General features: G+C 43.6%; 3 protein-coding genes across 6 annotated transcripts; 1 reads left to right on the top strand and 2 right to left on the bottom strand.

Moving 5' to 3' along the window:
* Positions 1–8,977: 8,977 nt before the first annotated feature.
* On the top strand, positions 8,978–24,932 carry LOC130872924 (fas apoptotic inhibitory molecule 1). Of its 3 annotated transcripts, XM_057767313.1 has the most exons (7): positions 8,978–9,118; positions 13,764–13,819; positions 14,678–14,810; positions 15,092–15,320; positions 18,836–18,945; positions 22,311–22,360; positions 24,470–24,540. In XM_057767313.1, exons 2-7 carry the CDS (start codon positions 13,776–13,778, stop codon positions 24,531–24,533), a joined length of 630 nt encoding a protein of 209 aa, XP_057623296.1. In that variant the 5' UTR covers positions 8,978–9,118; positions 13,764–13,775; the 3' UTR covers positions 24,534–24,540. The 3 variants fall into 3 exon arrangements, with proteins under 3 accessions (XP_057623296.1, XP_057623297.1, XP_057623298.1); XM_057767314.1 differs by lacking the exon at positions 18,836–18,945 and having other exon boundaries at positions 24,470–24,932; XM_057767315.1 differs by lacking the exon at positions 13,764–13,819 and having other exon boundaries at positions 8,985–9,118.
* An 847-nt stretch (positions 24,933–25,779) lies between these two features.
* Positions 25,780–55,571, bottom strand: LOC130873570 (coxsackievirus and adenovirus receptor homolog). Its single transcript, XM_057768408.1, has 8 exons — positions 55,529–55,571; positions 46,138–46,307; positions 42,445–42,649; positions 39,508–39,677; positions 38,018–38,222; positions 34,530–34,699; positions 31,907–32,111; positions 25,780–25,940 (listed from the first exon to the last, which is right to left on the bottom strand). The coding sequence occupies exons 1-8, from the start codon at positions 55,569–55,571 to the stop codon at positions 25,780–25,782; spliced, it is 1,329 nt and encodes a 442-aa protein (XP_057624391.1).
* Positions 55,572–58,473: 2,902 nt separating this feature from the next.
* On the bottom strand, positions 58,474–167,250 carry Pik3cb (phosphatidylinositol-4,5-bisphosphate 3-kinase catalytic subunit beta). 2 transcript variants are annotated; one of them, XM_057768283.1, is made up of 24 exons: positions 167,082–167,250; positions 143,530–143,630; positions 127,729–127,915; positions 122,793–123,018; positions 115,013–115,236; positions 110,969–111,148; positions 104,961–105,131; positions 103,565–103,642; positions 94,078–94,329; positions 91,841–91,937; positions 90,818–90,948; positions 86,833–86,883; positions 85,447–85,635; positions 83,246–83,367; positions 81,069–81,212; positions 78,141–78,240; positions 74,871–75,049; positions 73,335–73,444; positions 72,132–72,210; positions 66,107–66,274; positions 64,370–64,493; positions 62,613–62,758; positions 61,037–61,169; positions 58,474–60,185 (listed from the first exon to the last, which is right to left on the bottom strand). In XM_057768283.1, exons 3-24 carry the CDS (start codon positions 127,897–127,899, stop codon positions 60,048–60,050), a joined length of 3,213 nt encoding a protein of 1,070 aa, XP_057624266.1. In that variant the 5' UTR covers positions 127,900–127,915; positions 143,530–143,630; positions 167,082–167,250; the 3' UTR covers positions 58,474–60,047. The 2 variants fall into 2 exon arrangements, with proteins under 2 accessions (XP_057624266.1, XP_057624267.1); XM_057768284.1 differs by lacking the exon at positions 143,530–143,630.
* Between the last annotated feature and the right edge of the window lie 86,687 nt (positions 167,251–253,937).

Raw genomic sequence — 253,937 nt, forward strand, 5'->3', positions numbered from 1 at the left:
TGGGAAAAACTAAAACTCTCCAAAAATAAGCGGTCTTTGCCCTTGAAAAAAAAAGTCTTCCAAGTGACGCAGAGGGAGAAGGCGTAAGAACCCCACCTCCTTCTCTGGCCCCCACCGATCTCTCCTTGGATCCGGCCCTCCCCAATCCTTCATCCTCTTCGCATCTCACGGAAAGCAAAAACCTCTGAAAGTCCCTAGGAAAGAACAGGAATGCCTTCGGTGTCCAGTGACTGCAAAGAGGAGCAACCTGAGCGGTTCAGGGGTTGCCCGCTAGAGGGCGCTGCCAGGGGGGAAACCAGTTGAGTGGCTATAAAATGCCTGGCTGGCTGTCCCAGGCAGGGAATGTCAGCGAACAACAAAATAAAGCCCAGTCCCTTGCTTTTGTGAAGCGTCTATTCGACTTCAGGGGAGGCAGTGTTAAATAGACATAGTAAACGCATGTCAAATGCGCTCGGATGCCAACAAGAACAACGAAGCGGGGCGGGGAAGAAGGTAACCCGGAGAGCTCTGTAAGCGGAGAGCCTCGGTCTGTACTTGAGGTCCTCTGATGACACAGGGGATAACAGACACTCACAGGAAGGGAGAGGTCAGCCAAGCAGCCGCTGGACGTAAGCGTATGGGGTGGGAGAGCTGTATATATGTTAAATTTAGTAAGCTTTAAAACTTACAACATTTTATTATTTGTTTGGGGGACGGGGTGCACATGTCTGCCCCAGTGAGGGCTTGGTGGGCATCTTGTGGAGATGGGTTTTCCCTACCACTATGGATCCCAGGGAACAAACCCATGTCCTTGGGCAGCAGAAGCCTTTACTCACTGAGCTATTTCATCAGCCCTCAAATGAGTGAGCTTTTGTTTATGTTTTTGTTTTTCCAGACAGGGTTTCTTTGTGTAGCTCTGACTGTCCTGGAATTCTGTAGACCACGCTGGCCTCAAACTCAGAGATTCACCCACCTCTACCTCCCAAGTGCTGGGATTAAATGTGTGCGCCATCACTACCCAGCTTATGAGTGAGCTTTTAAAAGATGTTTTTTATTAGACTTATTAATACACACAATGTGTTTCTTTATGACATTTTCATGAATGAATTGTGCATTTTGATGATATTTAACTCTTATTACTCTCTCTGTCCCCTTGCCATTTCCAATGATCCCTTTCCTTTCCTGTTTAGTCTCCTCACACTTTCATGTCTTTATGTGTGCGCATGCGTGTGTGTGTTTATGTGTGTGCGTTTGCACAGATACGTGTGTCTATGTGTGTGTGTGTGTGTGTTCCAGCGAATTTCACTGGCATTCCTTACAGATGCATGAGGAAGATGTTAATTACAGAAGCCGGGGCATCTCACCAATAGCTACACTACTGAATTACTCTCTCGCTCCCTCAGTAACCATAGCTGCCTATAAATTCCCATCGTAGTTGGGGGACTTCTGATCCCCCCATGACAGGGTACTGACAGGTAGAATCTTGCATGTGTCTTAAGTAAGAATAGCTGGGAGTGGAAGAGAGCTGTGGAGTGGCAGGTGTGGAAGGCGTGTCCCACATTGCTTACACATCACCCTCAACTCTGGCATGCTTTCCGCCCTCTCTTCTGTGATGCTCCTGTGTCACTGAGGGGTGTCCTATAGATGCCCCACTTATGGCTGATCATTTAACAGTCACCTCCGCTTAGCATTTGTCCCATTATGAGTCAATGAGTGAGTTCCAAAGTCCAGATAGCAAACTTCAGATGCCTCTCTGTTCTGGTTTATACTGCCCTCCACATCTGTCCGCTCCCCTTCCAACTATTCATCCATAACGTTGCCCCTTTAGTCAGCCCTTGCTTTCTCCGGGAAGGATTTTGAGAAGAGGTTTAATCAATGTGGTCCCACTGGGAGGGGACCACCCTGTATGTCCTGCTCCACATCTGGCTAGCTAGTGGCTGCCTGGCTGTCCGGCCACAAGTAGCTCTTCTTTTTCTCCCTTGTTCGTTCTTTTTTCTTGAGCCTAAATTCCTCCTCCTACTTATTCTCTCTGCCCACCAGTCCTGCCTAGCCCTCTCCTGTCTAGCTATTGGCTGTTCAGCTTTTTATTAGACCAGTCAGGTACCTTAGCAGGCAAGGTAAAACAGCAACATATCTTTACACGATTAAACAAATGCAGCAAAACAAATGTAACACATCTTTACATAGTTAAAATAATATTCCACAACATAGACCAGCCTAGGCTATCTAGTAAAATCATGTTTCAAACAACAATTAAAAAAAATAAAGTAAAAGTAAAATAGCCTCATTCCTACTATGGTGGAGCCACAGAGCATTCTGGAGACTGACAGGTGAGGCGACCGTTCACAGAAGGCCCAGTCAGGCTGAGCATTTCAGATGGTGTCTGGGGCTGCTGTCTGGATCAAGTTGACTAGATTTTAGAGCCAGTCCTATCAGTTATCAGCCCTAGACTTTGGGGAAGCTATTTACCTCTGGGTCTCAGCTTTCATTCCTGTAAAATTAAGCCAAAGCTAAAAGGTGACTTGCCAGGTAAGATGTATCCACTGGCACGATTGTGTCAGGAAGGTTGGTTGTGTGACATTATTCCTGGATAGATATTAGAAAGCAACTACTCTACTCATCCTGGATCAGGAACTGAAAATAGACCAAGGAAGGACGCCACCAACACCTAACTTGGAGAACCAATGGGTTTTACTGGGGTTACTTGCAGGACTATGGGTCCAGTAAGGAATACTTACAGGAGCAGAAATGACTCAGACAGCCGCATCACCAAAGCCACCCCAGCATGGGTGACAGTTCATGAAAGCCAGAAACCTGATGTTTATGGCACCACTTACAGGCTGCTCAGTAGGTTGAAGAGTGTCTCTTCCTGACACTGCAGGCATCTGAACCTCTTCTTGGAAGCAGAACTGGCCTCTGCCTCTCCTAGGCAGCTCACCTGGTCTGAGAGATTGTGTCTCAGCAGGTTTTCCTGCTTATATATGCTTAGGAGGAGAGAGGAAATCTGAGTACCTTTGCTCAGTTTCAGGGGCTTCCTGAAGCCTTTGAGTTGGTTACTTCCTAAGTTTTATGAGCTTCCGTGTAGAATGGAATGTTTCAGCTCCCTTTTTACATTCGGGGTCTTAACAAGCTTACCCCTTCCCTCCAGGATGGAAGGTTTTAACCTAAGAGGAAATTGCTACACAACAGAGTTAGGAGGGTAACTAACCAATTTCTGATTGGATTGGAGGCCTGTTCCACAGCAGGGAATTTTGTGCCTGGTACCATAAACTTGGTCAAAACCTCATGACCCTAGGGAGGAGCCTACTGCTTTGCTAAAAGAACAAGGTGTCAAACTGCCTTCTAAATATGTATGTTTAGACCTACAACTTGGTACTTCCCTTAGTGACATCAGTTAATGCTGGGACTCCAACTGCTCACAGTGCTGAGTAGGTGATTTCTGAGTGCTCAGCTCTGCGTGAGACAGCTTGCCAACCCCTTCAAGATTCAAGAACACCGGGGAATGCTGCAGGTCCAGAGCTAAACTCTCTTGAGCTATCTTGAGCTATCTTAGCTCCCTAAATAGCTGTTTACTGACCACTCCGTGTGACTTAACATCCCTGTGAGTAGTAGGTGAATTCTTTTGGGAATCATGAGCATCATCTTCCTTCCTCTAGCATAAAAGCCAAAAATGTCATCATGGAGCATCTCTGTTCTAAGGCGATTTCCCAGCTTTGCTATGACATGCCTTCCTGAGGCTGCCACCAGTGTATTTGAAAAGTGTCTCCATTTATGACTTTCTCTGTTATGCTATTATAAAATTTTCATGGAACTGGTATCACATTGGAACATGAAATTTGGTAAAATCTAAATTTATGTTCTAGAGCCACAATCACTTTGGCTCTATAATAAACTATCTCCTGTTCCCTCTGAGGTGATGGATGCACTTTTGTGTGTCCCATTTTAAAATTAAGGGGTACACACAAGTTATTCTTTTTCATGCCAAACAATATACCAATAGCAGCCCTGACCCTTGTGAAATATGGTATAGTCATGTAGCACAGGATAGTTGACCCGGCTTCCAACTTGAGGTCTTCCTGCCTCTGCTTTCTGTGTGCTGGGATAACAAGTGTGCACTTCCATTACTGTAAGTGTGTGCCACCGTGCTTTGTCAATAAATTCTTTATTGCCAAAATATTCTAAAAACCAATTGTATGAACCAACTGTGGTAGTGCAGACTTGCTATCTTCACTTGGGAAGTTAAACAGGAGGCTCTCGAGTTGGATGTCAACCTTGGCTCCATAATTGGATCTCATCTCAAAAAACATCTTGTATGGCAGGGGAGATGGCTCAGTGGTTAAGCACAGGCTGCTTTTCCAGGGGATCTGGGTTCAGTTCCCAGCACTCACATGTCAGCTCACAACTGTCTGCAACTCCAGTTCCAGGGGATCCGGCATCCTCACACAGACATACATGTAGGAAAAACACCAATGCAAAAGAGTTGTTTTTTTTTTTAAATAAAAAACCAAACAAATAAAAAAACCATCATGCACAGTAGATGTTATCAGTTGAATCATTAATTCTTCAACAGGAATATTGATTCCTAGTAGGGTGGTGCTTCTTTGCAGTCCCAGCACTAGGGTGGTTGAGGCAGTAGATGTCCTGAGAAAGGGATCCAGCTCTGATCTGGAACTCATCATCCTTCTATCTTAGCCTCTCAAAACCTGGGCTACAGTCTTGTGACATCAGCGCTTAGTGCCATAGCCTTTTGTGTAGTTATTCATCTTAACAACTTTGATTTTCTTTACCATATAGCTTTTCTGCTCTAATTGCCACTTTTCTGTTGCACTAAGGCATGGGTCTGGAGGGTGGGGAATGGTGAGAGCAGGTCAAAGGGAAAGACTATTGGCACCTTGGACTGTTTTAAAGAATCCCAATGGTCCAGGTGATGGTGGAGGCAGGTAGATGTCTATGAGTTCAAGGCAAGCCTGGTCTACAGAGCAAGTTCCAGGATAGGCTCCAAAACTACAGAGAAACCCTGTCTCGAACCACCCCTCAAAAAAAAAAAAAATCCCAATGGGCATGGCAGAATGAAGTGAGAATGTCAGGGGAGACTGTACCAAGGCTATCTAGATGCCTTCACACTTTGAAATCTATATGCTTCCTTGTATAAACAAAATGTAGAAACTCCTGAAGGGCCAATGGCAAAGAGAAGCAAATGCTTTTAATCAGGAGGCTTAGCTGAGTATCTCTTACAGCAGCAGCTGTAGCTTGGCCCCGTGGGAAGGATAAAAGGTCCCTGGCAGCCATGGGCATATTTTCACAGCGTGTTGTGCTCTGCATGGCTGGGCACAGCCTTAGGCACACACCAGGAAGTCTGGCCAGTTTTCCTGGTGTGACGTTGTTTCCTCCACATTTAAACATTCCTCATGGAGGGAAGGGGGGCAGAATAGGAGGTTGCTCAGGAGACTCTCAGGAAAATTTGAAGAACTCAGAAGAAAATCATAAGATTCGTAAAGCCCTTCGCCTCTGTGGAATTCCTCGAAAGCCATAAAATATATGAATCTGCCCACCAAGCTAGTCATGGTTAGACTAGGTTCTTTGGCCAAGATTTGGTCCACTACCTGAGAAGATAGTTTGTTCATATTACTCCAGGAAAAGTTACAAAACAAGTTTGAACAAGAAGGATGTTTTGTCCCACTTTTGATTTCTAGTCAGTCAGTAAGAGTGGCACTAGTATCTGTAACACGTGATGCTATATGGTTCATAGGAAAAATGGTTTCCTTGTGATGTGAATCCTTTCCTTTCCCAACTCCAGCTGTTCCTCTGCCTGTACTTGTATGCGCTGTGTAGTCATCCGCTCAATATGCTTCCCTTAAGTTCAAGGTGCCTGCTAGACTAGTTTCTTACTGCTACTGTAACAGAATGCCACAGGCTTAGTGGTGGCTTAAAACAAGTAAGAAAGAAGGAGGAGGAGGAAGAGGAGGGGAGGAGGAGGGAGGGAGGAGGAGGAAGAAGATGAGGAGGAGGAGTGGAGGAGGAAGAAGAAGAGGAAGGGAGTAGGAAGAAGGGATAAGGAGGAGAAAGGCATTCTCTTACAGTTCTAGAGGCTGATGGCCTGACATGATGCACTGGGAAGCCCTGCTCCCTCTGAAGCTTCTGAACTCCTCCCTGTTTTGCCTATTTTGATGATCACCAACAGTCCTTGGTTGTTCTTTGACTTGTGACTGCATCGCTCCAAACTCTGCCTCTGCCTTCAGTTTTCCTCTGTATCTGTATGTTATGGGCTAAATTACTCCCTCCTCCAAATTCATATGTTGAAGTGCTAATTTACAGAACCTCAGAATATGACTTTGTTGCCTGAGTGTTTTTACAAAGTTAAAATGAAGACGATAACTGGTCTAAATGGTCTCTAATTCTATTCAACTTGCATGTTATAGAAAAGAAAATGGTTCACATATGTGTGCAACAAACACACACATACACGTGCATGTCAGCATGCACACACGCACTTGCGCACACACGTACACAGATGAAGCCAGAGACGAGGATATACCTTTATTAACTAAGGACTGTCAAAGATGTAAAACCAGCAGGAAGGGCTTCCCTCTCAGCCAAAACAACCAACTCTGCCAACAGCCTGACTTGGGACTTGTTGCATCCCAAACTGTGAGGGAATACATCTTCTTGTTTAAGTCACTCAGTTTATAGACAGTCATCATCCCTTTGCTGTCTGCAGACAATCAGTTCCAGTCATTCCCAGTAGGTACCGAAATCTAAGGATGAGGGCTGAAGGTTTAACTCAGTGGTAGCACATATGCCTAGCATGTGTGATGCATTGGGTTTAATCCCCAGCACTTAAAAAATCCAGAAACACTAATATTCCATATATAATGTCCCTGCACTTGCACAGAGCCTATATGTCCAATCCATGCATGTACTTAATCACTGCTAGATTATTTAAAATAACTAATATAATTGCTATATAAATAAATAGTCACATTCTATTTGTAGACTAGAAAGACAGGAATAATGAATCTGCATGTATTCAGTCCAATTAAAATATATGTGTATACACGTATGCATATTGAGTCGGTATGTATGCTTTGCAGTGTTGAGTATTAGACCAATGGTTTCACTCATGCTAGCAACTGCTCAGACCTTACAAAATATTTTTGACTTGCAACTGGTTGAGTTTGTGATAAGATTAAATTTTTTTCAGTGCTGGGGAATCAGAAATACTAATCTCTTTTTGAATTCACCATTTATATTTTCTGTCCTCCTAATATCCTATTTGTATATTTCACCAAAAATTTTAAAACATCATTTGGTATTTGAAAACATATTCACAGGGGCTGGAGAGATAGCTCAGAGGTAAAGAGCACTGGCTGCTCTTCCAGAGGTCCTGAGTTCAGTTCCCAGCAACCACATGGTGGCTCACAACCATCTATGAGATCCGGTACCCTCTTCTGGCGGGCAGGCATACATGCAGACAGAACATTATATACATAATAAATAAATAAATTTAAAAAAACATATTCACAGAAACTCTTTTTTGTAAAGGGTGCAATGTGTCCGTCATCTGTTTTGTCCAGTTATCTTCCATTTGTATTCTTTTCTTTAAAAATGTATTGCCATGTCAGGCAGAATTTTCAAAATATTAGATAGACTAATAATGCTCTTTAATGTTTTTTAATGCGGGTATCTTGCCTAATACTCCTGCTTCACTAAAGCAGAAGTCATACTACTTTAGTTTTTGAAACAGTTTAGTGATAGAGCTCAGGATAGCCTGGAACTTGCAATCGGCCTTCTCAACCTCCTGAGTACTAACTAGGCGCTGTATCCAAGCAGTGGAAGCCAAATGTGAGTCTCTTAAATATCAACCAAACAAGCACAAAATGCTCCCAAACCAAGATCTTTATCAACCTTTTTTGTTTTGTTTGTTTTTCTAGACAGACTTTCTCTGTGTAAGAGTTCTAGCTGTTCCGGAACTCACTTTGTAGACCAAACTCACTTTGGAGAGTTCAAGGTTGGCCTTGAACTCACAGAGATCCTCCTGCCTCTGCCTCCCAAGTGCTGGACTTAAAGGCATGCGCCACCATGCTTGGTCAAACTTTTTTTTAATCTCTGAATTGATTTGTTTTCTTTACTTTATAATATTTATTTGTAGATTTGTTTGTAGATTTTTTCCCCAGACTATGCAGTTGTTTGCCTGAGCTTTTACAATACCCCTGGATTGCAATCGAGACAATATAGTGTTTGTGTGTGTACACGTATTATATATATCTTTAAAATAAAAGAAATAAGTTAAGTAGCAGGGCGATAGTGGCGCATTCTTTTAATCCCAGCACTTGAGAGGCAGAGGCAGGCAGATCTCTGTAAATTCAAGGCCAGCCTGGTCTACAGATTCCAGGTTCCAGGACAGCCAGAGAGGGCTACACAGGTTACCCAGGACCTCACCCAGGATAACTACGTGCCCCGTCATTGAGCACTATCCCCAAGGAAGGTCTGACTGTCAGGAAGAGAAATTCAAGCATCTCACTTAAAGGAAAGGCTATGAAATTTCCCTACAACAGAGAGAGGAGACAAGCAAAAAAAAAAAATCTCTGGGTTAAGACATCATCTGCGGTTGCGCAGAGATGAACACAGACGTGTTCCAGAAGCTGGACTTTTCCACCTAAAATGATTACTCGTATTGCAAGGAATGGAAGGCCAGCTGGGCTGTGAAAACAAAGAGGGTCTGCAGAGGAGCTGCCCAACCAGGAGGTGCGGGTTATCCCTAAGGCTACAAGCAGAGGGCAGTACCAAGACACTACTACCCGTAGGTCCTAGCGGCTGCGGGGCACACAACGGGGCGCACAGGAGAAGCGGGATTGGCTTCAGTTAGGAAGATAGGCGGGGCTCTGGAGGCGGACACCGGGTATTGGCTCTCGCGCGGTTGATGGGTGGGGCCTCTGGAGGGTGTGTGTGTGTGTGGTGGGGTGGCGTCTCGCACTTGCGCAGGCTCAGTCGAGCTGTGGGCGGGTGTCTTGGTGAGCCCGGAAGGCAATAGGAGGCTGGGACCCCGGCATGCGGATGCGGGAGCCGGGCGGGCGCGTCCGCGGGAGCTAGCGGCTGACTACGCAGCTGGATCAGGAGCCCGTGGCTGGGCGCCGGGCAGGTGAGCGCGGGAGGTGGCACTGGAGGTTCGGGCGGGCTGGCTCCGAGGTGCGTGGCGCCCAGACCTCGGGCGGCAGATTACGAGCCGCGTTGGGCTCAGGGCAGGAGGCCCCAGAGGGCGTGGGTGAGGGGCGGCCGGGCCGGTCAGTACGGAAGCCCCGCATCTGCTGACCCTCAGGTGCAGCATTCGCGGTGCGATCCGAGGTTCTCCGGCTTCGGAGCGGTTAGAATCGGGATGTAGTAGCAGACGCGTCCCGTGTGGCCTTGACCGAAATACCCCGGGGAGGTGTGAACCGAACACACGCCTCTCCCCGGTGGTTGCGGGAGGCCGAGCTAACACTGCTGTAGGTACTCCGTGGACGGGAGCTCTTGGGAGCAGCCCGCTGCAGCATTCTTGCTGGCTCTGGCTAGTTCTTTCGTGCAGGTTGGCATTGGGGATACTTTTATTTCTGAACCTTTCTAATGTTGTAATACGATCAACTGGAGTTGCTTAATGCAGGAGCCTGTTATTTTACAGCGGCCAGAGTGGGATTCTGTAGTCTCTTCCTAGAATTCTGTAGTTTCCCCCTTGCGAAGGCTGACTTGGAAACCTGTCTCAGGTATGGAATGAATTAGTTTAATGAAACTCAGCCAATTCACACTCTACTCAAGGTGGAAGATCACCGGTGGGACAGGCAACGTGAGTTGTTTTGCTGTTTAACCGATCTAACATGGCATTTAATCTGTCACCTGTAACAGCGTGTAAACACGAATATAAGATCCTCTACATTGCAACCAATGCTCAAGTAAATATTGTGGGCGGTGTTAGTTACTGCCTGGTGAAGTCATCATAATTAACTGAGTGGATGTTTGGAAATACAGTTTCTAGTAAAATCTCCACGGAGTCCGAGTGCTTAGCAGGTCGTTAGTCATTTGGGGGTTGTTGGCTGCTTTGTAAGGTTTTATGTTAAAAGCAGACCTGTGCAGGTACTGATGCATGACAGAGTGGTAGCATTAGACTTTAGATCTGAATGCAGGCATGGAACAAAGGGGAAATTGAAAGGTTTCCTATGCACTGTATTGCCCACAGCCAGAGTGATAAAAACAAACAAACAAAAACCCACAACTGATGGGCCAAGAGAGCAACTCCAACGAACTTTTAAAGTGCTGAACTTGGGGTGAAATGTGCAAGGTCACAGGTCATAAGAATAGTGGAAGTTGTGGTGAAACTTGTAGTGACCCAAAGGCCGGACTCTTGAGTTGTTCTGAGTGTTCTCTACACTGATGAGATTTGTTCTGAACGTGTTCTCTACATTGTATGAGATTTGTTGCTGAGGATTATTTTGAGATGGGATGCTGTGGAAGAAGCTTCTTTACACCCAGGGCCCTCTTGGCCTTGTGGGAAAGTTGAGCAGGTTAAAGTAAGAACCTAGGAAAAGCAGTGAGTGTCCCTTACAGGGGTGTCTCCTTCCTGCGATTTCCCCACAGTGAGGGAGAGGGTCTAGATGGGGTGAGCCCATTGGGTTTCACTGTGACTTTTCCTTTAGAAATTGTATGGCTGGGTTGTGGCAAGGTCTAATCCTTCTGTAGAAAACACTTTAAGGTTTCTCGCTCCTTGAAAATGTCTCAGGAGTCAGCTTCACAGGCTTTCAGAAGCCACAAATGCTGTTAAAGGTTCTGCAGCTTTTAAAAGAGGAGTTTTAAGCCTTCAGGAGCAATGACAAGTGGTTAAGAGGGCCTGCTGCTGTGGCAGAAGACCAGAGTTCAGAGGTGCACATCCACCTGTATGTAACTCCAGGTTCAGGGGCCCTGCCATCCTCTTACGGCCTCCATGGGATTCGTAGTTGTGTGTGTGTGTGCGTGCACACACACATACACATTTAAAAATAATAAAAACGGGCTGGAGAGATGGCTCAGCGGTTAAGAGCGTTGCCTGCTCTTCCAAAGGTCCTGAGTTCAATTCCCAGCAACCACATGGTGGCTCACAACCATCTGTAATGGGGTCTGGTGCCCTCTTCTGGCCTTCAGGCATACATGCAGAAAGAATATTGTATGCATAATAAATAAATAAATATTAAAAAAAAATAAATAAAAAAAAATAAAAATAATAAAAACAAAAAATTAAGTCTTTTGCTTAAAAACAGCAGATAACATAGAAAAACTGAAGTGCTGCTGACTTTCATTAAAGCAGCCTTTTTCTTATTTGACCATATCTATAGAAAAAACACATAGAAATTAGTTTTGTATTGATTTGTGAATTTGTGTTTTGCCAATTTGATATACACAAATATAATTTGTCAGATAGTTGCTTACTCTGATCATTTTATATAAATGGTCACATATAAATCCTAAGATGTGTGCTCTAAATTATTATAGAGTGAAGAAAAATCACAATTTTTTTGTGTGTATGTTTTTTCCAGACAGGGTTTTTCTGTGTAGCCTTGGCTGTCCTAGAACTCACTTTGTAGACCAGGCTGGCCTCAGACTCACCAAGATCCACCTGCCTCTGCCTCCTGAGTGCTGGGATTAAAGGTTTGCGCCACCCTGGCAGGCTTAAAATCACTAATTTCTAAATATCTATGAATAATTGTTACATGTATGAATATCTGTTAATAGCTTAGAATGTTTTAGATAAAACATAATCTTGGTTTTTACCTTCCCTTTGAACTCACTGTAGAAGACTCACTGTCTTCCTTCCTTCCTTCCTTCCTTCCTTCCTTCCTTCCTTCCTTCCTTCCTTCCTTCCTTCCTTCCTTCTTTCTTTCTTTCTTTCTTTCTTTCTTTCTTTCTTTCTTTCTTTCTGTTTTAGATAGGATCTCTCTACATAGCCCTGACTGTCCCAGAACTCAACCTGTAGACCAGGCTGGCCCCAGACTCACAGAGATCTGCCAGCCTCTGCCTCCCAAGTACTGGGATCAAAAGCGTGCTCCATCACACCAGTGACTTGGTGTCTTTTATGCTTGGATTAGAAAAGGTGTTATAATCAAGGTGATTCCGTGAGTCATCTTTTTAAAAAATTTATTTTTAAATTATGTGCGTATGTATGTGGGGGGTATCCGCATGCTCTCGAGTGCAGGTGTCTTCAGAGTCCTGAAGAAGCCGGGCGGTGGTGGCGCAGGCCTTTAATCCCAGCACTCGGGAGGCAGAGGCAGGCGGATCTCTGTGAGTTCGAGACCAGCCTGGTCTACAAGAGCTAGTTCCAGGACAGGCTCCAAAACCACAGAGAAACCCTGTCTCGAAAAGCCAAAAAAAAAAAAAGAGTCTTGAAGAAGACAGCAAACCCTCCTAGTGCTGGAGTTATAGGTGGTTGTGAGCTCCACCTGGGTGGTAGGAACAGAACTAGCGTTCTCTGAACGAGCAGTATGTGTTCTTAACCCCTGAGCCCTCTCCCTAGCCTCCATGCCTTATTTAGTGCATCTTAGTAGTACTTGGAGTTCTTTATAATCCAAAATACATCAACAGTTTAAAGTTTGAGTGGCGAGCAATCTAAAAGTTATATAATAGCAAAATTTGAGTGCCATCCCTTCCTTCTCTCTGATTTTCGGAGATTGCCTTCAGCAGTTATATCACACCCCTGACTGTATTCCATTGCCATGCATAGAAACCTTTCTTCTCTAACATCTTGGAAAAGCAATCTGTGGCTCCTGACTTTTTCCAAAAGGGGTTGACAGTCTCTCACTGTTGAGCGCCGTTGGTCATCCGAGGGGGCGAAGGCACCCGTTGAGGAGAGTGTCAAAACTGGGCTAGGCCTGGGGAGCAAAACACAGCCAAATTCCTAATAGCCTTGCAGGAGCAGGCTGCTCCCTGTAGCTTTCTCATATGCGCCTCCTGTGCCTGTTAGCGTCTGCCTGCTTTTGAGTAGTTCCTTAGTGCTGCAGCCTCCTCCATGCTGTGTTTGCTGCGCACCTAAGTGTAGATGCACTTCCGCCTTGTGAAACCAACACCAAGCAGTGCCCTCGTTGCCCGGTCCTGGTCTCTGCTTCTAGGTGAGGCTCTCTGATAAACTGAATGAGTCTTCAGACTGTGGACCTACTAGCTTGTGTAAACGAGTAAATAAACTTTGCTCCCATACAGCAAGCCAGCATATCCCTAGCTACGTCACACACATTCACAATTCCTTTGGAGGAAACTGGTTTAAATTATGTTTTCGCTTTCTAAAATATAACTATAAAAGTGGGTTTTAAATTTCACCCTGAATATTGATGCTGCCATCGTGTTTGCTTTGGAGGTTTCCGTATTCACTGGGCCAAGCTGTTTATCTAACATTGATGTGCTCCCTGAAGCACTGCCGCAAACCCACGGGGCTTCTGTGTTCCAGGCTGAGACGCCCCGGAGTGGGACTGGCCTTAGCCTCTAATGTGCAACTCGAAGATGATGTAATATTCCAGATAAACTCGAGTTTATTACCCTGTTTTAATAAACCTATTTTTAAGAAATTATAAATGCTTAAGATAGAAAAGTGGAATCGGCTAATTTGTGTGTTCAAACTCTTTCTGAAAACAAAGCCTGCCCCTCTGCTGTACTTAACTGTAGCTTCATCGGAGCATACAGGCAACTTCTGAAAGGATTGCAAAGTTTAAAAAGCCCTTTGTAGCTGTCTTTGTTGCCCCCAACCTCTCTCTGCTGCTTTCTGCTTTTCTCTTTCCTGGCTGCTGACTGGATTGCAGACTGTTGCTAACATGGCATCTGGAGATGACAGTCCTATCTTTGAAGATGATGAAAGGTAAACGTTTTGTTTTGCAATAAAACTAGCCTTTGACAGTCCCGGGATTGTTAGGGTAGGTCCAGAGAGTTCTGTGACTGTTGGAGGCAGGGTCTGTGTCATTGCAGAAGGCAGAGTCTGCTTTCTGACTTACACGAGGATGTGGCCACCGTATATGTGGCATCGTCTTCCGTCGATTCTTGGCACAGAAGTCATGCAATCACTTGAACGTTATTTAGAGCATGCAAAGTAAGAGCAAAGATTAAAGATTAAAACGAGCAAAGAAGGAAACACAGAGAGAGCGGTGTTGGAGTCGGAGTCCTGGATTTGCAGCCAGCTGTGGCCCCATTATTGCAGAACATGTTACTTCTCAAAGCTAATAATCTGTATCAGTATCAAATTCTTCCATTACAGTTTTTGAATACCAAATTGGAACAGCTTTTTTTGTTGTTTTTCTTGATGTTAAATCCTAAGGCACTGGTTCTGAAAAGTTTGAAGAATTTTTGAGATTGATCTGATCTGAAAAAGGAAAAACACGTTTTTTGTGGAGATGGTCATCAAGTGGAGACTTTTACTGACCTTTCCCTGTACTAGACCAGCCGAGCCCAGGGTGCTGGCGGGGATTCAGTCTTAATCTTATTAGCATTAAGGTGACTTTGGGATTATTCGACTATACCTGTGCATAGTTGTCTCTTGAGGGATGAGCCAGTGAGAGAGAGAGAAAACAGTTACATGTACTGTGAGTGGGATATCAAGAAATATCATTTTATTATTTTATAATTTTAGGACCTTTGAAAATCTGGTATTGTCATGGTGGGAGAATTTAGCCATTCTCTTACTGTTTTTACTCATTTTAATGGCTTTGTTTTATTCCTTTAGCCCTCTTTATAGCCTGGAAAAAATGACAGACCTTGTAGCTGTGTGGGACGTTGCATTAAGTGATGGAATCCACAAGATTGAATTTGAGCATGGGACCACATCCGGCAAACGAGTTGTGTACGTGGATGGGAAGGTAGGAAAACGTGTGACTTTGTACAACGTGACAATGAAGCTTGGTTTTGTCAGTGTAGCTTCTTAAAAAGTAAGGATTTTTTTTTCTGACTGTGGTTGCTTTTCATTTATATGGTCGTTACAGAATACACAGACTATAACATCTAACATTTAAACTTAGAATGACCACTTTGTGGAACCTTGACATGAAATAATAAAAATATAAATAGGATTGCCATTTGGACAGTCTTAATTTTTACATTATTTAAAAAATTAAATACTAATTTTTCTGTTATTATCTAGGAAGAAATAAGAAAAGAATGGATGTTCAAATTGGTGGGCAAAGAAACCTTCTGGGTTGGAGCTGCAAAAACCAAAGCCACCATAAATATAGACGCTGTCAGTGGTTTTGCATATGAGTACACTCTGGAGATCGATGGGAAAAGCCTTAAGAAGTACATGGAGAACAGATCAAAGACCACCAACACCTGGGTGCTGCACTTGGACGGCGAGGACCGCAGAGTGGTTCTGGGTGAGTCGGGGCTGCTTCTGCAGAACCCTTTGGCCTTGATGTCCTGCCCCACAGACTGCTGTGGGCGCTTTCACTGGAGAGGAAATGTAAGCCTAGCTGTACTTCTCCCTTCCTGCAGGAATGGGGAGTCATTTAACCCACTGGGTTTTGTGTGTAGTGTCGTAATTCCAGGTTTGATAACTATAACCCTGGGCTTAAGAAGTGATACTAATGCAGGCACTGATTGTTTGGTTTTTCTCTTTATAAATAAAAAGCAGTTAGAAATTTAAGATTCATCACTAGGGCAAGAATCTTCAGCAGGTAATAGTAGGTCTAGGGTTCCATTAGATCAGAGCCACCCAAGTCCAGCTAAAAGTAGGCTTTTAAGAAGTAACCTTTTCACTATTCTGGTACCCCCATATTATGAAATTAAAATGGTTTAATAAACCATCTTAATTCATTTATTTAGGTCCTGTTTATTAACTGCCTCTGAATAGGAAGGTAGTCTGTCTACCAGGGATTGAGGGTGCACAGAAGAAGGAATTTTGACCGTGCCGTAGTGGTCCACATTCCAGTTGGGTGCTAGCAAATAGGGTTTTTGTTTGAATTTTTTTTTAGATGAGAAAATGTTTATTATCTGATAAATCACATAAAAAAACTAAAAGCCAGGCATGGCGGCTCATACCTGAAATACCAACCCTCCAGAGACTGAGACAGGATAACCAGAAGGTTGAGGCTAACTGGGCTACAGAGTAAAACTATCCTTAAAATGGGGGGAAGAAAAGAAAAGAACCTAAATTAATTACTTACTATAAAAAGTCAGCTTGGCTTGTGGTGGAACCTGGGTTTTGCTGATTGAATGCCTGTGGATTGTAAAACTCTCCCATGTTTTCTGTAAAGTGATACCTAACTGAAGAATTGTCAAATTGAGTTTTTATTGGATTTTCTTTCTGGCAAAACCAACTTACAGTTTGCTGGTCTTGAAGCATACAGTTTATCATTCTCTCTCTCTTCTGTATTAGTAGATTCTGGAGGAACAGAATCTAATAGTGTGTGTGTGTGTGTGTGTGTGTGTGTGTGTGTGTGTGTGTGTGTGTGTATGAGAGAGATTTATCAGATTGGCTTATCTGCTATGGTCTGGGTATTCTACTAATGTCGGTCCCACGCTGGCGAGGCTGAAGCCCTGGTTCATTCTGTGAATCTGATGCCTTAGCAGTACCTGTCACTGAAGGCCTGGAGAACTCTTGGAGACCCTACTGGTCTCAGTCCACAGTGGAAGCCTGCTGAAGCTGGGCCCTGATATCAGTGAAGGACGATGCAGCAGCATCAGGGTGGATGCACTTATGTAGAGCGAAGGCAGGCAGACAGAAAGGCAGAGCTTCCTTTAACCCTTTTCACTAGGGGTTGCCACTGGGACGTGCCGCCCACATTCAGCTTGGATCTTCCCAATTACCTGATCAGGAACATTATGACATGCCCAGTGGCTTTCCTTCTGGTTAGTTCCAGATCCAGATAAGTTGACACCAGGATTAAACGTAATGCTTAATGCCTAGACCATTCATCCATCAGTTGTTGCCAGCTGTCGTCCTTGCATTCTTTCATTCTTTGCTGCCTATCTAGACGTTTGTCTAACTAGAAACTCCCAGTCACATGTCCATTGCACAGACCTACATTTCCTGTAGAAGTGCAACGTAGCTTTGCTGCTCCCTGCAGTCTCCAGCCTTCAAACTACTGAATTGTTTCCAGTTTTAAATCATTGTTAATACAGAAATAAAACAATTTACTTCACTTTAGTACGTTGCAGTTACCATGTTCATTAATCCTTAAAATGTCCCTTTTTGGGAGAGGGGAATTTGTGTACGTGTGTGTTTATTCTGAGACTGGGTTTTGCTCTGTCTCTGCTGGCCTGGTGCTCACTGTCACCCAGGCTGATTTGAAACTTTTGTTAATACTCCTGCCTCTGCCTCCCAAATGCTTGGATAACAGGTTTGAACCATAAAAATGTACTGTTTTGAACCACTGAGGGACTCCTTGCTTGAGTGGTCCCTGAATCCTTGCAGCGTATTTCTAGTGGGCTTTGTCAGCTTATCTCAGGATGATCTGAGTCATTTTGAATATTTTGGCCTAGACATGGATATTAGATAAAAATGTATTTCAAGAGGATAATCTGACGAAGTACTGAGTGTTATTTCATCATTCCCCAATCCTCAGTGAGCAGAGCGAGGAAATTAGATTGGTGGGTGGATAGGTAGGGGGATGGATAGATGAATGGATGGATGATGGGTGGGTGGGTGGGTGGGTGGATGGATGATAGATGATAGACAGCTGACAGATAGGTAGGTAGATATAACAGAGAACAGGGATGGTAACAGGAGAGAGGGCAGGAGAGAGGGAAAAGGAGAGCAGAAGGGATAGGGACAGACCTTTTCTGTTTTGTTTTGTTTTGTTTTGTTTTTTTTGAGACAGTTTCTCTGTTTCCCTGGCTATTCTGGAACTTAATATGTAGATCAGGCTGGACTTGAACTCACATATCCTCCTGCCTCTAAGAGATCTTTTCTCTAAGGTGTCTTCTGAGTTCATAACTTGCAGATCAAGTTGAGGAGTTCTTATATACTGGTAGCTTTTGGGGGTTTTTTGTGTTGGGGGGGGTTTCGTGTGTGTGTGTTTGTACGCATGCACACTTGGAAGTCAGTTTCACTCTATGTAATATTCTCAGTTTACATTTTCTCTCAAGAATCTTAGGTAGTAGAGGGTAGAAGGGGAGCAGACAGGAAAGGGAGGAGAGCAGAGAAAAATATATAACTCAATAAAAACAATAATAAAAAATCTTATTAAAAAGTTAAAAAAATAAAAAGAATCTTAAGTATTATGGTTTGACTTTGAAAGTCCCAGACAGCTCATGTGTTTGAATGCTTGGTCCCTAGTTGGTGGTCCCGTTTTGGGAGACTGTGAAACCTATTGAACAAAGGGTCTGACTGGCAGACTTATGTCTGCAGGGGTGGGGCTTGAGGATGCTAGGCCATCCTGCTTTCTGCTGCACTCTGCTTCCTGGCCCACCAAGGTATAACACAGTTGTTCACACTCCTGCTGCATCGCTGCTCGGCCATGCTTTCTTTGCCATTATGGGCTGTATCTCCTCAAGCCATGCCCAGAATAAGTTGTTTCTGCCAGAGTGAGAGAAAAGGGACAGGCACAGACATGGCTTCCTTGCAGGAAGTGTCAGTGAGAGCACTGAGCCTTTAACCGCTCTGGTTATTCTTACCTGGGCACCCAAATAAATTTTTATCCCTTTCTTTAAAGGCCCTGTGTTGTGTGATGAATGATCAATTGTATGAATGTGGTGAGTCTTTTCAGTATGTAATCAAAAACTTGAAAGTTTTTTTTTTTATAATTTGTGTCCATTATTCAAAATTACCCCATTTTCATCTCTTGAGATTTGAATGATATTTTAACGTATAGTTCTTACTTTCTGGGTTTTCCTATTGACTTTCTTTATTTCTAATTATTTATTTATTTATTTTGTTATTTTGAGACAGGTTGTCTTGAAACTCACTCTGTAGACCAGAGATCTGCCTTGCCTAAGATAAAGGCGTGCTCCACCACCACCTGGTCTAGCATTCTCTTTTCTTGTGGGAAGAGAGAAAGTGTATGTATTATTTATATGTCTTTCATTTTTTTATGTCAGCATTTTTCTCACATCTTTATTGCTTGTGTTCCTTTCTTTAAAAAAAATTTTGAGCTGGGTGGTTATGGCACAGAGGCAGGTGAATCTCTGTAAGTTCAAGGCCAGCCTGGCCTACGGCGTGAGTTCCAGGATAGCCAGAGCTACACAGAAAAACCCTGTTTGAAAAACAAAAACAAAAATTGCAGTTTTCTTGCTTTATGTGTGTGGTGTTTTGCTTGCATGTATGTCTTGCACCAGATACTTGCAATGCTGCAGGGGTCAGCAGAGAGCATTGGGTCCCCTGCACTGGAGCTGCAGTTGTTAGCTATGGTATAGATGCCAGGAATCAAACCCAGGTCCTCTAGAAGAGCATTCAGTGCTTGTAACCACCGAACCATCTCTCCAGCCCCTCCCTTCTTTCTTAAAGAAGACATTTTGGGCTGTTTCCTTTCTGTTGGAGAGCAGGAGCTCCCAACCTTCTCAGCGTGGCCACCTGGGCTTAACTTTCATAGACACTAGGTCAGCCAGTTGCTACTAGCAACTCCCAGTTCCAACTTGTTCCTTGAAATACATCTTTAAGGGTGGTCAAGGGGTTAAACATTTCTTGGCTTCTATGCTGAGTTGCTCTTTTTGTAAATACAAAATCATTTCCCTCAGAATTTATGAAGGGCTTCTTCCCATGACTTATTCTCATGTTCTGCTCTACACTGTTTTAAACGAGTCATGTGTGTCTGGATTCTCATTTCTTTTTAAATGAGTCATGTGTCCGTGGACTCTCATTTCTTTTCTTATTGGAGCTTTGAATAATTTGTCTCCTTCATCTTTCCGATGATGCATCCCATCACTTATTAATGAAAGTTTTAGTTATGAAAGGGTTAGAGCAGTGGTTCTCAACCTAAGGTCATGACCCCTTTTGTAGTGATAAGGCTGCGAGCAGGCCTGCTTTTCGTTCTGCATGGTTAGCTTTACACCCGAAAAAACAACACACATACTGTATTTATTTAAACACTGCCTGGCCCATTAGCTCTGTCCTCTTACTGGCTAACTCTCACATCTTGATTAACCCATTTCTAGTAATCTGTGTAGCACCATGAGGTGGTGGCTTACTGGGAAAGATTCAGCATGTCTGACCTGGCGGCTGGCTCCATGGCATCTGCCTGAGGCGTCTGCCTCATAGCCTTCTTCCCAGCATTCTGTTCTGTTTACTCCCCCTACCTAATTTTCTGTCCTATCAAAGGCCAAGGCAGTTTCTTTATTAACCAATGAAAGTAACACATAGACAGATGAACCTCTTCCATCACCCTTTGGAGGTCGAATATCAAATAACCTGGATATCAAATATTTACATTTTATAACAGTAGCAGAATTATAGGTATGAAGTAGCAACAAAATAATTTTATGGTTGGGGGTTGCTACAACCTAAGGAACTGTGCTAAAGGGTCGCATCATTAGGAAGGCTGAGACCCACTGAGCTAGAGAGTCAATGCAGTTGAGTATTTTTTGTTCTGAATGTTGAAATGGCCTCAAAAATCCAGTGCTGGCTCATTATATGACATTGCTTATGTATGTCCATGGTCTTTCAAATGTATTCTATTTTTCGTTTATGGTTTTGGATTAGCCATGTTCCTCATGGGCACATCAGAGAACCTTTGTAGATAATTTGGATAATCTGAATATGTGTGCATGTTCAGTAAATAGACTAATGGCCAGTTCTCACTGCCACTGTCGTTGGCCTCAGCACTGGATGCTCAGCCATGTATTGAGATCTGCTGGGTTTCCCTGCATCTGACCATGAGGGAATCACATTCAGACTGCCTTTGGGATGACCAACCCTGCACATACCTTGAGGTCACCACTGCCTTCCCCTTGTCACATTTAGCCCACCTCAGAGACTCCCTGTAGTTTAAATGAAGCGCCATCTTACTGCGGAAGTGTCCAGAAGAGAGGCCCGTTTGGCTTGTGCCCCTGCCGCAGGTGGCCTGCCAGAGTCACACCCTTGGCTGGACCTTCACACATGACCCACGGGTAGCCTTGTCCTTGGAGCCTGGTGCCCGTGCAGGTCACAAACACAGGCTCTCGCTCTGCTTCCTCATCTGGCTCCTTGGAGATCACAGTCTTCTTCCAGCCAATTCTTGGGACACTAATGTTGACAGGCAGTTTTGGGGACTCCCACCTGGCAGTCAACTACGGTAGCCAACTGCGGCATGAGGTTGCCGCAGCAGCACTGTGTTCCCTGCCGCCCCACACTGTAGAGTGCACATGCTAGTGCTGCAGCAGCTCTGTGTTCCCTGTCTCTCCACACTGTAGAGTGCACATGCTAATGCTGCAGCAGCCCTGTGTTCCCTGCTGCCCCACACTGTAGAGTGCACATGCTAGTGCCGCAGCAGCCCTGTGTTCCCTGTGTCTCCACACTGTAGAGTGCACATGCTAGTGCTGCAGCAGCTCTGTGTTCCCTGTCTCTCTACACTGTAGAGTGCACATGCTAATGCTGCAGCAGCTCTGTGCTCCCTGTCTCTCTACACTGTAGAGTGCACATGCTAATGCTGCAGCAGCCCTGTGTTCCCTGCTGCCCCACACTGTAGAGTGCACATGCTAGTGCCGCAGCAGCCCTGTGTTCCCTGTGTCTCCACACTGTAGAGTGCACATGCTTTATTATTTTTTCTTACAATCTAGTAGTTTTTTCCAAAGTAAAACCACTATAAAATAGGATTGTTGTCCTGTCCAGCAACAAACTAAAAGCTGAGTTCCTACTATCTGCCTTCTGCAAACCCAAGGCCTATGGTCTTTACGCCATCATCCAGTTAGCTCTGTCAGTGCGGGAGGCAGAAGTCATCTAGTCAGTGAGGCTAAATCACATTTCCCATGTTGGTTTTATTTGTTAGCCAGTTTCCTAGGAACCAGGTCCTCCTCATTCCCTCATTTGTTTGTCTGTAACCCCTTTAAAAAGATTGTCCTTTAGAATCTGTTTTAACAAGATTTTTATCACACTGTGATGAGACTGTGATTTTCTCTTAAAAGATTTCTAAGTCAGGCATGGTGGTACACACCTTTAATTCCAGCACTCTGTGAGTTTGAGGCCAGCCTGGTCTTCCAATTGAGTTTCAGGACAGCCAGAGCTACACAGAGAAATCCTTTCTCAAAAATCTCAGCAAAAGAAAAGATTTTTAAAAGCCTGGTTTCATGTATGAACCAAGTTTCTTCAAATTTTGAGTTTCAAAGATGTTGAAAGTATTGAGTTTTAGAACAGCGATTGCAGTTTAGAAATATAGTGAATTCAGCTTTAAAAAAAAAGAAGTTAACCTTTAGATATAGAACTATAACTTTTGGAATTTATGTTGCTTTTACAGAGAAAGATACTATGGATGTATGGTGCAATGGCCAAAAAATGGAGACAGCAGTAAGTTACCATTTACCTATTCCTAGTGTGTGTGACTAACAGTTCCTCATTCTAGACAAGGGGTGTGGCTGGGGTCAGTTAAACTGCCAGGCATGCACAAGGGCCTGAGTTAGGATTCCCAGTGCCATGTAAAAGGCATGTTCACACACACACACACACACACAGAACGTCTGTAACTCCAGTTCCAAGGGGTCCATTGCCCTCTTCTGACCTCCGCTGGCACCAAGCACACATGTGGTGCACAGACATACATGCAGGCAAAGTGTGCAGACACATAAAATTTAAAAATACATAAAAATAAAACTTGGGTTTTTTTTTTTTTTTTTCTTTTGAGACAAGGTTTCTCTGTGTAGCCCTGGCTGTTCTGCTGTCCTGGAACTCACTCTGTGGACCAGGCTGGCCTTGGACTCAGAGATCCACCTGCCTGTGGTATCAAAGGTGTGCACCACAACACCTGCTTCTCAAAGTGTTTTGTTGTTGCTGTTAATGAATCTTAACACAGTAAATCAAGGCTAGGGTTGTAGCTCAGTAGTAGGGCACTCATCTAGCTAACACGTATGAGACCCTCAGTTCTGTCCTCACCTCTGAAAAACTGACAGTAAGGCGGGTTTCTAGAAAGTATTAATGTATGTCATTTGTACAGAATAATGGTTTTCAGTGTAAGTACATGTGACTTTAAATAAGGTAAAATCTATGATGTGCTTGTTCTTAGTAACTGGCAGGAAGCCAGTGTGAAGACAGCCCTCTATAACCCCACTGCCTGCTTGTAGCTACAGTGGCAGAAGTGTCCAGGCAGCTTCCCTATCTCAGCCTGCCCTGATCTGCATGCATGCCCAGACTGCCCCATTCCCATGTAACAGGTGCTGTTTTCACCCCAGTATCATCACTAACGGGTGAAATTGCCAAGAAGGAACTTGGAGAGACTGTGTTAGCAACCTTTGTGTGGCCTTCCACAGGCTCCTTCAAAGTGCCCCAGGGCATGCCTGGGTGGGCTTACAGTACAGACCCTCTAAAGACCACCTGCTGGGGCTGCTCAGAGCTTGGAAAGAGCTTTCTCTATGTCCCTGTACTTGCTGCTGCTTAGAGTGTGGCCAGGCTTGCTCGCTCTGCCCACCTCTGTAATGCTCAGATGTGCTGTGCTATAAGGAACTGGGACATCATGTGATAAGCAGGGCTTCTAGCCTTAGTTGCAGTCCCAGACCATGCAGGCAGGTTTTAAGTCTGACTGTGAACGATTTTTGGCACAATTCTTTTCTGTCCTCCTAGCTCCTATTTTTTCACTCTAGATTATTACCTTCTAGTAGCAGCACTAAGGAAATTTAAGGTGGGTTAATTTTAATGTTTAATTTAAATCAGTGTATCAAAAATGTCTAAAGGTGGCACATGCCTTTAATCCCAGAACTCAGGAGGCAGGCAGAGACAGGTGGCTCGCTGTGAGTTCTGGCACAGCCTGATACACATAGTGAGTTTTGGGGAGCCAGGGCTATGCAGAGAGACCCTGTCTCAAAAAAAAAAAGAAAATAGTCACTAGTTCTTCGCATTGTTTCATGCTGTCTTCTTATATTTCACACTAAAACTGTGTGTCTTATTCGGACTAGTCAAGGCTGTGGTGCTCCATGATCAGAGCTGTTGGTTACACTGAGTGTGTGCTAACCTTACGCCTGGAGAAGTCGCCTGTCTCTGCCTGTCTCCTGAGCTCTGGTGGGAACTCTTCTGTCTTACAGGACAGGCTTTCAGCAAGTTATTAAATTTGCTGCTCTTCAGTTTGTGTATCTATAAAATGAGGATAATAATATCACTTATGGCAGCTCTTGTGACGACGGTGACACGATGCCCCTATGCTAGGATAGTGCACGTAACTGAGAATGTTCTTGACACGCTCACCGTTCTTAGTTTTGTAAACACTGTCCACACTGCAGACACAGAACTTTCTTCTCCTGAAACTTAAAATCCCTCAAGATTTTGAAAATTACAGCAAATCACAGGGCTCTAAACATAATCTTTGGGCTCTGATTTCAAAGTTTGACATTACGACCGGTACTTTTTAGATGATGTCAGTGCTCTGACAAGTATTTCTGGATACTGATGCTTCCTCCCTTGCTGTCCTAGGGCGAGTTTGTGGACGATGGCACTGAAACCCACTTCAGTATTGGGAAGCACGATTGTTACATAAAAGCCGTGAGCAGTGGGAAGAGAAGAGAAGGGATCATCCACACACTCATTGTGGATAACAGGGAGATCCCAGAGGTCTCTCAGTGACTGCTTCTTAATGAGTTCTAGGCTGAAGAGGTGACGTCAGGACTTGCTAATGATTGTGGTAATTAAATGTGTTCATGCTGTACATATCTGTAGATTTAATCTGCGATGTTTTTATTTTTATCTTTTGTTACTTGAAACTGTAATATTCCAATGGTCAGGAAAAATGGAATCATAAAAATTTATTTTTTAACTAATGTGTTTCTAATTCAAATGAAAAATAAAATATGAACCCAAACCACTAACATCTCACCACAGTAACCTTGACTACAGTAAACACTGTAAAATAAAATGGTGCTGCTGGCTGTGTCCTACAGTGGGTTTGTTTCCATGTCTCACATGCGCAGATAGGTTGGCCTGTATTTGAAGCAGCTGGTTCATAATCATGCAATTTGTGTAACCAGAGAAAACAAGAAGCATTTTCTATCTGAAAACATGAAAAAAAAAAATCCGATAATGTCATATAAGAATTTAATTTAGATGCTAGAGAGATGGTTTAGCAGTTAGAAGTTCATGGTGCCCTCTAGAGGAAAACCTGGGTTCCATTCCCAGTATCCACACGGTAGCTCACAACCATCTGTAAATTCCAGTCCTTGGTGATATAACACCCTATTTTGGCCTCCAAGGATTATCAGATATGCATCTGGTGCACATACATACATTCAGACAAAACACTTATATACATAAAATAAAATAAGTCACTCAAAAATGAAAAGATTTCCATTTATCTGGGTGTGGTGGTATATGTTTTTAATTCCAGTACTTGGGAGGCAGAGGCAGGCTGGTTTCTGTATTTTGCGGGCCAGATCGTAAAATAGCAAATTACAGGCCAGCCAGGGCTACATTGTGAAAACCTTGTCTCAAAAAAGGGAAGAAAAGAGGGTTCAATAGGAAGGTGCCTGCCACCAGCCCAGTGACCTGTATCCAGTCCCCAGGACCATGGCAGAATGGAGAACTGATTCCTCCAAGTTGTGCTTGGATGTGTGCTCTGTGGCACGTGAGCCCAAATCCATACCCACAAAGTTAATCTTTTAAAAACTGAATTTAGAATGTGGGTTTATGAAGAGGTTGCTTTATTTTCATTTGTATATGGGAGGAAATAAAGAGAAAAAGAAATCTCACTTACATGGACTGTGTCAATCAGAAGAGAGTACCACTTCTGTCTACAGCACTGCACAGGCGCCTCTGCGGCAGAGGAGGGCACCGCTCCTGTCCATGGCACCGCGCAGGCGCCTCTCTGGATAGACTCGCAGAGCACTGCTGCCCCGTGGTTTGCCTCCCTGCTTTGTAAGTCTTTCATGCCTGGCACCCACTGTGCCCACATCTGAAGGTCAGAAGACAACCTCAGGTGTGGTCCCCACTGTTACACCACAAGACTGGCTCCGATGTAGAAACAGAGTCTTTATTCACTAGTTAACTCGGGTCCCTGCGCCCATCTGAAGCAGCACAGGAGAGACCCAGAGCGGAAAACAGGTTTATATAGGGGCAGGGGCTTGGGGAATTCCAAGCCCCGGGGCTTGTGATTGGCTGCCCCCTGGTGGTGAGGGGAATTCCAGACTTCCAAGCTTCTGATTGACCACTGTCCAATGATGTAAGGGTAATTCCCAACTGTCAGTAACTGCCTGAGGCTCTGATTGGTCTGTTTTCCCTGTTCAGGGATTGGCTGGTTTCAAGTCAGGGGCAGAGATGGCTCCATTTCTAGGGCCAAACTGTGTTTCTTTCTCTGGTTCTTTCTACCTTTTCAGTCCTGAATCTAGGACTTAGTGTGTTTTTTTGGTCCTAGGGTCCGGGGACTTTTCTCCGGCTCTAGGATTGGAGACAAACTGTCTTCCCCGGCTCTGGTCCCGATTTCAGGGTGTGTTTCTTTCCCTGGCTCTGAACTTGGAGCCAGGCTGCTTGGAGGTTGTGCTAGGGCTATGGACTTACTGAATCTGGGGACCTGGGCCCCTCATTCCCCTTCCACTTGGTTTGAGACCAGGTCTCTTGTTTGATGTTGGACAGGCATTTAGAGACCTAGGTGCAGGAGAGGATGGACCCTACATTTGCACCCCATTTAGACATAAACACTGAGCGCCCCCTGTCGGACATAAACACTGAGCGGCCCCTGTCGGAGCCCCAAGCACCATTCTGCTGGCCCATAACAACCTGACAAGTTAGGTGAGAGCAAACCAATTCAAGTGCCCGCTCAACAAGAACGGAACAGATAACGTATCAAATGCAACCAAAGGCCAAATCTCTAGATTCAGGTGCTACCACAAAACACAAACAATATGAATGACCAAGATAAAACATCTCCAAAAGTGTGTATTCTCATCTTCCCTGAGAAAAGCAAATTAATGACGAAAAAATTAATTTCAAAATAGCTGTATAAATATGTTGAAGGAACTCAGAAAGGATATGAATAGATGCCAGAATGAAAACTGAAAATAGTTGAATGAAATAAAGGAATTCAACAAATGAAAAATGAATTGAATGAAGAGAATTTCTGAAGAAAAGCCCAAATGAAATAAAACTCAGAATTAAAAACTCAGTAAATCAAATAGATGGCATGGAAAAGAGAATATCACGGCTTAAAGACAAGGTAGAGGTATTTCTGAATAACTAAGTCGAAGAAAATAAATAAATAAAACCAAACCCATGAACAGAACATGCAGGAACTCCCAGACGATGTAAGATAACAAAAACTGAATCACAGAAGAAGAAACCCAAGTCAAAGGCACAAAAGTGTTTTCAACAAAATCATAGAAGAAAGCCCCCCAAATATAAGAAAAGAGATATGGCTATCAGGGTGCATGTACATAACACCAGTTAGGGCCAGAAAAGAAATCCGCCGTGCCATATAATAAAATACTGACGTACTGAGCAAGACAGGACACTGAGAGCTTCAAGAGAGAAACAAGCCACCTATAAAAGCAAGCCTGTGAGAACAACCGACTTCTCAGTGAAGATTTTAAAGGCCAGAAGGGCTTGGACTGATGACCTCAGATGCCAACCGAGACTCCTGGACCCCACAACACTATCGGCTGTACTAGAAGGACAGAACAGCCGACGAAAGGAATGTGTGAACACTGAGCCACCTCTGAAGAGGATGCTGGCACAAACACTTTGATCTACAAAAAGGATGAAAACCAACAAGAGAACACAGGCCTATATAAACAGTTTAAGTACAATCAGTCAAAAGATTTAAGAAAATGTAACAGAGTGATAGAAATTAATGCATGTCTTTGAACTCTAACTTACCATCTCAATTACCCAATAATGAGACACAGACTAGCAGATTGGATTAGAAAGCAAGATTCATTTTTTTTTTTTTACTGGCTCCAAGAAATGTATGTGTGTTTGTGTGTGTATGTGCATCTGTATGGGCCCTCTTCAGAAGCCAGAAAAGGGCCCTGGATGCCCCAGAGCCAGCACTGCAGGCAGTTGTGAGCCAGCCAAAGTGGGGGCTATGAGCTGAACCCCAGCCTGGGAAAGACCAGCAAATCTGTGATCTCCGGGCTCAGGTGACCGACCCCAACTTAACAAAATGGGGTGGAGCGTGACTGAAGAACATGCATGCATGTGCACCACATGCAACACACATGCATTCTCACACCAATAAAGCAAAATATACACATTACTGTGAAACCTTCAGCACCCTGGGGGAGGCGCTTCCAGAGCTGAATTACAGGGGCCCAGCACTGGAGAGCCACGGCTGTAATAAAGGACAGAGCAGAACAGTAAGCAAACTGTCGGTGTTTACACCTGTCCTCCAGAGCACGGAATGGAGCTAAAGCAATATTGTTTATTTGAAGGACTTAGATTCTTTTTCCAAAGCTCAGAATTCAAATCATATTTGTTTTCATCAACTGATATCCAGAAAAATTACACCTCTTATCTCCAAGATATTGGTGCCGGGTTCTCTAACATTAGAATATAGGGTGAACTGAAGGCAGAGAGTCAAATAGAATTACAAGACACTGGTTTATTGTCACAAAGGGTTCTTTCGAGGTTGAAGGAGCACAGGAGCACACGACACATTTCATGAGATTCACAGGATCAAATACTTGGCAAAACTTAATTAAAAGTTCAATTGATGTGATCTCTGGGGAAGATGATTAGCCTGAAAAGAAAGGCATTTGCTTAGGGAAAAGCAACTTGCCTAATAGGTATGATTTACATATGCAATAAAAATTAGAAATATTTTAAAAACCTCAACAATGCAAACCATTTACAGATACAAATATGCAATTCCAAGACTTGGGAGGCGAGGCAGAAGGAGCCCAACTTCAAGGTCAGCCAGGGGACCCTTAAAAAAGAAACCAATGGTACAGTTAAGAGTACATGCTGTCCTTGAAGCTTAAGAAATGACTCAGTGGCTAAGAGCATTTGTTGCCCCAGAAAGGACCCAGTTTGAATCCCAGGACCCATATAGTGGCTCATAACCATAACTCTAGATGCAGGGGATCCGACACCCTCTTCTGACCTCTGAGGGAACAAGGTATGTCTGTGGTGCACCACAGACATACCTACACAAGGGGAAAATGCATAAAATGAAGAAATCAAAGTATTTTAGAGAATCTGCTGTCCTTATTAGAAAGCACAAACAGGGCTGGCTCGGTGGAAAAATACTTGTTGATAAGTGGGGTACCCTGAGTTTGATCCTCGGGACACACATGATGGAAAGAGACACCAGCTCCTCTAAGTTGTTGTATGACCTCCATCATGTGTGCACATGAGCATACACACACATGTAAATGAATGTATAAAATAATAGATGAAGTAGTAACTGATAAAGAGAGAAACGCAGCTAAGGGCACTGAGGAATGCCAAGTGTCTGAGATCATGCCTGAGAACTACAGTCACTCAGGCCCAGTCACTTTTCACCCTGTAGAAAGCATTTTTGACTGACAGCGCTTAGGCTAGAGTGCCTTGGACCAGCATCTGCACTCAATGCTGCTGCCAGCAGGCGACAGCTCTTGATACTGCCTGCGGATGTGTTCAGTGGCCTTCTCTTTCCTGGTCTCCACGCTGATATTCCTGCTCTAGAGGACAGCAGTGTTCACACCACTCCAACTCCCACATGCGACCCTTCTTCACCTGTCCCTTTGATGAGTCCATCAGATAGAAGGAGCAAGGAACAGTTGGTGTGTGTGTATGTGGGGAGAGGCCCTGACTGTTTACTTCCAGAGTTGTGCCAGACAATCAGAAATACCTACAAAATGTGTGCCCAAGCATCTTCTAAAACAAGAGACCTTAGGTCGCAGAACAAGAGCTTGCTGCCTTAACAGAGGACTAACCACCACCCACATGTATGAAGCCTATACAGTAAGGGGCTCAAGTGTAATGCAACTATCACCTTTCTGATTTCTGAACGTGAGGGGATCAATATTGGGCACATTACCCCACGATCCACAGAAAGAAAAGAAACTTCGCAGCCTGACAATCCATAGGAGTTCCCCTTTGTCCTCTTGACCATCCGGGAGAGAACTTCCCCACCTCCCACTTTAAGGATGAAAACAGTGATACCAGGAATGTGACATCGCTGCCTGATGTGGACTGACTTCTCCATCAGCTTTCTCCTCTGTTCCATCCCCAGCATCTAAACACCCAGCTCTGCACCAGAGAAATCTCATCTGTCTTCATGCAACGAAAGCAAGAGCTCAGAGCACTCCCGTGCAGCCCTGAAGGGCGACTCTGACACCCTACAGTGACGACTGAAGTTTTTTATGTTCAACACCATGTTCCAATACGCATAGTGTATAGACTGAGGCCCAAGGAAATGTAGAAATGTGTTTAATTCTCAGAGCAAACTTAGAGGACTAGATCCAAAATGACAGTCACCATGACATCTGCTGCGGAAAATTAATTTAAGAAGTGTTACATTCGTTTATGCTGTGGAGCATTTGTTTAATTATGCAATTTAATGTGCTGCATTCTTTTATGTTGCATTTGTTTAACTCTGTGAAGCTGTGTTACTTTGTCTGCCTAAAATACCCGACTGGTTTAATAAAGAGCTAAAAGGCCAATAGCAAGACAGGAGAAAGGGTAGGCAGGCCTGGCAGGAAGAGAAAATAAATATGAAGGGAAATCTGGGACAAGATATCATCAAGCAACAAGAGAACAAGAAGAGGACACTAGGGGCCAGCCATGAGTAAGAGTGAACGAGAGATATACAGAAGTAAGAAAAGGAAAAAAGTCCAGAGGCAAAAGGTAGATGGGATAATTTAAGAAAAACTGGCTAGATTTAAGTCAAGCTAAGGCCAGGGATTCAGGGCTGGAGAGATGGCTCAGAGGTTAAGAGCACTGGCTGCTCTTCCAGAGGTCCTGAGTTCAATTCCCAGCAACCACCTGGTGGCTCACAACCATCCGTAAGGAGATCTGGTGCCCTCTTCTGACCTGCAGGGATACATGCTGGCAGAACACTGTATACATAATAAATAAATAAATAATTTTTTAAAAAAAAAAGGGCCAGGGATTCATAAGTAAGAATAAGCCTCCGTGTGTGATTTATCTGGGAGCTGGAGGCGGACCTCCAAAGAGTAAAACAACCAACAACAGACAACAATGCAGCTTTCCTGAGTCCAGGCTCAGGGTTCTTTCTCAGACAAGAAAGATTTCCAGTTTTGGAAATCATAAATGTAAGTCCCCGTCTCTGACCTCCATCTTTGGAGGCCCAGCCTTTGTGCCCGCCAAACCTTGACCCCTCCTCAGAGAAGTTTCGAGGCAGCCTGCCATGCCTTGGCCCCTCCCCCTAGTCTATTTAAACTGCTCCCCAGAGAGTCCCTTCATGGTCCCATGTCCGTCCCCTGTCTTTCCCTCCCCCACCCCCAGCCCCGTGGTCGTATTGGTGGCTTCCCCGTTCCCCTCGTTGGGCGGGCACCCAAGAGCGCAGAAATCCCATTAAACCTGGATATCCTTTAATTCAGCTTGTTGTGATTTGACTTGATTGGGATTTTTTGGTGTCGGCAGAGAGCTCACGTTAGGAAATATTTTTAACAGTAAATAATTTTGCAAAGGAGTTGATTCTTATTTTTCTTATCTAAAAAATGTGGTAGCTTTATGTTTTAAGATATGAGGACATTAGAAATACTTCAAAAGTTTACTTACAGTTCTAGGAACAGGGGTGTGATACAGTCATAGAGCTCTTTCATAGGAAGCATGAGGCCTAGGTTTCACTCCTATCCTGTCAAAAATGAGTAAATACAATTACTGGAAAAGGTAAGTTTGTCTTACATGAATGCTTGATTTTAGTACCGTGACCTTTCACCCTGTTAGTGAGCCATCATTCTACCGACAACAGTAACTTACCGACAACTGTCAGCTGAATGGCCCTCTTAGCAGCACCGGTGCCATGGAACACTTCACACTGGTAGGTGCCAGCGTCAGAGAGCTGAACATTGGTTATATTTATAGATGCATCACCAGACCGGATGTCATCACTGGTAAACTTCACACGTCCTATCATATCTTGATAGAAGCCATCATAAATTTTGTCTGCTAAACTTACAATAAACTAAAAGAAAACCAAAACATAAGAAAAAACAAACATAGGCTGAGGAAATGGCTCAGGGGTTAGACGCGTGTAGTTCTCTTCCAGAGGACCCCAGATTGGAGCTTAGCACCCACATGGCAGGTTCCAGTGGCCTGTAACTCCACATCCCTGGGATTAAGCAGCCACTCTGGCCTCCACTGGCACTAGGCATGCACACGGTACACAGATGAACATAAAAACAAAAAGACTCACATGAAATAAAAAATAAATCTTAAAAATAATCTTTTGTTAAAGCCTGTCTATACCATGTTACCACGGAATTTAAAAATGAGATAGAAATGAGAGATAAAAGAGAGAGAAAGGGAAGAAGAGAGAGAGAAAGTAAAGAGAGCCAGAGAGGAGGCTCAGTAAATACAATGATGGACAAGCACGAGAACCTGAATTAGGAATCCCAGTGCCAGTAAGAGCCAGACACTATCTCACATTTCTGTAATCCTGCCCCTAGAGGCAGGGTTGGGGGCACTTGTGGCTAGTCAGTCTAGCCGCTGGTGAGCTCCAGTTTCAGTGAGAGATCACAGCTCCAACATGTGATGGACAGAGAGCAGATGACACCTGACCTCCACCTCTGGCTTCCACATGCATGCTCACACATCTATACATGCATCTGCACACACATGTACTACATCACATACACAGAAAGAAGAGAGAGACAGAAAGGAAGAAGAGAAAGGAACACATTACAAGGAAACCTACACTACTTAAAAACAGACGAGGAAGTAGAAATGGGCCAGGGGTGTGGCTCCACAACCCTATTTAAGCTTTTTTATTATTTTAAATTGCATTTGGGTTGAGCCAGGTGTGGTAGCACTCACCTATAATCCCAGCATGTACTGGGCTTTTTTTTTTTTTTTGGTCACCAGCCAGCTCCCAAATCATGATGCAGAGACTTATTTTTAGTTTTGAATGCTCTGCCTAGCTTAGGCTCGTTTCTGGCCAGCTCTTTTAAATTAAATTAACCTATTCTTCTTTGTATACTTTTTGACTTGGGGCTTATTACCTTTCTTACTTCTGTATATTCTACTTTCACCGCTTCTCTGTGTCTGGCTGGTTTTGTGCCCCCAGCTTGTTCCTCATTCTCTTCTTCTCTTGTTCTTTCCCTTCTCCTTCCAAGCCTAGATTTCGCCTGTTTATTCTCTCTGCCCGCCAGCCCCACCTATCCTTTTTCCTGTTTTGCTATTGGCCTTTCAGTTCTTTACTACACCAATCAGGTGCCTTAGGCAAAGCGAAACAAATGCAACACCTCTTCACATCATTAAACACACAGCTTCACGTCGTTAAACACATCTTCACATCATTAAACAAATGCAGCATAAACAAAGCAATAGCTAAGGTAATATTCTGCAGCATAAACAAATGTAACACATCTTTGCCCAGCTAAAATAATATTCTATACCATCAGCACTCAGAGGCCAGAAGAGAGTTCTGGGTCACCTGGAACTGAAGTAACAGACAGGCGTGAGCTGCCATGTTGATGCTGGGAACTGAGACCAGGTCCTCTAGAAGATCCTCTAGAAGAGTAGCCAGTGCTCTTAAGTACTGAGCCAAATCTTTGGCTTCTATATTCCCATTATAAATGGAAACCCCTGAGTCCAATGTGGTTAAATAACATTCATTATGATTAAATAACACAGCCCAGTACTAAATATGGACAGGACCATACACTTGTTCTTTCTGGTATGCGCTTATTTCCCAGCTGCCTCTGAGGGTGTAGTAAAGAAAACCAAAATCCCAGCACTCGGGAGGCAGAGGCAGGCGGATCTCTGTGAGTTCGAGACCAGCCTGGTCTACAAGAGCTAGTTCCAGGACAGGAACCCAAAGCTACGAAGAAACCCTGTCTTGAAAAATCAAAAAAAAAAAAAAAAAAAAAAAAAAAAAGAAAAAGAAAAATCAAGAACAGGCCACCCTTTGTCCCCCACCCAAGAAAGCCATCATAATTTGCCTATGAAATGTAACTAAAAAACACAAATTGCTTTTTGTCTTATTACGATTTAGAAACCAGGCACGATGGGCCATACCTGTAGATCCGGTAACTAGGGGCACTAAAGCTTGAGGACGACAAAAATGACGGACATAGACTCTGACTTCCGACAGAGCCTAGTGACTCTGTCACACACAGTTCGCACACACACATACCCTTGCTGCCCAGCCCGCTCAGCACACCCCTCTTTTTCTTTGCCTCCTGTCACCAACGTTCAAGTCCACATTCTCAGAACTTCCACAACATCTTCTTGTCCCTGATGTGTTCAAGGAATCTGACGGCCCTCTCCTCTTCTGAAATCTCCGGTCATTCTATCCATGTTCACAAGCCTGGGCAGTGGGCCTTCCAGCCACGATACCACGCCTGCCTAGTGAGACTGAGCAGGCACAGGGCACGCTCACCATACGATTCACCACCTCATTTTCAGGTCCAGTGAGCAGCATCCAGTCAATGAACAGCGGTCCTTGGTCCTCGGGGCTAAGAGTGAACATGCAGGGCAGGTGCGCAGTTTCCCCTTGGGCTTCCTGAACTGTCTGCTCTGGAGTAGTGACGCTCACACCTCCAGTGAAACCTAGAGAGAGAAACGTGTGCATGACACTGAGCATCTGCTGTCGCTCACTGGCTGAAGCCAATCAGGAGACGGGAGAAGGAGATGTGAGTGAGACCTGGACCTAGAAGGATACAGTTCCCTCTCCTGGATGCCCAGGTTTTAGTTTGTGCCTTCATGAAAGTGCAATGACTGTGGACATTACGTCATCCTATATGATTCCCTTAGAGCACCACCCCCTTCCCAGAGTTGTACTGACACAAGCTTCTGCTAGTGGGTGCTCGCTCTTCCCAGCAGATGTAGACAAGGAGATGTAGACAGAGTTTTTGGGAGATCAGCTTTATCTATAAATGGAAGGTCAAATTGATCCATGCTAGCCACAGTGCCACAGGTTCCCTGGGGTCTCTGTGTGCAGTGCCCCCAGAGGCCAGAAGAAAGCATAGAATCTGAGACTGGAGTCACAGACAGCTGCGAGCTGCCAAGAAGATGCTGGGAATCAAATTCTGGTCCTCTGGTAGAGCAACCAGTGCTCTTAACCTCTGAACCATAGCGCTAGCCACAACACAATGTTTTAAAAGCCTTTCATTTAGATCACACTTAAGGATGATGCAGAAAATTTTGGTTTTTTTTTTTGTTGTTGTTGTTGTTTGATGTTCAATAATCTGGATGCTAAACAAATAGTAATTTCCACAAAGTTGAGGTAAAGGTCTACAAAGTCGGGTTGAAGATCCGTGGGTAAAATGCTTGTCAGGCTAGTTGATGACCTGAGTTTGATCCCTGAAAGCCACTGTGGAAAAAGAATGTCAACTCCTGAAAGTAGTCCTCTAACATCTACCCGAATGCTATGGTACCTGTGTACCCACAGAGATACTCACATTCTCTCTCTCTGTCTCTTTCTTTCTCTTCTCTGTCTTTCTCTCTGTCTCTCTCTTCTCTGTCTCCTCTCTGTCTCTGTCTCTGTCTCTCTCTCTTTTTCTCCTCTCTCTCTCTGACAAACACACACACACACACACACACAATTACACCCCAGCATCCTAAACACCCAGCTCTGCACCATAGAAACCTCACTTGTCCTTTGTACAACGAAAGCAAGAGCTCAGAACTCAGAGCGCTCCCACGCAGCTCTGAAGGGTGATGCTGGCAGGTACAGTGACGACTACAGCTTTTTATATTCCATGTTTCAGTAACCATAGAGTAGACTGAGGCCCAATGCAGAAATTTATTTAATTCTCAGGGCAAAGTCAGAAGACAAAGTTCAAAACAACAGCAACACAGCTCTCCTGAGTCCAGGCTCAGGGTTCTTTCTCATGCAACAAAACTCTTGTCCATCCTAGCTGTCAGAAATGTGGAGAGCCATATATCTCCCATGGACCTCCTGACCTCTCAGGACCTCCCATCCCAACCTTCCGCTGACCAGAGCTTACTGAAGGTGGAACTAGACCTGGAAAGACATGAAGAAGGTAGCAGAGAGGAGGAGCAGCAGTGAGGTGTGAGCACTGGTCGATGTCAGCTCACACACACAGGAGTAGGTCTCGAAAGAATAGAGACAGAAGCTGTAGTCCTCGGTACAAGTTCCACAAAAGAAAACAAGGTTTCAACCTTTTTACATCTTAATCCTCTTCTGAACATTGCACATTCCTTTACTGAACAAGGAAGAGTGATTTGAGAGAGGGAGAGGGAGGGAGGGAGGGAGGGAGGGAGGGAGGGAGGGAGGGAGGGAGGGAGAGACAGAGAGACAGAGAGAGAGACAGAGAGAGAGAGAGAGAGAGAGAGAGAGAGAGAGAGAGAGGTGCAACTAACAAACTACTCTACACCGCAGTTCAGAACCAAAAGTAACAGGAAAAACAGCATGTCCCCCACCCCAATTATTAATCCCATTATAAGAACTTCAATCGGAACAACCTATAAGATCTTGCAGACAAGGCATTCTAAAGAATGATTATAATTATGTTTAAGCAACTTAAAGAGGACCCGTTTGCAGAAACCTGCACAATAAAGCCAGTCGGAATCCTAGTATGGACAGGGCGGGGAACTTACAAAGTGCACCTCTGAGGAGCATGGGAATTGATGGTTGCTCATGGAGAAGAGAGAAGCTGCCCATGTGTCTGTAGGTGATCCACAACCCACAAACAGAAGGCCACACTGAGTGACATGGTAGGGGGAGAGGGAGGGGCAAACGGAGGGAGAGGGAGGGGCAAACGGGGGAGGGAGAGGCAAACTGAGGGACAGGGAGGGGCAAACGAGGGGGAGGTACGAACTGGGGTAGATTTTATAAAAATGGATTATATGCATGGATGAAATTCTTAAGCAAAAAAAAAAGAAATAAATCCCAACCCACACTTATTTTTTAAATTGTCAATGAATTTTACAAAGTTTGAAATAGGCTGGGGAGGTTGCCATATGCTTTTTTTTTTTTTTTTTTTTTTGGTTTTTCGAGACAGGGTTTCTCTGTGGTTTTGGAGCCTGTCCTGGAACTAGCTCTTGTAGACCAGGCTGGTCTCGAACTCACAGAGATCCACCTGCCTCTGCCTCCCAAGTGCTGGGATTAAAGGCGTGCGCCACCACCGCCAGGCCTGCCATATGCTTTTAAATCCAGCACTTGAAAGGCAATGTAGGCATACATATCTCTGTTAGTTTGAGGCCATCGCGTTCTACGCAGATCCAGGCTATCCAGGAATGCATAGTGGGACCCTGCCTCAAAAAAAGAGGCAGGCGGATCTCTGTGAGTTCGAGGCCAGCCTGGTCTACAAAGGGAATTCCAGGACAGGCTCCAAAGCTACAGAGAAACCCTGTCTCAAAAAAAAAAAAAAAAAAAAAACAAAACAAAAAAAAAAACAAGTGGCTGGAGCGACGGCTCAATGGTTAAGAGCACTGGCCGTTCTCCGGGAGACCCCAGGTTCAACTTGCAGCACCCACATGGCGGCTCATAACTCCTGTGATTCCAGTTGCAGGGGACTCATCACCCTTTCCTGGCTTCCAGGCATACATGCAGGCAAGACACTCATATGCACAAGATAAAATGAAGAAACATGAACAAAATGAAGTAACAACAACAAAAGAAGTAACTCCTTTTCTTTTGCAGAAGAAAAAAATGTGTTCACTTTATGTCTCATACAACGTGAAGACACTAGAAATAAAAGTATCACTCTAGAGCTAGGGGTGTGGCCCAGTGCCAGAGCCCTTTCCTAGTAAGCATGAGCCCTGGGTTTCACCCCTAACATAGCAAAAATGAGTCTAAATCTTACTCTAGAATCAAAGCTTTGTCTTATAAATTGCTGTGACTTTAGTGCTGTGAGAACCCACCCTGTTTCGAAGACACCCGTGAGTAGCACAGAAATTTACCAGTGACAGCCAGCTGGATGTTCCTGTTGACAACGCCAGAGCTTTGTTTCACTCGGCACTGATAGGTGCCAGCATCCGACAGCTGGATACTTGTTATATTTATGGATGCGTCCCCAGACCCGATGTCGTTACTGGTAAAATGCACTCGTCCTTTTAGATCTGGATAGAAGTCATCACAAATTTTGTCTGTAGAATATAAAATAACCTGAAAGAAAATGAAAACAGAAGGAAAAGATAATAAACTGACTAAAAACCGAACCAAACCGAGCGTACTTGTGCGCATGCGTGTGGTCACCTGCAGATGACGCCACTGAGGACCGAGGAAGGCACTGGGTGCAGTGTTTTGTATTTGCTGTCTTATTCCTGAGAGAGGGTCTCAAATTGAACCTGGATGTAGGCTAGCAGTCAGAAAGTTCCAGCCATTGTCCGGCCTCTGCCCTTCGCATGAGTTACCACACACGGCTCCTCGCGTCCAGGCTAGGGATTCTATCACAGTTCCTTGTGCATACACTCTTCTCACCCACTGAGCCAATACTCCAACCCAGTGTTGATCTCTTAGATAAAATGTGTCCGATGAAGCTAATGTGCAGCATTTGAGATAAAACAAAATATTAAAGAACTGTCTAAAAGACAAGTGTGATGCAGGGACGCGGAGCTGGGTCCTTGGATGTGCCGCCTCCTCAGAGCTTTCTTTGCCTTTCCGTTGGCTCTGATCACTTTGATTACAGAAAACTTGTGCAAGTCAGGCAGTGGTGGCCCACGCCTTTAATCCCAGCACTGGGGAGACAGAGGCAGGTGGATCTCTGTGAGTTCAAGACCAGCCTGGTTAACAAGAGCTAGTTCCAGGACAGGCTCCAAAGTTACAGAAAAACCCTGTCTCAAAACAAAACAAAACAAAAAGAATGAAAGAAGAGAAAACTTCTACAGCAATATTTTATATGATTTCTATAATTTAACACTGATATTTTACAGGCTTTATAATTCTGCTTGTTTGTTGTTTTATTTGTTACAGGGCCTTACTGCGCAGTTCAGGCTGCACGTAAGGGTACGTAGCCCAAACTGGCCTCAAACTCTCAATCCCCCTGCCTCAGCCTACCTACATGGAGAAGGATTGCATGCATGTGCTGCCATGCTCAGCTTTTCCTTTGCTTTGTAAGAAATTCATTTTGTGGGAGAGTGAACTTGAAATAAGGAGAACAGACTGTGGGAATGTGGACGCTCACCGTACTGTGTACATCTCGTGAGCCCTTTGCTGGGTATAGGAGCCTCCTGTAAATCTTAAAACCCTGCCAGGGCCAGGTGCAGTGAGGTACACTTGCAGACCAGAACTGAGGAAGGAAGGTTAAAGTGGGAGTCTGACTGGGTCCTGGACCCCTCCTCTTCTGAAATCTCCGGTCATTCTATGTTCTCAAGCCTGGGGAGTGGGCCTTCCAGCCACGACACCACGCCTGCCTGCCTAGTGAGACTGAACAGGCACAGGGCAAACTCACCACATTATTCACCACTTCGTTATTAGGTCCTGAAAGCCGAAGCCACTCAACATCCAGTGGTCCTTGGTCCTCGGGGCTAAGAGTGAACATGCAGGGCAGGTGCGCAGTTTCCCCTTGGGCTTCCTGAACTGTCTGTTCTGGAGTAGTGATGCTCACACCTCCAGTGAAACCTAGAGAGAGAAACGTGTGTATGACGCTGAGCATCTGCTGTCGCTCACTGGCTGAAGCCAATCAGGAGATGGAAGAAGGAGATGTGGGTGAGACCTGGACCTAGAAGGATGCAGTTCCCTCTCCTGGATGCCCAGGTTTTAGTTTGTGCCTTCATGAAAGTGCAATGACTGTGGACATTACGTCATCCTATATGATTCCCTTAGAGCACCACCCACTTCCCAGAGTTGTACTGACACAAGCTTCTGCTAGTGAGTGCTTGCTCTTCCCAGCAGATGTAGACAAGATTTAGGCAGAGTTTCTGGAAGTCAGTTTTGTCTATAAATATAAGGTTGATTCATGCTAGCCACAGTGCCAGGCTCCTGGGGACTCTGTGGGCAGGGCACACTTGGGTAAATTTTGATGCATTTTCTGCCAAATTGTCTTTAATTCTAAGTTTTTTATGAAAGCTGATAATTTTTATTGATACTTTTTTCTGGTGACAGTGGTACTGAGGATGGAAGCCAAGGCCTATTTATATTAGGCAAGCAGTCTACAATGGGCTACATTTGATGTGGGAAGGCCATTTGTCTATCTGTTGCTTTCATTGGTTAATTAATAAAGAAACTGCTTGGCCTGATAGGTTAGAACATAGGTGGGTGGAGTAAACAGAACAGAATGCTGGGAAGAAGGGAAGTCAGGCAATCGCCATGCCTCTCCTCTCTGGGTCAGACGCGATGGAGCCAGCTGCCAGGTCAGACATGCTGAATCTTTCCCGGTAAGCCACCACCTCGTGGTGCTACACAGATTATTAGAAATGGGTTAATCAAGATGTGAGAATTAGTCAATAAAAGGCTGAAACTAATGGGCCAGGCAGTGTTTAAAAGAATACAATTTGTGTGTTGTTATTTCGGGGCATAAGCTAGCCAGGCGTGCGGGAGCTGGTGGCAGGAACGCAGCCCACTGTACCATCTACATACATTTTTAGCCCAGAATGGTTAAAATGATTTCTGTGCAACAAATTTTGATGAGGAAAATCTATAAAGAAACACTGCCAAGTTTCACATATACAGTATTAGGTTCTTTTCTCCTGCTTTCGTTAAGAGTCCACCACCAAGGACACCTGCAGAAGGAAGTGCTCATTTGGGTTTACAGTTCTGGAAGGATAAGGGTTCATCACCATCTCAGGGGAGTGACTGTCATGGCAACTTGCACTGGCAGCTGGCACAGCAATCTGAGTGTTCCCATCTTGGGTAGGAAGCAGAGAGTGCACTATGAGCAGTGTATTGCTTATGAATCCTCAAACCTTCCTTCAGTGGCACACTTCCTCCTAAACCCACCCAAACAGTGCCAGCACCTGGGAGCCAGACTGAGCCTGGGGCGGGCAGTCTCATTCCAACACTGCACACACATAAAGCTACTGAGTGACTGGCCTACGTGTTATGTTGAAGACATTCCTTATTTCATCGTCTTTCCTAGTTCCTTTTGAAAAGGGTCAATCATAATTATTTTAGTAGTTTTGAGAAGGCATTTTAAACTTTCACCACTTATTCTAAGGTTTGTATTCTGTAACATGTGCATTTAAAGCAGGTAAAGGAGCAGCTTCTATGCAAGCCTGGCCACTTGAGCTGGAAAGCCACACACACACACACACACACACACACACACACACACACACACACACACTATTCCATCCCCAGTGTCCTAAACACCCAGCTCTGCACCATAGAAACCTCATTTGTTTTTGTGCACTGAAAGCAGAAGCTCAGAGCACTCCCATGCAGCTCTGAAGGGTGACGCTGACAGGTACAGTGCCGACTACAGCTTTTTATACACCATGTGTCAACACACATAGAATAGACTGAGGCCCAAGGAAGTGAAATGAATTTAATTCTCAGGGCAAACTCAGAAGACTGGACCCAAAAGACAACGAAGCAGCTCTCCTGAGTCCAGGCTCAGGGTTTTTTCTCAAACAACAAAATTTAATTTATTTTGGAAATTGTGAAGAATTTTGCAAAGAAAGGAGGTACTTCTTATCTTTCTGTAAACCGAGACTACGCATTCGTTTCCTGGCCACCCAGATGCAAATAATCACAGAAACTATATTAATTACAACACTGCTTGGCCAATGATTCAGGCATATTTCTAGCAAGTTGTTACATCTTGACTTAACTGGTTTCTATTAATCTATGTATCATCACGAGCCTATGGCCACCAGTAAGTTTCCAGTGTCTGTCTCCTTCAGCAGCTACCCTGCCATAGGCCAAAGCAGCATCTCTCTTAAGCATTGGTAATAAAACATATTCATAGCATACAGAGGGGAATCTCACATCATCTTTCTTTCCTTCTTTTTTTTGAGGGGGGGTTTGAGACAGGGTTTCTCTGTGTAACAGCCCTAACTGTCCTGGAACTCATTCTGTACACTAGGCTGGCTTCAAACTCACAGAGATCTGCCTGTCTCTGCCTCCCGAGTGCTGGAATTAAAGGTGTGCATCACCACCACCTGACTTCTTAGTTTTCTTATGTAAAATGTGGTAGTTTTTGATTCTGTGTTATGTGAGGAATTTAGGGATACTTCAAAAGTTTAACATTATTCCTCTAGGCTAGGGGTGCAGCTCGGTGGCAGAGCCCTTTCCTTGTAAGCATGTTTTATCCCCAGCATATGAAAAATAAATAAATACAATTATTACTGTAAAAGCCATGTTTGCCTTACACAGATGCTGTGACTTATTACTGTGACCTTTCACCCCGTGACTGAGAAGCTCCTCTCTAGCAACAACAGTGACTTACCAACGACTGTCAGCTGAATGGTTGTCATGCCAACACCAGGGGCTTTCTTGACTTTGCACTGATAAGTGCCACTGTCCGAAGGCCGAACGGTTCTTATTTGTATGGATGCATCACCAGACGCGACGTCATTAGTTGTAAAGTGGACTCGTCCTATCAGGTCGTAGTAGTAGTCAGAATAAATTTTATCAATGGTATACAAAATAATCTAAAAGAAAACCCAAAGAGAAGGGAAAAATTAGCCAAACCAGAAAACAAAATACACAAAACTTATTTCATTAAAGCCCTTTTCATACCATGCTGCCATAGAATCAAAAATCAAAAGATAGGAAGGGAAGGAGGGAGGGAGGGAGAGGAGAGGGAGAGAGGGAGGGGAGAGGGAGGGAGGGAGGGAGGGAGGGAGGGAGGGAGGAAGGGAGGGAGGGAGGGAGGAAGGAAGGAAGGAAGGAAGGAAGGAAGGAAGGAAGGAAGGAAGGAAGGAAGGAAGGAAGGAAGGAAGGAAGGACACAGGAGGAGAAGAGTGAGAAAGAGAGGTAGGAACAGGCAGGGTGAGAAAAACCTACGCTATTCAGAGCACAAAATGACAAAGTAGAAGTGTTTAACTCTGGTGAAGGGCAGCAAAATGGGCATCTTGGAAGATGGTTTTCCAGGTGGGCTCTGTGGGAACCTATTGAGAGGAGGGGCAGCGGTCCTTTTCTGTGTTTTCTGTCCCCTACTTGCTGATGCTCTCCCAGCCCCCTGGAGCTCTCCTTTCCTATCTTCCTCAGCACCTTGGAAGCTGAACACAGTTAGGGGTCCACAGCTGGGTCCATAGCTGGCTCCCCCGAGGAGCTGTTGTCTCATCTGTCCATCACACCCTCTTCATTCAACCCCTGAGTGTCAGCCGGTAGCACTGAAGATGTCTTTCTACCCAGCATTTACCTACATGGCAACCACACGAGAGTCTTGGATGAGGTTAAATGTCATGGCCCTGGCAAGGGAGAAGAGGAGTAGCAGGACCTGGGGTGGAAGCTGATACTGAGGATGCACAGAACACAGGGAAGGCGGGGTGGGGAGAGCAAGACTGTGCAGCAGTGCACAGAGCGAACTGGGTCCTAGTTCTCATGAATAGGGGAAAGCAGGGAGTTTGGGAAGCAGAGGAAGAAGTGCATCCTGGGAGGGGAAGACAAGCCATTCACAACCCAGGAAATCCCTCAATGATTGTCACGATGACTTGGGCAAACTGAGAAAATTGCTGAAGATAAGCAGCGGCCCGATTGCCTGATTAACCGCTAACCAGAAGAATACTACTTTCAGAGTTTAAATGACGACTTCTCTGTGAGCCACAAGTAAAAATAAAGTTTCTTTGCTAAAATATTTATGAGGTGTCTCATCCAGAGGACCCAAGTTCCATGCTGAATGGCCATGCTGGAGGCTCCCAATGGCTTGTAACTCCAGCTCTAGTAAATCCTGACTCTTTATCTGGCCTCTGTTGGAAACCCTTCCATGGGGTACACACACACTCCAAAATGTATATCCAATATGTATTACTATATTTTCATGTGCTTCCTTTCCCTGGGCTAATATAATTTATTAACATCACTTTTTGACCTAAATACTTGATTTTTGCTTATTTGTTTGAGGAGTGTGTGTTTTCATGGGCCTATGGGTCTGCGAGGCAAGTAGACAGCAATGGGTGGGTGTCCATCACAATCACGCTCCACCTTAGTCCCTTGAGACTTCGCCTTGGTCAGGGTTTCTTTTGCTGTGATAAACACCATGGCCAAAGCAAGCTGGGGAGGAAAGGGTTTGTTTGGCTTATGCTTCATCATCTCTGTTCATCAATGAAGGAAGTCAGGGCAGGAACTCAAACAGGGCAGGGACCTGGAGGCAGGAACCAATGGAGAGTCACAGAGAGATGCTGCTTACTGGTTTGTTCCTCGTGCTCAGCCTGCTTTCTGATAAAACCCAGGGCCAGCAGCTCAGGGATGGCCCCACCCACGATGGGCTGAGCCCTCCCCCATTAATAACTAATTAAGAAAATGCCTTACAGGCTTGCCCACAGCCTGATCTTATGGAGACATTTTTTTTTTGTTTGTTTGTTTGTTTTTCGAGACAGGGTTTCTCTGTGGCTGTGGAGCCTGTCCTGGAACTAGCTTTTGTAGACCAGGCTGGTCTCGAACTCACAGAGATCCGCCTGCCTCTGCCTCCCGAGTGCTGGGATTAAAGGCGAGCGCCACCACCGCCCGGCATGGAGACATTTTTTTAAACTGAGGTTCCCTCCTCTCCACTGAATGACTCCAGTTGTATCGAGTTGACATGAAACTAGCCAGCCCAACAAGGTCTCTCACTGAGCCAGCCGAGATAGAAGCCAGCAGGCCTCCACGATCCTCTTGTCTCCCCACTCCCTCCACCCCAGTGCTGCCATGACAGGCACGCATTCCCACACACAGCTTTCTCCATGAATGCTGGGACTTGAGTTCAGGTTCTCATGTTTGCACAGCAAGCCCTCTTACACACTCAGCCACCACAGGGTCCAGTCCAACACTGATTCGTTTTTAAAGTCAATGTGTCAGAAGAAGCTGATAGAAAACAGCTTAAATGAAATAAATACTAAAGAACCATTCAAAAGGCAAGTGTGAGCCAGTGCGCGGACGGGATCACTGGCTGTGCTTCCTCGGAGCTGTCGTTGACTTTCCACTGTTCTTCATTTGGCTCTGATCACTTTGATTAGAAAAACCTCTGCAACAGTATTTTATGGTTTCTATAATTTAACACTGATATTTTACAGGCTTTAAAATTCTGCTTGTCCGGCGGTGGTGGTGCATGCCTTTAATCCCAGCACTTGGGAGGCAGAGGCAGGCGGATCTCTGTGAGTTCGAGACCAGCCTGGTCTATAAGAGCTAGTTCCATGACAGGCTCCAAAACCACAGAGAAACCCTGTCTCGAAAAACCAAAAAAAAAAAAAAAAAAAGCAAGTCTGTTAAAATTCTGCTTGTTTGTTGTTTTGTTATTCAGCCTTACCAGGCCACTCAGGCTGACCTGGAATTTGATATGTAACCCAAGCTGGCCTCAAACTCTCAATCCCCCCGCCTCAGCCTACCTACATGGAGAAGGATTGCATGCATGCGCTGCCATGCTCAGCTTTTCCTTTGCTTTGTAAGAAGTTCACTGTGTGGGAGAGTAAACTTGAAATGAGGAGAACAGACTGTGGGAATGTGGACGCTCACTGTACTGTGTACATCTTGTGAGCCCTTTGCTGGGTATAGGAGCCAGGGGCAGTGAGGTACACTTGCAGACCAGAACTGAGGAAGGGAGGTTAACGTAGCAGTCTGACTGGGTCCTGGACTTTGAGACCAAGCTGGGGCAACACAGTGAAATGAGAGGAGGCAAGAGTGACAAAGACAGAGGACATTGATTCTGACTTCTGTCAGAGTCTAGTGACTGTGGCACACGCACATTCCACACACGCATCCCCTTGCTGCCTAGCTTGCTCAGCACACCCCTCTTGTTCTTTGTTTCCTGTTATACACTTTCAAATCCAGATTCTCAGAACTTCCAGAACATCCTTGTCTCATGAAACCTTCAAGAAATCTGATGGACCCCTCCTCTTCTGAAATCTCCGGTCATTCTATGTTCTCAAGCCTGGGCAGTGGGCCTTCCAGCCATGATACCACACCTACCTAGTGAGACTGAGCAGGCACAGGGCACACTCACCACATTGTCCACCACTTCGTTATTAGGTCCTGAAAGCCGAAGCCACTCAACATCCAGTGGTCCTTGGTCCTCGGGGCTAAGAGTGAACATGCAGGGCAGGTGCACAGTTTCCCCTTGGGCTTCCTGAACTGTCTGCTCTGGAGTGTTGATGCTCATACTCCCAGTGAAATCTGGAGAGAGAAACGTGTGCATGACACTGAGCATCTGCTGTCGCTCACTGGCTGAAGCCAATCAGGAGACGGGAGAAGGAGATGTGGGTGAGACCTGGACCTAGAAGGATGCAGTTCCCTCTCCTGGATGCCCAGGTTTTAGTTTGTGCCTTCATGAAAGTGCAATGACTGTGGACATTATGTCATCCTATATGATTCCCTTAGAGCACCACCCCCTTCCCATGGGTGCTCGCTCTTCCCAGCAGATGTAGACAAGGAGATTTAGACAGAGTTTCTTGGGGGGGGGGGGTCAGTTTTGTCTATAATGTAAGGTCGAATTGATTCATGCTAGCCACAGTGCCACAGGCTCCTGGGGACTCTGTGGGCAGGGCACACTTGGGTAAATTTTGATGCATTTTCTGCCAAATAGTCCTTAATTATCAATTTTATGAAATCTGATTTTATAATTTGTTGTTGATGTTTTTTGACACAGATTTTCCTCTATGTAGTCTTGGCTCTCCTGGAACTTGCTCTGTATACCAGGCTGGCCTTGAACTCATAGAGTTCCACTTGCCTCTCCCTCCTGAGTTCTGGGATTAAAAGTATGGACCACCACAAGCATGCAGTGTCCTCATACGCCAGAGAAGGTTTCAGATTAGTTGGGATTTAAGTGTTACAGAGAGTTGTGAGCCTCATGTGGATGCTAGGAATCAAACCCAAGTCCTCTGAAAAAACTAGTGTTTTTAACCACTGAGACATCTCTCTGGACCCAAGAGCTCATACCTTGATCCACAACCAGGAGGTGGAGAGCACACTGGAAATGTACAAATCTTTTGATACCTCAAAGCCTGCCCACAGTGATGTACATCTTTTAACAACGCCACGGACCTTCTAATCCTTCCCAAATAGTTCTACCAACTAGAGACCAAGGATTTAAGCACATGAACCTATTGGGGACATTTTCATTCAAGCAACACATACAGTAAAAATAGACAAAATAGAATTTTAAAAATGCAATTTTAGATCTGGGCCTGGTGGCTCACGCCTTTAATCCCAGAACTCAGGAGGCAGAGGCAGGTGGATCTCTGTGAATCTGAGGCCAGCCTGGTCTACAGAGTGAGTTCCAGGCCTGCTGAGGCTGTTTCAACACCCTCCACTCTCACCCTTTCCCCAAAAAGACAGCCTTTAGAAGCCACAGGTATCTTGTGCCTCCTGACGTGAAAAGACGCGGCAATGCTTTTGTCTGATGCAAGCTCTGGAATGCAGCTAGAATGGACGGTTGTTGAGTGCACTTAATCACAAGTGCTTTTATTAGGTAAATATTTTCTGTTATTTATAGTAGCTCAGTTTTATCTCTACATCCTGTTCTAGGGCAATTACCCCACCCATCTCCACTGCCTGTAACCGTTTATTGCCTCTGCCTGTATTACCCATATGGTACTTGGCATATGCTGGCTTGATTTTTTCTTTACCTTAATAATTGCTATGGTGAAGCTCATGGGCAGAGTTTTATCACTGCTCATGACGGTCATGTCATTTCCCCAAACTACCTCATACCCTTGGGACTTTTAAAAATGCTTATCCTACTGAAGCACTAAACCATTAGCCCCACTGGGATAGGAGGAATTGTAGGTTCCTCTGCCTCCTGTTTAGCTGCTTTCTTACTGAAGAGTGCTGGTACCTCAAGGAATATTTGGTGACATAAAAATACTGAATGAGATTCCCCTAAGTTCAACTCCTGGAAGAAGGATTCTGAAAAATCATTAATGTGCCAGAAGAGACCCCTGAAATTTCAGCAGCTTTCTGATAAATTCTAGTTTATTGCCAGTATTGAACTTCTCTAATCATGATTATTTTATGTTTCCAGAGAAGATTAAGTTTCTAAGTATACTTCAGTATGAAAATGTCGCCTAAAGCGGGTGCAGATATAGCCTCCAAATATTGAGATACAAATGTATAAACGAGGGCTGGGGAGGTGGCTCAATGGTAAAGGCGCCTCCCACCAATCTTGACAGCCATGTGGTGGAAGAAAAGAACGAACTCTTGCAAGATGTCCTCTGACTTACACATGTGAGCTGTAGCTCACACATGCATAACACACACACATCCATACACACACACAAATAAGTAAAATGTTAATATTAAAAACACGTACATGTATATGAGAACCGATATTTTCTAACTAGCAAGAAAAATGTCCTGGCTTCTATATATCACCACAATTTTTATTTTATAGACTCAAACAAAAATGTAATTATCTCCAGTAAACATTAAACATGTAAAAGTCCAAACCTTCCTATTTTATGCTCAATTCTTACCCCACTTCGATAGTCATCAGAAGAAAATACAACTTAGTTTGCAAAATCTATCTTTCACCCCTTCTTATTTCTACACAGAAATGCTGTTGTTTTGAAAGACTGTCTGCCACACTGGCTGTGTAACTTACCTGGGAGAAAGTCTGCTCGGTACACAGCTGGGTTCTGTGTCTTACACTGAGTAAAACTAGGTGTGGTGGTTCACCCAGCACTCAGGAAACAGAGGCAGTAGGATCACAACTTTAAGGTCATCCTCAGCTTACATAGCATACTTGAGATAGGCCTGGGATACATAAGACCCTGTTTCAAAATCAAACCAATTAATTATTTAACTTAATACTGCCTCAAGAAGAGCACATGCTATGTGGAATTGTCTGGAAGGATGGGTGCCAGGCTGTTTACAGCAGTTATTTTTGAGAGATGAGACTTTAAGAAGGGTGACTTCCCATCTTCTTGTATGTACAGTGCTTAAGGAATTTTAAATGGGTTTCAGGATTGCTCTTGCAAAACAAACAAATACAAAAGGTTTAAACACTCAGCTGTGTTTCACTGGGTTGAGCCAAAGTGAATTCAAGTCTCAAGACGATATGGGAGATTTCCATATTGGGTCTCCTAGCAACAGCACAGGGTCTGTCTTAGGTTTCTATTGCTGTGAAGGGACACCATGAGCAGGACAACCCTTATAAGGAGAATATTTAAGTGAGGCCGTGTCTTACAGTGTCAGAGGTTCAGTCCATTCGTCATGGTGGAGAGCATAGCAGCTGGGATTACGTCAGGCAGGGGGATGGATCAAGTACATCTTGATCCAAAGGCAACAGGAAGTGAACTGAGACATTGGGTGGTATCTTGAGTATATATGAGACCTCAAAGCCCGCCTCCACAGTGACATACTTCCTCCAACAAGACCACACCTACTTCTACAAGCCCACACCTCCTAATAATGCCAAATTCCCTTGGGAGCCATTTTCTTTCAAACCCCCACAGGGTCTCTTTTCTCAGAGGTGCTGACACAGGCAATAGCAACAACTGTACAGGACAAAAGACAGGTACTTGGCTCCCTGTGTAACAGCTGTGAGAATTCTAATACTATACAATGCAATTCATGCAGCAAACTGGAGTGATACATATTTTAAAGATTTATTTATTTTTAGTTTAAGTTTAAGGATGTTTTGCCTGTATTATGTAGCACGAATAATAAAAATCTAGAGATGGATATTGGGATTCAAGCTGAAGATCAGAGAAGCAAAGTGGTCAGCCAATGGCTCTTACCGCTACCTCATACCAAAATGTGCAATCCTGCCTCCAGGAATCCTCACACTGAGACTGCATTGTGTCTTCATCAAATCTCAGACTCCACACTCCAGTGAGCTCCTGTTTCTTTTTCTTTATATTCCTCTCTCTGCTCAGCCATAATGCTCCTGCCTCCACCTCCCTAGCTCTGGGATTAAGGGTGTGTGACTCCAAAACACTGGAGTTAAAGGTGTGAGCCACCACCACACGTATCTGCTTCTGGATTGATCCTGTGTAGCTCAGGGTAGCCTTGAACTTACAGAGATCTGTCTGCCTCTCACTCCCAAATCCTGGGATTAAAGCTGTATGCCACTACTCCCTAGCCTCTAGTGGCTTACCTTTGCACTCTGATCTTCAGGCAAGTTTTATTTATTAAATACAAACAAAAATATCACTACAAGATTATATCTATAAACCATATACAAACATTGACTATTGGGGTGAGAAGAGGGTGTCAGAGCCCCTGAAACTGGAGTTACAGATGATCATTATGTAGGTGCTGGGAATTGAACCGTGATCCTCTGGAAAAGCAGTCAGTGCTCTGAACTGCAGAGCCAACTCTCCAGCCTCACTTTAGAGCTATTTTAACTCACAAATGGCTCGTGGGTTCAAATACAAATGAAACATCAATCTTCCTACCATTCTATTCCAGCTTGTACTCAGAGTGTGCTGGAGTGTGTAGCAGTGATTAAGCCTCAAGTATTTGCGGGATGCAGTTAAGTGCTCAACACTGAAATTATGTAAACCACAAACAGCCACTTTGCGGGCTAGCAGTGACTGACATGTCTTCTGCTTCCTTTTATCTCCCTCTTCAAGTCACTTGGACCTAAAGAACTTTTTTCCCGCCCAGCCTGTCTTGCATTTGTCATCAAAGTGACAAGAGGTCGCCCAGGAGTAGATTTGGGCCCTCGATGCCACTTCCCACTGAGACCTGAGAAAGCCAGTTTCTGCGTTGGAGCAGTACTGAAGATGAGAAAGAGCGAGAGAGAAAAGGTTTGGCAGCCGGGATGTGACCTCATTTCTTTAATTAGGTTTTGCAGGTTTAAGCTGTTGGTTGATCTAAAGAGTCTTTGGTGACCTCCTTCCTTCTGTGAGCCTTAGAGTATAGAAAATTAGAGCCCACAAAGCTTTATATAGAATTCCAATTTTTTTTTTTTGTAGTGGGGAAAATCTTAGAAAAAAGTAGAAAAGAAGCACAAAATTAGTGAAGATCAAACAAAATTGCACTTAAAAAGTTTAAGTTAGAAAGTCATCTCTTGGTACCATTTGGCAAAACCACGGTGACACTCATTTCAGGAAGCTTCTGGAAGAAACAGAAACCAGCTGAGCTGCCTGATTTCAGATAAGAGTCTCTTGGAAAGCACTGAGCTGCCTGCAAGCCGTGCAGCTCGCTCTAGGTTCCCAACCTTTGTGAGCTGTCACCCATGCTGGGGTGGGCTTTGGCTGTCTTTGAGTCATTTCAGAAAACCCCAGTAAAACTTAGAGTTCACCCTAGTCTGTCATTAGTTATTTTGGATGAGTAGACATGGTGTTAACGTCGCCCCAGGAGAAGTTCTGCCACACGTTTTCATTCATTCCAGTGTAAACTGAAGTCTCCAGGAAAAAGCCACACCCATGTGGAAGTCTGTTTTTGGGAGGAGGGCAGATTTGAGAAAGGGTTTCTCTGTCTATCTATGGCTATCCTGGAACTTGCTCTGTAGACCAGGCTGACCTTGAACTCACAGAGATCCTCTACTTCCTGAGTGCTGTGATTAAAGGCACGCACCATTATTCCAAGACTGAAAGAGTCTTTAAGAGTCTAGGCATGGATTAGAATTTCCATGATTACAGCAAGTTAGAATGTCCCTTTTCTCCTTGTTCACCTCCTCCATTTGTTATCTTAAAATGTCTTAGGGTGCCGGTGGTGGTGGCGCACGCCTTTAATCCCAGCACTGGGGAGGCAGAGGCAGGCGGATCTCTCTGAGTTTGAGGTCAGCCTGGTCTACAGGAGCTAGTTCCAAGACAGGCTCCAAAGTTACAAAGAAACCCTGTCTCCTAAAAACAAAACAAAAAGATGTCTTAGGGTAATGCCCTTCACAGCCATTCATTGCCCACCTGTGTCTGAGCCAACATCTCCTTGGTGATCACACTGAAGCTTTGGAATGTGTCAAAAGAGCACTAGCTTCTATTGTCCCCAAGACTTCTCTGAACTATGTACTGTTCTGTGTATGACTGCTGTATTTCAACTCAAAGGTGTGAGCACTTTTTGTTGTTATTTTGTTTTTCTTGAGACAGGGTCTCATTATATAGCCCAAGCTGGCTCCAAATTTATGATCCTCTTGCCTCAGCTTCCCCAGTGTTGAAATTATGGGTATATGTCACCAAACCCAACTAAGGTTATTTAACCATGCATTTTTTTAATTTAATGTATTTATTTTGTGGTGCTGGAGAGTGAACCTGACCCTCACACATGCCGGGCAAGTGTTCTCCCACATTCTACATATATTTGTAAAAGCTGAAGGAGAAATGGGAGATGGCTTAGCGGGTAGTGGCTTACTTTGGATCTGCAGTAATCACACCTTTAAAGCCAGAAAGGCCCAGGAGAATAAGCAGAAAGGAGCAAGTCTTCTTGCGTGCACTCCGCCTTGCTCTGTCTGGCAGCACAGCTGGGAGAGTAGCGACTCCTCTCTCTGAAGCCTTGCCCACAAGTGCTGCGGAGAGCTCCCCGGCCAGCATCACAACATCTGGTCACAAATATGAATCATTTTCTTTTACCCCTGAGTTTCTTCCTCAGGACTGGGGTTGCTTATAAAAATTTTAAAAATTCATACACTAGGACCAGGGAAATGTAAATTACAACGAGAAACAGTTAAGAGATTTTTTTAAAAATGTGCATGTAGATCTTGCATAAGAATTTCTCTGAATTGGATCATGACCCAGCTTCCCCCCACACCGCCACACACACAGACTCACTCTTCCTGGAGAACCACTAAACTTCATTCCCAATTAAAGTTAGTTTTGTCTTGGGCCTGGAGAGATGGTTCCGGATTTAAAGTCGTTGGCTGGTCTTCCAGAGGACCTGGGTTTAGTCCCCAGAATCTACATGAAGGCTCAAAACCTTCTGAAATTATGGTTCCAGGGGATCTGATGACCTCTTCTGGCTTCAGTGGGCACCAGGCATACACAGACTACATAGACATATGTACAGGCAAAGCACTCATACCCATAAAATAACACTTAAAAATACTTATCCTTCTCAATAAAATTGATATATTTCTACCCATTCCCAGGAACTCGATATGCAGGTGCCAATTTGAGAATCCTCAGGCAAAACAAGTGGAACTGTCTGCATTTTCATTAACTTTAGAAAATAATTCAATCACTCTACTAAGCACTAGTAATCTGGTGTCTAGGGAGGCTGAAGCAGGAGGATCAAGTTCAAGGACAGTTTGCTGCTGAGTGAGACAGAGACTCAGTGGGAGATGGGGCAGAAAGACCTTGAGATGAAGAGACTCAGGAAGTCTGCTGTGAGATTGTGCCTTCTAGCTATGACAGGGAAGTTACAGCCCTGAGTCTCAACAACATGGCTGCCTAAGACCTGAACAATTTCAACTCCAGTTGACATTCCAACACAGATGGGGGAATCTCACAGGACCCCACCCCTGTGAGATGAGGAGTTTCAATCAACTAACCACTGAGAGAGGGAGAATTGGTCTTCCCAAGGAATGAGCTCCCCATCCAATACCAAATGGTCACCCCTGAAACGCAAACTTGCAGGTAGTACCTAATGGTCCCATCAGGCTGTATTTATGTTTATTTGTTTACCTGTATATGCAAATGACCAAAGAGGAGGTCCATGGATTGGGACAGAGCAGGGGACATGGGAGGGAAAGGGGGAAGGAGGGGGTTGGGGGAATGAAGCAATTATATCTTAACTAAATTTTTAAAAGGACATGCATGCATGTGACAGGAAATAAAATCCTGGAAACAAGCTTTTCTTTCTTCCTTTTTTGTCCTCCAATTCACTTCATGTAATACCTTGGACTCAGTAGTTACTCTGTAAATATGTATTTATTGAATGCAGTTAACAGAAAAACTGGGCTGGAAATGCAACTGAGTGTTTCATAGTATGTTCAGGACCCTTCATCCAGTCCCTAGGAAGGAAGGGAGGGACGAGGGAAATTCCCCAAATCTTGAGAGAGATAGGACATCATGGTATCTGAAGTACTTAGACCCCCCAGCAGAAATGACTGCAAGAGAACCCTGCTCCTATGTCATCCTGTAGTTGAACGTCAAGGGTTCAGAGAAACGACAGAATGCTGAAGGCCAGGAAAGAAAAGGTCCTCGTTGTTCAGCTGACGGCGTGATTCAGTGTGACAAGTGATTCATTGAATGTGACCACAGTGGACACTGTGGCTTTACAGGAGTGGAGGGTGTGGAAGAATCAGTGTGCCCTTACTGGCCAATAGAAATGGAACTTTCCAGAAAAAAAAAAAAAAAAACCACTCAATTTCAGGGCAGATATTATTGTAAATGACTTCCTTCCTTCCACATTTCTGCTTTCAATGGCTCTAAAGTATATTTCCCCAGAGACAGTGTTTTTCGATCCCAGCTCCACTGGGCATGGACCAGAGAAACTAGCAACTGTCCCCTATCTTTTCAGGAAGCATTACCAGAAATTTCAGCCAAGCTTAATGTATCCAGAAGGTGTGGGCAGCCATGTAGACTCAGATAAGGAAGAGGCTTGGCAATAGAGCACTGGCTCATGGGTAATGCTCACACCTGTGGCATCCAAGAGTGTAATAAAGATTTTAATGGAAGCAGAACCATTCGGCAGAAAGGCTCAGAACTCAGAACATTTAACAAGAGGGGCTCTCCATGTAACCCAGGTTGTCCAGAGATTCACCAACCTCCTGCCTCAGTTTAAATGCTGGGATTACAGGTTATACCATACATGTGACTGGTCCCTGTATGGTTATAATCTCCCCCTCCCCGTCACTGCCTTCCCACCAACTAGAGAGGACATAGGAACACAGTGCATTTGGTGTATCCTTTAGGAATGACCAAGCCATTCAGTCTCGTTAAAAAGAAAAATACAATCAGCCAATGTATTACGGACTTGACGCGGAGAGCAGAGTTCCCTTTGCATTCTGCTCTGGGTCCCTAAGAAGCAGCACTACTTCCGAGCTTTCTTTTGCCTTTTAGTTAGCAGTCCTGACTGTGGCTGTCCTCTAAACCTGAGGATGCGTCCATTCAGTGCTCCTCTCTTAGGGCAGCCTGGACCATCCAAGGCTCAGAGCAGCTGGCTGTCCAGTGGCTAACACTCCGGTCAGTCAGTCCACACATGGCCAAGCATTTGAAATGGCTGGACAGGCACTAAGGAGAGACTGAGTCTGACATGACGAGAAGCATGAATAAATCACATTCTGCTCTCTGGGCGACAGTGCTCTGGGAAAAGGCAGGAGGCTCACTTATATACCTGCAGGCTCCCCCACCCACCTCTGAGTTCCCGTCCCAGCTCTTCCACCCTGCACCCAAGAGGCTCTCTGCAGAGGCTCCCTACCCTCCCAGCTCCCGGCTCCTGTCCTTTCCATACCTTCGCTGTTAACCCCAGGGGGACGCTGAACAGATGCTGGGGACCTAATGGCCCTTACTCACCTGTGACTCCCAACAGGAGCAGGAAGCCCAGCAGAAGCACCATGGTGGCCATCCAATGGGTGGCAGTGACAGGAACTCAGCAGCTGCTCTGGGTCCCCAGCTTCCCTTGCTTCTAGTTATCTATCAACGGGCACCAGGATTATGCCATCCAACAGGGCAGGTGCATTTGGCCCCTGTGTCAGCTCCGCCCCAATGTGAGGTTACCAGGGCAATCTGACACAGCTCAGGGTTAAGAGGAAATTCCCAGGGCTTCTTTTGAGCTGGATTCCTTGATGTAACCTGTTCAGAAGTTGTGCCCCCCATTCTCTCCTGGCCCCTGACTTCCTTCCAGAAACTCAAATGTAATCCACATGCTGCACCCATACTATTCGCCCCGCTAAGTCAACCCGGTAGACATCTCCGGTCATCTGTGACACCTTCTGCTGCTCACTGCAGTGCCTGGCCTGGGGTTCTAGGAGGTGACAGGATTGGGCAGCGGCATTAGCAGTCTTCTTACTGAGGCAGGTGAGCTGAAGAAGATGGCATGAGATGACTTTTCTTTCGGAAAGATCCCAAACTTGCAGCTGGGACTCGGGGATTTCTTTTAAAGATTATTCTACCAGTGAAGTTGGTCAATATGAACTAGTGATTTAAAATGGGACTAGGCAGGGTTGGGTGAAGGTACCAGACAGGGTGCAGGGTGGGAGGTGCAGGTACTCAGAGAGCTTGCAGTGAGTTAGGACCCTCAGAGCTTCTTCTGTCATTCTGCTGTTCATTCTGGGTTGTTCTTCCTGGACAATGCCCACTGGACTGCAGAGAAACTCAGGGCGCACCAGAAAAGCAGCAGCTGAGATGCAGTAGGAATAAGACCTGGCACAGGAGTGGTCACCATCTGGGATCTGGGTGGCATTTAGAGGAGGCCCCTATAGGTCACAGTTGCTATGAAAATTACATACACACACAGAGAGAGAGAGAGGGATAAAGAGATGATAGATAGATAGATAGATAGATAGATAGATAGATAGATAGATAGATAGATGATAGATAGATAGATAGATAGATAGATAGATAGATAGATAGATAGATAGATAGATTCATTCCTGCCTGGCACATAGTAAGTAATTAAATCCTTTTTATTGGGCCAGAAAGTACAGGGGAAATTAATCAGGAAGATAAATAATTTAGTTGCAATACTGGCTGTACAGTAAGATTATGTGGAGAACACTTTATTTAAACCAATGGCAGAGCCACACTCCAGGACATTCTGATCTGACGTGTGTAGAATCCTACTGATTTAAGATGAGTTGAATACAGCTGGAAGATGGTCTGATGGGCCTTGGGAACCCGCTCTTAGCCCAGGAAACGAGAGCCTACCAGTTATCAATACAGGTACACAGTATTCAGGACTTAAATCTTTACCTCATCATATTTTATGAAGTAAAGGACCAAGCATTGGGGCCATTCACTTCTGTCATACTGTCTAATGAAGACTTAGAGAACAGAAGGTAACAGGACGAGGACACGGGGAAGTGGAGATCAGCCTGGCGACCTTGAGGTAGGTGCTCTAAGACACAGCCACAGAGCAGACACTGCTGCAGAGAAAACTAGAGGGCAGGAAAGTCCTGCCTTCCACATCTGGCGGTTTCTGAACTCAAATCTAAACTCCCTCAGGAATGAGCAACTGTCTATTCCAGCTTATTTACTAAGTGGGTAATAAGATGACATTATTCCAACCTCAGTTGCTACAGGAGGGTGTATTTTTCTCCTCATGGTTTCTACTGCTCTGATAAAACACCATCACCAAAAGTAACGTGGAGGAGGAAAGAGTTTATTTCAGCTTACAGTCCACATCACAGTCCACTGCTGAAGGAAGTCAGGGCTGAAACTCAGGCAGGGCAGGAACCCGGAGGCAGGAACTGAAGCAAAGCCATGGAGGCGTGCTGCTCCCTGGCTTGCTCAGTCTACTTTTTATAGCATCCAGGACCACTGTCCCAGGAGTGGTACCACCCACATGGTTTGACCCCTCCACAACAATCACTAGTTTACAGCCCAATCTTATAGAGGCATTTCCAAGAATGCCAAGTAACCCACAGGCAGAGGCTGAGACACAGAGCCTGGGTTTAAGTACATCCTATGGGACCAAGACAGGAGCTGGTTAAGGTAGATATATCAACCACTCTAAGACTTAAGAGGATCTGCTGAACTAAGGGAGATTAAGGGGCGTTGTTAGGGTGTCTCGGTCACTGAAGGAAACAGGAATTAGCTTGTGGGCAGAAGTCCCAATCTTACAGTGGCAATAATATCAATACTTCTGAAAACTGAATTAGAAAATACTAGAAACCATTTCTACTTGATGGTTTGAGTCGGGGTCTGGTGTAGCTCAGAGTGCCCTCAAACTCACTGCAGCTCAGAATGGTCTTGAGCTCCTGCTTCTCCCAAGTGCCAGGGTTACAGATACCTAACACAAGGACTTGGACTGATTAACCTGAATAAATTATGAGACATAGTAACATACACCCTGGGACAGAGAATAATCACTGTTGACAAAGTGGCTTCTTGACTATTTGTAGGGCCATGCTTCCTGGCAACCTAACTCTAGCCCGACATCCCCTGATACTACTACCAAGTTCTCAAAGCCAACCTGGAAGAAGTCTGGGCCTTTGGCTCAGAGTCAGAGAGAGAAAATGTGTTATGTAACAAGCGTGGCATTTAAGGATGTAGAGAAATGTGGGATACACCTTGCTGGTTCAAACGGTATCTGTACAGCCTAGAGTGCTAACTCATTCTAGAGGGTGGCTAGCTTTCCGCCTTCCGCCTTCTCTTCTCAGACAAGCAACTCAGCCAGCATGGACGGAGTGTCTGTCAGTATCTACCTACTGAACCACACCACCCTGGCTGCCTTTCCCACACATATGTGCACATGAATGCAGTAGAGGCAGCGAGCTGAGGTTACAACAGCAGACTGACGAAAACACCCCCGCCCCTTAGGTTTCCATCAGTCCAAGAGACCTTCAAGACTGTCCATGGTGGAGCAAGGGGAAGCTGGGCAGAGATCCTGAACCTCAGCCCACTCCTGAAGTTGGTTTCTCTACTGACTTGGCCATTTTGGGAGAGTCCCAATAGCAGCAGGTTCCAAAGACTCTGTGTTTCCCACAAAGAAAGGCCCGCATGTCCCCAAACAGCCGAAACCACCCATTTATTTGACAGAGATCATTAAGAAGGACAACAAAATTAAACAATCTTTAATAAAATTCCTATAGAAAACTGAAGTCACAGGGCAAGTACTCAGTTGTCTTTCCCATGTCACTGAGGATCGAGGGCTCCCCATTTCTTTGGAGAAGAAGCAGTAGTTTTGCTGGATCTGACAGTACTCAGTATGTGTGCTGCTAAGACGAGCACTCCGCCATCACTCAGGAAGAACGTCCATGCACACACCAACCAGTAGTTCCTATTGCACATGTCAGCATCACGCGTCACCTAGCACCCTAACTGTATGGTACCTCAACAAATAAATTAAGATTCCCATGTGGCATGAATCCACTTCAATTTCAACAAATACCATTGAAAAAAATCACATTATTATACATTTCAATAAATATAGTAAGAACAGCTGGCGTATTACTAAAATACTGAAATTTGGGTTTGGAGTTTATTCCATAAATAGATTCCTTTTCATTTGCTCGCTTCCTTGGATACATCTGCTCAAGTATTGTGTTCTATGAAATGAACTCTCAGAGCTACGCAGAGAAACTGCATTCATATGTGCCTCAGGACTAAAGCGGATGGAAGACCTGGATCTACGGTCAACTGAAAAGTAACTTAGGAAAAGCTCTGCTTTTGTAAAACTTTAAAACACAGGCTGAAGAATACCAAAGAAACATCTTTTTATATAGAACTCCCACTAGAAATTTTATAAATATATATGCAGCATATATATATATATATATTATATTTGCCCCACCAATAGATTCTCAGCAAGTCTGGCTGGAATGATGCTATCATGATAGATAAATATTAACAAAATTAGTGAGTTTTCACAGATTTAAAATATTTCCTTTAAAAAATAATTAAATTCAACATAATCAATGTAATTTGTAGCTTACATAATTTAAAAAGGGAAGGGAGATACCTTTCTTTGAAGCCTCATTTGGACAGTCAGAACAGCTCCAGCCCCCAAATGTTATGGTGAGTTGTTGGCTGAGTGGCAGTACTTGGTCACAACACTGAAAAGAAGTATTTACACCTCTGGTAAAGTACCAAATACTGAAGGAAAAAAAATCCCAAAGAGTCCCTAGTAGCATTCCTCGGCGTGCAGGTCAGCAGGAAAGGTCCTCCATGCTGTCTGTTGGCAATGTTCAGCATGAGAAACACGGTGGGCATCGGGATGGTTCGGATCAGGCTCTGTGGGAGGCCTCGTTCTTGATTTCACTCTGAGTTTCAGGATTTCATTCCCTTTGCATTTCTGGCAGGGTCATGTTTAGTGCAAGTGCAAAATGGAAAGGAAACAAACTGACAAGTTCACTGGGAGCCAAGGCCAGTGCTAAGACCTGTAGTCTTTGCGAACTGTGTGAGCCATCCAGTTCACCTTGGTAGTCCAGCTTTCCCTGAGGGCCTCATCAAATTTCTGCTTAAACTGTTTGAGTGCTTCTTCTTCACTCTTTCCTAAGGCAAGAGAGTCCTAAAGATGAAGAGAAAAATGTCTGACTTCATCCACCCTTGACAGAGACATGCAAACACACTGTATGGGAGGCGTGGCCAGCCTCCCCACCCAGACACTTTCATGTTCCCATATAAATGTCACCTGCAGAGCAAGATGAACACCCAGGAAGAATGACCAGATGGCCTTAGCAAAGGGTTTTCGAGGATGAAATTAATTTGTAATTAATGTAAGACACTGAGCTCCTTTTCTGGTCAGATGACTGAGGATCCGTGACACAGCAAGTCAAAGGCAAACCGGTGGAAACCAGTGTCAGGCAGCTGCTGACCCATCGTGTGGGCAACAAGTCCCGCCTAGAACCTCCTCTGCACGCCCGTTCTATCGTGGAGAAATTTTCTAAGTTAACAGCTCCTTTAGAAACTTCTTCTTCATGTGAACTTCACAGATTTCCCGCTTCCACCCTTTGGCTAAAAGCCAGAGGAAACAACTTTGTTTCACTCCTTTGGATGTTTTATTTTTTAAAAAAATGACTGGAGGTTAGTATTTCTTAAGTCTTCTTTGTAAAATAATACTAATGATGATGATAATAATTACATTTATTTTGTGTATGTGTATATGCCCATGTGTGTGTGTGTCCATGTATGTGTGTGTGTGTGCGCGTGCCCATGCACGGGCACATGCACACAGAGGTTAGTGGGAATCTTTAAGAAGTCAGTTTTCTCCAGGAACTGAACTCAGATCCTCAGACTTGGCAGCCAGCAGCCCTCCCGTCTGAGCCATTTTGTCAGTTCTCTGTGGACATTTTGAATGGAGCTCTAACTGAGCTTTGTGCTCACAAACACCAACAAATACACTGAGAAGGGGGTTTTTACCTTAAGATACTGTATATCTTTGACTGACGTAAGCTCAGGAAGCCCTGCAGTCAACATCAGTGCAAAGAGAGTGATGAAGAGGTTTCCATGCCGCCGTAAAATCAGATAGGCATCTTCACAGCACTGGCGAAACCTTGAGTTGATATAACACCCGTGTGTGGTGTCCGAGGGAGGTGGGCATTTACAAAGGAAGAAAGAAAAGCAGATAACTTTAGAGCTAGGGCATCCCCATGAGCAGAAGCTTCAGCTCATGTGTGATGCTTTGAAAACAGCCCCAGACTACAGTTTACATAAAGAAATCAAACTCTCTAAAACCATATGGCTCTCTCTTCAAATCAGAAATAATTAATCTTCTACAGGAATAGGCAATGCAACAACCTGGGCTTTGACTTACCACAAAACATGGAAACATTAAACAAGTGATTGTTAAAATGCCTGGGCATTTCTGAATGCCCGCCCAGGCTCTGCCTTTTAATCTCTTCCATCCCTAAAAACAGAGTCGATGCTGTGCACTCCTTGTTGTTTTGCTCTTTCTCCCCTTTAAGACGATAATGGCCAAGAGTCATCCAGCTAATTCCCACAAAACAAGAAATGTTCGTCTCAGCCTTTACTGAGCATGCAGTAGAGTGTCCACATGATACATCCCTCTACTTCACCCATTACTTTTGTTCTCATTAGAACTTTTTGTTTATATTTATCTATTTATTTATTTACTTATTTATTTATTTTGTTGTGTGTGTGTGTGTGTGTGTGTGTGTGTGTGTATAGGGGTTGGAGGACAACTTGAGGGAATCAGTTTACTCTTCACACATGGGATTCTGGGGATCAAACTCAAAGTCCAAGCTTGTTGATAAGCACCATTACCTACTGAGCCATCTCTTCAACCTCTTTTGTCCACATTTTAAGACAAAAAAACACAGGCAAGAAGACAAATGCTAGAGAACACACTGCCAGTAACATCTGCTTCAAGCCCAGGCTCCCTTACTGTTCCCTACACAGAGTGACAGTAAAATGCTTGTTCTCCCAGCATCTTACTGTCAAACAGCGTTGTAGTTTGGGGATAAAATTTTCTGAAACAGGTAGAAGGTGCAATAAAACACAGTAGCTTATCATATGTTAGGATTTTCTCTGTCTCCTTCCTGGTCACTTCTGAACTGGCGAAGAACCCGAATCTTCTGCTACCAGACCAAGAATCTCCTAAACCAAAACAACCCTGTTAGTGTGATGCCTGATGCTGCCTGCTGAATAGTCTAGAGTCAGCTGGAGACCGGCCTCTGCGCAGGCCTGTGTGGCTAATCAGCGGGAGGACTGGGTGCTGCTGCTCCCTGGCTGGGGTGCTGGAGAATGGAAACTGAGCAGCAACGTGCTGCTCTCTGCGGACCAACGTTCCTGCCACTGTGACTCCCCCACAGCAAGACCCTAAACTCGAGCCAAAATAAGTCCTGTCTGCTTCAGGTTGCTCTTGTCGGAGCATTTTATCACAGACACAAGAAAGTAACACAGAAGAGTTAGAAAATGTGAGTGACCTGTCAGAGAAGTGGTAGATACTTCTTCTTGACACAGGGGCAATACTCACCTGCCAAATTTTTCTGTATTTCCTGTTTTTCCTTGCTGAATGACATGAATGAAGTCATAAGTAAGGATAAAAGGTACTCGCTCTCTTTTAATGCCAAATTTAGATTTGAAATTTCCAAGAATATGTCCAAAATCTATGTGGAAGAGCTGTAAAATAAATGGGATCTTATTTTCCCGGCGACTCTTCAATATTTCTATTTGGCATGACTTCTGTCATACCAATTTAATATCAGGCCCCAGTTTAATATATCATCCTACCTGAGCGATTCCCCTAGCACAGTCTACACAGCACCCACCTTATGTACTTGAGTCATTCCCCTGATCCTCATGTTGAGATGACCCTCAGCCATAAAATTATTTTCATTGCTACTTCATAACTGTAATCTTGTTGTTATGGATTGTAATGCAAACATCTGTGTTTTCTGATGGTCTCGGGCAACCCGTTTCACAACCCCCAAAGGGGTCACGGCCCACAAGCTGAGAGCATTGCTCTAGTTCCCTGGTTTCTGAGAGCCGGCTATGGCTCTCCTAGACCCTCAGGCTTCCATTTTCTCAGTTCTGCTGAGCCACTGGACCATCTCACTCTCTATGCCTGTGCACAATGCAAAAACATTTACGGAGAAAACCTAGTTGTAAATAATTGAGAAAAGACTGAAATTAAATCACCTCACCTGGCTTCCCTAGCTACCTTAGAAAGATACCACCTGCATTTCTCCCAGCTCCTACAGTGATCAAGCCTGATGTTCCAAAATTAAAACAAAAAACTCGGGACTGGAGAGATGGCTCAGTGACCAGTGATTAAGAGCACTTGCTGCTCTTTCAGGAGATGACCCAGTCTGGGTTCCCAGCACCCAGATGGCAGCTTAATACTCTCTGTGACTCCAGTCTTAGAGGAGCTGACACCCGTTTCTGGCTTCTATATGCACTAGGCATGCACATGGCACACAAACATACATACAGGCAAGGCATGCACATGGCACACAAACATACATACAGGCAAATAAGTATATAGAAAGTAAATTTTAAAAAGAAATGAAAAAAAAGACAAGGTAGCACATTTTATTCTACTCTTTTTTCAAAGCATTGTTTTCTTACAAGATTTTATTTATTTTTATTTTATTTGTATTGAGTGCTTTGCCTACACATGTGTTTGGTGCCTGAAGAAGCAGAGAAGGTATCAGATCCTCCTGAAACTGGAGTTGCAGACAGTTGTGAGCTGGGAACCAAACCTGGGTCCTCTGGAAGAACAGTCAGTGCTCTTAACCAATGAGCCATCTCTCAAGCCCACACCTTGTTATTTTCTTCCAGTTTCACTTACATAGGTTGAGACAGGGTCTCAAACAAGCAACTCTCCTGCCTCAGTCTCCTGGATGCTCTAATTATAGGTCCATACCACCATACCAGCACCAAATACAAATTCTTTTTTTTTTAATTTTTTAAAATTTAATTTTTTTTTTAAAGTTTTTTTCGAGACAGGGTTTCTCTGTGTAACAGCCCTAGCTGTCCTGGGACTAGCTCTGTAAAGCAGGCTGGCCTTGAACCCACAGAGCCAAATACAAATTTTTGTAATGAGAGAACAGGTTACTTTTAAATAATAGCAATAGCAAATGTTAAATATTTAAATAAATGCTCACTGCCTAATTGTGAACCATTGATCATGTAAAGAAAATGGTATGTGAAATGGGGTAGGGAGAAAAGTGAAAGACAAAAACACAACTCAATGCCACCCGAGCCCATGGCTTCTGCAGTGCAACTTACCTGGCCAGTTTTTTTCACCATGATGTTGTCACTATGCCTGTCACCAATGCCAAGGACATAAGAAGCTACACAGTAGCCAGCACAGGACAGGGTGAACTCCTCAATTGCTCGGTCCAGGTCATCCCTGGAGACAGAGAGAGAGAAGCAGTTGATCAGGCCTCCAGTGTGGGGGAGAGACTACACCATATGTTGATGTTCTCAACCATGCAGAGAACTCAAACCAACAAACCAAAGCCGAAGGACCACGTGGTGCCCGAAAGGCAGGAGAGTCAGGCCGCTTTCAGGACATCACCTCACTGAGCCTCAGCCATTTAAGTCCCTGTGTCCTAGGAGTCCTGTGCCAGTGGGACTTACGCTTACATGCATGGTACCGTGAGAGGCCACCATGGCTTTGCTATACCATCCTGGGGCCTAGGAATATTTTTTTTTAAAAAAAACTAGCTTTTGTTTCAGTTTTTAGTTTACAAGGTCTTACTCTATAACCAAAATCACCAAGGAACTTGCCTGCCCTTGAATCCATGGCAATTCCCTCCTCTCTTAGACTCTCAGTCAGGGTGGTCTCAGATTAGCACCCAGGTTCCAGAGTCAAGCACTGTCATTCTCACCATGCTGGTCAGTGACCTCAACCAGAAGCCAGGACACAGCCCCTTTGGGGAAGGCTGTTAGACTGAAATTGATTCAATTCTCACATGAAAGTCCCTGAACAATGTGAATGATAAAATTTAAATCTGATTTAAGTGGTTAGCCAAAAGTACTTGTAAAACACTTTCCTTCACAGCAAAATATTTCCTAGAAGAGTGATATTGTTCATCACCCTTACCATAAATAAACTTATTCTTCTTATATTATTATTGAAGCAGGGTCTCATGGTTTTATAGCTCAGGATGACCCTAGACTTTTTGATTCTTCTGCCTCTACCTCCTGAATGCTGAGGTTACAGGCATGTGTCACTAAGTAAGTACCTGTGGTCCTAGGGATCAAACCTGGGGCTTTGCCAATATTAGGAAAGCTACCAACTGATCTATATCCTCAGCCAAGGATAAAATTTTAAATATTTTTCTTTTAGTTTGGAAATATCACAGACTATACAAACTCATTTACTTAAATCATAAAATTAACATATTAGGGTTAGAATGATGGCTTCTCGGGTAAGAGCTTTGCTGGCCCCTAGAGCATCTGAGTTTGGTCCCACTACCTGTAGCTCTAGTTCTGGGGCATCTGAACCTTCTGGACTCTCTGGGCACCTGCACCCATGTGCACATACCCACACACATGTACATTTAATCAGAAATAACAATAAGGCTGGGAGTGACAGCACACACCTTTGATCCCAGCACTTTAGAGGCAGAGGCAGGAGGATCTCTGTGGTCTACATGGAGAGCTCAATGACAGCCAGGACTAGAGACATTCAACCTCCCTTTCCCCTCCTAAAAAAACCCAAAAAACAAAACAAAAATAAACAAATCTTTTAAAAAGAATTAACCTATTAGAAACCTAAGTCCATATAGTCACATATAAGTTTATGCTGTAAACAACAGCTTCAGCCCGCTATCTTAAAAACACACTCTAACATAGTGAAAAGCTTCTAAACACTGAGATAAGGTAGATGCTTTAAGTTTTAATAAGGCTCACGAGGCATTCTGTCTTGACTGAGGCAATCAACAATGCAAACACTTCTGTCTGGTCACTATTATCTGTGCTTGTGTTTGTGTAAAGAAGCGATGGTGACACACTCACCCAGAGTTGTACTCCTTAAGCCAGTTCAGGAGTGCATCTTTGTTGAAGGCTGCTGTGGCAGCCACATTGCTACTGTTCAGCTGAATGTCAGCGATTGTCTCAGAGGTGCTCACAACCTCAATGAGGCCAGAGCGATCTCCTGTTGCTAAACAGCCATAGGGAAGCATCCTGGAAGAAAAAAAAAACATAAGGGACCATGTTTCCCATGGGGGAAACATTCATTTTCTAAGTTTTTCCTTTGACATAGAAGAAAAGAGTTTTATCATGGTCAGACTTGTCACCACTCGGTAACACCACATGGAAAATAGAAGCTCTATCTTCTGCTAGAGAATAATCTTGGGCCAGCGGATGGGATGATTTACCGGAATGCTGTAACTAATGCATTGTCTGCTACATAATTATGCTTGTGAAATATTGGATTTGCCTGAACTGATGGACAGAAGCACATTAGATAAACAATGTGCTTTTTACTCTAAATCTTTGGAAGCAGAATCATTTTTTATGAAACATGTAATGACATCTTTATTAAGGTAATTTCACGCTCCAAGTACTCCCATCCACAACCTTATGGCCTTCCTTCACTCTCCTCATAACCAACATTTAGTTCACCAGACTTAAAACTGACTCAGACCTAGGAATGGTAACCCTAGAACTTGAAAGTGAGACAGCTTTGGAAGTTCAAAGTCGTTCTGGGCTATGAGATGTGGAAGAAGGAGAAAGAGGAGGAAGGGGAGGGATCGGGAGGAAGAAAATGGGAAGGAAATGAGGAAGTGGAGGAAACAGAAAACACAAACTCAGAATCTTAGTGCTTTTGCACCCTACCTGCTCATACCCCAGTCCAAATCTCTGTCAACCTTCACCTCAGAATTCTAAGCTGGGCTTCCTGCTTGTCGCCACACCACTCCTCTAGTGAAAGGTCTCTATAGCGCCCTAGCACAACCAACCAACCGAAGGACAGGATGCATGGGTTCAGTAAACGGTTGGGTGGCACACGTTCTACCAGATGTCAGACATGATTCAGAAATAAGCAGTCCCTATCCTCCCTGAGCTTATGAAGCAACGAGGCACAATGGGAGTGTGGTCACTATGAAGAGAGGTCTTGGCAGAAGCCCAGGAACACCTCTGTGGATGGGGCGGGGAGAAGGCTTAGTTGTTAAAAGCACCCGCTACTCTCACAGAGGATGGAAGTTCAATTCCCAGCAACCACATCATGCAGTTCACAACAGCCTGTAACTCCAGCTCCAGAGTCTGGTGTCTTCTGGTTTCTGAGGACACCTGCCCTCACACGCACAGACATACACAAATAGACATAATTAGAAATTTAAAAATCTTTTTAAAAGATCTCTGTAAGATAAAGAGATGACTCAGTGGGTGCAAATGTCTGCTATGCAATTGTAAGCTCTCAGTTCAGACCTCCTAACATCTCCATAGAAAGTTGGGTGTGGTGTGGAGACCAGGCTGGGGGAGCTGGTGCGGCTTGCTGGCCAACAACCTACTCCAGGTTCAGTGAGAGACCTTTGTTCAAAGGAACAAGGTAGAGAGTGATCGAGCTGGACACCTGACTTCCTCCTCTGGCTCTGGGCATGCTCCATGTGGGAACATCGCCCTTTCCACAGACTTGAAGGCTGTCTGAGCTACACAGTAAGATCAAGGCCAACCCGAGGAGCTAAGCAAAGCCCTATACTTAAACAGTATAGGAGAGAGGACAGGAAGGCTAGGCTAGAGGACAGGGCTAGGCAGAATACACAAGCAAAGTGAGAAGATATGACTTGCTGGAAAGATGGCATGGGGGTCCTACAGGTCATACAAGGATTGAGAGACAAGAGAAAACTGTGTGTGGGCAATGAGTGCATTAGTGTGTATAGCAGAGATAAGAGGATAGACTGTGCTGGTTTCTAGCATTCTTCTAAAAAACAATTCAGTCATTGTATATTCCTTTAAGTGAGAGCACCACTGGCGAACTACGTTCTGGCAGACTGAAATACTAAGCCTATATTATTAATTTACTTCTCTTTCTTAAAAAGACAACTAAGGAAGAACATTAAATTTTTCACTAGTGCCTGGCAGCCTATTGTGACACAACCCATGTAAAGCAAACACGGTTGGGTTAAAGTGCACTTTCTTGCTTCCTGCACCCCCTTGCAACCCACTTACAGCCCAAACTAGGAACAAGTCCAACAATTTCCTCTTCAAAAGCAAGCAATGATGAAAGCAATCAGTGACTTAAGGATGGAACATTCACAATGGGAAGGAAAAAACACCCTCATCTGAAAGACAGTTTGACAGAAGTCATGCTGGGGGCAAACTCTTGGAACCCTCCCTAATCATCTCGTTGGAGCCTCCTTGGCCCTGAATGTTTTTTATGAAGCGCATGGCAACATTTCTGTCATTTACCTTTCTTTCTTGCACTCTCTGACCTAAGGACAATGTTACTTTCATGGGAAAACAGCATGGGACACACTGCACTGAGAGGAAGGTAGCAGCAGCCCTTTATCCCTCCTTTGCCCCACAGTCAGGGTGACGAAGGTCAGAGTGTAAACTCTCCCTTGCTTGCACATGCTTCCTTTCCTGATCCTGCCAACACCAATAGCATCAAATATCTAACATACAACTTTTGCACAGTCTCTTGTAAGTGAGAAAATTCTATCAGTAGAGTCAAACATGGTAGCGCACCCCTTTAGCCCCACAACTCATGAGGCAGAGGCAGGTAGCTCTGTGAGTTTGAGGCCAGCCTGGTCTACAGAATGAGTTACAGGACAGCCAGTTACATAATGGAGAGTTCCTGCCCCCTTTGCCTGCCTCAAAAAATTCTATCAGCAAAACTCAGATGTGTAAGTGAAGACAACTACTCAATTTTCATTTGACGTGTAGCACAGGGACACAGGATGCAGAGGACTGTCAAGTCTACTGAATGTCAGGCAGATTTGAGGTTGACAACTTTTCAGTTGACAGGAAAAGCTAACTGACAACTAATTGTTAAGCAAAAGACATGGTGTCAACATATTTATGCCTTATGAATGGTCTGCTTTTGACATGAAAGACACCAGAGTATCATGAGAAAACAGAGAAAATTAAATGAGCAAAAGTATTTTCGTTAACGGAAGCATGGCATTGTTACTAAAATAGTAACATATAGGAGGTACCCAAACATTTGGGAGTGACTGGGAGTGCATGCTGCATGACCCAGTTCAACCTGAACAGCTGCTCAAAAGAAAAACAAACACAAAAGGCACACTGGAGCACAGATATTTATAGAAACAGTAAAGAAGGTTTGGTAAGAAAGAGATAGGCGTTTGAAAAAACTCAAAGCCCTACACTTTAAAAATATGGGGTCAGAGGACAAAGTGCCAGTAATATCCCACTGGACCCTTGATGTTTCCTACTGCACAGCAGCTGAGAACACATCCAGCACTCCCACACATGGCTGTCTCCCTTATCTGGGGTTACAATGATGTTCATGACACTAAATGTATGCCAACTTTGGATGGAACGGACAAAACCAAAGCAGAGGCAACTGGGCTGGGGTTTTCAACAAGGCTGACGGGACTAAGGAACAGCATTAAGCAGCCAGTCTTCAGCTCAGTCTTTGTAACTGACGAAGGCCCATCCTACAGCCAAACCTGCAACCTGTGAAAATGCCCAGCAGCCCCTGCTGTCTAAGGCTAGGAGCTGGTCTTCCCCCGGTGAGTTCCCCACAGTGGTGGAATGATATCCTCTGAACCATTAGCCCCAGACAAACCTTTCTTCCCTCAAGCTGCTTCATGTTGCTATATTCCTGCGTCTATATGACTGTGCTTCGGGGTCTCTCCTTCCAACGTGGCATTTGGGGACTGAACTGAGCCGTGTGTGTTTGTGCTGCAAGCTCTTTTACCCACTGAGATATCTCCCTGGCCCCTAGGTTACTTCTTCGTAGAAATCTGATCTCAAAAATAACAAAAACAACATTTTCTACTCTCTATCTGATATATTCCTTATAAGTGGCTAAGGAGGGAACAATCATTCACACACATGGCAGCGTTTTTAAGTAGTTAATCAGAAACTCATTAAAGTAAAGGAAAATATACCACATAGTGACTGTTTGGCCCTTTCTGGGTGATTGTTGAGATGGCATCCTAGAGCTGAAAGAAGTGGACAGATGCTCCCATCCTAATCCAGAAGCTATGTCCAATTGATGACCACTTGCAAATGAAAATTTAGTTTCCTCCAAGGGAGTCTCACTGGGGAAGCAAACTACTCTTAAGGGTAGACTGCCTGCCCAGAAATAGATGGCCAACAGAAAATGAACTCAACAGAATCATAATGTCATGTCAGGACTTTTCTTTTTTAATTTTATCTTTGTTTTTTGTTTGCATGTTTGTTTGTTTTTTGAGACAGGTTTTCTCTGTGTGTAAAGCGGATCGCCACCCTTTCTATGAGTTTATCCCCTATTAAATAAACCCATATTATACTCCATTATGGGCTAATGTGAAACTATTTTATTATAAATTGCAACATATGTGTAGCCCTGGCTGTCCTGGAACTTGCTCTGCTGGCTCAAACTCACAGAGAACCACCTGCCTCTACCTCCTGAGTGCTGGGATTAAAGGTATAGGCCACCACTGCCTGGATTTAATTTTATGTTTTTTATTATCTTTTTATCCTTCATGTCCTTTATGTATATTATGACTTCCAGTTTAGAGTTTTTATGGGAGTCCTAAGAGTGAGAACAAGTGGGTCTGTTTCTTGTGCCTTCTCTTGTGGGTCTTTTCCTTCAGTTTGTCTGTTTTGCCCAATTCTGATGTGCTAAGTTTTTGTTTTATCCTACTTACTAAATTTTATTTTACTATTATCCCTTAGAAACCTGCTTGTTTTCTAATGATGAATAAAAGGGGCTGGATCTAGATGGGAGGTGAGGGGAGGAGGAACTAGGAGAGGTGAGGGAGGAGAAACTGCAGTCAGGATAGATTTTGTGAGGGGACAAAGCTATTTTCAATAAAAGGGCAAAACACAGACATTACATAGCTACAGTACCATGAAAGGAAAAAAAAAACATCACATTAGATTGTTTTTACTTAATAGTACTGGAAAAGTATATTCCAGAAGGATCTAGAAACAAAGACTCTTCCTTTAAAATACAAACAAGGTGGCAGATAAGATTACTCGGTAGATGTAAGTGCTTGCTGCCAAACCTGAGGTTTGATTCCCCAGGATCCATAGAAGCCAAAACCTCAACTCTCAAAAGCTGTCTTCTGACTTCCACATGTGTCCCCGTGGTGTAATATGTGCACACACAAATGTTTAAAAACATAAAACACAAAGAAGGCAATTAGGTATTTTGAGTACCATCATATTTTGGCAAACAAAGGGTTACTGGACATGTCTTCCCATACTGCTTTCTCACTTTAATAGGGCAGTAAACGGATAGAAAGACATCAAAGCAGAGTCTTGACAGTCCTGGATTTGAAATGGGCACTACTTAATATTTTCTTTACCCTGTGTTTTAAAATCATTACTGTCCTGATTTTTCTCACATGCTAAAAAGAGAAACACAACCTTATGGAGCTGTGAGGTTTGCAAGAAATTATTTATATGAAGCTAACAAAGTGCCTTTGTTAGTCAGTAAACAGCAATGACCTCAAATCTTTTTACAAAAAAGTTCTGCAGGGTGCAAAGACACATGGCTGGAATCCCAGCACTTGGAACACTGAGGCAGGATAATGAATTCAAGTCCATCTTGCCTGTATAGCAAGTTCAATGCCACCCTGAGCTATATAATGGACCCTGTCTCAAAATGAAAGCCACCAAGCTTGAAACTGTAACCTGGCACTTGATTCTGGATGCTTGTTCCAATCATATTAAAGTCCAAATCCCTCCTCTGGAGTCTCAAGCACACGCAGTTTTAAGTATGATGAGACTCAAACAGAGCAATGATTGGGCGCACACTGTAAAAGGTCGTACTATTATTATGAACAATAATCAAAAGGGAAGGGAAGGCCTCAACAGGAGGAAAACACCACGAAATAAGCAGATGCACCAGAGTGCTCACCGAAGGTCCAAACCAGCCTCTTTCCAGAGTAGATCCATCAGGCGTAGCATCTGCAGCGTCAGCATGTCCTGCCGCAAATCTAAGGGAAATGCCTCTCAGTTAGATGCACTTGCCATCTTGTTCCCCCACTCGTTAACTCAACATTAGGCATTTAGTCGGATTTGCTAAACCCGTTACCAAGCACTGAAGTTTTCCCTCCAATTTTAATATTGCCCATATTCATTGTATCAAACAGGCTCAGTGATCAGCATTTCCCATATCCATGAGTGCTTCTAGTCTCAGCACTCATGAGATCGAAAATTTGAAGCCAGCTGCCACTATATAGTGAGATTTGGGGCCAAAACAATAACAAATAATAAAAGTTAAAGAGTACTTTCAGCCTGATATGGCGGTACACACTGTAATCCTAGTACTTGGAGGTGGGGAGTGTAGCAGAGTTCAAGGCCATTCTTGGCTACGTAATGAGTTCAGGGCCAACCTGGGTTATGTAAAGTTGTCTCTCCTCTCTCCCTGCTTCCCAAAGAGTACTTTTGAACAAAATAATTTCAAAGTAATAACAAAGTAATAAAATATAATCTACTGGAGTACAATATTTAGCAATACATCATGAGGGCTGGATATGCGGGCACATTCATGTGATTCCGCTCTGGGAAGGCTGAGTCAGGATCACAGGTTTGAGGTCAGTCTTTGCTACAGAGTGAAACACTATCTCAAGCAACATGAATCACTTTGAAGAAGTTCTACTAAGAAGTTGCAAGCACGTATAAATAAGTTATTTGTTGTGAATCCTTTAAGGATTCTGGTACAGAGATGTTATGCCCTCACGAGATGAAGACCTTAGAGCTAATCAGTTGTAGGGCTTCCTTGTGGCCATGGAGCTTACAAGCCATGACTGCCTTTGGCATTTCCTTATCACGTCTGGGTCATCAGCTTAATCCAAAAATGAGACTCTGGCAATGACACACAACAGGATGATGAATGTACAGAGATAGCCTTTACTTTTAAGTTTTTCATCGAAAGATTTAATATTTTTATTTTATATGACAAAATAGAAGGCTTATTAGTTAACTAATTAAACTGTAGAAGTGATTTCTCAGAAAGAAAGGAGCTAATGTCGTAAACACTGGTAGTGGCCTCTTGGCTGCTATCACACCAACACACACACACACCTTTCCAATATGCTGTGAAAATTCCAGGACTTACCATCACCATTCTTAAAGATCACTCCAACTGAGTCCTCTCCAAAACCTCTGCTGCTGTAGACCAGCCACAAGGGCTTCATCTTGGAATCCATGTATTTGCACTTTTCAACACTGAAATCAGCAAGGGGGAATCAACCACTTCAGTACAACAATGTGCATCAGGCATGCAAACCCCTCACCTATTTCTTTCAGAGTCTACACAAGTCAAAGTCAGAGAAATTTCTCTGGGTAGAAAAGGAACCCTGAGGTCAGTTCTGGCTGGCATATACTGATGCCAATGGATGAAGCAGAAACCTGGCACCTGACCTTTGATTACCTCCAACTGAAATTTCTCCTTGTTTTCTTATACTTCCTTAACTTTTTATGTTTGTTGAGTGAAAGATTAGAATACACTACTGCATTAAAATTAGGATTACAAAAAACTTCATTTTACAAGACATTTTTATTATGTGTGTATATTTACATGTACATTGCATAGTACAGAGGCTAGAATCTTACTTTTGTGTGTATATGTGCATAATACAGAGGCTAGAATCTTACTTATGTGTGTATATGCACATGTATGTGCACAGTATAGAGGCTAGAAGAGGATGTCGGGTCCCCTGGAGCTGGAGTTACACGCTATTGTAAGCCATCTGACATGAGTGATAGGAACCAAACCCTGGTCCTCTGCAAGAGCAGCAAGGGCTCTTAAATGTTGAGCCACATCTCAAGCCTGGATTTTTTTATTTCACAATGAGGATTCAATTCTGAATACTGCTGTTGACACAAATTATAACTTTCCACTTCTGTATGAATGAAAAGATGGGAAATAGTTTAGAGATTCATTTAAATCTTGTTTTAAAATAGGAAGTCAGTAAATGTGTCATGATTTCCAACATTTTGCTCATACAGGATTTGCAGTTCTTAAAAATGGATAATATGTCCAGGAATGGTGGCACATGCCTGTGTTACCCTCCCTCAGCAGGCAAGAGAATTATGTGTTCGAAGTCAGCCTGGGCTACACAAAGAGTTTAAAGCTAGCCTGGGCTAGCTTTGTAAGACCCTGCATCAAAACTAACTTAGGCTGGAGAGATGACTCAGTGGTTAAGAGCATATACTGCTCTTGGAGGGACCCAAGTTCAGTTCCTAGCACCCAAGTCAGGCAGGCAGCTTACAACAGCCTGTAACTCAAGCTCTAGGGGATTCAATGCCTCTGGCCACTGTGAACACTGAATTCGCCCCCACAATTAAAAATAATAAAATCGTTTTTTAAAGCTGGCTTATGTATGTTCCTCTACACATCTGAAATTATGTATAACTGAAAGAAATTAATTTACAATATTATTAATTCCTCAGATAAATCTAGCTAGTAGTTCCACAGCCTCATGAATATAAACACAGTCTCCGAAGACTCTTGAGATTTTCCTTCCCTAGTTACATTGGACGACCTTGGGCTAACAGCCAGTCCCACCAGTTTCCCGACATAGCGACTCAACTCTTCTGCACTGCTCTGTTCGTAGGCTCCTCACTGTGCAAAGCAGAGACGGCCACTTACTAGAGTTCTGAGAGGATGACACACGGATTCAGAGGCGACTGAAGGTCAGAGAGGGCCTCCCGGTAAGCATTCTGCTTTAAACAGGTGTGCATAGCCTCCTTTCCTTTAGCTCTGTTGAGCTTCACGGCATTCAATTTGATTAAGCTATTTAAAGTTTTTAACTTATTGAGTGCTTCAACCTGAAAAATAAGGTTCCCCATCCCGATAATTAATATATGGTTAAAAAATAATATATTATACACTCACATTTATCAGTAGCTCTAACCAAACACACATACACGATCCTTCATATAAGAATAATTTTACACACAGTACTTACTATCATTTACCGGTCAAGGTATCACTTTTAAGTCCTTTATCAAATGATATCTTATAAATTTGAGACAGTGAGCAGGCACAGACTGGGTATTTTCAGACAGATGTGAAGCTGTATTCAACTTTACAGTTTATCAAATAGGGAATCTGAAATATCTCTCAATCTGAACCACTCCAGCTGGTCTACGCAATGGCACGGGGTGCAGGTGGGGGCCATGTACAGATGTAACCTGCTGGTCCTGGTACTGAAACCTTACTGCCTACGCCCATGTCCTTGTTTTTCTGTTGTTGTTTTAGACAGAGCCTTTTATGTAGCTCAGGCTACTCAGCCTGTCTAGGGCTGGAATTAAAGATATGTGCTACCATGCCTGGCAAAACCTATCGTCATGTGCCTGGAATCTCCGTCTGCTGAGGCACAATAATCATAGCCAATCATAAACCAGAAGAAACATTTCATATGTCATTAAATCTAGAAACAACAAATAATAGCAAACACGTATAAAGAAAAACAAAATATACGAGGCAAACACAATACACACTGGTTTGAAATCCCATTATCAGGGAACTCATTTTGCATCATGTTTTCATTTTAAAACTTTGAACTTTGCTTCCATGCAAGAAAACCATTAAGACTATAAAAGGATGTGGATGTAGTTTCCTACATGTAGGAAAATAGCACGTAGTTTCCCAACAGAGAAGCTGAGGCCTTGCTCATAGAAAATTAAGATGGGTTTATGTAACTTGATGATAAAATCAAGATGGCTGGTGCTTGCCAAGTTAGTCATCTGTCAAAACCACAGACACTCCATTTTTCAGCAGACTCAGGGGCTCTACAAACACTGGTGACAAGGAAACCAGATGAAAAGTGGTCTATGAAACCAGAACTTTCTGAACTAGTACAAATTAGGATTTCTTCCATGTTGTAAAGTTGGTAACTGCTATGCCCCATTGATAATTGTGTTGATATTCATTTCTTGGAATAGTGTCTTAAAATATCGTAAGTCAAAAATACTTTTAAGTATTTCAACAATTGTCATTTAACAATTTTATAGTGATGGTGGGCTGGCACAATAGTTTAGAGGGTAAGAGTGCTTGCTGCAAAGTCTGGAGATCTGAGTTCAATTCCCAGGACTGCCTGAAGGAGAAAACAACTTCAACAAGCTATCCTCTGCCTTCCATATGCTGTGGTGTGGCAAGCCTGCACCCCACCCACCATGGAAAGGGCACAGAGTCTTTCTCTTAGAATTCATCAGTCATGGAAACAGTAAAGGCTGGGCCTGGTGGCACAAGTCTGTAATCACTTTCACTCAGGAGGTTAAAAAGTGAGGCTGCCTCAAAATAGAATTTTTGTTTTTAAATAGAAAAACAGGGTGGGTCAAGATGGAGACTAGGCCTGAAGAGATGGCTCGGTGTTTAAGAGTGTTTACAGAGAATTGGAGTTTAATTTTTATAACTCATAGTGGATGGCTTACAACCACCTTTAACTCCAGCTCTAGAGGATCTTATGCCACCTTCCAGCCTCTTTATCTGTATCTGTATCTGTATCTCTCTCTCTCTCTCTCTCTCTCTCTCTCTCTCTCTCTCTCTCTCTAAAAAGGGAAAAAAGGGGATGCGGCTACAACTTAGCAATAGAGTGTATGCCTATGACACAAGAAGAAGAGGGAAGGGGGACTGATTACATGTGCCTTGTTAGAAGGTGCACTAAATGTTCCAGAGAACAGAGATAATATGCAGTGTGATCTGAAACAAGGAGTGAGAAGAGAGTGGTCAGATAAGGTCAAACAGGCAGGAACCAAGTGGGACCTTGGGAGAAAACTTGCATTTTCAGTGTTATGAAAAATTACTGTAGGGATTTAAAGAGGAAAATAATATGATTGGAAATAAAGATCACTTATCAGATGCTTGCAGGGGAGGGAAGGTGCAAAGGGCAGGGCGGGAATTAAGGGTGAATGGAGGAAGGGGAAAAGGTAGTCACACAAGGATGGCCACCATGAACACTGAGTTCTGAATTGCAGGGATTAATGATATCATCTCATGTTGTGAATATATGTTAGCTATTACTAACACACAGTGGGCTTTCCAAAAGGTATAGCCATCTCCTAAAAGCCTATGGAAGCTTGTTTAGCAAGGCAAAAGAGCTAGGAATGGTAGCACATTCTTATAATCTCAGCATTTGGGGCAGCCTGGGTTTTATGTACATACTGGTGAATTATCAGGAGCATAAAAAGACAGCATACTTAAAGCAGTATAAACAGTATGATTCTTGGTAATTATTTAGTAACTTACAGTAATATCAACAATACCTCCTGACTGTAAGAGCATATCACAATTTTAGGCATCAGCATATAGCTCGAAACGGTAACAAGGATTCTGAATTACAGAAATCATGATCCCTGTGGGCTTACACCTCAATAATCTCAGTATGAAAAAACCAGTCAAAGACCGGCTCCCTTGTGTTCATCATGAAATATGTATAGAGCATTAAAATTTAAGGCATCCTATTAATATAGAAAATATGAGAAGCCTGGCTAATTGTGTTCCATTTGTTATTTATTTACGCTTTAATTCTAAGCTTGTTGAAAATTCCTTTCTTGACAGGTTTTTCTAAAACAAGTGCTGAAGGCTGGGAAGTAGCTCAGTGGTAGACTGCTTGTCTATCAAGCACAAAGCCTTGAGCCTAGTCCCTAGCAGAGTGTAAATTAAGACACAGCACCATGCGATGGCAGGGATTCCAGCACTCAAAAGTCTAGGACAGGGGGATCTCCTGGTCATGGTCTTCCTCAACTACATAGTGAGCTCGAGGCCAGCCTGGGCTTCATGAGACTCAATCCTTTCCCACATAGTACTGATCAGGTTAACTGACTGAACAGGCAATGAAATACGCGATCAGAGAAATCGCATTTGATAAACTCAATTGATCATTGTGCACGAAACTGAATAAACAGAAGCTCATACCTGCTTGGAAAGCACTTTCATGTGCCCTACGCTTCCTCGACAGTATGCTTCAAGGATGACCCCAAACTGGACAGACACGGCGGGAATATGCACTTCTGACCTGCAGAAAGGCAATATTCAGTTGGTTTATTTATCAAACACTTTAGACCATGGGGAGGGAACACTGCTTTCTTCTTTCTACCATGAGATACTCATCCCAAGCAGGTAGGGAGCTGCTCCCAAACACTTAATAGTAAGATGTCACACCCTGGTGTATTAAGGGTTAGGACTTAGACATTCTGAGTGTTTAGTAGTTAATTCAGTAATTCTGTTAATTCTAAAAACCAACATTTCCATGTTTTACTTAATCTGCCTTATGAAAGGAAAAAGAAATGTAACTTAGGAATTTAGAGAGAATTGGACAGAAAAAGAAGTCTATTTGGCTGGAGTCAGTAAGACTGATGCCACGATTAGCCGTTAGCCAGTTCTCTCCTCTCTTCCTGTTGTTGCTGCGTGTGCATGACAGGGGTTCAAGACACAGGGGACACATAGAGGTGAGAGGACAACCGTGATGACATCAGTGAGGCACAGCCATGGAGGTGGGGGGGCACGTGAATATCTAAGGACAACCGTGATGACATCAGTGGGGCACAGCCACAGGGGGCACACAGAGGTCAGAGGGCAATTGTGGCGAGTTGGTCTTCCTCCTTTACATGGGTTCTAGAGATTGAACTCAGGCCACCAAGCTTGCCCAGCAAAAACCAAGTTCATCTTGCTGGCTCTAGTGTAGTGAGGAGGCAAGCAGGCTTGCTTTTCGTCCCACCCGGCTTCTGGCCGCCTTGTAGCTTATTCCCCGAAATAACAACACACAAACTGTATTCATATAAACACTGCCTGGCCCATTATATCTAGCTTGTTCTTGGCTAACTCTCATATCTTGCTTAACCCATTTCTAATAATCTGTGTAGCACCACGAGGTTACCGGGAAAGATTCAGCATGTCTGACCTGGCGGCTGGCTCTGACCCAGAGAGGAGAGGCATGGCGTCTGCCTAACTTCCCTTCTTCCCAGCATTCTGTTCTGTCTACTCCACCCACCTATGTTCTGACCTATGTTCTGTCTACTCCACCCACCTATGTTCTGACCTATGAGGCCAAGCAGTTTCTTTATTAATTAACCAATAGAAAGAAGACCCACCTACATCATTTCCCCTTTTTCTGTTTAAACAAAAAGAAAGGCTTTAACATAGTAAAATTACATATAACAAAACAGTTATAAAGCAAGAATTACATTTCCAGGGTACCCAATGCCTGCTGTGGGATAATGCTTTTGTACACTGTAAAGATTTGTTACTCGTATTGGTTAAACAAAACATTGATTGGCCATAACCCAGGCACGAAGTATAGGTGGGGAGACCAGACTAAGAGAATTCTGGGAAGAGGAAAGGCAGAGATGCAGTCAGACATAGAGGAAGCAAGATAAGAATGCCTCACTGAGCAAAGGTATCAAGGCACGTAGCCAAACATAGATAAGAATTATAGGCTAATTTAAGTTATAAGAGATAATTAATAATAAGTCTTTGGAGGTTTTGCTTTCGTTTCCACAGGAAATGGGATATTGTGGATTCATTCTGGGTTAAGAAAAATAAGGTTTGATCAAGGAAGATCCCCCCCCAAAAAAACTCTGATAGGAGCAGATGGCCCAGATGATCCAACATTTCAGAGGACCTTTGCTGCAGTTTCTTCTGAGCTCTGCATCCAGAACAGCTTCAACACTGCAGGCTGAGATGATCAAGCCTAACTGGTACTCCAGTCAGGATTTGACCATAATCCTAAATTTTCTTTGGGTCTCCAGAAGATCATCAGCACCCCCAATCAGCAGGAAGTAGCCTAGAAAACTATGCCTACATCTCCCCACCCCAAAAAAGAATTATGGATGTTTGCCTTTGTTTAGAGTGTTGGTTACAAGTTGTTATGGATAATGGTCAGAGAAAAAGCTACACAAAGAAGATTAGATTCTGGACTTTTATTATGAAAAGAAAAAAGGGAAAATGCTATGGGATAATGCTCTTGTACACTGTAAAGATTAGTCATTCATATTGGTCTAATAAAATGCTGATTGGCCAAAAGCCCAGCAGGAAGTATATGTGGGGTGACCAGACTAGGAGAATTCTGGGAGAGGTAAGGCAGAGTCAGTCGCCAGCCAGACTGAAGCAAGATGAGAATGCCTCACTGAGAAAAGGTACCACACCACATGGCTAAACATTTAAGTGTAAGAGCTAGTTAATAGTAAGCCTAAGTAATAGGCCAAATAGTTTATAATTAACATAAGCTTCTGTGGGTTTTTTTTGGTGGGGGGACTGAAAGGCTGCAGAACCTTCCATCTACAAATGCCCTCTTCTGACCATACAAGTACCAGTCATACAACTATGCCTATACATTCAGGCAAAGCACCCATACACATAAAATAAAATTTAAAGGTATATATTATCCACAAATTTCTGAAAGGAATAAATAGAACAGCACATAGCTAACACATATTAAAACAATTAGTTCATTTTTAAGAAAGAGCTCATGAAGTTGGAAGGGAAAAGTGACTGAGGGACAGAGGAGGAATGGGGGGAGGGATGGAGTGGATTAGATCAAAACACATATTCAAGTATAAGAATTAAATATTTTAAACAGAAAAATAGTTTGCTAGAAAATATTACAATATATCAGTTATTGGTTTTAGTTAAAATCCAGAAAGGATCATGGGATAGTTTCCTGAATGACTTTCCCAAATGACAAAAGTAGAGTCTGGTATGAAAGAAGAAGACACCAAAGCAGAGCAAAGTTACAGGTGGAGCGGAGACCAAGAAGCCTCTGGCGGTCCCACTGAATGCCTTACATCACACTGGATCAGGTATTAAAGCACACCAGGTTCTCAGGCTGAAACATGAAAGACTCACCTAAGATGCCAAAACAGGAACTGCCCAATCCTTCGATTATCAAGTGCTCTTTCTAGCAGGAATCTAGAGAGGGCACAATCAAGAAAAGGCTCGTATTTCAAAACTTGCACCAACTGTAGAAGATACTGAGAGAGCTCTTCATCACTGAAAGAAACAAAGGGGAGAGAAACTCAGCCGCCAGTGACAGAAAAAGACCCTACCAAACCCATATGCTAACTGGTAACAACACTTGGGACTTCCGGGCCAGGCTAGTCCTATGTTTACACTCGCTGTACCACACTGGATGCTGACCAAAAGATGCAGATTTCAGATGCGGGGAGGGGATGAGCAGCATCAAAGAACAGATGCACGGAATATGTACATATACATACATATATATGTACAGTAGCTATGGAGCCAGTCCTGGAACTCACTCTGTAGACCAGGCTGGCCTCGAACTCACAGAGATCTGCCTATCTCTGCCTTCCGAGCGCTGGGATTAAAGATGTGGGCATCACTGCCTGGCACATGGAACATTCTTATCAAACTTCGTAAGTTGTTACAACTGATGATTTACAAGTATAGCCAGCCAGGAGTAACACCCCTGCCCTCAAATGGCTACTTGAACATAATTCTTTATTTCTATTGTACGTGAGACATGTATGTGTGGTGTGTGTGCCAGTGTTCATGTGGGAGTCAGAGGATAACATGGTGGAGCAAATTTTTTCGTTCTCCTTCTAAGTGGTTATTCAGGACATCAGGCTTCTACCAGTTTCACTTCCTGAGCTACTAACCCACAGGTCCCTGAGAACAACTCTGATCTCCCTAACACATTTTGTATTTAGTCAAACAAGTATTTTTAAAATGAAAGCCTTAATGATTTGTTTTTTTTTCTTTGCTATCATGTGGTTTTAAGTAATTCATTCCTCTATATCAGTAAACTAAAACCTTCATATCAAACAGATTGAAGGACAAGGAAATGAATGCACCTTTAGGCAGGGATTATAACGGCTACACTTCATAACACATTATTATTAAAGGACTGAATATACTCTGGTCAGTGGCCTCTGCCATCACAGGCAAGCGCAGCCATTCTGGAGGTCAGAATACCCAGCCCTCTCACTGTGCTTCCCAACAACTAGCTACAAAAATGGGTACCTGAGATGAAACTGGGGCCAAGTCACAGCATTAAATGAGAAACAGAACTCAGAGCACTAACATTCACCAGAGGGAGGGGTCAGAATTGGCCACATGGGGCAACATAATTATTTCAGTATCTCCCTCCAAAACTGAACACTTAACCTGGAGCACAAAGTGTTTTCGTCAGGCCTCCGGTGCAAACACAGGGAGACAAAGCAACTGGGGCTTCATTTTTAAAACTTCCTAAACATCAATCTTAATTGATCAATTAAATAATTATGATGATCCATGTCCACTCATAAAAACCAATAGCTAGTATTAAAAACAGAAGTATAAACCAGGTGGTGGTCATGCATGCCATTAATTTCAGCAGTCAGGAGGCAGAGGCAGGCAGAACTCTGAGTTTGAGGCCAGTCTGGGCTACAGAGAGAGTTCTGGGACAGACAGGGCTACACAGAGTCTCAGAAATCCAACCCCCATAATAAACTATAAAGAAAGAAAAAGAAGAAGAAAAAAAACTACAAACAAAAGCATAAAGATGGAAGGCTGCTTCTCAGACCACTTTAGAGAGTTTACATAGGTCCTTCTGCCCACCGAACTATGTAAGACAGATCAAAGCGAGGCCTTGGGCTACAATGAGTTCAAGGGCAGCCAGTGTCATCCTTTCTGAAAATAAACAAATACTCCTCCATTGCAAAACACTAACCCTTTTAATATGGGGCGAGTAGTAGACTACTGTGAAGGAAAGAGGCAACACTGTTATGGCTGCTCACTGTGGAAAAGCTGGCCTCTGGGGTGGGCCCGGGGCAGACATTAGTAAACTAAGGAAGGTTTCAGAACTCTCTTCTATAGTAAATGGGAAGCGAGGCTTACTGTACCTAAACTGTTTATGCAGGGCCAGCAGAGGGCACTACGGTAAGAGCTCATACGACCTGGCCACCATAGCTCAAACAAGCTTCCTTTGACCCTTACCTGTCCTGTGCAACATTCAAAGAGCCACCCTCTTTCTTTCCCACCCAGGTAATTATGTGCCCCAGGTTGGTCCCATAAAGAGATACCTCATCTGTCGCAGGCAGCCCACAGCATATTCCCGGACGTACTGATCTGGATAGTTGAAATCCAGGAGCTCCAGTGCTTCCCTGGGGGGCAGTTTGGGCCAAATCTGCAGGAGTGCCTGAAGCTGTTTAAAGTTAAAACTGGGTCAGAAGTTTGACAGACAAAAGTACTGTATCTTCCTGGCATACGGGAGACAGTGAGTCAAAAGAAGGAAACTTAACTACTGAATGCCTCAAACATCGTGGCAGAGGCAAACTAACAAAGTTGGTTTTGTTTCTGAAACATTCTATATACATATGTTTAAAAGGTTCCTATGTGCTTAATGAACAGAGTAAGACACTTCGGATGTAGATTCTACAACCATTAGCCATGACATAATTTAAGGACAAAGAAGAAGACAGAAACAATCAGGAAGCCTGTAAAGGTAAAGCTCACGTATAAACCTAAGCTAGGGCTCAATCTAGCGGACACTTAGACTAAGGAGGAGGTTAACAGCTCAAAATAAAATCACAAATGTTACTTTTAATCAATTTCCTTCCTTCCTTGCTTGTTTGCCTGATTGTTTGAGGCAGGGTTTCAGGTTTGTAGACCCTGGCTGTCCTGGAATTTCCCCTGTAGACCAGACTAGCCTAGAACTCAGAGACAGTCATCTCTGACTCCCAAGTGCTGGAATTAAAGGCACACACATGCACTATCAAGCCCTGCAAGTTTTAAATGAATTTTTAAAGAAATCGATTACTTTACAGAATCTTTTATTAATCAGAACACATCTGAGTTCTTCAAATCAGAATAAATATAAGTAATTCATGAGAACTAAATAATGGCTACTTTCTTTTTCATGGATAATAAATCTTATTCACAAATGCTAACTGGACATCAGACAACCAAGACTCCTGGGCAAGAGCTGGACCTACACGTGGAAGATGTATAATTGTGGCTACACCTGGGTCTTCTGGAGAGGACTCTGAGCTGCCTCTGCCATCTCTCTGCGGAATGCAGAGCCTTCCTCCAGTGGGTATGATACATTTACAGGGCACAGTCTCATGGGGACAGACATTTGGGAAGAAAGCTGATTCAGAGGGAGAGTAGGGAAAAGAGTTTGATTTCTGGCCCTTGCAAAGCTCAGTGCTTAGCAAGTCTTTCTCTTTGGTATTCGCTATCTCTCGCTGGGTGTTCTTGAGTATCCTGTACCCATGACAGCAATTTACTGGGTAGGATCAGTACTAGAGAGCTCTGTCTCTTAAACTGCAGTGGTGAAAGGATGCCCTTGAGCTGGCTGCTTATCTCAAAAGCAACTCAGCTAGGCATGGTGGTGCATGGCTTTACCCAACACTCGGAGGCACAGACAGGTGAATATCTGTGAGTTTGAGGCTGGGGTGTGGACGTTCTAGGCCGGCCAGGGCTACATAGTAAGACAATAAAACCACTTGAGGTCCTATGATGAAACTGGTAGAAGGTACCCAGGGCTGACTACACCCCCTTTGATAGACGGCTCTTAAACTACTATTGTAATTGTTGTTAACACTGGGCATAATCACCCCACCAGATTCCAGGATCCCTGAAGTCTTCAAAGTTTCTGGACGGTACGTAGAATAAGTAAGCATTTAAAACCTCAAAAATAGCTCCTGCAGGGAATCACCCAACAAGCTCGGTATTATGGTGCACATTTACAATCCCAGCACTTAAGGGCTGAGACAGGAGGATTGAAAGTTTGAGAGTGGCCACAGTTACGAAATGAGAATCTATCTTTAAAAAGCTGGGAGGCAGTGGTGCATGCCTTTAATTCCAACACTCAAGAGGCATAGGAACGTAGATTCAGAGTTTGAGGTCAGCCTGGTGACAGAGTGAGTTCCAGGACAGCCAGGGCTACACACAAAAACCTGTCTCAAAAAAGCAAAGCAAAGCAAAGCAAAACAAAACCAAAAAAAAAAAAAAAAAAAAAAAAACCAAAAAACAAAAAGTAAAGAAAATAGAAAATTTATCCAACAAATGGAAATCTCCTGTGTAAAGACACTTCACACAAAATCAACAAGTATATGAATGTACACACACACACACACACAGAGCTGAAGAAAGGGTTTTTTGTTGTTGTTGTTGTTTTGGGTTTTTTTTTTGTTCTATGGGGGAAGGTAAGTGAGGGGAGCGTGGAAAGGAAGGGATGTGGAGGTAAAAAAAGTGGAGGGAGGGAAGGATTGTCTGTTACCTGAGCAACATCTTCAAGTTTATTCCACTTGATTGACAGGAGTAGTTTTGGCAGTGACTGTGGGAAATTTTCTCGGCAGTCTTGCCGTAGAGTCCAAATAAGATCCATTTCATTCTCACATAGCTGAGACAGGGGGTCCCTGTCCAAGATTTCTTTCAGTACAGCAAGGAATTTTTTTCCACCACGACTCTTGAGGAAGTAAAATAGTCATTATTTAACTATGCAAACCACAGGCAACCATTCAGCAAATTTATATGCAATGAGTTTATAATTTTGAGCTTTATAAACTAAAGCAAAAACTGAAATTCTGTACAGAGATTAAAATGGATCCTTTTAAAAAGTTTGCATTGCTCAATATTAACTTTATGAGCCACATTATAAAAAAGGTTCTCCTTTTTTGTTTTAAAAACCAAGAGCAAACACTAGATGGCACTATTGCTTTTAGGTTAAATTCATCTTATTTACTATAGCTTATTGTATAAATTTACTTTTATTTGAATGGAATTTCTTCTTTAAGCCCTTCTCTCCTGTGCATGAGCGCACACACGCTCAGGGGCCACAGTACGGGTCCTGAGGATCTAACTTAGATTGTTAGACTTTTATCCACTGAGACATTTCACCATTTGTGATTTCTACCAGCCCTCTTCCCTAATCTACCCCAAACACAAGATAACCCAAACATATAAGGAGTGAAATAAAAGTACTAAATAGAGAACTTCTTGCTTGTGCCTTGGCTTAAAGGCATAAAAATTACTATACAGCAGGAACCCTGTGATCATAAAACAAAACAACATTCTATGTCTTAGAATGCCAACTCAGTGCTAGAGCCCTGGCCCAGCGTGCTCAGGCCTCTGATCCGACACAACAAAAATGAAGAAGTTGAATTTCACAGTGATGGTGTAAACACAGCATTGAGGAGGTCTTGGCAGAAGGATTCAAAGTGCAAGTCAACTAAGCTGATCCTGATCAAACAGCAACAACAACAAATACCTGCCACATGTGGATTGCACAGCTGCAATTCCAGCACTTAGGAGGCAGAGGCGGGAGATTCAAGGCATCTTCAGCTACACACAGAGTCTGACGCCAACGTGTCTAAAATTGGGGATGGAGTGTCAATATGAATCTCCCAGGAAACCCTTCAGTGAGAGAAGGAAGGCATGAGGAGGGGACAGTGCAGCATCCACTGTGGGCCACTAACCATGAACTTGTGCAGAATAGGGTTTACCATTCACATGCAAGTCAGCAAAAACTGAGCTACATTTTGCCGGCACTGAATGTGAGACTGCTTTTGAGTTATGTCTCCCATACATTCATTACAGTGGATGAGGTCAGTCCCTCATTCTGCACACATTCTGTAGAAAGGACCAAATGAAGCTTGATACTTACTGACACATTAGCACTGTCACCGCTGGCAATCTCAGCTGCCTTCTCAATGATCTGTTTTAAAATAATAATAATAAAAGTTAAATTTTGGCTCTGATATTTGTAAAATTTTAAATATTAATAACTATTCTGCATGTGGATGACTAGAGATGCACACACTTGGCACTTCTAGCCTCTATAAATGTGAAAAAATTTTAAAAATAAGACAACAGAAACCCAGTGTTTCCCGAAGTGCTTCAAACCCTTGATAATGAGAAAGAACGGTGTCACTAAAGAGACTCTGGCCCTCTCTGACTATAAACAAGAGTTACTAAGGTAGCAGCTGCAGAGATGGCTCAGTGGCTAAGAGTACTTGCTATTAACTTGGATTTGGTTCCCAGCACCCACATGGTGGCTCACAGTCATCTGTAACCACAGTTTCTCTTTTGGCTTCCCTGGGGACTGCAGGCCTACGGTATACAAAAATATGTGTGTAGGCAAATACTCTACACATAAAATAAAAACAATCTAAAACAATTTTTAAAACAGTTACTAAGGTAGAATAGGTAAGCCTTATCATTATATTTGGTTTTTCAAAATCAATAGCTATCAAGGGGTGAGGTGTATATAGGTCAAGTCATGCATAAGGTCCCAAACAACAGCAAAAGTCTCACAATCCACTGAGGAGGAGTGGTGGTGCATGCCTCTGCTCTGCATCAGGATGCTGAGGCAGGGGGATAGCAAGTCTGAGCCCAGTCCAGGATACACAGTAGGGATGTGCTGGGATGAAAAGGGGACGGAAATAAACAAAACACAGGCACTAAAGAGAAAGGCTAGGCTTGCTGGAGGTATAGCTCAGTGATGGAGCGTTTCCTAACGTCTGGGTTTGGTCCCCAGCACTGCCATTGCAAATAATGCAGCAGTAAAGGACAAACAGCCTACAGGCCGCAAGCCCAGAGAACCGAGACAACAAAGAGGACCCTAAGAGAGACAGACATGGATCTGCTTAAGAAGGAGAAAAAGACAAGATCACCTGACTAAACTGGGAATGTGGAGGGCAGCCGGGAGGGTGGAAGGGGAGAGGAGAGGAAGGAAGAGGAGTAGGAAAAAACGAATAGCTCAATAAAAACAATAAGAAATAATGTAGTAGTAATGACATAGTAGAAATCAAGAAGTATTTCTCAGTTCCCTCAGTTTATACGGAGGGCGCATATTCTCGAAAAGATTGGAACTGACTGACTCCAGGAAAGGAGAGAATCAGAAGTTCCATGTTGTTACGGAGCTCTAGAGTCCTAAGTAGGTGACCTATGATATCATGTGTTAAATGTGGTGGCTTGCAGCCTGTCTGTTCCAAATGGTGTTTTCTAAGGTCAGGTAAGAGTATAGTCACTAAAATTAAGCAAGAGTCATAAACTGACTTGTACAAGAGACAGGTGATGCCAGTGGCAGACTAAGTAACAACATAGCACTGGGAGATTTGTCTTTTACATCCGTTAACTATTTAGTGAGCATCATAAACAATTCACTGAGGCAGAAGGGCAGATCAAGGTCTGCCAGGCAACTTCGCAAGACCTTGGTGCAAAAGAAATTTTAAATGGAGGCCAGGCAGAAATACCTGGCGAGGCCCGGACTCTGCAGTGGAGGACTTGCCCAGCACGCAGGAGGCCCAAGGATCTACCCCTTATCCCAGGGAAAAAGAACCAAAAAACCAAACCAAAACAGAACCTCTCCATGTACTTAGCAGGCTGAGGCATGGGAACTGAGATGATTACTTAAGAATGAAAGTAGCAATAGTGAAACTACTCATTTGAAGAAATCTGACTTCTCTAAAATTAGATAAATGCAAAAATATTTGCATAGCATGCTAGGCTTGAAACATGCCTTAAGAAGCATCTAAGTTGATGCCCAATAGACTGCAACAGGTCAATGAACACACACAGTCACCAGATGAGATTATGGGATACAGCACATGGAGCAGTGGCTTATGGACCGTGACTTCCTATCTAAGGAAATCTACAGATACCACAGAAACGTAAGATGAATCAAAATGTAGTTTTCCCCCTACTCAGTATGTATTAAAATGAAAAGTTCTTAACATACTCAGCGGTTGTCTTAAGAAGCACAACTTTTAATTTCGCTTTAAATTACCAATCAGAACAGTATTTTAATCTTATTTTTAAATTCATTTACTTTACAATGCTGGCCCTTGAACCTGGGACTCTGCACATGCTTGCAAGCAACTCTACCACTGAGCTGTGTCCACAGCTTTTTTTTTGCTCATGTTTTAGAGAAAAAGTCACTTTATATGTAACCCAGGTTGATTTGCAATCCCCCTGCCTCAGTGTCACCACTGCTGGATTATAGGCATGAGGCACCATGCTGGGCAGAAAAACCAAAGACCTTGTAACGATAATCTGGCTCTTGGGTGGATACAATTAACTTAAAGTACAAATGAAGAAAGCAACATTGAATTACATAATTAAATTTGCATAATACTCTAAAATCCATCTCTGGGATTGAGTATATAGCTCGAAGTATATAGTCTGAGTTAAGCTTAGCATGTGTGAGGTGCTAAGGTCCAGTATCATCAGCACCTCCCCAACAGTTCCAACACATACAGGTCTCCTATACACTTCTGGTAGTGCTCTGTATTAAAACGGAGTTTGTGAGTGGATTTATGTAGATACTATTTAGTACTTTAAAAGTAGCTTTTAGCCGGGTGGTGGTGGCGCACGCCTTTAATCCCAGCACTCGGGAGGCAGAGGCAGGTGGATCTCTGGGAGTTCGAGACCAGCCTGGTCTACAAGAGCTAGTTCCAGGACAGGCTCCAAAACCACAGAGAAACCCTGTCTCGAAAAACCAAAAAAAAAAAAAAAAAAAAAAAAAAAAAGTAGCTTTTCCTCATTTGGATCAAGAAATTTCTGGTGTATGTTTTGGGGATTTGCCAAAGATTTCTATATTAAAATCAATACCAATCATACTTAAAAGAGTAATTTCAAACTTGATAATCAAAACATATTAGAGGGGGTTGGAGAGGTGGCTCAGTGATTAGGAGCATTTGTTGCTCTTCCAGAGGACCCAAGTTCAGTTGCCAGCACCCATATGGTGGCTCACAACAGTCTGTATGCCAGTTTCAGGGAATCTGATGTCCTCTTCTGACTTCCTTGAGCATCAAACACACACAAAATGTACATTCATATGTAAAAGCAAAATACTCATACGCATAAAACAAAAAACAAATAAAATCAAAAGAACATTATAGAGGGCTGGGGGTGCTACTCAGTGGTTAAGGACTTGCCCCAAAGACCTGGATTCAACTTCCAGTAGGGGGTGGGAGAGAGAAAGTGCAGGAGAGCTCAGTTTTTTTTTTGTTTGTTTTTTTATGTTTCAGTTCTGTTTTCAGCCACCAATAAACAGTCTCATTTAAGAAACAGTATACTAAGGACATAATTTAAAATAGGAACCCTTCTACAGAGTCTCCTAAAGTCATTCCCAGGCATGGCACCTTATACCTGTAGCCCTGACTCTTTGAAGGCGGAGACAAGAAGACTGTGGTGAATTCAGAGCCAAGTGTGAACTACACAGTGAGCTCGAGCTCACGCTGGCTAGAGTGAGACACTGTTTTCAAAGTCCTGATGACATTAACATTCAGCATGAACCATCTCTTCTTTCATTGTATCTTTTCTCTCTGAATCAATATGACAGGCGTGTTTCACAGAACACGTTACATAGAGTTCTATGTGAATACACCTAAGAGACTCTTTAAATCAGAAAAGAAGTCAGAACAATTCAACCCCTCTTTATAAACACAGCCCCTGAACTCCAGAGACACCATGTTTCACTTGGTCAGATATAAGCCAGCACCAACTACTACACTGCATAGTCTTCAACTGGATCAGTGTCAACATACGGAGAGTTTTGAAAGACTGGACACATTGAGCTTGGACCGAACATTTATATCCAGAAATAATCAATTCCTTCATCGATGGTGGACTTTCAGTTAGCTTACCTTATCGAAGGGAGGGTAATAATAAGGCTGCTTTTTATTATCTGGGAACTTAATATGCAAGGCAGTTGCATTTTCAGCATATGGGTTCATCTGCACAGTGCCCATGGGATTTAGCATCTCTTCCAGCTCATCTAAAACATGCAAATAATTTGAATTTGTAAGAAAAAAATTTTTGAAACTTTAAAAAACAAAAGTCTGGTCGGGTGGTGGAGGCGTACACCTTTAATCCCAACATTTGAGAGACAGAGGTAGGTGAATCTGTCAGGTCAAGGCCAGCCTGATCTACTGAGTGAGTTCCAAAACAGTCAGGGCTACACAGAAAAAAACCTGTCTCGAAAAAAAAAAATAATAATAAAACTAAAATAAAATACAGTTATTAAACAAACAAAAACAATAATGAAAGTCTAGAACTGATTTTCTTTCAAGAAAATGTCCTAAATGTTGTGTCACCTAAGAAAGGTGAGCAAGTTGAATCAGGAGGCCTTTAGGCATATTTGAAGGACTTCATTTACCTTGACCATCAAGCTAAATTTACCTGGGAAACACATCCTTTCACTGTTTGCTAACTGTGCAGGGTGCTCATTCACCAGGACAACTCTGAGCAATTAAACTGTTAGAGAAGACACTGTTACCTTGGAGGTTTCCATAAACACAGACAAAAATGAAATGTTTAAAATAAGAACGCATTGAAATAAAAAAAATACACACTCATGAACTTGTCTGTAGCAAAATACTCATTTTACGTCAATTAGAATAAATAACAGATGGAAATGGGTGTGCCTTTAAAACAAGGGATTCAGAAGGCAGATGGATCTCTGTGAGTTCAAGCCCAGCCTGGTCTACAGAGTGAGTTTCAGGTCAGTCACAAAGAGACACTGTCTCAAATACAAAACAAAACAACAAAAAAGAATAACAAAGACAATTTCTTTACTGAAACACAACAACAGCAGTAAATCAAAGAAACCCCCGAGTCATGCACAGTGAAGTGCTAGCTGCTCTCCAGCACTAGGAACATAACCTTACCAGGAAAGGACGACCAGCTGTGCAGTATGACGTCTCCAGATCTCAGCTGTCCTTTGAAGTCAAAAACCATCGTATTTACCCACGCTACAGGATAATGCTGTTGAAAAAAGTATCATTACATAAATAAACCAGAATGGACTTCAAGGTGTGACAATGCTCATGAAATTTCTGAAGTTCTAGGTAATTTCCAATTCATGCAAAATGAAAAGAAGACATAGATGAGCACAATTTCAATTATCTTTACAACTATCAGGAAAAATTCTACAGGCCAATTAATATACCACAATAAAACAATATGCCCACAAAACAGAAAATTTTGTTTCAAATTTTGAAAGTGAAAAAGAGTTTTTAGATGATGAACGCAGTGTGGGCGTACAGCAGGTCTTAGCATGGGAGAAAGCTGTGCCTCTGGAGAGTGCAGGAATTACTTACACTGTTAAAAGGGAGGCTGGTGGCAGACTCACACCTGCAATCCCAGCTCAGGAGGCTGAGGAAGGAGGACTCCTGTTAGCGTGGGGCCACCCTGGGATACAAAGCAAGCTACAGACCAGTTTGGTTTACAGAATGAGAACCTGCTTTTTTGTTGTTGTTGCTGTTTGCTTTTTAAAAGCTAGGCATAGTGGTACATGCCTTTAGACCCAGCAAAGCTACCTACAAGACCCTGTCTGGAGAACAACAAAGGTGGCAGTACAGGGTTAGAACTTTCATGAGGCCAGCCTAGTTTAGTGTGTGTGTGTGTGTGTGTGTGTGTGTGTGTGTGTGTGTACATATATTTCTTTTCAAACCTTGGAGAAGAATTCTATTATCAAGATAGGAAAGCCCACATAGGAACTAGACCCTCTATGACATTTGAGACATTAAAATTTATTTTCAGAAGAATGTATCATAATAAGCAGAGGGAGTGCTTATATTCCCATCTGTAGTGTTCTGTTATATACCAGGCTGGTCTTACACGCTGTGCAAACAAAGTTCAAGGTTATTCTCAACTAGTAGTCTAGTAGACTACCCAGAGATCCAGACAGTTTCAGGCTAGTCTGGGCTGTGAGAAACTCTATCTAGAGAGAGTAAGGCAGGAGAGACTTTGGTGGGGGTGGGAAACCACATTTGACTAATAACATGAAATAGAAAGGCTAGGACTATGGGTCAGTGGTAAACTCGAGCACACAGAAAGCCCTGGTTCAATCATCAGAGCTGGAAAGTTGCTGGTTCTGAGACTACTCAGGTGCACACACTTTCACTCAATAGGCAGAGGCAAGGGGGTTGAGAGTTCAAGGACAACCTAGGTGACACAGTGACTTTCAGAGCAGTCAGAACTATACAAAAGACCCCATCTTTAAAACATTTATGTATCCATGCCTCTGAATGTATGTGTGTGCGCAGGTAGAGATACAGAAGATGACCATTTGACATCAGGGCTAACATCCTTTAGCTAGGATTTCAAAATTCAAGAGATTCTGAAAATTAAATTTGTTTATACTAAGGTGATAACAAATCAGGAGCAGAGATTGCCTAACACTAGAAAAAAGGATTGATTTTTCACATGGAGCACAAATATTCTTATTTCATTCCAAAACTGATGTCCAATCAGGCATTTGTGTCTTAAACTCACATCAAGTGTGCTGAATGAGGTGCAATCTATGATTTTTTTCAAAAACAAACAAACAAAAAAAATCTCAATTTTCAAATATATATACTTGACATTTTAGTTTAGGTACTACGGACTAGCTGTTTTTTTGTTTTTTTTTTTTGGTTTTTCGAGACAGGGTTTCTCTGTGGTTTTTTGGAGCCTGTCCTGGAACTAGCTCTTGTAGACCAGGCTGGTCTCGAACTCACAGAGATCCGCCTGCCTCTGCCTCCCGAGTGCTGGGATTAAAGGCGTGCGCCACCACCGCCCGGCGGGACTAGCTGTTTTTAAGTGTTGCCACTTCCCAGGTTGAGCGACCGCTACCGGATAGTTCTATCATGCAGAGGCTGGGGCAGGAGTGTTACACTGAGTGCAGGGTGGGCTGAGCCACAGGGTGAGTGTTGGGCCTCCTAGATTTTCTGCTTCTAATATAGGACAACTGGATCATGAAATTGCCTCAAATTTGAGAAAAGACATGAACACGGAACTTTATCATCTTCTTAAAATTAGTTCTTAGGGTTCAAGTCACACGAAATAATTTAACTCCTTTTAATTATTTCAGAGCCTTAAAACATCCTATTATATAAACAATTTTCTGAAATTATATCATTACCATTTTCCCAGCTTTCCTGATGGTCTGATATTTAGAGGGATTAATAGTTTTTGTTGATTTTTTCGTTTTTACTTTATCCAAAACAGCATAAACAGCAAAACATAATCGAGCCATTCTTGGTAAGTCACAAATATTAATATCAAATTCCAGTGGTTCATTCCAAATATGGTCATTTTTTCCTGATATCTCCGAGCTTACAACAGTTTTACACAGGAGCTCAGTTCCATGAAAAAGACCAGCTCTGACATGAACCTGTGATGGGAGACAAAAACAGTCAGGAATGTTGCACAACCAAAGAGCCCCTCTCAAGGACAACAAGACCTGCAAAGCAGAGCAGCAACATTAGACACCTGTATACAGATGTCGGCGAGCACTCGCGACACGATGGTGGGTTAATCCAGTGTTCCGTTAGTAAATAGAGTAGCTACAACATCAAACACTGGTCAAAACACCAGTGGTCTCTACGGAGGAATGGGGCTAGAGAAACTAAGACAGTAAGAATGATATTTTACATATAGAGGAGGCAGAAGCATGAAGAGAAGAATTTCAAGGTCAGCCTCAGCTACATAGTAAGTTTTGAGACCAGCGTGGACTACATGAGACCCTATCTCAGAAAAAAAAAATAAACAAAAGTAAAAATTATATGAATTTGTCATTATTTGTCAATGGACAGTTAAAGACAGTCTAGTCACCCCCATACATCCCTGGTCTTTCTGAAGATCCACATGCAGGACAATGCAGAGCACATGTAAAATGTCTAATAGATTTACTCACTTGTGCTAGGATGCAGCTTAGGTGGCAGAGCATTTGCCTAGCATGCACAAAGCCTCTGTTCTGATTCCCAGCACTGCATATAAATTAATCTTCTCTAATTATCCTTCATTCCTGTACATTTAGTTGTACCTTGACAAGGCATATAGGAACTGCTTGCCAATTCAACAAGAAATGCCACGGAAAATAAAGTGAAATAAAAAAATGAAAATGAATTAACTTCATTCAGTCACTTGTAGATATATGTGCATGTATATGCTCACATGTGTGTGCAAACAGAGGAAGAGGGCTGCATTGGACATCTTCCTCTTTCCCTTTCTGTTGTACTTTTAAAGGCAGGTTCTCTCAGAGAAGCTGGACCTTATTAATTCAGCATGACTGGCTGGCCAGTGAACTCCAGGGATCCACCTCAGAAGAGAGATTGGACTCTCCTTTGAGGAGCCTGTATTCAGTATTTGAGCACCTGCCTTTCTTCTGAGTACCTCTTCCTCCAAACCCTCATGCTAAAGCCCAGATCTTTAATAAAACATCCAACTTAGCTGGGCAGTGGTGGCACACACCTTTAATCCCAGCTCTTGGGAGGCAGAAGAAGGTGGATCTGAGTTTGAGGCCAGCCTGGTCTACAGAGCAAGTTCCAGGACAGCCAGGGCTAAACAGAGAAACCCTATTTCAAATAAACCAGAAGCAAACCAAAACAAAATCTCCTACTTAAAAAAAAAGGAGAGAGTGGGGACCTTGGTTTGAGGGAGAGCACAATGGCCTAGAATGAACTAGAAACTAGTCCCAAACTCTCCGACCTTTGGCCTCTTTGGACCTCCACAGAGAAGCATTCAGTTAACTGCCATCCTGGAGACTTCAGGCCCTTGTTTCTTGAGGAAGCAGAAAAGGGGCTGGAGAGATGGCTCAACAGTTAAGAACGCTGACTGCTCTTCCAGAGGACCAGGGTTCAAAACCTAGCACCCACATGGCAGCTCATAACTGTCTGTAACTACAGTTCCAGGGGACGTGGCACCCTTACACAGGCAAAACACCAATGCACATAAAAATAAATGCATATTTAAATAATAAAAAAAAAGGAGAGAGCAAAAGTAGAAATAAAAACTTGAGATGCACTTGAGATGTGGAGGCAGGAAGAGAGAGAGAGCTCAAAGCCAGCCTGTACTACATGAGACCCTTATCTCCACACTGCCCAATAGTTAGGATTTTCCTATCATTCAGGAAATGACGTGGGCTTTAGAAGCTGTGCCAGAGACCAAATGTTAATTTGTCACATCACAATCTGTCAAGAGGCTGTTTTGCTCTGACTTAGAAGAGGAAAACTACCCAGGCATGTGGCGATGTTGGCAATGGCTGTATTAAATGTGCAAAGTCACCACGCATGGTATTTAGTGTCCCAGACACTAAAGGAGGGAGAGCTTTGATGTTTTCTACTTACATATATTTCAATTTATTAGGGGTGCTGAAACCCACATGAAAATCACATCACAAAAGTTAGGAGGTTGTGATGAATGACTAATATACGTAATGCAGAGGATGCCTGTATCATGTCTGGGTACAGGCAGTTTCTTGATTCCACATGCTTATATCCTTTGCCAACATGAAAACGCTTCCTGTATTACTTTCTTGAATGTTTTTTCTGAGCTGTAACCTTTTCTTCTCCTTCTGAAATCCAGAGAACAAGGCTGCTAGACCTTCTGGGATTGCCTCACAACCCCTGAAACACATACTATTCTGCCCAACATTCTGTTTTACTCTGTGGTGCAAAATCTATTGATTAATCTTTAAGTTCATTAACATTTTCCTTAATACCATTTTGCAACAGCATTTTCTTAGTTCATATAAAATCTAATATACTGCACTCTTTAGGTTTGGTTTTGAGGTTTTGAGACAGAGCTTCCTATATCCCAGGCTGGTCTATAGTTCAACTTACTATGTAGTAGAAGATGACCCGATTTTCATGCCTCTACCTGCAAAGTGTTAGGATTATTGACAAGAGCCACCATGCCTCGCTTAGCTTCTATTTCTTGATTCAGATTTTTGTTTATTTTGGAGACAGGTCAGGCTATATAGGCCAGGCTGGTCTGGAATATTCCCCTGCCTCTGCTTCCTGAGTAATGCGATCACAAAAGTGTGTCATCATACAACTCTAGCTTATTTCTTCTTTTACATATTCTGTTTAGAATCTGTGTTTGCCCTTGGTTGCAGGGGCTTATTTATAACAACTTTCTAATGTCTCTTTGATACTTGAATCACCTTAGCATTGCATCTGATGACTGTCACTGTCCATACAACTTGGAATTTTCTTGGGACTTTCCATTCCAGGTGCAGGAATAAAATGTTGGATTGTGTGCACATCCAAGGCAGAGCCCTGCCTTTTTATCTGAGGCATTCAAAAGAGCCATCGCTGTCAGGTACAATGTCAATGCTCACCAGGCCTTCAGTGCTTCTGTAGGGCTACTTCAAGCATGTGCGTGCGTGCAAACACACACACACACACACAAGCCAGTCTGAGACTGAAGACTCAGACCCTTATATGCACAGCCAAGGAATAAGCTGAACAGAATATGAAACTTAACCATGCTTTTCAAGCTTCTCTCTCCCTGCAATCTTCCATGTACTTTCCTTTTTGTAACCTGAGTATCTTCTTTATACAACCAGAAGGTTGGAGTTTTATTCATGTGTATTTCCTGCAAGCCATGCTAAGCATTTTCTGTTCAAAAGAAATTGGGAGAAAAGCCCCTGCTGATGTACCATATTCTTCAGATTACAGCACCTCTAATGGAGAAGAAACTTCAGCTCTTGAGATTTAGGATTCTGCCCATCCTTGAAGCTGTCTATGCTACTGCTGCTACCACAGCACAGGAGCTGGCCAGAGCTCAGTGGGTAAAAGTGCTTCCCACACAAGCCTGCCTGCCTGAGATCAGTCTCAGAACCCACAGAGGAAGGAGAGAATCTACCTAATTTTCAAAGTTATCCTGAACGCCACACAAATTGTACATGCCTGCACTTGCATGCACACAACAGATTTTAAAAAATTAATTTAATAGAAAAGAAAAAAAAAGGAGAGTGAAACAAGGGTAAGATCTCTGCTGCCTCTGAAGTCAGAAGATGCTTGCCCACTAGGGCAGTTCCCAGCTCTGACTGCCTAGAGTGACCTTCTGCACTGTGAGCAACAGTCAGCTGAGGCATCTGCTGAACAGTAAGACACACATGTATGGCAGCACATGCTTACATAAGACGTACATGTGTGTGCCAGCACATGCCTACATAAGATGTACATGTGTGGCAGAACATGCCTACATAAGATGTACATGTGTGTGGCAGAACATGCCTACATAAGACGTACATGTGTGTGGCAGCACATGCCTATAACCCCAGCACTTTGGAAATAGGAGAATCAAGAGTCTGTCATCCTTAGCTACACATTGGGTCTGCGACCAGTCTGGACCACATGAAACACTGTCACAAAAACCAAACAAAACTATGTACACACAAAAGACGAAAAAACACAGCACTGGGCAAAGACTGACCAGGAATCGAGACATAGAATCCTACCCTCTTTGCCATGGCTAGGACATAATCCAGGGTAGCCACGAGTAGTGAATCATCACTGAGCATCTCTAGTTTTCTGCTCAGATCTCACAGAACCTTGTATGACTTCTGGTCCTGTAACTCTGATAGACCGAGCTTGCATGATTAGATGTGCTACATGAAAGAACCAACTTCACAGAAGGAGGTTATCTTCCTTGAGCCTGGCCCACTTGGCAATTCTTTAAAGGGATTCTGCAGAGGAATGACTCAGCAGACTAGGAGCTCTGCTCTTCCAGGGGTCTGAGTTCAGTTCCTAGTACCTAAAAAGGGCAGCCTATAACCACCTCTTCAGGCCTCCTTGGGAACCTATATTAACATGGCATATACACACTCATACAAGTATGCACCTGCAGACACAGAGACAGACAGACAGACACATTCCCCTCTCTTCTCCTTCTCTCCCTTCCCCTCAATAAGTGCCGACTGTAGTGGCACACGCCTTTAATTCCAGCACTTCAGAGGTGGGGGTAGAGGTCGGTGGATTTCTGTGAGTTGAGACCATTGTAGTCTATATAACGAATTCCAGGATGGCCAATGCTACACAGTGAGATCATGTTTCTAAACCAAACAAACAGAAATAAGGGTGGGGGGAGCACCCTATAGATCAGTAGGTACTTCTGAGAGATAAAAATTACCAAAATGGACACAAAAGAAACTGAAAATTTTACTTCTTATATAGCCTCAGAGGAAACACTAAATTTTTTCTTTAACATTTTAAATTAACTTGTGACAATTTATGAATGTGTTCAATGCACTGTGAACATGTAATTAAAGGTTTAAATTTTTACATTTACATGTGCCAGGTTGTACATGTACAGGTCAGAGGAGTCAATTCTCTCCTCCCACCACACTTCTGGAGTCAAGCTTGGGTCATCAGGAGTGACAGCAAAAGAGTGTACCTACTGAGACATCTGGCCACCCCAAATTAAATTCTTGTGTGTGTGTGTGTGTGTGTGTGTGTGTACACACGCACTGTGTACATGTAAGTGCAGATACCTGTGTAGGACAAAGGTGTCAGATCCCTAGGAACTGAACTCTCGGGCCCAATCCAATTTTCTTTTCCTTCTCTGGCTGGCCTGGAACTCGCTATATAGACTAGGATGACCTCCAGCTCATACAAATCCACATGCCTCTTCAAACTGAGTGCTGGGATTAAAGGCCTGTACCACCTGCTACTCCAAATTTCTTTTTTTAGAGACAGGGTTCCTCATTAGCTATAGAGCCAGTTCCAGAACTTGCTCTGTAGATCAAGCTGGCCTGTCTCTGCCTTCTGAGTGCTGGGATTAAAGATGTGCGCCACCTTTCTTAATCAAAGCCTTTCCACAAAAAAAAAAAAAAAAAAAAAAAAAAAAAATCAAGGATCAGAAACTTTGAAGTAAATTCTTTCAAACATTTAAGCAAGAAAAAAGAGCAATTTTATTACCTTATTTAGAAAACAGACAAGGCGGGAAGGGAGGAGCTTAAGTGAAGTGATGGCTCAGTGCTTGAGAGCACTAGCTGTCATCCCTTTAAGAGGAGTTGAATTACATCACCAGAACCCACATAGCGTGGCTCACAACTTCCTCTAACTCCAGTGGGTTCCGGATTCTTGGAGTACGGGGACACATGTGGCATTCCTTTACACATACACAACAATTAAAAAAAAAAAAAAAGCCGGGTGGTGGTGGCGCACACCTTTAATCCCAGCACTTGGGAGGCAGAGGCAGGCGGATCTCTGTGAGTTCGAGACCAGCCTGGTCTACAAGAGCTAGTTCCAGGACAGGCTCCAAAACCACAGAGAAACCCTGTCTCGAAAAACCAAAAAAAAAAAAAAAAAAAAAAAAAAAAACAACAACAACAATTAAAGAGCTGGGCTGTGGTGATGCACATCTTTAATCCCAGCACTATGGAGGCAGAGGCAGGAGGATCTCTGAGTTCAAGACCAGCCTGATCTACGTAGCAAATTCCAGGAAAGCTGAAGCTAATAGAGAAACAGTCTCAAAACCAAAAACAGATAAGCACGCAAACAAACAAAAATCCAAAAAGTTAACTAAGAGAAAACAGACAAGAGAAAGAGCTCTCTACTTTATCCATCTAACCACTGTCTGCCTGTCCATACGGCCATATTCACCCACCCACCTGTCCATCTGTTCTCATGCTAACATATGCCCGACAAGCCATTCTACTGAACTCCATCGTGACCCTTCTCATTTCATCTGGGCCAACACTATCCTGATACAAATGAAAGGCTATACACGTAAGGAAGTGTGTTAGTCAGGAAGTACATGCCTATAATCAATGGTGAGGCTGAGCAGGAGGGTTACTGGAAGCTCCTACATTGAAGTGTAAGACTCCTGTCTGGTCTACTTTTCAAAATCGAAAGTGTAGCCCAATATTTCCCACAAGCAGAAGTAAAAACCCTAAAATAAGGCACATACTGGAGGCTTGATTAATCGTCTAGATTAATGAAGAAACTGAATAGAAGTAAAAAGGGTGTTATACTGAATAATAATAAAGAACCACAAAAGCAGCAAAGAACTAGGGCCAGCAAGATGGGCCAGCAGGCAGTAGTGTCTGCTGCCATGCACAGGGATGCCCAGGACCCACATGGTGGAAGGAGAGAACCAATGTCTACAAGTTGTCCTCTCATTTCACGTGTGTGCACATGTGTACACACAATAAACAAATAAAATGTAATAATTTTTAAAGGAAATAAAGAACTGATGGGGGGGGCTTCCTTCTTATGTGCAAGGCCCTGGGGCCAATTCCCAACAAAGTCAAAAAGCAACTAATATTAAAACAAAGGAACCATTAAATTATCTTTGCAAGTCAGACACAGTAGCCTACAGGCAAAGAACAATGATGCAGCCCCTCTGTACCCACATACATTATCCAGCTGTAATCACTGAGCGAAAACACACATATGGATAAAATATAAAATATACACTATGTCTCAAAGGACTTGAAGGAAGATTTGATGATACGAACTCTGCCCATGCTTCTTTCCAGGGTCTCATGGAACCCAGACTGGTTTAAACTCTTGACCTGTTTCCACCTAAGTGCTGAGATTACAGGTCATACCACCACATTCTACCACTGTGTTTAATTTCTGCTTTTAAGAATGAAATCCTCAGAGCCAAACAGTGGTAGCGCACTCCTTTAATCCCAGTACTCAGGAGGCAGAGGAGATCTGTTAGTTTGAGGCCAGCCTGCGTTCCAGAACAGCTAGGGCTGTTACACAGAAAAACCTTGTTTCAAAAAACCAAAAAAGAAGAAGGAAGGAAGGAAGGAAGGAAGGAAGGAAGGAAGGAAGGAAGGAAGGAAGGAAGGAAGGAAGGAAGGAAGGAGAGAAATAAAGAATCCTTAAGGAACTCTACCGAAAGTTTACTAATCTAAGGTGTCTTCAAAGATGAGTAAAATAAATCACGAAATATTTGCTTTCTAACAACACTCAAAGGAAGGAAGGAAGGAAGGAAGGAAGGAAGGAAGGAAGGAAGGAAGGAAGGAAGGAAGGAAGGAAGGAAGGAAGGACAATGCTAACATCCTTGCTGTCCATCCCATGTGCTTATGTATTGGTTTAAACACAGGGCATACTAATGGGGCTTTGTTGTGTTTGATTCCCTTCTGATGGCAAGATGACGACAAGAACACATGGACATCTTATTTCTTCATCCTATCATACTTTGCTGTAAAAGTCATGATATACATTTTACTTTTTTATTATTTGTGTGCATGCATGTGTGCATGTTCACGTTCATGTATGTGCCTGTGTCAATCAAGGCACATCACAAACATACAGGAGTCCATGGAGGTCAGAAGAGGGTATTTGATGATCTGGAACTGGAGTTACAGAAGTTGTAAGCTGCTCTGTCGGTGCTGGGGACTGAGTCTGGGTCCTCCGCAAGAGCAGTTCAGTGCTTTCTGACATGGAGCCACCTATCTGGTCCTGTGATATATGTTTTGAATTGGAAAAAACAATAAAGGGGGCTGGAGAGATGGCTCAGAGGTTAAGAGCACTGACTGCTCTTCCAGAGGTCCTGAGTTCAATTCCCAGCAACCACATGGTGGCTCACAGCCATCTATAATGAGATCTGGTGCCCTCTTCTGGCATACAAACATACATGGAAGGAATGTTGTGTACATAATAAATAAATAAATCTTTAAAAGAAAAAAAGAAAAACCAATAAAGGCAGGGTAGCATATGCCTGTAACCCAGAGCCTGGCAGGTTAAGAGACAGGGAAGTTAGGAGTCCAAGGACATCTTTACTATAAGATGTAGTTTGAAGCCAGTCTGAACCACATGAGAAACTGTCCCTATTAAAAATAATTTTTTTTAAAAAAAGAGGGAAGGCGTAGTGATACATGCCTTCAATCCCTGCACTGGGGAGGCAGAGGCAGGAGGATCTCTTTGAGTTTGAGAGCAACCTGGTCTGAGGAGCTGGTTCTAGCAAGATAGCCAGGCAACAGGGCTATATTGAGAAATCGTCGAAAGAAGGGAGGGAGGGAGGGAAAAGGGAAGAAAGAGAAATAAAGAAGGCATAATGATGAAATTTTAAATTAGAAGCAAAAGATACCATTAAAACAGAAAACAGGCAATCTGCAAATGAGCCAGAAATACACGGTTTAAAAAGAAAAACTGAGCTGAGATAAACACGAAGCACTTATTTTAACACCAGCTGCCCAAACAATATCTGTAAGGTGTATACATTTTAGCTTTACTTCTAACATACAAACACAGCAAACTCTTACCACATCTGAGTAATTTAAGGAGGCCATCGGTAGAATACAAGCGTCTTTCTGCCTAGTTCTGGATCTGAAGCCAGAATATCCTGGGACATACACTACAAACACAACATCAGGCATTCCAGCAGAACTTCACTAGTCAAATAATTCTTAGAACTAAAAGGCTATTAGACATAGTGATTCATGAGGATCAAGGAGTTCAAAGCCAGCCTTAGCTACACAGTTAGAGGCCAGTCTGTATTGTATGAGGCTCTGTCTCTAAAAACCAAGACAGAGAGAATATTAATAGTTTTATGACAAGATACCACGCTCTATCTTTCACAGTTGATGGGTATGAATGATACCAGAGAGCTCATGAATTAGAAGTGGGGCACAGGGCCATGCAAGCTTAACAAGTACTCACTTTCACAGCTTCTTCTGTGTTAAGCTTATTTCCTTTCACCAAGACAATTTGGAAAGGGTTGTTGTTGTCCCAGACATGCTGTAAAGGAACAAAACACACACAGAGGCTGTTAAGTCAGAGAAATGAATATGGCACCATAGCTGCGGTGGCTAGTCATATGCCAACCCAAGCTACAGTCATCTGAGAGGAGGAAACCTCAGCTGAGAAAATGCTTCCATAGATCTGGCTGTAAGAACCTGTAGTGCATTTTCTAGACTGACGGAGAAGGGCCCAGGCCATTGTGGGTGGTGCTACCCCCAGGCTGGTGGTCCTGGAGTGTAGAGAAATGCAGGCTGAACAAGCCACGGAAAGCATGCCAGTAAGCAGCAACCCTCTATGGGCCTCTGCAGCAGCTCCCGCCTCCAGGTTCCTGCCCTGTTTGAGTTCCTGCCCTGGCTTCTCCCAGTGAACTGTGTGTAACTTGGGATATGTAAGACAAATAAACCCTTTCTTCTCCACATTGCTTTTAGTGACAGCATTTCATCACAGCAATGGTAACCTAAAGTACCAGTCATGGAAGTCTTTCAGCTCTCACACAGGGCAATAAGAAAACAGAGCTCTGACCTAATAGTTAAAAACCACACACTGCTGGGAGAGGTGGTCACACCTTTCATCTCAGCACTCCAGAGCCAGAGGCAGGTGGAGCTCTGAGTTTGAGGTCAGCCTGGTCTACGGTGAATTCTAGGACAGGCAGGGCTGTTATACTGAGAAGTCCTGTCTTGAACCCCATCCCCCCACCCCCCACAAAGATACCATAAATATCTAATTAAGCATTATAACTACTAGCGCTTGATTTTTATGTCTGTTACCTCTAAGAAATGAAGTGAGGGAAAGAGGCAGGAGGGAGTGAAAAGGTGATGTGTTGGCTCCCATCTGTAACTCCAGCACTAGAAATCTGAGGCAGGAGGACTGCCATGGGCCTAAACTAAATAATACGTTCAATGCCAGCCTGAATTCACAGTCAAAGGCTGTTTCAACCCCACACTCACCCCAAAACATTTTAACAGGTTAAGCTGATAGAATGAAACAATACTGCACTCAGGCAGCTGAGGTAAGCTCGCCACAAGTCAGGGACAGAGCTATCGCAAGACTGTCTGGAAAAAAGAAACAAAACATAACGACACTGGGGGTTCAAATGCTCACGTTGATGAAGCGCAATCTGATCTGCCATTTCGGTGTGGGAGCACCAAATGGCGCAGGAGAAAGCTACTTTTTGAATGAATGGCAATGAGTTTATGGGAAAGATGTTGATTTCACAGAAGGAGAAGTGAGCAAAGGAAACGGTCTGACAGAGCAAACACACAGACTGAAAATCATGTGGCTTTGGGGTTACCAAAGGCTGAAACAGGAATCTTACAGAAATAACTCGCGTTTTCTTTGGTGGTAAGGGCAGAGGAAGGTTAGATGAGTTCCGGTTGATGGCAGCCTCTATGGCAATCATTTCTTGCTCATACATTTTCTTGATCTTGCAACATTCCACGAGGATGAAATGGGGCAGGGTCCTATTCATCACACAGTTCCGGATATACTACAGTAGCAAAAGAGACACAGCTTTCAGGCAAACACGTAAATCAACAACAACAAAATCATCTGAACAACACTATACTAAATTTAGGTTATAGGTATGCTACACAATTCAGTATCAAAATTATAATCATTTGAAATCACAACATAAGAAGTCTGGAGATGGCTCAGGTTACTAGCAGCTTGTCCAGAACACCTGAATTGGATTCCCAGCACACATATAGGACCCTGCATCCACTTCTGGACTCTGGGCACTAAATACAAATGGTGCAATCCATGCACATGGACAAAACACCTATACACTTAAAATAAAAATAATTTAAAAAATATTACAACACAAGAGCCAATGAGATGGCTCACTGGGTAAAAGCTGTGTTTATGCCTGACCTCCATGGTGGCAAAAGAGAAACAACTCCAACAGGTTGTTCCCTATTTCTGCAAGCACACCCTGGTGCACACACATACACATAAAATAAATATATGAAAATACAGTAAAATCTCAACACAGTGAATGGCATGGCGATGCATCCTTGTGGTATACTGCTGGGAAGCTAAAGACAGGGATCACAGTTTGAGGCAAACCTGGGAAAACAGCAAGTTAGCCCAAGAATTAGCAATAGAGACCTGAGATCACCTGCCCAGCAGGTGCAAGGAACCCAGTCCAAGTGCCAGCATCAAACAAACAATGACAAACCCCACATAAAACAGCTATTGTTAGTTGAGCAGCTAATTACCAAGGAACTTATATTATTGTTATTCTTCATAACAGTCTCCACTTCACAGAGTATAGAATCAGAAAGGAACTCATACACCCACATTTCTAAAACCCAAATATAACTCGCTTTGTCTGCTGCCCAGGTCACACTTTAGTCAGTCAGCCAGGAATTATATGTGATCTCTGAAATGCCCTTTCCCAGCAGAGGATTCTAGGTGAGCACTGCCAGCAGTTTACTCAGAAGACCTCTGATCATTTCCGCCTAAGGCACTGTTTTAGCTTCATAAAACCAGCAAGCACCACAGAGAATTCTTCTTAAATTCTAGACAGTACCAAACTATTTCTCCCTCCCCCTCCTTCTCTGGTTTTTTTTTTTTTTTTTTTTTTTTTAGACAGGGTTTCTTTGTGTAACAACCCTATCTGTCTTGGAACTCACAGAGATCGCTTGCCTCTGCCTCCTGAGTGCTGGGATTAAAGGTGTGTGCCGCCACCACCTGGCTGACAGTAACTATTCTTATTGCCAAAGATTCCAAACAAAAACATATAAATACCATGAATTGTTCAAAAGACTAAACTTCTATAGATCCAGTGTACGATCCAATTTGTTTTATGCTAGCCTGATGGAGATTGCCTTGCAAGAGGCAGAACACGAGGAAGAGAACTTTCTGCTTCCAGGTTGCTCACCAAGCACTTTCCTTCTTCCTCCTGATCAGCCAAAGTTTAACCACTTATTACACCAAAGCTGTGCGCACAGCCTGTGTCCTAGCCTCCCTCCTGAAGAGGGGCCACACCAGAACCTTGACGGGAGCATAAAATTCTGTTACCTGTTAAATGCATCTCAAGCCCTGCTTTCTTTCTGTCTGCTTGAGACAAGGTATTTACAGCCTGGACTGGTTGTCGACTACAGAACCTCTTGCCTCTGCCGCTCAGCTGCTGGGAGCACATGAGTGGCACTGCCACACCTGGCTTCAAATCTTTTCATACACATATCACTCAATATTTGGCACCTGCCCTACCCCTTTAAACATAACAGAATAAAACAAGCCAGGCATGTCAGCTACCTCACTTGTGTGGTCCATCAACTGGGAGCCTGAAGTAGGATTACTTCCCTGAGGGCTACAGAGTGGGACTCTGTCTCAAAAACACCAGCAACAACACTACCACACACACACCCACACACACCCACACCCACACACACCCATCCACCCACACACACGTCAAACAATGTCAGCTTTAAATGGCTACTACTGACCTCTAACTTGGGCCTTGCTCAATTATTACTCCTTTAGCAACGCTTTTTAGCTTCCAAATAAGTACAAGTATCTTTAAGTTCTTTGATGACAAAGCCAAGAATGGATCCTTTCCAAAAAAATCTTGAGCCAGGAATTGTGGCACAGGCCTTAGTCCCACTACTCAGAAGGCAGAGGCAGGTAGATCTCTGGGAGATCCACCTACAAAGTAAGTTACAAGGTAGTTACAAGGTACAGTCTACAAAGTAAGTTACAAGACAGCCAGGTATTCACAGTGAGAGCTAGTCTCACTCAATTTTAAAAGCGCTGTACATCTCTTAGGTGGACTCCACATGACTCCAGAAACAACTTAAGGCAGCTTAATACTTGCAATGAGAGAGTGAGACAGCTGGTTTGTGTTAGGATAAAAGGGTAGATTATTGAATCTATTTTTAACCAAAAAAGCAACTACTAGTCTTAAATATTTTATATTGGTATGGATTTTTGCATAGTGATACAAAATTGAGGTTATCTTTGTTATACTGGGATATGTTTCCACTCTTGTTTTTTCTAATGATGCAAATTTGGGGTTATTTTTGTTAGAACACACTGTATATACAATTCTACTTTTTTTTTTTTTTTGGTTTTTCGAGACAGGGTTTCTCTGTGGTTTTGGAGCCTGTCCTGGAACTAGCTCTTGTAGACCAGGCTGGTCTCGAACTCACAGAGATCCGCCTGCCTCTGCCTCCCGAGTGCTGGGATTAAAGGTGTGCGCCACCACCGCCCAGCTACAATTCTACTCTTGTTCAAGGTATTGTATCTATACAGTTCATTTAACAGTGTAATATATTTTTCTAATCCTTGAAAGTTATTATTACAAACTATTTAGGATAATAAAGAAATGCAGGTTAATAGTTACCTATTATGATCAAACTTGTAGCCATGTTAGATATATTTTCAAGGTCAAACTGATATATTTTAGGTAAAGAGGTGGTCTTCAAATATTTCAGAGATTTACAGACTATGACACTTAAGATATGTTAATAATATAAGGTTCTTAGCCAGGAACTGATGGCACACACCTTAAATCCCAGTACTCCAGAGGCAGAGGCAGGTGGATCTCTGTGAGTTCAAGGCCAGCCTGATCTACAAGAGCTAATATCAGGACAGGCTTCAAAGCTACAGAGAAACCTTGTCTCACCCCTCCCCCAAATTATATAAGTTTTTTTTTTATATGACATTGAGACATATCTGCTCCTGGCAGCACCAATCTACTTTGGAAAAGATGGTGGGCACTGAAGAAACTCCATATGGAGTTTATTTTCTTTATGGCAAAAGTTGGCCACTAGGCAAGAAACTGCCCTTGCCTCAACTGCTGACAGTGTGCTATCCAAACTGGATAAGCAGGACAGAAAAGAAAGTGATTGCCAAACTTTGCCAAGACAAAATAAGAGAGTCCTTCAAAAATCCTACTTCACAAGTAAGTCTGTCAGATATTCTAGGCCTGTAGGCTGCAGAAGGATGCCCCAACATTAGAGAGGAACCTTGCATGACTACCTAGGCAGCCAAATGTTTCTGTTATTTCTCACATTTTTTGGAAGTTGCTTATTTATACTTCCTACTTACTTGAGTAATAATGTTTTCTTCTTGCGTCTCTGATGGAGTTGAAGACTAGACAGTTATAGTTTTCTTTATTAACAAATTCAGAAAAGAAACTCACAAAAGAGGTGTAAAATATATAGGGCTGAGAGACATAAAAAGATAGCTTTGGGTTGGTAATACAAGTTAGGATAGAAAGTGAATTAGTACAACACTGGGTTCACCAAGATAGGATAGATAATAGAGTATTTTCTCTGAATTTTTCAAATGCATATGGTTTAGACATTGTTAATACGATTATTGCCTGTATATAATTATATATAGTTATTACACATTGTAAATAGTTTTTAAGTTAGTTAAAACCTTCGTTTCTTTATTTAGACAAAAAGAAGGAAATGTGGGATATTTTGTTTGTGTTCTGACAAATAAAGCTTGCCTGGAGATCAGAGAATGGAGCTGGTTACTATTTAACCATAGAAGACAGGCACTGGTAGCTCATGCCTTTAATCCCTTTTAATCCCAGGACACAGAGTTGGAGGCAGAAAGTGATAAGGTGGTGTGTAAACAGGATCTCACCCTTTTGAACTGAGGAATGAGAGGAGAAGGAAGCAATTGGCAGCTGCTCCTGGTTCTCTGATCTTCCAGGTTTTACCCCGATATCTGACTCCTGTTTTCTATTGATAAGTCTAATTAGGATCACACTTCAGGTTTGTTTGCTTGTTCATTTACTTATGAACAGAGGGGAGATGTATGCCATATAACACACACATAAGGTCAGAGAACAATTTCCACGTCCACCATGTGTGTCCCAGGGATCAAACTCAAGTTATCAGGCTTGGAAGCAAACACCTTTTACCCACAGAACCATCTCGTTATCTCGCTGGCCACTGCAGACAACATATACTCAAAAAATTTAGTGAAAAAAATATATGTATGGAAGGCCAATTGGAAACTAATGCTTGCATGATTCTTTCCACATGTGGAAGTTATAAAAAAGGACAAAGGGTTAAGAAATATGAAAACAACAATGAACTGGAATGCAGACAATGGTAAAGCACATGTTCAACATTCAGAGGGCCCTGGATTCAGTCCTCAATGACAACAAAAACAAAAAACTAAAAGAATCTTTCCTTTTTAAAATGTATTATTATTCTGTGTGCATGTTTGCACAGCATGGCTCTCATATGGAGGTCAGAGGACAACTCTGAGAATTGGCTATCTTTCTACCTTTACATGACTTCCTAGGACCAAACTCGCGTCTCAGTATTGCTCAGAAACCACCTCTACCTGCTCAACTATTTTTTTTAAACAAAAACGTTTACTTTTTCTATGAATTGCTTACAAATATCTATTTAACAAGTAGGTTCTTTTACTTCCTCCAGAATATAACACTTAAATCATATGTTTGTGATGTGGGATTCCCCTCTGCATACTGTGATTACTATTAATGAATTAAAAAAAAAACTGTCTTGGCCTGATAGGGTAGAACAGAGTTAGGTGGGGAAAACTAAACTGAATGCTGGGAGAAAGGAGGTGAAGTCAAAGAGAAGCCATGGAGCCACTGCTGGAGACAGATGTGCTGAAACTTTGCTGGTAAGTGCATGACCTCGTGGTGATGCACAGATTAATAAAAATGGGTTAAATTAATAGTTAAGAGTTAGCCAAAGCCGGGCGATGGTGGCGCACGCCTTTAATCCCAGCACTCGGGAGGCAGAGGCAGGCGGATCTCTGTGAGTTCGAGACCAGCCTGGTCTAGTTCCAGGACAGGCTCCAAAACCACAGAGAAACCCTGTCTCGAAAAACCAAAAAAAAAAAAAAAAAAAGAGTTAGCCAATAAGAAGCTAGAGCTAATGAGCCAAGCAGTGATTTAATTAATACAGTTTCTGTGTGGTTATTTCGGGAGTCTGGGCAGCCAGGAAACAAACAAGTGGCCTACTACAACATGTTTGCATAAAGGAACAGTAAGCAGCTATACATAACAAACTGTGTTAGGAATTCATAATGCTATAGGAAAATGTTAAGCACAGAAATAATCCACAAGCAGAATGCAAACACACAGACACACATTCACATGGACAATCATTGTGCTCAAATCAAACATACCAGGTTAAAAACAAAAACACTTGCCCAAATTTTAGTAATGATTTCCTAGGGGTAGAGCCCAGCAATAGATGTTCAATATATATTTCTGCAAAGCCTTCTGTAGGATCCAAACATTCAGTCTGCTGCAGACACTTCCTTAAAGATGAGGAAGTTAGAGGCACCATGTACACTGTTCTAGTCAGTCAACATACATACCTGGAACTGAATTAGTGGGTATTCTCCAAATACATACTCCACTCTCCCGCTGACTTGTAACACACAGTCATAGGGACTAACTTCATCTTCCTTTCCATGAATAGTCAAGCGTTTCTGGATTGCCAATTCATTTATTTTTATAGGAGTTAAATTGGGAGACACTTGAAAACTAAACACATCCTAAAAAGAGAGAAGGCAGAAAATGTAATACATCTTATGCTTGGCTAGAAATTTCAATTATACTCAAAGAGTGCAACAGCATGCACAATAATGTGTGTGTATACATTCCAGTAAATTGTTCTCCATACTAAACATGTACACATATAAATTGTTTTCATGATAATTTGTAAACCATATTTCCATATTCTGAGTGTCACGACTCCCAAGGTAAATTCAATATTTAGCAAAAGTTGCTTGTATGGTGGCATTCTTCTATAATCTCAGAACTTGGAAGATGGAGCCAGGGGATCAGGAGTTAGGGGCCAGCCTGGATACTTTCATTCTGTATACTAAGTTCATGCTTTTGAGAAATACAGTAGTCATTAAATATATATATTCCATGAAAACAGAATATTATGATATATATGACTGTTTACTATTCCTTTACACAAAGGTATTACTTAAATGTCATAATCATTTGTTTTGTTTCAAAGAAAAATCAGCTGAAGTTTACAATCAGGTAATAGGCCAATGAATAGTGTCCTATTACTTATTGCAATGCCTGGGGCTAGGGGTGCAGCTCAGCAGCAGCCCACTGATCTAGCATGATGGCCTGGTTGGTTTTTATTGTTGTTGTTTGTTTTGCTTTGTTTAATTTTCAGTTTTGGACACAGAGTTTCTCTGTGCAGCCCTACCTATCCTGAAACCAGCTCTGTAGACCAGGCAGGTCCTGAACTCAGAGATACGTCTGTTTCTGCCTCTGGAATTAAAGGTGTGCACCAGTAGGCCATGGCCTAGGTTCTGATGACCAGGACACAGTATGTATGTGGAGGGCTCTTTATTGGTAATTGGTAAGAAAAGAGCCATACCTTATTACTGATTAAACCATAAATTAATGATTTGTCTAATTTTATAACATGCAGGAAGGGAAGGAGAAGGGAGGGAGGGTAAGAGACAGTGTGTGTGTGTGTGTGTGTGTGTGTGTGTGTGTGTGTGTGTGTGGTGTGGAGTATGTGTAGTGTGGGTGTGTGTTGTCAGAGACTGAACCTATGGCCGTGTGCATACTAGGTAAATGCCCTACTTTTGAGCTATACAAGCAAATAACAACAGGGGTTAGAGCTATAGTTCAAGTGTTTGTATGGCAGGCATGAAGGTGGATTCAAACCTCAGAGATGAATAAACCAGGCTAACATATACACCTGTAATGCCAGCACTGGGGACAAGGAGACAGCGGGGTCAAAAATTAAAGGCCATTCACAATACCTGCCTGAAAAATAAATGAAGAAAGAGAGGGAGGGAGGGAGGGAGGGAGGGAGGGAGGGAGGGAGGGAGGGAGGGAGGGAGGGAGGGAGGGAAGAAAATGTAGGAAAATGGGAGGGGGGGGCTATTGACTAGGCTTTTATTTTTTTCTCTCCTGTTTAAAATATCTGGAGATGACTCAGCAGATAAGAGCAATGGATGCTCTTCCAGAGAACCTGGGTTCAATTTCCAGCACCACATGGCGGCTCACAGCTGTTTGTAACTTCAGTTCTGAGGGATCCAATGTCCTCTTCTGGCCTCTGGACACCAGCCCTGCATGCAGTGTACATACATATATATGTAGGCAAAACACTCATATGCATAAAGCAAAAAAGAATTAAAACATCTCTTTAAAACTTTCCATTCTTTTAGAACTGTAAAAAGCAATTACATAGTTCAGTTTGACAACTCACTTCTAAACTATTGTAAGTCATTGAAAAAAGTTTGTTCAAAGGTTTGTTTTTTAAACAGTCCTATGTAATTATAAACAAAGTCCATCAACTCTTAAGTATTTTTTGTTTGTTTGTGGTAGTGCTTTCTAAGCAAGAAGCTCTCCTAAGAATAGAAAGCATCTTCAACAATGGTGTTGGCATAACTGGATGTCAACATGTGGAAGAATGCAAGTAGATCCATATCTATCCCCATGCACAACTCTCAAGCCCAAAGGGATCAAAGACCTCAATATAAATCCAGTCACACTGAACCTCACAGAAGAGAAAGTGGGAGGTAGCCTTAGCCTTCAACACATGGGCACAGAAGACCATTTCCAAATATAACACCAGTAGCACAGACACTGGGAGCAACAACAAATAAATGGGACCTCCTGAAACAGAAGCTTCTATAAAGCAAAGGACACAGTCAATAAGACAAAAAGGCAGCCTATTGATTGGGAAAAGATCTTCACCAACCCCACATCAGACAAAGAGTGGTCTCCAAAATATAAAGAACTCAAGAAAATAGACATCAAAATACCAAATAATTCAATTTAAAAAACAGGATACAGACCCAAACAGAGATTTCTCAACAGAAGAATCTCAAATGACCAATAGACACTTAATGAACTGCTCTACATCCTTAGTCTTCAGGAAAAATGCAAATCAAAACGACTCTAACCAGTCAGAATGGCTAAGATAAAAAACACTGATGATAGTGTATCATGAACAGGATGAGTAAAAAGAGGAACACTTCTCCATTGCTGGTGTGAGTGTAAACTTGTACAGCCACTTTGGAAATCTGTATGGTGGTTTCTCAGAAAATTGGGAATCCCTACCTCAAGATCCAACAATTCCACTCTTGTGCATATACCCAAAGGATGCTCAATCATACTACAAGAACATTTGTTCAATTATGTTCATAATATAGCATTATTTGTAACAGTCAGAACCTGGAAACAACCAAGATGCCCATTAACCAAAGAATGGATAAAGAAAATGTAGTACATTTATTCACACCATGGAGTACTGCTACTCAGTGGTTAGAAAAAAATAGATGTCTTGAAATTTGCATGCAAATGGGTGGAACTAGAAAAAAACATCCTGAGTGAGGTAACCCAGACCCAGAAAGACAAACATGGTATGTACTCACTCATAAGTAGATATTAAACGGAAAACAAAGGATAACCAACCTATAGTCCACGACCCCAGAGAAGCTAGGTAATAAGGAGAACCCTAAGAGAAACATACATGGATCCCCCAGGAAAGGGGAAATAGACAAGATCGCCTAACAAAATTGGGAGCATGGGAATGGGGGTGGGGGGAGGGTAGAAGGAGAGGAGGAGAGGAGAATGGGAGTAGGGGGAGAACATGAGGGACGGGATAGACAGGGAGAGCAAGGAAAGAGGTATCTTAATTGAAGGAGTCATTATGGGGTAAGCAAGAAACCTGGCACTAGGGAAATTCCTAGGAATCCCCTAAGATGACCCCAGTTAAGACCCTAAGCAATAGTGGAGAAGGTGCCTGAACTGGTCTTCCCTGTCATCAGAACCTTCATCCAGCAACTGATGAGCTCCCAAAGTCCAATCGAAGAGAGGGAGGAGTGAGAGTATGAGCAAAGGGGTCAAGACCATGATGGGGCCAGCCACTCAAACAGTTATCTGAGCTCGTGGGAGCTCACTGACTCTGGATTGATAGTGGCGGGAAACAGTATAGGGCCAGAGAAGGCCCTCTGAATATGGGTGACAGTTATATTGCTGGGGCAGATTGTAGGGTCACTGGCAGTGGACTAGGATTTATCCCTACTGTTTGAACTGGCTCTCTGGAGCCCATTCTCTTTGGAGGGATACCTTGCTCAGCCTAGATATAATGGGGAGGACCCTCTTGGTTCTGCCTCAAAGCCATGTGCTAGACTTTGTTGACTCCCCATAGGAAGCCTTACTACCCTCTCTGAGGAGTGGAGTGGGGGGTACAATGGAGTGGGAGGAGGGGAGGGAGTGAGAACCGGCACTGGTATGTAAAATGAGAAACAATTGTTTTTTTAAAAAAATTAACTAATTAATTTAAAAAAAAAACAGCTATTTAAGAAAAAAAGAATGGAGTAGCAGCTAGGAAAAATCAGACTCATTACAAAATAACAATAACCAAACACTACCTGGCTATTTTCAAAATGCACAGCCACAATCAGCTTCCCTCCATAAAGTTTATCCTCCAAGTTCTCCAGGACGGACGGTTCGTGCTCGGGTGGGTACGTGTGCTTCAGCCAGTCGATCCAAGACAGCCCCACCAGAGACTGAATCTTGTCCTCACTGAATTTGCGCATTTTTCTTCTAAACTCATTCACTTCAGGATCCTTTAAGGCATCAAATTCATGAAGACCTACAGAAATTTTGTAAAGATGTCATTTTTAAGCAGCTAATAACATTTTTTTAAAAAACGAACACAAATATCTTCAATACAAACTAACTTGGATATTTATCTTTTACCAAGCAGACAAAAAGATGACAAATACAGGCAAAATAAGCCTCATGTATAAAATATACATGCTATTGGATCTCTAAAACACACAAATTACAATATTATGGAGAAATGGATTATTCATCAGTATCACAACTATCAGAACTGGACGTGGAGGCGCACCTGTAACACCGGCGGAATCTGGAGGTGGAGGCGGAGAGCTGCTACAAGTCTCAGAACACCAGGGTCACAAAGTAAACACATACACACTCACAAAAGTGTATACATGTATAGTAAAAAAAGAAATTCATAATACACAATTGAAAACCACGTGATAAATGATTGTCCTAGATAGTCATACACTGTCCAAAAAATACATTATTATAAATTAGCTGTTAAAGACCTGCAATTATAGTAGAGACATTTGGACTCCCAGAAGTCATATCTTACCAACCACATATGTCTCAGGATAGTTATAAATGTGTCACAACACAAAATATTAATGAATAATTGGAGGGGGTAACCTTTGCATGGTTCTTGATCATGAACTCTATAGGTGATATCATGTCTCTTAAATGAGAATTTTAGAGTTCACTGTTAACATTCTTCTGTTGGGTGAACAATAGGTACTACAGGAAGGAAACAAATGAGTTCCCAGTAACAAAATCTTTACTACAAACTATGTCTAATCCACCTCTTTTTGTGGGGTTTGGGGGCATAGGGGAATGTCTGAGACAGGATTTTACCAAATGGCCAGGCTACTCTCAAATTCAAATTCTAGGCAATCCCCATGGTTTGGCCTGATTGCTCAAATTGCTGGATGCACCACCATACCCAGCTCTAAAGTATCTTTAAATGTCTAAACTGCCTACCTGTTTCAGTTTCTGCAGCCAGGAGCTTAATCCTAGCCCTTGACATCTCTCCTCCAGGTGACTATCACAACTATTTCACAGATTCCTTTCTTTGAAGCCTTTTAAAAACTTACATACATTTATGTGTTTGGTTAAAGACACACACACATGCACACACGCACATCAGAAGACAACTGTGGAAGTCACTTTCTCCTTCTGCCATGGGGGTACCAGGAATCAACCTTAGGTTGTGCGGCTTAGTAGCTGGTGCCTTTACTCAGTAAACAGCCTCGCTGCCTTCCACTTGAAGGCCTAACCTCTCCAATCTTACAGTCTGAACAAGCTTTTTAAAATGCAAACCTGATCATGTTACTTCCCATGTAAATTCTTTCAATAAAAATTTCTCAGAATGGGACTGGCTCAACTGCCAAAGGCTGGTTTTGCAGAGGACCAAGCCTGCACACTGCACCTACTTTAGGGGGCTCCCAACTACATATAACTCTAGCTCCAGAGAACCTGACACCCCCTCTTAGCCTCCACTGGCACACGCACTCTCATGCATACACACAAACACAAACACATATTAGAATAAAAATAAAACTTTTTTTTTTAATTTCCCAGGGAAAAGAAGTGAGATAAGGGCCCAAGACATTAACTGGACCAAGAAAATGTTCACAGAATGAACTCCATGGGGCTCAGACAGTCCTCCAGTCCTCAGCTTTCAGCAAATGGGCCTCCGGAAAGTCACTGCCCTTTTTGGAAAGGTTTTGTGTGAATGTTTAACTTTTGCCTATTCTCTTGAATTATCAGGGAAAAAAAATCCAGCTCAACCAAGATAAAATGAATCCTTCCACACCGATAAATATCCTGGGTTCGTTTGTTCCACTAAAACTACAATTTAAGGCATCATAGCAGATTCGGTCTTTCATGTTTCAAGTTCAAACACTTCACTAGATCTGAGGAGGTAACGGTGGGACTATTGTTCTGAGCGTAGTCGTGACAGTCTGTCACAAAGTGGACTCATGAGACAAGCGTGCTTCTCTGAGGAACAGAAACAGTTGGCTGTAAAGCAGCGGGCTGTTCACGAAGGAGAGGCTGCATCTGCTTAGTCTTTTGCTCTAATGACACATGAAAAGGAAGTAGCAGGAGGAGGGGTTCCCAAGAGCTTAGCAGTAGGACTTTTCTGGGTGATTTTCCCTGCTCTGAGCTACTGTGTACCTGCATAGTCTTTGCTACGTATCTTTGTGGCCTCTTTCACGGCCATTATCAGGTCTTGTTATTATTCGAGAAGGCCATCTTCAGGTTCCATTCCCTTTTGCTGGCCTTTCCTACAACCCCCTTCACTTGCAAAACTCCTCATCAGCACGATGCCTGTTTAGAATTACACCCTCTAAGCAGCCTTCCTCAACTCCCCGGTACACGCAGACAGGACCTTGTGACTTGGCAGGGTATTTACTGCATTCTACTTGTCTGCTTACTGACCCATTACTTCTCACAGTGAGTTCCCTACAGCATGGCTGCAGCTCCAAGTATAAAGATTCAACACACACTGAAGAATGGAAGTCACTACTGATCTGGCAATAATGCCTTTTTTATCACATGTATGTGTGGATTTAGGATATATGTGTTCATACATGCATGTGGGGGTCAGTGGACAATTTCATGTTGTTCTCAGCAACATCCTCCACCTTCCTTTGAGACAGAATCTGTCCTGCACTGGAGCTCACTAACTAGGCTAGACTGGGTAGCCAGCAAACCCCATGATCCTCTTGCCTCTGCCTCCTGAGTGCTGGGATTACAAACATTTGCTCAGCATTTTGTTGCTGCTGTTGTTTGTTTTGTTTGTTGAGACAGGGTCTCTCTATGTAGTCCTGACTGTTCTGGAACTTGCTATGTAGACCAGGCTAACCTCAAACTCAGAGCTCCTCCTTCCAATGCCTCTGCTTCCCAGTGCTGGGATTAAAGATGTGCGCCACCACACCTGGCCTATGTATACTTTTCATGAAAGTAATACCTCATGAATTTTGAGAACACTACAAACATCTTTCAAAAAGAAAATGTGGGAGCCAGTGAGATGGTTTGGTAAGTAAAGATGCTTGCCGCCAAGGCTGGTGGCCTAAATCTGATTCCTGGAACCCACTACTGTTCTACTAAAGGAATGTAGCATTGACTCCTAATTCTGTTCTACCCATAGATCAGTGACTTGTGCAGCCGTCATCAGAGAAGCTTCCTCCTGCAGCAGACGGGAACAGACACAGAGACCCACAGAGAGACAATATGCAGATAGTGAGAGACTTTGGAACACTCAGCCCGACACAGGATCCCTTCATCAAATCCCTCCCCTCAGGGCTCAGAGAGACCTGCAGCTAGCAGAGGTAGAAAGAGTGTAAAAGCCAAAAGGGATGGAGGATACCAAGGAAACAAGGCCTTCTAAGAACAGCAGGACCAACACACATAAGAACTCACAGAGACTGAGGCAGCACGCACAGGGCTTGCTTAGGAACACACCAAATGGGTTCCGAGAGCGAACAGAGGAGGACACATGCCCCCATCCCTGACCAAGAGCTATTTCCAACTGCTAACTACTTGCAAATGAAAAAAAATTAATTACCAAGTAGTGGTAGCACACACCTTTATTCCCAGCACTCGGGAGGCAGAGGCAGGTGGATCTTTATGAATTCAAGGCCAGCCTGGTCTACAGAGCAAGTTTCAGGACAGGCTCCAAAGCTACACAGAGAAATCCTGTCTCAAAAAAAAAAAAAAAGTTAGTTTTCCACAAGAGAGTCAAGGGAGTCTTACTGGGGAAAACAAACTATTAAGGGCAGGCCCCATGCCCAGCAGGAAGGGGCCAACACAAAACAGACTCAAGGGCATCTTTATCTTTGGAGGTTCTTTGTTGTGTCAGGGCCCTTTTTCTTTTTAAAGCCTTACAAGCCCTTTGTGTATATTTTATGGGATTTCTGTGGGTGGGAACATGTGTCTCTGCATTTATATGTGTTGCTTGTGCTTTTTCTTTGGCTCTTTTCCTTCTGTTTGTTTTATCCTATTCCAATTGCTTTGCTTTGTTTTTTATTGTACATTTTATCATTATCCTTTAGATGCCTTTTGTTTTCTAACAAGACAGAAAGGGGGCGGCTTTGGATGGGAGGGGAAGTGGGGGGGACTTGGGAGTGGGGGGAGAATTAGAATATATTGTATGAAAACAATCTCCTTTCAGTAAAATACAATTAATGTATAAAAACTTTAAATATTAAAAATATAAATAAAAGTTTGGGGCTGGAGAATGCCTCAGAAATGAGCCTGCCTAGCATTCATCGGGCATTGAGTTTAATTGGCAGACTACCACTGACAAGAAAAGCAAATGCCATTAATAACTTAGGCTAAATAATAAGTTTTAAACTTAATTTTCGATATACCTTCTCCTACGAACATGATAGAAAACAGTGTGTGATGCATAGATAAATATTACAATCAAAAAGCATGAGAAAACAGTTTGGTCACACTAAAAATATGATTAAACTCCTACATACTGCCAGGCAAGCTGGCAAGTAATCAGCCTCAGTCAGCCCTGGTGAAGTGCAAAGATGGGAGCTCAATCAAGCCAAGAGCTGGAGACCAGCCTGGGTAAGATACTTAACCCAGTCTCAAACAAAACAAAACCCCAAACCTGGTTAGGGGAGGGTTGCTGTGTGGTGATGAACCCAGGGCCTGTCACATCTCAAGCCAGCGGTCCGTTGGGCTACATTCACAGCTCTCTTCTGAAATAGTTTATTCTGAGACTTGCAAGGCAGCCTTAAGGCTTCAGTTTGTGATCTTCCTTCCCTGGTCTCTCAGGCATCTGCGATTACAAACCTCTGAAACCAGACCCAGCTCAAACACTCTCTTCAGGCTGTGATAAAACCCCACTGGCTGTGACTCCATTTTACAGGGTGCTGTAGAAAACAAAGCAGGAGAACATGCACTTCCACGGGAGAGGGCAGTCAGAGTGCTAACAGCAGCTCCGTAAACAATTATTTAGAATAAACCGTAAAGAAAATGTCAAGCACATCACCCTAGAGGAAACGGTATTTTTAGCCTGCTCAGGGCAGTTCTGCCCTAAAAGTTCTATTGTTTTCTTTGGACAGAGGAGGCAGCAACCTTGTTCCTGAAGTTAAACTGAAGTAATTGTTTATTGTTTTCTCAGGAGGCATGACCTCACCCAGCCCTGGATACAGTCAGTATGGACAAAGCAGCAACTGCAGACACCGACTCCTTAGGTATTAAGAGTGAAGGCTTGTTCTAAAGCACAGACTTCCTATATAAAAACTATCTTTCAGCATAGGAGCCTAAAGAACTGCCAGATCTGCTAAAATGCAAAATTTATAAAACAGCTAAGAGCATACAAACTACTTAATTTGTGCCATACACTGTTTATATCTTGGTCAATCAGCAGAGCTCATCACACAAAACACAGAGACAATAAGCCACAAGATACTGCATGAAATAAAATATAGCATCGATTGCTTTATATCAGACCCCTGTGCTGTAGGGGGATAAAGGCTGCCAGATGAGAAGACAGCACTCAGCTCAATCGCATCACAGATAAATCCTGAAGACATGCTTTAGCAAGTATATCCCATGTAATATTTGTATTTCCTATTTATTTGCTAAATTTGGTAAGCTTAGGTAGTTAGTGGTGGTTAGTTAATCCAGATCTAAGATTTAAATGACCGTTAAGAGCAATCTAAGTTTGGGCCTACAGGATGTCTTAGTGGGTAAAGATGTTGACCATCAAGGCTGAAGACCCGAGTTCAATCACATGTAGGCTGCATGCATACGGTGTTAAGCAATCACCCATATGAATAAATAAATGTAATTTAAAAATTGGGGTGCTACCCACCCACTGTGACAGTGGAACTGATTTATTGGGAGCCCACCAAGGCCAGCTGGTCTGGGACTGAATAAGCATGGGTTGATTCCGGACTCTCTGAGCATGGCGGTCAATGAAGACTGATGAGAAGCCAAGAACAATGGCACTAGGTTTCGATCCTAATACATGAACTGGCTTTGTGGGAGCTTAGCCTGTTTGGACGCTCACCTTTCTGGACTTAGATAGAAGGACCTTGGTCTTCCCGCAGGGCAGGGAATTTGGACTGCTCTTCAGTATCGAGAGGGAGGGGGAATGGAGTGGGGGGAGGAGAAGAGGAGTGGGGATAGGGGGAGGGAAGTGGGGGGAGGGCAATATTTGGGAGGAGGGGAGGGAAATGGGAAATGGGGAGCAGGTGGAAATTTTAATTAAAAAAGAATAAAAATAAATAAATAAGTAAAAAAAAAAATTGGGGTGCTAGGTAAGTACCTTACAGAGTTATTTTCCCCCAAAGGAAAAGCTAACTTACTATGCTACTATAGTACATCTTGTCAGAGCAGGTAGTCAAATCCAAAAAGCTCCAAGGGACTTTCTGATTTGGGATTAATCTTCAAGGCCCTATCCTCAGTAACCCCGTGTAGTTCCTAAATCGGATCAGTACTTTCTTTAAAGTATTGACAGACATTAAATCTTCTCTGCTATGATTTCTATAGCAAGAGAGGATTAATTCCTCTATGTTCTTAACTTTCTCCAGAATTTTTCTTTTTTTAAGACGGGGTCTTGTGTAACCCTTGGCTAGCTTCCAACTTGCCATGTAGCTGAGGATGACTCTGAACCCCTGACCATTCCGGCACAATCACATTGGTCATTACTGTTTGTTTGCTTGAATGGGGTCTAGGGATTCATGAATCCTAGGCAAACTTCTACCAAATGAGCTACATCTCCAGCACCTAGAAATAACTTAAGGAACCATGGATATATCTTTATTTGATACAAAGATAACTTCTAATTAAAAATAACCAGTAAAAGTGCAAAAATTTGCCACAAACATGAAAAATTTATAGAAATATCGATCAACTTATGGTCTTAGTAAACAATTATATCTGAAATAAATTCATATTATGAGGGGAGTATAGGTAGTTTATAAAAAAGTAAAATAAAAATCCCTTATTAGGAAAGTCTCAACCAAGAAGAGCAGTGCACACAAGGTAGTGGGTCCAATATCTGCATCCGCGAGGCAGAGGTAGAAGGATGTCAATTTCAACCTGCCTGCCTGAGGCAGGGATTCACTATGCATCCCTAGCTGACCTGTACCGTGCTCTGTAGGCCAGTCCAGCCTCAAAGAGTGCTGGAACTAAAGGTGTGCATCGTCACTTCAGTGGACAACAATTTCAAGCCCTCGCCTGGTCTATGTGGTGAGACAGAAACCAAGCTAAGCCATTATAGCAGACCATGAACGGGAAAGTTTCTCAAATTATCTGAGATAAAGAAAGAATTATATCTTTCCCAGTAATTGAAGATCAATACTTTTATAAAATAAAAATAAATCAACAGGAAAGAAAAAGACATACAGAATGTAAGCACTTGGGTGCTGCAGCAATATCACATTGCTAGAGATGTGTCTAAACATTCAAACTTCAGTTCTCACAGACCTTAGTCCCAAACCCCGAACATACCAATATTAGTCCATGGACAAAATGCTGAAAATAATATCTTAGAATATACTTCCACAACATAACAAAGATAAAGCTGAGAATGCATATTGAAATCTTTTACATTACCTTTCCCTATAAGGACTCCAATTTTTGAGTCCAATTTTTCTGCTGGGTCACAACTTCTTGTCACTAGTTTTAGAACAGGAAGAAAAGGTCTGACATCACAAAGCCTTCGCGTTTCATCTTCAAGCTCCTCGTATACAGCAGTTTGATTCACACATGCAAACATGTAGGAGTCAATGTCCAGAAGGAGGTTAAACATTGGGTAATTGTGAACCTGCTTCCATAACATCTGCAGGAAAAAATATTAAGACATTATCTGGAATACTGGCACTCATATACAAAGATACATACACAAGGATGACTATTATTTGTTTGCAAAAGTCAAAATGCAGGGGGCTAGAGATGACTCAGCAACTGAAAAGACCTCCTGAGGTCAGTGGTGGTCCACACCTTTAACCCCAGCACTTAGAAGGCAGACAGGTGGATCTCTGTGAGTTACAGGCCAGCCTGGTCTTTCAGAGTGAGTTCCAGGACAGTCAGTGCTAGAGAAACCCTGAGGGGATTGTGTGTCTATGTGTGTGTTAGGAATGGTGGTGGAACCAGCAGCTCTTTTAGGACCTGGGCTCAATCACCAGCGCCCTCACTACAACTCACAACCATCAGAAATTCCATAAGACCTGACGCCCTCTTCGGGCCTTTGCAGACACTTCAAACATGTCATACGTAGACATTCATGCAGGCAAGATATCTGTAAGTATTTGGAAAAAGTCAAACTCATAGAGAAGCTATATGTTTAGCAGTAAGGACCTGTCAGTTGAGTTACAGATTATAATAAGCTAACAAAAACAAAAATAAAAACCTGACTTGAAGCAGGTGGTGGTGGCACAGGCCTTTAATCCCAGTACTCAGAGGCAGAGGTGGATAGATCTCTGATTTCAAGGCCAGACTGGTCTACAAAGCAGGGTTGGCTCCAAAGTTACACAGAGAAACCCTGTCTCAAAAATCAAAATGGAGCGGCAGGGAGGGGGACGACAAAAACAAACAAAAAAACAAAACAGGGCCGGGCGGTGGTGGCGCACGCCTTTAATCCCAGCACTTGGGAGGCAGAGGCAAGCGGATCTCTGTGAGTTCGAGACCAGCCTGGTCTACAGAGCAAGTTCCAGGACAGGAACCAAAACCACAGAGAAACCCTGTCTCGAAAAACCAAACCAAACCAAACAAAACAAAACAAAACTGACTTGGAAATTTGTGTCATACAGATCTCTTTTTTGGGAGGAGGGGGTAAAAGTTTATATGTGGAGAGGGTCTCAAATTGTAGCTCAGGCTGTTGTAGAAACACACACACACGCAGAGCCTAGATGGGTCTCAACTTACAGTAATATATTTCATCCTCCCACGTCCCTGATTACAGACATGAATAACCATACCTGGCAAGGTTTGCTTGTTAGTTTTCTTTGTCTTTCCTTTTTTAAAGAAATGTTGTATACAGTGTATTGGTAAGTTGTTATGTGCTCCTTGAGTTCACTGAGAAGTTGGCTCTGGAAGCTAGGTTGTTCCCTTCCCTATTTCAGACCCTAATCTGTTTGTCTCAACTGTACCTTCTAGAGCCCTTGTCCAGGATGGGATAGGGGCCACCTAACTCAGTGACAAAGATGACACAGAAGAGCAAAACAGCCCAAAAGTGAAAAACACTGTATTCTTGAGAACAGCTAGAAGATGAACCATTCCCACCCTTGAGGCGGCTGCAGCAAAAATGGAAGTCAGAAATTCAACCATGGGCAGCTCATCCGTGAGGAAGCTCATCCATCAGGACTCCAGCTGGTTCCTGCTGGATGTTTGTTTGCACTGATTTGTTAATGTTTTGCTATCTATCTGCTACTTGCTATTTGTTCTTTTACCTTTGTTTGCTATATACTTAATAAGTTCATTCAATGAAAACCAAAAATATAGCTACTGTAGATCATTCTCCTAACCACATGAAACAGCAAATTCAGCAAATTAAAGTAATTACATAGTGAATTATTAGTTATATATTATTAGTTATTAGTTATATGGGGAATTATTAGTTATATATTAGATACATATTTTTAGTTATATAGGGAATTCCTATGTAATAAGACAGAACACAAAATATGCAAAGAAACTTCTCATGAAGAACCAATGATATTTAACATTCCTAAAAATAACTTTGAATCAAAAAACAAAATTGAACAGAGTATGATGGTGAAATGGACCTATAGTCCCAGCACTGGAGGCAGCCAGGAGGATCAGGAGTTCAAGGTTATCCTCCACTATAAAAATTCAGTCAGCCTGAGTGAGCTACAAGAAACTCTAAAAATGTCTAAATTGCAAATCTTAATTATCATATATATTTCATAATTTTAAAAAAAATGGAAAGTATCAATGGTTAAGCTAAATTTCAGGCAAGGTTAGATGTTCTACGTATCACTGGCAACTGGGAAGGAAGGAAGGAAGGAAGGAAGGAAGGAAGGAAGGAAGGAAGGAAGGAAGGAAGGAAGGAAGGAAGGAAGGAAGGAAGGAAGGAAGGAAGAAAGGAAACTGGCGTGGTTCAAGGTCATCCTCAACTACACAGTAAGTAGAGCCCAGCCTGGGCTACAGGGACTGAAACAGACCAACAGCCAGGCATGGTAGCACACGCCTTTAATGCCAGTACCGGGGGGTGGAGGCTGGGTATCTCTGTGAGACCGAGGACAAGAGCTATATAAGAAAGACACTGACTCAAAACAAAAGACAAATAAATAGAAACTCTCAGCAGTGATGCAGTAGCTACATTCTGTATTTTATTTTTACTTCAGAAATGACAGTTTTAGAATTCTTATGTTTCAGGGGCTGGAGAGACGGCTCAGTGGTTAAGAGCATTGGTTGCTCTCCCAGAGAGCCCAGATTCAATTTTCAGCACCCATGTGGCAGCTCACAATCATCTACAACTCTGCTTCCAGGGGATCTGACTCCCTCATGCAGACATACATGCAGGCAAAAGACCAATGTATATAAAAATTTTTTAAAAAATCATTAGAAAATGTTCATGCATCAATTATTATAAAATATATTTCACAACTTTTCTGATGTTATTACGCAACTTTCAATTTAGTCCAAGTTGAACCATATAATTTAATGAGACTTTATTTTCCAAACATCTGTGTTTTAGATGTAGTTCCTGGGGAATTTCCCTCCAGCTTAGTCTGGTAGCAAATGCACTGTAGAAAGTAGGCAAGGTGGCTCAATGGATAAAGGCCCTTGATGCTAACTCTGATGACTGAGTTCAATCACCAGAACCCACATGACGAAAGGCAACTCCTGCAAGCTGTTCTGTGACCTCCATGCGTGCACAGTGGGACACGCACACACAGCCACACACACGTGAACACATACATACAAACACTTGTAAAAATAAATCAATAAACGCTGCTGACAAAGAACTCAGGAAACTTAGCAAAGCTTGCTGTAAAGGCTGTATGTGTTTTGTTGCAGACTGGCAAAGAACCAGGCTTTAGGATCGAGAGTGCATGATCTTGGGCAGGGCCTCACACCTCTCCCCAGACGTTTCCTCTGTGAACAGTGAAGATGTGCTAGCTTCCTGCATCCCTAGGATCTAGACTTTCCCTCATCAACTGTAGTGCTGCCCCCTCCCCCAGGATCCATCTGGTGATCTTATTTAGATCCATTAGCAACCATTAATAAAAAGATCCCTCCAAGCCCTAAACAGTAGATGTGACTGCTGTTAAAAATAACAGTTAACAGTATTCTCATCTTCAAGAAGCCCACAAGCAGCTGGGTGGTGGTACACACCTTTAATCCCACCACTCAGGAGGCAGAGACAGGCAGATCTCTCTAAATTCAAGGCCAGCCTGATCTACAGACAGAGTTCCAAGACAGCCAGGGATACACAGAGAAATCCTGTCTTGAAAAACCAAAAAGAGGCCGGGCGGTGGTGGCGCACGCCTTTAATCCCAGCACTCGGGAGGCAGAGGCAGGTGGATCTCTGTGAGTTCGAGACCAGCCTGGTCTACAAGAGCTAGTTCCGGGACAGGCTCCAAAACCACAGAAAAACCCTGTCTCGAAAAACCAAAAAAAAAAAAACCAAAAAGAAGCCCGAAAATATCTTTGCCAGGCACATGCCTAGATCCCAGCACTTGGGAAACCAAAGCATGGAAGATTTCTGTGGCATTCAAAGTCAGTCTACTCTATATAGCAAGCTCCAGGCCATCCAAGCTACAATAGTGAGTGACACCCTGTCTTAAAGCAACCCCCACACAAAGTCTTTATTAACACACACAGTGCACAGACATACATACAGTCATACACACATTTTTTTTTTTAATATTGGAAACTCCTTATGCAACAGAGTGGGGAGTTGTGTCTGTGCCCTCACCACTGACAAGAACACTTGGGATGCTGAGGCAGGAAGTCGGCTACAAGGTCTAGGCCAGTAAGGGGCCAGAGTAAGAAAGTCTCTGCTGACTAAATAAATAAATAAAGGGAAGGGAAACGGATTTCATGTAGTCATTGATTTTTACTGGAAACTCTTCTCCAGGCTCATGGCAAGGGGGGCGGGGACAACCAAAACATCACATAGAAGAAAAAGGTGATTAGCTCAAAAATCAGGAGTAACAGCAGAAGGCATTCAACTTTCTAGCCCTTCCACAGCAGTGTGTACTAGGTAGCCCAGAACGACCTTGAACTTGGACTTGAATTCCTTGGGCCTGGAATGCCCCATCCTGCTTTCATTTCCCACCCGCCTACCCCAACAAAGCATATCACCATGACAAGTGTCAATCTTTCTTAACACAGCTATCACACATGGATCAAAAACAAATGTGGGAGAACAAACATGTTTATATATAACAGAATAGGACATATCAAAAAATTTTAAATGCAATGGTCTGAAATTTAAATGTCTCTCAGCTTTACCACATGATTCCCACTAAGTTACACAGAAAGTAGGCTATGTCTTGGGAAATTCTAACTATAAACATACCTGTTTAATAGAAGAAATGGTAGCTTCCCGAGGTACTTCCAGCTGGATATAAATCCCAGTGGGCAGAAGGAAATCCACAGATATGGCGCCATCAGATGCGATCTGTGAATCCACTGCCCAGATGTCAAGGATGTCTGCCATAGCAGGAGGCATTATAGAGCTGAAGCACATTCATAACCTCGGGGCCCTGGACATCAAGGAAATGGACAAATAGCCGTTAGCTAGTTGTTACTTAAGACACAACAATGTAGGCATATTGGAACACACTTACAGCCCTAAGCTATTTGGAATGTTGAGGCAGGAGCTAGAAGGCTTGAATATGAAAAGCACAAGATTTTCGGGAAGAAAATGGAAAACCACCAATCTATAACTAGTCACTAGAAATCAACTATTGAAATTCACTTTCAGTCATCACTATTCAGAATTTACACAGACAAACATGTAGATATTCTAATGATTCAGATTTAAAGACCTCAGCTGTGTGGTATGTGTTTTTGAGCACATCCAGCAGACTCTCGACAACAGAGCAACGCGCTTCCGTATAGAGGTTTCCTTGGTTTTTGGCTCTGGGGGTTTTACTTGAAGCAGGGTCTCTCTATATAGCCCAGGCTAGCCTCAAACTGGAGACTGTTCTGCCTACCATAGAACTAGATAACAAATGTGTGCCATCACCTCCTGCTTTGTAGAGACTTGGCTTAGTTTAAGGAGTTAGTGGGGGAGGCCAGGATCTCGCACTATATTAGCCTCGGCTGGCCCTTGAACTCACAACACTCCTCCTACCTTGACTTCCCAAATGTGTTACCACCATGCCCAGAATTTTATTTTTCCAAATGCTGGTGATGAAACCCAGAGCTTTGAATATTCTAAGCAAGCACTACACATACTGAGCTACATCCCCAATACAAATACTGATCTTATTATTTAAGAGACAGAGCCTCCTGTGACCTAGAATAACCTAGAACGTCAGTATCTCTTGTTCCACCTTCCAAATCCTGGAGTTACAGGCATACACCATCACACTTATTCCTATTAGAAATACTTTTGCCGGGCGGTGGTGGCGCACGCCTTTAATCCCAGCACTCGGGAGGCAGAGGCAGGCAGATCTCTGTGAGTTCGAGACCAGCCTGGTCTACAAGAGCTAGTTCCAGGACAGGCTCCAAAGCCACAGAGAAACCCTGTCTCGAAAAACCAAAAAAAGAAATACTTTTAGACTGGATGTGGTGGTACAAACCTTTACTCCTACCTCTTTGGAGGCAGAAAACAGGCATATGCCTCAGGGCTACACAGAAACCATGTAAAACAAAAACAAAAGGAAGAAAGAATTGAGGGAGGGAGGGAGGGAGGGAGGGAGGGAGGGAGGGAGGGAGGGAGGGAGGGAAAGATTTTTTTAAAACAGGACACGACAGCCCATGCCTTTAATCCCAGCACAGAGGCAGAGGCAGGCAGATCTCCATGAGTTTGAGGCCATCCTGGTCTAGAGAGCAAGTTCCTGGACAGCCATAGCTGCATGATAAAGACGTTGTCTCAAAAAGAGCACCCCGTTGCCGGGCGGTGGTGGCGCACGCCTTTAATCCCAGCACTCGGGAGGCAGAGGCAGGCGGATCTCTGTGAGTTCGAGGCCAGCCTGGTCTACAAGAGCTAGTTCCAGGACAGGAACCAAAAAGCTACGGAGAAAGAAACCCTGTCTCGAAAATAAAAAAAAAAAAAAAAAAAAAAAAAAAAGAGCACCCCGCACCCTGCCCTCCAAAAAGGAAAAGGAAACACTTTTAGAAAAATAAAATTACTAGTAAGTGTATTGGTGGAGGACTTGCCTAGCATGCCTGAAGTTCTGAGTTCACGCCCAACGCCCCAGAGACATCCCTATCCAGGAAGACAGGAGCAAGAGGGCATTGTTTTAGTTTCAAAGCAATTAGCCCATGTTTCCTTTGTCTCCTCCTTTAAAGGAAATGTTCTCACAGGGCTACCAAGTCTTCGAGGTCTTCAGTTTATGAAAGCATTTGATCAAACACTGAAAACAAGAAACATTTTTAAAGTATGAAAACAACTTTTCAGGGATGCTCTAAGTGTGCAGAACACAGCAGGGACAACTAGCCCCACTGGGCCTCTAGACAGTAGTTACAGCACACAAGCTGCCATCTGTCCACTGGAGGAAGAGGAAAAGTTGAAAGACCTCCATTTCCCAGTGACATGCCAGGAAAGTCACTAACGTCTGTAAATCAGGAGACAAGGGGAGACCAGCACACACTTCTGGCATGAGTGAACAAGCACAAGCAAACACTCTGAAAACTAATGCAACAAACTTTGAGAGAGAATGAAAAGAAAATTAAGGAATATTGCTTCCTTTTTCCATGATAGAGCGAGAAGAACGGCAAGCATCTACTGTGTCATGTGTGACTCGAGTACAGAGGACACCCACTCAGCCTTCCAGGTTCTGTGTCCGGGGAAAAGCTGGCCCAGGAGCACATGGACAGGAACAGGAACAGTCTCTAACAGAGAAAGGCAGCCCCGAGAATGGAAACACTAGAAGGCCAGCACAAGAAGGAAATGGTGGGGGTCCCACAGCTCTCCATAGGTCTGGAGACTAGGTCTCTGCCCTTGAGCATACTGCTTTTTACACATAGTCCTGGTGGTCCAAGGTTTCCTGCCTTCCTCTGCCAACTACATTCTGTCCTGTTGATCTGGATGCTTCTCTCCGGGCCCTACTCTCCAGACCCTGGAAGGTGCCATACCCACTGGCAGCAAAGGCTACGTTTGCCACTGCAGTCTTCCAGCTTCCTTCAGAGGTAACTCACGGGACAGCATGCAACTAGGGCTCACCCCCATTCCACTGTCTACCCCGCTCACCACAGTAATCAGCCTTGTAAAAACCTAGCAGGTTTGTTGTTTGGTGAATGAATTTTCACTTTGTAACCTAACCTGCCCTAGCCTCAGACTTGCTGCAATCTCCCTGCCTCTGTAGCAAAGCCACAGAGAGATTACATAGAACAACTGCCACACCGGACTTAAGGGCTTCGCTTTAAAATCATTTTACTTGAATCACTGTGACTCTATAGAAGAGAGCTCTCTAAAATAACTTCTAATTTCTTCATGTGAACACATGCAAAATGTAAAACAAAAGGTAAATTTATTATGAAGTTCAAAGACTAATTTTACACAACTCATTAAACATATATTTGACTTTTTAATCCTATAATTATCACTTTTGTTTTGAGACAGAGTCTCTACAGAGCCCTGGCTGTTCTGGAACTCACTATGTAAAGCAGACTGGCCTCTAACTCATAGAGAGCTGCCTGCACCTGCCTCTGCCTCTGAAGATTAAAGGCACATGCCACCATGACTGACTGATTATCATTTTTTAATGTAGGCTAAAATTTACTAATACGGGACTGAAGGGATGGCTCAGCAGTTAAATGCACTGGCTGCAATTCCAAAGGTCTTGAGTTCAATTCCCAGCACCCACAGAGTGACTCACAGCCGTCTGTAACATTATAACATCTACAATCAAGGAGTGTGATACCTTCTAGTGTGCAAATGTGCAAATAGACAAAACACCCATATACACAAAGTACACAAATGAATCTTTTTTAAAACCTAACTAATACTGAACCAGATCCATAGATAATTTTTACTGAAGCACAAGAGCTGTCTTTTTTCTGTGTGATTTTTTTTTTTTTTGACAATTTCACACATGTATATACTACAGTTTGGTCACTCTATCCTCCCTTCAGGTGACCCTTACCTAATGAACCCCTCTTCCCAGCAAGACTGTCTTCACAGCTTTCTGTTATGGGAGTGCTTTTTGTTTGTTTTTGTTGCTGTTGTTTTTGAGACAGGGTTTCTCTGTGTAGCTGTGGCTGTTCTGGAACTCCCTCTGGAGACCAGAGATCCACCTGCCTCTGCCTCCTGAGTGCTTAAAGGCGCGTATCACCACTGTCCAGCTTTGTTACGCTTTTTGGTGACCCACTAAGTTAAATTAGTGCTGTTTGCAGAAGCATGGTTGGAAAGGTGTTGACTGAAGCATGGGCAACTAATTTGTAGCCATTTCTGAAGAAAACAACTTCCCATCCCCTGGCAACCATTAACTGTCAATAGCTGCTCAGAGATGGTAAGGCATGAGCCCTCCCTTCAAGGGATCTTTTGGATAATCTGGTTTTATCTCCATGTTTTTTGGAATATATACTTAAGTTGTTATGACCTTGAATCCTTGAATAAGCAAGCAGCTAAATCTCTCTGGTCTTTGGCACTCAGGAGGCAGAAGCAGGAGTTCTTTAGGTGGGGCTAGCCTGATCTATATAGAAGGTTCTAGACCAGCCTTGGCAATGCACTCAGACTGTTACAAAAAATTAACTGAATTAAATTGTTGTTGTTGTTTTTGTTGTTTTTTTGAGACAGGGTTTCTCTCCGTAGCTTTGGAACCAGGCTGGCTTCAAAAAAACAAAGATCTGCCTGTCTCTCCCTCCGGAGTGCTGGGATTAAAGGTGTGTGCCACCACCACCCAGCTGAATTAAATTTTTTAAGAATATCCCCCAAAAGGTACCTGGAATAGCCCCTGGCATTTAAAAAGCACTGGAAAGAATATTAGTTTACCCGTGGGCTAATATTAACAAGACCACCATTCATTCTGCGATGAAAGCAGCAGTGGTATCTCTCAGTCATGCTTCCAGTCATCATCCCTGATTGCCAGGTGGGGAAGCGTTTAGCAGTGTTTCTCAGCTCTGTCATTATTTAATTTCTCTTGGGTAACAGTCATACTGTTAATGGGACACTGTGAGTCTTAGCGATGACATTTCGACTTCATTTGTCACAGAGATTTCTTTTATTGATTTGACTTTTCTCTTTATTACTGTGCTGAATCGGTCCTCTGGGATCAAGGACTAGGGGTGTCACTCTGTAGCAGAGTGCAGTGGATTAACAATTCAAGATCAGTTCAGAATTACAAGCTAGCAAGACGGCTCAGCAATGCTGTGCAAGCATGGCAACCTGAGCTTGATCCTAAATCCACATAAAATGGGAAAAATCTACACATGGGCCCCATGTAGTACCCAGGCACATATACAATGTTTATAAAAAGGGAGATCAAAAGAAGGAGCATACTTTAAAATTTTATTCCTCCTGACCAAAACAAATACAATTTACATAATTACAACATTTCAAAAACTCAAGATAATGTGATAAAAATGCTCAGAAAAAAAAATAGAATGGGCTACTACAAAAATTCTTCCTCCAATGACAAGGGAAATATATCATGTGACCATGTACACAGGGCCACTCCTGTTGCAGTGTACATCCTAGAAATTCTGCCTGGTGACACGGGTCTTTCCTTAGTATTTATTTGAGGGACAAGTGCTCAATCGCTTTTTGTTCTGTTTGTGAATGAAAGCCATGCAACAAGAGTAGGGCTTTTTACTTAGGTTGTTCATCTATAAGCCAATGCACAGAATCAAAAGCAGCAATGTCCTGATCACGAAGCTGCTAGCATGCACTGCAGGGTTAGGGGTGTTTGTAAAAGACAATCAACAGTGACCCAAGTCCAGACATAAACATAATCACGACAGTCTTGCTCAAGTAGTTCTCTAAAACAACAACAACAAAACACATCTTACTAGTGTTTAGCCATCGTGGTCCCTGAAGCTAACCGCCAGACACTACTTTGCCTGGCACAAGGGGTCACATGGGTCTTCGAAGACAGAAGAAGATAAGGAGTAGAGTCCAAATGGTTTAAGTAAGAAGCAGAGCCAGGCAGTGGTGGTGCTCACCTTTAATCCCAGCACTCGGGGAAGCAGATACAGGTGGATCTTTGTGAGTTCAAGGCAAGCCTGGTCTACACAGAAAAACCATGTTCCCAAAACCCAAAACAACCCCCAAAGGCTAAAAAAATCTTGACCGGTATAGAAGGAAATGATCCACAAGTTTCACTGCTTAAGAGCTGGCATCTTTCTGTTCTTACTCCACTGGTTGTATCTAACAGGCTCCTGGGCATATTTTTTGTGAATGTTAATAAATCTTCCAAGGACTTCTGGTTCTTACTTGTAAGTACCGTGGCAATCAGGAAAGACTATGAAGCCAAAGATACCCACATGTAACTGCTGTGAGGATGAGGCAAGAGCCAAACTGCACAAGTGTGTAGTGGAGCGCGTGAGTAACCGACAGCCTCACATCTAGGAATTGAACTGGGGCCAGAAAGCCATCTGGATGGCAAACAGCAACATGAGAAGAATTTTAAATAGCTTCAGCTATAGAAAAAGCACTGCTAAGGCTCTGGTCCTTTTAACTATTTATCTACTATCAGTTTGAAAATAAGAGATAATGCACACAATTTAAAAGAGTGTGTTACCAACGCTGGCCTTTCTCCACAGTCATTTCAGGGCTTACTATTCTTTTGCACAATGATTTAACTTTGCTTTGCATAGTATTTATTTGTTTTAATTTTTTCCTCTTGGTGACTAATTTCCCTCTTAATGTATCTGGCTATGAATGACAAAATGCAAAGAGGAAGTAGGGAACTAAGAACAGTATGGAGGAGTCTGTCACTGGAGTCTCCTTGAACCGTCTTTTCTCTCCAGAGGATACAGTGAGCCACAGAAGGCAAGCTGACAGTGTCATTCAGTGCAAAGCATTGAGCAAAGAGGAGAGAGGCTGACAAGCACATTCACCCACTGAGGCATCTTGCTGGCCCTAGAGTATGGGTTCTTTTTTTCTCTCTAAGACAAGATAGTTTCTCTGTGTAACAGCCCTGACTATCCTAGAACTCACTTTGAAGACCAGGCTAGTCTCAAGAGATCCATCTGCCCACACACCTTCGAACACCTGATTTTTGACAAAGAAGCAAAAAATATCAAGTGGAAAAAAGAAAGCATATTTAATAAATGGTGCTGGCATAACTGGATATCAACATGTAGAAAAATGAAAATAGATCCATATCTATCACCATGCACAAAATTCAAGTCCAAATGGATCAAAGACCATTTGATAAAGCCAGCCACACTGAACCTCATAGAAGAGAAAGTGGGAAGTACACTTGAATGCATTGGCACAGGGAACCACTTCCTAAATATAACCCCAGCAGCACAGACACTGAGAGAAACATATTAAATGGGACATTCTGAAAATAAAAAGCTTCTGTAAAGCAAAGGACATGGTCAACAAGACAAAACGATAGCCTACAGAATGGGAAAAGATCTTCACTAACCCCACATCAGACAGAGGGCTTATCTCCAAAATATACAAAGAACTCAAGAAATTGGTCATCAAAAGAACAAGTAATCCAATAAAAAAAAAAATGGACGAGAGGCCAAGGAGAATGGCACAGGAACTTTCATCTGGCGATAGATCGAGAGAGAGACAGAGACCCAATTTGGAGCAACGGTCTGAGCTCTTAAGGTCCAAATGAGGAGCAGAAGGAGGGAGAACATGAGCAAGGAAATCAGGACCACGAGGCGTGCACCCACCCACTGTGACAGTGGAACTGAACTATTGGGAGCTCTCCAAGGCCAGCTGGACTGGGACTGAATAAGCATGGGTTGAAACTGGACTCTCTGAACATGGCGGACAATGAAGGCTGATGAGAAGCCAAGGACAATGGCACTAGGTTTCGATCCTAATACATGAACTGGCTTTGTGGGAGCTTAGCCTGTTTGGATGCTCACCTTCCTGGGCCTGGATGGAAGTGGGAGGACCTTGGTCTTCCTGTAGGGCAGGGAATTTGGACTGCTCTTCAGTATCGAGAGGGAGGGGGAATGGACTGGGGGGAGGAGAAGAGGAGTGGGGATGGGGGAGGGGAGTGGGGGGAGGGAGCAATGTGTGGGAGGAGGGGAGGGAAATGGGAAACGGGGAGCAGTTGGAAATTTTAATAAAACAAAACAAAACAAAACAAAACAAAAAATGGAGTACAGACCTAAACAGAGAACTCTCAACAGAGAAATCTAAAATGGCTGAAAGACACTTAAGGAAATGTTCAACATCCTTGGTCATCAGAGAAATGCAAATCAAAACAACCCTGAGATTCCATCTTATACCTGTAAGAATGGCCAAGATCAAAAACACTGATGACAATTTATGCTAGAGAGGTTGTGGAACAAAGAGAACACTCCTGCATTGCTGGTGGGAGTGCAAGCTGCTACAGCCCCTTTGGATGTATGTCAGTGTGGCGATTTTTCAGAAAGTTAGGAAACAACCTTTCTCAAGACCCAGTAATAACACTTTTGGGTATTTATCCAAAGGATGCTCAATCGTGCCACAAGGACATGCGCTCAACTATGTTCATAGCAACATTGTTTGTCATAGCCAGAACCTGGAAACAACCTAAATGCCCCTTGAGCAAAAAATGGATAAGGAAAATGTGGTACATTTACACAATGGAGTACTACACAGCAGAAAAAAAATAACACCTTGAATTTTGCAGAAAAATGGATGGAGTTAGAAAACATCACTTTGAGTGAGGAGTGAGGTAACCGAGACCCAGAAAGACAATTATCACATGTACTCACTCGTAAGTGGTTCTTAAACATAAAGCAAAGAAAGCCAGCCTACAAATCATAATCCCAGGGAACCTAGACAATAATAGGACCCTAAGAGAGACATACGTAGATCTAATCTACATGGGAAGTAGAAAAAAACAAAAACTCCTGTGTAAATTGGGAGCATGGAGACCTTGGGAGAGGGTTGAAGGGGAGGGGAGAAGCAGGAAGGGGAGCAGAGAAAAATGTAGAGCTCAATAAAAATCAATAAAATTAAAAAAAGAGAGAGATCCATCTGCCTCTATCTCCCTAAATGCTGGGATTGAAAAAGTATGAACACTTAAACATTTAAAACTGGGGCCTAAGGAATAAGATAACTACATCCGTGCCTCCGTGACGGACTTGGAACTGGGATGGAACACCAGGTAAGGCAAAGATTGCAGCTTCCTGTGAAGTTACAAGCAGATGATTATGAAGTTCTCTCTACCGCATGCAGAGTGGGAACAACTGAAGTTCCTCAGGTCAGGAATCTGCAGGATGACTACTGCCTGCATCATCGCATTCTCCTTACAACACCCGCTGATAACAAACGACAGCCACAGGGTGGAAGCAACTGCTTCTTGAGCGAAAACAGAGTCTGCTATGCTTGGCCATTATTGTTCAGTCTGTTACAATGACCGTCACTAATTTAGTCACACACATGTGGTGGCAAGGCTAGGATTAAAACTCAGAATCATTAGTCATGGGTAGTCCAATATCAAGTGTTTCCCTTCTCCATCCACACAGGAAACATGATTATCAGTAACAGTGAAGAGACTTCCACCATGACTCCAGTAAGCCTTCACTTCTACCCCGCACTCAGCGCTTTCCTCTGGTCATTACTTGGCACTGGATTTCAGAGCACCCACCCCTGTGGAAATGAACACAGCAGTTCTCCTCCTTTAGCACCTTCCGAGAGCCACCGTTTCCAAAACAGCTGCAGAGGCACAATGAATATGAATCTGACTTAAAGCAGCCAGGAAATTAGGCAGAGAGAGACAGAACATCAGAAAAGCCAGAGGACAGACACAGAGCGAAGAGGAGGCTGAGTACCTGAGGTGTTCTTCCTGATGAAGATGAACAAGAGAAGATCCAGTGAAAAGCGCTCAAGAGGCAAGACCAAAATGATTAGATGAAGTGTGTTTTAGGGGTAGGGATATAGCTCAACCAAAACCCAAACTTAACAGGACATGAGTCAAAGCACACAACTTATACAACTGATGAGCTACAATGCAAAAAGGACTATCAAGGGAATATGAGCTACAATGTGAAAAGGACTATCAAGGGAATATGAACCCAACTTAAAGCAAAACAACCAGAAATTTACCAAAGCCCAAGTAACCCAACAGCATACAGATAAAAGTGCTTAATATAATTCTTCACTAAAGAGATGAAGATCAAGATCACCATCAGGACAGTGGGGACTCACACCTTCAAGCCCAGCATGGCAGGAGAGGCAAGTGGATCTGAGTGAGCCAGAGTTATGGTGTCACTGTGTCAAACTAAAAGCCAAACACAAAGAAACAAAACCCACTGATATCCACAGATCACTGTTAGCAGGTGAACAAACAAACTCATTCTTCTCTAAGCAGAACACCAAAAACTCCACTGGTCTTTATTCTGTGATACTCTTACCTAAAAATATTAGAGGCATGTGAACATTAAAACTAAAATTTTTCAGCCAGGCAGTAGTGGTGCACACCTTTAATGTCAGCACTCCAGAGGCAGAGACAGGCGATCTCTGTGAGTTTGAGGCCAGCCTGGTCTACACAGCAAGTTCCAGGACAGGTTCCAAAGCTACAGAAAAACCCTGTCTCAAAAAAACAAAACAAAACAAAACCAAAAAAAAAATCACTAAAATTTTTCATAATAACCAAAAGAAGTCTCAACTCAAACATACATCCATCAATAGAACAAGAAATTGCACTGAATGTTTTATAATATGAAAAAATAATTAAATATAACTCTATACACACCATTGATGACCCTCACAAACACAGTTAACAGAAACAAAAGGGGCCAGGCATGAACTCACATCTGTTGTATCCACAGTACTCAGGGGGCTGAGGCAGAAGAATTGCTACTCAGTTTCACACCAGTTTGGAATAATGTGAGACACTGTCTCAATTTTAAAAAGGAGGGAGGGGTAGTAAAAGAACACATACCATAAGATTCAATTTACTTAACGACATATAACATTTGGAATATCATTAGAGATAGACATGGTGGCCCAGGTAGGTGGCTGAAGCAGGAAAGTCACTGCTGGTTCCAGGCCACAACATAAGTTCCTGGCCAGCCTGGTTACACAGTAGGACCCTGCCTCAAAACAAGCAAAATAAAAACTAATGGGAATGGTGACACGTACTTGTCGTCCAAACACTCAGGAGGCAGAAGTAGGTGGGTCTCTGTGAGTTTGAGGCCAGCCAACTGGGGGGAGCTATACAGGGAGGTCTCAAAAAAAAAGGTAAATATTATTAGAGATGCAAAGACAGATCACGATCATAAAGATATAAAAACAAACTAAGAAAATGGAATAAAATTCAGTGAAATGTCTCTTGCAAAAGGAAGGAGCAGAGGAAAGCACTACTATTGCCTAGGGTTATCACTCACTGGTCTTATTTTCACGGTTCTCTGGGAATTTAAGTCTTCACAGGCATGTCTCTTTTCTTCTTGTGTGTGATGTGCATGTGTGTTTATATAAGAAAGTGTGTGTGTGGACGGCTAATTTAAGAGCCTTCCTCCACTGCTCTCCATCATATTCACTGAGGCAGTCTCTCCAGCTAAACCTCAGCTCACAGGTACGGCTGGGCTAGCCAGCTTACCTAGGGGACCCCATCTCCACCTCCCCAGTGCTGGAAATACAGGCAGGCTGAGTGGTCCAGCCAGCAGTTCCTAAGTTCGGGGAAGAGGGGGTCTTTACATTTGTTGTTTGCATGGCAAGCACTTTAATCAGTGAGCCACTTCCCCAGCCCCACTGAATGCTTTTTATGCAAGCAAACTTTCACAGTGACAGCAAATGCAAGGCCTGGCATGAAGAGTCACGTGATGGGAACTCTTTCTCTGGACCTCTCAGCCTATGGTGTTAGTATAGGTGTTAACAAAGCCAAACTCCAGACTGCTCTGGTCCCTGCAACTGGACTCATCCCGCATGGCTCCCGCCTCTAAGTTGTTCCTATCATGCACCTGTCCAACTGCTTGTTATAATTTTGTCTTTTTCTCGAAAGTTTAAGACAGAATACATATTATAGACTATAGCAAGGCTTTGTATTTTTATAATTGATTTTTATAACACCATTATAATGGTACCTGAGCTCCAATAAGGCTCTGGGCTCAATTTCCAATACCTCATTCACACAAAGTCTGGATTATAGAGCATTTCAGAATTGGAAACTCAATTTGTACTATCCATTTTATAAAATTTCACTTAGAATATATCCTCCTGGGCAATGGTGGCACATGCCTTTAATCCCAGCAGAGACAGGTGGATATCTGTGAGTTTGAGATCTAGGACAGCCAGGACTACACAGAGAAACCCTGTCTCAAAAAAAAAAAAAAAAAAAAAAAAAGCATATATCCTATATGTATCCTATATGTTATGTATTAAGTCAGTAAACTTCCAGGACCGCAAAGATGGCTCCTTAGATGAGAGCACTTTCTGCATAATCATGAGGCCTGGAGTTCGTATTCCAGCACCTCGGAGCAAGCCAGGCATAACCACAGTAACCACCGTAGCTCTGATGAGGATGGAGACGAGGGCTGCCCAAGTTTGATGGTTTCAAGCCTGGTTGTGAAAATGTGAGCCCTAGGTTCAGGAAGAAACTGTGCTTCAAAGGAACAGGGTGACAGCCGTAGACCCAAAGTCTTCTAGCTGGAATGTGTACACACAGGCTTACAGACACTCACACATGTGCGTTCATATAGTCACACAGTCAGACACACATACATAGTATATAAAAAATGAAATGAAACCCTTTGGGGCTTGGACAGATGGCTCAATAGTTAGTTATGAGCACTTGTTCTTACAGAGGACCTGGGATGGACCAGCAGCACCTACATGGCAGCTGACAACTGTCCACAACTCTAGTTTCAGAGACTTCCACACTCTTTTATGTCCTCTATAGATACCAGTCACATGTTTGGTGCAAAGACATACCTACCTACATGGGTGCAAAATACACATAGAAAACAAACTGTCAGATAGTGATAGTACATGCCTTTAATCCCACCACTCAGGAGGCAGAGGCAGGTGAATCTGAGTTCAAGGCTAGCCTGGTCTTCAGAGTGAGTTCCAGAACAGCTACAGAAAAATCCTGTCTCAAACAAACAAACAAACAAAAAACAAAAACAAACAAACAAAATAATCTAAAACAGACAAACCTGGACCAGTGAGGTGACTTAAAAGGCAGAGGTGTTTTCAGCAGCAGGGAAAGACAGCCAGAGTCTGATGTCTGAAATCCACATAAAGGTGGAGGGGACCAACTAGACAAAGATATCTTCCAAATACATGAGTGCTGTGGAACATACACCATATCTCTCTCTCTCTCTCTCTCTCTCTCTCTCTCTCTCCCTCCCTCCCTCCCTCCCTCACACATACACTAATAATAATAATAAATATTAATAATAATAATAAAAATTTAAGTCTGCCTTAACCTAAGCTTTCACATAAAGCTGTAGACATGAACTAGCATGGACAATTCAACACCCTCTTCCCCTTGAAAACTAGGCTGAGAACAAGGCAGACATTTATACTGCCCTTTAGCTACTACTTCCTCTATCGTGTGGCTGTCAAAAGGCTAAATGAGATTCTGGCAACATAAAAAAACAGTTTTGAAAGGTCATGCTATGCAGACAGTCACAGCTTTCATAGCGTCCTTTCTGTCTAAGGAAGACTACATGACAATCTGACCAGTTATGTTCTGATTAAAAGCAAAATGCACATTGCCACTGCATTATCAAAGGACCAGAACTGTAGACACTCAATAATATCTTTATGAACATCATTTCCAACTGTGTAAACACACAGTGCTATTAGTGAAAAGGACCCTTGAGCAATGAAACAGAACTGGAGGTAGGACACCAGCTCCCCCAAACACTGGCAGGCAGGCTAAAACTGGACCACTCTGTTCACTCAGTATTTATAAACATAAAAAACTTTCAAATTAAAACAGCAGGCTTGGTGGCACCTGCCTATAATCACAGCACTTAAACAGGGAGATAGGAGGTTCAGGAGTTCAATGTTATCTTCAGCAACATAATGGCTTTAAAGCCAGCATGGACTAAATAAGACCCTGTCTCAAAAAACCAAAAACATGATGGTGAAGGCCTCCAACCCCAACATTGGGGAGGTAGAGGCAGAAGAATCAGGAGTTTAAAGACAGCCTTAGATACAGAAAAGAATTGAGACCACACTATGCTGCACAAGACACTGTCCTGATAAACAAAAAACAAAACCAAACACAAAAAAAACAAAACAAATTTTAAATGCATCATTTTCCAAGGAAAAGCATAATACTATATTCAGCTGGATGTGTACTTAGTGACAGAGCACACGCTTAGCATGTGTGAGATGTTGGGTTAAGGCTGTAGCACCTAGAAAATAACATTAACATTGTTCGCAGACATGGTGGGGCACGCCTCTAATCGTAGCACTCTGGAAGTTGAGGCAGGAAACAGTCCTGAATTAAGGCCAGCCTGGGCTACAGAGTGAGCCCATATTTCAAATAAATATCTTCACATTGACCATTCTTTTAAATTAGCATATAAAGTAACAAGTTTCCTATGGATATTCATGCATAGGTATTAAGTTTGGATTGGTGCCCCGATATGCACCCTGCCTACCCTCTGTTTCCACCCTGCAGCTGCTTGTTCCCTTCCGTTCCCGGTATTCCCCTCTCCACTTACACATCATGTGTTTTATTCCTCTTCCTGACTCATCCTGATCATTCTTCAAAATTTCCCTAATTTGATTACTTCAAAAACCTGCCAGCCGGGCATAAACGATGCATGGTTTTAATCCCAGCAATTGGGAGGCCGAGACAGGTAGATTTCTTTGAGTTTGAAGCCAGTCTAGAGTTAGTAGTTTTAGGCCTGTCAGAGCTACATAGTGATAGTGAGACTCTGCCTCAAAAAAATCAAACAAACAAAAAACCCAAATAAATGAGGCTAGAAAGATAGATAGCTCAGTGATTAAGAGCACCGGCTACTTACTCTACCAGAGGACCCAGGCTTAATTCCCAGCATCTACACAGCAGCTCACAACTGTCTGTCACTCCAGTCAAGCAGACAAATGTTGATAGGGCAAACATGCATGCAAAACACCCACAAAATAAAACAACGGGTAAAGCTAAAGCTGTTTGGTAGAGCACTGGCCCACCCAAGGTTCAATCTCCAGTACGGTCATACATCCAAAAAGGGCAATAAGTCAGTAAAAATAAGCAATAAGTCTAGCTTCTTCTGAAATGTCCAAACTTGGGAGCTGGAGAAATGGCTCAGAAGTTAAGAGCATTTGTTACTCTTCAGGAGCACCCAAGTCTGATTCCCACCACCCACATGGTGTCTCACAACAGATGATAACTCCAGTTCCAGAGGATATGACGCCCTCTTCTGGCCTCTGAAGGCATTGCACACACATTCAGACAAAGTTACTCATACACACAAAAAATAAACTGTTCAAACTCATAGGTTAATAGCAGCAGCCTGGTTTTATGCTTGTTTTTGTTATCCGTGCTAGGAATGTGTGCTCTCATAACTCCACCACCTGGTAAATGTTGTTTTTATTTTTGTTTGTTTTTCAAGATAGGGTTTCTCTGTATAGCCCTAGCTGTCCTGGAACTAGCTCTTGTAGACCAGGCTGGCCCCGAACTCACAGAGATCTGCCTGCCTCTGCCTCCCAAGTGCTGAGATGAAAGGCCAGCTCACCTGATAAATCTTTATTTAAAACAACAATAATAAATAATAAAACAATAATAAAAACACCTTTATACAGTAGTAGTGTCTCACTACTGTGTCCCACGACTTCAGACTGAAGGAGCTCAAGCTCCAGGCTAGCCTGTGCTACATGGTCAATTTCAAGCCATCTTGGACTATAGTTTCAAACAACAAAAGCAAATAAGCAAACAAAAACCTCCTCTGTATTAAGCAGCCCTCAGTAGGCCCTTAGTTTACCTTAAAAAGAGGCCTAGGACCGCCCCCCCCATATAAACCCTGTCTCAAGAAATTAAAAAAAAAAATAGAAGCTAAACAATATTCAAACTTTCCTTCTATATTCAACTTTGTAAGAGACTAAGAAATAAAACTGGACACTTACCTCAAAATAACAGCCCCCATTTCGGTGTTTTAGGAACGTGTGACATTACTTGGGTTTAAAGTGAAATATTCATAAAGACTCTTTTCAGTTTAGAAGATAAACTGAAAAATAAAAGGTTGAAAGCCAAGTATTAAAACCAGATAATGTTAAGCATTCACTGCATGTATGCGGCATTTGACTGCATATAGCACACACATGTAATAAGCAGGCTGAAGATCAATGAGGTTGAGAAACTTTTATGTTGAGGATCTGTGCTCCAGTGTTCTCAGTTCTGGACCACTTTAAAAGTCCGATACCTTTTCCTTATATATTTAGGTTTATATATTTAGGATCAAGTCTAACTAATTTATAGGATGTAGAACAAAACAGAAATGCAGGACCCCCAGGCCAGCCAGGCCCTGTCTCAAAAAAAAAAAAAAATTTAAAAATAACAACAACAACAAATTGCAAACTCCTACCCTAAATTGTTCTACAAGGAAATATGTCTAAATCCAAGCAAAGCTTAGAGGATATGAACACAAGCTGAGCAGAGTCCACCTGGTCTGTCTGCATTCTGGCGGCCAATTACTACTGTAGTTTCAGAGGCTTTGGAAAATCTTCCCATAGGAAAAACCAGCTTAACCGCGACACCACCACGAGGTGTCCCCTGACCACTGAGAGAGAAGACAACAATGACACTTAGCTCACAGCAGAAATCAAGGCTAACAAGCACCAGATCAAACAGGATGTGAAAGCTGTGTTAACTGACATCACCAAGGTCAACACCCTGGGTCCAGTCTAATGGAGGAAGGCAGGATCCATTCGACCGGCTGCTGACTAGGATTCTCTGCACACTGTCAACAAAGTCGTAATCACCACAGCCCAGCTAGCTAATTCTAAATGTAAGAATGCTTAGTTCTGGAGAAAGAAACTTTTAGTATTGATCTTTCAGAGGACCCAAGTTTGAGTACCAGTACCTGATGTTGATCAGGCAGCGTACAAAGCTCCTCGAAGTCCAGCTCTGGGGAAATCAAACAACCCTGGTCTCTACAGGCATGTGCATTCATGTACACATACCTAAACACTGGTGTAAATGTAATCAAAAATACATTTTTAAAAAATTTTGAATAAATTAAGCCAGCCACAGTGGCTCACACCTTCAATCCCAGAACCCAGGAGGCAGGGGAACATGGATCTCTGTGAGTTTGAGGCCAGTCAAAGCTACAGAGTTGAGATCCAGTCTCAAAAATGAATGAATGCAGGCGGTGGTGGTGCATGCCTGTAATCCTGGTACTTGGGAGACAGAGGTAGGCAGATCTCTGTGAGTTCAATGCCAGCCTGGTCTACAGAGTTAGTCTACAGAGTTAGTTCTTGGGACAGCCAAAGCTACACAAAGAAACCTTGTCTCAAAAAAAAAAAAAAAACCTCAAAGCAAAAAATGAATGAATCTATGAATGATGATGCAGAGCTACTCGTTCAAAAAAAAAAAAAAGAATTTAAAGACAGAGGATGGCTTAGTATTAAATTCAACACAGTTCCTCCTTAAGTAAGGAGCCCAAATTACACACACGATGTCAGCCACAGTCAAGACACTACTTCAGGGCATGGTGGCACTTTTTTTTTTTTTTAAAGATTTATTTATTCTATACACAGTGTTCAGCCTCCAAGTATGCCTGCAGGCCAGAAGAGGGCACCAGATCTCAGATGGTTGTGAGCCACCACGTGGTTGCTGGGATTTGAACTCAGGACCTCTGGAAGAGCAGTCAGTGCTCTTAACCTCTGAGCCATCTCTCCAGCCCCGGTGGCACATATTTTTAATCTTAGTACTTGGAGGCAAAGATATCTCTGAGTTTGAGGCTAGCCTGGTCTACACGGAGAGACCCTGTCTAATAAATTAATAAACAAAAAGACGCTGACTCTCTATTAAGTGAACAGCATTATTTGCACAGCATGGTGGAACATATCTGTGTCACAGCACTTAGAAGGTGGAGACAGGAGAATTACAATTTCAAAGTCATCCTCAATTACGTAGTAAATCTGGAGCCAATCAGAGCTACATCAGAAGCTTATGCCAAAAAAAAAAAAAACAAAAACAAACAAGGAATCACATTTATCTTTCCATCCCTACTCCGCTCAGACTGGAAGTTGACCACAGCACCTCGCTAGGAAAATCCCTACCCATTACCAATAGGCTGCCTCTCCAGTCCTGTTTACATTCTTTAAGACAGTAAGTGTGTCTGTCTTAAACAGACATTTCCAAGACTGAACTTGAACTCACTCTACCTCAAGCAGATCTTGAACCTACAATCTTCCTGCCTCAACCTCCCAAGTGACTAGGCTTCCAGGCAGGCACTAACAGTCTTAATTTCATGTTCTTCACACAAACACACTGTTCCTCTTTTTTGGCTTTTTTAAAAAGATTTATTTCTTTATTATGTATACAGTATCTGACTACATGTATCCCTGCAAACCAAAAGAAGGCACCAGATCTCAGTACAGATGGTTATAACACCATGTGGTTGCTGGGAGTTGAACTCAGGACCTCTGGAAGAACAGCCAGTCCCCAGACCCTTTTCAGCTTTTAAAAGCAGTGTCTCATGTAGCCTATATGACTTTGAACTCCCTACACACATACACCTGAATGAACATGCCAAGGTCCACACCCATGAGACACACACAAATGGTCCCTGAGCCCTCTTACTCTTGTTCAATTTATCATGTAGGGTGTAGCCTGCTTACTACATGAGCTAAAAGTTACCCATTCTCAAACACAGGAAGCTGGGGATAAGAGTTTAACAAAATTCTCTAGAATCCAGTTTCTCTTTTATATAAACAATTTATTTTTATCATGTTCATTGGTGTTTTGTCTGCATGTATGTCTGTGTGAGGATGTTAGGAGCACTCGAACTGGAGTTAAGGACAGGTGTGAGCTGCAATGTGGGTGCTGGAAATTGAACCAGGGTTCTCTGGAAGACTAGCCAGTGATTTTGACTGATGAACCATCTCTCCAGTCCCTAGAACCCAGTTTCTTTAAACTACAGGTAATGACTACATGTAGGTTTTTTTCTGGGGGATCACAGAAAAATTGGCAATATTAAAAGGTCTGTGAACATGCAACAGCAAAATTTTAATTAGAAAATGACCTAATGAATATTAGGTGTTTCTGCAGCTTGCACTGCATTGCATCAGGAGACTGCTGCAACCTTGCTTGTGAACAAAGCAAGAATGCTGTGCAAGGCACCCGCTGTCATCATGCTGCCTGAAACAGCTCGACACCTATCTGAGACTACTGCATGTTATGAATTACAAGGCTTTCACTGTACACACAGGGCTTTCTGCTCTTATAAACATAATGATTTAATTATGGAAACCAACACTTTTGGTTATTTCCTACTGTTATTCCTCAGCATGCTAAGTACCAAATTAGTGTGTCTTCAGATTGTGCTAAAATCTTCTATTCTGTCGCCAGGCATTAGTAGCACACACCTTTAATCCCAGCACTGGGAGGCAGAGGCTGGTGGATCTCTGTGAGTTTGAAGCCAGTCTGATCTACATAGAGAGTTTCAGGACAACTGGGGCTACACAGAGAAACCCTGTTGTAATAAGAGCGGCGGGGCTGCATCCCCGGCACCCGGCTGCCCGCATGGCTTTACCCAAAATAATTACACGGAAACTGTATTCTTTTAAACACTGCCTGGCCCATTAGTTCCAGCCTCTTATTGGCTAGCTCTTACATATTGATCTAACCCATTTCTAATATTCTGTGTAGCACCACAAGCTGGCTTACCAGGAAAGATCTTAACCTGCGTCTGTCTGGAGTGGGAGAATCATGGCGACTCACTGACTCGGCTTCTTTCTCCCAGCATTTTGTTCTGTCTACTCCACCCACCTAAGGGTTGGCCTATCAAATGGGCCAAAGCAGTTTCTTTATTAATTAACCAATGAAAGCAACAGATTAGAAAGAGATCACTCCCACATCATTTCCCTAGGTACTATATGGTTTGATAATAGAAATATGATAAAGTCTTTACGAGACGAGGTTAAACGCTTAAAAACAATTGAGAATGACAACAATCTTCTCAAAAATCAGTTTAAAGTTCTCCAGGCAAAAAACAGATCTTTGTTTAACACAACTCAACAAACTAAACAAAATTTAGAAGAGGTACAGGCTGATGTTAAGGAAAAATTCATTATTATGGAAGAGGGAACAGCTGATTTGAGTCATAAGCTTCAGTCCCTTTCAGTAGGAACTGAAACATTAACTGAGAAAATCAAAACTGCTAAATGTGACAATCAGATTTTGTCTAAAGCGTATGACAGATTGACAAAAAGATTGTCAATACAAGAAGGCGGCACGGTTTATGCTATAAAAATTATGTCCAAAGATGAGATGTTATCTCTAATGGACAAACTTCATACTTTAGAATCCTCAATGAAGGCTTTAAAACATAATTCTGAGCAGGAGATTCAGACATTGCAGAAGGCAATGGTAAATAAAATTAAAAAGATTGAGAAATTTCTAAATTCTGATAAAAAAGAACAAGAGGTAGAAAGGCAAATTTTAACTACATCTGTGGGTAAATCTCTCGGGGACAATTCCCACAAAGCTCTACCTACAAAACCCTTTCTAAAACACCAAACCAAAAAAAAAAAAAAAAAAAAAAAAAAAAAAAAAAAAAAAAAAAAAACCAAACAAAAGTTATATTTGGGTCACTATCACCAGAATACATTGTACACATGTATAAAGCTGTCAAGGAAAAGAAAAGAGAAGAAAACAGAAGGGAAAAAAGAAACATTTATTTTTTTAATTGTTTTTTGAGTTGCTGACTTGAGTTTCATAAGAAATGGCTACATATATTTTGGCTTGGGATTAGAATATGATTTAACAATTTTTGAAGTGACCTTATACATACTTCTGCCATTAAAAATAAATAAGTGGCTGGAGAGATGGCTCAGTGGCTAAGAGCACTGACTGCTCTTCCAGAGGTCCTGAGTTCAATGTTCAATTCCCAGCAACCACATGGTTACTCACCACCACCTGTAATGAGATCCGGCGCACTCTTCTGGCCTGCAGGCATACATGCAGACAGAACACTGTATACATAATAAATAAATATTTTTTTAAAAAATCCTCTGTTTTAGCTGGGCGGTGGTGGCATATGCCTTTAATCCCAGCACTCGGGAGGCAGAGGCAGGCAGATCTCTGTGAGTTCGAGGTCAGCCTGGTCTACAAGAGCTGTTTCCAGGATAGGCTCTAAGGCTACAGAGAAACCCTGTCTTGAAAAACCAATAAATAAATAAATAGCCAGGCGATGGTGGCCCTTTAATCCCAGCACTTGGGAGGCAGAGGCAGGTGGATCTCTGTGAGTTCGAGACCAGCCTGGTCTACAAGAGCTAGTTCCAGGACAGGCTCCAAAACCACAGAGAAACCCTGTCTTGAAAAACCAAAAATAAACAAACAAGCAAACATGAAAGGTAGTGGGGTGGCGGCACACACTTTAAACCCAGCACTTGGGAGGCAGAGGCAGGTGAATCTCTGAGTTTGAGGCCAGCCTGGTCTACAGAATGAGTTCCAGGACAGCCGGGCCACACAGAGAAATCCTGTTTCATAAAAGCTAAAGATAAAAATAAAGTATATCTACCTGTTGTGAATTTTTTCTTTCATATTTAATATATAAAAAAGTAATTGCATACCAAAGAATTATTTTAAAATAAACATCATTATCAATAGACCTTTGGTTTGTATAACTATTTCATATGCCTATGTACTAGGGGGTCAACTAAAAGTGTCTTGGGTGAAAAGTCCCAAAGGGAAAAGTACAAGAAGCCTGCTCTACCATGAGTAAAAAGAGATAATTAATCAAAACAGCAAGAAGCCAGGTGTGGCAGCAGCAATTGCAATCCCAGTGGAGGCCAGAAGGCAGAGGCAGGTGTATGGTGTGTTCAAGGCCAGCCTGGAAGATGCAGGAAGCTCTATTTCAAAATTTAAAGAAATAAATTTAGGTCCCAAGAAGCTGGCTTATTATTAGATTCTAGCAATTGATATCTACTGAATTTTAATTATAGCTAATTTTAAAATTTACTTTATCTGCTACCATAGTGCTGAAAGCCTGCTGTCCTGCCACTCAAGAGGCAGAGGATCACTGACAGCTTAAGGCCAGTGGGTCTGCCAAGGTTACAGTGAGAGCCTGACTTTAAAAAAGAAAAATGTTACTAAAATTCTTTTTCTTCCTCTTTTTGTGTGTGGTCCTACCCAGGCCTTGAACATGGCAATCGAGAACTCTACTATTGGACTGTGGCCCTGCCCATTAAAATTATTTTTAATAATTTTAATTAAAATTATTAATTAATAAAAATACCTTTAATCCCAGAACTCAGAAGGCAGAGGCAGTTAGACCTGAGTCTGAGGCCAACCTATCTACTGCACACAGCGAGTTACAGGCCAACCAGGGTTACATAAACAACAAAATGTGTGTTTTTTTACAACAGAGTTATGTAGTTGATGATGAGGTAACTCCTGACTCTTCAGCCTCCACCACCCAAGTGCTGGAGTTATAGGTAGACTCCACCATACCTGGCTATAACTTTTTATTTTTACTTATGTGCATGAATGTTTTGCCTGCATGTATGTATCCGCACCACATACATGTCTGGTATGCGGAGGAGATCAGAAGAGGGTGTGGGACTTGCCCCAGACCTGGAGTTACATGCAGTAGTGAGCTGCCATGTGGGTGCTGGGAATCAAATCCAGGTCTTTGGAAGAGAAACCAGTGCTCTTAACCTCTGAACAATCCCTCCAGCCCCTAAAATATTTTTTAAGGTAGGGTCTCACTATGTAGCCCTGGAACTAATTATATAGACCAGGTTTGCCTCAAACTTAGGGACACACCTACCTCTGCCTCCTGAGTACTGGGATTAAAGGGGTGTGTGGGAGTGTGTGCGCGCACACACCACAACCAGTCCATTGTGTCTCTCTTGAACCTCCATCAGCTTTGCATGCTCAGTGTCTCACACAGCATGAACACATCCTTCCAACAAATGTTCCATGAAGAAATTAGTATAGGAAAATACTCACATGTTCTAATGTTAAAAGTGTTATTATGTTTATGAAGTAGACTTTCCCACAACCAATAGAAATGTATGAAAGAAAACTCATGATAAACTGATAGCAATGTCAGAGGAAGAATAAAGAATACATTCAGACCTGGTGGACACAGTAGGGCAGACCTTCAAAGTTCTGCCCTACGGCAACAAGGAAAGCTGATCCCAAAGGCAACTCAACTCCAAACACCCACAGCTCCAGTGCTCTGACCGAAAAAGCATCCACCTCGGCATGGAGACAATCACACCACTGTTCTTAAAGGGCGGGAGGGGCAGTGCTGAGGAGGTAGGGAGAAGCCAGCCACTGGTGACTAATACAAGTATCTGCAGTCTGTGAAATTCATGTGTATTTGAAAATTTTGTTAAAAAGTAGTAATAAAATAGGGCTGGGGTGTAGATCAGTGGAGGGGGCAGGCATGGCCCTGAACTCAAACACCACCACCAAAACTAAATTAAATATTAGTGTAAAAAATTGGGGTAGGGATTGACCACAGCGGCAGAGAGTGTATAGAGGCCCATGCTGCTCCAGTCTCACTAACACACACACACACCCCAAAATAAATGCAATAAACAAATACATCTGGCCTACTACCTTGGTGATATATCAGTACACCGAGATGTGTTCACTAAATATCTAAAGAAACACCTTTACCACAGAGAATAAACTATTTGCAGTAGGACCCAGGAGATTGGAACAAGATGCCACACTAGCCAAAGAGAGTGCATAGGCAATCCTCAGCCTCCTCCATGGCCACTGCAGCTTCCGCCTCAGCTGACAGCTTCCTCTGTGCCTCTACTCTCAAACTGTAAAATAAACCCCTAAATGCAGAGGCTGTTGTGATTTTCAGAGTCTCTTTAACTTGGGTACCAGAAAGCCTCAAGCCCTTGGAACAAATCCGGTATCCGGATGATTTGAATCCTCATCAGTCAACTCGCTGATGGTAAATATCATGTTGGAAACTCATCCAATTATGGTTAGATCATTTACAAACTAGCTGATACTGCTACCACATTTTCTTTATGATATCTAATTACTTATTTAATGTCTGCACGTACACACACATTTTCTCGCTTGCTTATACACATGGCCTGGTATCTCGAGTAAATGAAGGACAGATGACTCTGAAGGAATCTTAATGTCTGGGCTGGAGAGACGACTGGCTGAAACGCTTGCTGTGAGAGGAGGACCAGAGTGTGGATCCACATATGCAGACACAGGCAAACACTTTTTTTTCAAGTCAGGGTTTTTCTGTGTAGCCTTGGTTGACCAAATAATCTTTCTTTCTTTTTTATTTTTTAAATGCTTAGTTTCTACTGGCTTTCCTGTTGTATACTTAAGAATAAACACTTAAGCCGGGCGATGGTGGCGCACGCCTTTAAACCCAGCACTCGGGAGGCAGAGGCAGGCGGATCTCTGTGAGTTCGAGACCAGCCTGGTCTACAAGAGCTAGTTCCAGGACAGGCTCCAAAGCTACAGAGAAACCCTGTCTCGAAAAACCAAGAGAGAGAGAGAGAGAGAGAGAGAGAGAGAGAGAGAGAGAGAACACTTGGGATGCAGAGTCAGAAGAATAAGTTTAACACTACCCTGGCTACAGAATGAGATCTTTTTTAAAATATTTTTTTATTTATTACACATACAATATTCTGTCTGCGTGTATGCCTGCAGGCCAGAAGAGGGCACCAGATCTCATTACAGATGGTTGTGAGCCACCATGTGGTTGCTGGGAATTGAACTCAGGACCTTTGGAAGAGCAGGCAATGCTCTTAACCGCTGAGCCATCTCTCCAGCCCACAGAATGAAATCTTGTCTCAAAATCACAAAACCAAACATTTTTGCAGTTTCTTCTTCCAAAGCAGTGGTTCTCAACCTTCTTAATGCTGTGACCCTTTAATATACATCTCATGTTGTAGTGACCACCCCCAACCATAAAATTATTTTGTTGCTACTTCATAACTGTAATTTTGCTACTGTTATGAGTCGCAATGTAAATATCCTGGTAAACAGGATATCTGATATGCAACCCCTGTGAAAGGGTTGGTGAGCACCATCCCCCCTGCCCCATGGGGTCAAGACCCACAGCTTGAGAACTGATGTTCCAAGGTCTACTGTAGGCAGCCTTTAGAAGATATGAGCATAAGGAAAGTGGGGCACACCTGTAACCCTAAAGCTTAGACGGTGGGAGGAGGATGGAGTTCAAGGTCAGTCCCATCTATTATTAGAGAGTTTGAGACCAGCCTGGTCTCACAGGCCTACAAGACACCCAGTGTCAATAATAATATTGACAATAAAGAAAGAAATCAGGATTACGAGAGCTGCATCAATTAAATTGAAAGAACCAATAATGTCTACATAGACTGACAGAGAGATGTTAACAATTAAAAATATGTTTGGGGGGCATTTTTGGTTTTTTGTTTTGGTTTGGTTTTTTACAAATCTTCAGTGATTTTTTCAGATGTGACGAGAAAGGTACAGGACCATCACTGTCATATTCATTCTCCCACGCTCGGATAATGGAGTCCCAGGGTGGTTATGGACTGATGATGATGGGATTCAGGAAAGCTGAGAAGAGACCAACAGCAAGTGAAGAGCTACAGTTGCTATCAGAAAACCAAGCCCCTGGGAGCTATTTCTGGGACGCAATCACTCTGGTGTGATGTGGGAGTGTCATACATCAATCTGTTGATTTCATTGGTTAAGTAATAAAGAAACTGCTTGGCCCTCATAGGTTAAAACATAGGTGGGTGGAGTAAACAGAACAGAATGCTGGGAGGAAGAGGAAGTGAGCTCTCCCGGGCAGACGCCATGAAGCAAGCTGCCAGGTCAGACATGCTGAATCTTTCCTGGTAAGACTGATGCTACCCAGATTACTAAAAATGGGTTAGGCAAAATATGAGAATTAGCCCGTAAGAGGTTAGAGCTAGTGGGCCAAGCAGTGTTTAAAAGAATACAGTTTGTGTGTCGTTATTTTGGGGCATAAGCTAGCCAGGCGACCAGGAGCTGGGGCGGCAGCCCACAGCTCCCCCCAACACTAGTGTGTCACACAGTTTGGGTCTTGACCATTCCCCCAACAAAGCAGGCCAGAGAAACTAGAAATTCCAAGGCAGATCACACAAATCTTATCTTAGCTGGATGCGATGCCTATGTGCCTGCATCTGGGACCTGATGGCTAAGTACCAGCACCTGGGAGGATAGTGAGTTCCGGGCCAGCCTGAGCTACACAGTTAGACTCTGTCTCTGATAAATAAAATTCAAGTCTGGCTTCTAGATATCTTCCATTACTAGCCTAGCTTATACTTATCACTTCATAATTTATTGCTTACACCTGTAACCCCAGCCTTGCACTCTGCCTATATGCAGAGTTGAGGCCAGTCTGGGCTACAGAAACTCATCTCAAAACAAGGGGGGAGGGGAGGGACTCAGCAGCTAAAGCACTTTTCTTATCAATGACCTGAATCCAGTTCCCAGCACCCACATGGCTACCTACAGCTGCCTGTAACTCCAGTTCCTGGGGATGTGAGGTTGTCTTAGGATGCCATCTTCTGACAGTTGTCTTCTGACCTCTGAGGATGACAAGCACATACATGCAGGCAGGCAAAAATCAATCATACACATGGTGCACTTATATACACACAGGCAAACAGTCACAAAATAGAAATCTTTAAAAAGAGGAAGAGAGGAAAGTGGAAAGGGGGGGAAGAAAAGGAAAGAAGAGCCCATACATAAGATGGCTCAGTAGGGTAAGGTGCTTTGCTTGCTCTTCTAGGCAGCCTGAGTTTAATTACCTGAACCCACATGATTGAGACCCAATTCTTGCTAGTTACACACACACACACACACAAACACACACTGAAATGAATGTTTAAAAAAATTAAAGAAGCCAGGCGATGGTGGCGCACACCTTTAATCCCAGCACTCGGGAGGCAGAGGCAGGCGGATCTCTGTGAGTTCAAGACCAGCCTGGTCTATAGAGTTAGTTCCGGGACAGGCTCCAAAGCCACAGAGAAACCCTGTATCGAAAAACAAAAAAAATAAAATAAAAAATTTAAAAAAAAAAATAAAGAAAACCCCCTTATGGGGGCTACAGATAGCCCAGCAAAGGACCCAAATTTGGTCTCAGCCCCTGTCAGGTAGCTCACAACCATCTGTAACTCCAACTCCAGGGAATCCAATGCCTCTGGCTTCCACAGGCACCTAAGCTCACACGCACATACCCACATACAGACGTGTACACCCACACATAATTTCAAACAGTAAAAATAAAGCTTCAAATTAAAAAAGCAAAGAAAAGGGAACCCCCTTAGGGTCTAGGTACTACTGATGACAGATGTAATGTTAGCACATCCTCTCCCTTCTCAAACATGAACAAGGGAAGAAAAAGAGGTCTAACAGTGTGAATGCTTGCTCTATTCATCTTTTAAAGTGAATGGTTATCAATTGCATCACATGGTTTATCTACTGCAGTGTATTGGTATTCAACAGCAAACCTGTTTCCTTCCTTTCTGCCCAGTACTTTAAGATTAAGCTCAGGAAAATTTCCAGTCACCCATAACTGGCAGCCCAGCAATATTAAAAAAAAACAAAACAAAAACAAAAACAAATACGGCATTCTGACCTGAAAACCTTTTATTGATTTGTACACGCTTACAAGGATATTTAACTATGCTAACGTGATACATTTAAGACTAGGAAGTTTTTATTTGCAGGGGTGGGGGTGGCAAGATCGCTCACTATGTGGCCCTGGGTGGCCTGAACTCACCACGTAGAGCACAGATGGAATTGCAGGTGTGAACTACTACACCTGGATCATTCAACTTCCTAGCTATTTAAAAAAAGGGGAGGGGGGAGGGGTATAGCTCAGTGGCAGAGCCCTGCACAAAGCCCTGGGTCTGAAGGGCCTATTCAAAAGTACTCTAGAGTAAATTACACTTGAAAAGAGACCAAGAAAAGAGCTACAATAGCTACCAGAAAATATCACAAAAAATAAATAGATGATCATGGTGTGGTGGTGCACGCCTTTAACCTCAGCACTCCAGAGGCAGATCCCTGGAGTCTGAAACCAGCTCAGTCTATGTAGAGTTCCCGACCAGTCAGGGCTACATAGTGAAACCCTGTATCAAAAACCATGAATGAATGAATGAATGAATGAATGAATGAATGAATGAAACAATGAATGGAAAGCTGGGTATAGTGCCTTACACCTGTAACACCATCATTCAGGGGCGGAGGCAAAAGGATTACTCCAAGCTCCAGGTTAGCCTAGGCTACAGTGAGACTTTAAATCTCATTTAAAAAGAAAAAATATTTTTTGTGAAGACCTGCAGCTATAACTCAGTGGGAGAATGTTTGCCTAACATGCATGAAGCCCCAGGTTCAAGACAAGATCAGCCTTGATGATGACGGTGATGATGATGGGCTGGTATGGGAAGAAGATCAGGCCAGCCTGGACTGCACACCCAACCCCTTGGGGCAGGAGAGTAGAAAATCAGACAGACCTAGAGTGGGGCTAGAGAGATGGCTCAGTGGTTAAAAGCCCTGGTTCCTCTTCTAGCACATTCATGGCAGGCCCCAACCACTTATAACTCCAGAGATCTCATGTCCTCTTCTGGCCTCTGTGGGCATTAGGCATGCACATGATACAAAATATATGCAGGCAAAAAACTCATACAAGATATATACATGTGTGTGTGTGTTGTTTTTTAATTTGACTCTCAACCTGAGAGATGGTTCAACAGTTAAGAACACTGCCCTTTCAGAGAACCTAGTTTGACTCCCAGCACACACAAGGCACGGCAGCTCACAGCTGTCTGTAACTCTGGTCCCAGGGAACCAGATGCCCTCTCCTGGCTTCCTTGGTCATCTGGCACACAAGTGATCCATAAATATACATGCAGGCACAACATCCTTACACATAAAATAATATTTTGTTCTTACATCTGAATCTACCACTTAAAAACTTTGCTCCATTTGACATGTAATTTCCTGAAATTCAAATTTCCTCCAGGGGTGATGTCTTTAGTACCTTCATTAGAGAACTGTTAAAAAATTACAGAGAAAGCACTAAGCACAGCCCAACATGTAAGCAAACATTCAATAAATGTTTGTTATTCTTGGTCTGCTTAACTCCATACACAGTAGGAGACGCTTGGGAGTTTTTCTAATACGCTATATGCACAGCCACAGCTTTAAAAGGCAAAGGCCATAAGAAGAAGCTGGTGCTAGGCACAGAAGCAAGCATCATTAATACCAGACCACGGAGGTAGTCAGGTGGATCAGGGCTTTGAAGGTAGGCTGAGCTACAGAGCGAGTTTGAGGCCAGCCTAAACTACTCGAGACCTTGTTTCACAAACTAAAACGTAACACAAAAGACAGGCCAGACATTCGCCTGGCAGAATGCTTGCCTAGCATTCATGAGGCCCTGGTTCAGTCCCTAGCACTCATAAACTAGACAAGAGCTGCTGCAATGCCAGCACTTAGGAGACCAAGAGAGGAAAAATGCTGAACATTCCAAACCAGCGTGAGCCACACAGGGAGTACTAGCAAGGCCTACCAGGTCTACGTAGCAAGACTGTCTCAATCAAATTCCTTACATCCTCTACCCTGCCCCAAACGAGAACAAGTGACAAGCTGGCTCATCATAAAGGCAGCATGAGAACCTTGCACCCAGCAGTTCCTCATCAAGAAGAGACAGCATGGCTCTAGTTCACAGAGTTAGAGGCTGGTGGAGTTCTATGAGTTTGAGGCCAGCCTGGTCTACAGAGTGAGTTCCAGGACAGCGAGGACTACACAGAAAAACCTTGTCTCGGGGGATAAAACAAACAAACAACAACAACAACAAAAACACTAATAGAGGGGTAAGGTGTACCCAGTGGTAGAGCACTTACAAGAGGCACACAATTAGAATACTAGAATAAAGATGAAGCCATACAGCAGGAGTTAACAAGGGTCTGGGTGCGATGGTACCCAGGCAGGGGAAAAGAACACTTTGAATCTGAAGACAACCTTAGTTACACTGTAAGACCCTGCTTCAAAGGAAAACAACAAGATTTTGGAAGTGAGAGTGTGGTTTAGTGGCAGAGGGCTTGCCCAGAATGCAAAAAAGCCCTGGATTCCAACCCCAACACTGGCAAAAAAAAAGTAAGTTTAAGTTCTACGCCAACTAATGATAGAAATTATCCTGTTATTATATATAATTTGTACGAGGTAGGAGTGACCTGGCCTCAAAGAGAGCACCTCTCACCTCAGAAGCTGAGGGAGGAGGATGACAAGTTTGAGGCCACCCTGAGCTCCAGAGTGAGACCTTGGTGGGGATAGGGTGTCTCTTACACTTCAGCTAGCAGGCAGGCCTTCTGGGTATTTAAATTCTACGAAAACTGCCATAGATTATTTTAAACAAAGCAAACTCCAACTGTGATTATAATTATGATTCTGGTTGTCTTAAATGCCAATTATTCAGATCTGAAAAATTCAATCCTTTAAACTAGTAATCTATAAATGTACCCAAACAGAGCTTTGACCTCTTGTTGACAGCCACTGAAAATGCCTTCTAGTGGCTCAGCAGGTAAAGAATTCATGGAATTCATGTCTTCAGTCTAGCAATCACTGTGGTTGACCACAGTCAACACTAAATTATTTGGGCAATGCTGGTTGATCATCTAACTCCTTAAAGGCCTTCCATCTTTTCCCTACTTCACAATGGCCATTAATGACTTCAAATGACAGAAAAAGCACAATCTGTAAATATTACACAGTTAGGAAATATTCCTAGCTAGTTATTACAAATGTCCAGGGAAAAACCACAGTCAGGAATGTGGATAAACTGTAGTTTAAAATAAAGCTTCTGGATTACCACTTATTTCTTCTAATCTACTTAATCCTCCGGTGCAGGCTCGGATAATCAGGATCACAGTTCCCTCTAAGGCAAATGGTCACTTGTCTGGTGGTCTCCCCAATGGCGCGGCACTAGACCAACCACACCATAGAACAAGCAAGGGATGCCAAGCTCAGCCCCTCCTAGGTTTTCTCTAGAGGACTGTGAACTGGAGACATGACTCTTGACAATACTAGAAATAGGACTTTTCAGTTCCAGCAGTGTATTATTCCAGAGGTCCCAATGAAGGACCTCAACCTCAGGTCATCTGCCCAATATTAAAAGAACTATTTTATAAGTCACGCACTTATTTATAACCCTAACATTGTATAGCTATGAGTTCCAGGCTAGCCTAGGCTAGAGACAGAGACTCTATTCCCCAACAAAGGAAAAAAAAACAAAAGACAAATCAAAGATTTATATATTTTCTGAGGGAGTAACAGAACCCTAAATCAACCATGTTCGGATGGAATCAAGTAAGTAACGGAGCAACTACATCTGCAATGCACTAAGGCAGAGATAGTGTATTATCCCTTAGTCACCAGAAAACTACAAAAGTGTAGGAATAAAATGAGTATGCTAGCAGAATGTATACAGAAGGCAAGAGAGCGGTCATGAGGAAAAGCTGAGCCAGGCACAGTGATGCATGTCTTTACTTTTTTATGTACTTATTTATTTTGGATTTTTCTAAGACAGGCTTTCTCTGTGTAGCCCTGGTTGTCCTAGGATCTGTAGACCAGGCTAGCCTCAAAATCAGAGACCCACCTGCCTCTTGCCTCTCAAGTGCTAGGATTAAAGGCATATACCACCACACCCAGCTGGTACTCTAAGTCCAGCTTAGGAGGCAGAGGTAGGAGACTCTGAATTCAACAGGCTGGTCTACATAAAGAGCTCTACGACATCCAGAGCTACATAAAGAGACCCTGTCTCCAAACAGAAAACAAAAACAAGAGGAGAAGGACGAGAAAGCTGAGACTTCAGAACATGATCCCCACACTATCTGGCATGCTAACAATAAATATATGGGAATTCCATTTTATCACAGGTGGGGGTAGGATATGACTCACCAGGTAAAGGCACGGCCTGCCAAGCCTAACAACCTGAGTTTGGTCCTCAAGACCCACACAATGTGCCAGGCAGTGGTGGTGCATGCCTTTAGTCCTGCCCTCAGCAGGCAGAGATGGGCAGATCTCTATGAGTTCTAGGCCAGCCTGGTCTACAGTGTGAGTTCCAGTATAGGCTCCAAAGCTACACAAAGGAAACACTATCTTGAGAAACCAAAAAGACTCACACAACATAAGAAATGACTCCAGCCGGGCGGTGGTGGCGCACGCCTTTAATCCCAGCACTCGGGAGGCAGAGGCAGGCGGATCTCTGTGAGTTCGAGACCAGCCTGGTCTACAGAACTAGTTCCAGGACAGGCTCCAAAAAACCACAGAGAAACCCTGTCTCGAAAAACCAAAAAAAAGAAAAAAAGAAATGACTCCAGAAAAGTTGTTCTCTGTCCTCACACAACATAAGAAATGACTCCAGAAAAGTTGTTCTCTGTCCTCCACACATGCGCTGTGACAGCCTCTCCCCACCTGTACACACACACACACACACAAGAAATGTATTAAAAAAACAAACAGAAACAAATGACCAGACACGACGATGTCAGAAGTCTAAAATACCAGCACACTGAGACACAAGGATCTACGTTCCAGGCCAGCCTTGGACACATATTAAGAAGATCCATTCTCAAAGCAAATCAAAGCAACAAGAAACGTCTTTTAATTTAAAAATCTCTTTAGTTTAAACTAAGCCAAATGAGTAATGTATCTTTGGCAAAATCATGCACTAGTAAAGTTGGAAAGGGACTCAATGACCCAATGTCTTTCTAACTTTGTAAATAATTTCTTACATGTTTGAATGGTTCAATTATAATTCCTGTACACACAGTTTTATGGAGCAAAGGAAGTGCAACTTAAAATCAAAGCAAAACATGGAAATCTAGTTAATTCATGGAGGGAAGACATGTTAAAAAAAAGAATCAGTTATTTCTCATAATACTGGGCATTTATTTGCTGGCTCAAGATGAAAAGAATCAGAACTCAGAGAGAATGAAGAACTTTGAATTCTAAAAATAACTGAGATAATAAAAATTCACTGTAAAAACAATTTTTTTTTAATTAAACAAGTCAACGATGGCAAGTGAGAGCTCTTGCATTAAGGGGAATGATAATGTGCGCACCGGATAAACTGTGACTGCACACTTGCCATCATCCCAAGCCTCCTTTCCATTTGGGTTTTGTGCATTCTTTTTTTTAAAAATCTCTCTTTAAATTGACTTCTTGGTTTCATTTGAGCAGGTATTGTAAGACTAAAGAGTAATTCATACTCTCATAAGGGAAAGAAAAAAGAAGCAGTTAAAAATAAAATTATGAACCAACCACCATAATATTTTATGTTAGTATATACATTTAAGTGAAAAAATAATATTTCGAGATCAAAAGCTCTTTATTTGAGATGAATGTAACTGATGACACTTTACTTAGATTGACTAAGAAAAGTAAGAAGACAGAAATTGCTAAAATGAGAACTCGAAATGGGGACATGGCTGCAAATTTAGAGAAACAAGAGTAGGGGACTTAGAAGATGGTGAAAGCACCGAGTTATGCCCTGATGGACTCTCCAAGGAACGAAGAAGGGAAAGCTAAGTGATGGCTATCAGAAGAGGTGCGTGGTTCCTTTATCAACTACTTATATAGCAACATAAAACAGAATTTTACAAAGAAGGAGAGAGAGCCCAGAATTAGTTTAAATGTGAGTGAAATAAATTGTCATTTGTAGGAGACTTCACATTGTGGCACAATAACCCCAGGACACTACAGAGAAGCTTCAGGAACTACACAAACTCCTTGTGTGCATATCATTTATAAATATAAGTTAAATATCCTGAAAGTGAAAACACAAATCACAGACTGGGAGAATATATTCAAATCAAATGTAGGATAAACAACTTATTTCCATATCTTAATATTTTCCCCAAAATGAGAACAATATATTTGTGTGTGTGCATATATGTGTGTGTGTCTTCTCAAGCAAACATATTTATATATTGTACTACTTTGACTTTGTCAACTGGATACAAAATAAAATTTAAAAATACATTAAAAAAAAAAATCTCTTTAGTCAGCCAGGAGTGGTAGTGCATACCTTTAATCTCAGAACTTTGGAGATAGAGATAGACAGATCTTTCTGTTATGAGTTTGAGACCAGCCTGGTCTACATAGGAAGTTCCAGGATAGCCAGGGCTCCCCAGCCATGCATCTAATCTTTATGACTTTTCCTCACTGACTACAACCTTGGGACTCAATTATTTAACCCGGAGATAACACAAAGACAATTATGGAATACATGCAAGAATATATCCACTAGTTAGAACCATTCTAAAAGGCCAGAGTGGAGCCATGTCGGGACTTTGAAAGGCAGACTTTGATTACAATGAAGCGGGAAGAGCCCTTTCAGCTGGAAGGATGCCTCTCACAGGTGTACAGGCATTGTGAACTGCCCCCGAGCATAAATTCTACTCACAAAACAGCCCAAACCAACCAGGAAATACACGGGGAGGGGAGGAGAGGAGAAAATACTAGGGCATAAGTAAAACGTGAGGTGGGGGGAGAGGAAGGGAAAGGGATAAGGAGAGCTGCCCCACACACGCTGCAAACTGCTAACATCTGACACAGCTTTCTTCCCTTGCTCCTCATCTTCACTGAAAATTATTCTTCTAAAACTTTGAATTCCAACGCGTTCCCTAATATTTATTTCTACTTTGACAACAGACGTGCATACTTTGGGTTTGCTTTTGTGTTTTCTGAGACAGGGTCACATACTTTAGTAGTGCAGTCTAGCCTTTGACTCAGGACCATCCCTCTACTTCAGTTTTGTGCACTGGGATTACAGACATGGCCCACTTCTGATTCTTCTATAACCTTTCTTTGCTTCCAGACCTCCTGAGCAATTTCCAGCATTGACAGTTCAGGCAGACACAGGGAGAAATCCTGAACAATTTGGCACTTTATACAGTATGACATCGCTGTCAAGTAAGTAGTCAGTAGAAACCAAATGACAGGGATTTTTCTCCAAATAGAGCAATTTGTGGAAACTGAAACAAATGATTGAGAAGATTACACACACATATTCATGTGTACACACACATATTTATTCTCACACATATACATATATACAAGTATAATGGAAGGTGTCAGATTCAAAAAATAAATTGTCTAATTGAACAAAATTTATAGGTAGGCATGGTGGCCCAAACCTACATTTCTCGTATTCAATATGTATGAGGACCACAAGTTTGAGACCAATCTGGAACACAAAGAAGGGTTCTATCTCAAAAAAATAAGTAAATAATAAAAAACAGCAGGCAGGATAGGTAAACCAGTTAATGTTCCAGGCTATGATCTGATTTGAGAATATCTCAAGGAAGACAGAAAATGTCTCTATCATCAGAAAACTCATGTTATATTGGAGGAATAAGATCGTAAATGAGGGAACAAGAAACCAGGCAGAGGTAGGCTTAGTGGCATACTCCTTTGATCCCAGCACACCACTGGCAGAGGAGGAGGTAGATAGCTGTGAGTTTGGGTATAGCCTGGACTACACAGCAAGACCAGGCTAGCCAGAGCTATACAGTGAAACCCTTGTCTCAAAAGGAAGAGACAAAGACAGAGTAGGCAAAATAATTAGAAGATATGAAAATAAGGTTTGGGTTTTCTCTTAATGAGAAGCCTTTGGAACAACAGAATGGTAAGAAATGCTCCTATTGGTATGGTGGTACATACCTATAATCCCAGCAGAAGGGGGAACAGGCAGGAAGATAAGTTCCAGATCTAGTCCTGACCGTATTATATTTAAAATGCCTACAAAAGGGATGGCTCGGTGGTTAATAGCACCTATGGGTCTTACAGAGAACCTAAGTTCAGTTCCTGGTTTGTCTTTTTTTTTTTTTTAAAGATAATTTATTTTAATTGTCTCTCCATCTGTGGTAAAGGTAGTCTAGAACTCATGTGTAATGCAGGCTAGCCTTGAACTCTTGGTGATTCTCCTGCCTCAGTCTTTCAAGTGCCAACATTACAGGTATGCACCCATAAACCACCTCTCCAATCGCCGTTCCCGCTCCTCTACACATAACCAGTTCTTTAACCCTTTCAGATTTACTTTCAAAATTTACCATCTGCAATCCAGAACCAGAGGATCCAATGCTCTCTTGGCTTCCACTTAGTAGCCTGCACTCACATGATTCACACACATACATGCATGCATACATACAAGCAAGCAAAACACTCACAGTCATAAAATAAACTTTGGAAATAAAAAATAAATACAGAGCCGGGCGGTGGTGGTGCACGCCTTTAATCCCAGCACTCGGGAGGCAGAAGCAGGCGGATCTCTGTGAGTTCGAGACCAGCCTGGTCTACAAGAGCTAGTTCCAGGACAGGCTCCAAAACCACAGGGAAACCCTGTCTCGAAAAACCAAAAATAAATGAATAAATAAATAAATACAGAGGCAGGCAGATCTCTGTGAGTTTGAGACCAGCTTGGTTGACAGAGTGAGTTCCAGGACAACCAGGACAGTTTCACAGAGAAACCCTACCTTGAGAATCCAAAAACAAACAAATAATAATAATAATAATAATAAAGGATGCCTATAAACAGAGCAAGGAGCCTGAAGAGTAGCTCAATAGTAGCAAGGACAAGGACCTGGATTCCAGCTCCAGGATTCCCCATACTATCCAGAACCGCCCCCCCCCCAAAAAAAAGAGAAAAAAAAATATATAGGTCTAGATAGAGCAGAAGTTTGATGCTCAGGACTGGTGATAAAAATCTGAGTCAACAACATGTGATAATATTTAAAGAGGAAGAGAATGACGTCACTCAGAATGAGCACAGGTAAAGAAATGAAGAGGGACAGGCAGAAGGCCCTCAGGGATTTTGGATGTTTTCAACTCAAGGAGTAAAGAAGGCAAAGGAAAGAGGGAAGAAAGCCTTAAAACTCTAAGGCCTAGAAAGGTCCTTGGCATTTAACAATTCTCAGACCATATAGCTCTTCCACCAAGGCCTCCTCTTCCTATCTGCCACATATTTATCTAGACTCTATAAATTAAAAATCTGTAGAAAAAGAGTGGATGGGGGAAGAGGGGTAGGGAACTGGGAGGAGGGGAGGGAGGGAAAACTTCAGTTGAGATGTAAAAACAAAAATTAAGAAAAAAACAACAACAAAAATCTGAAGCTTAGAACTGGGCCCAACCCTTGGAGCCGCAGCTATTCTGACTTTGACTTAGAGCAAGGTCTAGAACCAAAGCAAGCTGCCACTTCTGACCCTTAGCCTTTCTATGGTGGGTAGCGGGAGCAGCAATCCGTGAAGCGGACAAGGAAGGCCTTAAAGAACACTTAAGCCACAGGAGTCGCCTTTGCTTTCCATTAAATTTGCTGACATTCACAAAACAAGCTCATCAGGAGCCTTTCTAGATCAACCTGCAGAAAAATGAAATAAAAGCAGAAAAGCGGGGCTAGGGATATTAGCCAAGCGCATGTTTATCATGTGTGTAGACCTGGGTTCAATCCTCAGCCTGCACACAGGGAAAAAGGAAAGGAGGGAAGGGGAATGGAGGGGAGGAGGGAAGTCAAGGTGGCCACAGAGATGTAGCTCAGCTGGAGGCACTTACCTACCATGCAAGGAAGCCCTGAATTTGATGCCCAGCTCGGCATAAAAACAGGTGTAGTTTACAGGTGTGTGGTGGGATTCCAGAATTAGGGAAGTAGAGGCAGAGTTGCCCACACACAAGAAGCCAAAGCTACAAAATAAGCTACAGGTTGGCCTGAGCTACAGAGTAATATTCTGATTTTTGTTTGTTGGTTTGAAATACACAAGAGGTCTGGGAACATATAAGCTCTGAAGTACAGCACTTGCCTAATATAACAAAGCCCTAGGTTCAAAACAAATAACATCCAACATCCAACTTGTTGTCAGGTCAACGATCTTTAGCACCACAAGAAAACCACCTGATTTTTCCAACTTTGTAAAAACACCCTGAAGGTGGAATGTTCTAGTCAGTGTGTTAATCACAAGGGCAAACTAGAGATGTTTCTTCAGTCCTTTTGGCTTTAGTGAATATTATTTCAGTTTTACACTTGCAAGGTTTTGCCTTCTGAAACTTGGGCAACATCCTAATCCAAAGTATTTGATCTCCACCATATTATAGAGACTGTTCCTACACGCTTTTGCTTTCTTTTTTTTTTTTTTTTTAAAAAAAAGTGTGTGTGTGTGTGCCGGCTAAAAGCTAACCTCAGGTGTCCATCTCTTTTTTCTGATAGGCCCTCTCATTGGCCTAGGATGCCAGGATTCTGACAGGCTGGCAGGTCCACCAGCAACCCCCTGGGACCTACACAGCACTGGGATTACAAGTGGATTTGCTTCACAGAGTTCTGTAAGGACAAAGGAGAAGATGCAAATCCAAGGCCAGCCTACTCTATAGAATGAATTCTAGGCCAGTGAAGGCTAACACCGCAAAACTCTGTCTCATAAAATCCAAAACAAAATAAAACAAAAATCCTCACACACAAAGTAGCACAAAATCAGCAAGTGATAATGAACTCCTGGAAACTCAGACTCCGTGGAGATGTTATTAGGAACCATATTTCCAAACATCCATTCAACACTTCGGAATAAATACTCATCTAATTTAATTATGATGACTTCACCACACAGTAACACTGCCCACAATGATGTTTACAAAAGCACTTGTCACTCCCTTCGGATGTAGCAATGAAGAAAAAAAAAAGGAGTATGTTTCCATACTCTTCCTGTGTTTATACTCTGTAACAAGTGACAATTTAAGTGCCACTTCAGATGGGTTAAACAGCAAAGCAATTTTGATGGGTGCTGTTGCCCTAATTCACTCGTATCTGAGAGAGGTTTCCAAATCAGCCTTTGAGAAACTACAGAATTCTAGGAAGAGACTACAGAATCCCACTCTGGCCGCTGTAAGATAACAGGCTCCTGCATTAAGCAACTCGAGCGTATTGCAATACTAGAGCAGTTCCGAAATAAAAGTATCCCCAATGTCAACCTGCACGAAGGAACTAGTCAGCGCCAGCAAGGATGCTGCAGCGGGCTGCTCCCAAGAGCTCCGATCCACCGAGTACCTACAGCAGGGTAAGTTTGGCCTCCCGCAACCCCAGGAGGTGAGTATTCACAGTTCCCGCTTCACGTCTCCCCGGAGTATTTCAGTCAAGGCCGCGGGACGCGTCAGCGGCTGCACCCGGGACTCTGACCGGTCGGAAGCCGGAGAACCCGGAATCGCGCCGCGAACGCGGCGCTCAGGCACCTGAGGGTCGGCAACAGTCGGGCGTCCGCACCGACGCCAGCCGGGCCGCTCTGCACCCGCGCCTCTTATGATCGCTCCCCGGGCGCTCTGCGCTGTTCGGTGTCCGCTGCCCGAGGCCTGGGCGCCGCGTACCTCAGAGCCCGTGCGGCCGCGGCCGAGCCCGGCAGGAAGCGCCGCCCGAGCCGCCAGCGCCGCAGCCCGCGCCGCCGCCTCCCGCGCTCACCTGCCCCGCGCGCCGCCACCGGCTCCCGATCCCGCAGCACGATCAACAGCTCCCGCGGCCGCGCCCGCCCGGCTCCGGCACCTGCATGCCCAGCACTCAGCCTCCTGCTGCCTTCGGGGCTCAGAGTAATACCCGCCCACCGCCCACGACCATGGCCGGCTCCGTCGCAGCCGCTGCACCGCCCGACGGAGCACGCGCGCGCCACCGCCGTGCCCGCGCCTGCGCGAGCGCGCGCGCGGGCCTCCCGGGTTCTCCTCCCTGCTGGCCTGCCCCGCCCACCCTCTAGGGCCAATCCCCAGACGCCCGCCTCCAGGCAGCCACGCCCACTAACCGCGCAAGGCTCGGTCCTGGCCCCGCCCCTCGGGAGAGTCCGCGCCAGCCTCTCCCTGTGCGACTGTCTGCGCCGCGTTCCTACTGCGCTGCCTGCGCGCTTGGGTTGGCTTGCGGAGCACTGCGGTGTCTGCAGCACCCAGCTCGCCGCCTTCGGGAAAAGCCGCACCTCCGCAGACACCCTTTGTTCCCACGGCCCAGCTGGCCTTCCATTCCCTGTGATGTGAACGATCCTTTAGGTTTGAAGTGGCCAGCCTTTGAAACACTTCTGTGTTGTGTCCCCACACGACCACACTTGACGTTTGGCTGCCTAACCTTACACTTCGCCCAGCGCTTTTTGCTTGCCTCATCTCCCTGCTGTCGGGAAATTTCATAGTCCTTCCTTTAGTGAAACGCTTGAATTTCACTTGCTGTCAACCAAACCTTGGGGGCTGGGGAAAGAGCTCAGCGGTAGGGCATGCACACAGCATGCGTGAGGTCCTGCGTGGGATCCCTATAGTCTTTTTGTTTGTATATCATAAACCTACTGTGACCCAATGCTACTCTTAACAGTTCAGGCAAATACTTGAATGGTCTGGGATAGAATCTACAAGTAGAACGAAAATGAGGCAAGGTGACAAAACAGTTTGATTCTGGGAATGTAGCTCAGAAAATCAAGGTTGGTGGCCCAAGCTTGTAAATCCCAGCGTTCAGGACCCAGTACATTGACAGGCCAGGTGGGTTACAGCGTGAGTTCCAGACTAGGCAGAGCTGCAAAGCAGGACTCTTGTCTCAAACAAACAAACAAAAAACAACAGAAGTTAACCTATTTCACCATTCTCCTAGGAGTGTGGGGCTTTTATAAACAATTGTAAGAGGAGCTGGCCTTTGAGGCTTCAGACCATTGCCAATAAAGCCATCAAAATGGTTAACCCAACAGTGAACCCCGGGTCCTTTCAGATGTCCAATGAATAAAATTACCCTGAAGACTCAGTGAGCTCACAGCCAGAAATGTCAGTAAAGGGCCATCACAACTTGACCCTCAACCCAAGTCTCAAGCTTTCATACACCCCACTACCACCACAAGGTCGGCCTCAGGCCCAGGACAGAAACCATCTTTCAGGCCCGCAGAAAAGGACTGTGAAAATATTTCCTGCAACGAGAATGGTAGGAAAAATTGAGACATCTTGAAAACAGAAGATATTTCCAGCTTTAAAGAGAACTAAGACGTGTTGATCTTAAGAGAAATGGGCTCCAGCGTGGTGACACATGCCTTTAACCCCAGGACTAGAGAGGCAGAGGGAGGTAGGGGCAGGCAGAGTTCCAGAACAGCCAAGGCTACCAAAGAAACCCTGTCTTGAAAAGTAAAATAATGATAATAAAATAAAAAGAAAGATTGATTGGACAAACAGAAAGGCGGTATGAAGAATGTGGATATAGGAGCAATACATCTTAAAACCTAAGGACACTAAAGTCCCCAGCAGCCACAGAAGCTAGGAGGGGGATATAAACCAGAGCCTTACATTCCTTAAAAGGAACCAGCCTTGCAGACATCTTGACATCACTTTTGGAGTCTAAAACTATGAGGAACTAAGTTTCTGGATTTTTTCAAGCACAAATTTTGCAATCGTTTCCTCAACTAGAGAAAAGACTAGCCCAAGTGCCTAATGTGATAGGGCTTGTCATGGCAACAGGAAGAACTGGCAATGGGGAACGTGATTGGCAGTCCAGCACCTTGGGTTGTTGTTGTTGTTTTGAGGTTTTGACTTTATTTATTAATTTTTGACAACCTTGGATATCTGAGGTGCTGGGATTGAATATCTGGGACCTATGAGACAGCTTGGTGTTTAAGAACTCTGGCTGCTACCCAGAGGACCTGGACTGGATCCCAGCACCCAGACGGCAGCTGAAAACTGTAACTCTAGTTCAAGTAGGAACTAGATAGGACACCCTCTCCTGATGCTTCTGAGCACCAAACAAACATGTGGTACAGAGATACGCATACAGGCAAACACCAATATACATAAAATATATTTTTATTATTATTGTTGTTGTTACTATTGTTAATTATTATTATTTAGTTTTTTGAGAAAGGGTTTCTTTGTGGAAGCCTGACTGCCTGACTGTTCTGGAATTCACTCTGTAAACCAGGCTGGCTTCGAACTCAAGAGTTCTGCCTCCTGAGTGCTGGATGTGTGCCACCACTGCCTGCCTGAGATAAAACGTGATTTTTAAAGAATATTTTTAATTTATTCGTTGAGCCGGGCAGTGGTGGCGCACGCCTTTAATCCCAGCACTCGGGAGGCAGAGGCAGGCGGATCTCTGTGAGTTCGAGGCCAGCCTGATCTACAAGAGCCAGGACAGGCTCCAAAGCTACAGAGAAACCCTGACTCGAAAAAACTAAAAAATAAAATAAAATAAAATAATTTATTCGTTGACAATTTCACACTTGTGTACTATGTATCTTGATGATGTCCATCTTTTCATTTGTTTGTTTTGTCTTTCTGCAATGATGGGACTGTGCCCAGGACCTTGCGCATACTTGACACGTGCTCTACCACAGAGCCGCGTCCCAAGCCCTAGGTCTCACTATATGACCTTAGTTTTCCTGGAACTTAATATGTAGACCAGGTTGGCTTTGAATGCACAGATATCTGCCTGCCTCTGCCTCCCAAATGCCACCATGTTCCTTCTCTCCCCGCCCCCCACTTTTGTGGAGAGAGAGAGAGAGAGAGAGAGAGAGAGAGAGAGAGAGAGTTACTAAACCTGGCATCATAACACGTGGCTGTGACCTCAGCATTTAGAAAGCCAGGAGAATTAGGAGTTCAAGGTCAGCCTGGGCTTTGTGAGCCGATCTCAAAAGAGAACCAGATTTACTAGGCAAAAGAGCATCCATGTTTGTAGACTGCTGCATATCCTGGCTGGCCTCAAATTAAAGACACTCGTAGCCGGGGCATTAAAAAAAACAAGCCAGTCCTTCTGTCTTAGCCTTCCCAGTGCTGAGATTATAGGCATGGATCCAGGCTTAACTGGTTATTTACTTGGACATTTGAGGTTTAAAATTCAAACCACATAGCACGTTCATTATAAAATCGGGGGATGGAGATGGGGTTGAGAGAGTGTCTATTCTCCAGGCTGCCTTAGAACTCATTCCTCTATCTTCCAGATGCAGGGATTACAGTCCTGTGCTACCATGTCTGATTTTACTCACTGCTAAAACTGGAACCCAGGGCCTGTGCAAGCATTTACCAACTGAGCTACAGCTCCTGAAATTAAATAAATATATAAGTGAATGTAATTTTTAAAATGTTAACTTATTCTTTTGAAAAGTGGGGAAAATTGCACATGGCATAAATTAGTTACTCTCACAGAAATGTGGGGAAAGCCTAAATGGTGACCTCACATCCTAGAGAAAGTCAAGAAAACCTCATCCTGCACTACCCATACAGGCCTGCTCCCCGCCGCCCCTCTCTCTTCCCTTTAAACACCAGAAGATCCAGGCTCCTATATTAGTGCCATTAACCTTGGAAGGAAAGGGGTAGAAAGAGAAAGACATCTAGAGAGAAGACAGGGCATAGAGGATGGAGACGGGGGAACACTAAGCCCCAGCCCCTTGAGCAGAGGTGAACAAGCGGCCTGGGGAAACCTGCAGATAAGAGAGGGAGGAACTTTGGAGAGAGAAGGTAAAGCAGAAAGCTGCCCCACCCATCTCTTTTCTCAGGCAAGAAAAACATAGTTCCGTGAATGCTTGCTACCTGGCATTATTGGCTTCTAAGTGTAGAAATGTTGACTTGGCCTTTTAAGGGTGAGAAGGTGGCTGCTGGTAGTTGATCCCTGGGCCTCAAACATCTTATCAAGTGCTCTACCAATGAGCTACTTCCCTAACCCATGGTTTGTTTGGTTAATTTGTTTATTATTTATTTGGTTTAAATTTTTAATTTTTGAGACAGTCTCAGTTTTTTAAGTGATCCTGGCTGACTTTCAGCTCTCTGTAATTCAACTGTCTCGGCTTCTATAGTAAGGGGTTAACAGACACTAAACACCATGTTTGTCTTGAATCAAGTTTTTCTGTTGTATGAATGACTTTTTTAAAACTTGGTTTTTATACAGTATATTTTGATAATATTCTTTACTCTCCTCCAAATTCTCCCAGATTTCTCCCACTTCCCTACCCACCCAACTTTGTGTTCTTTCTCTGAAATAAAATAACACCGAGTGGCTTGTGTGTGAATTAACTACTCTTGGGCCCATTGAGAAGACCAGTTTTCCCTCCCACAGAGGTTATTGATTGCAAATACCTTCTTAGTTAAGGGTAGGGTCATAAGGCTTTTGTTTTGTTTTGGTGTTTGGTTTTTCAAGACAGGGTTTCTCTTTGTAACAGCTCTGACTGTCCTGGAGCTTTTTCTCTGTAGACCAGGTTGGCCTCAAACTCAGAGAGATCCACCTGCCTCTACCTCTGCCTCTGCGCCCAGAGTGCTGGGATTAAGAACGTGGGCCACCACCGTCCATTTTTTATTACGACCTCTTATACAGTATAACTATAATATATCTGTTTTATATTTACATATATATGCATAAGAAAACATAAATACTCTCTAAGTGGTATCACGGCCTGTAATCCTGGAAGGTAGGTGAAGGCAGGAGGGTCAGAAGTTCAAGGCCAGCCTCTGCTACCTACTTAGTGAGTTCTAGCCTGGGCTGTTTAAGATTTCATCTCAAATCAGGCACAAGGTCTTTAATCCCAGCACTTGGAAGGCAAAGACAGTCAGATCTCTGTGAATTCGAGGCCAGCCAGGTCTGCAAAGTGAGTTTTAGGACAGCCAGAACTGTTACACAGAAAAACCCTGTCTGGAAAAAAACAAAAACAAAAGAGAAAAAAAAAAAAAAAACATGGGAGGACTGTAATTTATTGAGAAAATAACTGTCATTGAAGAAAGAAAAGCAAAAGCAGGAAGCCAGATGGTTAGTGAGGAAGACAGTGTGGCCTCAGGGGTAGCTCCAAGGGAAGGGAGCTGGAAACTAGCCTTGCAAAGAGGGCCGGTTCACACTGTATTTTAATAAACAGTACTCAATCGTGTAAACCTGTGGCCCTAGAGTGGCATCATTCTGCACAGAAATACAAGGATAATAAATCAGGTAGTTTGCAGGTCACTTTGTGCCAGAGTACGCAAGGAGCTGGATCAAAGAGTATAGCCCTGATTCCCAAGAGGCCTGAGTGTGACTCTGCCTTGTGGAATGTGAGCTATCTATCAACAAAGGCACTGCCCTGTTGTTGTGGACAAGTCTCTCTAAACTACAATTTAAGTTTCTTTTCTATCTAAGGAAGATAATGCAAGTAAATAAACAATTTACACAGCCTACACTCTACTTAAGAAGAAAGGAGCAACTGATGGGCTGGCTCCTCCATCAGGAGAGTGAATATCCAGGTGGATTAGGGTTCATTCTCCAGCATGGGGGGTGGGGGGAGATCTGAAGTTCTGGAGTTGAAGACCTGCCTCTCTAGTCTTAGAGAAAGAAAGAAGGGGACTTTGGCAGAAATGTCCATACAACCCCAGTGATACAGTGATAGTCCAGCAGCTCTTCCTGGGTAACTCCTAAGAAAATTCTTAGGATACAACAGGCCTTCCTAGATAGCTTACACGCCCTTTAAAAATAAAGCCATAGCTTCAAAGAGAATTGCTTTAATGGACTTCTTTACAACCTTTTTCTTTAAAAATAAACGAAATGCCTCCATCCCACCCCCATCTGTCTCTGTCTTGACAGGTGATGTCCTGTAGCCTGAGCTCCTAACTCAACAGGTAGCTGAGGAAAATCTTGAACTTCTGGCCCTCTGTCTCCATTTCCTCAGTTCTCCGACTGCAGACAATCAGTTTCTCAAATCTTTATCTCAAAAAACAGAGCCGCCTCTGGTGGTTTGGGTCTGTAATCTCGGCTACTCAAGAGGCTGAGGCAGGAGGATTGAAAGTTCAGGGTCTAGCCAGGCAGTGGTGGCGCACGCCTTTAATCACAGCACTCGGGAGGCAGAGGCAGGCAGATTTCTGTGAATTTGAGGCCAGCCTGGTCTACAGAGCTAGTGCCAGGACAGGCTCCAAAGCTACACAGACAAACCCTGTCGTCTTGGGGAAGAGAAAGAAAGAAAGAAAGAAAGAAAGAAAGAAAGAAAGAAAGAAAGAAAGAAAGAAAGAAAGAAGAGGAGAAGGAGGAGGAGGGAGAGAGAGAAGAGAAGAGAAGAGAAGAGAAGAGAAGAGAAGAGAAGAGAAGAGAAGAGAAGAGAAGAGAAGAGAAGAGAAGAAAAAGTTCAGGGTCTGTGGGGACTACAGGCCAGCAAGGCAATTTAGCAACTTGGAGAGACAGTGTAATACTCTGTTGGAAAATTTAAAAATTAAACTATACACACACACAAACCAAGTAGCCAGAGAATATCACAGGTGTTGAGTTGAGTGTGGAAAGCCCCTGGTTTCCAGGTTCTTGTGTCCCAGAGAAAGAAACTGGACTGGGGCACATGGAATAGAAGCAGAAGTGGAGAGCGTTTATTAAGAAGGAGAAGGGCACACCTAAGGGACTGGGAAGACAGATATACAGAGGTGTATGTGCACATGAGTTCTGATTATTCATGAATGACTTACATAAATTGGTGTTTGTTTTTAATTTTGTATCACAGTGATTTATTTTTATTTACTGTAGGAAGGGGACACATGCATGCTACAACTTGCGGGAACTGGTTGTTCTCCCCTCTACTCTGTTACTCTGTGGGTCCTGAGGATCAAACTCAGATTGTCAGGCTTGGCAGCAGTGCCTTTACCTTCTCTGGACCATCCTTTCTTTTTCTTTCTTTCTTTCTTTCTTTCTTTCTTTCTTTCTTTCTTTCTTTCTTTCTTTCTTTCTTTCCTTTCTTTCTTTCTTTCTTTCTTTTTTTGTTTGTTTTTCTTTTTTTTTTTTTTTTTTTTTTGGTTTTTCGAGACAGGGTTTCTCTGTGGTTTTGGAGCCTGTCCTGGAACTAGCTCTGTAGACCAGGCTGGTCTCGAACTCACAGAGATCCACCTGCCTCTGCCTCCCAAGTGCTGGGATTAAAGGCGTGCGCCACCACCGCCCGGCTGTTTGTTTGTTTTTCGAGACAGGGTTTCTCTGTATTTGGAGCCTGTCCTGGAACTAGCTCTTGTAGACCAGGCTGGCCCTGAACTCACAGAGATCCACCTGCCTCTGCCTCCCAAGTACTGGGATTAAAGGTGTTGCCACCACCGCCAGGCTTGGAATTACAGAAGTTATGAGCCCTCATGTGAGAGATGGGTATTGAAACTGGGTCGGCTAGAAGAGCAGTCAATGCTCTTGCAACAGGGCTCCAGACCTTAGTAGACCCCTAGATCTTAGCATAACTGACTCCATGATGGAAGTACCATTCAGGCTGTAAAACTCAGCACATAGACAGCACCACCTACCAAAACTAAGGCCAAGGCCCAATCCATCAAAGTCTTCTCTAAATGCACTACTGTTGCTTTTTGCCTTCTGTACTTCAGCTTCTGGCTGACTGTTCATGTTGAGTGAAGTATGAAGTTATTGGGCTACACTGGGGTCCCGAACTCCCAATGTAGTCACCAGCTGGCTAATAATGACTTTCTATTGGCTCAAACCAGGTCTAAGCAGTCTCTCTGATGAACACCCCACAGCACTTTTTTAAAAAAAAACTATTTATTTTTGTTTTATGTACATTGGTGTTTTTTTTTTTTCCGCATGTGTGTCTGTGTAATGGCATTTTCTGAGTTATCATGTGGATGCTAGGAATTGATCCAGGGTCTTCTGGTAGAGCGGCCAGCACTCTTAACCTCTGAGCCATCTCTCCAGCACCATTTGATTATCCTACAATGGCTAAATTTTAAACGACAATTTGCTCTTCAATATTAATGTAACTAATCTTCTGGGTTTTTAATATTCCAAAGAGGCCAAAGCCAGTGAGCCCCTAAAATAAATGAATAAATAGCCATGCATTGTGCTTCAAAGTAATCCCAGCACTTCAGAGGCATAGGCAAGTGGATTGTTATGAGTTTGAAGGTAGCCTGGGCTACATATTGAGTTCCAGGACAACTTGGAGTACAAAGTGAGATTCTGTCTTGAAACAAAGCAAAGGCAAAAACAAAACTGAAAACCAAAAGGGCTGGGGGATTAATTCAATGGTGGGATCAACTGTCGAGCATGGGAGGCATTTGGTTTAATCTCTAGTACCACAGAAGAAATAACAAGGTGACGTCAGAATGTGGTGGGACAGTTTGGGATCAGTGCACTCGCCTAGCAGGGAGAAGCTACGGAGCTGTATCCGCATACTACAATAAAAAATCATAACTAGAATAATAAAAGAATTGAAAGTGTAGTTATAAGACAGTTTGGATTTCATTTTTATTTTCGAAACAGGGTCTTTCTATGTAACTCAGGCTTGCCTTGAACTAGGGACACTTCTCCCTAACTAGACTCTAGAGTCCTAAGATTGCAAACGTGTCCCAACAGGCAGTTTGAATTCTTGTACAAGCTTTTGATAATTAGTTAAGTGAATCTGAAAGATGTGGCAGGCTTGAAAATTCTTATGCAAATGAATGAGAAAGCTTGCAGGTACAAGAACCCTCTCGAAAACAAAAACCTGCCTTGCTCAATCGAGAGGGTGGGGACAAGATAAATGATTGAAGTGACTTCCCTAATCTTCAGTTCCCTTCGCCGCACGTGGGGCAGATAAATGCTGTTCCTTCTACGTGATCAAGGTTCACACTCTGGGGTCATTGGCATGGCTCAGCTGGTAAAGGTGCTCGCTGCCAAGCCTGACTACCGAGTTCAACCCCTGGGACACACACACGTAATAAGAAAAATATTTTTTAACTCAACAACAACAAATTTTACACATACAGAAGCTATGGTATGACTCAGTGGTAGAGTCAATCAATCCCTAGTGGTGATGAAAGATATGCCATCCAGACGAAACTTTCAGAATGGAATTGACAAAGGTGTTTCTGCAAATCTACCAAAAGATGGTTTAGGGATATAGCTCATTGGGAGCAAGGCAGGAGAACAGGACAAAGTGACCTCCAAAAAGCCATATAAACTTAGCATTTAAAAAAAAATGGCTTGCTAATAGTGGCAGAGGTCTTTAATTCCAGCACTTGGGAGTCAGAGGCACGTCACAGGATCTCTGGGTTCCAGGCTAGCCTGGTCTACAAAGTGAGATCCAGGACTGCCAGGGCTATTACACAGAGAAACCCTGTCTAACAACAACAACAACAAACCAAGCAAACAAACAAACAAAAAAGCTGGAAAAGAGAAAGACAGTTACACTGCCACCCCAACCCCAATCTACTAAATCTGGCTCCTGGCTCAGGCATAAGGACACCGCAGAGTGAAGACTTAAGATGTATTCACGAGGCAGAGGCAGGTGTACCTCTGTGAGTTTAAGGCCAGCCTGATCCAGTTCAAGGACAGCCAGGGCTACACAGAAAAAACCTGTCTTGAGAAATCCACAACAAACAAACAAAACAAAAACAAATAAAAAACCAAGATGCTAATATAAAGATTCTATTTATTTTATGTACACGAGTGCTCTATCTGCACATGCGCCTTTAAGGCGGAAGATGGTATCCGATCCCACGTGGTTGTGAGCCACCCTCTGATTGCTGGGAATCAAACCCAAGACCTCTGGAAGAGCAGTCAGTGCTCTCTACCACCAAGCCATCTCTCCAGCCCCACTAATGTAATTTTCTATTCATGAATTTGTAGATAGCAGAGCAAGTATGAGAAAGCCTGCTTTACACAAATAAGCAAAAAAGCCCACACTACATAACATACAAAGTCGAAGTTCTTTGTGCAGAGGGGCTGCCTCATCAGCAGTGGTGGGGGTAGAGGCGCAGCTTCACACCACGCGAGGTCCTTCCGTCCTTTAGGAACTTCCTAAAGTCAGATCATTAGCTTTGCCACTGAAAAGAATTTCAGGAGAAGTCAGTATAAAGCAAAACTCGTGTTTAAAACTTGAAATAAAGGTCTGCATGGTGGTGCGCATCTTTAGCTTCAGCACTTGGGAGGCAGAGGCAGGCAGATCTCTGTGAGTTCAAGGTCAGCCTAGTTTACGTTGTAAGCCCGGTTTCAAAAATAAAAAAATAAACGAACAAACAAAAATTGAAAGAAAGGAGGACAAAGAGTTAAGAGCACAGATTGCTCTTTGGAGGAACCAGTTCGATTCCCAGCATCCACATGACAGATTTCAACCATATGTCACTCCAATTCCAGAGAATCTGAAGTCCCCCTCTGACCTCAAACACCAGGCACATAGACGTGTATGCAGGCAAAACACCCTTATACATAAATTAAAATAAAGTAGTTTTTTTAATTGAAAGAAAAACACATAGGGAAAGAAGAACGCACCCTCAAGAGTTGAAGTGTGGGCTTCTCAAAGCTTTGTAGTTTTTCTGTTTCTGTGCATGTGCTTATGAATATGCGTGTGCAGTTGCCCACGCGGTGTATATATACATGTAGGTGGAGGCCAGAAGACAACCTTGCTGTCATCCGTAGGAATGTCATCCACCTACTCTGAGACAGGGTTTCCTGTTGGCCTGGAGCTCACCAATCAGACCACAGTGTTTACTGAGGGACATTTTAAGGACTGAAGGGATGGGGACCTGGGTTTTGATCCCAGCATCCGCAGTGCGGATCACACAACTGTAACTCCAGTTCCAGGAGATCCGAGTCCCTTTTCTGGCCTCGGAAGGCTCCTGTGTGCGCATGGTGCACGTTTATTCACGTGGACTCACACTCAAATACAAATACATTTTTAATGTTAAAAAAAGACCTAAAAACTTTCTTTTACTTTTAATTATATTTGTATATATGATGTGTGCATGTGTATGCATGGATGCATTTGTGTGAGTGATGCTATGGCACATGTATGGAGGTCAGCGACAACCTCGGGTGCCAGTAACCCCCTTCTACCTTATTTGAAACAAGTGCTCTTTGCTGTTTTCCCAGCAGGCTAGTGAGTCCACCAGCTTCTAGGGGTCCTTCTCTCTCTATCTCCCATTTTCCCATAGCACACTCAGGCTACATAGTCTGATTTCAACATTGTTGACACTCTGTTTTTGTTTGAGTGTTTTGATTTTTGAGACAGAGTCTCACTGTGCTGCTCTGGTTGTCCTGGAACTCACCATGTAGACCAGTCTGGAATCAAACTCACAGAGATCAACCTGCCTTTGCCCTTCAAGTGCTTGGATTAAAGGCGTGTGCCACCACAGCCCACAAGCAAATATTAGTCATGCTGGGATTCTTGATTTTCAGCTGCCAAAAGGATTTAGCCAGACTCCTGGGTATAGTGGTTCTTTTTCCCTGTGCCCCTATAACTTCCCTGTCCTTCTATTCCATCTCGCTTTAAGCTACTGTACTCTCTTGTTGCTCCGGGCCTCTTCACCCCCCCCCCACCCGCAAAGTACATCTTTTCCTTAAAAACTGTCACTGTTTTTGCTGTGATGTATGTCTGCTCAATTCTATGTTCTAGTATGTAAGAATCTGGAAGCGGGTGTCACCTGATCCCCATTATCAGCCAATAAGAGTAGAGCTTTTGACTAGCAACTAAAGGGCCCCATCTTTAATCCTTAGCATGCACACACACGCCACCACCACCATACCACAAGTTGATCTTGTTGCTATATACCTGCAATCCCAGCATTTAGGAGGCTGAGTCAGGAGAATCTGACTTCAACTTCAAAGTCAGCCCTTGTAGTGATACTTCATTTATACTTCATTTATATTTTAATAAATAAAGTTTGCCTGAACTTCAGAGAGTAAAACAGTTGCACTGATTAGCCTTACAAACCAGGTAGTGGTGGCACACATCTTTAATCCCAGTTTGCCATAGAAGTGCATGCCTTTAATCCCAGCACTAGAGAGGGCTGTAAAACAGGAGTCAACTCTCACAGTCTCATTTGGAGATTCTCATTTGGAGGCAGGATTGCCATTTCAGACTGACATAAAGGTAAGAGCCTGTTTTGCTTTTCTTTTTTTTTTTTTTTTTTTTTTTTTTTTTTTTTTTTTTTTTTGGTTTTTCGAGACAGGGTTTCTCTGTAGCTTTGGTGCTTGTCCCAGAACTAGCTCTTGTAGACCAGGCTGGCCTCGAACTCTCTGAGATCCGCCTGCCTCTGCCTCCTGAGTGCTGGGATTAAAGGCGTGCGCCACCACCGCCCAGCCTGTTTTGTTTTTCTGACCTTCAGGTTGAACCCCAATTTCTATCTTTGGGTTTTTATTGACCGTGATACAAGCCCTGTCTCAAAAACAAAATAAAGCAAAGCCTGGAGCTATAGGCTAGTGGCTAAGAGCACCTGCTGTGCAAAATGCACCAGCATTTTGATTCCAATACCTACATAACAAGTTAGACATCTGGTGTATAGCAGTAATCCCAGCTCCAAGGTAGAAAGAGGCAGGGACGTCAATGGGACTTGCTCTCAGGCTAAACGAAAAAACAAGCTGCAAGTGGAGGGAAAGACTCTGCCTCAAAGGAATAGCAATGGAGGACACACAATACCCTCTGTGGCCTCTGCACATGCAGGCGCATGCACCCAACACACGCCACATATAGGTACACCAGAGCACACACACACTCATAAAAAAATATTAAACAAAAGAAAAGGCTACCGAAAGAAATTAGTACAGACATTGTTTTTCAGCTTTCAGTAGTGCATTTTAAAGGGGAAAATTTGTTCCGGGAGCCCCAAGACTATCTAGTCTTCCACTCAGCATCATTTAGAGGCACTGGGAGGCAGGGGTGGAGATATGAAGAATGAACAAAACAACACGACTCCTGCAGCTGGGGCTGCAGCGGAAGAAACAGTCATAAATGAAGTCATCACATGATTAACTGCAAATTACATCTAAGCGACATGAAGCCGGGGCGCCTGATGTTGTGAAAGCAAATAATAATAGGGGAATTGGCTTAGTCAGAGGGGAAGCAAGGGTTTCCCTAAGGAAGGGACAGATAGCTTAAGTCTGATGGAGTACAGACTTAAAAGGAAGAGGGGTAGTTAAAAGGACTACAATCACCAACAGCAGCTTGGGCAGCCTTGCAATAGCGTAAGCGGATGCTCCCTGCCCTTGGGAGGGAGAGGCAGAAGGATCAGGAGTTCCAGGTGGTCATCCTCAGCTGAATGGTCAGCTTGAGACCCTGTCTCAAAACAAACAAAGGCACAACCGAAAACAACTTAGGGAAGAGATCCGTGGACCCATAGCAGGAAGGAAGTTGGGCAAAGGAGAAATCCAGAAAAGCCGAAGGAGGGGCTAGAGATGTAGCTGTCACTCACATACAGGAGTCCTGGGTTTGATCTCTTAGTAATGGAAAAGCAACAAACAACAAGAAAAAAGCAAAAAGCAAGAGAGCAGGCAAATAAGCACACACCCCTCAGGGGAGAAATTTAAAAAGCCCTTACTTCTCAGGTGCAGTGTCAGCTGGGTATGTGGTAGACACCTGCAACCCCAAGACCCAGGAGGTTGAGGCAGGACGTCAGCCTGGACCATGTAGTGAGGGGCTGTGTTGAGAAGCAAATTATGGTATGTTTCTCTAGATCCTTTCTTTCTCAAATGCCAACACCAAAGTCCACAAGGAGAGCCTTCTGGGCTTTCGCCAACACCAAGGAGAGCTAACTGGAGAGCTGCCAGGACGACGGTGACTATTCTAGTGCAAACCATTTGCCATTGTTAACTATAAATGACAGGAGGTCACTGTTTGGTACAAAGCTCCTGTATAGACGGGCTAAAGTCAAAACAAGTTTGATGGCATATGCCTGTGATCCCAGCACTAGGGAGGCAGGAGCGGGAGAGTCAGGAGTTCAAGACCAGCCTCAACTACATAGCAAATTTGAGGCTATGTTGCATGAGACCCTGTTTCATAAAATTAAGAACCACCAGACCCCAACAAAATAATCTAGGGTGACTGATTAAGTCCGGGTGGGCGTTGGTGCCACATGCCTTTAATCCCAGCAGTCGGGAGGCTGAGGCAGGCGGATCTCTGTGAGTTGGAGGCCAGCCTGGTCTGGTCTACAAAGTGATTTCCAGGGCAGCGAGGACTGTTTCACAGTGAAACCCAGTGTAAAAAAAAAAAACTTAAAAAAAAAAAAATCCTTGATTAAAGGTTGACGTCTCTACACTGAAACTAAGGTGAGTATTTGACCTTAAGTAAATCGGGATTACACAAACAACACCAAATTTCCGAAATTATCAGCTGAGGAGATAATGCCATTTTCTCTAATGTAATCCTTACACAAACGAGGAAATTTGAGGTTAACTAATCAGTTAACTTTCCTATTGTTCTGTCTCCTACTCTGCTTTTTGTTCTTTGTTTCTGCTTTTCTCAGCCCATCTGTGTCCATAAACCAACCTCTTCTAAGCCTGTTAGGGTGGTGAACACCCATAATCCAGCACCACCCCAGGGAGCGAAGGCTGGAGCGTCAGGTCTGCAAGGGTGGCCTCAAGGACACAGGAGTTAGAGGTCAGTGCAGGCTCTGTAAGAAACTCCTCTTTCAAACACCAAAAGCAGGCCAGAGGAGGTGGGCAGTTAAGAACAGGTACTCATTTTTACAGAAGACCGGATTTGATTCTCAGTACTCCTTTAGGGCAGGTCACACCATCTATAACTCCTGCTCCACGGGGATCTGATGCCTCTGACTTTCACAGGCTACTGCACACTTATGTACACATTCCTTTACCCCTTCCCCACACATACACATGTAATTAAAATAAAAAGGGAGATTAAGGCGGACAAAGTAGATAAAGGCACTTGTTGCCCCATCTTATGACCTGAGTTCTAGCACTAGAACCCATATGGTAGAAGGAGAGACTCAACTCCAACTGTCCTCTGATCTCTACCATGACACCTGTGAACTTGCACACACACACATCTTTAATCCCAGCACTGGGGAGGCAAAGCAGGCAGATCTCCATGAGTTTGAGGCCAACCTGGTCTACAAAGTGAGTTTCAGGACAGCCAGGGCTACACAGAGAAATTTTGTCTTAAAAAAAAAATCCCAAAAGGTAACAATGACAATGTAAAACAGTGTTGGGATTCTAGGTGTGTTTCTAACTGCTTTGGTTTCCTTTTCTTCTCTATCTCTGTTACCATTGTCTTTCTCTCCTCTGGTTGCTGAGAAGCAAATAAGTTCCTTTCAAATGCTAGGCAAACATTCCATCACTGAGCTATGTATGCCAGCCACACACCAGCCCTTATATCACATTTTCTTTATTCTGTTTTTTGTTTTTTGAGACAGAGTTTCTCTGTGTGTAACAGTTTTGGTTGTCTTGGAACTCACTTTGTGGACCAGGATCAAAGACGAACTCACTGAGATTCACCTGCCTCTGCCTCCGAAGTGCTGGGATTACAGATGTGCACTACCACTGCCCAGCTAAACCCCCAACTTTTTTGGGTATTTTTTTGTTTGTTTGTTTTTTCGAGACAAGGTTTCTCTGTAGCTTTTTAGAACTTGTCCTGGAACTCGCTCTGTAGGTCAGGCTGGCTTCAAATTCAGAAGTCTGCCTTTCTCTGCCTCCCGAGTGCTGGGATTAAAGGCATGTGCCACCACTGTCCAGCTATTTTACATCTTCTAAAGGTGAACGGGAAACATATATTGAAACCAGGTGTGGTGGCACATGCCTGTAAGTCCAGCCCTTGGCAAGAGGCAAACAGACTATGTGTTCCAGGCTACCCTGGGCTACTGAGCAGAGACCTTGACCCAACAACAACCAAATTAAAGGAAGAAAGAAGAGCGGGAGAAGGAGGAGGAAGGGGAAATGGGAGGAAGAACATACTAGGCAAGCACTGTACCACTAAAAATCTAACCCCTACCCCCCGGAGAGGAAATGCTTTATTTGGCTTACACTTCCATATCACAATTCATCGTAAAAGAAAGTCAGGACAGGAATTCAGACAGAGCAGGAACCTGGAGGCAGGAACTGATGCAGAGGCCATGGAGGTTTGCTGCTTATCAACCTCCTCATAGCTTGCTCAGCCTGCTTCTTTTTTTTCATTGCTTTTATTGAACTATATATTTTTCCCTGCTCCCCTTTTTTCCTCTTCCCTCCCCTTCTACCCTCTCCCATGGTCCCCATGCTCCCAATTTACTCAGGAGATCTTGTCTTTTTCTATTTCCCATGTAGATTAGATCCATGTATGCTTCTCTTTGAGTCCTCTTTCTTATATAGGTTCTCTGGGATTGTAAAGTGTAGGCTGTTTTCTTTCTTTCTTTCTTTCTTTCTTTCTTTCTTTCTTTCTTTCTGCTTTATGTCTACAAGCCACTTATGAATGAGTACATATTAAATTGGTCTTTCTGGATCTGGGTTACCTCACTCAATATGATGTTTTCTAGATCCATTTGCCCACAAATTTCAAGATGTCATTATTTTCTGCTGTGTAGTACTCCTCTGTGTAAATGTATCACATTTTTTTATCCATTATTTGGTTGAGGGGCATCTAGGTTGTTTCCAGGTTCTGGCTATGACAAACAATGCTGCTATGAACATAGTTGAGCACATGTCCTTGTGGCACGATTGAGCATCCTTTGGATATATACCTAAAAGTGGTATTGCTGGGTCCTGAGGTAGGTTGTTTCCTAACTTTGTGAGAAATTGCCATACTGACTTCCAAAGGGGTTGTACCAGCTTGCAGTCCCACCAGCAGTAGAAGGGTGTTTCCTTTACCCCCCCATCCTCTCCTGCATAGGTTGTCATTAGTGTTTTTGGTCTTGGCCATTCTTACAGGTGTAAGATGGAATCTCAGAGTTATTTTGATTTGCATTTCTCTGATGGTTAAGGATGTTGAACATTTCCTTAAGAGTCTTTCAGTCATTTTAGATTCCTCTGTTGAGAGTTCTCTGTTTAGGTCTGTACTTCATTTTTTAATTGGATTATTTGTTCTTTTGATGACCAATTTCTTGAGTTCTTTGTATTATTTGGAGATCAGACCTCTTCCTGATGTGGGGTTGGTGAAGATCTTTTCCCATTCAGTAGGCTGTCATTTTGTCTTGTTGACCATGTCCTTTGCTTTATAGAAGCTTTCCAGTTTCAGAAGGTCCCGTTTAATTTGTTTCTCTTAGTGTCTGTGCTACTGGGGTTATATTTAGGAAGTAGTCTCCAGTGCTAATGCGTTCAAGTGTACTTCCCACTTTCTCTTCTATGAGGTTCAGTGTGGTTGTGTTTTTTTTTTTTTTTAATCATTTATTTCAGAGTACAAATTTCAGGCTTTCTGGACAAATCCCACTACAGTTAACACTTACACAGACAGCACTCTACTATACATTTAGGAAAGAAAATGAAAACTTTCAAAACCTAATAGGAAATAGAGCAACTTGCTACAGCCCAGTTAATGAGACCTCGGGAAGGCCTTACATCATCGTATTATTTACACTTCCAACCGCAATAAACAAAAATCAGAATGCAAGTTGTTCTGCGAGGGGCTTATTTTTACATTTATGTTTGAAATTGTTGATACAATTCTCAAGCTAGGATCCCCAGGTGTTTGATTGCTTAATTCCCTTATTTACAAAAGGAAAAATGGGGAAAATATTTATTTAAATGATAGGTACTCAGTTGTCTCCACATAAAAAACACAAAAATAAAAGTTCGAACATGATAAAATCATTTGAAGATGAGAGCCATGTCTCTTCAGCTACTCCCTTTCAGCTGGCTCAAGGGGATGAGGTTTAAGAATTAGGTAAGGCTCCTGCACTGACAAACCCCTCAGGGTAACTGTTCTAATCTTTTCGTGTGTGCCCCTCAAATATTTCTTTGAAGCCATTTGCCCAGAAACTAATTAAGGCAGGCAGAATCACACATGATTGCCAAGTTATTATCTATGCACAAGGACATGTGTATTTCCATGAGAACCAAACATATGACCCAACCAGAGGGAAGCAGGAAAAAAATATATTGAGGATACTAAATGGCCTAAGGAAGACTCAGGGACTTAGACGGCTGTCTTTGTGGTACCTATGGGGTGAGATCGCAGTGTTGAGGGGAGCTGTGGGCTGCATTCCTGCCACCCAGCTCCTGGTCACCTGGCTAGCTTATGTCCCGAAATAACAACACATAAACTGTACTTTTTTAAACACTGCCTGGCCCATTAGCTCTAGCCCTTACAGGCTAATTCTCATATCCCGATCAACCCATCTCTAATAATCTGTGTAGCACTAGTCTTACAGGGAAAGATTCAGCATGTCTGATCTGGCGGCTGGCTGCATCGTGTCTAGCTCTGAGAGGAGCTGCCCTGCATCTGCCCCAGAGAGGAGAAGAAATGGCATCTGAGCTCACTTCCTCTTCCTCCCCGCATTCTGTTCTGTTTACTCCACCCACCTATGTTCTAACCTATGAGGTGATGGAGGAGGGTCATCTTTCTATCTGTTGCTTTCATTGGTTAATTAATAAAGAAACTGCTTGGCCTCTGATAGGGTAGAATTTAGATAGGTGGAGTAAACAGAACAGAATGCTGGGAGAAAGAAGCCGAGTCAGGCGGTCGCCATGATTCTCCCACTCCAGACAGACGCAGGTTAAGATCTTTCCTGGTAAGCCAGCTTGTGGTACTACACAGAATATTAGAAATGGGTTAGATCAATATGTAAGAGGCTGGAACTAATGGGCCAGGCAGTGTTCAAAAGAATACAGTTTCCGTGTAATTATTTCGGGTAAAGCTAGCCAGGTGGCGGGACACAGCCCCGCTGCTTTCATGATGCTACAATGAGACCAAGCAGTTTCTTTATTAATTAACCAATGACCTTCCTCCATCATCACAGCATCTGAAAGTAAGAAGATGCCACACACACAGCATTTTAAATCCTATATAGTGCTGGGAAACTCATGGGAAGTGAAATGCCTACCAGGCAGCACCGACACTATTGGTAATTTGGAGGATGTTAAACACAGTGGAGCAAGCAACAAGAACATCTACATGACGTGTAAAGAAAGTGCCACAGAGACGTGCCTGAAATTCCCGAGATCAGTGTGGTTGGTTTTATGTTGAGGTGTTGGATCCATATGGCTTGAGTTTTGTGCATGGTAATAGATATGGATCTATTTTCATTCTTCTACGTGTTGATATCCAGTTATACCAGTACCATTTGTTGAATATGCTTTATTTTTGACATTTTATATTTTTTTGCTTCTTTGTCAAAAATCAAGTGTTCATAGTTGTGTGGACTGATATAAAAATCTAACTTATTTTATTTATTTATTTGGTTTTTCGAGACAGGGTTTCTCTGTGGCTTTGGAGCCTGTCCTGGAACTAGCTCTTGTAGACCAGGCTGATCTTGAACTCACAGAGATTCACCTGCCTCTGCCTCCCAAGTGCTGGGATTAAAGGCGTGCGCCACCACCACCCGGCTAAAAATCTAACTTTTTTTATTTTTTTATTTTTTTATTTTTTTTATTTTTTTTTTTTTTGGTTTTTCGAGACAGGGTTTCTCTGTGGTTTTGGAGCCTGTCCTGGAACTAGCTCTGTAGACCAGGCTGGTCTCGAACTCACAGAGATCCGCCTGCCTCTGCCTCCTGAGTGCTGGGATTAAAGGCGTGCGCCACCACCGCCCGGCCTCTAACTTTTTTAAAAAAGAGCTTTTTTTACATTGTCTAGGCTAGTCCAGAACTTGGAATTCTCTTGGCCCAGCTTCCAGTGCCAGGACCACAGACAGGAGTCCATGTACTCTTCTCTTCCTTTCTTCCTTTCTGTGTCTCAAAAGAAAAAAGGAAAGAAAAGAAAAAAAGAAAGAAAACAAATTGGTTGTGGTAAGTCAAGCCTGTTATGCCAGAAGTAGGGAGGGTGGGAAAGGTAGGAGTTCCACCAAGAGTTCAGGGCCAGCCTAGAGTAGACAGTTCCAGGTCACACTGACCTGTGCAGCGAGACCAGGTCTAAACAAACAAACAAACAAACCAGGTCTAAACAAACAAACAAACAAACAAAACCAACAACAACAAAAAAGATAAAGTAGACAATTAAAGTCCTTTATGTCTGCAATTCCAGAGGTAGGAATGCTGAGGCAGCAGGATTGCTTTGAATTAAAAGTGGGCCTGGGCAGCATAGTAAGTTCCAAAATAAGACCCTGTCTCAAAAGAGAATCCCTGTCCCTCAAAAAAAAAAAAAAAAAAAAAAAATGGTCTGGGGATGTACCTCAGTTGGTCGAGTGCTTACTCAGCATTTAAGAGGCCCTGGGCTCTATCCCCAGCAATATGTGAACTGGGTCTGATAGCCTATTCCAGAATCATGTGATCCTAGCACTCATGTGACCCCAGTACTCATGTGATCCCAGCAAAAGGGGGGGCGGGGGGCAGGAGGATTAGACTGAATTTCATCCTTTAGGGACTGACCTGGGTAACTCTATCTAAAAGAATTTGTATATATACATACACAAAACACACACACAGGATTCACATCTAACTGAACATGACTGAAAAATAGATATTTTCCATTTGAGAAAGCATCTCACATAACCCCTTCTGACTTTGAACTCACTGTAGCTAACTGGCCTTGAACTCCTGGTCCTTTTACCTCTGCTTCCAAGTGGTAAGATTACAGGCATGGGCCACTGCATCCCCAGCTGGAAAATATTTTTGTATGTTCAGCTCTAAATATTGTTACTTGTTATTTGGAAGGGAAAATAGAGAGAGAACACAGCTGACAACACACACACATGTGGGTGCTGGGAATTGAACCCAGGTCTTCTGAAAGAAGCAGCTAGTGTTCTTAAGCGCTGAGTCATCTCTCCAGCCCCATCATCTTATAATTTTTTAATTATGTGTGGGTACGGCCTACATTAATTACAACACTGCTTGACCAATGACTCTAGTATATTTCTAGCAAGCTCTTACATCTTAAATTAACCCATTTTTTATTATTTTATATTTTACCACAAGGCTCATGGCCTATTGGCAAGGTTCCAGCAGGCAGCTGGCATCTTTCTCCTCTGGCAGCTACGTGGCATCTCCCTGACTTCACCTCTCTCTCTCTCTCTCTCTCTCTCTCTCTCTCTCTCTCTCTCTCTCTCTCTCTCTGCTTTGAACTCCAGCCTTGTCCTATTCTTCTAAACTACAGGTGGAAACAGCTTTATTCATTAACTAATAAAAGCAGCACATAGACAGAAGGACCTCCCACACCACTGGGTCAGCCTTGTCTCTGTAGTAAGACTCTGTTTCAAAGAAGAAAAAGAAATCTGGTCAGAAATTGGGCACGTGGATACATTGATTCTAGCAGCACTTGGACAGCTGAGGCAGGAGGACTGCTTCGAGCTGAAGTTCAAGGCAAAAGATGGATACGTGAATCCTTATCTGTGTGTGTGGAAAATAAACTTCGAGGTTAACTTTCATTCTTGTCTTCTTCCCCATCCCCACCACGATTTAAAGAGCTTTACAGAAGCAGAATTTTATAATCCAAATGTTTCCTTGCTCAGTTATCAGTTCTAGTTTTTTTTAGATTTATTTATGTTTTATTTATTACCGTTTTGCCCGTGTGTATACACATGTACCGTATGCATATTTAGTGTGCTTGGAGGCCAGAAGGCATGAGATCTTCTGGAAATGGAGTTATGGATGGTTGTGAAGCACCATGCAGGTACTGGGTACTGGGCACTGAACCTGGGTCCTCTGCAAGAGCAATAAGTGTTCTTTACTGCTGAGCCGTCTCTTCGCCCCCCTTTTATTTAAAACAGAACAGTCATCTTAAGTCATTTCAGAGTAAAGAGTTATAGAATTAAAGCCAGGAGTTGTGGCATATATCTTCTAAAAAATTACAAATTTCAAGAAAAGAATTCCTTAAGTTTTTGGACTTTGCCGAAAATTCTTTCTGTAGGATCTCTAAAACAATTTATTTTTATGTTTACTGGGTTGTGTGTATGTGTGATTTTTAGATCAAGTGACCTACGACAAACACTGTTTATTAAACTTGACATTTGCTTGGTACATAAGTTCCAAATTTTCTTTCTTCGTTTTGTTATTTTTGTTGTTGTTATTGTTGCCTTTTTTTTGTTTGGATTTTTTTGAGAGAGGGTCTCTCTATAGAGCCTTGGCTTTTCTAGACTCTCTGCATAGACCAGACCATACTGGCCTGAAATTCACAGAGATCCACTTGTCTCTCTGCCTCCTGAGTGCTGAGATTAAGTGTGTGTCACTATGCCAAGCAGTTTTTTTCCCTTTTAAAACTCGTTTTATATTTTGTAATCTTTTTCAAAATATTTAAAATTCTTGCTCAATGTCACAGTGTACACCTTAAATCCCAGCACTCAGGAGGCAGAGGCAAGCAGATCTCTGTGAGTTAGGGGCCAACATGGTCAATGTAGATAGTTCTAGAACAGCTAGGGATACACAGAGAGACCCTATCTACATGGTCAATGTAGATGGTTCTAGAACAGCTAGGGATACACAGAGAGACCCTATCTACATAGTGGATTCTAGCATAGCCAGGGCTATGTAGAGAGACCCTGTCTCGAAAAATAAATAAAAGTTTTAATGCTTATATATTTTTCTTTGGTGAAGCACACGTGTCTTTTTTTAAAACCCTGATGGATTTTAAATAGCTAGCACTATTCGCTGCTTTTGGGGAAAACTCTTCAGTTTCGGGGGCTTATACTTTACTGCTCCAGCTGCATCGGTTTGAGAGCTGAGGTACTCGGGAGACTCAAGCATATGAGGTCATTCTGCGTTATCTATGTCCAACAACACGCTGGTGATTTTAACAGCCATGTCTTGAATAAGAGGAAACAGGCACCCATTCAACATTTTCTTTTGCCCTTGAAGTGGGATAGATGCCAACAAGGAAGTAGTTAAAAGTCCTTGACTTTGTACGTGGATGGCAGGCTGATGCACGGTAACTTGTGTCTGTCTATTAAGTTGTTTCTGGGGACTGTAGACTCCTGCAGGGTATTTATACCAGGGAATGATGCAGACAGCAGCTGCAGGATGCATACCCATTGTCTGTGTTGATATGCTTGCCACAGGGTATGTTGACAAAACTCCTGGAACTCGTAAGGAAGCTGACATCATAGTACTAAATGGTAGTCTGGGAGCAGCTGTGTGGTAGCACCCAGTGTATTTTGGAATGAATAAAGTCTGGTACCCTGAACAATCCAATAAGAACCAGGTCTTTTTTTTTTTCTCATTTTGTGTTTGTATTTATCTTGTTTTTTTTTTTTTTAAGACCAGGCTGGTCTTGAACTCAGAGATCTGCCTGCCTCCGCCTCCTAAGTGCTGGGATTAAAGGTGTGTGCCATCATGCCTAGCTTGGTCTTAATTGAGCCATTTGGCTAGGAGGATAGGATGCAGCATGGTTCTGAGTTAACTGAGTAGCTGTCTTGAAGCAACATAAAGGAAGTGCGGGCTGCCAGGCGGTGGTGGCGCACGCCTTTAATCCCAGCACTCGGGAGGCAGAGGCAGGCGGATCTCTGTGAGTGTGAGGCCAGCCTGGTCTACAAGAGCTAGTTCTAGGACAGGCTCCAAAGCTACAGAGAAACCCTGTCTCGAAAAACCAAAAAAAAAAAAAAAAAAAGGAAGTGCGGGGTGCGGGCTGACTGGGAACTGATTACAGATTGGGCCAAGCCTGTACACTCATCATTCTGAATATCCTGGTTTCTATTGCTGTGAAGAGACACCATGATCACAGAAAGGAAAATATTTAATTGGTGTGGCTTACAGTTCAGAGGTTCAGTCTATTATCATGGTGGGACATGGCAGTGTGCAGGCAGACATGGTGATGGAGAGGCAGCTGAGAGGTCTACATGTTGCACAGTCAACAGGAAGTGGTCTGTCTCACTGGACTGTGGCTTGAGCATATATGAGACCCCAAAGCCCACCTCCACAGTGACACACTTCCTCCAACAAGGCCACACCTACTCAAATAAAGCCACACCTCTCATTAGTTTCACTCCCTTTGTGGTCATTTTCTTTTAAACCATCATACCTAGTTAATGGGGAGAGCCTGAACCACTACATATAGTGACTTCTGGTTTTTGCTTGGTTCCTTTCTTTCTTTCTTTCTTTCTTTCTTTCTTTCTTTCTTTCTTTCTTTCTTTCTTTTTTTCTTTCCTTTCTTTCCTTTTCTTTCTTTTAAATTTATAAATTTATAGATGGGTGTGAGCCGTCATGTGGGTACTGGGAATTGAACTCAGGACCTCCAGAACGGCAGTCAGTTCTCTTAACCTCTGAGCATCTCTCCAGCCCTCTTTTCTTTCTTTCTTACATCATGTTTTGTTGTTGTTTAGTTTTGTGTGAGAGAGATCTTACTATATGAACCAGGATAGCCTGGAATTAACACTCTTCCTGCTTCAGCCTTCCAAGTAGATTATACAGGTTAGACACCACCAAGCCCAGGCTTACGAGGTGAATTTTATTATCCTTTGAGTCTCATAGCTTGGGAAAACACTGGCCCAATACATGCGCAGGGTCTACCATAGCCCTTTAAGCATTTTGAGCCCCAAAGGACAAACACTGTATTCACTGAGTCTTTGGTGACTCCAGCATTCATTGTTCTCTGAAGAAATGAGGGTGTGGATAACTGCCACAAGTAAGAGAACCAGGAACTAGAGTGGAACAGTGACTAAGACTGAAAGCCACCGCCCTAAAAGGGACATCTGTACTCATCTCGTCTCCCAGCCCCTGCAAGGTGCGGAGACATTGCAGAAGACAGGGCAGAAAGAATGTAAGGCCAGAGGCTGGGGAGGAGTGTTGTGAAAGGCTGTCTTCAGGACACGAAGTGGCCATTGCATTTCTGAACTGATTGTAGCTATAGTTACCTGCACAAGACCAAGTCAATAAGATCAGTAAACAGGCTGGCAGGGAGCACTAATTGAACTCAGCAGGTTCCAGCAAAACAAAACAAGAAAGGAGGGGGGGATGTGAGGGAAGGATGGGGACGTGTGCCTGGGGAAAGGGGGAGGGGGAGTTGGGGATGGATACAGAGCAAGATATATGGCTTACCTTCATGAAACTCTCACAATAAACAAGAGATAGTCTGTTTTAAGAAAGAAAGAAAGAAAGAAAGAAAGAAAGAAAGAAAGAAAGAAAGAAAGAAAGAAAGAAAGGAAGGAAGGAAGGAAGGAAGGAAGGAAGGAAGGAAGGGAGGAAGGGAGGGAAAGAAGAAAGAAAGAAAGAAAGAAAGAAAGAAAGAAAGAAAGAAAGAAAGAAAGAGGAAAGAAACCTCCAAGACCACAGAGAAACCCTGTCTCGAAAAAACAAAACAAAACAGAACAAAAAAAAAAAAAACCAAAAAAAAAAAAAAAGAGGAAAGAAAGAAAACAAAGAATGAAAGAAAGTTAAATTTGGAGCAGAGATCTAAGAATCTGTTACTCTGTTCCCTGGTGGAATTTACAGCCTAATGAGGGAGACAGTTTTTCACCTATTATTAAATGAAATCAGAGTTAAATAAAAATTTTAGTTTTGCTATCGCTCTAAGAGTGCTAGTTAGATAGGTTTAATTCGGTGTGAGGAGTCAAAGGACGCTACTCAAATTAGCTGACACTGAAGTAGTTGGCTAAGGCCAAGTAGGAATTAGTCACCTAGGATGTGAGGGACAGGGTCTGGGGAGATGACGCAGCAAGGACGCGGTCTGCAGAGATCCCAGGGGTGGAAGGAGAGAACCAAGTCCTGTAAACTGTCCTCTGACCTCCACGCGCATATGATGACACATATGCCCCGCCCCCACAAAAATCAACACAAAATGGTTTTGTTTGTTTAATTTATAGAATTGAAAAGCAAAGCTGGGTGAGATGGGATAGGCCTGCAGTATTAACAGAGTGACTGAAGCAGGAGAGTTGTGTGCCAAGGCCAACCTGGGTTTACAAATACGACCTTGTCTTAGCTGTGCCTGGTGATCTGACTGCCTAGCCCTGTATCAGAGCTGTTCTAGAGGTAAAGACAGGAGGATTATGAATTCAAGATGTGCCTGGGCTACGAATTATGTTCAAGACAGCTTAAGCGAGCAACTTTGTGAGACCCTGCTTCAAAATAAAAGATCATAAAAGGACTGGGATTCAGGTCCACACAGCTTTGATCCTAGCAGAGGTAGGCAGAGGCAGGAGGATCTCTGTAAGTTCGAGGCCAACTTGGTCCACATAGGGAGTTCCAGGACGTCCAGAGCTACATAGTGAGACCCTTGCCTGGAGGGAAAACACACACACACACACACACACACACACACACACACACCAAACAAATAACCTTGTCTTAAAAACAAACTGAAAAATGTTGACCATAGGTAAGTATAGGTAACAGTTGAACACAAGTAGGAAAACCCTCACCAACATTCAGCCGAATACAGTGGAGACCTCAACATTTAAGAAAAAAAGAAAAGAAAAATCTATTCCCAGTGACCCTCACCTGGACCAGTGAGGCACTCCCTTGGAGCTGGAAACTATTCATGTTCCTCCAGCAGTGGAGGTCCAAGTATAGCCTTTGTATACCAAGTTTGTGTAGCCCAGGCTGGCCTCGAACTCGTGATCCTCCTGCCTCTGCCTCCTTCAGCAAATCCTACCTGCGTGCGCCACCACAACCGGCTGTATACCAAGTTTGTATAACCTTTGGTAACCTATCCTCCAGGTTCTTTGCTGAATTCAGCCCCAACAGAAAAACTTGGGGTCAAGAGAACAGTGGGATGAAGAAAAAGAAAAGACGTTAAAATCCAAGATGAGAATCTGGCCAGGCTTCATTGTCGTAGCCAGCAAACAGGGCGTGGAAGCACAAGGGGGTGGAAGGCGTGCGGTGAGAGCAGTGGTGGCTCTAAGTGTGCTGCCTACCTGGTCAGCTATCAGAACCCGAGCCGAAAGCCGCTCAAGTCAGATGGAACACTCAGACCACCAGCTTTACCAACTCATGCTAACACAGAGTTGAAAGGGATGTTCAGGGGATCACATTCAGGACGGGATGAAGAGGGATCAAGGTAGCAGGCTATATGAACCCAAGAAAGTAGCACTCTGTGTATGTCTGGTTCTTGACTGCATTGGTGTTTCTTGCTGGTGGTGCAGACACAAGAACCAGAGTGAGGCTTGACACTTGGAAGGCTGAAGCAGGAAGACCGAGTGTTCTTGGCCAGCCGAGACAGTAGGACTATCTGTTGAGATCAGGCTAAGTCATGATCTAAGTTATTTCATATTGTGTAAAACTGTTTCAGACTGTGTCTTGGCCTGAAATACTCTGTTTGAAGCAACATTTGACTTTATTTTGAATGCAAACTCAGAGACAGGATGCAGGATGGCTCTGCGCTGTGGAAGACACTATAAACGCCCATACCTGCCTGGATTACTTACAAGGCACAGATTGATAAATAAATTATCTCTTAAAGCAGGAAGGGTGCCACCCATTGGGGACTTCAGGACCACATGGGAGTATTAAACTCTTATCAGGGAAGCCAACGACAAGAACTTGCTGGACATACTCTGAGGAAAGTGTGTAACTCTCTGACTTGGATCCTATAAAGAGGACACCTAGCACCAAGTCGGGGATGTCCCACAGGGAGGCCCAAAAATGTGAGCCTCCTTCCACCTTGTCTGATGGTCAGAGAGTTTGGAGCTTGCTCAGAATTGTTGACAACAAGGATAGCTACACAGGATGTGGTTACTTGGTTCTTTTGACATTAAGATAGCTCATACAACAGAATGTTAATGACTTGATGTCTCTAAGTGTTAAAGCAACAAACTGTTCGAGTTGTCCTTTGTATTATAAAGAAGTCTTTTGTTATCTTCTCCCCATTGTATTGTAGTATAAAAGTGTATGGAAAATTAAATGCGGGCGATTTCAGTATTCACTGGAACATCCTCCTCTATGTTTTCTGTTTTATTATTTTTAAACGTGTCTTCATATTCTTTACTTATATTTCTGATTCCCCACGCCCCTACCCTAGCAAGAGGTGTTTTTGTTGAGGCTGGTCTTCAACAGTCATCCAACCACCTACTTTGTGTGCCAGGGAATCAGCGGGTAGAGAATTCCTGATTATCCTGGAACTCCAGCTTGGTTCAGTCTCGGCTTACAACACGGTCTACTCAAATTGCTGTGCAGTGTGGTGCTACACTTTCATCTGTCTGGATTTGCCGTGTTGTTGTGGGATAACCCTTTACATTGTGTGATTGGTTGAATAAAAAACGATATGGTCAATAGCTCGGCAGGATTTTCAGGGCAGAGAGAATGCTAGAGACAAGAAGAAGCTAACTGCAAAGAGGATGAAGATATGCAGGAGGAGAGGTAAAAGCCACGAGCCACTTGGCAACATGCAAATGAGAAGAAATGGGTTAATTTAAGTTACATGAGCTAGTTAGAAACAAGCTAAGCTATAGGCCAACCCTTTAAATTTAATAATAAGTCTCTGCGTCATGATTTGGGAGCAAGATGGCAGGACATAAAAATCCACCTATAGTCTGTCCATATACCTGCTTTTCATGTGGGCCTGATCCTTTACTCTGCATCCTCTGGTTGCCCCTTTCCCTACTTTTGCAGCTCAATCTATCCTGGAGCTTGGTTCATACACTGACTCAACAACTGTGCCTCCAGGAAACCTCCAGCAGGCTTAGATACTTGACTCGCTTACCTAGATAACTCTTCATCCTCTTCAGTTTCCTAGTTTCTGCCTATCTGATTTCTTTGAAATTCTAAACTCTCCTACAGTCTGTTTAACCCTCTTTAACCCCATTCTATAACCCTCCCCCCATTCACTGTGTGATCTGAGAGTTAATATTAGTAATTGAGAATGGAATAAAAGAACCTGCATTTGCCTCAGTTAGCCACCAAGTACATCAATCAACATGACAGCAAATTGCTGCCAACGAAACTTCTCTACTTTGTGAACTGATGAATTCGATGAATTCTGGCACTGTAGAAAGATACAAATGTGTTCATCTCTGTTTGTTGTAGTACACTCATGACATTGTCCCAAACACCACAAGCCAAAAGAACTTAGAACTGAGAGGTTTTTGTAAAGATGTCTCTGTAGGTGACCGCTTCCCTGGAATATTCAAGCCAGCAAGGCATGGCGGTACACACATCTAATTTCAGCATGTAGGAGGTGGAGGCATGAGGAACACCAATTCAAGACCATAGTTGACTATGGATTTGAGTCCAGCCTGGGCTACATGAGACATGAAACCTTTTCACCCTTCACCAACCCCTACCCCACCCTACCCCTGGAGTAAAAACAATAAAATTGAATACATAAGTCAGTCTATTGCCAGGCAGTGGTGGCACACGCCTTTAATCCCAGCACTTGGGAGGCAGAGGCAGGTGAATCTCTGTGAGTTCGAGACCAGCCTGGTCAACAAGAGCTAGTTCCAGGACAGGCTCCAAAGCCACAGAGAAACCCTGTCTCGAAAAACCAAAAAAAAAAAAAAAAAAAAAAGTCAGTCTATTTGGCTACCAGGTCACCTTACGTATTAGGCAGTTGAACACTATGGGTTTTATTGCTGCATTTTGGACTTTTGACGAGGCCAGAATTATTGCCATGAAGGCTGGTCGTGGTTGCACACAACTGTCATTTAAGCACTGGGGATGTCAGCCAGGAGCGGTGAGAGTTGGAAGCTAGCCTAGACTATATAGTGAGACCCTGCCTTAAAAGGAAACAGCCAGTTGTGGTGGTACACACCTTTAAGAGGCAGATAGACCTCTGTGAATTCCAGACCAATCTGGTCTACACAGCTAGCTCCAGGCCAGCTGTGACTTCATAGTGAGATCCTGTCTCAAACAAACAAAACCAAACAGCTAAACTCGTTGTTGTGACACATATACCTGAAGTTCCCATTACTCTGGAAACTGAGGCAAGAATTGGGAACCAGCCTGGGTTACAATAGATAGAACAAATATCTTGAGAAAAAAAAAAGTAGAAGATAGAATGGAGAATCTAATTGAGGGTGAGCAAGAGGAACAGGAGGCTCCTTTAAAGAGAATGCTGAAGGGTCAGGACAAGAGGGCTGATATAGCAGCCAGGACAAGCAGGCGCCACCTACTTCTAACCTGGACAGGCAGGCTTGCTGATGCCCCAGGCTGGAGCTGCTGACTTCACCTCAAAGAAACACAGCAAAGGAGAAGTTTGAGAAGAGGCAGGAGGAAGCCCAGCCCTGCCCTGGTATTGGTGAAAAAGACCAGTTCAAACCAGGACTCTCCAGGTCACTTAAAAATTTGCAGCTTCCCTAAAGCCGGTAATTTTTGTCTTTCCTTGTTTCCCTGTAGGGTTAAGGTAGAGAGAGGAGGCAGCAGGGCTGGGGAGGCAGCTCAGATCGTGGCGTGTTTGTTGGTTGGATGTGGGAGACTCTAGGCTTGATCCCCAGCACCACATAAAATTAGAGGCTAGCCTACAATATGTGAGACCATGCCTCAACATAAAAAGGAAAGAAAGAAAGAAAGAAAGAAAGAAAGAAAGAAAGAAAGAAAGAAAGAAAGAAGAAAGAAAGAAAGAAAGAAAGAAAGAAAGAAAGAAAGAAAGAAAGAGGGCCTGGAGAGATGGCTCAGCAGTTAAGAGCACTGGTTGCTCTTTCAGAGGACCTGGGTTCAATTCCCAGCATCCACATGGCAGCTCACATCTGTCTGTAGCTCCAGTTCCAAGGGTTCTGACACCCTCACACAGACACAAATGTACATAAAATAAAAATAAATCACACAAAGAACACACACATGCTCTTCCATGGGATGGGGCTTTGATTCCCAGCACACACAGACTGGTTCCCACGCATCTGTAACGCCAGTTCCAGGGGATCTGATGCCATCTTCTGGCCTCTGCAGATACCAGGCACAAAAGTGATGCACCAGGCTTACATACAGACAAGACACCCATACACATAAAATCAAAACAAATTAACTAGAACATTAGCAACTTGGAAAAAAAAGGAGGAGGAGGAACAGAAGAACACTACAACTGGGGGTGTTGGGGGCAGTTGGGCTGTGAGGCCTTTGGCTGCAGCCTCCAGACTACGTGATGGGGGTGGGGTGGTAGAGCTAGGGAAGTTCTGACTCAGGCAAATGGGAGTAGCCTCAGGAGGAACTTTGGTCTACCAGGTGGGGGGACTTTTTCCTCTCAGCTGCTTTTGCAGTTAGAGGTCTAGGAACTGACTGCTATGGGAGGGAGCAAAGGGGGAAGTGAGTTTGCTTCTCCCCCTCCCTAGGCTCCCGCAGGTCCGCCCTGCTACCTCTTCTATCACTGAACACTCATCGTCCTCTCTTGGTCTCCTCCCACCAGACCGTGAGTGTCCCAGGGTATGGGCACTGGGTCTGATTCACCTCTCCCAGCCTCACCATGCGCCTGCCCCGATGGTTCAGCCTCACCATGCATCCACTCCGATGTGGGGCTTGACACTTGGGAGTTCCCCAAAGAATGACTTGTTGAATGGATGAACAAGAGAATGCTTTCTCTGAGTGGCCAGGGACTCCATATGGGGTTTACAAAAGACAGGCCTACCCACAGCTCTTTCCATCTTTACCAAGATGTTCCTATGCACCCAGGATTCAAGCAGGCAGAGGCCTAGAGGTTGACTTATATGTTTGCAGTATTTTTTCCTGCTAGCAGGAATCCATCTTTTATCAGAGCTCCACAGGAGACTCAACAGGACAAGAACTATTATTTAAAGGAACAGCTATAGGGCAGGAGGCAGCTAACGGGCAGAATGCTTGTCTAGAAATCATGATGTTCAGAAAGGCATGGAGGGTGGCACATGCCCATGGAGGCAGGAGGAGCAAAAGTTCAAAGCCATCCTCAGTTACTGATAGATTTTTGAGGCTAGCCTGAGCTACATGAGTCTCTATCTCAGGCTTATGAGATGGATCATCAGGTAAAGGTGCCTGTATCAACATTGATGACCTAAATTCTATCCCCAGGTGGTAGAAGCAGATAAACAATCCCAGAAGTTCTTGGTACATCAATGTGTATTTGTGCATACACAATAAACATGGATAAAACATTACACACACACACACACAAAATAAATAAATAAATAAATAAATAAATAAATAAATAAATAAATAAATAAATAAAACCGGAGGAGGGTTCATTCAAGGTTACAGAGTTAGTACCAGGGTAGGGATCTTATGCAAATATGCCCAGCATTGATTTTCTTAAACCAGCTTGGTCTTTTGCCCAACACTTTTTCTTCCTGTATATAATCTGCTCAGCCTGTTGTTCTTGTGGGTTAGAGACTCTGGCTCACTCAGTAACAAGATACCATCACTTTCGAATTCTCCCAGAACCTCCCTCTAGTGTCTCAGCCAAGGCACCAGGAGAAAGAGAGTGCCATACAGGTATGGAAGTGAGACCTCAAAGGCAGAGGCAGAACCAGGAAGGGAAAGCTGAAATAGTCTGCTACCTGATCCAGTTCTCTTTGGGGCACGTCCAGCAGTTGCCCCTTCCTCTTCTCAACAGTAAAGGGAAAGAGGAAGTGGGAAAAATAAGGTGTAAGTGAGCTAGGAGGGTGATGACCAGGATCCTGGCACTAAGAGAAAGAACCAAGAAAGGAGGGTTAAGAAATCTCAGCATGTCGGGTAGGGTGGCGCATGCCTTTAATCCTAGCATTCTGGAGGCAGAGGCAAGTAGTCTTTGTGGGTTCAAGGCCCAACAGTCTATATAGTGAGTTTCAGGGCAGCCAGGGTCATATAGAGAGGGACCCTGTCTCAAAAAAACCCAGTACTTTTGAGGTGGAAGCAGGAGGATTAAGAGTTCAAGGGCATCCTTGGCTGCTTAGGAGAGTTCCAAGAGAGATGGCCACCTGAGATTCTGCCTCTGAAAGAAAGAAGGAAGGAAGGAAAACAAAAGAAAAAGGAAAGAAAAGAAAAGAGAGGGAAGGCCTGGGAAGATGACTCCATAGGCACTTGCTGTATAAGCATGAGGACTTGAGTTCATATCTCAAAAAGCTGGGCATGGACACACAAGCACACACGCGTGCGCATGAACACACACAGCAATGAAATTAGGGTATTGGGAAATTAGTAAAAAATATTTGCTTGTACAGAGAAGAAAAAAGTAAAGACCCCAGTACTGAATTGGTGAGGAGCCCAGGAAACCTGAAGTTGTCAGTGAAGACTACTGAGAGACCTGGAGAGGAAAGACAGCTCCGAGTCAGCCAGCCTGGGGTTTGTCATTTAAGGCTGTTGCCTGATACTGAGTATCAGTGACCCAAGGAACAGATGAGTCAGTCCCAGAGCATCCACTCTTCCTGTGACAGGGCTTGCTAGCAATCTCTGCATAGAGTCCTAGCTTGGCCCAGGATATGGAGGAGGCCCGGGCCCTGCAGGAGAAGCACATTTCCATGGATACTGAGCACTAAGAGCCATTTTAAACTCTTCCTCTACCCTGGAGGTTTCAGCTGGATCTGCTACCCTTTGCTTTCAGAGTTGTCTAAAGTCAAGGTTGCCAAAGGAAAGATGCCAATGGACTACATGCCATGCTGTGAACACATCTTACGGCAGGAGGGGGGAAAGGAACTTGGAAACCAAGACTATTTTTTATTATTGGTGTGGTTGGCCATCATGGATTTGGTTGGTCAACCTGGGCCTGGCACCTTAGAGGAAGGTAAACATCACCTCCCCAGCATGGTATCCACGGCTCTAGGAAGGATGGCAGCATTATGTTGTGCCGCTCAGCTTGAGGCTGTGTTTGGAAACATGGAAAATGACTTAGAGCAGGCATTGGCTCCTGTAGAACTCGTGGTGGGTCTGAGGTGGTGGTGTAGGCTGTAAACTCACTACTTGGGAGGCTGTTGTGGAAAGGCCAGCCTGGCAAGACTCTGCCTCTAAAATCCAAGGAAGGGAGGGTGGGACGGAGGGAGGGTGAGAGGGAGGGAGGGAGGGTGGGAGGGAGGGAGTGAGGGAAGAAGGGCAGGAGGGTGGGTGGAAGGAAGGAAAAAGGGAAGTCTCCACACCTGGTTCTAGGTGATGATTTTTTTTTTTAATGAATACATAGGGTTGGTCAGAAGACAACGGAAGAAGGCAGAGGTTTAGTGCTGTACAAGCTGGTTTGGGGGCTGAATATCACCGAGAAAAAGACAAACTCACAGACAGACAGTCTGCCTGGCAGGCAGGACAGGACAAGTAGCATTCCAGGTAACACGTGGTCAGAGGGTGGTTTGAGGCAGAAGCCAACAAGAGGCCTGATCCAAGACAGGCAGTGGCCCTGTCAGACCTGCCTCTCTGTTAGCTACAGAGCTTCTGCAAGTCAGATTAGCAGTTTTTACTGGTGGTAGGAACAGATGGAGACCATGCAGGAAGTGCAGCCATCGCCGGGGGGAGGGGGGGCACGCGTGTGAAAGAATGGTATGTCCTTAATGAGGCCCAGGTACAGCAGCTGGTGCTTACGCCAGCACTGCTGAGTGACATCCATCTCCCTTGAGGGCTGCTTCATGATGTAATAATAATAGCTTGCCTTGAAGAGGCTCTCAGCAGTGCCTAGGATATCTGAGAAGTCCAGTTCTCTTTCATGAACTCAAAACTATCACAAGCACATTATCGGTACCTACGGACTGGGACTGAGCAAGCAAACTATGTCCTCTCTGACCTTGGGATGACATTTGTGGGACAGTGGTCCCTTTGTTTTGTTTTTTTCAAGATAGGATCTCATGTAGCCGCCAACTTGTTATGTAGCTGAGGATAATTTTGAACTTCTGATCCTCCTCCTACCTCCTAGAAGTGAAAATTACTGATAAGAAGCTGCATTTGGCTGTGAACAATGATGGAGCAATCGGAATTTCAGTACTGTGGAGAGATTGGACTTGTGTAGCTTCAGAGGTGAATTTCTTTATCTTGGGCTAGCGCTAGCCTTCTGGAGCAGCCATTCCTTGACCAACTTGTGACAATAACTAAAAACCTTTTAGAATTTATTAACGTAGCAGAACACTAGCTCCCATCACTCCAAAGCTAAGAATGTCATCAGCTCTCATCTTAGATCTATAGAATAGCTTCCTGCGTCTCACTGTACTCACCTCTCTGGTACCCACCAATGTATTTTCCACTGGCCCTGATTTGTGACTCCCTTTTCTCTGTAAAACCATAAAAACTTAATGAAACTGCTTCCATTTTGGAACATGGGATTTGTTGTAACCCAAGTCTGTGTTCCCGAGCCATGGTCGCTTAAAATGGCCCCAGAGTAAACTATCCACTAACGCCTGCAGATTTATGCAATGGGGACAGCTAATACATCCAAAAGGCAGTAGCAACCGTCTCTGTTCCCTTTAAGATGAGAGCTGTAGTTTCTATCTTGCAGTCAACACTGTTAAGGGCTAAGATTATATCCCTTGGGGGATAACACCATCTTTGCCCTTCAGGCCTGCTCTTTTCTCTTTTTCCAGTGCTGCTAGAGAGTGACTTACAATCCTGGCCCTTTTAGGTTTTTCATTAGGTATGCGTGTGTGCGGGCGTGTGTGTGTGTGTGTGTGTGTGTGAATGGAATGCTTGTGGAGGTCAGAAGACAGCTTCCCAGAGTTGGTTCTCTCTTTCCACTGTTCACCAGATGGGTCCCAGGGATGGAATTCAGGTCCTCCAGATTGGTGAAGGATTGCCTTCTCCTTTGAACCATCTAAATGGCCCCTTTCCTATGTTTTTATTTTGTGACAGACTGGTCTCTAACTCATGGCAATCCTCCTGCATCAATCTCCTTAATGCTGGGATTGCGAGCATGAGTCACCATCTGTGACTATACTTCTGAGTTTTTGCCCTTGAAGCGGTGTTCTGTTGCTCTGGCAAATTTATATGTGAGAAGGGAGCTGAGAGTGGGCCAGAGAGCAGGACTAAGGAAAACCTAGGCTGTTTGGATGTAAATTTGCTTAAAGGATCACAAATCATATGAGAGAGAGACAGAAATTTTCTTTAAAAAAAAATGGGCTGGTGAGCTGGCTGAGCAGAAAAGGTGTAGTTGTGCAAAAGTAACAGTTTGAGCGTGAAGGTGGGAGTCGAGAGCTGAGCCCACAGCACAATTCACCGTGGCATGTACACGCTATTTTCCACATCATCACACAGACTCCAAAACGCTGTCTTCTGACAACACGTGAGCCTTGTGTACGTGCAAGCCTTGTGGCTCGGATGGAAAGGTATTCTGGCAGGGGGAAGCCAAGGAACACCCCGAAGTCCCTGAAAGCCTGGCAGCTTGCAGCTCTGCTCAAGAGAAAGATTTGTCCAATCAAAGCAAACCTCGGTGGCCACCTCTAGGGTGAGAAGCAGCAGCAAACTGAACACGGTACTTGTATAGGGTTTCTTGAGGAGAGGGGGGGGAGGCTGCTTTCCAGGGTGGCTTGGGATTGGTCCAGTTTTGTGGTCTGATTCTGGAGCAAGCTCAGGGATTGGTGGGATTTCATGCTCAGAGCCCTCAGGGATTGGTGGGATTCTGCAGTCTGACTCTGGGGCAAGCTCAGGGATTGGTGAGATCTTAAACCCTGGTCCTAAGGTCAAGATCAGAGCTTTTTTTTTTTTTTTTTTTTTTTTTTTTTTTTTTTTTTTTTTAACCAGGGTCTAGTTAGGGAAGGGTGTTTTCTTGGCCCTTTTCACCCTAGAGTATATACAATACACACCATGACACTCTCTCTCTCTCTCTCTCTCTCTCTCTCTCTCTCTCTCTCACACACACACACACACACACACACACACACACACACACAATTGGGGCACCAGCCTTGGTATCCTTGTGCCCAAGAGAGAAGACCCTTGGAGTCCCTTTGAGTGCTGTGTGGAGATCCAAGTCATGGGCTCACAGTTGAAGGGATCATCTTGATTCTCAGGAGCGAGACATCTGGTCCTTGCCCTTGGAGCCCCTCCTACTCTCCTTAGGAGTTCTTTCTCATTTTTCCTTAATAAATCCACAGTCACTTTGAACCACATTTCAGGTATATCTGTGAAGATGTTTCTGGAGAGAGTTGATGGTGATGGAAAGACCTACTCTGAATATAGGTGGCACCGACTCAGTAAACTCGGGTCCTGGACTGAATTAAAGAGAGTAAAGGAAAGAGTAAGCTGCACAGCCGCACTCATGACCCCTGCTTCCTGACCCCTGTCGCCAGGTGAAGAGTTGCTTCACACCACAGGTGCTCTTGCTGCCCTGGTGACGGCACCCTCAAGCCATGAGCTATTTTTTCTCTCTCATTCTCTCCTTAGAAGGAGGAAAGAAGAAAGCAGCTGGTTCCTTCACACTTTGAAATCTCTGTGTTCCACACGTGAGCAAAATGCAAGGATAAACTAAACGGAACCCCGAAGGGCCAATGGCAGGCGGAAGCAAGTGCTTGTAATCAGAAGCCTCTGATGAGTATTTCATTCAGCAGCAGCTGCGTCTTAGCCCCCAGGGAAAGGATAAAAGGTTCTTTGGCAAGGACCCATGTGGATGTGTTCTGATCCTGCACTGTGCTCTGTTTGGCTGGGCACACCCCTGGCAAGCACCAGGCTGCGTGGACAGTTTCAGTTTTCACAGGAAGAAGCCCAGTCCAAGACCCATTTTGTCTGTTTCTGCTTTCCTGGTCCCTCAGCAGGGGCAGGGGCAGTCTCCGTGATTCACTCACTATATCGCATCAATCTGGCTCATGAGAAAATGTTTCATTTGTTGGGGTTGGGGAGGTGACTCAGCGGTTAAGAGCACTGGCAGATCTTCCTGAGAATTCGGGTTCAGTTCCCAGCACCCCCTTGGCAGTTCACAGCCACCCGTTATTCCAGTTCCAGAGATTCAATTCTTCTGGCCTCTGTAGGCACAAAACATGTACGTGTAGGCAAAACACTTAAATACATAAAATAATATTTTTAAGAATTAAAAAAAGAAAATCTTCTGCTGGGCAGTAGTGGTGCACGCCTTTAATCCCAACGCTGGGACTGATATGTGGAACAGCTTTGTTCTCACAGCCCTTGGAAGCAACCAACTGTCAACACTCATTTTGGCCTTAGCCTCCAAAAACTGTGAGGAAATTCATTTATCTCACTTAAGCCATTCCATCTATGAATAGTCATTCCTTGGTGACAGTGGAGAATTGGACCCAGAAATTGCCAGTAGATGCTGGAATCCCAGGACAGGTATTGGAGGCTTAGCCTCTTCTGAGTTCTGAGTTCTGCATCCAGAACTCCAAGGCTGCTGGTTGAGGTGATTGAGCCTCACAGAATACTCCAGTCAGGACTTGACCAAAATCCTAAATTTTCTTTGGGTCCCCATAGGCTTATCAGTGCCCCCAAATCAGCAGGAAGTAGCTTAGAAAACCATGCCCACATTCCCCCCAAAATGGATTATGGATGTTTGTCTTTGTTTAGAGTGTTGGTTACAAGTTGTTATGGATAGTGGTCAGAAAAAAAAGCTAAACAGAGGAGATTAGATTCAAAGTTTTTGTTTTGAAAAGAAAAAAGGGGAAATGTTGTAGGATAAAGCTATTGTACACTCTAAAGATTAGTCACTCATATTAGTTTAATAAGATACTGGTTGGCCAGTAGTCAGGCAGGAAGTATAGGCAGGACAACCAGACTAAGAGAATTCTGAGAAGAGGAAAGGCAGAGACACCATCACCAGCCAGACATGGAGGAAGCAAGATGAGAATGCCTCACTGAGAAGAGGTACCAAGCCACATGGCTAAGCATAAACAAGAATTATGGGTTAATTTAAGTTAAGAATTATTTGATAGGGCTGGGTGGTGGTGGTGCACACCTTTAATTCCAGCACTCGGGAGGCAGAGGCAGGTGGATCTCTGTGAGTTCGAGGCTAGCCTGGTCTACAACAGCTAGTGCCAGGACCGGCTCCAAAACTACAGAGAAACCCTGTCTTGAAAAACAAAACAAAAATAACAACAACAAAAAACTATTTGATAATAAGTTTGAGCTAATAGGCCAAACAGTTGGTAATTAATATAAGCCTCTGTGTGTTTCCATGGGAATGAATGGCTGCAGAACCAGGCAGGACAGAAACTTCTGACTACAAGCCCCAATGGTGGACTGGTAGAGCACTTGCCTTGCATGTGTGACATGTGTAAGGACCTGTGTTTAGTCCCTAGCCTGGAGTTGGGGGATGGCAGGGCAGAGCATAAAGATGCTATTCTGCAAAGAAATGCTAATCTTAACCGTCTTTCCATTTAATTGAATTTTTTTTTTCAGACAGGATCTCTCTACATATTGCTGGCTGTGCTGGAACTCACTAAGCATGATGGTCTCATAAGAATATACCTACGTCTGTCTGCTACATGCTGACATTAAAAGTGTCATTACCACCCTGGGCAATTTTTTATTTTTGAAATAAAGTTTTGTGTATTACAGCTGCCTATGAGCTTACTATGCAGCAAAGGATGACTTTGAGTTTCTGATTTTTCTACTTCCACTTTGCAAGTGCTGGGATCAAAGGCCTATTCCTTCACTCCTCAGTGTTTCTGCTGCTGGAAATTGAAAGCAGGGCTTCATGCACGCTAAGCAAGTACTCTAACAATTGAGCCACATCTCCAGCTCCCTTCAACAAGGTCTTTAGCAATCCTTCCTTAGTCTCTTGAGTAAGTCACAAACCTGTCCTATCAAGCTCAAGTTCAGCTTTCTTTGTCTTCTGATTTGCGACAAAAGTTCATGTAGCTAAGGCTGGTCTCGAACTCGATATGTAGCCTCCAGATACTAAAACTACAGGTATACACCACAACCCCTGGCTGCAACTTCTTTTTACTTTCCTTCTTTCCTCTTTTTTTCTTTTTCTTTTTGGCATATTTTTAAAAAATGATTTATTTTGCCATTCAGTAGTGGTGCACGCCTTTAATCCCAGTACTTGGGAGGCAGAGGCAGGTAGATCTTTGTGAGTTTGAGGCCAGCCTGTTCTATAAGAGTGAGTTCCAGTACAGCCAGAGCTGTAACACAGAGAAACCCTGTCTTGAAAAAAATTTTTTGTAATTTTATGTACATTGGTGTTTCGTCTACATATATGTCTGTGTGAGGGTGTTGGGTCCCCTGGAACTGGAGTTACAGTTTTGAGCCATCATATGAATGCTGGGAACCTAACTCTGTCCTCTGGAAGAGCAGCCAGTGGTCTTAACTGTTGAAGCATCTCTTCAGAACCACCCCCCCTTTCTGGCATTTTTGCAACAGGGATTTATGAAGTCAAGACCAGTTTACTGTGTAGCTAAGGATGACTTTGAGTCTCTGATCCTCCTTCACTCACCTCCTGGGGGCTAATATTACAGACCAGTGCCACCATGCCTAGTTTTATGTGGCACTGGAGAAGAGAGTCTCATGGACGCTAAGCAAGTCCTCTAACACCCGAGTGACATCCCCAGCCCCGGTTACATTTCCTAATGAATAGTTTTGTCACATAAAGGTGCAACCAGATATTAGGAAGGCTGCATTTTCAGCCTATTTGTTATTATACAAGATTTAAATTAGCCTTCTCCTTACTCCTACCCTCAAATCACCTCTTTACGCTGATAAAAGTATAACTCAACTCCAGAAAACTGTAATTCCATCCCGTTTTTAAAGCTCCATATCTTTCTAATACCTGACTGTGCTGTTTAATTTTAGGTGTCTGCTTGACTGGGTTGAGAATATGTAGGAGAGCCAGACATGGTGGTGCATGCCTGTAATCCTAGTACTGGGGAGTGAGATGCAGGAACATCAAGACTACAGGTTGGTTTGGGCTACATAAACCCCTATTTCAACTCTGTTTCTCCTCCTTACCTTGTCCCCCAACAACACCTAGAGATCTGGCAAAGCATTATTTCTGGGGATGTCTATGAAGATGTTTCCACAAAAAATTGGTTGGGAACTTGGTATTCTGATGAGGAAAGATCCCCCAATAGGGGCAGGCACCTCAAATCAGCTGTGCTAAACCCAAGCATTAAAGAGTAGGGGAGCTGGGCAGTGGTGACACACACCTTTAATCCCAGCACTCAGGAGACAGAGGTCGGTGGATCTCTGTGAGTCTGAGGCCAGCCTGCTCTACAGAGTGAGTTCTAGGACTGGCTCCATAGCTACTAAGAAAGCCTGTCTTGAAAAACAAAATGAAACGAAATGGAACAAAACAAAAAGGGTAGGGGAAAAGAAGCTTTATATTTTTCCTAAAGCTAGGACACCATTCTCTTATCCTTGAATGTAGAAACGTGTTGTATCACAGCCTTTAGACTCTGTCATTTATCCAGAATCCCTTTTGTTCTGATTTTTTACCCTAAAGATGGTTTTAGTCCAGAATACCAAATACCAGCCAGCATCCGTGTTTCTGTTTATTTTATTTTTTATGATTGGGTCTTCTATATACTAGGCTAGCTTTGAACTTCCTATTTAGTTGAGAATAACCTTGATCTCCTGTTCCTCTTCAAATCCCTGATCTTTCTGCCTCCATCTCCAGAATGCTGGGATTACTACATGCCTGGGGCTTCTCTAGGACTTCAACTTCCAAATGATCATTACTAGCTTTCTCAGCTTCTGTAATGATATAAGCCAGTCTCCTGCGTTAGTTCCTGCCATTGCGACAAGATATCATAAGATAATCAGCCTAGTGGTTGGAGGAATGATTCAGTGGTTAAAGGCACTTGTTGCTCTTACAGAGGACTTGACTTTTGTTCCCTTTAAAGAAGAATGACTCTCCGTTTCTCAGAAGCCAACAGTCTATAGATCCTCAGCTGGGGGTTGGGTCAGGCTTGTGAGTCCTTTACCCCTCTATGCTAGCATGCGGATTGGCTCCGTCTTGAGCAGGTCTTGGCAGGCAACCTCAGCTGCCGTGAGTTCATGAGTGCAGTGGCCCTCTCCTGTCCACAAGACAGTTTCACTCACGTCCTCTCTGTCCTCTGGTTTGTCCAACCTTTCACTCTCTTCTTCTCTTCCTCTCCTTCCATTTACCTAAACCTCAGGATGTGTGTGTGTGTGTGTGTGTGTGTGTGTGGTGCTGCAGATGTCCATTTGTGACTGAGCACTCCTCTAACATTCTCTGCATTTTGACATAATTGCTAATTTCTGAGTTAAACCATCATGTACTTCACACTGAAATGTCTCTGACGAGATCTGAGAGCTGAACCATCCATGGGTGGAGGAATACCAATTTTAGAGGGTGTTTTGATACTATGTCCTTATCAGAATAAGAGTTGGTTCATCCCTACAGTCTGTGAGCTCCCCAGCCTTGGGTTCTTGGCCAGATTTACAGTATCAGACATGTGTTTCCTTCTGTGAAGTAGACTTTAAAGCTAAACAGAAACCAGTTGGTTATCCCCATAACATTCATGCCGCTATGGCACCTATGGTTATTATTATACCTCACAGAGTTTATGGATGGGTAAGATTGTTGATGGCATTTCCTCCCTAGCAGGCTATGAAAGTTAGCAAGCAAGGAGGAAGCTTTGTGGTCAGTGCCAACTCGATTTCTCCATGTCCTATGACCAGTGTGTATGGTATCTTCAGCAATAGGGTCTTATCAACAATTTCTGGCTAGTAACCAAGAGCCATGGTGAAATAGTCTTTATTTTGGGAGCAGGGTCTCCAGGAAATACAGGTACAGCCCAGCTTCTTCTGTATTTACTTCAGAAAGATCAGTGACAAATAATTAAAAACCCAAGAAGGAAAGGTCACAGGCTACAGACTTGCAGTTGTGTTTATTGGTGTTATGTAAACTGGGATCATAGAGTATGCTGGTCAACTTTCTGGATCCATTGGCTTTGGGCAAATAAACCTCTTTTAACCAACCAAAGGTAAACTGTGCTGACTGAATCTTCTTCATCAGCAAAACGTGCCACAGTTCTGTCTCTGTGACATGAAAGGGTGAGCGAAACAACGTGTGAGCCTACAGCTTTGGGCACAGAGACTTCTCCCTGTTGCTGCCTGTGCATACCAGATGTCAAGACATGGTTTCATTTGAAAAATTCAAGTCTCTTTTTTTTTGTTTGTTTCAGTCAGAGTTTTTAACCTAGGCTGCCCTCAGACTCAGTATGTATCCAAGGTTGGTCTTTCTTTTTATTTCAAAGTCTCAGTTATATTTATTTAATGGTTAGTACAATAATCAGCACAGAAGTCTTTCTCTTCATCAGATGTTTGAGCCCCTTGCAAACCCTTTGGTTTCTGAGCTTGAACATGGATCTTTACTCTATCATTAATATGGTTTTCTGAAGTTCTTCCTTTGAAGAAAACTGAACCCAACTCATGCCTCTGTGAAAGCCAGTCTCTCTATCAAAAGGTACGTTGACAATTTTAAAAGGCTAAACTGAGCAAAATGTTCTCTCGGCTCACTTGACGCCGCAGTCCAAGGAATTTTTCTGATAAAAGCAACATGCTGACCAGCACACCTACAAAATGCCATTGCCCGACTCACGGAGGAGGCTGCCATATTAAAAACTCCTCCAAGGTTGGTCTTGAACTCCTCATCTTCCTGTCTCCATCTTCTGTAATGGGATTACAGACTTGCACCATCATGCCTGGTTTATGCAATGATCAGATAAGGGTTCCATGCATTGTAGGCATGTACCCTACCAACTGAGCTACAGCCCTAGTCCGTATTTCAGTATCTTTGCCCTAGGAGAGAAGGGAGATTTTGTTGTCATTCCCCTGGCTTGCCTGGAACTCTTTATGTAGACATTGTGTTTGTGTTAACCTGCCTTTGTTTGCCTCCTGTATTCGGGAATGGTAGGTGTATGTTACCATGATCAGCCGAGGGAACTTTTTTAAAAGCAAAATCTGCCAAACTTGGTGATATGCATCTGTAAGCCCAGCACTCAAGAGGTAGAGGCTAGAGGTTTTTAATTCAAAGTTAGCCTCCATACAAAGCAAGTTTGGGGCCAGATTGGCTACATGAGACCCTGTCCCAGCAAACAAACAGGGGGCTCGAAAGAGAGTACTGCTCTTGCAGAGAACAGGAGCTGGGTTCCTAGCACCATATCAGGTGACTCACAATAGTCTGTAACTCCAGCTCCAGGAGATCCAACACCCTTGTCTGGCCTCCCCTGGCCTGAAGACAGATCTATACAAACTCACACAAACCCACACAGATATATACATAATAGACATACTAAAATAAAATTAATAAATATTCAAAAATAGGCAGGGTGTGGTGGTGCATGCCTTTAATCCTAGGTCTCAAGAAGCAGAGGCAGAAATATTTCTTTGAGTTAAAGGTCAACCTGGTCTACTTATAGAGTTCCATGCTAACTAGGAGTACATAGTGAGACATTGTTCTAGAAAAACAGAAAATAAAAAACAAACAAGCAAAAACCCCAACAACTGAGAGTGGGAAGGGTTATAAGGGAGGAATAACATAATTTCTTTTAAAATTAGAAAAATGATCTATGTGAAGCTGATGAGATCAACCAGTAGCCCAACATTTTGCTTTCAGTTATGTATTCTACAAACACACATTTTACAGGTAAAAGTAATTACAGATGCTTTCTTTCTTCATTTTATTTTTCAGTATTGGTGCTGGAGATGACAGAGCCTCTTGCCTGGTACTCAGAAGCCCAGTGCTTTACCACTGAACAACAGCCTAATTACAGCTATTAAATTAAAGCATTTTAATTATGAAGTGAATCACCAGGCAAGGTGGTGCGAGCCTGTAATCCAGTACTTGGGGGGGGGGGGCGGAGACGGGAGAATCAGGAGTTCAAGGCCAGCCTCCCAAACGTAACAGATTAGTGATTAGTCTATATTATAAAAGAGCCTGTCTCAAAAACAAAACAAAACAAACAAAAGCACCAGACAACAGTGGAGGTGGTGGCATGCTCCTATAACCTAAGCACTAAGGCACGAGGCTCTGTTCAAAGACATCCTATGCTATATGTGGGGTTCAAGGTTCAAGGCCAGTCTGGACCACAGGAGAGCCTTACTCCACAGAAACAACAAACAAAAAAATAAAGCAAAGAAACAAAGGAGATGTTTTCATCTGAATTATTGCCAGGTAAGATGACACACAACTATAATAGGAGCTCTTGGGAAGCCAGACAGGACAGTATAGCAAGATGCTATCTCAAACAACAACAACAACAAGAAGACATGGTTATGTAGTTACATTACATTTATAGAACACTTTATTATGGACTGACATCATTATAATGTTTAGTCTTCTAAACATTATAAAAATATATGTATAAATATATGTATAAAATATACATATTTTTCTTCTTCTGGTTTATTTGGAGAGGGAGTTTGAGACATTTTATCAATGTAGACTCAGCTGATTCCCATAGTGATTGATGCCTTTTCCTGAGTCTTTTCAATTGTTAGGATTTCAAGCACACACTACAACATTAAGCCCAGCCTGCCTTTCGTGGTACCCACTGTTCCATCATTGTCTGGTTCTCAACACTGGGTAAACAGATGAAGTTTTTTGCGGTCAAGGTGATAGTGGTGGGAATGAGGGAATCAGGCCGCCTCAGGTCAAACTGGGGAGATCAGCAGGGGAATTTATGTAGAACCCCTTCCCTATTGCCTTCCCCTCCTCCTATTATCTGGGCAGTGCCTCCCTGGGGAATCTACTCCTTGCCTCTGTGTATCTCTGTCACTTCATTTCCACTAATGGAAATTTCCACTATGCTCTGCTTCTTTTTAGACCTCAAATACACCAAGCTGTTTTACATTCAGAGAGTGTTACATTTGCCTGTCTCCTGCCTAGACCTCTGTGGTTCCAGAAGACCACATGGTGGCATGTCTATCATGGGTGGGATAAAATCACTTTATTTTATAAAATAAATAAATACATCATTCACAGCTGATTTAAGGTGGCCAAACACTTGCCCAGCCCCAAACTCTACATGTCTCTGAACTCTACACACTGAGAACTCTTCCGTGGCCATTCTGAGGTGACAGCCGTGTGGTCAGAAAGAGACTCTGGCAAGGGTCACACTTGCACTCTCATTTTCATTTTGACACTAAAGTCACGTAGCCATCGGAGCCGATCTCCCATCTCTTCAGTCTGAACCTCTCAGGCTGAACGAATCCTGCATTTGCAAGTCTGCACTGTGTCTGCACTGTCCCCGCCCTCTCTCCTTGAAACCTTCACAGACCAAGACATCAGCCTGGCTCTGGGTACACTCCAGAAACTGTGCGAAAAAGGAAAGCGCAGCCAGCTTGCTGCTCTGCCAGCTGGACTCCCTGAGGCTTCAGGCAAGTGATGCCAAGCTTGGTGGCTCGACATTACCACCTCTACCGTAACCCTTGGTGATGGTGTGACCCAGTGTGTGCCCCCATCTCAGGGCCCACAGCCACCATGGCCTGCATTGCTTCCATCAGGGTCATGAGGCTTGGCTATGCAGGTGTAACAACAGGAGAGCCAGCTGTAGCTGGTGGATTGCTGCTGGAGACAGAGGCATAGGTGCGGGCCTGTGAGCAGATCTGCTCTGGGAAGCATGGCTTTGGCTTCCCAGCCTCTGGAGTCCCGTCCAGTACACCTTCTAGAGCTGGAAAACTGCCCGTCCATCATCTTATTTATTTTTTAAAAATATTATTATTACCTCATGTATTCCAGACTCGAACTCAATATGTAAGTAAGGTTGGCCTTAAACTCCTTATCCTCTTGCCTCTACGTCTTGGGTGTTGAGATCAAAGGTGTGAGCCATGGGGCTGGCTCAGTCATTAGCAGCACTGACTGCTCTCCCAGAGGACCCAGGGTTCAATTCCCAGCACCCACATGGCAGCTCACAACTGTTTGTAACTCCAGTTTTGGGGAATCTGATACCATCACACCAATGCACATAAAATAAATTTAAATAAATTAGTTTTTAAAAAAGGTGTAAGCCAATACATCCAACTGCATTCATCTTTTCTTTCACAATTCTGTGTACTCAGTGGACCCAACCCTAGCCAAAGAGATCCCCTCCCCTGCCCCAGTCACAGTATTTTTCCTCCTTCTCCCCCTCCCTCCCTTCCTCCCTCCCTCCCTCCCTCCCTTCCTCCCTCCCTCCCTCCCTCCCTCCTCCCCCCCCCCCCCCCGCGCCTTCCCCTTCCCTTCTTCCCTCCTTCCCCTTCCCCGTCTCCCTCCTTTCTTCCCTCCTTCCTTTTCTTCCTGTCTCTTTCTCCTTTCCTTCATTCAATGTTTCTTCTTTTTAAAATGCATTTTTATTTATGTGCGTGTGTGTGTGCCTCCTTGTCTGTACACTACATACATGTAGGTGCCCCTCCCCCTATAGTCAAAAGAGGATGTTAGATCATTTGGAGCTGGAGTTACAGGTGATTGATTGTAAGCTGTCCTATGTGGTACTGGGGACTGAATCCAGAGATTCAAAGTCGGGTTGTTAGACTTGACAGCACAAATCTTTATCCATGGAGTTATCCCAACCTCTCCCTACATATTAGCTTTGCTTGTTTATTTTGGTTTTTAAGTTTTTCAAGACAGGATTTCTCTGTGTAACTGTCCTAGGATTTGCTCTGTAACTCAGAGATTTGCTAGCCTCTGCCCCACAAGTGCTGGGATTAAAGGCGTGCACCAGCGTGGAAATGTGAGCGTAATGGTCATCTTTGATAACCATCCTTATTTCCATAGTTCTGCTCTGGCCCTTCTAATTCCAAGATCCATATGATGGCACATTCCTATACTCTCACTGCTTAGGGGGTTAAGGCAGAAGGACCATCAGGATGAGGTCGAGGACAGCCTAGTCTATGTAGTGGGTTTGAGATTTGTCTGGACCACAATACACAAAGGACAACAATGAAATAATCCTTCCAAAGATTGAGTTTCAGAATTGATGAAGCGTTTTATCTCAGAACAGATAAATGTAAGCCAAGGTCAGCTTACAATCCATCAGTGCCCTGGGTCTGCATTGTCTCCCTTTATTTAGCATGGGAGAGAAAAAGGCCACCCTGGGGTAGGAAGTGAAGCTGGATTACTTGCTTGGCTGCTGTTCCAGCCACTGTGTGACCGTGATGGGCAAGTCATTTAAACTTCTTTCATTTTCTATGAGATAGGTGTTATTGCCTGCTTAACAGGGTGATCGGAGGGTTGGAGATAGTAGATGATTAACACAAGGTACGGGAGGCCCAATCAGTGGTGCTAATTGGTTTTGGTCAAAGCCTTTCTCCTGCAGGCGCCTCCAGAAAGTTCTGTCACAGGTTGGTAGATTTAGCCGTCTTCCACTTTGTGCTGCACAGCTCAGGGCGCGCGTGCGCACGCGCACACACACACACACATTTACAGGGAACTTCCCTTTCTAAGCACAAATGGCCCTCCACAACTCAGCCCCTTGTGATCTTTCTTCTCTGCCTTACGACACGCCTTACACTAACTTCGACTAGTGTTAACCCCCGTCTTGTTCAGCGTTTCACCATCAGTTGCTAAACTGACCTCACTTCCTACCAAATTAACCTCATGTCCACTTTGGATGTGTTGCCAAACAGGATGGTCACTGGGGATACTGCTGACTCAGCATATCCAGCGTCTGCAAGAGAGATGATAAGGTCCCACGGCCCCTCTGTGGTCAGAAGGACAGGGCAGTTAGCAGGGGTTACAATAGGCCACGTCATTCCTCTCCGAGCTTTGAGGGTGACAGACATTTGGCTGTGGGAAATGAGTGGGTGAACCTAGAAGAGAACTGATGTGTGCAAGAAAAGGACCCATCAAAACCTAGAACAGGGGGCCCACTCTGTTAATTTAGCAGATATTTACTGGGTGCTTAGATAAGACTCTGAAAATAGAAGAAGACAGCAAGCAGATTCCAGTGTTGGAGGGCCCATTCTAGTGTGGGGAGGGAGATAATAAGCACACAGACCACCTCAGATAATTTTAAGGCTGGTATGTTTCCAAGAATGTATATTGAAACCAAAAATACTAGTGCACACACCTTGGATCCCAGATACTTGGGCAATAGAGTAAAACCCTAAAAAGACTGGCCTTTAAACAAGGAAGAAAGGAAAAGGGTGGAGAGAGGGAGAGAATGAAGGAGAGAGAGAAGAGAAAAGGGGTCAGGAGCAATGGCTCAGGGGTTAAGTCTCTGTTTTTAACATTCTCCTTTCTGAGAAGAAGCTCCTCTGGCCCAAAGGTACAAGGGCACTAATCTATAGGCTTAAACATGATCGTTTAGATGACCGTTTGATGGCCATGTCACGTCCTTTCGATGTTAGTGCTAGCTTGCCCACCTGGACCTAGGACTTCCCTCTGGGTGTTTGACCAGGTAACAGTAGCAGACACGAATGGAGCAGGCTTCGGGCCCAGTCAGAAGCAGCTGGCTGGTCCCATGTACGAGTCACTTTCTGTTACTGTGATAAAAATGCCAGGACCAAAAGCAACTAAAGGAAGAAAAGGCCTTATTTCAGCTTCTGATTCCAGAGGGATAGAACCCAGCACGGCGAGGATGGCATGACAACCGGAAGGAGCAGGAAGCTGACCGACCGCATTTTCATTCACATATGGGTGGCAGAGGGGTGGGAGGAGGGAAGAAGAGGAAGAGGAGGAGGAGAGAGCAGGAAGTGGGGCACCATAAGCCCTTAAAGCCTGCCCTTATTGGTGTACTTTCCTTAGCATGGGTCTACCTCCTAAAGGTCCCATAACTTCCCCCAAACAGCACTATCAACTGGGGTCCAAGCAAGTGTTCAAATATGAGTCTATGGGGGTATCTCTCACCCAAGCCCCAACACTCTAACAGATGAGCCACTATTGAGCCAGCGAGCATATCTTGCCCGACTCTTCAGGGTTGCTCTGTATGGGGACCACAGCTGAGTAAGACTGTTAGTGGCAATTATCCCCTAGCAGTCTGCATAGCTCCTTCTGGCTATGAGAGGATTAAGCTTAGAAAGGAAGCTTCCATTTCAGTTCCCGCTTGATTTCGTTATGCCCGGTGACCAGAGCACGCGATGTCTTCAACAAAAGAACATTATCGTATAGTTCTGGTGGGCAGCCAACCACAGTAGCAATTGCCTGTGTCATTTCAGGGGTAAGGCTTCAGGATGGTTCTTGTTTTCTGAAGCGAGGCTGACCTTGAATTTATTGACCTTCCCACCTTCACTCCAAAATGCTGGGATTATGTCTTACTTAAAAGTAATTGTTTAAAGGGCTGGAGAGATGGCTAAGAGCTCTCGTTGCTTAGACCAGAGTTTAGCTCCCAGCACTGCAGAGTGGTTCACAATCATCTACCACTGCAGTTCCAGGGATCTGATGTCATCTTCTGTCCTCCTTGGTTTTTAGACATGCATGTGGTTCACATACATGCAGGCAAAATGATCACATAGGTAAATAAATCAAAAAAAAATTTAAACTATCTTTAAAAAGTCACCTCATGCCAGGTAGTGGTGGTGCACACCTTTAATCCCAGCACTCAGGAGGAAGAGGCAGGTGGATCTCTGTGAGTTTGAGGCCAGCCTGGTCTACATAGGGAGTTCCAGGAAAGGCTCCAAAAAGCCAAAAAGCTACAGAGAGAAACCTTGTCTCAAAAAAAACAAAACAAAACAAAACAAAACAAAAAAAACCAACCAACCAACCAAACAAACAAACAAACAAAAAGTTCAACTCACGCCATCAATGACTTTATTACCAGTACTCAGGAGGCAGAGGCAGGTAGATCTCAGTGAGTTTGAGGCCAGCCTGGTCTACAGAGATATCCAGGACATCCAGGGCTACACAGAGAAACCCTTTCTTGAAAAACCAGGAAAAAAAGAAAAAAGTCACCCCAGTGAGGCACGGTGGCACATGTCTATAATCCCAGAATTTGGGAGATTGAGATCAGAAGATTCCAATGAGTTTGTGGCCAGCCTGGACTACATTTTGAGTTCCAGATTGCCCAGGGCTACAGAGCAAGATCTTGTCCAAAGAAATCAAGTAAGCAAATGAGCACATTAATCAATCCCAACAAAGAAAAAAGTTATCCCCCAAACTGTCATCCAGAGCTCAGGATATTCATGCTAAGCATCTTCTACTGAGACTTCCCATGTCCTTGTGCCTAGGTTTTGTGGTGCTGGAGATCAAACCCATGATCACTGAGGTATATAAAGCAGTGCTAAGAAAAAGCCCTGATGTCACCTTTTATTAATAAATCACTAAGCTGGCGTCTGGACAGAATTAAACAGTAGCCCTCCTGACCTGAGTGTGACCTTTAACAAGTTTCTTTAAAGTCTGTTTTTGAGACAGGATTTCTCTGTAGCTTTGGCACTTGTCCTGGAACTAGCTCTTGTAGACCAGGCTGGCCTCAGACTCACAGAGATCCATCTGCCTCTGCCTCCCAAGTGCTGTGACTAATGGAGTGTGCCACCATGCCTGGATTCTTTTTTTTTTTTTTTTTTTTTTTTTTTGATTTTCGAGACAGGGTTTCTCTGTAGTTTTTGGTGCCTGTCCTGGAACTAGCTTTTGTAGACCAGGCTGGCCTCAAACTCACAGAGATCCGCCTGCCTCTGCCTCCCGAATGCTGGGATTAAAGGCGTGCGCCACCACCGCCCAGCTATGCCTGGATTCTTGACAGTTGTTGAATTTGCCCTCATCTGTCCATGGCATGACTACGAGAAAGCATCTTGTAATCGAGTGTGTGTTGAGTGGAGAAACCGGTGAAGGAATCACATTCAGTATAGAAGTTCCCTTTGATTTCTAGGGTGCTAACTCATTCTTTAGTTCACTGAGGCCAGAGAACATGCCTTACTCTCAGTCTGTTCCAAAACCAAAAGCCCTAGGAAAAGTGTTTGCTTGGCCAAGGTTTTTTCATGCTCCAGAAGGTAGCTCAGGAAGTTTCTGTTGGAAGGAGTTTCCAAGGACAGATTCGCAGATTAACTAGTTTGTGTCCAGGAATTACTAATGAGGTTACTGCAAAGGTTAACTGACCTGAAAATATCACCAATTTTGTTTGTTTGTTTTCTAGACAGGGTTTATCCGTGTAGCCCCAGCTGTCATAAAACTCAGTCAGAGGCTTCCCCCTGCCTGTCTACCCAGTGTTGGCATTAAAGGTTGTGTGTCACCATGCCCAACAAAATACCACCAGTTTTCATGGCACAAGTTCTTTTGTGTGGGTTATATCTCTTTTCCATTGGTGGGACAGTCAGACTTCATCACAGCCATGAGTCCCTCACTGGTAGACAAACTGGGATGTAAAGAAGCAGCCAGCCTCTAAATCTGGAGACCCTGGCTGTTCTGCAGACAAGTCTTCCCAGACAGGGCTTCACTGTGTAGCCCTGGCTGTCCTGGAACTAGCTCTGTAAACCAGGCTGGCCTCAAACTCATAGAGATCCACCTGTCTCTGCTTTGTGAGTGCTGGGGTTAAAGGTGTGTGCCACCACCACCCAGGTCAACAGACAAGTTTCTTTCACTGTGTTTCTTAAGGCAGGATCTTACCCTGTAGCTCAGGATGGAACTTGTATCAGTCCTGCTTCAGCCTCTTGCACGCCACATGCCAGGATCATGGTGGTGGGCCTCTATATCTGGCCTTCTTTTTCACTTAACTAAGAAGTCTGCCTTCTCAATGTTGTGAGTGTCCCATATCAGAAACCTGGACACCTTGTGTCTTTCCATGATGCCAGAATTTATTCGATACCAACAAATGCACAAGCTATGTTGGTTTTTATTGGTTATGATTTGTCAAGGAATCCCAGTTTCCCTTGATAGACAGCAGGGGAAAACTACGGCAAACATGGGTTCTTTTTCTCTAATTCATTATTTATTTTATATCCTGACCATAGCCTCCCCCTGCTCTTGCATCTTCTCCTCCCAGTCTTTTTCCCCTATTCCCCCACCTTACCCCCAATACCTTCCTCTTCAGACTTCATTCAGGAAAGGGCAAGTTTTCTATGAGGATCAATAAAACATGGTGTATCGTATCAAGTTGCAGACTAAGTACCTTCTCATGTATTAAGGCTAGGCAAGGTGACCCAATATGAGAAGTATGATGGAGGAAGGTCATTGGTTAATTAATAAACTGCTTGGCCTCATAGGTTAGCACATAGGTGGGTGGAGTAAACAGAACAGAATGCTGGGAGGAAGAGGAAGTGAGCTAAGATGCCATTTCCTCTCCTCTCTGGGGCAGATGCTATGCCGCTCTTCTCCAAAGCAGACACGATGAAGCTCCGACCCAGGATGGACGTAGGCTAGAATCTTCCCGGTAAGTGCACCTTGGGGTGCTATACACATTAATAGAAATGGGTAATCAAGATGTAAGAATTAGCCAGTAAGAAGCTAGAGCTAATGGGCCAAGCAGTGTTTAAAAGAATACAGTTTGTGTGTCGTTATTTTGGGGCATAAGCTAGCCAGGTGGCTGGGAGCTGGGTAGCAGGAACGCAGCCCGCAGCTCCTCACAACAGAAGTAGGGTCCCAAAAGCTTAAGGTAAGAGTATCAGAGACAGCCACTTGTTCCTGCTGTTAGGAGCCCTACAAAAGCACCAAGCTACATAAACTGTAACATATATGCAGAGGGCCTAGGTCAGTCTCATGCAGGCTTCCTGGTTGTCGGTTCAGTCTCTGTGAGCCCCTATGAACGCACATTAGTTGGCTGTATGAGCCTTCCCGAAACACAGGTCTTCTATCCCAATCATAACAGCTCATATCAACTCTCAGGTCGTATATCACACACTACGCAGTAAATGAATCTCTGCACATGTTTATATAGGGATTACTGAATGGTTATGAAGGCTTAAGGAGACTGCAGCAGAGTTCAAGGGGCAGAAAGTATACAGGAGTGTACAGGGACTCTGGATCCGCTGGAGGTCTGCCAGAGGTACCTGTGCAGAGTCACGCTGAGCCTTAGGCTTGAGTTCAGCTGCAGAAGTGAAGTGCAGGGCCATGGAGGTCAGGGAGCCGAAGTGCAGGACCAAGTCCACATGGACAGACAGGAAGATGAACGGACAGCAAGCCAACCACAGCAGAGACTAAGCCAAGCTGGAGACCCTTGGGGAGCCAGGAGTTCTCTGCTTGCCAGTCCCTTAGCGCACACACTGGGTGGTCAGACAGCAGGTTGGTGGGGGCTGTCGCCATGTCTTAGGCATCCTATTCAGAGGGTCTATATGTGGAGTTTCATCCTCCTTAGGCTGACTTCTTGGGTGTGGTTCTCCTGAAGCAATTTTAATATGCTTACACCTTCATACTGTCCCAATTGACTTTGATAAATCTGTAGGGTGGTGCTTAAAAAAAAAACACTTAAGAATATGTTATATATTAGTCTATACTTGTGGGTGGGGCCAGAGAGATGGCACCCTTTAAATGCCCATCAAGTTGCATCATCATCCAGCTCTGGATTTACACTCAAGACAGAGTCAAACGCTGCTTGTAACATGGAGACTCTCATGGCAAGGCACGGCCTGGGAAACCACCATTTCACCAATACGGTGTAACTGGGAGCAGGGTACAGTCGGATCCTGACTCTCGAGGGTAATTCAAAACCCTAGAGAGTCTCAATTGGGCATAAAGGTTCATTTTACTAAGAAAATGTCGGCATCAGTGGGAGATAGCCTAGCATCGACAGATTAAGTACCAGCATTTACCCCTTAGCTGCAGCCCCAGCCCAAGCACCAGGAGGCCTTACCTGAGAAGTGGATGGGGTTGAGGCAGGCGGGGTGGGGCAAGTGGGGGGATCAGAAAGAGGGGAGAGAGGGGGAACTGGGATTGATATGTAAAATGAAAAGATTGTTTTCTTTTTTCTTTTTTTGGTTTTTCGAGACAGGGTTTTTCTGTGGTTTTGGAGCCAGTCCTGGAACTAGCTCTTGTAGACCAGGCTGGTCTCGAACTCACAGAGATCCACCTGCCTCTGCCTCCTAAGTGCTGGGATTAAAGGCGTGCGCCACCACCGCCCGGCTCAAGATTGTTTTCAAATAAAAAAGTAAATTAATTTTTAAAAAAGAGAGAAATGCCTAAGACCACTGGATTACACCCAAGAGTGCAATGGGCTCCCTAAGAGATAAGTATTTAGGATTTCAGACAGCATGTTTTATGGCAGGCTTTGGAGGTTAATTCAGAAGTTAAGATGGCAATGGTAATTTCAGGAGGTTAACTGTGGTTTTCAGGACTAGGATTCATTCCCGTTTCTTAATCCCAGTATGGGTTTCTCCAAGTCTGTCATGGAATCCAGTACATGACAAAGCAGGCAATTTGGCAAGAAAAAATTATATGCCATCTAGTCTATCTCAAAAAAATATTGCAGTCTCTGTTTTGTTTTGTTTTGTTTTGTTTTGTTTTGTTTGAGACATTGTCCTGCCATCCAGCCCTGGCTGGCCTGGAACTTGCTGTGTGGACCAGGTTTACCTGACCTTGAGCTTCAAGTGACCCTTCTGACTCTGCATCCTGAGTATGAACCACTATGCCTAATACATTCTGCAATCCTGGAAGTGGAGTTTCTTTTTCGGTCTGTAATCCAGTTCTCCATTCTCCCTCACCCCCAATCCCTGGTTTTCTGCTTGCTTTTGAGGTAGGGTCTCATGTGACGTGGGCTGGTCTTGTTCATCAGAGCTTTCTGACCTCACCAGCTCCAGGGTCATAGGGGTGTAATACCATGCCTGCCTTCCATCTCCTTGACTCTTGAAATCTCCATGTTTATTTGCTATGCTTATCAACCTGTTCATGGATTTTTTTTTTAAATCCCATGATGTATAGGATCACTATTGAACCAATACTAATTCAACTGGCAGGCTTATTCTGGGGTGCCGCTGTTCTTTGCAGTAACAGGTAGGTCCTTGTCGGGGGAGTGCTGTGAGTGGTTTTTAAATTGAGACCCACTGGCAAGGTTGGCTTCTTCCTGGTGGGCCTTGTTCAAGTTTAGGGGAGCACAGACTTGGCTTTGCTGTTCAAGTCAACACTCTCCCCCCTGGACTAGCGTAGGTTTGCTGATAACAAACACAGTGACGGAAGGAGTCCTTTCTTCCAAGTCATGCTGCCTTGTAACCTAAATGGAGGGGTAGCTGGGCCTGAGAGAGGCTGGGGGGTGGTGGTAGGTTTCCTGAAAGCAGAGTATCTGCCTTACCTGCAGAGGTCTTCTTACTAATTGCGTAATGTAGTTCCATTCAGTCACTAAGGCCAGTTCAACAGGAACTCCTTAGCCCTCCAACTGCCAGTGTTTGCAGCATCCTTCCCACAAGCTGAAAAGCAGTCTGAAGGTCACGGCCCAGGTGAGCGTTTCCTGTGCTCTGGGGTTAGGACCCAGGGTCTCCAGGCCAGAGATTAGCAGAGGAGGCTCTTCTAACATCACAGCTCTGGGTTTTACCCAGAGGCAGGACCTGAAGGAAGACAGGGGTGACTTCAGTAGAGGGGAAAATTCCAGATTAGGCAACTTCCTGGAACAGAAACTTAAACTGAGGACAGAACAATAATTACAACGTGAATGCTGTTCAGCCTTGAGCTCAAATAAGTTAAACATTAGCCATACAAAGGAGGGAGTTCAAAAGTCTCATTGGAAAACATTGACAGGTTTTTCTGTTAGTGGTAGGATCACAGCTGCTGTCTCTCTGTCACCTTTTGTGTTTTTCAATGGCTCGCTTATTCTTTCCTCTTTTGGACAGTTTCTCTTGCTTGTTTGTGGTGCATGTGTGTTAGTGTGTTAAGTAAGGACAAGGCACGGTGGTGCACATCTTTTAACCCCGCAATTGGGATGAAGAGGCTGACAGATCTCTGAGTTTAAGGCCAAACTGGTCTACATTGCAAGTTCCAGGACATAATAGAGAAACTGTCTCAAAACCCCGACTAAACAAAAGTCTGCCCATTTGTGTTTCCCTTAACAACAAAAGAGAGCATTCATTCTTGCCCAACTTTTCCAGAAATGGAGATTTTTGTTTTGTTTGTTTTTAACTATGAGGGGCAGCAGGCTGGACAGTAAGCATTTATGGAGTGAGTTCTCTCCTTCCACCTTTGCTTGAATTCAGGAACTGTCACGCTTTGGTGGCAAGTGCTTCACCCATCCAGCCATTTCAGCAGCCCTGTGCTATGGCACATTTAACCATCCTCTCTGTATTACGGATGAGTAACTGCTCAGATCTTTACTTTTCTTAGACAGGGTTTTGTCACATAGCCCTAAATTGTCTTGTAATTGCTATGTAGTACAGGCTGTCCTCAAATTCTTGGTAATCATCCTGCCTCTGCCTTCTCGATTCTGGGATTATAGACATGGGCCAATATTCCTTGATACTTTTTACCCTTTACCGGCTGCTTGTATTGCTTCATTCATAAATTACATTCTGTCTTCTGTCTTTGATAATTTGCCATTGCCTGTGTGCATGTTTTGCTGGGGGCCTTGCTCACGCTAGGCAGGTCCACCACACAACTACATTCCAGTCCTGTCATTATCTTTCCTTTTGAACAGTTATGTGCATTTCCGAAATATATTACTTGTCTTTTAACTTTTGCAAATTTTTTATAAATGTCAAACATATTTTACCACTTTTTAAGATTTATTTTTATTTTAAATCGTGTTTGTGTGTGTGTGTGTGTGTTCATTTGTGAGTCCATTCATATGAGTGTGTGGAATCCCAGGCAGTGGTGAGCCATCTTGTGGCGTTGGGAATTGAACTCCGGTCTTCTGCAAGAGCAGTAAGTGCTCTCAGCCACTGTGCCATCTTCACAGCCCTTATTTTTTTTTTTTAAATTGCATGTATGTGGATGTGCACATGAGTGTGTGTGCCTACAGAATCCAGAAGAGGGTGTCAGATACCCTGAAGTTGGAGTTACAGGTAGTTGTGAACTGTCCAGCACAGGTGCCGGGAATGGAATCCGAGTCCTTTCAAAAGCAGTGTGTGCTCTTAACACCACAGCCATTTCCCCAGGCTAGCCCCTCGCATCCTCCTCTTATCATTACTTCTTTTTTTTTTTTTTGATGTTTCTTTAGTTTCATAGTAGGTCAGAGTTTTAATGCAACAGAAATTATCAATCTTTAAATTTTTTAAAAATTATTATTTTTTTCTAAGGATTTACTTGTTTTGATTTCATATGCACTGGCGTTTTTGCCTGCATGTATGTCTGTATAAGGACAATGAATCCCCTGGAACAGGAGTTACAATTATGAGCTACCATGTGGGTGCTGGGAATTGAACCCCAGTCCTCAGGAAGAGCAGCCAGTGCTCTAAACTTTTGAGCCATCTCTCCAGCCCCTTAATTATTATTTTTTTTGAAACAGAGTCTCATTATATAGTCATGGCTAGACTGGAACTCAATGTATAGAGCAAGCTGGGTGTCCTTGAACTCACAGAGATCTGAGTGCTTCTGCCACCATGCCTGACTTCTTCTTCTTCTTCTTCTTCTTCTTCTTCTTCTTCTTCTTCTTCTTCTTCTTCTTCTTCTTCTTCTTCTTCTTCTTCTTCTTCTTCTTCCTCTTCCTCTTCCTATTCCTCTTCCTCCTCCTCCTCCTTCTTCTCTTCTCCTTCTCCTCCTTCTCTCTTCTGAGACAAGGTCTTTCTTTGATCCTGTCCAGCCTCCTGAGTGTTGGCTGTACAGGTATGCTCCACTCTGTCCACCCACCCTTTTGTCCTCTCTTTCTATCATGCTGATTCTCAGGAACCCAGGCTGTCCAGCTTGTCAACAAGCTCCTTAACTAGCTGAATCATCTCAGCAGCCCTTCTGTTGTTATGAGACAGATTCACACAGAGCCAAGGTTGATCTTGAACTCCTGATCCTCCTGCTTCTAATTCCCAAGCGCTATCTGGGTGTGGACCAATGCCTCTAGCTGTAGTGGGAGCTGCGGGCTGTGTTCCTGCCACCCCAGCTCCTGATCGCCTGGCTAGCTTATGCCCCGAAATAACAACACACAAACTGTATTCTTTTAAACACTGCTTGGCCCATTAGCTCTAGCCCTTACTGGCTAATTCTCATATCCTGATCAACCCATCTCTAATAATCTGTGTAGCACTAGTCTTACCGGGAAAGATTCAGCATGTCTGACTTGGCGGCTTGCTTCATGGCGTCTGGCTCTGAGAGGAGCTGCCCTGCATCTGCCCGGGAGAGGGGAGCATGGCATCTGAGCTCACTTCCTCTTCCTCCCAGCATTCTGTTCTGTTTACTCCACTCACCTATGTTCTAACCTATGAGAGCCAAGCAGTTTCTTTATTTTTTAACCAATGACCTTCCTCCATCATCTAGCTGTTCAGTTGCTCTTTAGAAAAACAAAAACTAAGCCAGGTGGTGGTGGTACACACCTTTAATCCAGTATGGGAGACAGAGGCAGGTGGATCTCTGTGAGTTCGAGGCCAGCCTAGTCTACAAGAGCTAGTTCCAGGACAGGCTCCAAAGCTACAGAGAAACCCTGTCTCGAAAAACAGATGGAAAAAAAAGAAAGAAAAAGAAAAGAAAAACAAAAACTAGGGGCTGGAGGGAGGCTGGAGAAGTGGCTCAGTGGTTAAGAGTACCTGTTGCTACTGCCAAGGACCTGGCATCCACACAGTGGCTCACAGAACGGTGGCTCACAGGCATATGTAACTTCAGTTCCAGGGGATCCAATGCCCTCTTCTGACATTTGTGCGCACCAAACATGCATGTGGTGCACAATTATTCAAGCAAAAACACTTTTACACATTAAAAAATAAAATAAATAAATCTAAAAACCATGAAATAGAAAAAAAACAGTCAGCAAAATGGCTCTGTGGGTAGAGGCAGGAGCCTTGTAGCCTGAGATGGACACCAACACCCACACAATGGTGAAAGTGGAGAGAACTAATTTCACAGAGTTGTCCTCTGTCCTTCACACACACGGTGTGGCAAACCCATCTCTCCCCCACCCCATTCTCTCTCTCTCTCTCTCTCACCACAAATAAAAAAAATACTGTTTTACTGTTTTAAAAATTAACAAAAAGGGGCTAGAAAGATGGCACAGTGATTAAGAAAGCTTGCTGCTCTTCCAAAGGACCCGAGTTCAATTCCCAGCACCCACACTGGGTGGCTGACAATTACTTGTGACTCCAGCTCCAGGTTGAGTTTGCCGTTTGCCCCAGTGGGCATCTGTACTCACATGTTCATGTGCATAGTTTCCCCCCACAGACCCCCCAACATTTGTAGTTAAAAATAATAAATATTTTTAAAAATAATAAAGCTTACAAGAAACCCAACAAGCAAGGGAAAGATTTCCAATGCAAGTGAACAGAGCAATTGAGCAATGCATACTTTAACATTCTCTTTAAGTATCGAAATAGATCCTAGCCCATGAAAATATGTGTGTTTTTGATTTCAGAAACAGGAGTCTTGAGGCTTGCTGATTGTGGTGAATGTTTGTCATCTTAACACTCTAAGTTCCTCTTTGGAGACCAGCGCCCACTTTCTACGTTGCCAAGTGCAAGCCACCTCCCTCCCAGAGATGGATTGCCTTCAATCTCTGGTTACTTCATGGGTACAAATGCATGTTGCCTTTGCCTCAGTTTGGACCAGTTCTAAAAGGCTGCTCTAGCTTTAGAGGTCCCTGAGGGCCTGCTAAGGCCTCTTTTGCAACTACATCACAGCCTAGCCTTGCTTTCAACTTAATCCTGCTTATCTCACGGCTTACGTATGTGTCTGAGCTCCTTAGTGCATTATCTACACACAAATGTATCTCAAGTCAACTTCCCGGAGTACCCAGCCTACAGTGATGTTCGAGGAACTGGGACTACGTTTTCAGTTTATAGAAACTTGGGGAAAACATATGAATCTATTATCAGAAGGAATGAATGTCCAGAATCTACAAAGAACTTTAGGGTGCAGTGGTGCATACCCGTCAGCCCAGCACTGAACAAGGGTGGGGAGCTTTTGGGGGACTGGGTGTGACCTCCACTCATGGGACATATGTAGAAATGAGTTAGTGAGAATAGGTGGGTATGAATTTCTCTTTTACATCTTATTTATTAGATGAGTTTTTGTTTTGTTTAGTTCAAAGCAGAGTTGGGGTTTACTAAAGATTTTTCTTTCAAGACAGGATTTCTCTGCGTAGCCCTGGTTGCATCCACATGGTAGAAGGAGAGAAACAATTTTTAGGTACTGTCCTCTGACCTTCACCCATGTTCTGCAGTATATGTGTGTGCACATGCACAAATAAAGTAACAATAACAACAACAAACACTGAACAAGGGCTGGAGAGATTCTGCAGTTGTTAAAGTGTGTATTGCTCCTGCAGCATGAGGAACTGAATTAGGTTCAAAGCGCAGGTGTTGGGTGCCTCTAAGGACACATTCAGGGGCTCATACCTACACACTGACACACATATATGCACATAGTTTAGAATACAATAAAATAAAAATCTTTACTAAAACTTAAACTTTAAAAAATGAAATACGTAGAAGAAAAAGATGACGAGGTAGATTAAAGGGGTCATATGAGCTGAGTGTAGCGCCTCAGTCGGCTACTCAGGAGACTGAGGCCATGAGGTTCAGGTCAGCCTAGGCCCTGTCTCCAACCAACCAACCAACACCAATAAGAGGGTAGGTAGAACACGTCCAGAGACACAAGTCAAATAATCAGCAAAAGAAAAAAATAGCACACCTTTAATCCCCGCACTCAAGAGGCAGAGGCAGGTGGATCTCTGTGAGTTGGAGGCCAGCCTGGTCTACAGAGTGAGTTCCAGGACAGCCAGGGCTGCACAGAGAAACCCTGTCTCAAAGAACAAACAAACAAACTAAAATATTAGATGACAAGGTCTCACTGTGTAGCTCAGGCTAACTCCTTGACATCACAATCCTCCTGAGGCAGGATAGCAGAATAGGAAAACTAAGGGGACATGAGAAACGAGTGCCCATCATTCCAGAGTCTTGGATGACATCTTGGTTGAAGACTCTTGCCAGCTGAAAGTCCAGAATTTCAGCACAGTTAATCAAATTTCCTGGCACGATCACCTACTTAGAGACACTTTTGTTTTCAGATAAGCATGATAAAATAGTGATGAACCACGCTTAAGGCCCAAGTAGTGACCTTTGGGTACAAACATACTCTCTCCCAGGCCTGTTTTATGGAATATAGTTGAAGATGTGTTACATTCATTTCAACTGTGGAATATTTGTTTAATGATGCAAAGATGTGTTGCGTTCTTTTATGTTGTATTTTTTTTTTAGCTCTGTAAAGCTGTGCTACTTTTCCTGTCTAAAACAACTAATAAAGAGCTGAACAATCAATAGTCAGGCAGGAGAGAGAAATAGGCGGGGCTGGTGGGCAGCAAGGATAAACAGAAAAAAGAGAAGAGCTAGGAGGAGGAGAGGAGGATGGCGCAGATCAGCCGCCCAGCCACACAGCCATGGAGTAAGAAGGAAAACAAGATTTATAAAGAGAGGTAAAAAGCCCAGAGGCAAAACGTAAAGGGAAATGGAATAAAATTAAGTTAGAAAAGCTACTAGACACAAGTCAAGCTAAGGCCAAGCATTCATAAGTAAAATTAGTCTTCATTGGGCTGGAGAGATGGCTCAGCGGTTAAGAGCATTGCCTGCTCTTCCAAAGGTCCTGAGTTCAATTCCCAGCAACCACATGGTGGCTCACAATCATCTGTAGTGAGGTCTGGTGGCCTCTTCTGGTCTTCAGGCATATATATAGACAGAATATTGAATACATAATAAATAAATAAATATTTTTAAAAAAATTAGTCTTCATTTGGGAGCTGGTGGTTGGTCCCCAAAGAGTAAAAAAAATCATCTAAGACCTGAACCTGAAATTTTCTGGTAATCTCACACAAACATAAACTTTTTTTAAATAGCAAAAGTATGACTTAACTCCCCATACAAACCATGGGACGTAGAGCTAAAATGTATCCCACTCTAAGACCCACCCTATGATCTCATTTAAATTCCCCACCAGGGCCAGCAGGATGGCTCAGTGGATGAGAGTGCTGCCCAACTAAGTACAATGACGAGCTCCATTCCCAGAACCCCCGGGCGGGGGAACTGACTCCTTAAAGCTGGTTCTGACCTCCACACGTGTATCCCATGACATGTGTGCGTCTGCACACAACGTAATGCCATTTAAATTCCTTAGTAACTCCTTTGAGATGTCACTCTGGATGCTATTAGAATCTGTATGGCTATTGTAAAGACACTTAAGGGAGACAGACTTTGGAGCAGTCCACGCCCACAATCCTGGGTGTGTGCTTTCCTCTTAAGTGCCTCTAGGTTAACCCACGTGCTTAAGCCGTGTTAAATCGCTTCTCAAAAAACTCCATTGGCTTTCCTGAAAGCCTTTTCTGTGGGGCAGCCAAGAATCTAGACTTCACCCAACTGGCAGCCTCTAATAGAACACGGGTACTACAGGTGGCAGGCAGTGAGAAACTGTCTCTGGCTCCTCCCTGCCCGTCTCTAGGATTCTGGGGTTCTGTGCAGATACCTCTTTGTCTAGCTGAGCTGTTCTCATCACTTCTGGTACACCCCCCCCCCGATTCCAAGTCACTGTCAACTTCTATTGCTCAAGTTCCTTCCCAGCAGGAGACATAAAACAATATCTTCCCCTCTCCCTCCTGAGGTGCCAAGGACAAACAGAAGCACAATCCCACCACACTTCATTCTGGGGAACCAATGGGTTCAGTAGGCTTCCTTCCAGAGCAGAGATGAGGGGTTACCTAGGGAGTGTGGGTGCTCCTGGCTCAAAAGACCTTACTAGACCCTTACCCAGTAGGAATGAGGGCGTCCCATAGTTGCATAGTTGTCTTCCTACAGCAGCATAGTCTTCCTCTAGCTTCCCCGAAGTGGCACAGTTTTAGAATCCCTCCCTAGTCTTCCCCGGCCTATACACAGGCCGTGTGCAATTAGGGAGTTTCTGAATATCAGGTAAGGGCCTTTTTAAAAAAAGAAAATATTTATTTATTATGTATACAATATTCTGTGTGTATGCCTCCAGGCCAGAAGAGGGCACCAGACCTCATTACTGATGGTTGTGAGCCACCATGTGATTGCTGGGAATTGAACTCAGGACCTTTGGAAGAGCAGGCAATGCTCTTAACCTCTGAGCCATCTCTCCAGCCCATAACACAATTTTTTTTTATTTTTTTATTTATTTTTATTTTATTTTATTTTATTTTTTTTGGTTTTTTGAGACAGGGTTTCTCTGTGGCTTTGGAGCCTGTCCTGGAACTAGCTCTTGTAGACCAGGCTGGTCTCGAACTCACAGAGATCCGCCTGCCTCTGCCTCCCGAGTGCTGGGATTAAAGGCGTGCGCCACCATCGCCTGGCCACAATTTTTTTTTAAACAGGTAAGGGTCTTACGACTCTCCCCACTCCTCTGTGAAGGGATGTAAACAGTCAGTAAGCTCAGCAAGGATGGTCGTTAGCAAATGGACACTGCTGAACACCCAAAGATGGCAGTTGTTTGGCTCAGAGGGTACAACACTCTGCACAACCTCTCCTTTGGATGATTGCACTAACCTTCCTGAGGATCACCTCCTGCAGGAGCACGAAGAAGATGAATGAGTGAATGAATGAATGAATGGATGGAAACCATGAACGAATACCAAGGCGAGGCTATGACTGGCTTGTGGATAAGCTGAAGAGGCCATGTCTTATTTGGGAAAGGAAGTGTTTGGGGGCATGAAGTACTGTGGGAGGAGGGTGGCATTTGATTCTTTTGGTTAAGTCTTTTTCTCAGGCGTCATGTACAGCAATGCGGGAGTGGCAAAGAGATAACTCTTCCGCCATCCTAACATCCCATCCCTTAACTAGAATTCACTTAATATATATTTTATTTTTTAAGGATTTATCCATTTTATTTCATGTGTGTTTTGCCTGTATGTATGTGCACCTCATGCATGCCTGGTGTCCTTAGGGGTCAGAAGAGGGCATCAGATCCCCTAGTGCTGGAGTCACACATAGCTGCGAGCCACCACCAAGAGGATGCTGGGACTCAAATCCAGGACCCCTGCAAGAGCGCTAAGTACTCTCAACCACTAAGCCATCTCTCCAGCCTCCCAATATTTTCACCATCCACTTTGGTCCCCCTTCTCAGTTGGTTAGACTCGATTTTCCAACCTGTATTGGACATCCAACTAGGGAATGGGCTTTCACTTTAGGATTTACACCATTTCCTCCTTAAGTCAGCAAAAGCCCCTGAGCTAAGTTCAATTGAATTTCCCCATTGCGCTAATGAGAAAACTACGGTTTACAGAGGCCATATTAGTTTTAGTTTTTTTTTTTCATATTAGTTTTTGTTGCTGCTTTCACAAAACACCACAAAGCTAATGGCTTTAAACAATATATCCTTATTATCTTAGAGTAATGGAGGTGAGAGTTTGAAATGGGTCTCTCTGGACTGAAATCTAGTGAAGGCAGAACTGCTCTTTTTAGGGGGAGATAGGTATGTATTAGGTAAGATTTCCTAGAGGAATCTGGTGTGTGTGTGTGTGTGTGTGTGTGCATTGTATGGATGCATTTGTGAATAACTACTGAAGAAGATCTGGATTGGAAGCTTGTACATGTGTCTGTGTATAATGCGTGTGCCTGGTGCTGAGGCAGAAGAGGGTGTCAGGTCCCCTAGAAGTAGATAGTTGTGAGCAGCCATGTAGGTGCTGGGAATTGAACCTAGGTTCTCTGGAGGAACAGCTAGTGCTCTTAACGACTAAGCCATTTTTCCAGCCCCACATTACTCTATTTTTTGAGACACGGTCTTACTGTTAGCCTAGACTAGCCAGGTTGTTTATGTAGCCTTACACTTGTAGCAGTTCTCCTGACGCTGCCTCCAACAGGCAAAACACCAAGCCCGGATATAGTCCCTCACTTTTCATCCCATTTTTCATTCTGTGTTTCCTGTACATGAGCATGAAATGGTGTTGGGATAATTTATTATGGCTTACACAAGAACCCCCCCAGCTTCCCTCTACCCTTTATTTCTCAAGCTGTCATGAAATCTTCTATTACAATTTGGCTTCCTTCAGTATGGCTGCTGATTCTAGAGTCTGAGGCCAGCTGGCTGGGGTTCAGACCCCAAGAAAAGCTATTAATTTGCAGTTTGGTTTTGGAATGTTTTTTTTTTAAAAGACAGAATCTCCTATGTAGCTCTGGCTGACCTGGAACTCTCAATGTAGACCAGCTTGACCCACAAGATCCTTCTGACTGTCCCCTGAGAGATGAAACTGAAGGTGTATATCGCCACCCTTGGCTTGGGTAAGTTATTAAAGCTCTTTGTGCCTCTGTTTCCATAGCTATAATGTGAGGGAAATAACAGAACAAGGATAAAAAGTCATTATAATTGCAATGCATAGCCACAACCATTTTTGCATTTTCTTGAGGAGTATTTGCACTGCCTTTCCAGATTGTTGCGCTCTCTCTCTCTGTCTCTCTCTCTCTGTCTCTCTCTCTGTGTCTCTGTCTCTCTCTGTGTCTCTGTCTCTCTCTGTCTCTCTGTCTCTCTCTGTCTCTCTGTCTCTCTCTCTGTGTCTCTGTCTCTCTCTGTCTCTCTGTCTCTCTCTGTCTCTCTGTCTCTCTCTGTCTCTCTGTCTCTCTCTGTCTCTCTCTGTCTCTCTCTGTCTCTCTCTGTCTCTGTCTCTGTCTCTCTCTCTCTCTCCTTCTTCCCTTCCCTCTCCCATTCTTCCTGCCCTATTCCCATTTCTTTCTTGGTTTTTAGAGCCAGGATCTCATTACGTAGCCCTACTTGTCCTGAACCTTGCTAAGCCCATGCTGGCCTAAAACTTGGGGTGATTCCCTTGCCTCTGTTTCTCATGTGTCTGGATTACAAGCATGAGCCACCGTCATGCCCAGCCTAAACTACCTTTTTCCCCTTTTGGGTTTGGTTCTCAGTATTAAGAAAAATTCCCCCAAATTCTGGTTTCCTCATATGCCCATATGCTCAGCCTGGGGCCAGAGGTGGGCCAGGTGCAGGCAAAGGGAACAGAGTTTGCAAAAGTGATCTTTAGAGCTTAGGCTGTGGTGACCCTGCAAAGGGGCAGCTGTTCAACGAGGCCCCGGTCAGGTCCCTGTAGACCACTCTGCAGGTCAAGTCCTCGGTTCCACACTGTGATCTAGGCTTTAGTGAAACCACAAAACTAGACCTCTCCATGTGTAGGAAGGAAAGTTTATTTGGGCTGAGAGGACAGTGGGTGGCTGGAAGAGTCTTGTCACCTTGTCAGTTTTAAGGAGAGGAGCAGCTAGGGCAGCTGGGAGTGAGCGCAGGCTGTTTGAATTAATAGGGAACTAGAGGCTGTTGTCAGAGGTAGTTGACAATTGGGGCAGATAAGGGAAGTAATGGCTTCCTCTTAAACAGAAACCTGCCTTAGGAGAGGTTCGCTGAGTTCAGGTTTCTGTTAATACAATAACAAGTTTCTGTTTGTCCAGTCAGAGTTCTTCTGTTGAGGACAGCGTCACCAGCATCGCCATTTTGGTGTCTGCCTTTGGAGTGTCACATTGTACTTAACCAATGCCACTGTAGACTGCCTCCAGGGAACAGTGATAGGACTTTTAACCTCTTCCTCCATGGTCACCTAGTGAGGCTGTCACCTAGGAAACATTCCTGTCACAAGAAAAGGAAGGTTCAGCAGATGAGACGTGTCCCATCCCCAATGGCCACAGCATTGACAGGGAGGTGTAGTGGCTCATTTTCTCAGGGTAAGTTTCACAACCAACTTGATCCTTTAAAAAGCTGTGTTCATTTTATAACAATTTTGGAGACTATGACGTCTCTGTAGTGTCAGTGTATCTCTTTTTAAAAAGACATTAGGGCAAGATGGGCAGAGGGCAGGACCTTCAATCCCAACACTCAGAAAGGTAGATCTCTGTGAGTTCCAGGCCAGCCATGAGTTTTAGAACAGTCGGAGCTACGTAGTGAGACTGTCTCAAGAAAAATGAAGAGAAGAATAGATAAGAAGAGCTTGGGGATGGAGAGTGCAGCCCAGAGGCAGAGTGCTTCCTTTTCTTCTTTGTTTTTTCCAGACAGGGTTTCTCTGTGTAGCCCTGGAACTCACTCTGTAGACCAGTCTGGCCTTGAACACAGAGATCCACGTGCCACTGCCTCTGAGTGCTGGGATTAAAAGTGTGTGCCACTACCACCAGGCTAGGGCAGAATACTTTCTGTCACACATGTCCCTAGCATGACCACCCGAACTATAAAAACATTTATTTTCTTGGATCAGGTATAGATTTATGTAAAGACTGGAGACTGTTCAGAGAGGTACCAAACACCATTCAAAATCCTACTAATTCTTGTGTTTTGAGATAGGGTTTAACTATGTATCTCCTGCTGGCCTAGAACTCTATCTGCTGTCAAGGCCAGTCTTGAACTTGCGATCTCCTGCCTTAGCCTCCCAAATGCTGGAATTATGGGTATGTGCTACTCTGCCTGGTTATTAATCTTACGCTATTCAGGCATGGTGGCTCAGATCTTTAATCTAAAATCTCAGCTTGGAGGGAGGCTAAGGCAGGAAGGTCAGAAGTTCAAGATCGTTCTCAGCTACACAGTGTTTGAGGCCAGCTTAGGGTATATAAATCCCTGTGGAAAAACCATAAATAATCCTTTCCAAAACCAACAAACAAACAGAAACTAACCTTATGCTAGTATGTCACATTTTTCTAGATAGCAATAAACTGATATTGGTGTACTTCAATTAATCTAAGTTTATTTTGATTTTCCTCAAGTCTTCTTTCTGATCTGGGGTCCCATTCAGAATACTGAATTTCCTTTAAGTTTTCATGGATCCCTAGGCTTCTGTTGGCTGAGATCTTCTTCCCGTCCTTGGGTTGTATGACCTGGCAGTTTTGAGGAGTCTGGAGCTTTGGGACTCTTTTCTTGAAGTCTGTCTATTGTGGTTTTCTTGTTTGGACCTGAGTTGTTTTTTTGAGGACAACCACAGAGGTCAAGTGCCATATTCATCAGATCATGTCAAGGAACATACCAATATGTCAGCGTTCTCTAAAGAAATGGGACTGATAGAATATGTATGTATGGATTATGCATATACACATATAATACACATATATTGTATATTAAATACATATACATTATACATCACTACACACACACATATCACCCACATACGGGATTTACAACAGTGACTACAGGCTGCGGTCTGGATAGTCCAACAATGACAGTCCTCCAATGGAAAGATCAAGAATTCCCTAACTGTTTAGTCCACAAGACTGAAGTCCCAATCTAGTGTTAGAACCCTGGAGGATTCCTATAAAGCTGCTGGTCTTCGTCTTTAATCTACATTGGCATCCTGAAGAAACTGGTTCTATATCTAGCACAGGAATGCGCACAGGAATGCCTCACCTACAGGATAGATGAGCTTGCCACCAAGAGTGAGAGCAAGCAGGCAAAAAGCAAAGGCTTCCTTCTTCCATGTCCTTTTATGTGGGCTACCCACCAGAAAAAGTGTGGCCCATATTTAAGGTGGGTCTTCTCACCTCAAATGATCCGATCAAGAAAATACCTGACAGATGTACCATCAATTTGGGTTTTAGTTGACTCCAAATATAGACATGTTGACAGTCAAGATCAGTCAGCACGGTGATCCTGATGCTGGGCTTGGTCACCTGTCCCCTTCTAGGCTTTTTACAAGGTTTTCACAGCAAAGTAACTTTTGTTCTTGACATGGTAGTGTATGCCTGTAACCCTAGCCCTAGAGAGGCTAATACCAGAGGATTGTGGGAAATTGGAAACCAGGCTGTTCTGAATGGTGAGTTCCAGGCCAACCTGGGCAGCAAGGTGAGACAAACAAAAAGGGCTGGTGTGCGGCTCAGTTAGTGGAGTGTCGTCTAGCGGGTCCAAGGTCCTGGTTTTGATTGCCTGTGGCGGTATATACCTGTAAGCCCAGCACTTGTAACTAGTAGGCCCCCAGACCTTAGCAAAACCGACACAATGATGAAAGCATCAGTCAAGCCTTGGAATCCACCACATTGACAGCGCTAGCTGCTAAAACTAGAACAAAGACTTAATCCATCAAAGTGCACAGTTCTGGGAAAGTCCCTAGATGCACTAGCCTTGTTTCTTGGCTTCTGTAGTTCTGCCTCCGGCTAAGTGTTCTTGCTAACTGAGGTGTGTCCACCCAGAGGTAGGGTTTGTGTTTAAAAATCTCACCCTGAGAAAGGCCCAGGAACTGCACTCCGGTCCCGAACACCCAGTGTAGTTGCTGGCCAGTTAATAAAGACTTTCTATTGTCTGTCTGAGCAGTCTTCTCTGGTGAATAACTCACAACATTTCGAGGTGTAGATAGGGAGACCAGAAGTTCAAGGTTACCCTTGGCAGTATAACAGATCTGGGGCCAACCTAAGCTACAGTATACTCTGTTTTAAAAATAAATAAACCTCTAAGCAAATAAAAAGGTACTTTCCTGGCTTCCACACTGGAAAGACCCACTGGTCCAGCCCACCCAATCCACCACCTTGAGGGATATGCTTGTTTCTCAGGACTGTGGTAACAAGATACCACACTGGTGGAAAAATTTGTTCTCGTGGTTCTAGACAAAGATGAAACCCTTTCAAACATACCCCTACCCCAAAATTTTGTTTTTCCTGAAGTTTGAAATGTTTGTATATTTACTTATTAATATTTTCCATTTTCCACCATTTCTTTCACTATTGAGCTATCTTATCTTCTTTTAAGGCAGTGTTCTCTATTCTCACTGTGGCTCTGGCCTACACTGTGTAGATTAGAATTAAGGCATGCGCCACCACTACCTGGCTCTCATTTTTTTTAAATATTTATTTATTTATTTATTTATTTATTTATTATGTATACAATGTTCTGTATGTGTGTATGCCTGCAAGCCAGAAGAGGGCACCAGACCTCATTACTGATGGTTGTGAGCCATCATGTGGTTGCTGAGAATTGAACTCAGGACCTTTGGAAGAGCAAGCAATGCACTTAACTGCTGAGCCATCTCTCCAGCCCCCTGGCTCTCATTTTTGAGACAGGGTTTCTCTGTAGCTTTGGAGCCTGTCCTGGAACTAGCTCTTGTAGACCAGGCTGGCCTAGAACTCACAGAGATCTGCCTGCCTCTGCCTCCAGAGTCCTGGGATTAAAGGCGTGCGCCACCACCGCCCGGCTCTCATTCCTTTTTTATTAGCTACTTTCCCCCCTAGTTTAAACACTTTAGTTTTCTGTTTCGTAGCTTGACTGGAAGCTTTTCTCTGATGTTGCTTGTGTAAATGGCAGTGACCAGAATCTTTGCCTTTCTTGGCTGTCAGTTAGGCTACTTACAGTTCAGCTTGCCTGCTTTGACATCTCTTTTGGTTTTTTTCTTTGGCTATGAAGGGAGCAGCCCTTACTGAAGGTGTAATTTAGCTCTCTTACCAGACTTTTAGGGTAGAAGCCCTCTGACTCGGCTAATCTCCACAGACTAGGCACAGCCAGCCACTCTAAGACACAATTAAAGAGATGAGTCGTGGTGAAGGACACAGAAAGGAGGCAGCACACTGGGAAGAGCAGATAAAGGGACTTAGTGACCTCACGTCTGTTCTCGTAGTGACCTCACGTCTGTTCTCGAGGGGTTCTCAGGAACTTTGGGAGCTTTAAGGTAAGGCAAACCGAGGTGGGCGGATATGCACAGACAATAGACCCGGAGATTGCCTAGACTATCTGGGATCACTTCCTTTTTGGTTCCGGAAGGAATGTTGAAATTAATGCTGTAGGTACCTGGTGGGGCAGCAGCGGGAGGGGCAGCGATAAGCTCTGGAGAAGCTACAACCTGACTATCATGACTACTGTCCTGGTGGAGTGGGTGGGGATCTGTCCTGCAGCGCTAACTGATGTTTGGGGGTTTTGGTCCCTTGTCATAAACACTTTTATCCATGAGTCCTTGTTGCTCATGGAATCCAGGGTAACTGCAGCAGAGAGTGACTCAGTGTGCTACTTTTCTGGTTGCTGTGACAACATTCCTCACAAAAGCAACTCAAGGAAGGAAGGGTTCATCTTGTCTCATTGTTTGAGGCTGCGTCCATCATGTCGGGGAAGGCGTGAGGTGTCTGGTCACATTGCATCCACACTCAGGAAGCAGTGAGAGATGAGCGCTGGTGCTAATTTTGCTTTCTCCATTTCATTCAGTCTAGGACCCAAGCCACAGTTAGGACTAGTCTTCCCTTCTCAGTCCAGTGTGCAGACTTCAAGAACGTGCAGACCTCAGCTCTGTCTGGGAACTTCACCAGAGGTCCGTCTCCTGCTGGGAGCCATAAGGATCAGCCCTGGGAGTGGGCCTCTCAGGCTGCAGTAGTCTCTTAGCTGGTTTTATTATTTCCTGGGTGATTTTAGGTGCTGTCAAGTTAGCAATTATTAACCACCTTCAGGGGGAAAAATGTAGGGCACAATAGAGCTGCGGGTGCTAGGAATGGTGGCGCATGCCTGTAGGTTCAGTATTGGAGGGCAGAAGATTACAAGTTCATTGCCAGCCTGGTCTACAAAGCTAGTTCTAGGTCGGCCAGGACTACTCAGTAAGTCAGACTCAACAACCAAAATAAAAACAAAAGTCAAGACAAGAGAGAGAGAGAGCGCCAGGCAACAAATGCAGTGCCCTGTGACCATCTTCAGCTCTGCTACTAAAATCTGCATTTTGTGTTATTTGTTTCGAACATCACAGCTGAATTTTGAGAGTGATTATTAAGGACTTTGTACTCACACAGGAGCAAACTCAAGGTAGCCACAGCTCCACGAGCACTAGGGCCTCACTCAATTTCTGAAGTTTCTTAATTCATTTCTCAAAGGTAGGTATGGTGGCACGTGCGTTTAATCCCAGCACCCGGGAGGCAGAGGCAAGGCAGATATTTGTGAGTTTGAGACCAGCCTGGGCTACAAGAGCTAGTTCCAGGACAGGCTCCAAAGCTACAGAGAAACCCTGTCTCAAAAAACAAACAAACAACAACAACAACAAAAAAAAGAATTAAAGATAGGTTTGGTTTTTTTTAATCTTCTGTGTGAGAGTTTTGCTTGAATGTATATATGAGTACTATTTGTGTTTCTGTTGTCTGAGGAGGTAAGAAGGGGGCTGCAGATTCTCTGCAGTTGGAATTACAGATATTTGTGGCCCACCATGTGGGTTCTGGGACCTGAATCCTTTTTTGCAAGAACAACAAGTGGTCAGACGGTGATGGCACAAGCCTTTAATCCCAGCACTCGGGATTAAAGAGAGGTAGAGACAAGTGGATCTCTGTGACTTCCAGGCCAGTCTGGTCTACAAGATCTAGCTAGTTCTAGGACAGCTAGGACTGTTACACAGAGAAACCTTGTCTCAAAAAAAAAAAAAAAAAAAAAAAAAAGAACAAGTGTCCTTAACCACTGGACCATCTCTCTGGTGTCCGAAGTTCCCTTTTTGCATAGCTTCTTCCTCTTTGGGATTCTGACTCTACCTTCTCAGACTTCCTGAATTCTGGTTTCTTTCTTCTCCACTCCCTGAGACTGTCATGGTCTGCTGAGGACAATTCTTCCTGATCAGGTTCTAGGATCCAGCTAAGTAGGAATGTAGGGCCATCAAGAAGCTCACCACTTATTTCGGTTCTCTCTGGGGTCCTGGAGCCATGTTGGCTTTGTGGAATACACAAGGACAGAAGTTAAATGTGCTCTGTCCAGCTGGACTGTGAAAGGCGGGAGAAAAAGTTTTTTTTTTGGGGGGGGGGGTTTGTGACAGGGTTCCCTTCGCTGTTTCCTTCCCCTCATCTTTCTTCCACTCCAATGCTACCTTCTCTTCCTGCCGCCTGTCGATCCAGATGTGGCCTGTCGATCCAGATGTGGCACTCTCTGCTACCCTTCAAGCACCACGTCTGCCTGCCTGTCCCCGTGCTTCCCACCATACCAAGAACAGATGTTCTACATCTGGATTGTAAGCCAGTCCTAGTGAAATATTTTCCTTTGTAAGAGTTGCTGTCACCAGGTGGTGGCAGCGCATGCCTTTAATCCCAGCACTCAGGAGGCAGAGAAGGGCAGATCTCTGTGAGTTCAAGGCCGGTCCAGTCTACAGAGTGAGTTCCAGGATAGTCAGGGCTGTCACACAGAGAAACCCTATCGAGGAAGAAAAAAAGAGTTGCAGTGGTCCTGGTGTCTCTTCACAGCAATAGGAACCTTAGCTAAGAGTGTGGAAGGCGTGAGGTGTCTGGTCACATGGCATCCACATGCAGGAAGCAGTGAGAGATGAGCGCTGGTGCTAATTTTGCTTCCTCCATTTCATTCAGTCTAGGACCCAAGCCACAGTTAGGACGAGTCTTCCCACCTCAATCAATCCAGCCTGCAAACTTCACAGATGTGCTCAGAGGTCGGTCTCCGATGTGCTTTCTATTATCTTCCTGGGTGATTTTAGGTGCTGTGAAAACGGCAGTTAGTAAGCACCCTCACTGTCCATGTTAGGGTCTCCTCACTGTCCATGTTAGGGTCTCTATTGCTGTGAAGAGACACGGTGACCATGGCAACTCTTATGAAGGAAGATACTTAACCAAAGGGGCTCCTTACAGTTTCAGAGTTCCAGTAGACTACTGCCATCATGGCGGGAGTGAGGTGGCGTGTAGGCAGATGCGGTACTGCAGGGGCACTGGGAGTCCCTACATCTTGCAGGCAATAGGGAGTCATACAGGGTGGTGTCCTGAGCATGGGGAAACCCCAAAACCTGCCCCCACAGTGACACACTTCCTGCACAAGGCCATACTCACTTCCACAAAGCCACGCCTCCTAACAGTGCTTCTTCCCTGTGAGATTCTGGGAGCCAATGACATTCCAACAACCACACCCAGGAAGAAAATGCAAGCCAAGCAGAACTGGAGGTGGCTGGTGTGGTATATGCTGTAGTTTTTGCAGTCAGAAAGCAGGAGATCAAAAGTTCAAGGTCAGCCTGCTCTGCAGAGCTAGGAATTGGGTACAGAACTAGGAATTAAATGTAGGGGGAAGGGGTTTGCCTAGACTAGGGGGAGATCAAAATTCTTTGAATTTTGGGCTGTGGGTTATTAGTGAGCTTAATTATTTCAGCTTTTTTCTCTTCTTTCTTCTTCAATGCTTCTCTAAGCCAAACTCTCCAGGAGACTGTGCGGCTCCCCCAACCCTCCCCAGGCTTACAGATCTTCGGTTTCACCCCTGAACTCTCCATCTTCTCCCCCTCTTATCTATGTGTGGAAATGATCGGGGGCTTCTTCTGCCGTGGTGAGCCCTACTCGAGCAGTCTCCCTCTGCAGGCCTGGCTTCAATAATTCAGAAAGTTATCCTTTCACAACCTTCTGTCTTTTCCTTTCCGTTCATCAATTAATTCTCCTCCTCCTCCTAGTTGAGACTGTGTTACTACATAGCCCAGGCTGAACCTCTTTCTGCTGCCTCCCACGTGATGGCGTTAAAAGCACACACAAGTACCACAAGATTTGAGTGTCTTTTAACTTTAATTTGCACATAGTAACTGGACATGCTTGTGGAGAGGCGTGGCAGCAGTCTAGGGTTGGCAAGAGTCTAGTGAGTAACCATCCGTTCAGAATAACTAACATTTCCATCACCTCAGATGCCACAATTGTTCGCTGGGAAATTCCAAATCCTCTCCATTTAAAATCCTTGGCTAGTCTAAGTAAAACCTGCTATCTGTTGGTTAATTCAATACTGCTGAGAGCGTGACAGAATTCTGGCTTGCTTTACCACTGTCTAGATAAAGCATGCACAACCCTGTCAGTTCTGAAAGCAGATACATCCACAGAAGAAGGCACCTGTGTAAACCCAGAAGTAAGTGTCAACTACAGCAGCTTCATTTGCCATCGACTCAGACTGGAAATGCCGTGTGTTCCGTGGGAGAAAGGATATATAAATGACAGGATGCAGCCGGGCGGTGGTGGCGCACGCATTTAATCCCAGCACTGGGGAGGCAGAGGCAGGCAGATCTCTGTGAGTTCGAGGCCAGCCTGGTCTACAAGAGCTAGTTCCAGGACAGGCACCAAAGCTACAGAGAAACCCTGTCTCAAAAAAAAAAGACAGGATGTCCATAAAAGAGCGTATTGTGCAGTGGTAACAACGAAGGACAAAAGTAACTACACCCCCGTGGCTGAACCTTGAATGTTTTGTACTGAGTGAAGGAAGACTGACCCCCAAAGCAGGAACATCTTTCTAACATAAGGAACCAGGTGACTGACCAGGGAAGGGCAGGGAGGAGGGCCTGACCAGCAGGGGCCTTGTAGGGCTACTGACGCATGGGCAGCGTTTTGGATGTGTGCTGGGTCCCACGGGTGGTTCTACTATAATGCATTGTTGTTTGTGTGTTGTTCGTGGTTTGTGCCCTTTGTGCTATCTGCTATTTCTCAACAGAAAAGGTGAGTTCCAGGCCAGCTAGAGGTACATTGTGAGAGTCTGTCCTAAAAACAGCACAAACCAGTGGTGGTGGCGCATGCCTATAATCCCAGCACTGGGGAGGCAGAGGCAGGAGGATCTCTGAGTTTGAGGTCAGCCTGGTCCACAGAGTAAGTTCGGGGACAGCTAGGTGTACACAGAGAAGCCCTGTCTGGAAAAATAAAGTGGAAGAAAACAAACAAAAAAACAAACAAAAAAACCCTAAAACCTAAACTATTTTAGTTATTTTAGGGTGTGTAGTGAATGAATTTGTATTTCCCTTCCTGTCACTGTAATAAACACCATTTCCACAGTGACATCTAAAAGGAAGAGTTTGTTTGGACTTATGGCTCCAGCGAGGTAAGGGTTTGTCAGGTAGGGAGGCATAGTGGTTGGAACAGGAAACTGAGGGGCCACATGTCAACCCCAAGCACAGAGCAGAGAGAGCAAACTGGGAGTGCGGAGCAAAACCCGCCCCCAGGAGTAACTTCCTCCAGCAAGGTTTCCCAGACAGCACCAACTGCTCAGATGCCACAAGTCTACTGGGGACAGTTTTTATTTAGATTACTATACCTAATTAGTAGTAAGTAGCTTTTTCATTTTGTCTTTATCAACTTGGATTTTCTCTTTTCTGAAATGTCTCTATTTTGTCCATTTATTTATTGGGTTACCTGTCACTTTGGTGGTTCTAACGTTTGTTCTGAGGAAAGGCTTTCCCTCTCTCTCAGTCTGTTTTTAATGAATATATAAAAATAAGTTTTATGATGATGCCTTTGTGTGTGTGTATTCTCTCTCCCTCCCTCCCTCCCTCCCCCTCTCTTTGTGTGTGTGTGTGTGTGTGTATGATAGTCTCAGGAATTACAGGCTAGCCTCAAACTTGGCATATAGCAAAGGATAATCTTGAACCTCTTATTCTTCTGCCTCAGCCTTCCTGGTGATGGAATGACAGGTGTGTGCCACCACACCCAGCATGTCAAGTGTCAAGAACCAAATCCAGGGCTTTTACTTTTAAGGCAAACACTGTACCAATTGAGCTTCATCTCCAGTCCCTCATCGTGACATCAAAACACAGTCATAATGTGTACTGTGCTCGTATTCACCCCCCACGACCCACCCTCTACCTTCCCCTCTTTTGTTAGACGCCCTCCCAATAGCACACATTCCACTTTCATGTCTTGGGATCTCACTATGTAGCCTTGGGCTAGCCTGGAACTCACAGAGATCTGACTCTATGGGTCCTCTCAAGCGTATGGTTTTAGATGTAAGTATGTATTTATATTTAGAATCCACATGTGAGAGAAAGCATGTCATGTTTGTCTTTCTGGCTTACTTCATTTAGCAGGGTAATTTCCATTTTCATCTACTTTCCTGATAATTACCCAATTTCACCTTTTTACCCCCACTTTTATTTTTGTTTAGATAGACAGGGTCTCTCTATGTAGCCATGACTGGTCTAAAACTATGTAGCTCTTTGGTAATCTTCAGGTGATCCTTCTGCGTCCCCGTTCTAAGTGCACATGCCTAGTATAATACCTCTCTCTCTCTCTCTCTCTCTCTATCTATCTATCTATCTCTCTCTCTCTCGATATAGGGTTTGTCTTTTTAGCCCTGGCTGTCCTGGTACTCAATCTGTAGACCAGAACGGCCTATAAATCAGAGATCTGCTTGCCTCTGTGTTCTGAGTGCTGGAATTAAAGGCATGCACCACCACCTGGCAAATATTGCTATTCTTTGCGACTAAATAAAACTATTATGTATGTTTGTGTGTATCTCACATTTTTTATGTATGTATGTGTTGATAAATACCTAGTTTGGTTCCACATATTGGCTATTCTGAATAGTAAAGCATTAAACATTGGTGCACAGGTATCTCTGTGGTATGTTGATATGATGGCTAGTTTTATGTCAACTTGAACCAAGCTAAAGCCGTATGAGAGTAAGGAACCTCAATCGAGAAAATGCCTCCATAAGATGGGGCTATAGGCATAGGCAAATCTGTAGAGTATTTTCTTAATTAGTGATTGATGTGGGAGGACCCAGCCCATTGTGGGTGGTGCCAGCCCTGACTTGTGGCACTGGGTGATACAAGAAAGCAGGCTGATCAAGTCATGAGGAGCAAGCCAGTAAGCAGCACCCCTCCATGACCTCTTTATCAGCTCCTGCCTCCAGGTTCCTGCAAAGTTTGAGTTCCTTCCTTGGCTTCCCTCAATGGACCGTGATTCAAGATATGTCAGCCAAATAATCCCTTTCCTCCCTAAGATGCTTTTGGTCATGGTGTTTCATCATAGCAATAATAACCTTAACTAAGACAAGCTGATTTAGAGCTCTTTAGATATATACTCAAGAGTGGCACAACTGGCGTATGGTAGTTCTATTTTTAGATTTTTGAGTAATCCGTGCTAACTACATCCTTGCCAGCTATGTAAAAGACTTTGCATCCTTGACAGTATATTTTCCCATGCTGGGATATGAACCTAGGGCCCCATGCATGCTAGGCTCTACCTCCAAATTATATTTTCAGTCCATTTGACAGTATTTTTCCCCTGTTGATAGCCACTGTGACTAGGGTAAGGTACAATCTCAATGTCACTTTGTTTTGCAATTCCCTGGCAGCTTATTCATCTATCTGGAGGCCGCTTTTACTTCTTGTGAGACTATCTGTTCAAGCCACGCCGCGTGCCCATTTATGAAGGATTCTTTTTTGATGTTTAATTTTAACTTTTTTCAATATTCTAGATGTTCCTGTCAGACAGTATGTTAGTTTTGTTTCCTGTTGCTGTGCTATTGTACTCTCATAAAAGCAACTTAGGGGAGCAGGTACTTCTCTCAAAGTCCCAGGTTATGGGTAAATCACAGCAGCAGGGGCTTGAGCTGACTGGGGGACATCCTGTTCATGGTTGAGATGCATGAATGTTTGTGTTCAGTTCACTTTCCACACTACACACCTAGACAGCTCAGGATCCCCTGTCTGGTGCCACCTGAAGTAGGTGAGTCTTCTCACTTCAGTTAATAAATATAATCAGCTTAATTCCTGACAGACAGGTCTCCAGGCCAGCCTGATCTAGCAGTCCCTTATTAAGACTCTCTTAGGTGATGACTCTTGGTTGTCGACACCTAGGGCTAACCATAACAAGTGGATAGCTGGAAAGAATTTCTGTAGTCTGCGTTCTTTCTAATCAGAATTGCTTTAGCTACCTGGAGTCTTTTGTGGATCCATACAAATTTTGGATTTTCTTTCCTTTTTTATGAAGAATACCATTGGGATTCTATTATTTTTACTTTTTCTCTTTCTCTTTTTTGAAAATTATATATTATTATTGTTGTTGTTATTATTATTTGGGTGGCTTTTGGGTTTTTTTTTTGAGACAGGGTTTCACCGTGTAGCCTTGGCTGTCCTGGAACTTACTCTGTAGTCGACCAGGGTAGCCTCGAACTCATAGAGATCTGCCTGCCTCTGCATCCTGCATGCTGGCATAAAAGGCATGCACCACTACTGCCTGGCTAAAAATGTATTTTTAGACAGAGTCTCATGTAACCCAAAGTAGACTTGACTGTGTGGCAAAGGATAACTCTGAACTTTGGATCCTCCTGCCTCTATCCCAAGTGCCAGGAATGCAGGCATGCACCACCAGCTCAGTTTGTGCTGCTTTGGAGACTGAACAAGACAGTGTACATTTCAGGCGAGCACTGTGTGAATTGAACTCCGTCCCCAGCTTCTCCTATATTGCTTCTGATGATACAGTAACTTCCACAATATCTGGTCTGCTGATTCACAAATAAACACAGATATTTCCATCTTTTAGTGTCTTATTTGATGTCTTTCACCGATTCCTTAAATTTTTATTTCAAGGCAGTTCATCTCCTGAGGTAGACTTATTCCCAGGTATTTATTTCTTCTTGAGGCTCTTGGGAATAGAATGGTTATTCTGATTTTTTTTTTTTTTTTGAGACAGGGTCTCTCTATGTAACCCCAGCTGGCCTGGAACTCTCTTTGTAGACAGAGATCTGCCTACCTCTGCAACTCTAGTGCTGGGATTAACTATACCAGGCTAGGGTTGCATTCATACTTTTAACTGTGGGCCTTCCTTTATTGTATTTAGGATTCCTTTAAATGTTTCTGCAGAACTGGCATGGTGATCACTTTAGTCTGTGGTTATCTCGGGTGGTTTTTATTTGCCCATCAATTTTACAACCTACTTTTACCAGACATAGTAATATCGTGGGGTCAGTTATTAAGTTTCAGGGCATATCTCATTCTGTGTGTTCCTGAGCTTAAGATTTCTGGAGAGAAGTCTAATGTTATTCTTCAGAGTTTGCCTCCGTGAGTTTAAAAAGGCCTTTAAAACATTGGTCATCTATTTTAAGTCATATTTTTTAGTATACAGTTGTATGTAAAGTTTTCTTTTGTTTGTGTCTATTTGGGACTCTGCCTCCTGTGTTTGAATGTCCATGTCTTTCCCCAAGCTTGAATAATTTTCTGCTGTAATTTATCTAATTGTCTGTGCCTCTGGTTTGTATCCTAGCACCTCTTGTACCCCATGGGTTCTTAGGTTCTTAGGTTTAGTCACATCCCCAGGGTTTTGAAAACAAAAATGTGTTCATATTTGTTTACTTTTCCCCCATGATTTGTCTCAAAATGCTGTTTTCCCTGTTGCACCCTCCATCTCAAATCTACATTTCTCTGGGTCTAGCCCACTGGCGATGCGGCCCATTTTGTTTCTACTTGATGTAGGTTTTCTCTTCCCAAATCTATTTTGTTTTTCAAAATATGGATTTTATTTTTGTCCATGCTACTGAAAATTCTCATCCATGTTACTGACTTCGTCATCTACTGTATCAGTTGACTTCTTTCCTCCATTTGATCGCTTTTTGTTTGCTTTTTGAGACAGGTTCTTCTGTAGCCTAAGCTGGCCTTGGACTCTTTGTATAATTAAGGGCGACCTTGAATTTACGATTCTCCTGCTCTCACCCTCCGAGTCCTGGATTATAGGCATATAGCACCATGCATGTTTTTATGTGGTACTGAAGATTGAACACCAGAGGTTTGTGTAAGCTAGGCAAGCATTTAACCAACTGAGCCACATTCCCGGCTGTCAACTGAAGGCTTTAATCCTCTTTGAGGCCATTGATCACTTTGAAGACTAGCTGTTTTTGTTGTAGTTGTGGGTATTTTGAGATAAGATCTCACTATGTAGCTGGCTTTGAATTTGTAGCAATCCCCGTGCTGGGATTATACAACTAGACTTTTAGATTTCTGTATGGCACGTCTGCAATTTCATTATCTTTGAATTCCTACTGTGACAGATTTCAGGCCTACTAGAAACTGAATCCACACCAACATGCTGCTTTTCATTAAAAACAAAACTGAAACATGAGTCACCAGTCAAATCAAAACTGCGTTCCCACAGTGCGATCCCAGGAAGACGTAATCAAACCGTCCTCCTGGTGTGTGCGGAGCTGCCTGAGACTGGGGGAAAGAATCACAGGCTTTGTTTCTAATAGCTAGAGTACAACACGACATGTTTTTGTGTTTTCTTAAAATTGTTGTTTTGGATGTGATGCAAGACGTTTTTGTACCAGATAAAATATGGCCATTAAAAGAAAAAATGTAAACAAACCACAGCCTCCAAAGACTTGAAACAAATGCAGCAGAGTTTAATGTCCCTCAACATTGAACTTTGCTCTTTTCCTGGTTTCTAGGCCCAGCGAAGCAAAGGGACCGGCAGTTGGCTTTCTCAGCAAATGTGTTTGTTTGAGACAGGTTCACATGTAGCTCAGGCTGTCCTCAAATTTAATATTTAGCCAAGGATAACTTTTAACTCTGGATCCTCCTGCCTCTACCTCTATAGTACTGGGGTTATAGGAATGTGCCACGTTTCTCTGCTTGGTAAATACAGATGTTTTTAGTGTGAGAGAAAGCATGTGAGTCTGCATGGTCGTGTGTGTGTGTGTGTGTGTGTGTGTGTGTGTGTGTGTGTGCATGTCTATAAAAGCCAGAAGACAAGCTCAGGTGTCATCCTCAGAACACTGTCTGCCTCCCTTGGGACTGGAGTCTCAGTGCCCTGAAGCTCACCATTTAGGTCAGACTGGCTGACTAATGAGCCCCAGGGAGCTTCCTGTCTCCATCTCTCCAGCACTGGGATTTCAAGTGTGCCAGCACCGTGACTGTGATGGCTAATTTTAGTTGTCAACTTGACTACATATAGAATAAATCCCAAGTTGCTGGGCATACCTGTGAGGAATAGTCTTTCTTCCTTCCTTCTTCTTCATTTCTTTTCTTGCTTCTCTCTCTCTCCTCCTCCTCCTTCTTCTCCCCCCCCCCCATTTTGAGACAGAGTTTTGACTAAAGACACACACCACCATACCCAGCAATATGGGATTCTCTCTCTCTCTCTCTTACTTGCTTCCTTTTTTATGACTTCCACTCTTTTTAAGATTTATTTATCTATGTGTTTTATGTACACGAGAGCTCTGTTTTCACATACATCAAAAGAGGGCATCAGATCCCATTACAGATGATTGTGAGCCACCATGTGGGTGCTGGGAATTGAACTCAGGATCTCTGGAAGAGCAGCTAGGCTCTTACTCACTGAGTCAGCTCTCCAACCTGAGGGATTTTCTTGAAATTATTTGATTATTTGAAGCAGAAGACCCACCCTAAATCAGGCTTCTGGTGGCAGCCCAAATACAAGGGCATGGAAGAAAGAAATTTAGCTGTTTGAATGCTGCCCTCACTTTCTCTGGCAACTTCATCTGTCCTGTTTCTGTAGCCAGTATAAAAAAGCTTTTCCAGGTTCTCAACACAGACTGAAGACCTGTAGGTCTCCTGGACTCCTCCAAGACTCTGGTGGCCAAGTGAGGAAGCTGAGACATCCAGCTTTGTGGACCAAACAACCGTGGAATTCTAAGCCTTTCATAGTCAGCCATTGCTAGACTACCTAGACCACATCCTGTGAAACATTCTAATAAATCCCCTTTTAATATATATATATATATATATTAAATTTATGCCCTGGCAATGCTGAAGTATGCATGGACAACCCATATATGTCCGTTCTGTTGAATTTGTTTCATGGTCTAAGTTGAAGAGGTCAACTGACCAGGTCTCTACCTCAAGAGGGCACCAGATCTCATTACAGATGGTTGGGAACTACTGTGTGGTTGCTAGGAATTGAACTCAGGACCTTTGGAGGTGCAAGCAGTGCTCTTAACTGCTGAGTCGTCTCTCCAGCAGAGAAACCTAACTAATATACTTATTATTTTTTTTTTGATTGTGAGCCTAGCCTTTAATGGCTGAGCCATCTCTCCAGCCCATACACTGATTTTTTTTTTTAATGGGAGTTCTTGGAGATTGAACACAGGTCCTCATGAACGCCAAGCCAATGCTTTTCCTAAGTGAGACATCTCCACGGGCCTAATTGTTATTACAAATGTTTTGATGCAGGTGTGGTGCACTATACCTGTAATCCTAGTTTTGGGGAGACAGGGGTTGGAGGTCCAAGAATTCAGGGCCATCTTGAGTGTGGTGAGTCTTTGTCACACACAGAAGTCTTGGTAGGGACTGGGGATATAATAGTTGGTAGGATGCTTGCCTTGTATGCATGATGTCACGGGCTGAATGCCCAGCAAAACACACACACACACACACACGGGGGGGGGTGGGCAGGGAGAGAGAGAGAGGAAGAGGAGGAGGAGGAGGAAGAGGAGGAGGAGGAGAAGGTTTCAGTAAAAGCAGTACTTTGAGCCCACAGTTGTAAAGGCATCAATATAAATGATGTGAGAGAAAACAAGCAGGAAAGGCTCTTCCCATGACCCTTTCCATCACATATGCTAGTTCCTTGGTGTAGGCCTGTCTAAGCCATCATGCTCACTTGTCTCCTGACCCGCAGTTCCTCTTTGCTGGTGTTGGAACTTGTGCCTGCCTCATGTCTGCCCAGTCTCTCTTGGAACGATGTCAGTTCACTATAAAGTATTAAAGGCTGTGGGTGGTAACGTCTGGAAACCCTGAGTTTCAACTCTTCCTAGGTTTCTGCTGAGCAACTCACAAAGCCTGAGGCATTGTCTGGACAGGCAGGTGCTGTCCAGCAGAACTTGGGGTGGTGATGGACATAGTCTGCTGCTGCATCATCCATAGCACTAGCCACTGGCCACGGGTGACTGGTGAGTACCTGGAATGTGGCCAGAGCTGCTAACTGGATTCTTTTTCTTTTTAATTAGCATACAAAGTAATGGGTTTTATTATGGCATTTCTACGCACAGATGTCATCATTCTCTGTTCGTGTTTGTTTCTCTCATTCCCCCGTTCCACCTCCACACTCTGACTCCCCAGTTGATTCCCTTCTTTCCCCAAGTTCCCCCTCCTCCTCTGCTTTCTTCTTTGTCGTCTTTCTCATCTTCTCCTCCTCTGCTCCCATTTTTGTTTTTGAGACAGGACCCCACTATGCATCCCCGACTGGCCTAGAACTTGCTATATAAACCAGAATGGTCCCAAACTCACTGAGACCCACATGCCTCTTCCCACTGAGTCCCTGGAGCAAAAGTGCCACCACCTCCCGGCTGTGATCCTGCTTCTTAAATCCCTGTATAAACTGTTTAGGTTCCAGTGGTTGAAATGTGTATAAGGAATCTCATACTCCTATATGTGACTTCCACAGGTAGGAGATGACTCATTTGAGCCATATAATTTTATTTTAAAAAATATGTTTGAGCCATATAAATTTAGTTTAAAAAACACCAAAAAATAGGGTTATGAAATAATTTTAAAAATTGATACAGAAATTATTTTAAAACAAAACAACAGGCCGGGCAGTGGTGGCGCACGCCTTTAAGCCTTTAATCCCAGCACTCAGGAGGCAGAGGCAGGTGGGTCTCTGTGAATCCGAGTCCAGCCTGGTCTACAAGAGCCAGTTCCAGGACAGCCTCCAAAGCTACAGAGAAACTCTGTTTCGAAAAACCAAAAACAAACAAACAAACAAACAAAAACAACAAACACCTGAAGTCTAATTTCATAGACTCCACTTGAAATTCTCAGCTTTGAGCATGAAATTGGGAGAAACAGGCAATGAAAATAACCCATTTAGCAAGAAGCAGTGATTCATCAACCCAGAAATACCGACGCAATACAAGGAGTGCCTGCGATCCACTCCGTTCAGGTCTGGGCTCTCACACAGTGCTCTGCAGGCTTCAGCACATCTGTCAGCAAGCCAAGTGCTCTTATGGGGCTTCTTAGTGAAGAAGTAATTAATTTTCGCTGTTTGCTTGTCTGCGTAGAGGCTGTGCTATGCTTGTGCGAAATTGCTCTTCAGACACTCCTAAGTGTGTGATCAGTAACCTCTCGGAACTGCTCTCTCTGTGAAGGCGTCTCCTCCTGTGAGCAGACTCAAGAACGAAGCCCCCTGTTTCAGTTCCTGAGCACCCTAAAGACTTGCAAAGACTGGGAGGGGCACAAACCATGCTAGAGCACTTACCACACTGCCTCTTACTTAATTTTTCCCCGGGAGGTGAGGGACTCCACTCTGCCACTGAGACACTCACTCTGGTCCTGAACTGCCAGATGGGTAAGTGCTGATTTTGAAACCCCACCTGAAGATGCATCCGGTCTGATGTCACCTGGGATCTTCGCAGTAAAGCTATTTTCTTTGTGTATGGCATGGCCACCATGAAGTCAAGTGGCTGTGGCCACCTACACAAGCTCTTGGTTGGAAGTCACTGTGATGAAACCAATTAACAAGCAGGGAGAGCCAGGTCTACAGCCGTGGTAATGGGGGTGGTTAACATTCCTTCTGAGAAGAAATGGGGAGAAGGGTCGGGAGACCCTTGCTTGAGATTCCAGGCACCTTTGTGTCCTGGTTTACTGGTTCTCAGGTGCTAGAGCAGAGGAAGTGGTAGGTTTACCGGGAAGCTGGGACTCCAGCCATGCAACAGCTTTGGAATCATCCTGGTCCTGCAGGCAACACCAGGCAAATGGACATTTCTCTACTTTTCCCCCAGGAAAGCTAATATAACAGGTAAGCAGGCTTGCCAGTTTTCCTCTTGTATTTTTGTCACGGTATGGATTAAACAGCGACAATTTTAGGAACACATTTTTAAGTGAAATTGTTATGTGACACTATCTGATGTTTTCAGACAGAAAATGTTTGTTATCTTTTCCAGTTAAACTAAATATATAAGTCAGGCGGCAGCAGCACACACCTTTAATCCCAGCACTTGGGAAGCAGAAGCAGGTGGATCTCTGAGTTTGAGGCCAACCTGGTCTACAGAGTAAGTTCTGGTACAGCCAGGGCTACACAGAGAAACCCTGTCTTTAAAAACCAAAATAACAACGACAAACCCCTGGATATATCATTATTAACCACCCGCTTTAATGTAGAGGCAACCTGTCTGCACAGGAGAAAAAAAATATGAAAGCATGTTCATTTGTCGAAACACATGGGGTACGGTACAGATTTTATTTTACAGGGTGTGCCCTGGTGAAGATTAATGATGCACAATGTCCTTGATTTGTGCCTCTATATTATTTTCCATTTAAGTTTAAAACACTTTTACATCACTTATGAGATAAATTACGGGCATCAAGATGGCTCAGTGGAAGCTTGCAGCCAAGCCTGTCAGCCTGAGTTCAACCCTCAGAAGCCACACGGTGGAGGAGAGGACCAACTCCAGAAAGCTCTCTGACCAACATATAT

This window comes from Chionomys nivalis, chromosome 4, assembly GCF_950005125.1.
Source record: "Chionomys nivalis chromosome 4, mChiNiv1.1, whole genome shotgun sequence".
Lineage (NCBI taxonomy): Eukaryota > Metazoa > Chordata > Mammalia > Rodentia > Cricetidae > Chionomys > Chionomys nivalis.

Excerpts from the sequence above, each read along its gene's own strand:
- Pik3cb (XM_057768284.1), bottom strand. The coding sequence starts at position 127,899 with ATGTGCTTCAGCTCTATAATGCCTCCTGCTATGGCAGACATCCTTGAC. Across the intron at positions 103,643-104,960 it reads AGAAAACGCGAGTTATTTCT|CATGTCTGGGACAACAACAA; the intron begins GTAAGATTCCTG and ends GTTCCTTTACAG. Across the intron at positions 72,211-73,334 it reads GATCTTTAAGAATGGTGATG|ATTTGCGGCAGGACATGCTG; the intron begins GTAAGTCCTGGA and ends CATTTCCCTTAG.
- LOC130872924 (XM_057767313.1), top strand. The coding sequence starts at position 13,776 with ATGGCATCTGGAGATGACAGTCCTATCTTTGAAGATGATGAAAG. Across the intron at positions 15,321-18,835 it reads GGACCGCAGAGTGGTTCTGG|GTTGTCTTGAAACTCACTCT; the intron begins GTGAGTCGGGGC and ends ATTTTGAGACAG. Across the intron at positions 22,361-24,469 it reads GCCAAAAAATGGAGACAGCA|GGCGAGTTTGTGGACGATGG; the intron begins GTAAGTTACCAT and ends TTGCTGTCCTAG.
- LOC130873570 (XM_057768408.1), bottom strand. The coding sequence starts at position 55,571 with ATGGTGCTTCTGCTGGGCTTCCTGCTCCTGTTGGGAGTCACAG. Across the intron at positions 42,650-46,137 it reads ACGAAGTGGTGGACAATGTG|ATTATTTTGTATACCATTGA; the intron begins GTGAGTGTGCCC and ends GTTTTCTTTTAG. Across the intron at positions 34,700-38,017 it reads CATCCAGCTGGCTGTCACTG|GTTTCACTGGAGGTGTGAGC; the intron begins GTAAATTTCTGT and ends TTCTCTCTCTAG.